We start from the raw sequence: 288,358 nt of genomic DNA on the forward strand, positions 1-288,358 counted from the left end.
GAGCGTTTTGATTAGGAAGTGACCTTTAGTTTTGTTGTGCTTAATTAAGCCTGTGGGATCTGTGGGTTTGTTTCTAGTGCAATATGTTATGAATAATGTTATAAAAAAAAAAAAAATAATCCTTGTAGGGCGGTAAGTGAGCTATAAGAAGACGTTAATAACAAGTAATGAAATATTTAAAAAGGAATTACATCCCTGGAAAGTTAATATACTATATATATATATTTCAAGAGCTTAGATAGCAAACTGTGGTTCAGAGACACAAAACTATGACCTTAAGGGCATCTTTGGGTGGAAAATGAAAGAAAATTAACAATAATAGTATAAAATAATATAAATATGTTACAATTATAGAATTACCTCCAGTTTCAGCTGCTGATGTTGCCTTTAATAATGAGGGACAGTTTGAACATTTAAGATTTACTGGAGTTTCATTAAGATCTATAATGTATTTGCTTCTGTTACGACTTCACACTTCACAGTTTCATAACTACACATATACTGGTGTGGTACAGTCTTGACAGGAAGTCGGAAAGCTTCTTTGCAGAAGCCGCACGCCCAAAAGTCAAAAGGAAGTGAAAACCCATGAAGCATATAGCTCATGCAAAACATTATATTGACTGTTACACATTATACTATTGTGATATTCACTGATCTACCTGATCTGACCTTCAAAATGTACTGTGTCATGCATTATTTTTAAAGAAATACACATACATAAGATTTCAAACTAAAATTGAGAATACATTTTTGCATTTTGTGGAGTTGGCTCCTTTATTATTCTTAAATTATATATAATATTGAATATGGGAAATTATTTAAAAGAAGGAAAGTAAGAGACAAAAACCCAAACCAAAGAAAGATTCCGAAACAAAGATCAGTAACTTTCTGTTTAAAATGCATGCTTTTTCATCATAAATGCTATATTTAATTTGTTCATTGTCTTTGAAGAAAGGGGAAGAAAGATGAAGAAACTACATATCTTGGAATTGAACATATATGCAAAGTGACCAATAAAAAACAGATTGTGGTTAAAAAAAAAATCATCCACTTATATCACCTTATTTCACTAAGTATCACATATATTCTGTATGTGTTTGGTCCAACTCTTATATACAAACTTATATATGATGTTTGATGAAGCCTCAACATTTTTACCTCAGGACTTTTCCATCAAATTGGAATATTCTACATGTCTTTTGTACCATTGTATACACATAACCAAAATTCTGTTTAATTAAAGCTGAATGAGTAATCAGCTCTTATACACCACCATTACATCAGGAATCCAAAATGATCAGCCAAATAGCTGTAATTGCCATACTTCCATCCTGTAGAAAAAAGAAAGCGGCATACACATCAGTGCTACCTGAAGTAAAAGAACAAGAAACCTATCCCTAATGCATTAGTATCCTGTGTCACTCATAGAGATCAAATTCAAATTCCAGGTGCACTACAGTATATCCTGCATTGATCTGAGTGCCGACAAACAGCAACATGTCCCGATTACTAGTAAATATTCGTTCACTTTTGATTGGATCATTTATTTCCTCTAAGGTAAGGACCCTATCAAACATTAACTATATTTATATAAACTGCACTGGGATAACGAAAGACTTCGAGCTTGAAGTAGATAATCAGTGGTATCAAAGGTGATAGTTATTTTTACCTCTGGAGGAAATTATAACCAGATTTTACTTTCAACAGGACAATCAGCCCTTTTGTTTAAAACACCTCTCCAAGTTTTCAACACCCCTCAGTCTGACATATCAACACTTTTTTCCCATGGTTCATATATCTATATTCTTATCTCAACCTTTCAATCATGTCATCTCATCTCATCTTTTCATTTCCTCTTGCCATTGGTCGTCTCAGCTTTACACAGGAAGTGTCACGGTCTGCCCCTGCCCCTGCCTCGCATCTGTCAGTTTTGTCTCTGTCACACATTCAAACAGCGTGCAGGGAGGAACTGCGGTTTAAACAGAGGTTGCTGCGCCTAAACAAGTTATCCTCCCCTATCTGGGTCTCTTTTTCTCTGTTGTACTGCAGCTCTTCTCAGATGGTCCATCTGTCACCCACCTGCAGCTGATCTTATACTCACACCGCAGTCACAACATGAGCATACGGAAACTGAGTGAGTATTTTGTGTGTGTGTGTGTGTGTGTGTGTGTGTGTGTGTGTGTGTGTGTGTGTGTGTGTGTGTGTGTGTGTGTGTGTGTGTGTGTGTGTGTGTGTGTGTGTGTGTGTGTGTGTAGAACTGCACTGTGCTCATACTAGCACTGGGCGAAATGGCCAAAATGTTCTATCACGATAAAGGTTGTTTGGTATCTCGATAATGATATGCATTACAATGTATTTGTTTTCTGATAATTCAAGTCTATTCTAAATAATTTAATCAAGAACTTTTGTTTAAAATAATCAGATTTTTTGAGAAAGTTGAATTAGTATATACTTGTTATTAGATAAGATGACAAAATTGTGTATTGCCATATCTCATCTCATCTCATATATGATTTCATAATGGAATTCATCATTATTCCATTGAAAGACAATGACATTTGATAATGAGTCATTGCCAAATGCCAACTGCTGAGAAACACATCATGTTTTTATATCACAAGATGCTCCATTATGTTCCACAGCTTGTTGCTAACTTCATTTTTAGTTTGGGCAGGTTAAGAATTTTTGTTGCTGAAAATGAGGAACCAAAACAATCAGCTAAAAGACAGTAAAAGCTCTGTGGGGCTGAGGGGAAGTGCACAGTTGGGTGATGATTCTCTGTTGGGTCGGCACTGCAAAATGATCAGATCACATTATACTTGGTCATTTGATGCATTGGCACTTAATAAAAACATAGTGCAGCTTTAATCAACTCTGCTTCTTTAACTTTTCTACCCCTTGTCCTAAAAATGTATCTAATAGAGAGGTTACATGGGGATGAATTGGGTTGGCTGGTGGGCAAACACATGAACCAACGCCATAGACTTGTTACCACATAATGAGCATTTCTTCTTCTTTTCTAACTGTTCCCCTCTCAAGGTTTCAAATGGTTTGGTAGCCTCACCAACCTCTCTTTTCGCCGTTCCTCTGACTCCAAGTCCTCTCCTTCCAAGTCTGGGGAAGGATGTGTGCCTGGAGATGGCACCGACTGTGGTGCCGCCAATGCACCCCTGGATCCAGTTGTCGAGACGATGGACGACATGGGCGCCATGCGTCCTCGCACTGCCAGCTACGTCCGCTCCAGTGAGAGCTACACACACATGGGTACGCTGCCACGGCTGCTGAGGAGGAGAAAAGACAAGAGTAGTAAAGGTAAGGCAGAAGAAGTGAAGAACAACCCTTAAAGCATAGCTTTTTAGCCTGGCAAAAACATTTAAAAAAAAAAAAAAACAGGACAACAATCACCATGAAAATACTTAGATGTCTATTTCTGATTTCTCTAGGAGGCCCCAGCAGCAGTAAGAAGGGTAAGGAAAAGAGCAGCATCAGCAGAAGTCAAAGCCAGCGTCCTGCAGGGGAGCGAGACCCTAGACCCCTAAAGCTGACAGCCGCATCAACCAGAGTGTGTAGAGATGAAGCTGGAGCTAAAGCAGACAATGAGCTCAGCAAAGACTCTCTAACTGATCCCAGAACCCAGCCTGGACCTACAGGTGAAACTGATGTCACAAACACCATCTCTGCCATGTCGCCATCTGGTGGCTCAAGTGCTGCACTCCAACCAGAGACTAGTGACAAGCAGAACATGACCTCTGAGGAGATGTCATCAGTTCCACTCAGCCGGGGGGATGATCAGACCCAGACTCGTGAGGATGATGTTTTAGAACCCGGGCCTGTATCAGACCCGAAGGAGGAGGCAGAGAGCAGAGTGCTGACCGAGGGAAACTCAAAATCTGACTGCATGAACAGGTGAGTATCTCTATTCCTATGTAAACAGTTCATTTACCTTCCTGTTGTTTTTTTCAGACTATAAAGTCATTGAATGAAGAAAGACAACTGGTTCGGGAGGAGGGTTGAGTGACATACACTTAAGGGCCTGTTCTCTAACAGTTTGACCCGATTAGTTTGGTACGCACAGTAGGCTGTTATCTGTTTAATGAAAGCTTTGATAAAACTAAGCAAAGGTCAGAAAGAAAGATTGCTACACTTGAATCACTAATCACTATGAATCTATGAAACCATTGTAAACTATCTGTTTTATTTCTAATATACCTATTTCTATATTAAAATACCTGATACAAGTCTTAAGGTGGCTCCCGCATTACAACCTTTTCTAGAGGCACAGCACAAATCAGTGCTGTAAATTAACTAGGAACATATACTCAAGTTCTTTCCTGAAGTACAATTTTATGATTGTTACATGCGATCAGTTTAAAAAATGCTACACAATAAAGATTAAACTGGTATTTCCCAGCAACCTGGCTGACCCCTTTCAAAAAGCTGAATGTAGTTGGGGCCCCTTGTCGTGTTTCTATAAATTGTTCCACCAAAGAATGATTTTTCCTCTTTATCCTCAAGGTTTTATAACAGTTTGAGGTAAAAAACAATTTTTGGTTAAACTTAACCATTGTAATGGAGTTTTTCAACATTGCTTTTTTTTAGCTTATTAAGTCAAACATATAGGCCTGTGTACAAGTTGCATGTTCCTAAAGTAATATGTTAATACAAATGAACACACAGTAAATGTTGGCCTGGTAATATTCCAGCATTGACAATCGTTCCTCATTGCAGTGAGAGTGAATGAACCGTGAGTCCAAAGGGGAGTTGCAGCACATGTATTATTCCGTCCATGCACTGTGCTTAAACCAGGGGGCGCAAATCAGTGTTACCTGCCCGTGAACACACCGTGGAAGTCGGACAGTTAGTCCACAGTTCGCGTTGACTGTGCTTTGGACAGGACTCGCCTCAGGCAATGGGTGTGAGGTGAGACAATAACAGGATACATTACTTCACTTTTTTTAAAAAGGCAGCAGGTGATATTGATTCCTTTTATTGATCAGATGCTGCTAGAAAGCTGCCGCACTGTTGATCTGATGTTTTGTTTTTTGTTTTTTTGCATTGATTTGTTCCAACACACGGGAGACTGGCACGAATAAGCTTATTGTGTGCGTTTCATAATGTTGAAGTGGATTTATAAACAAACTCAGAACTTTATTGGAGAGTTTGGTGAGAGAAGAAAAAGTTGAGTAACTCTTGCTTTCCCATGTATTCCATGCATGACAGCAGTGTGCGTCCATGTATCCTGTTACAGGGGGATTTACACCGCGTGTGTGTGTGTGTGTGTGTGTGTGTGTGTGTGTGTGTGTGCACGCGTGGCTGCAGTTGTGCTGGCATGCATGGGCGTGCATGTGCGAGCGTGCAGCATTTTTAGACCATTAGTTCAGCCCAGGGACCGTGGGAAATCCGTCTGCATGGTGTAGTAAGGGCACATCAAATCTCCTGTCTGTTCACCCCTAAATCACAAGTCCTTCCGTCTCTCACAGCCTGCTCTCCATTTCCGGCTTTATTTCCACTGCCTGTGCATGTGAACTCCTTTTGTTGGGCCCCAATTTGAGAAAAAGCAGGAACAAGGGGGGATGTCCCCCAGAAAAAGTCCCCTTTTCAAGCCAAAATGACAAACAATCACTGGTTTCAGCATCTCATATGTGAAGGTTTTATGCTTTTCACTGTCATATGTGACATTAAACTCATACCGTTTGATTATGGATTGTTGGTCGGTAAAACAAACTATTTCAATACATTACCTTTGGCTCATTGTGATGGACATTTGTTCACTTTTTTTGTGACATTTAATTGGCAAGAAAAGTTTATTGATTAATCCAGAAATCAACCTGCAAATTCGTTGATGATAAAATAATGTATTAATTGCAGCCCTATGGTCAAAGCAGCTTTCAAGTCAATTTAAATGATGTAGTGCAAAATCACAAGTTTCTGTCAGAGGGCTTTATAGTTTACAACATATGACAACCTCTGTTCTTACATCCTTGAGTCACATGTTGCTGCTGCCTGTACAGAGTAGACAGATGTTGAAGTAGTCGGATTACAATAGTTTTCAAATATTAAGTAACTAAAAGACAAGTATATTATGAGCTTCAAGTCCATAGAGTAAATTATATCAAAGATATATTATGTGTGATAAGTTCAAACAAATCAGGTATGAAAGTGTTTCATATCGCCACTTTAGTTTACTTTGCTGTTAATTGTCAGTTGCACTAAATTGACTGGTGCCTCCGCTTGGCCTTTCTTGCTGGGCCTTTTTTTGTTTGTTGGATAAATTATTTAGAAACAAAATGAAGATCTCCTTACTGCAGTAATCAAACAACCGCAAGGGGTTTTGTTAAAGATTATGTGGAGAAATAGGTTTGGCATCTGAAATATTTAATATGAATCCAAATCTGACTTTCAAGACTAGTTTTAATCATTTTCTATGTCCATAAGTGTCTGAACCACAGCTGGAATGCTTGAGGTGGACTTTGTGTTATCTAGGTCCGGGGTGTTGTTTGTTTTCAAAGCCTGATGCATGATCGGTATGTATTTTCTATTTGCAGCTCAATCACATTCTTCTCTGGATAAATACTAATGTTATCAGTGCAAAGGATGGAGGCAAATATTTTACATTTCTCCATCAATTTTAAAAAGTTTAAGCACAGGACAGCTTATGAAGGGAATGTAGAGCTCCTCTGTCATGGGACCTATTAAAATTCCCAATCCCGCTGCCATGATAGGACCCTTTGATCTGTCCTCTCTGTGGTCATGTGTAACACGGCTTTGCTCTGGGCCCTCTGAGACCCATCACGCAGTTGCGAGCTGCGCTGAGTGATTGATCTTTAAAAACTTGTCGGAGAGTGTAATTACCCCTTTTAGCTCGCGCTCGCTCCCTATCGCAAAGTACCCACAGCATGGCTCCCTAGACTGCAGTGCAGCGGGGTTCTGACACATGATCCGGATACATCATGAGTATAAAAGTGTGAGTTATTGCGCCTGAGAGATTTGAGAGGCCAGCTCCATATTTGGCAACCTTAGATGCTCGGTGGGGTTTGTTATCTGCCCATTTTTCCATGAAGCTGGCCTGCAACAACATTTTACTCACTGGAGAGGCGGCTGGGAAAGTGGGTCATGGGAATACAGGCATGTTTATTTGTCTGTGGTAACATGCACCGAACCTGTTACCTGTTTGAACATGTGTGTATCACGTAATTTGTCAGAAGTTTTTTCTTTTTTTTCTGTTATCACGATGCCTTATTCTTATCTTTTTTTTCTCCTTTTGTTTCTTCAGCCACATGGAGCCAGCAGAGAGCCAGGCGGAATATGTGCAGGTAAGTCTGCTCTGTCAAGATGTCTCTGTCCTTGTCTTGTCCTCTTCAGTCTATGTGGTGTGATTGTACAGATTGAATATTTTCCCACATAAATCTTTCTCCCTTCATGAACCAAGCTCTGTTCTCTATCAGTGACACACATGCAGACACATGTAATGCCTGACATACCGGTTGATGTGTGGTAGATTTATTTTACCTTCTCACAGCATTTCAGTTTGAGTTTCCTCCTCTCTCCCACAGTATTAAATTAGATTTGTCTTTAATGTGAGCTCTCAGATGTAATTGTGGCTGATTATTAGCCCTTAGTCTTCAACATTTACGCTCATTTCAGCAGGCTCACTCTGCATTTTAGCCTGATTCAGTCTGCCATTTAGCTAATTGAATTTGGAGCGAGGCGGTGCTCATGTCAGCACTGTGCAGCCAGCGAGCAGGTTGTGCTGCAACCACAAGGTGGGGCAGTAGGCCGGAGAGACGAGGACTCCTTATGGATCAGAGAGCATGTGAAGCTGTTTCATGACCTTGGAGATGGGTGGTAGGGATTCAAGCATCCTGTTCACCACAAATACACATTAAAACAGATATTGGAATTCGAACTGAGAGCAAAAGCGGGAGGTGAGAGTCAAGAAGGTGAAGCTCAAGGAAGGAAGGAAGGCTAAAAAGAGAGAGAGAGGAAGTGAAGTGTTGAGCTGGATCAGTTTTTTTATTGATTAACTATCACAGGTGGCTGGTAAAAGCCTTCCCCTGTGACCCTGACCTGTATTCTTTTTGTAAAACAAATATATCCAACTTCCTCGGATCACAACACATTGACTATTTAAACCCCACCATGCTGCAGAACAACAGCATGTAAATGTACACTTCTGTAACATCCTCACTCTGCTTGCCTCAGGCGTACTTCAAGGCCCAATCGGTTATTTATTTTACCTCAAAGAGATCTATACATGACAAGTAATAGGCTTGTTTTACTGCTGTGTTTATGAACATAACTGATAACCGCAAACAAAACTTTAATAGCTCCAGAAAACCTTTTATAAATTACATAAAGGTGTTTATTGCTGTATTCATCAATTACTTAGAAGATGAAGGTCTGACCAACTCTGTCCGAAATACTGCTTCTGCTCTTAAATGTTTAATTTTATAAAGGTGTATTAATTTTTTATGATGTCAGTGAAGCGTTCTTTATTTCAGGCGAGGTGACGCACCATCTACTTATGCTATAGGTCCCCTTTTAACTAGTACTTAATACCATTAGCACTACTTTAATGCTGACACAAGGTTGATGATTTACTTCTTTTGATTCAGAAGTTTTTCTATTTGAAATAAGCTTGACATGTGACAGCTTTTAACATGAATTTTCATAATGTTTCATGCCTGTGATATCGGATGAACACGCAGCAAGCACATCATTCACATTTCAGAAGTGAAGTAGGATCATTGTTTTCTGCTTTAAACCCCAACCTTTTTGAATCCTCATACATGTTTTGTCACCCAAATTTCCTCGCATCGCTCTCAAACACCACAACAACCTCCCCCACCACCAACACCACCACCCAGCGCCCCACCCACTCCCTGAAAGCTGCCAGCCATCCCTCCATCTCCTTCCATTTCCCCCCTGAAACATTTATGACAGCTGATGTTTAAATCAGGAGTTGGCCTCAGTGTTCCCTGTTTTAACGGAAAAGACCAGGCCAGTGACTCGCCCGCCGGTTTGTCACATGCGCACATACACTAATTTACTCACACACACACACACACACACACACACACACACACACACACACACACACACACACACACACACACACACACACACACACACACATACACATACACACACGCAGAACCCGTATGCATAAAATGAAAACAAGAAGGTGAGATTGAGAGAAAGACAAACCCCTCTGATGTGAGTATTCTCAAAGAAAATAAGCAATCAGTTAAAAAAAAAACCCAGATTCATTCAGGACAAGTTATTTATCTTTTAGGCTTTATCATAAAATATCTATCATCATCACTTTTTCATGCTGATGCACGGCTGGTAAAGTAATATCTACTGTTTTTGTTTTTATGAGTTTTTAGTGTAAGATGTATAAAGCAGTTTTAAAATGGCTGAGGTTGACGGTAAAACAGGCCTGATAAAACTGTCATAAAGTAACTAATCAAAATTGTTCAGTGTCAGCTTAAGTGTGAGCTTGTTTTTGGGTAGTGTGTATGTGTGTGTGTGTGGCTCTACGATTGTGTGCGTTTGTTTTTGCCTGCAGCCCAGCCCTGCTTTGTCTACCGTCCTATTTAGTGGTTTGGTGCTACCCTTACGGAAGGGCATGAGGGGGAGGTGGAATGGGTGGGATCGTATGTGCTTTATTAACATACGTCTGGCACAGAGTCACAAAAAAAAAAAAAAATCTGATTCTGAAGGGGCTCAGCTGTGTATCTGTTACTGCGTGTTTGATTATGCGAATGGTTTGAATTTTCCAAATCTGTATGTGTCTGTGCAGCCTGATTAAATTAAGGCGGTGCCCTGTGGGGGCATGTGGTGTATGTGTGCGTGTGTGACTATTACAGTAGATGAATTAATGTGGCGCCTCTGTAAATGAGAGGGGGTGTAAACTGTCAGGGTTGGCCCTCGGTAACACACCCCTGGAAAGTCTCCAGTTACCATTCCTCCACCGTGCTGAAAGACAGACAAAGACCCAGTACAGACACATTTCTGCACACATGTACAATACATACACTGTGTTTACGTCTAGATTGTTTGTTTGAATAAACCAGTTTATTTAGGTCACCAAAGATAAATGCCCATAGTGCCATTATGGAACACAGTCATTTGTCAAATTTGACTTTGACAAAATAACAGAAACACGTTAGTGACATGACAGTTTTCCGTGCCACACATTTTTCGTGTTTGCAGCGATCTAAAAAATGAAAACCACATTTCTGCCTAACTTCAATCCTAGCAGGTAAGGTTTACCATGTTGGTCATCTAAATTGATCGTTTCAGCATCCGAACATTTGGTAGTCGGTAGGATTCATCCTCTTGGAACCAGGATTTTCTGTAACAAATCTTGTGGCAATTGATTTGCTGCAGTAAATGTTGAGATCATTTCACTGGATAGGGAAAGTCTTTGAACTGCCAATGGCCCAAGAGGATTCAGGTTGTTGAGATATTTCAGTCTGGACCCAAGTGACCGACTGCCAACGCCATCCCTCGAGCCACGCTGGTGTGGCTTAAAAATACTGACTATAAGCTACACTATGCTAATTGTTTTCAATTAAAATGGCTCATTGTCTAATTGCCTTTGTTGTTATGATTTACAAGAGAGTGGTCGCTGCCTAAACTCTTGGTACCAATAACTTATCATAAAACACTAAAAGATGATGTGATAAAAAAGATAAAAGGTGAAGGAAAAAGTCTCAAAAATCCTTCAACCACATCAAAAATACAAATACAACTGTATTAGCAAAGAGGCGCAAGCACACCATCAGAAACGATGAGTGAAAGACACCTTATCGGATATTTCTTGAGTTGAATCAACAGCTAAGAGCCTCAGAACAAAAGCTGTGATATTTACTTCAGGGCCATGTTATTCAAAAGGGTTTCTTTTATTTTGTCCACCCCATTCAAGGTCAGCATGCCCGTGCCACTAAGCAGCACACTTCACACAGAATAATGTCACATTGATCTCTCTAAAACAGTATTAAACACTTCTTTATTCACGCTCAAGATGTGTCTAGTTGCTACAGCAACACATTTGTGTGAGGCTAAGTCATTTTAATGCGATTTAAAGCAGGACAGCTGATTTTTAATTGCGCTATTTCACACCTAAATTCCCTTTTTTTTCCTTCTACAAAGTCACAGCGTTTCCACCAGGCCTCTTTCTCTCCCTGCATCATTATCGCAGGCTGATGTTTCAAACGGCCTTTGAAACACACATCTGCTGGTTCGATACGGATTAACCAGTCGGTGAATGGGGTCCACCTTGTGAAAAACACGCTGATGACAATCAGACACACACAGATCATTAGCTGTACCCCGCTAACCCCCAACGGAGCCCGGCCTTTGTTTTAGAGACGCATATGTGCAAACACATAGACACACATAAAGATGTGTGTGCACATGTAATCTCGATCTGCCCTCGGTGTGTCTCTTTTCATCTCTCACACACACACACACACACACACACACACGTTTTACTCTTACACACACGCTCTCTCGCTGTCTATGTTCTCTCTCTTTCACTCTCTCTGTGTGTCTCTCTCTCACACACACACACACACACACACACACACACACACACACACACACACACACACACACACACACACACACACACACACACACACACACTCCTTTCATTAGTGGGACGCTTGCAGGCACACGCAGGGATTCTCCATTGTGCTCCCTATCAGCCTGCGGGATGGGGCTCACTAATTAATATTTAACCGAAGACCGCCTCCAAGCAGGGGAGGAGATGTAGAGAGATAGATGTGTGGAAGGAGGGGAAGGTGGAGGGATGGCAATGGATGGAGAAGGGAAGGACAGAGGAGAAAAAGCGATGGAAAAGACAGGGATCAGAGAGCTTGAAGGAGGAGGAGGTTTGGCTAGTGATGAGAGGTCGGGATAAGGAGGATGGAGAGATGAGGGGAGGGGCACGGTGATAAGAAGGGTTGGGGAAAGGTTGGATTCGATAGAGCGTAGAGAGGGAGTTGAGGGAATGCTGAAAAGAAAAAGAATATGTTCAATGAATGGATAACGGGAAGAGTAGAAGAGAAAAACAAAGTGAAGAAAATGGTGGAAGGAGTACCTGTACAGATGTTTTCTGACAGATGTGAAGGCAGAGAATGAAAGGGAGATGGATAAAAGGATTTTAAAGGAGGGAATAATGGAAACAAAGTGAGGATGGAGCAAGGAAAGGAAAAGAACAGGACAGACGATTCAGCGTAATGAAGTGAACAAGGCAGTAAAGTAAGAATGAGACTCACTTTAGTCTTCCCAAAGGCACAAAATGGGGCGAAGTTACCATCATTTTTCTTTCAGCCTGTCTGTGGAGCGTTCACGCTATTAGATTTAAAACATTTTAAATGAAATGGAGCAGGGAGGGCTCTAGCTTGATATGTCCTACACAGTTTTATATTATTGGTGATCTTTACTTTCTTGTCTTCACTTACATCTGTTATGTTTGTCTTGATTAAATAGTAGGTAGTATGGTACAGAGTATGGACAATTCGAGACATAGTCCTTCTTAGTTGCTGGAGAAAAGGAAGTAAAAAAACGCAAATGACTGACGGGCCAGAATATCTTTGCTGTATCCAAATTTCCAGAGATCACGGTATGACTCTGTAAATCTGTTACTTTGCTTTGATGTTACAGCTCCCAGAGCAGCCATTTGATATCTGTTTGATTTAAATTAATCTGAGGAGGCAGACTGACATGTGGAAACACAAGATGGAGAATCCAGAATATATGTTCCTTTTAGCATGATTCTCTTCACTTGCGCAAATAATAAAAAAAAAGGACTAGGAGGTGTGATATAAAAAGAATATGCTTTATGAAAGTCTAATTTTGTGGAGTGGCTTTTAGCTAATGGAACTTACAATGCCATACATTTTCATTATGGCCTGTCTGAGTGGGAATTAAACCGCTAACAGTGCCAATTTTAATGCTAAACTCAAAGTCGGACCATCAATGCTTTAAACTCTGCATCCATCATATTGTCAGTGTTTTTTTTAACCCACAGCGTGCGTGCGTGCGTGCGTGCGTGCGTGCGTGTGTGTGTGTGTGCGTCCAGATGTAACTTGCTGTACGTTTTGATTGTTTTAGCAAGGTATTACAGAGGACTGAGGGATAGGAAAGCACAGGGCCCCTCTTATGAGATTATTTGTGTCCCCGCTGTGTAATCTGTCTAATCCAGCGCTGGATAGTTTGAGATTACATTAAGAGGAGTTGAATGAATCCATCCTGTGTCTTGTAGCTCCTTATCTGTCGGCCTTTTCTCTCTGCCTGTGACCCACTAGCGTGCATTCAAGAGGCAGATTAGCAGAGTGATTACTGGCATCATCTCATGCTGTGTGTGTGTGCGTGTGTTGTTGAGAAGAAGGAGAGAAAAAGAAGGAGTGTACTGTATTTTTTTTATTTTTTATCACCTGGTTGGTATGTTGCACATTTCTCTCCTTCTCTGGCTATGTCCCTCTCTTGCGTTATGCTTTTCCTGCAGTGGTGCAGACTCAACTAAATGCAGTGTCAGAATTTTGGATGCTGTCAAGTACTCTGGCAGTGTTGCCATGGTGAGGCGTCCTCAATGATGTCACTCACTCAGGCCTCTGGAGACAGCGCCCCACCCCTTCCGACATTTCCCTGCCGGTATGTGTGAGGGTGTGTGTGTGTGTGTGTGTGTGTGTGTGTATGTGAAATGGGCCGGTGAAAATCACACCGTGTTATCCTTGAAACACCTGCCTGTGTGTTTCAGCCCATAATGAGCTGTCTAGCTGCAGTCTGCATGGCTTTTTAGAGACACATCATTATATTCAGCTGTGTGCACACACACACACACACACACACACACACACACACACACACACACTCTCTCTCTCTATTTCTCGCTTGCTCTCTCTCTCTCACACACAGACACACAGATATATATACAGTAACACAGAGGGATAACATATCTATCAACATTATTTCCCAACAGGAACCAAAAGCTCTGTAGCTCCTGCCACCTCTAGTAATATATAATGGTGTGTGTGTAAAAAGGTATTAATTTGCATTCGTGTGTGTGTGTGTGTGTGTGTGTGTGTGTGTGTGTGTGTGTGTGTGTGTGTGTGTGTGTATGGTAGGAGGGTGGGGGGACCCCTGCTGGGTTCCTTTCATGGCAAAAGAAAGGTTAGATTCCTTCGGGAGGCTGCACTCCTCCTACTTTCTCTCCTTCGTACCCGCATCTTCTTCATTCATCAGCTCATCTTTTGATTATCTTTTTTTTTTTCCTCCTCCCATCCTTTCTCACTTTCTCCTTGTTTTACTCAGTCGTCCATCGTCCCCCACCCAACCCAGCAGCCACCGACCCCCCCCCCCGGTGTCAGCATTGTCTCAGCACTTCAGCGGGGGTCGTCGGGCGGGTGGGTGGGGCTTTCCGCCTGGAATTTCGACAGCACTCCTCTCTCTGCTTTTGCCTGCTAGCATACACCCCCCCCCCCACTCCCTCCCCTCGACCTCCTACCCTCCTCCCCTCCCTCCCTCCATCCATCCATCCCTCCCACCCTCTCTCTCTCTTTCTCTCTCACTGGTCCGCCCTCCCCCCACCCACACTCCTTTCATCAGCAAAGCAATGAGGTAATCCCTAGCAGCCGCGTGAAGTGCAGCAAGTGCAGTGAGAGGGAGAGCGGAGCAAGAGCGCGAGCGACAAGAAGCCGGTGCAGGGCAAAAAGCGGTGGAGATGTCAGGAGCTGTAACATCTCTGGCTGTCATCAGTACCAGCTGGTAGCGGCTCGCTCGTGGCTTATAGCTGATGTGGTCACCGGCAGCGGCTTGCATGTGCTGTGGTTTTCTAGCTGTTTAGCTCGTAGCCTGGCTCTGTAGTGGTTGCACTATGTTAAGGGACTGTTAGCCAGGCAGAGAGGCAGGCGAGGAGGCAGGCAGGGGTGGGACAGGCTTAGCCCAGAGGGCTGGGGTTTAGATCGGACACCCTGGGTGGGGTGGAGAGAAAAGGAGAGGACAGAAGACGGAGAACAGAAGGAGAGGTGAAGTAGAGACAGAGAAAAAAAAAGGTTTGAGGAAAGGTAGCAGAGGAAGGTGTGCACCCACCATGACGGAGAGGTGTAGTCTGTGGAGTGCCCTGTCGGCTGCAGCATGCTGCTTCTACCGGGGGTCTTTCATGCAGGTGCAGGTGAGTGAGCATTCTATGTGTGTTTCTGTTTGTTTGCATGTGTTGTGACACAGAAGCGGTCAGCCTGTGCGTCCTGGTGTGTAACAAAGTGCTCACAGTACATGATGTGTCATGACCAGACATATGTGTGCCCTGATTTCATCTAGCATCCAAGTTTCCCTTTATATTTGGCACATTTGTCTATGCACGTGTGTGTGTGTTTGTGTGTTTGTGTGTATTCACGTAGAGGTGTGCTCGCCATTGGCTCGCCACTGGCTCCCCTCATGTCCCAGCAGCCGGTAATGTCAGCCTGCCTGCTAGCTGGCAAACTGATGATATCATAGATGCTGTACAGTACTCGGGTGTCAGATGAACTGTGTGAAATCACGGCGTGGAGAGAGATAGAGGGGAATGGTGAGGAAGGGGTGGGGGGGGGGGGGGGGGCACAGGGGTCTAGGACTATAGGGTGGAAAAAGAGAGAGGGAATATGTGATTTGTGTGTGAAAGGAAGAGAAAGTGTGTGTGTGTGTGTGTGTGTGTGTGTGTGTGTGTGTGTGTGTGTGTGTGTGTGTGTGTGTGTGTGTGTGTGTGTGTGTGTGTGTGTGTGTGTGTGTGTGTGTGTGTGTGTGTGTGTGTGTGTGTGTGTGTGTGTGTGTGTGAAGGGTACAGTAGAGTGAAGCGTATCAGTTCTACTTGGGTCTAATTCTGGCTTCATGCCTGAAACCTAATATCAGACCTTATTCCTGGGGCAAAATGACACCTACACTTTATTATATTGTGTGTACAGTATGAAGCTGTGTATGGTTATGCTTGATATTTGATTCCCTTACTGTTGTTTTCTGGCATGGTTAGGTTTGTAAACCCCAAAGGTTGTAGAATATTACCGAATATGAGACCCTTCAGAGCGATAGCAGTGACAAAAGAAGGAGAATACTCAAAGATAATTGGTTAATAGATGAGATAATAGTATGACTATGAAGAGCAAAAGTATGTTATTGCCTGGGGTTATGAATCTGTGCTGGACTGAAGTGGTTGTAGTAGAACATGTACACGCTTCTCTTCTCTGCTTCTCTCCCTGCCACGTTGTTTGTAGTCGACTGTGTTGTTATAATTATGGCTTTACTTTAAACGGGGAAGCAGCAGAGTTGTGTTTGTGTGTGTGTGGTTTGTCTGCGTTTCAGGGCAGTAATCCTCATTTTGGGTGTTGGCGTGTCCCACCTCGTCCCTGGAAGAAGGACATTTCGTCAGTCCGACAACTAGCTGAGGAAGTCAGTGTCTTCATGCTGGATTACTTCAGTTGTTTGGTTGTTCTAAAAACAAATGTCTGTCAGAGAGAGAGAGAGAGAGAGAGAGACTCTCTTCTTTCTAGGTTTTGGAGGCATCTGCTTTTGTTTAGAGTGAAGTGTTTCAAAGCTCGGAGTAATTAGGTTATTTTAATTCAAGCTGTCACGGGGTTCCTGCAAAGTGGTGGTTGTGGAAGGGGGTACGTGTGTGTGTGTGTGTGTGTGTGTGAGTGGGGGGTAAATTAATTAGCAGTCGCTGAATGGTTAGAGTTAAGTGGGAGTCTTTCTATTGTAAAATAATTAATTACTTCATTCCCTGAAACTTGGGTTTGTTTACAAACAGTGCAATTTTGTCTGTAGACCAATATTGATTCCCCAATCCAGTCTAATTAAACCTAGTCTGTCAAGCACAATGCTGTGTGTCATGTAACCCAAACACTGTCTGCCACTCAGGGAAGTGATGCTTTAATCATTACTTCTTCTGTGCATTCAATGTCATGTTGATGCTGTTTCCTTCCCTCCAGGGGGTAAACCAGTTGTTTTGATGTTTACCATCATACTTTTCTCTCCGAAAATTGCAACTTGTGATTGAGTCCTCTTTTATCCGAAAACAGAAAGAATACTCATTGCCTGGCTGGTGTGTGAAACTTTGAAAACACCAGTGGTGTTGATCTCAGTCTTCCAAAAAAGCCCCAAAAAAGTCCTTCCCTAATGACTGCGTCTTGACTGCAGGCCATTGCTTCATGAGGGCTCATTAGTGGTCAGTAACCACAGCAGGGAAAACTGCTTCAACCTCTGTTATTTTAACCTTTATCTATTCTCTATTTAAACTCAAAATAAACACAGTTGTAATGTTGATACTTCACTGTTGAGTTTCAAACCATAATCGCAGTGGAAAAAAGGTCAAATACCATAAAACCATGGTATTATAACCGAATTGATTTGAAACGCTGCACTGTTACACAAGTAACATGCAGGGATGATGTTGATCCAGAGACAGTGGACAATTCATCAGCTGTATCAGTAGAGAGAGATTACACTTGATCCCCTGGTCTAGACTGCACTATGCTAACTATGGACACACACTACACACACACACACACACACACACACACACACACACACACACACACACACACACACACACACACACACACATACGGTCATGCAGCTCATTGCATTATACCCAGTGCTCCCAGCGCATCGATGAAACTGGGACAATGTAACTGGCTGCTGGTCTCCCGCAGCGTTAAAGCGTTAAAACCCCAATGTGCTGCCAGAAAAACGAGACACACACACACACACACACACACACACACACACACACACACACACACACACACACACACACACACACACACACACACACACACACACGCACAAATACATTAACAGATGCATGGACACACAAACACAGAACTGCCCCCTCTACTTAAATTGTTTTTGAAGGTAATCCTTTCTTTTCTGCAAGCCTCTCTCTCTCTCTCTCTCTCTCTCTCTCTCTCTCTCTCTCTCTCTCTCTCTTCTTCACTCCCTGCTGACCTTACCAGCATGTTGCAGCCGTCATGCCAGCCAGCAGCCGGGCCCTCTGTCCTTTAGCATTCCTGCAGCCCGACTGTATCAGGAACGCTGCTGTCGACCTCCAACCTCGCAACATGGCACCTCTCTGCTATACAGTCCCCTTCACTGTTAACCAAGTTCGGATTCTCAATGATCCAGCACCACATGGTGTTTATTCCACACACTGTATATATGTAAATATGACAATACAGTAGACTATAAAGCTAACTGTTTAACTGTTAATGTTTTAGGGATTAGATTTAGATTTGCAGCGTGTTTCTATGTCCCTGAGCACCCAAACCTTGTTGCGTTTCCGGCTGCAAGAACATCCTGATCACCAGTTTACATCAAATGAAGGATTCTTGTGACAAGCAAATCTCTCAAAAGTAAATGAAAAAGAGCTGCTTATTATGCACCAGAGTCCATCTAAGTCAGTAAAATCACAGGGTGTTGGCCTTGCAAAGAATTCTGCTAAAGTCAGATTTTTGCCTGGCTTGATTTTTTTTTATCACATTTTTAAATATATTAAAAATAATCACTGACAAATTCACACATTTTTTTTAAAAAGATAGTCAGCTCTAGTGATATAAACAAGTTAGATCACCAAAGAGATCCATTTATTACATCCAGCAGGCAGATTTGCTCAAGAAATCCTGCAACAAATATATCATTCATATTAAACCGGCAAGTTTTATTGCATTGATGTCCCTTCTGTACGTCTCGTCTGTGCTTTATCCCCAAGAGAACGTCGCTGTGTTTTAACAGATATTGAACCGGCACCGTTGGCTGCATGTTTAGTAACTTCCCTACATAAGGTTCACACTCTGTACTTTGATGTGATTAGTTTTACCATAACAAAAAAACAGTTTCATACATTCTCGCCTGTGCATGTAGTCGGCTCTACTTAGATTGTTTTCCAGATGATGTCACAGTCTTGAAATGAATGGCAGCGCTTGGTTGGTTTTGGACCAGTCAGTCATTCAGTCACAGAAGGTTAACCAGCAATCGGCTTGACGGTTGTTTTTTTATTAGCTTTACCCATCACCCCATTCTCTGTCTAGTCAGTGCTAAGCTAGCTGTAGAAGATACGATCCTGCTAGTGTGTGTGTGTGTGTGTGTGTGTGTGTGTGTGTGTGTGTGTGTGTGTGTGTGTGTGTGTGTGTGTGTGTGTGTGTGTGTGTGTGTGTGTGTGTGTGTGTGTGTGTGTGTGTGTGTGTGTGTGTCCAAGTCAATTGGTATGTTTTAGTATTGAAATATTTACCATGTAATCCCCTCTTCTCCACTCCTCCTATCTCTCTCTCCCTCTCGCCCTCCTCCCCAAAGCTTTTCACCACAAATCCTCTTTTGGCGTGCCTGCCTGTCACACCCTCAGGCTCATAGTGTGAAGGGCAGCTGTGTGTGTGTGTGTGTGTGTGTGTGTGTGTGTGTGTGTGTGTGTGCGCTTAAATTGCCTTGTCCCAGAGTCTATATCCTCATTAAAGCACTGTGATGTTTTTGTCAGTAATGAGGCACACGCCTGTGTGTATGTGTATGTGTGTGTGTGTGGTGCTCCAGACCATTCTCAGAATTTGTTCATTCATATTTCTCAGCTCTTCTTTGGTTTGTTTGTTGCATTAGCTGAAGGATTAGTTTAAGCCGGAGTAATCGATCAACAATTCTTAAGATTAACTACTTTATACAAGTTTCTATGACACTTGCAACCTTTCTTTGATTTGCTGACAGTTCCTTGGAGTGAGATTTAAGTAACACTAAACAAGTCCTCATACGAAAACAACTTGTTTGTCATTGCCTTCTCAAGGGACCCATTTGAACATCTTCTGGTCTGTTGCTCCTATCAGCATTGTTGCTGACCTCAAAAAACACACAAGAACAAATCATATGAACATTTTCTAATCTGCCACATCTGTGGTTAAGGTTTGGGTACTGGTGATAGACTGATCTGGGTCATGGTTTAAACTAACCAGATGTTCGTAGGAGACAGGATGTGAACTGGCAGAGTCAAAATCTAAATCCTTTTTACGCCAAACTGTCCACCTTGACCTCCCTTACAGGTTTTTGCAGCGGTATAATAACATCCTGCTTTTCCTGCTTTTGATCAGAGAGAAAACTGATCACAAGAGGTTTCTTGTCAAGAAAACTTAAACATGAAAGAACAGTGAAAGAAACATCTAACAGACGTTAGATGTTGATTGACGTGCAGCCCAAAATCTGCGACCCTACTTATTATACACTTAGCAATCGTAACAACTGTGCTTGGTCCAGTTTCGTTCTACACTTCAGTCCAGTTGGTGGCAGATGCACCTCTGGTTTTACAAGAATAATAATAATAAGATAACAGAAAGAATGTTTGTTGTAAAGGGAGATTATGTGAGGAGATCTACCGATACTCACATTTTTATCATTTCTTTTTAAAGGAATAAAAAGACAGCCACTTGAAATCCTGCAAAAAATCGTTATGGCACCAACTAGAATTGAGTGTGGATTGGGAAATGCGCGTGCCTGGAACGCCAGATCCAATCGGACCCTCAATTGTAGTATTGAACCACATGTGTGGGACAGGGACAAGTCAGCAGCTGTCCGCAGAAAATATGTCCGAGTTTTTACAGTAACGGCCAAACAGAAGGCTAATATTGTCTTCGCTAAAAGGCTCTTCCTGTGAGGCAGCTACAGGAAGTGTTGAATTATCTTTAACAGCACACTAAAGAGTCCACTACTATCTTATTCTTCAGAAGTGCTTTGTCCTTCTGATTCATTGTGCTCAGCCTCTCTTTTAATCTTCGTCTTGGCCGGCCAGGTCAGAGAAAACACGGAGAGTGAAGTGGTCCTTCAGCTGCAGGTCACTATACGGCAGCTTACTCTAAAAGGTAGACAAAGTGGTTTGATTCCTAAAAAAGATAAAAAGCGGATAAACAGATGTGTTGTCATATGGTCAGTTGAGCCTGTCATCAAAAAATGTTAGCTTATTTGCAAGGTTGATTGTACACATTAAAATCTCTGCGCTATATCGGATCAGTCGTCAGACCTAAGAGCAATCAGGGGATGGCTCCAGTGAACGAGTTTTAAGTACTGTAATTCAAATCAATGTGGCCGGGCTGTCTGGTAGAAATGTGTCTTAGGGCACTGTATGGTTCAGCAAACTCAAGCGCTTAATGTGCTCACCATTCAAACAAGTAAAAAATGCTAAAATTCTCCTCATATCATGGCTTTTAGCTGTGGGCCAGGATCACCGAGTTTTCCAGCTCAGTGCTTCATGTAATCATCTGCTCCCTCTCGCGACATGATAGAGGAAAGCTTTAAAACAGAATAGCATAAGAACAGAAAACGTATGGCGGGTGCTGCTGTGCATTAAACCTTAGACTAGGCTCCTTTAAACTGAGGCCGGTGGTGGAGAAAGATTATTCCTGCCTGCAGGTTAGAGATTGAAATGGCTCTCAGCGTTATAATTATCTTCTTCTCTCTCAACAGTTAAGGTGCAGGGCGAAAAGTAATTACATTGGTGAATATTTACATTTTGCTCCTTTATCTTTTAGTGCCTTTGCCTCTACAGAAACTCAACAGTGTTCCACGTTGTGGGAAAACATGCTAAATAATGGCAACCATCGCCTCTCACTGTTGACATTGATGGTACGCTGATTGTTTGTTGACTTAAATGGAGGTAGGATTGCTGCAAAGTGTAGACGCTCCTTTCAGATGAAGAGAAATGTTCCATAGATGGTAAAATGGCATAAGAGTTCTAGGTAGCTGTGCACATAAAGGTGTAATTTCACATTGAAGGTAGGTTGGTAGTCCATTAGCACAGTATGTATCACATCCATTTTGCTCACCATTGATTGAGAACAAGAATAATATTCTCCTCTCACTTCTCACTCTGTCTTCTCTAAAGGCTGCATTCATTCACAAATTCTAATGTGGGGTTTTAAAATGAATGAAGTCAAGTGTCTGTTAGTTTTATAACAAACATTGGAGGGCTGAACAGCATGTGTGTGTGTTTGAATCAATCCTCTGAAGTCTCTCCACGAGTCACTCACTGGAGAAATCACACATGCCTGTGGATCCACACACAGACACAACACGCTCACATATGCTGGGAACGACACAGCTGAGAGGGAGTGTGGCATGCTGAAGGGATTCGGAGCAGGAAGTTGGCAATTGTTTGCTCTCTGCATCTTTGACCTTACCTGACCTCGGAGAAAGCGGAGGCTATCGGATCAAAGGCGACGGCAGTTCTAAAGGCTTAGTTCTCCCAAACGAAACCAAATAGCTGTTCCAGCACGGGGAGTTGTGCTCTCGTGCTTTTAATGCCCATTGTTTGATACAAAACGTAGAGCCTTCTGGTTGGAAATGATACATAATGGATGCAATCTGGAAGTAAAGCACCTGCTCAGACACTGATATGGTCCTGATGTAAGCGTAATTTTAATTTAGTTTAAATAAAAAAATGTATATGTATTGTATTGTATATGTTTTCAGTTTATCATGTTGCAGTTATACAAATTCCTGTCGACCAAATTGATGATTCAGAGTGAGGTGTAATTAAAAACATCATCGTCATTGAAGTTTTTGTTTAACATATATGAATTGTTTGTACTATATCCGTATTGATATTGTTGAAAGGAAACTATTCATTTATTCATGTCGGCTGAATATTCAGCGCAGAGTCCATTTTGCCAGGGAGATTATTATTTTTTCTTTAGGCTAAAGTTTCACAGCTTTCCGTGCCAGTGTTGCTCTCTGTTTTAATCTTTAATAAATCCCACTGGGTGGAGTGTGTTTGAGTTACAAAGGGGCTCCTGGACCTCTGTGGAGTTTTTAACGCATAATTTTCCTTAAAGAAAAGATTCGGGCTGTTAGAGGGTCTCTTGGTGATTCGCAAAGAGCAGCTGAGAATGACAATGATCCCACTGTCCCTCGTATGATGCTCACACACCCCACATGTACATGCCTACACATGTTTTCATGGGTCTACAGATTCGATGGATTGCTTAGTCTCTAAGGTGTCACATAGTTTGCATTTCATTCGCGTTTGTCCTTATCAAACAGCTTAAGCGATTATGTGATTATCAAAAATTGCAATTCATTTCCTGTCAGTTGAGTAATTGACAAATTGTTCCAGCAATAGTGCAGATACAGAAGTTAAACACAAAATGCTCACTCATAGAGATTTGGCAGATAGAGTCTAAATTTGTTTAAGATACTGATAACATGTATTAGTTATTAATGAATCAGATCGGGGTGTTAATGTGAATCAGATACAGATAAGAGATTAAACAGATTTAATTGACTGAAATGTGATAGCTTTGTTGGATGTAATTCAATTCAAATTAGATTCTGCTAATAAGATAGAATCCATGTAGTGTGGACACAGATCGTGTGCTGCAACACATATAAATCATGCATAAACATAAGCACGGTTTCAGTTAAAGTGATTAAGTTGAAGCAGAGAGACGGAACAGTGGATATCAGTTATTATGTTTCCGCTATGTAACAAGTGAGCAATACAAGTGCCCAGATATAAGAGAGTAATGGACAAGGAACAGGCAAAGAACATCCTCCAGCAAGGCAATTATTTTCTGTATCAGGACATCTGAAATTGCATTATCATGGTCGGGGGAATGGCTCTCGATATGCCGTATCTGGACTTGTATCTTTCTATAGTGTGCATGTCGAATTTTTCTCATAAACTCTCAACTACTGCATGTTTAAATGAGATTCAGGGCTGGTTCGCATCTCGTGTTCACACGTGAAGTGTTGGAAGAAATCCCAACAGCTATGCTGGCAATTGCAATTCCGCGAGTGACATCATACTCTAAAAGCAGGGGTGTTTGGGTGAGGAGTGGGAGGTGTGGGTGGTAAGAGGGGGAGGGGAGTGTGAAAGATGTAAGGATGAGAGACAGAGAGAGAGAGAGAGAAAGAGAGAAAGAGAAGACTGAGAGTGAACGCTCAGCACTTTCTAACAGGCTATCACAGGCTAATTTCCCTCGAGCTTCTCTTAAAGGAACGACTCTAGTGTCTCCCATGAGAGTGTTTACTCTCACACCTTCACACACACACACACACACACACACACACACACACACACACACACACACACACACACACACACACACACACACACACACACACATACACACACTTCCACAAACTGAAAGCGAGTCCTTTCCTGTTTTGTTTTTTTCTCTTCTATTTTTTTCTGTTGCTTCAAAGCATTTGCAAGGGCAAGGCTCCTCTCAAAAGGTGCACGTGCATCAATGAAAAGAGATGTGTTGATGTGTGTGTGTGTGTGTGTGTGAGTGTGTTGTTTATTGCAAAGTCCCAGCTAGCAGTAAAAGCTCCATCGTCATCGCCATGACAACAGCCCGGTAACAACAGGGAGACAACACCCATCTCAACCCTCCCAACCCCCACCAGTTGGGTGTGTGCAAGAGTGTGTGTGTGTGCATGCTTGATTACTTGCATATTTGATAGTGTGCATTTGAGCGAAATTCCAATGTGTGTGTGTGTGCGTGTGTGTGTGTGTGTGTGTGTGTGTGACAGAGAGAGCGTCCATTAGGGAGCATCCCAGCAGGTACTGTCTGTCTCTGAATGATGGACACGGCCCTAATAGCTGTGTCTGTATGCCTCAGTGGGGAGTGGTCACACTTACACAAACACACACACACACACACACACACACACACACACACACACACACACACACACACACACACACACACACACACACACACACGGAGCCACGCTCCATTGCTGCCTCTGTATGAATGGAATTGATACCTCAGCGGCGCTCTCCCACTGTCTGCCTCAGCCAGCCAATTGTTCAGCTCGCTTCTCAACCTCCAGGAAAAGATGACATCATTGCTGGCCAATGGCATCACGGCTCTAGGGCGTGCTTCTTTCTAACGGTCTGCATGATCAAGGGGGACGAGGAAGGTTGTGTGTGTGTGTGTGTGTGTGTGTGTGTGTGTGTGTGTGTGTGTGTGTGTGTGTGTGTGTGCGCATTATTGTAATGGGGAGATAAAACTGATTGATTAGCAGCCGTGGCCGACCTATAGGATCAAACTGTTCCTCATTTCCATATCATCATATCATATCCTTCCTCCCATCTCCCTTTTTTTCTCTCACATCGTTCTCCCTCTATAACTTTTTGCCTATTCTTCTCTCATCCCTTTTTATTCTCTATTGTTTTCCTCCTAGCTCTCCTTTCTTCATTCTCTGTTTACCTTTTTGATTCTCTCTCTTTCTGCCCTCTGCCTTCCCATCTTCAACTGCATCATCATCATCATTGTTTCTTCCTGTGTGCGCGTGATGTTATTGTGTGTCAAGTTCCAAGGCCAGTCGATAGGTCATTGTTTGTACTGTGACTAGGCAAGAATTCTGTGCGTGTGTGTGTACTGACACAGCAGGGATTTGGATGACACTGTGACTGAGCTACAGATACACTTGTTCATGAAACACTTCCCTACAGTGACCTTCCATATAAAGTGAGTGTTTGCATCATGGATTCCCTGACACGCACTGTTTGTTGGCTTCATATCCAACGGACAGATATGAGAAAGCAAGTTCACAAGACAGTGAATCCCTTTTTTGATCTCAATTGTCCTTAAAGTTGAGCCTAATCCCTTAGCATATACAATTTGATTGATTTTGTGTATAACAAAGCATCCAAAGCTGTGCTCGTTTGTTTGAGAGTCACCATGTTTGCGTCTACATTCTGCTTCTTGGCCGTGTTTCAGCCATCACAGCTGATTAATCCTCTGCTGTCAGTCATTGATTAATTAATTAGATGCTGTGTCACCATATGTGCGTGTATCCATGGTAACGAGGCTGCAGCTTTGGCCTCAGCCTTTATTGAAGTTGAAAAGTAATAAAGACAGGGAAAATATGTATTATGTGTACGTTTTCTTAGTTTAACAGTAATACATGTACACTGTTAGTTCATTATTAACAAAACAATGACCCTCCAAGTCTGTCACTTGGCCACATTCAAGTAGAGCGCATACACATTTCTCTGTGTTACAGCATTCCTCTTAATATCCCAAGTCAATGAGAGATACAGATTTCCATTTTAATTTCAAGCAGCCGAGGCCCTCTTCTCCCTCTTCACCAACCCCCCACCTCTCATTTAGCCTCTCTGCTGTGTGTCCTTCAACTGCTGCTTCCTCCCTTTTGGTCCCTTTCCTGTTTAACTGCATTGGAGAAATGCATTGTGGGTTTGTGGTGTTTCCCTTCATACCTGTCACTATCAAGATAGATGATACTAGTATGAATGGTAATGTTGCTGGCTTGTGGTTAAATGGCAAGCCAGAAGGGGATGTGTGTGTGTGTGTGTGTCTCCGTACATCAGCTGTGTTCATCTGATTGGTTGTAATATGTGTTTAAATTCATGCACGTGTGTCTGCACCTAGACATTTATGTGTGTGTGTGTGTGTGTGTGTGTGTGTGGCGTTTTTGTGTGTGAGTATTGATGCGTCCTTAGACCTTCAATCCATCAGTGTGCTGACCTTTTACCCCAAAAAGCCTGCAAATTAGCCATTAATGGTTCAGCCCAGAGGAGAGAGGATGACAGCGATTGGCACAGCCCTAAGGGGTAATTGTGTGTGAGAGGTTGAGTTGCATCTTTCTGAAAAAATATTGCGACCAAGCTGGACAAAAGGTGTTGGTATTTTTGAGATTATGCTGATTTAACATACCGTGATCAGCATATTTATCATGATAAGGTCTTTAGAAAAAAATGCTTTTCCAGTTTGCTGACAATCATGACGCTCCCAACCCTCTGCCTCACCAATCACAAGCTCTCCTTTGAGCTGCCAAAATGAAAGGTTAGATTTGTGTTTCCAGTCGAGTGAATAAACTGCCCCGAGCATCTTTCAGCTGTCCCAGCTGGTCTGGCTTGTCAATAGGCACTAACAGCTCCCTTTTTCAATTATAGACAAAAAGAGGACGCTCTTTACTGTGAGTGAAAGGGTTTTAAAATCAAAGAAGACCGATCAGAAAGTATGTGCTATAGGCAAATCTAAGTTTGTTATAATAACTAATGAGAATATACAAGCGGAGCCAAAGTAACATATTCCCTGCTTTGTAAAACATATACACTTCAAACAAGCCTGTGCAGTAGCTTTCCTTATATTAACCTGTTCTGAGATAAATTTGCTCATTGTAATGTGTATTTATATATATATATGTGCTTGATTGGGTTGTCAAAGTAACAAAAATTAGGAATTCAAATAAAGCTGGTGTAGAAGTGTGTATAACATAAAAAAAAAATATATTTCATATAAATGAAAGGAATAGTTTTTTATACATTTCCTCCTCAGCCTCCTAAGGCATTGCGTCTTTCTTTCTCTTTCTCACTCTCTCTGTCTCCGATTCGCTGATGGAACAAGGTGATGCTCCTGCTGTTGTTTTATATCAACACACATTCACACACAAACAACTACACACCCACGCCGACAGACCGGCTGAGTGGATCGGTGAGGGAAAGTGCACAGAGAGAGGATTGATATGATATGTGGTTGAGAGATGGCAGGTGACAGCAGGAGGGAGGGAGGGAGAGAAAGATGAACTGACAGTGGACTGCGATGATTAACTAAAGAAAGAAAAGGAGAATTTTGAGTGGAGGAATAAGGGAATGGAAGAGGAAAAAGACAAACGGTAATGGAGTCAGTTGCAAGGAAAATCAAGTACATATTAAGAAAGATAGAGTAAGACATGAGAAGGACAGATGAGCTGTGATGCTTGAAAGAAAGAATAAGAAAAGGCGGAAATGAGACAACTGGCCTCCACTCCATTTACATCCATCTTTCTAAGAGCAAAACAAGTTAAGGGGAAGATAAGAGGAAAACATATTCAAATAAAGAGCATAAGAAACTAAAAAGTGCAGAAAACAGGTCTTCAGTGTTTGCCTAAAGCATGGTAAGTTGAGAAACCTGAGAGAAATGGTGGAAAATAAAGCAGCGAAGTAAAGGAAGAAGCCATATGATGAGTCAGACGTGTGTGTACATCGGAGTGGTCTATAAATTGCACTGCAGCGAGAGATAAGTGAAGAAAGGCAAAGGAAAGCAGGCCCGAAATGCAGTGATTGAACAGCAAAGCCTCAATTCTCTTTGATTACTCTGAGCTTTAGCCAGGAAAGATTGACGGGGTCGATTTAGATGTGCCAGTCAGGGTTTATGAACATCTTGAAAGAGAACTGTTTTGAAACAGCTTCTACGTGATCCTGATTATAAAACAGCGTCAGGGGATTTGATTCTATATGATGTGAACTAGCAATGTGGGATGCACACACTGAACAAAATATAGCAAATACATTAATAGATAGCCTATTTTAAAGGTACAGTGTGGAGTTTTTGTGCACTATTAGTGCTACAGAGCGATGTTTTTAAGAGTGGGTCCCTGTAATGTTAGTGTTTTTCACACATGCAGGAGGACAGTTGGGCACCAGAGCGATGCAATACACAGTCCTGCCAAAGTTAAGCAAGGTTTTATCTTTCTCATATGTGTGTTTGTGTAAAGGTCTTCTTGCGAGACATTGTTGATCAGTTCATGACATTTTAATTGTAAGTTCCATATGTCGGACATCGACACAGGAAGCAAAGCACAGAGCAAAACATATTGCAACCGCAATGGTGACTAAGCCATTTGCTATTATAGCATAAATGACACATTCATCACTAAATCTTTAATTATTATGCATAAGTTCTTGTGGTGAGTGATGCTACAGTGAACTAAACTGAAAGCTGGAAACATGACTGCTAAATATTGGCTCAAATCCTTTCTGCCATGTTGGCAGAAACCCAGGTCACCACACTGTAATGTGTGTCAATTTAAAGCACGAGTCACTGTGAGAAAAAAAGCAAAAGAAAGCTGTGTGACGGAGAGGGCTGCTGAGTTATTTGTTAACACTGGTGTGACTCCATGACGTGGTTTTCTGCTATTGTTGTGGGTCTACAATCGGAATCTAATTAAATTGGATTGAGATCAGATTTTGGCAGTTAAATCTTGGCAGTAAAATTGATCAAAAGGGTTTAATTCTCTGTTTTTTCTACCTTCGATGTACTTTATTTAAATGAAAAGTAAAATCATGATTTATGAACTGCTTGACCAATCAATAGCTAAACTAACAGAACCATAGGTGGAGGTCACACAATCACACACACGGGATAACATGATTGCTGCTCCCAACCAGCCATGTTTTCCTCTTCAGTACACCTCGCTGCACATCACAGAGCAGAGCACACATGGGGCACATTAAACCCCTCTCACACACACACACACACACACACACACACACACACACACACACACACACACACACACACACACACACACACACACACACACACACACACACACACACACATCCACACATCCATATAGTTATCCTCAGGGAAACACCAGCTGGGGCATGCAGAGTATGGAGTTACCATGGCAACGGCATCTATAGGTGTGGCATTGCTGAGTCGACAGTAAGGGAAGTGCGGTGTGAGTATGTTTGCTTGTGCGTGTTTTATTTTATGTGTAGAAGTGTGGCATCTGGTGTTTATTCTGGATAATGGTTCTGTTTAATGGACATCTATCCATCCCCTCATTACTGCAACAGTCTTTCCATTTTACAAGCAGACATCTGCAGTCAAGCACTGTTTTACCATACTTTCCTTGTCTGTCTCTGCCAGTTTTCTATACCTGGAAAAATTAATTAATAAAAGTTATGGTTTTCCAGTTGCCTGGAAAAAATACTAGCATTGTACGTTTCTGCAAACCAAGGATATGTTGAATGTTGATGTTTTTGCTCTCAGGCAGAGCAGATGACGTAGTACAACGAGTGACGCACGGAGCAAGTGATCCAAAGTTTATGTCCAAAAAAAGAAAAGAAACAGTGTATGAGATTTTTACATTATGACATAAATTGAACATTTAAGTGTTCCTTTTTAATATAGATTCATGGTTTTCATAGGATAGAGACACAATTTTTGATAATTAAGTAGAAACTGGCCACATTTATTTGACAATTGGTGCAAATGTATGCATAGAACCTGTGAAAACTTGGCTTCAAATCTTAGGTGTGCATAACTAAATGCAAGCAACATCAAATAAAAAAACATCTTCAGGTACTGTTCATTTGTTAAAAACTCAAAAACTCACCAGCTGTCACCAGATTTGTATTAATTGTTGCTGAATCCTAATTGGTTCTCCGAAGTATATCACCTTTTTTTACAACTGACCCCATTTCAAACCAGTGAGAAGGGCACAAAGAAATAATAAAGCCAGACATCTCTCATGTGACAGAACCCAAACTTTTTCAGCAAATATAGTTCTTGTGTACAATCCCATCTCTCATAGTCAGAAGCTAAATAAAAAAATGTGTTTTTAAGGCTACTGCCTTAAAAAAGTCATTGGGTGAGCTTGTGCAAACAGCAATGTGCATGTGTCACAGCGTGTATGCAATTACACCAACGCAATGTGTGTTGCTACATTGCTGTGTCATTAGCAGAAGTATTAAACTAATTCTAATTGAATTAAGTTTAGGCAAGCTATCTTATTTCATCCAGAGAAACGTCTAATTGAATCTGTCTAATCTTTAATCAGTATCTGTAAGGCACTCTGGGTGACATCAACGCTCCAATCGGTCTTAACAAGTTATTAGTACCGCCTCTATTTTTTCTTGTGTCTTACAGTTTGTGTGCATTGGTGGGAAAAAAGACTAGTTTGTGTCTTTGTGGACGCTTCTGGGAAATGGATGTTTACTCCCCCTCACTTTTCCCAGTATGTGTGTGTGTGTGTTCGACAGAAAAGCATGGGTCAGGAGGCGAGGGAGAGACGTGCAGTTAGGAGTCGTACTTTACAGACAAACATCATTAAAATCTTCTGTGCTTTCGTGTGTGTGTGCATCAGATTGTCATGTGTATTTGTATCTGTGTGCGAATGGGTTTCTCCGTCTGTTCACATTTGCTGGGATGTGTTTTTTTTCTTCTCTTTTGCATTTCTGTGATGTTATTTTTTTCTATTTTCTCTCTCACTGTCGCAGACAGCGCTGTCATGAAAACTATACTACAGAAAAAAATGTATAATGGCACAACTATAATACATTTCTTTCATAGAATGAGCCAGAGAATATGAAATTCATAGTAGTGACAATATTGCTGATACAAGCATGATAATGATAACAATCATGCACAAAATCAAACACGCACACATGCATCTATCTACTTGCAAAATGACATGCACATCTCTTCAAAGTGCTGATAGATGTTGCTCAGCAGGTTGATTGGAGAGTGAGAGAGAAGTAGAGAGAGGAAGTGCTACGGTAGGTCTTTGAGCCGTAAACAAAAAGCATCAAAAGAAGTGAATCACAGACAATGGAGAAATTAAAATATGAATGGTAGAGTCAGACACAGAGAGAGGAGAGATGGGTTTGGATCATAGAGAAGAAGAAACATACTGGCATAAATGTATTAAAATCCATTTTTTACAACTCGAGAATCAAGAGATAAAGCATCGCATATGGTCTGACATGTTTTTATGTATAGCCTGTTTTAAACAAGTCCACAGTTCAACTGTATGACTCGTATCCAGGGAAGGCAGCTTTAAGGGATGTTACCCGAGGTGACCTAATAGGCTGAGATGTACCAGAAGCTGTGGCTCACACAGTGTTGAGGTGCAAAGGATGATTCTAACAGACATTTTGGGTGCATCCGCTTTCATTTTTACTTCCACTCGTGTTAGGACATGTCCCCCCACCCCCCACCCCTCTTTTCAAACAGACTCTTCTTACTGTCCAGGCGCCATATTTCAGATAGGAGGAGGGAGGAGTTGATGGAAATGTTGATATGCTCATCAAGGTCACATTCAATTGTCAGAGCAATTAAGCTTCATGAGCAGACAAGAGTAAATTAAGGACTTTCTTTTCCCTTGGGTTGTGTCTTTCAGGCTACATAGAGGCATCTGCCCTGTCCTCTGATTAGTGGAGGTTGAACCTGCAGAGGACTACAGGAACTATAAATACCTCAGAGTCCTTGGCACATTTTTGAGTAAAAAATGGGATCTATATGTTTTTATTGCAGTCAATATTTTCCTAAAAGAGATGCTATATTTGTCAGTAATGATAAGGCAGTAAGATAAAGTTCTCATTTGGGAATCAGGTATCATAATGTACATGCTTTCCATCAACAATAATGTAGGAACCAAATGTAGGAATAAATGTTCCCATATTTCTTTATTTTTTTATTAATGCGTTTATCAATGTCATTTCTATAAATTGAGTTAATAGAGAGAACAGGGTTGAGGGAAGGGAGGAGATAACCTGGGAGAACCTAGGAAAAGATAAAGCTGATGGAGAAAGCGTAAATGTACAGCAGATTGAGAGCGTAGTTTTGAGAAAGAGAGAGGAGCCCCGCAGTGAAGAGCGGTACAGTGCTTCATGCAGTCTCAGTGGGAGTGGAGCTGTATGTCATATCCTGTCCACCAGCTGTCACTCAATCTAGGGGGTCTCTTCTATGACACCATACTGACTGACAGCTCACACCAGTCCTATATATATATATATATCTATATATATATATATATATATAGATATATATATGTGTGTATATATATATATATATTTATACACACACAATATATCTATAGGGTGTATATCGGCATCCAGCTGCCTCAAGGGTGAACGCTGTGTGTGTGTTTGTGCATGCATTTGTAGGAGACACTCATTCCTAACGACAGTAGAAGGTCATTGTTATCAGTCTCATATTCTCTTCTTGTCTCTCCACCAGTCGTCACAAGCTCTCGGTCTGAGGCTGGTTCTCTGATCCTGTCTGATCACACGACACGTCAGCGCTGTCATTTTTATCCGTGTGGTTTTTTCCGGTGTGTGACATGTGCTTGTGCGTGAGAAACGGAGTGGACGCAATACTGCAAAAAATATGAATAGCCTTTTATCTCAGGGTCTGTGATGACATTGTTCTTACTTACAGTAAAAGCTTTGACTCTCATCTCAAACTGGTTTAGGCCCAACAGGTTTGGATCTAATTCAGTCCATTTCCTTAGATACATACGTACATCACTTAAGATTTTGTTCTTGAGTTTCTTTCATATGAGATCATGTGAAACTGTGTGTTGTGTTTTAAAGGCTGCATGTGCTCCACAAGCAGACAGTCTAATCAAGGAAAGAAGCTTAATTACTCTCAGCATTTTCACCTTCGACAACAATCGCTATTCCAGAAAGTAAAACATCTAATACATATCATGTATGTCAGCTGATCACGCTGCTGCATCAATTAGGCTGTTATTACACCTGTTATCTTGCATATCGCGCTGGCTGTGAGTTGGATGATTTGTTTTATGAGTTGTTTACAAAAATGTTGCAGCGGACACATTTCAATAGGAATTAATTATTGATCGCCGTTCTCAGTTGGTCACTTGACACTCGCCTTGCAGGTCATAGCAGTGGAGTCTGTCTTGTAAGATACATCAACTCAGGTCATCGACCACTGCCCTCAACATCACGTAAACAACTTTTTTATACACTTTACGGCCGCTGCTCAAGGAAGGTTATCATTTCTAACAAGTAGGTCTTTGGTCAATTGTTTCTTTGTCTGTGCATTGTGTGCATAGATGCTGTCTTTTCATGATGATTTGAAACTAAGTCCAATAGTTGTAACTCCAACAAAAAATCCCAGGGTAATAGGTCATTTAATAGGATTCAGGCTTGTTCTACTGCAGTGGCTCAGGCTCCGGTCGACTTCAGACTGAACTGGCTGTTGAGCTTTCTTTATTGGATCATAGCAAAAGCAGTTTCATTAGCTCTGATTCAATACCATTCCCACCTTGCTAAGAAAAAATACAGGGTAAATATAAAAGGTCTAATGTTACCAGCACTCCCTCTAATGCTCGTATCGTTTTACATGTGCGTTAAAGACTTTTATACCCGTGTGAACCAGTGTGAATGTTACAGTGGATATCAGGGCCGGAGGGCACAAAGGGATTATAACAGTCTGGAGAGGGGTGATATTGGTCACGTACATACACATTAACTCCTATAATGTGCCTGTGTATGTGTGTGTGTGTGTGTGTGTGTGTTATAGGAGAGAGGAGGATTCAGGGGTCTTTATGCGATAATCCTGGTCTCTATCTCTCCAAAAGAGGGGATACATAGAGTTGAAGGGGGCGAGAGAGGAGGAGAAAGAGAAAGAAGATCAAGGGATTGCAGGGTTCTTCAAGAATTGGACCCCTGACCTTTTATGTGTGTGTGCGTGTGCGTGCGTGTGCGTGTTTGTGTGCGTGCACATGACCAGGAGTTGCCCTCCCATCACCCAAATCCAGCCGCCCCTCCCTCCCCTCACTGTCACCACCAGTACCGCTCGGGGCGTTACCATGACAACGGGGTTAGAGGCTAGCCCACGAGCTGAAAAAGAGAGAAGATGCATTCTGACATGAGCTTAGATCTAAGTGCTGCAGTCTCTTTAGGAGGCATTCCTCTCTTTTGTTTGGTGCTTCTTCTGTTGAAATGTGTTCCTCTCTTTTTTTCACTTTGCATCCATGCTGGTAAATGAGTCTCTGTTTTTTTCCCCCCCTGCAGGTTTTTACACTTGTCAGCAATTATCTTCCATTTCATTTCTCATTTATTCCTTCACTTCAGGACTTGTTTGTTTTTAGTCACATCCCCATAAATTGCTCATGGTACTTGCCTTAGCGCTCCTTCCACAAGAATTAGCAAACACTAGTTCAACCACAAAAAACAACATGCTGATTTGTGCCAGAGTTAATACTTTACCTCCCACTGTGTTGTGCTTTGTAAATACCTGTGTCTGTATATTTTTGACTCAACATTGAACCAAACCACAGTGCAGTGATTAGATGTTTGTTGTTAAATCTTTCTGTAGTGTCTGTTCTGATTGTTTGTTGAGTCAAATAATGTTCATGTTCACTGTATTTTAGAACTGCAAACCCTACATACTAGCACAGAAAACAAAGAATACAGCAAACATGCAATATGGAAAAAGAGATAAACATATAAAATAACCAATTTATCGTGGAACAGAGCCGCAGCACACACAATGTGCTAAAAAAAAAGGCGTGTGCGTGCATAATATATGTATAAATATGTGCATACATTTAGAATTCCTCCCCATTATCTTCCCTTTCATTTATTTCCCTTTTAAGTGATAGCAGTGTCAATTTTCACTCAGGGAGGCTATGGTGAAGTCATCCGACGAAAACCGCCTAATTGGCTAACTGTGAGGGAAAGAGGCTCAAGTGCATGTTGGTGTAAATTAGCCGATGGATCACACTGTGCTCTTATCCATGCTATCCTTGCACTACTTTCTCCGTAGCTAAGACCAAAAATAAGGCTCCATCCATTAATAGTGCCACCCATGTAGAACACACACATATGCAACTACGCCTACATGGATGAATGGACACCCATACACGTCCTGCATCTGCACACACACACACACACACACACACACACACACACACACACACACACACACACACACACACACACACACACACACACACACACACACACACACACACACACACACACAATCACTTTCCCTCTCTTTGTCCCTCAAGGGAAACAAAGTCCATCAGCTGCTAAACTGCCTAAACTCTCTCATCTACTAATGGGCTACCTGTCTCTGAGTACAGTATCTGCCTCTCTGCCTACATCAATGAGTTTTTATCTGTCTGTCTGCTGTTCAGCCTTCCTTAATGTCTGACGTCTCATCTTTATGTATTCTGGTTGTTTTATCAACATAAATGTGTTGATCTGACATTCTGCGAGAGCCCTGTATGTATGCTGTAAACATCCACTCTCATGCTTATACTCTCAATATATATATATATATATATATATATATATATATACACATCATAATAATAAAACATAATCATGTGATTGTTTGCTACTCCTAAACCCACAGGAAATACACAACAAATAAAATAAGGGAGGGGATAAGGGAATTTGTTTCTGGGAGGGCATAAGGGAATTTGTTTCTGATGTATATGGAAAGTAGTAGCAGATGCAGTTACTGTGGTAATACAAGGAATAACACTTAGTAACACTAGCTATAGTAGTTGCAGAAGTGCTCTATTACTACTTAAAATACTACTAAAAACAAAAACTGTAGAAATGACAATCGCACTGAAAGTCTTTTACTGTACGTTGTAGTTAGCCGTAGTATAGCAGCTAATAGTAGGAGTAGTATTTGTACCTAAATTGGTATAGTATTAAGAGTTGTTCTAGTAGTAATAGTAGCAGTTGAATACTACGAGTATTGGTAGAAATCATTCTTCAGTATCCAAATAACCATTAATATTAGTAGCAGTAGTGGTATAGTACACAGTCAGTAGAGTTACTGCTACTACATGATGGAAGATAGAAGACTCTTCCAGCAGACCAACAGGCAAACAAACACAAATATATGTTTCTATGGCAACCAAGGATTATGGTTGTCTGTGAAAAAAAGTTAAATTAAAGCTTGTTATTGTAATTTGAATAGTACATTACATTACATTACATTACATTACAGTCATTTAGCAGACGCTTTTATCCAAAGCGACTTACAGGAAGTGTAATATCATACTGGTCTTTGTAGATGTCTCCCATTGGACGTATTCCCTTTGTGTCATCCCCCTTTTCTCACCAGTCCACACATTTCTCCTGCATATCATTTTATTCTTTATTCTCACCTTTTCTGTGATCTCGCATCTCTTTTTCATCTCTGTTTTCCCCGCTCTATTTTTAAGAGGAGAGTGTATCTGCTATGGCAGCACAAAAGAACACATAATAATAATAACATGTGATGGATTTGGATTGATGACTACCAGTGTGTGTATTTGTTTGTGCTTGTGTGTTGGTAGCATACTTTCAATTTCCCTCATATGTTAGAATACAATAAAGCTGATGTTATTTTCTGTGCCCTTGTCATGTCACTTTTTCCTCACCGCTTCTGTGTTGTCAATCCATTTTTCTCCCCTCTTTCAGTGTGTCCCCCCTGATGTCAGCCTATTCCATGAACCGTATCATAAACAGAGCCCCTCTGACATTTCAATTTTCCCCATAACCCTTCATATTTTCCCCATAACTCTTCATATACACACACACACACACACACACACACACACACACACACACACACACACACACACACACACACACAATTATACACACCAAGTTCATCGTTGAGCATCAGTTCAGTGGCAGGCCCCTCCTGGGTTTCCAGGGAGACAAGGAAAAGCAATAACGGCACACTTGACCCCTTTGCACTTTTATTGGCCTCTTCACGCATACACACACGTACACTCACACACCTCAAATCTAATCTGGCAGAGAGTGAGCCCCCATGGCGATATTCCTCCATCTTCCCAAGAGGATTGGAGAAGAGAGAGGATGAAGAACAGGGAAGAGAAGCAGGGAGAGGAGGAAGTTAATAATTTCATCCTGCAGTGACCTGGAGACGATAAGATCGATTGTTTGGCTCTTGTAGTCTCCTTGTGTCACACACACTCATACGGGAAGTTGGAAACGCACACTACACACACACACACACACACACAGATCATCAGAGTTTCTAATCCTCGCTCACATCCTCTCACAATGTCTCTGCCGCTGTGTCACACACATTTGGCAAAAGTTTAACAACTTACTGAAACTTTATGATGTTGATGAACAGAGAGAGGAAGATGAACGGAAGGCATGGGGGAAAAGATTGTGACGGAGACCAAAGTAGGAGAAAAATATTGAGCATGAGAGAGATGGGGAGGGAGAGATTGAAGGAAAATATTAGGAGGAACGACAGCGTAGCCGTAGCGACAAGGCTGTGTACTGTTTATTTTGGTCCCAGTCTCATTTCTCCTCATATTGGCAGAGTTGAAATGATTTCCTTTCGCTTTTTATTCCTTCGTGGATTTCCTTTTCGCTTCGTTTTGAGGTTGTTTGTGTGAGTTTTTTCTTTGTGAGTCCCCGGTTTGCCTCATCTAAGATCATCTCTCTGAACCCAATCTTTCCGCAGTCATCGGTTGTTATGGTGTTGTCACGTTACATCAAGGTCTCAGTGTGGGATTTATATATTTTTCTTTCCAAACCCACTCAAATGGTTCCTGAGTAGATTGCATACAACTTCAAACGTTTCATTGTAATGCATATATTTATTTATACTTTTATTGTGCATAGTTTGTGAATTCAACCAATACTGGTGTCAATATCACCTAAGCAGCTCAAATGCTTGTTATCATTATCTCAGACACATGTAGCTTGAAGATTAGTTGTAGTAAATAATCATGAACATATTCAGTGGAATTTATTTTCATGTTTTACATCCCAGATTTCACCCAAGTGCCGTTCTTTGTGCAAAAACACAAATATGAAGCTTTGAAATCTAAAATCTGATCCTTTTGTCTGTGTATAATAATGCCAAATACACACACACACACACACACACACACACACACACACACACACACACACACACACACACACACACACACACACACACACGTGGTGTGAATGTGTATTTGTCATTATTATAAGCCATCCTGAGTGACCCCCCTTGAAAGCTAAAGCTAGGTCTCCACTGTACATGAGAACAATAAGAGTGTACTCATGACAATCTCTGCCTCGTAGTAATCAGGTCAGGGTCGATTGGATTGTGTGTGTGTGTGTGTGTGTGTGTGTGTGTGTGTGTGTGTGTGTGTGTGTGTGTGTGTGTGTGTGTGTGTGTGTGTGTGTGTGTGTGTGTGTGTGTGTGTGTGTGTGTGTGAGTGAGAGAGAGTGTGTGTGAGAGAGAGAGAGAGTGTGTGAGAGAGAGAGAGAGAGCTTGTGTGTGTGTGTGTGAGAGAGAGAGAGAGAGCTTGTGTGTGTGTGAGAGAGAGAGAGAGAGCTTGTGTGTGTGTGAGAGAGAGAGAGAGAGAGAGAGAGAGAGCTTGTGTGTGTGAGAGAGAGAGAGTGCTTGTGTGTAAGGCAGTACACAGTGACACTTCCCTGCGGTGTTGCCTTCTGTAACACAGGTGTGTGTTTTTGTGAATTTCTTTATATGTGTTTGTGTCAACAACACTCTGCGGTATCTAAAAACCCTATATTATACCTGATCTTTATTTATTTTTGTATTGTACATTCAAAATTATGTAGGTATAAATATATATCTTTTCCTACAAGTGTATATTGAAATGAGATCCTAATCTCCATGGGATGTACCTGCATAAATAAGCTATATAGAAGGATCTGTGGTCATTTACACATCAATATACTGAGAATCCCTTGTGTAAACTCGCTTCAACTGATGTTTTGTTGTCCTCTTTTTGTTTGTTCCACGCAGTTCTCCAAGGAGAAGTACCTGCTGGAGTCTCCTCCTGAGAAACTACGTAAGGAGCTGGAGGAGGAGCTGAAACTGAGTGCTGCTGACATCAGGAGCCATGGCTGGTACCATGGACATATACCCAGAGAGGTAAACACACACTGACGTACACTGTGGAAACGGTACGCAAGCACAGCAGAGATCATGAGATTAGTCTTTATACTGGGAGACCTGAATGGATGTTTGAGGACAGATGGGTACACAGATACTACATCCAAGGCAATAAACCCTTGAGGTAATGCACTTCCTGTCCACATTATGGCCCAGCAAATGAGTAGCCTACACGCGCACACACACACACACACACACACACACACACACACACACACACACACACACACACACACACACACACACACACACACACACACACAAACAACCACATGCAGGCAGCCCTATGGAGCCATATATATTTATATCTATCTATATATATATATATATATAGATATAAAAGTACACAAATTCTCAGTTTTCAAATCTGAATATTTGTTAGTCTGAATCTTTGTATCATATCATTGTTAACTGAATTTAACTGAAAGTTTTGAACTGTTGGTCAGACAAAACAAGACATTTGAAGATGTCACCATGCACTGAAAAAATAATATTGGGCATTTTTTCTAAGAATTTATATACATAATAGATATTCTTTTTATAAATAATTGATCAATCAATTCAGATAATATTAGCAGATTAATTGCCGATGAAAATAATCCTTCAGTTGTGAGAATGTGCATATTCTCTGTTCAATGTCATTGTAAATTGAAAATCTTTGGGATTTTGGACAGAACAAGCAATTTGAATAAGTCACTTTGGACTAATTACTCACTATTTTCTGACTTTTTTTAAGCTGAACAATTAATCGAATAATTGTACAGATGAAAATAATAGTTGGTTGCAGTGCAATGTGTTTCCCCTATCAGGCTCCTAAACTTTCATACTAAATAACCAAATAATCCAGACTTAATAAATCACCAGTCTGTTATGTTTTCAAAACCTTAGTTGTAAAGAAACCCACTAAGATATGAATGAAAAGCTTCAAGTTAAACTTCGTGTCACACTCTCTTAGTCCCTGTGGCAGTGAAATAAACACTCAGTGACGACATATTGAAGTTGTGCTTTTTATTTCCCACATTTCACAATATATTTTAAGAAGACATGAGATAAAAGTACAAACACAATAGTATTTATTTGTGGGCTTATGTGCCTGTCAACCAATAGTATTATAGAGTGATTACTTGGCCAAAGTCTCTGGCGTTGAAAGCACAGTTTGAATGCTTTACACACAGAATGACACTGATTACTGAATCCCATCATCTGTCACAGCTCAGTAGAAATTGCTTTAGCGTTGAGAAGGAGGGGAAACTCTGCCAAACAGACAGCTGTGTGTGTCGCTGATGTACGCTGCTGAGTGTCACAGCTGGTGACAGAGACACAGATACACACAACAGACCTGCACCCGCCCACACACACACACACAAAAACGCACACATGGCATGCACACGTGGATGGTACTCGTTCATAGACGCAGCCTCTGTGTCTTGATCAACCTCTGCTCTGTGTCTCACTCACACACACATAAATACAGACAGAGATTCAAATCAGCCATCTGTGTGTCTTTCCTTTTTTAATTTACATGAAATATTCATTTATTCATGGCTTGCCCCAGTGGAAACTTGGGGAAACCCTGAGCCCTCTGGTTACCAAAACAATACTTAGTGATTAGACTTCACACACGTGGCTGGTGCTGTACAACCAGTCCATCCTTCCTGCTTGTTTTCTGCCCTTTTGTTTGTTCTTCTACCTTTTTAAAGTGAAGACTTCCTATCTATGTATGTATGTGCACAATGCATTAAGTGTATGGACCAATTTTGCTTGCCTTTTTACATATATATTTTCATATATTTTGTTCCAAATGGACAGTGTTAAACATGATATATTTTTTAAATGCAGTGAGTTATCAGATTAAAATCCCTCTACAGCAGATTAATGTTTAGTTATGGGAGAGATAAAAGGAGCCTGCGCTTGGTTAGAGCTTTTGATCTTTGCATATACTGCCTCCTGCTGGTCTCTGAAGCACTGTTTACCTTGTGCTGTGCTGCATTACATATTTCATGCCTTGTTTCCTGTGTAGAGTGAATTTAACATGCCACACCTTCAGCCTTTCATCATTCGTCTCTATGCAGGTAGTTTTAAAGGGAACACTAATCGGTTTAAGAGGTGTTTCTCTTTTCCTACATGACTGCGACAACATCAATATTTGCGAACCCTTCTCACAGACACCAGAGACACATTGCAGTGCTTGTGGTATCAGCAAGTTATACAGCCCGAAGCTGCTACATTTGCAATGAATGGGAGTTATTTTTTGTAGGGGTTGCATGTTTTGTCAATACAATCAAAATAACTTGAATTGTATTTTTTACAAAAGTGCTGAACTCGCTAAAATGTGTCCTCAGAAGTCATTCCAGCCATTGTCGCTGGTATTTTTCATCCATTATTGCTAATTCAAACTGTGCATAGCAAAGACATTTTGGCAGGGAGAGAGATAGTTGTGTTTGTTCAGAGAACAGCAGTCCTAAGGCATCGTTATAAATAATCATGATTCTATAAATTCAATTATTCAACAATCGTGTCAGAAACCAAATATTCACACACATGCTGTGGCTCAGTGAGCCAAGTTAGCTTCCAGCTCTTGAATATTGGAGCTGGTATTGTTTGAATAACTTTCAACCATGTACATATTTTTTCTCTGTTTAGGTGTCAGAGACTCTGGTTGTACGTAATGGAGATTTCCTTGTGCGTGACTCTCTGACCAGTGTGGGTGACTACGTTCTGACCTGTCGATGGGACAATGAGGTGCTGCACTTCAAGATCAGCAAAGTCCTGGTCAAATCCAATGAGACCAAGGTTTGTATTAAAGCTTTTCCTGTCTGGCTGTTTATTTAATGCCAAAATATTAAACAATGCAGAGGATTATGGGTCAGAATAGCCATAAAAGCATGCTGGTTTGCATATTGTAAAATGCGACCAAATGCAGTAGGACATCCTGGTATTTTTGGCATTTTGCATTTGACATACTGTGCATTGGGACTTAGTAAACCTTTACTGGCATCTTAAATAGTATAGTAATATGAGTATTTGAACATATAGTCCCTTTGTGGTTTGAAGCAGCAACTAATAACATTAACAGTGGCTCTGCTCCATTAAGGTGTTTCAGCCAGTGCTTTGCCGCTGAGTCAGCATGCACAAAACCAGAGCCCTGGCATTGGAACAGCCATTATTGAAGCTATAAGTCACACCTGTGTTTGACCTGTCAAAATGTTCACTGATGTATTGATTCTTTACTCGTCTTTACTGGCCTTTATCGACATGACAGTGTTGCCCATGACCTCCTCCTCTTATCTCACCCATCATACCTGAAGGTAATGACTTTTTTAGGGTTATAATTTACACCTGTGTTTGGCAAGTCAAGACACATCTTCATTTTTGAAGAGGCCTACTTTCTCTCGTTGCCCGTAATGATGGAAGTCATTACAGGCTAATTTGGTGCAGGTGTGCCTCATTGACCCGTTGTTCCTCTCTTACCTCTCTGTCTGCCTCCTAATCTCTCTAATTCCCAACCTGCTCACTGATTTATGTTCCATTTTATCATTCAAAGCAGTTATTAGATACTCCTGCAGTGTGTAAACTGGTCTTAAGTACTGTAGAAAAAATCCCTTTCCGGAGGGATTTTGTTAAAAAAGAAATTACCATAATCGGTACAAAACAAACAAACAAAGATGTTATATTAAATTCTATCATCTCTTCCTCCTCAGGTGCAGTATGTGTTGGAGGCCGATAGCTTCGACTCGGTCCAGGAGCTGGTGCGGTTTTACATTGGCCAGCGCAAACCGGTCTCCCAGTCCAGCGGTGTCCACATCTACTGTCCGGTGAGCAGGACGCTCCCTCTTCGCTACCTGGAGGCCACCTTCGCTCTGGCGTGCAGCAAGCAGAGCTCCGCCTACTCACCATCCAGTCAGAGGGGAGCGTACATCAAGAGACGGAGCGTCACCATGACCGATGGGCTGACGACGGAGAAGATGATACCTCACAGGTGAGCCGGGGAGGGTGTCTGTGTTTTTTTTAGTGGCAGAGATGTAACAGCTAACCAGGCAGTACTGTTTTGAAGTCTTCATGATATTTCATTCTTGCTTTATGTTACATTCATGATCAGTGACTCAGACAGTCCCAGTCCTGTTAAGACACCCGTGGCACCACCAGAACCAGAACCAGAGCCGGAACCTGTGCCCAACTGCAGGTTGTCTGAGTGTGTATGTGTGACACTAGTGTTGTGTTTGAGCACTAAACCAGTGACCTTCCCTCCCACTATCCTTAAATCCCCTCACTTCACAAACACCGTTGGCACCTCCCCTCAGTGATGAGCATCAAGTCCTCTTAATGTCCTCAGAGTGAAGTTGCAAAATGACTTGTTCACTTGGTTACTTCTGCACTGGAATGACTTAAGTTTCAAACAAAACAAGGCTTTTTGAAACTTGAATCTACAGAGAAGGAGCAGACAAATGTGGTTGTACAGTGTGTGTACAGTAGAGTTAAACGAGCGTCATTGGGAGTATGGAAAGGAGTTGAGCAAGCTTTTAAATAATCAAAACCAATGCTAATGACGCACTGGTCTATAGAAGGCAAAGATATATTTCAAAATATATATTTGGGCAAGATTGTTGAAAATTATTTCCAGCATTATTGGACTCAAACTCAAACTTATTATGCACCTTAATCCTGTAATTAAAACCGTAATTTTAACGGATGCACCTTACATTAGTTAAGTATTCAAAGTTTGCATTTAATCTCTTCTCAAGAAGCCACACTGCTACATTATCTGCTCCTGCTTTAAGGTCCTAAAATGGTTTTAATTCCTGAATAACACATGAGTGTGTCATGAAGTAGAATAATTGTCTTCAAGGTTGCACCAACTAAAATGTCTCCCACTTCTCTCACTCTATAATAATTAGCCTTTGCATCCGTATCGACACCATTCCTGTCATCTGAAACTGATAATTGTGCCAGCCTTAACTGCACTGCTTTGTGAGGTTCCCTTCAGTGCCTTGACAGAAATCCATTCCCAAAGATTTTTTAAATCCTAAAAAATGCTTTGTTTGCAGCCCGTCGACAATCCACCACCATAAAGACGCAATGCGGAACTGTGCGATGAGCATGGACCAGATTCAGGAGTATCGCTGCCCCTTGTCACCTGTTGGGGAGACCCCACTGTCTCCTGCATATAGTGCTAGTAAGTGCCAGAGACACACAGACACATGGATAAAAAATAAAATAAAAGGTCTCCCTGTCACATTCACAGACAAAGTCTCCATGAGAGCTAGTGAGACTGTTCTCTCTTTCTTCAGTCACCAGGCAGAGAGCCCACTCAAGCGGGAGGGTCCTTGCTGTCATCCCACCCTCGCCCCAGATGCGTCGATCCAGCGACCCTCAGCTCAGCCCCTCGGCCAGTAACAACCCTCCAGAGCATCCCGCGTTTACCTCTCACTCGGCTCACTCAACGCCCGCCCATCATCCCGGCTACCAATCACATTCCTCGGAAACAGCAGGGAGCTACTGTGACCTCAGACCTTGTCCCGCTGGGCCCCCTAAACCCCCCACCAAGAGCTACGTGGAGCGATTGCGAGTGGAAGAAGGGAGGGAGGACGGAGCGAGGGTGGAAGGAGAGGGGATGTTCAGCGCCCCACAGGTGGAGACAGCGTCCTCGTTCAGGCCGTCCAGGTACACATACACACAAAGTACAAACACAAACAGGATTAGGATTCCAAACTTGCACATTAGGGTGTTTCCAAAGAGTACCCAACCTTTTAATCTGATTTGGAGTACTTTATCAAAGCTATTAACAACACAAAGGCAGGAGTTAAGTGAGGGCATGAGTAAGTCTAGATGGGAAGGAGAATACAAAGAAATTCATGAACTAAATCAGGAGTATGGGCGTTTAAACTGTCCAAAACATTCTTTCAAATACATTGTGGATGGTGCTGGAGTTGCCGACTTTCAGCTCAATATGTAAAACCGTACAGTTAGAATGTTGCTAAAAAAAAATCACACAACCGCTTACTATTTTCTATGTACTTTGCTTTACTATAACAGTGGGAGTCACTTCTGCAGGAATGATTCTTGTTATATTCTCTTCTTTGAGTGAAAAAATTTGGATTACAGTGATCATGTTTCATTGTCTAGTTGCTAAGGCTGAATTTGCATTTAAGGAATACTTGTCATGTCCATAGTAGGAAGAGAAGGTAAAGAAATATGGCCTTCCTGTTTATCAAATAACTTTATGGCTGGAAATTCGGCTCAGTCAGATTGATGATCTGTAGAAAAGACTTTCACTGCCGAAGCTCAAAAGAAACCGTGGAACGTACACAGTTAGAGTTGGTTTGTTCAAGGGGTTAACATACCTGCTGACATTTTGTCATTGAGGGTAAAAATAGTGGAGTGCAGCTATGAGTGAGCAGAAACTGGAAAAAGACTTGAGAACACAGCTGATAACCCTTTGGGAAATAGCCTGAGGGCAGACTTTGTGCTGTGGTCCGAGGCACTGTGTTTTATTGGGCTTATGGTGCCATGGGAGGACGAAGCAGATGAGGCCTATCACTGGAAAAATGGTCAGGTACAGTGAGTGGGCAGCGGCGATGGAGCAGGCAGCAGCTTTGGACATCTAAGGGTCCCCTGTGAAATGTTGGCGCATGGGGATTATTGTCCGTGTTGACACTAGCGGGGAAATTGGTAGAAAAGGCAATTCATGATTGAGGCACCAGTGTCTGCCTGTGACTGGCACAACGGCACATATATTTGAACTAGTGTTGAGTGTTGTTTGGTTTAAAATATATACAGTGTATTTGGCTTGGCTTGCTGATGTTTTAGTCCAGTTTGTTGATATGTCCAGAGGCCTTACATATCCATAACCGAGGGTTGGATGTTTATCATTTTTTAGTAACTTGGTTCTTATTGCTACATGATGAACTTAAAGTCATAACTCTTCTTTGAACCAAACAACTGGACTGCTGGATGATTCTGCCAGGTTTAAAAAACCATTATGTTGTAATCTTAACATAACTCTTCACTTGCAGGTACGAGTCTTGCCTTATGCCAGCTGAGAATAAGCCTCTGGAGATGTCGGTGCTGAAGAGAGTCAAAGAGCTGCTTGCTGAGGTGGACGCAAGGACCGCGGCTAAACACATCACCATGGCGGACTGCACGGTATGCATAAAAACACTTAGAAATGTATGCAGCTCACATGCAAGCACACAGGCTCACACATGCATACAAAAGCATGCATTCACACATGCTGACTTGCATACTCACACACAGCCAATGCACAATCACCAAATGTGAACACTAATAGGCATGCATATAGGCACACATGAATGTAAGCACACAAACATATTCACACACAAACAAATGGCTACACACAAACCACAAATACAACTAATCTTCTTTTTTTTTTTACTCTTGGACAGGTGGCTAGAATATTAGGTGTAACCTCAGAGATGCAAAGGATGATGGGAGTGTCCTCGGGGTTGGAGTTACTGACACTACCACATGGACACCAGCTAAGACTTGACCTACTGGAGAGGTACAAACACGCTTTGTTTTCACACTGTCTTCCTTTGTACATCACTCAGTAACCCCTTCATTAATTCAGCTATTGATTAGCTGTTCTCTTCTGTTCTATCCCTCCACATCCTCTCTTCGCTCTCCTCCTCTGTTCTAATCTTGTAACACACTACTGTCAGCCATGATGTGAATTTCCAGAGTGGCTTTCAAAACGGGCTATGACTCATCACCCTCTGCTTCCCTATCAGCAGCAGTAATTAACTCCTATTGATGCATTTTATTGAGTAGCAAGTTCTTCTTTTCTCAGGTTCTACACCATGTCTATCATGATGGCAGTGGACCTGCTAGGCTGCACGGGAAGCACAGAGGAGAGGGCGGCCCTGCTCCACAAGACCATCCAACTGGCAGCCGAGTTAAAAAGCAACCTGGGCAACATGTTTGGCTTTGCTGCAGTGATGAGAGCCCTGGAGTTGCCACAGGTAAGAGAGTTAAAAATCAATGAAAGTCACCATCATTCCCAAAGAATCTTCAAAGGTTTGCATTAAAACATTTTCTTGGCGTTTCACAGATTTCCCGCCTGGAACAGACGTGGGTGACTTTACGCCAGAGACACACAGAGGGCGCTATTCTATATGAAAAGAAACTCAAACCTTTCATGAAGAATATGAACGATGGCAAAGGTGAGACCCTAGTTTAAATGGTCGGTAGGTGTTTGCAATTTTCAATCAAAAATGTGCAAAAGTGTGTATTTATTTACAATTCTTAACTGAAATCTCTTGGATGTGATCACAGAGTCAAATGCCCTCTCCAACACTTCCGTCCCCCACATCATCCCCGTCCTGTCCTTATTGGAGCGAGGCATGGCGGTTGGGGAGGCGCTGGAGCCCTGGGAGAGTGCCGAGGTGGGAGTAGATGTGGTGATGTACCACCTAGAGGCTGCCCGTACCATCGCAAATCACGGGGAGATCTACAGAACCAACACTGAGAGTAAACTGCAGGGTAAGGCCAAGGGCAGTCTTTGGAGGCGTGACCCGAGTCAGCATCGTTGTTGTTTTAGCCGTGTTAGCACCGTAGCACCATGTATGGCAGTGTCTGCTTGTCGGTCTGTACCACTTTGGTATTTTGGAGGAATGGTTAGTTCCCAGACAATGAATCCAAATGATTTTAGTAATCCCCTGACTAAATTGAAATTTCTCGACTATCAACTATTGGATGGATTTGCCATGAATTTTGTTACACACATTCACGTTAAAAAGTTATTTATTGTAATAAACTTGTTGATCCTCTGACCCATATAGCGTTCAAAAATGTTATATGTCCAATGCTTAAGTTTATGAACGATTTACCTGCAGAACTATTGACATTTCCCATCAAATGTAGCTGTGTTGTGTTTAATGCTTACTAACACATTGCTTACACACTAAACTGAGAGGATATACAAGGTAGACATTATATCTGCTAGCAACAGTATGTGAGCATTGTCATTGTGACCATGTTGGCATGCTGATAGTAATTAGTTAGTATTCAAAGCGCTCAAATGCTTAAGTTCAGCTTCAAAGAAGTGCCAGCATGGCTTTAGAAAAAGTATATTTTCTCTTCACCCCTTTACCCCTAATACTATTTGGTTTAAGCTCATTAATACAGTCAACCTTTTATTATATTTCATCCACACTGACCTTAAGAAGTTATGAAAAGAATCTCTTGCATTTTCTCTTGCATCGTGTTACATCTCGTGTTGTTAACACATCGCTGTTAGTAATGATGAGCGTGTTCAGTATCACTAATTTGATGTAATGATTGTGTGTGTTTACTATGTTAACTGTATTGACCCCTAATACCTCCCCAATGGTTCTCAGTTTGAGCCCATTACTGCTTTATTGAACTGTGTCAATAGCTATCCGCTCACATCTCTGTTTCCTGTTATATCTCGCTATCGATCAGCCTGACCTCAGTCTGCTCCCCTCATCAATATTTCTATGCGCCGATGTTAAGATGCTCACTTCAAATTGTAAAAACTGGTTCAGCTCAAGATGTTTATGTTCCAAAAAGCAATTTTTATTTAATCTTAAGGGTAATTAATTAATTTAATTGAGCATTTCAGCATTTATTTATTTTTCAGTTTTGACTTAGTTTACATATATGATGCATTTTGAATTTTTCTTATCTTCTGTTTCAATAGTTTAGTTAATTTTTGTTACAGTATTATTGATATGCCTATATTCTATGTCACAATTTTTGGTGTGTGAAAAATTTATATTTTTTGACATAAATGGAAGAACAGACACTCAAGACTTTATCATGTTAGTTCATTTTATTAGTTGAAGAAATCGTTTCTGTTTAAGTTTTTCCACAATCTTGTTTTATTTTATTATCCAATAATCGGATTTTTCTTGAACCTTTTTGATTTTCTGTTGATGATCATTACAAAAACCATGTCATCTACAAAGAGTAACTCCCGCTCCTTTCCTCTCCAGGATTCCAGGAGCGAGCAGAAATACACGAGATCTTCCAGACAGAGTTTCAGATGCGTCTCCTGTGGGGCAGCCGCGGCTCTGAGGGCAGCCAATCAGAGCGCTACGAGAAGTTCGACAAGGTTCTCACCGCTCTCTCACACAAGCTGGAGCCTCCTGTGCGCCACAGCGAGCTATAGCACCTGCCCAAACAACCGGCATCTCCAAAACACCCCCATATGCACACACCACTCATTGTGGTATGGTCTTGTTTTGCGTCGTAAAGGATGATGTGGAAGAGTCCAGCGTGAACACTGGGAAGGGGGGCAGGAGATTGAATGAAGAGGCAGCTAACAGAGCATGTGCAGTGAGAAAGACAGAAAAGAGGGTCTCACTTATACCACGTGTTGCACTCAATGTGTACTTCTCTTTCTGTTCCTCCCTGTGAACTTCCTCACTTGGCGCTTAAAATATTTAAATGACGTCGGAGAGAGAGGACAAGCTAAGTGGAAAAGAAGATGGGGAGGAGGGTGTCCCGCTCCTCTGCTTGGTACAAACAGTAACATGTGCACGGTGTGTCCCGAGGGCCGGACAAAGCTGCAGAGTTTGGCTTTGCTCCAATAAAACAGACTTTCTCGTTTCAAACAACTGCTGTCACACACAGCAGGAACGCTAACAATAACTTACATAGCTCATATAAAGATGTTCTGTCTCTGTGAGTGAGTGAGCTTCTGTGCGCCTGCGTATGTTTGTTTACATTCCTTCATTTTTGTACGTCATTAATGTTTCATGTATTTTTTTTTGTCTTTATTTATTTGTTTTGATCAAAGGATATCTAAACATCATGGACGTTGCTTCGCCAAACTGATAAGAATCTGACAGAGCTTATTCTGAGGGAACCATATTCATAAAACTATATTAAATATGCATCAAGCTGTCCCATTGAATCCCATTAAAAATGTATCAGGCATGCATTAATAAGTGTGTCAGAAATGAAACATTTGCAAAAGTAATGAAGCAACTTCAATATGAGGGCTTTGCGAGTTGTTAAATATGTTAAAAGGACAAAGCAACTTCCCTCTGTTGTAGCTGTTTGACTAATACATTTGATATTGTGTTTCTTGTGCACATAATTTAGATCAAAGCGGCACTAAGAGACGGGGAAACAATGGGATGCATACTCTTTAAATTTAGTATTCAAGTATTTAAACATACTTTTAAGTAAATTATGTTCCAGAAATAATTAAAATGGTTGGTGCATGCAGCTACAAATGTTATACAAAGTCAAATGTCGCTCTAAACTGCTAATTTAAATATAGCAATCTGTCAAACTTGAGAAATATGCAGATGATAATTTCAATGTAGATCTTTTAGGTCTGTAAAATAATCTGAATTGATACCAAACAGGCAGAGAAATCTGTTATCTTCTTTAATCCAGTTTGAACGCCAATGAATGATAAAAGAGGTTCCAAAACTGAGGCAAATAAGGACACATGGACCACAGCCCTGCTGCAGGGAATGACTTTTAATTGTATGTTTTGAGTTTGTGTTTCAGCAATAGAGCTAATCCTTTTTATTGCTTCTGGCTGACTGTTCAGTGTTAAATCATTCCTGTATTTACAGCATGTTGGCCTGAGAGGGCTGGCGCCAACTCTCAGAGCTATGCAATCATTTCAACCAAGGGCTGAGACCCCTGAGGAACAGACACCCCCCCACACATTAACAAAAAACGTATATTCTTTGTTCTCTCTGATTATCTGCAAATGAAGCAAAGTCATATCAGATATCAATCAATCAGAAATAATTCTAAAAAATACCCCTCTGCCTGAGTTGCATATCAGAGATTCTTAACTGGATGTTTGATTGTCCCACTTTCTAGTTTGAGCCTGATCATGAGGAGCCATGTGCCAGTTCACACTGTGGTCCAACAGGGGGCGATCTTTAGTTATCAAAACACTGAATCATTAATTGTAATACAATATAACAGGAAGACATATATACAAAAACACATGTATTGTGTGTTTTTTGAGACCAATGTTTGATACCGATATTATTAGATATAAAATCTACAGGTTTAGGTTTGATATCTGATAACACTGATGATGAAAAGGTGATAGTAGTGTTGATGTGATATGTTTTTATTTGTCCTCTGTTGAATGCTGTACAGGAATGCTCTGACCATGTGTGGATACTCCTGTTTTTTATAACAGGACTGCGTGAGATGAACGTAAAAAGCAAAAAGATAAGAAATGTTTCAGGACTGATCTAACGATTTTTTTTTTTACAAACTGTATATAGCAATTCACTGTTTTTTCAAATAAAATGATTGCTTGTGACAAAGAGTTTGGTTTTGTTCAGAATGAAAACAAATAGTAGTTTTACTGTAATTATGTCTGGTTATCCTTTACATTTCTCATAATCATCAAATCGCATTAAAAGACCTTAGGCAACAATTAAGTGATGCCTTTTAAATCTGATACAGTTTATTTCTATGTGACTTAGACCTTCGTTGTTGTCCAAAATCAGAAACACATCAATGAGCCACACTGTTGCACCAGACGACATGACCATATTTACTGAGGGAAGCCTGGGGAAGTTGGAATGTATTGAGAGACTGAAAAAAAACTTTGTTTTGGGCTTTTTATGAGATTGTTTGACAATAATTAAAAGAAAACTAAAATAATAAGAAATAAATAGATAATAGCCAGATGTAACATTGATGAACTATAAAAACACAGAGGATTTCTCTCTCGATATATCCTTGTTATGGTAGAAAAGACACCATCACTGATGATACTAAGCAACAACTAGGTTAGAATTGATGGTATACAATGTTTTAGCCATTGCTTGCAATGCACATAAGTAACCAATAGGAGGCACCATTTCACTATCAAACCCAAGCTGACCCTTGTTTTACATACAGTTATTCCCTAGAGCCAACTGCAGTTATGAACATTCTGGTTCCTGGTCCAGTTTAAGTAGCTGCATTTTATGGGTCCAGCTTAGGAAGACAAGAACATATTTGTTAGTCCACTAGTTTCTTGTATCATGCACCCTCCTGGGCACTTTAACTCCTCTATTAGGGTTAATGTTCATATGCATTTAAATCTGAAATGTATCTCATGTTTAACTGAAAATGCACCACATGAAGGGAGCATGTGTGATGTGCGAAGCATCACACATTGTTTTGCAGACAGACCCATGGTGATGGCAGTGGGAGGGAGACAAAGACAGATGGACTGTGTGTGTGTGTGTGTGTGTGTGTGTCTGTATCCATGCATGTGTGAGCGTGCATCCGTACGTGTGCATGCGTGTGTTTTAGCGTCAACGTGTGCTTTATGTCAACGTGTGTGTATGTGTGCCACAACACAGATGTTGCAGGAAAACTGCTGTTACTCTTGCTGCTTACTCCCTCCAGGAAGGAGGCAGTAGTGCGGCCTGGCAGCTGCTATACTGAGGGGGGGTCCAGTTTATTTCAGGTGAAAGATTTCCTGGGAAAAGTAGAATTATTGCATTTGTGACATTAACAAAGCTATAATGTAGAACAGAAAGTACAATAAAAGGACACAGAATAGGATGTCACATGATCTGCAACAATAGAAAATGATCATTCGCTCTGCTCTTTGTCTCCTCTTTCCACACAGTTCCATAGGCGTAACATGTTATGGATGTAATCTCTAAGAGGATTCTCTCTGCTTGGTATCATGGTACATGTTAATTTCAGCTCTTTATGTTCCTTATTGAAACAGACCCAAGATCTCCCAGGCCTGCCAGCCAGCCAGCCAGCCAACCAGCCAGCCAACCGTCATCAATTCACCCCTAATCTCTCCCCCCAGTCCTTTTATAGCTAATCCATTGTGTGGGTCATTGTCATCTGATCATGTGTGACCCTGGCTGCTCTATAGCTGGTGCCTAGCAGCGTAGCACTGACTTTTAACGTTCATCTGCAGGAAGATATGGAACGTTTCTTAATTTCAAGAGATGTCTCAAATCACATCCAACTTTGAGTTTGAGAGGCTGAGATGAAAGTGGCTGAAATGTGGGTGGGATGTAGGTTGGAGAATAATGAGGAAAAAACATAGTATTTGTCATCCCAGAGGTTACTACGCTCCTCCACAGAATGAAATACTAGTCTGATTAAAAACATTTTTTTGAAAAATGATTAAATGTTAATATAAATATTCTCATTGGATGATTGGCGCAAATCCTTTTAACCGGGTGTAACAGGTGCTTCACTTTATCTTTAACTGAATTTAGAATATTAAAAAAATCTCTAAATCCTCTTGATTTAAAATCAAATAAAACAAATCATATTAAACATAAGGACTAAAATGATTTGTTTACACTTATCAAATACATGTTAAGACTCATTTTTGGTCACTTCATACTGACATGAAGAAAGCACAAGTCCATCAGAGTACAACAGAAGCACGGCACACTATCCACAGCTGTACGAGCACCTCAAGGCAGCTCAGCAAATGTGACGTGACACCCAGTGATGGTGTGATCATTCCTGGAAGGCTCATGAAATTTACAGCCATAACAATCCCATCCACACCCCACCTTATGCCTCTTAGTCCCCCCTCTGCGCTCACCGCATGACTGTATGCTTCTCATCCCAGAACGAGAGGCTGCAGCCCCTAATGGCACTTATCGTGTCTTCATCATCTTTCAAAACTTCCACTACGGCCTCCAGCATCAGAGGTTCCCGTTGTTTTCCTGCTTGCCTCCCCACCATCGCCTCGCTCCGCCCTCACCCCCACGCCAGGCCCCTGGTCGATCTGTCTATCTGCCCCTGCACTGACTCCTCATTAACACATGAATGAGGACTGGGAAGGGCCCGCTAAGGCTTGGACGCCAACAGAAGGCTGTGGATTTGCAATTCAAACCTCTGACAGACCCCCTCCCAACCCCACCGCATCCTCCCGGCCCTGTATACTGGGACTGGAACTGTCACCAGTATGATTGAGGATGTATGTAAGGAGGGAGAGAGGGATGGAGAGAGACAGATGTGCATTCACACACTCATGTCAGGCCTCTGCACACTCTCATATTGACATACACAATGCAAATACATGCAGACATGCACATGCACATGGCATGTGGGAGAGAGTGCTGCATACTAATGACTTTTCAATATAATGATTTTCTAAATCAACGTTAAGTTCAAGGGAATACCAGTTCATAAATGGGGCCACCGTCACACAGAATCAGTTACAGAGATGCTTACTGTTCCCAGAGTGCAAACTAAACATGGAGCAGCATTTAGTTACTGTGCCCCCCAGAGCTGAAACAAACATCCAGAGGATATTAGACTCCAGATTTAAAACCTTTATGTTCTGCACTACTTTTGACTGAACCTTAAATACTCATCATGAACGCTCTTTTCTATCCTGCATTTATGGCTCTGTTCTTAACATTTTATTTTCCTTTAAAAGGTTTATATTATTTTATTTGCATTTTAACATTTCCACGCTGTTTTTTTAATTCTTTAAGAATGTTTTAAATGCATTATGTAAAGCACATTGATTTGTTTTGTTTTATTGTGAAATGTGCCAATAAACAAATGTACAAATAACAATGTTCAAATAAACTTCCCATGCCTTGGGATAAACGAGTTTGTAGACCTTTTACAATGTTGCATTCTAGAGTTCAAAGAAGCAAAACGTATAATGTGTTCAGAACATAACTCAGTCCAAATGCATACATGTTCAAGTTCAAAAAGGCAAGTGTATAACTGAAAGTGTAAAAATTGAAATACTGCAAATAAAAAGAAAGAAACAATTATCTTCTTTAATTTTGAATCATTATATATAAATCATATACCTTGTAAAGCATGCTTTAGCAATAATGTCCTAATTTTGGCCACACAAAGAAAGAAAGAGCTGAAAAAAAAGCAATATGTTTATTCAAAAAATAGTATTTATTCTAAAATTATTATAAGATGCTTTCAGTTTGCTGATCATATCAAGTCTCCGTTTTTTTTTTCCATTTCTCTGTTTTCTTTATTAAACACAAACTTGCCATACCAGGGTTATTTATACAAAGTAAATAAAAAAAAGATGATGAAAAAAGAGAAAGTAATACAAAATAAATTATTATATATATATTATTATTAAATTATTATTTTTTTATTGCCTTCTTGTTCTTAATGTTTATTATCGGTTTGCAATATTGATGCGGTTCTTGATAAAAAAAAAATGCCCAAAAATTTGGTTGGAAGTCATTTACATATGAATGTATCCTGTTGTATGAAAAGATTTGATCCAAATACGTCACTTCCGACTTCCCCTTGCCACTACTTCCTGCATGTGCAGAAAATATGGCAGCGCCCGTAGCGATTCACCTGGAGTTTGGGTAGGGGAATATAAAAACGCTTTACGATAACTAAGAATGCCCGTTTAGTTGTTCTGAGATCAGTTTTGCTGCAACATGACGTTGGATAACATCTGTATTAAGTCTGTTTTTGTATCGCCAGCCTTTCGCTCACTTAAACAAGACCTCGAATCAGTGGAACAGCTAAGTTAGCTGCCTGCTAGTTTTGAGTTTGTTTATGAAATATTCACCATAGTGGGGTCGCGTTTTTCTCTGTTAATTGACAGAAATGAACAAAGCTGACTGACTCCACTCATAGCATATTCTGTGTCTGACCATGCTGCGCTGTGCAGCCTGTAAACCATTGCATCTGTGAGGTTTTCTCCACACTCATCCACGACGCAGGCGCACATAGTCGGTCGGCTCCTGGTTTCTTCTTGCAGCTCAGCCAGATGTGCAGAAGCATGCCTTTTTAAAAACATGCCATGGATTTCTGAACACAATCAATGATGTGCAAAATAAAAGGAAATCCTGCACCAATCACAATATAAACCTCAGCCTCAAGTCAGAGCTGCATCACAAAATGAGGACTTTAAGTTGTATTTGTGCTTGGCTGCTGGGAGAATTTCCTTACTTTTTACATTACATTACATTACATTACAGTCATTTAGCAGACGCTTTTATCCAAAGCGACTTACAATAAGTGTATTCAACATAGGTATTCAAGAGAACTACTAGTCACCAGAAGTCATAAGTGCATCTCCTTTCTTAAACAAGCATCTAAAGCATAAACCAGAGCAAAAGTATAGTGCAGAAACAAACTAATACGAATACAATAAGTGCAACAAACTAATACGAATACAATAAGTGCTAAGTGGAAGGCTCAGGGTAGTACTTCTTGAAGAGGCGAGTTTTCAGCCTGCGCCGAAGACTTCTCAATATAACAATACATATGACCGCAACAGACATCAGATGAAAATCTATATTGAAATATATGTTTTATGGGTTTCATAGCTCCCTATTATTTCCTACAAAGGATGACAGGATACAGTTATAATAGGAAGGTCTTTTAGTTAGTGAACTACAGGTCAGAGGACCGTGCAAACATATGGTAATGTCTAATAACAAGAGTGCAATTTAACAAATGTGGGGAGTAATGTTTTCAATAATACATTCATATTTGCTTGGGTCTAAATGCATCCGAAGGTTATTTTAGTCGTTAAGATTATAACCTGATTTGCAAGAAATTCTTAGAATTTGAAAAAAAAAAATCTTTTGTTTTCCAGAATTAGTATCTCTTCAAAATTCTTGCATCCCAGAATGAACAAGTGTGTTATTTCTTTAAACAGCACTTTGGTCTTCATACAACGTCCTCCTCTGATCTCCTTATTAGTTTGGGTGCAGAAGCTTGTACACCTGATCCTGGCAGCCAGTGTGTCTTAATGGATTCTTTCAAGGCCCAGAGTTTCCTCACTGAGACCCTTTGATATACAAAACCTTTATCTTCGTCTGGCCAAACGGCCCAAGTCTGAGAATAATGGATGTATTTTCCAGTACTCTCAGTTTAGCAGACCTCATGACATGTTTGTCCTGTATTTTGGGGAAGTATTTAAACACCACAAAAACACACACTTAATTAGCCTATCTGACTCTTTTTTTTTTTTTTCTAGTGGTGGAGCGGAGCTGCTTTTTAATGGTGTGAAGGAACATCATGTGACTCTTCCAAGCCAATCCGAACCTTGTGAGTATCACCTATCTGTGCATGTCAGAATTAGAGCCCCATTGTAAAAAAAAAAATGACATCTTCAAGATGCTTTTCTTTAAAATATATGCTGTGTTTACAGTGTTAGAGACTGTAGTGAGTCACTTAAAGATCATGCCCATCTTTGTCTTATAATTTGTTTTAATTTTAACAGGATTGTTTAATAAATGCAATGTGGTCAACCAACCCTCAGTTAGACAAGGACCATCTTTGATTACTTTTCAAATTAATGCTTTTTTACTACTTTAAAAAAATCTTTTGCATATATCAGCTGATATAAAACACGACATTGTTGTAACAGAATATTAAAACTTAAATGTTATTTTAACCAATGTGCCATGTTTTAATTTGCATGTTTTGAGATTTTGTTGACACTGTGCTAGTATCATACAACGCAAACAATCTGGTCAATATTCAATGTTGATTCAAGATCTGTTATTATGTTCTCTAGCATTAAAAACCAATGTAAACAAGCCATATATTAGCTCTCCCTTTGCACTTCTCTTTCACAACTTCTCCCATGTTTCTCCTGTCGCTTTCCCTTTTCTTCTCCTCTCTCTCTCTTTACTTCCATCCTCACCTCTAAATGGATCCTTCCACTTGTGAATGTTGCCCACTGTTAATGCCAATATTTGTGTTAATGTGAATGCAAGTAGTAAAGGGGGTACAAAAAGGGGAAGTCTATGTGTTTTCTATTGGTTGCAAAAGAGCAGTAGGGTGACAGAGCTCTTTATTTGGTCAAGATCATTTTGTCTGACTTGGCGGGCGTGTGCTCATTTCTCAGTTCATAAAAACTTTCCCACCTCAGGAACCAAATTGATTAGATTTTCATTTTGCTGTGGGATTCAGGCTCCTTCCAATATAGGTCACTAACTCACATGGAGGAGTCGAGGGAAAACCTGCCTGCAGCCCGATTTTATTTCCCAAACCCTGTTCAGGTCCGGGGTCATTGAGAAAATAAGGGGAGAAGTGAAGTGAATGGAAGTTGCCTAGAGGTTAAATGTTGAGTGTGTGTGTGTGTGTGTGTGTGTGTGTGTGTGTGTGTGTGTGTGTGTGTGTGTGTGTGTGTGTGTGTGTGTGTGTGTGTGTGTGTGTGTGTGTGTGTGTGTGTGTGTGTGTGTGTGTGTGTGTGTGTGTGTGTGTGTGTGTGTTACAGACAGAGGGAGCAAATGAGAGAAATATGTGTCTTCGGTATTTAACTCACCAAAGGGTGTTCATCCATGGCACTGATGTTACCACGACAACAAAAAGACAAAAGTTGACCAGAACAGGGAATGTCAGCCAGATATGAGTATATGTGTGTGTGTCTGTGTGTGTGAAATCCGGAGGTTTCACCATGTTGTTCACAGTTCATAATTTCAACTTCACAAGAGCACAGACATTCTGACATAACCTTTCCTGGACATATTTGCTCATTATGATCCTAAGACTGAACTAGTTGTGTCTGCTGGCAGGTTTGCTGATCCAGAAAATGACGCTCCGAACTAATTTCGCCTTACACAACTGTGTGTGTGTGTGTGTGTGTGTGTGTGTGTGTGTGTGTGTGTGTGTGTGTGTGTGTGTGTGTGTGTGTGTGTGTGTGTGTGTGTGTGTGTGTGTGTGTGTGTGTGTGTGTGTGTTAGTACAGAAGGGGTGAAGGCAGATATAATTGGTTCTGAATCCTTCGTATTTCTCTTTGACCCCAGTCGGTGATTGATGACCCTCAACGGAAAGACCCCACCCCCACTCTCTCTCTCTCTTTATTTTTCTCTCTCTCTCTCTCACACACACACACACACACACAACAAAACCCCATGGTCTAAGGATCACACAGTTTTTGCCCCAGCATCAGCAGAAAGATGGATAGCTCATCCTCCCCCCCCCCCTCACATGACCGTCATAATCGCACAAAGACAGAAAAGCAAAAGGAGTGAAAAGGGGGGAAAATACTGCACGCACAAAAGAAAGGCGACTACGGTTTTGAATCAGCGTCAAAATGGCGCCCTTTCCCTCCCCTCCCTCCCGTGTCTCCTCTCTATACCCACGCAACGCAGCCATCCCAAGATGCTTCAGGAGCCTGTGACGCAGTTTCCCTCTCTCTTGTCTGTCTGTTCCCTCGTTTTTCTTTCCCCCTCTACCTGGACCGCAAAGCGCTTTAAAAAACTTTCACCTGTCATAGTTCTTTCCTTTCACCTCTCTTGACTCCTTATTACTTTACATTGTTTTCCATTTTTTTTAAAACAGTACTTTTGATTCTGCATGACGTACATCGGTTGCCCTACGTGTAACCTTTTACAAGAAAGCCATTAAAAGGGCAGCGCCTGATGACTGTTTTCTGTTATAAAAAAGCTGTCTGAATTATTATTGATCTGTGTATCGAGCTAAGACAACCTATTTATTTTTCTATGTGCAACTTTTAACATGTTGTCTTGTGTGTGTCGGGGGAGGGAAATAAAAATAAAGGCTAAAGATGGAAGAAGATGAAAGAGGGGAGGAGAGCAGGTTTTACGAGAGAATGAGAGAGGGTGTGTGTGTGTGAGAGAGAGCAATTGAAAAAGTAAATGGGCGAGAGGATGAAAGAGCGAATGAGGGGTAATGGTGGAGAAAAATTACCAATGGTTAAAAGGCAGAGAGAGAGAGAGCAAAGAAAGGAGTGACCACAAAGAAGGAGTTATGACTGCTGTAGTGATTAGTTCGGTTTTTAGCCCCGCAGAGGTGCAGGTCAATATTCACTGCCTACTCTGGTGTGTGTGTGTGTGTGTGTGTGTGTGTGTGTGTGTGTGTGTGTGTGTGTGTGTGTGTGTGTGTGTGTGTGTGTGTGTGTGTGTGTGTGTGTGTGTGTGTGTGTGTGTGTGTGTGTGTGTGTGTGTGTGTGTGTGTGTGTGTGTTGCAGGGAGAAGTATTTGTCTTTTTTTTATTTTTATATGGAGGCCTGGAACTGTAGAAAACTAGCACTATCATTATACTACTGAGCTGGCCGACAGCACTGCAATTTACCTGAGCACCATTCACACAGGCTGCATGTGCAGACACACACACACACACACACACACACACACACACCTTATACATCACATATCATCCACACGGTCTGTTGCCCTCATCAGTGGCGAGGCAGGCTCCTCTATAAATATTTTTGTCACGAGCTACATGCTTCAAGCAGGCCTTTTGATATTTATTTTATAACAGTGTGGAATGCCTTTTTTTTATTCCACAATGAAAGAACAGCATTCCATAAGTATATAAAATACAAATGAGTTTGTATTTTTTATTACATCTTTATTACATCTTGTGGTTATTTATATGAAATGCTTTATCAGCAAGTCATTTATATCATTTTATGGCTGAATAAATGAAACCTTGAATTTTAAAAGATGACTCCTACACAGAAGATTATAAGAAAAACATTTTTGTTAGATTATTATTTAATAGATTATAACCCCTCTTTCAGTATCATTTCGTAATCTGAAAACCCATAAAAAATCCGGTATTTTCATGGTGTACGGCCCCATAATGTCATTTTATATATGCACAAAATATATGCCTGCATTTTTTATCTAATATAATAATTTATTGAAAGTTTAAAAAAAAAAAAATAATAATCAAAATTTTGCTTCACCTGTGAGCATCTTTTTTTCCTCCTGCATTTTTCTGCATTTTGTTTAATGTGAAAACTGCTGTGTTCCTTGCATAGTATTAGCTCTGACTTTGACCCAGCTGGCCTCCTGAATCCCTGTGTGATCGTCTCTACCTGCTACGGCTTCAGCTCTCTCCTTACACCTGGCTTGGGATGACTCGCGGTCGTCCTCTTGCCCTCGTATCGGCTCCATCTGCTGCTCCTGCTCCTGCTGCCGCGCTCGTTTCCTCTTCCTCTCTTGTAATGTATTTGCTGTCTCGCTCTCTTCTGTTTATTTACTCTCTCTTCGTATATTACCACACATCTCCTCTGTTCTTCCTATGTAAACTGGTCAAGGAGGCCTATACCGTTCATTTTGATGGTGTGTGTGTGTGTGTGTGTGTGTGTGTGTGTGTGTGTGTGTGTGTGTGTGTGTGTGTGTGTGTGTGTGTGTGTGTGTGTGTGTGTGTGTGTGTGTGTGTGTGTGTGTGTGAGTGTGTGTGATATGGCTACCAGAAAGCGCAGTGCTGCTCTCAAATGTTATCGCGGGGCGTCGTGCTCATGTACATTAAGAAGGCATCTGAGATCATAAACCCTCACAATACACAATCGAAAAATACGAACAGGAAATGGTCACGAGGAAATATTAGATTTATGTGTTTTGTTGCATTTTACTTGTTTTTGTTGATGATTGTACACTGTTTCCTTACAAAACATACATTTATTTAATTGAATACACCTACACTCAAAAGCTCTCAGACCACCTTGCATCTTGATGTTAACAACAGCCATAACTGTAATATATTCATCGTTAGTAGTTTTGCGGGGATTTATCCTAAAACCTCTCATCGTCGTTGCCTTTGTGGCTTCCTGTCAGTCGGTCTGAGTGAGGCTCAGCCTTTTGTTGAGACGAGATCAGTCTGATTGTTCAAGAGGTCAGACTTATAGAAAAAATCAAGCATTGGTGATATCCAAGCGCAGGCGAATAGCAACGCATTTAATATTATTATTATTCTCATATTGGATTTTTTGATTATTTTATTTGTCCTGCGTTGGAAAACCTTCATTACAAGTGTGATGCTATAGAGAAATATTATGCATTTATATTTTTTAAGAAGAAGATTCTTTTGGTAAATGTCTGGCTTAATATTTTTCTTTTTTTTTCTTCAGTTTAACCTTTTTAAAAATGTCGAGCCGTAGATGTTTTTTGATTTCTAATCTGCTCTGTCGTTTCTAGAATTATACACACCAAACATTAATTTAATTTCTTCCTAGCCAAGGTGAACAATGTCGATCTTGGCCATTGACATCAGTCAACCATCCCCCAAATTTCCAGTGTCCTCTCCTCCTCCCCCCCACACAGACATACACATCCACTCATAAATATACATGCACACAAACACATATACACCGCCTCGTCCCGCCTGGTGCTTCTGTCGCGTCACATCGACCGGGGGGCTGGAACCGTGCACCTTGACCCTTAACCCCCCCCCCCCCCCCCTGACCTCTGACCTCTGCTGTCTGCCTGTGTATGGCCTTTGTGTGTGTTTTCTAGGGGACGTGAAGCAGCTGCTGGTCTGGATCCAACGGAACCTCCTGAAGGAACGGCCCGAGCTCTTTGTACAGGGAGACTCTGTGTGAGTGTGTGCGTGCACTTGACACACACTTGGATCTGTGTACCACAATATCACCTTAAAGGATATGTTATGCATCACACTGCCACTGGAGCAAAAATATTTACTGCCAAATGTGACTGTAAGATTTCTCAGAAGATCTCTATAGGAACATGTGAAATGATGACAATGAAACTGAAGTAGATTGTGAGTAGAGGAGCTTTCTGGAGCATTTTTTCCTGCAGTTCAAAACTGCTGAAATGCTAGAGGAAAGAAAAAAACAGTCTAGCCTTCAGGTTATGGGTTTCAGTAAGATGATTACCTGTGTGCAAGTGTGTGTGTGTGTGTGTGTTCATGTGTTCATGTGAGCTTTTGTGTTTGTGCGCACATGTGTATATGAATGTGTGTGTGTGTGGGTCCAGGGCTCACAGCAGCCTTATAGGACTGGCTGACTTTTACAGCTGCCTTTGTGCAGGACTATTTATAGCACCACCTAACCAATGAATGGAGAAATAGCTGGCCTACCTATAAACCCTATACATTTGATGTGTGTGTATTTGATGTTGAAAGCACACATTGTTTTTCAGCAAACCATCATCAGGGTGTTTCTTCATTAATCTTTTTAAAATATATATATATATGGTGGCGTGTGTGATTAGCTGACAATCTTTATTTTTCATTATTTTGTTCTTTCTCAAAGCAGCCCTGTTTTTGTGTGTGTGTGTGTGTGTGTGTGTGTGTGCTTGCCGCATGTTTGTCACAGGTTCCTTTCACATTGCCCTTTCTCATTGACGTCATAGCGCATCAAGGTGGAGAGAAGCTTATTTGAGCTGCTTCAGGCATTATCTCACCACCCACGTTACCTAAACAGTTTCCTACGAGGCTTTCAGAAATGTAATACACCAGTTTATGTTAAGAAGACAGCACCCAAAGGTGTTTGTTGTTACCCTCTCCCCTTACCCCCATTATCCTCTTTTGAAGGGTGGTGATATTTTTGGGCTTCACCTGTACGTTATTTTTGGGCCGCCATTAATTGTCAGTGACAGTTTGTTTCCCCCCCACAATCTCTTTACTATTTTACTTAACCGCGTATGTCTCTTGTATAAAAAAAAAAGATAATTATATTCAGCCCTTGTTAGCCAGAAAACAATTTTCTGAGTTTGTGATTGCTAATACAAGTGTGTCATGCATACTTTCAGATCAGAGCAATTTCAATGTTCATAGCATTGATGGGAATAACTCCAAAGTGCTTGTTTATGATCTCATATGGGCTCTAACGTGGACATAACACACCCATGCAGTCAGATTTATTATCAGTAATATACCAGTGTGTGTTCTCAAACTAAATACTGGTTGTCTATTAATTTCATACTGTTAAGTGTTGAAAATTAAAATGTTTGCCTTATTATCTATGGGCTGCATTTTGCTAAGGAAAAAATAATATGAATAAAAATATTTATTTATAGTTACTTTTAGGTGTTTTCATGAATTATCTTTTACTATTATTTATTAATTTGATTATGACTGTTAGTCAAACTGTGCTTGCAAAGACTTCTGTGACCCAATACACCACCACAAAAAAGTTAAAGATTTAACTATAAGTGTTTATGTTTAGTACAAATTTAATAAGTCATATTTCTTTTTCGAAATAGGAATATAAAAATGTCATGCCCAATAAATAGAGGAAGCGATTTCTCTTTTCTTTAACATAATTTAAATATTTGTTGTAGTGCTTCTTTAATACGTTTTTATTGGATGCAACATGCATTTTCTTATTGTGTTTGTGTTTTTTAATTTTTTTTATGTGAATCTATGGAGGCATTCTGTTTTCCCGGCCTATATTTTTGCACACATATACGTGTGGTTGCGTGTGTGTTGCCTTTGAGAAATGTGTCTGTCTCAAAACGGTGTGTTTTCCCACAGGAGACCTGGGATACTGGTGCTTATCAACGATGCAGACTGGGAGCTAATGGTGAGCACTGGGAGCCATGTTAACTGTCAGATGGGGAAGAGAGCGAGAGAGTGTGTGTGTGTGTGTGTGTGGGTGTGGGTGTGTGTGTGTGTGTGTGTGTGTGTGTGTGTGTGTGTGTGTGTGTGTGTGTGTGTGTGTGTGTGTGTGTGTGTGTGTGTGTGTGTGTGTGTGTGTTTCTAGCAGCTTGTAAAAACATGCAATCTTTTAACCAATGTTGACGGTTTTCAGGATGTTTCCATCATAGTGTTAAATGACTCATCATGTCTCCATGCATAGATCCCGAACAGTATATACCTCACATTCAATTCAGGACCGTTTGTGTGTGGGTGCAGGTTAGCCTCACTGATACTGGGATTTCTCATTTTCTCTGAGTCAATGTTTCATGTAACGTGAAAGCAGCTGCAAGACAAGTTTGTCCTTGGGGTCACATATCTGAACGCATATTTACATGCACACACAAAGTGAACGCTTCAATTTGAATCCATTGATTCAATTACAGGACGCAACACGGGATGTAAATGAAATGAAAAGTTTGTCATTGATTGGACCCCAGTGGGAACACAGGAGTAATACGCACATTTGTATTAGTAAAGACAGATATTTCTCCTTTGACTTGTAGAGATGTTTGAATATTGAATGTTTTGTGTGTTTTCTAAACCTCAGGGGGAGCTGGACTACCAACTACAAGACCAAGACAACGTTGTGTTTATTTCTACTCTTCATGGAGGATAGCAAATGAACGAGGAATACACAGTACAACATATCCTTCTCTGTAACAGCCTTTTCTCCACATCCTCTGCAATCTTCAGTCTCCCCCCTCCACATCTCAACAACACACCACCCCATTGGTCGCTGTGGATGTGTCAGCCTGCACCGAGAGGTCTGACCGGAATTGACGTTTGGTCAACAGGAATAAGTGGAAATTCAGAGATGATTACCAAGAAAAATGTGGAAACTGTGAGACGGTTATTCTGCTTTTTAAGATCAAACTGGACAGGTATTGAGGGCAGTATATGAAGCTCTGGTCCTACTGGCCAACTCACAGGGCTGAGTGCAAATACCTGCCGTTGGTGTTTAAACTTCCATCGCCCTGCATCCTCAATTCCAGCCAGACCATGAAAGATAAAATGACCTTATCTAAGAGTCTACAATGTCCTTCATGAATCTAAAATAAAAGGTTACACTTTGCTTAAGCAATTAGCATTTCTAAGCAGTATCAAAACATTTAACAAGGATATTTTAGGTGTTTTTTCCATTTGTCAACATTGATAACTTCTCCTATGAAGACTTTTTCATCCGTTTTACAATATTAACATTTATTTATACCCTAAAAGCAAGTTACGGATGCTTAACGTGGGGTTACAGTTGTTGACGAATAATTATTGAACAAAAAATGTTTTTACAATTGTTTACAACTAAATTATAGAGTGTGATACAATGATTATATAGTGCTTAGAAATGCTAATTATCTGTGGTAAAATAGAGATTTACCTAAGTGTTATTGATTTGTTTTTTTGGGACCGATGTGATTTAATTTTTGTTTCTTGTATTTTTTCTCACAAATAAAAGATTAAAAGCATTTTTTTTAAAAGATGTAGTGTCCTGACCTCTGTAATTCATTTTCAAAAAAGTATTTTATCTAAATATTTAACAATTTGTATTCTTTAGTTGAAAGGAGCAAATGTTTCCAGTTGTAAGCACAGTGGTGCAATAAGCATTAATGATACAATACATTAGGAACATTTCATTCCTATTGCCTTCTATTCAATATATTAAAGAGTATCGCAATTGCAATAAATAATATCTTTTATAGAGAATTTCTACTGCTGTTTTTCATCTATTATGATTATTATTCACCAATATAAAGCTTATTCTTTTACAACTCCCCCAAAACCCCATCAACTGTTTCTGCACTGAATGAACTTCAGAGTCCCACCGCAGCCTGCACCCCACGCAGAGGGCTATCAAAACGTTTTTCTCAATTAGGATTTTACATCACGCTTCGATTGTTCCTGCTGGTGGCTTATATCTGATCGATGTAAGCCACAGCTCTGTGATCACACTGCAGTTTTAGGCTGATTAAACGAGACTTGTGGAAGATTTTACCGTCCTAAAGCCCCACTCAGCTGGAATATGCATAAGAGGGAGAGTGTGTGTGTGTGTGTGTGTGTGTATGTGTGTGTGTGTTGTGTGTGTGTGTGTGTGTGTGTGTGTGTGTGTGTGTGTGTGTGTGTGTGTGTGTGTGTGTGTGTGTGTGTGTATGTGTTCTGTATGTGGTGTATGTGGTGTGTGTGTGTGTGTGTGTTCTGTATGTGTTGTATGTGTTGTGTGTGTGTGTGTGTGTATGTGTTCTGTGTGTGTTGTGTGTGTGTGTGTGTGTGTGTTCTGTGTGTGTTGTGTGTGTGTGTGTGTGTGTGTGTGTGTGTTGTGTGTGTGTGTGTGTGTGTGTGTGTGTGTGTGTGTGTGTGTGTGTGTGTGTGTGTGTGTGTGTGTGTGTGTGTGTGTGTGTGTGTGTGTGTGTGTGTGTGTGTGTGTGTGTGTGTGATGGTGGTGGGTGGGGTGTGAACTACAGCACCACTGCGGGAGGTCGAGGTCTGGCCCCCGGCTGCCCTCCCCTGAACGCCCGGGGCGACCTAAAACCTTTTCTCGGCTGTGGAGGCCGATTTGCAACAGGAAACCGGCCGATAAAGGCCGGCAGAAAGGAAATGCTAATGAGGCTGCGAGGGGGTTAGAGAGAGGAGAAAGTGTAGCACTGTGTCAGCTAGTGCAGGCCTGGGATACTGAGGAGACTGTGTGTGTGTGTGTGTGTGTGTGTGTGTGTGTGTGTGTGTGTGTGTGTGTGTGTGTGTGTGTGTGTGTGTGTGTGTGTGTGTGTGTGTGTGTGTGTGTGTGTGTGTGTGATGATCAAAAGGTGATTTCTGCATGTGTATGTAGACTTGATGCCTCTTATAGGCCACCGTGTTACATTTTTGGACCAAATATTAACAACATCAAAGGTTGGCTGTGGTAGATATATATGAATATGTAAGTATTTTGTTTTATTTTATTGTATCTATTAATGCTTATAAATAATAACTTGAGACACTAGCTTTTCCCATGTGAAATTAGGTTTGTACCCACATTTTTTATTCCCACTCAGTTTCCATTATTTCCATTATTTCCACTCTCATTATACATGCAGGAGGTTGGACTAGTACCTGCACAGTTTATAGGCCAGTCCACATCCTGCACACTGATCCTGCTCACCGGTCAGGAGAGATGGTGGCCATGCTGCTGGTGGTGAAAGAACCGACCTGGCCTCACCATCAGATCACAAAGGTGTATCATAAGGAGCTACCTGTATCTCCTGTCTGTAATAAACAGCCATATAGTGACGGGCCATAAAAACTGCTAGATTATGGTTTTACATAATAGCATTGATTAAGTAGTTTTTTTTTCTATCAGACTGAGGATGATTCTTTTTTTTTTTAAGTATTCTTCTGTTACGTACATTAAAGAAAATTCATATTTTACCCACATATTTCGATTATGTTTACCAAAGCAACTGTTGCCATATTTACTGTCCATCGTGGTTTGCATCCCATAGTTTTCATGCAGTTAATCCAGTGCTGAAACTCAAGACGTGTTAGCTGAACAAAAAAACACTGTAGTTAGAAATATACAGTTCCAACAGCCTGTTTGTCCAAATAACTCTAAATAAGAAGTATTTTAGCATCTATCGCAACAATCGAAATGTAACCAGACTCAGCTTTTTTTTTTATTTTACCAATGAACCTACTGATTATTTATTAATTAAAAAGAAGCTCTTTATTTCAGTAAAATACGTTCGTATTATGCAGATGAATTTTGATAACACACGCAGAAAAACACGTGCACAAATAAATATTTAAATAGTTAATAAACAATTGTTATTTAGAGGCTACTGATATTCTGTAAAATAAGTAAAGTGAATCAGTAGCAGGGTCCATTTCAAACAGAGTTATTTCTGGAACAGCAGCCATGATGCACTGATCCCCTGGAATTAAGAAATGTTAGCCTTTAATGTTGAACAAAAACAACACACACACACACACACACACACACACACACACACACACACACACACACACACACACACACACACACACACACACACACACATTGACTTTGTGGATGTGCTGTTGTTTTAAATTAAATGCTGAGCCTACAAAAAAATGTTTAAAAATATATTTGAATTAAGAAAATATCTTTAGGGGTAATATAGTATATTTTAAAATATATTTACATGAATCGTTAATAACTAATAATTTCTTATCTATTTATTTGTTTGAATGTTCAATCATTTGTCTTTTAAAAACGAATAATTCGAATTATTTCATCAGTAAAATCGTTAAATAAAGAAAGAATGAAAAAAGTAAAAAGATAAAAAACACCTAATGGGCAATAAGTGTCCCACGTGATTTATCAGTGACGCTGTTTGGCTCCAGAGATTTGAGGATCAGTCATCAGGCCTCTTGTGCTCTTTTAAGCTTTTCACAGCACTGTAACACATTAATATGTAGTAGCCCATAATACTGCATTTGACCTTCCCTAAGAAGCACCAAATGCGTTTATAAAATTGTGTTTAAGTAATATATATATATATGTGGGTAGCATGCCTTCTTGTAGGTGCACTTAAGGATTTGCCTAAACATGCTCTTTATATATTAATAAATCATATGGAATTCTATAAGAAGCTATTTTTTAAATCCAAATGTAGCTTTTGACATTTTTTTCTCCTATTTAATCTGCCTCGTTAATTTGTATTTATTCTCCTCGTGCATGACTTCATGTAAATGATGCTCCAGTGTCTGTGTGCTGCATGCAGGCCTCACTCTGCCAGCACTCACCTCACTGCTTTCTACTATTTGCCAAACACAGTCGATACATCGACGCCTTCCAGTCGATATTTGCCATTTAAAACAAACACTCTTGATTAGATCTTCGACTAATTGTAAATACAAATCGGGGCCAAACCAAGATCTCGAAAAACACATTACACACGAGGCAGAACAAGGTTTCCTCCACTTTATTGGCCCAGTCCCGCGTCTGATTCCTCCATAACAAAAAACGTGGTTTTGAATCTTACCTGAAATGAGACAGTTACACAAACAAACCGAGACTAAAGAGCCTTCTGTGGCCCTCTTTGTGGTTCGGAGGCCTTACATTCTTCATGTGGCGTTTGGCCAAAGCCAGCAGTGATGAATGTGAGTCTGCAGCAACAGATGTCCATACACAATTCTTGGGGTTGAATTTGAGTTTACTCAAGAATTGCGTTTGGACAATCAGTCGCTAAAGCCTCCTGTATATCCTCTGCCAAGATTAAAAAGGAAGAAATGAAGCATTTGATTATTTAAATCACACGTGTGGGGGTAGTTACAGAAGAGGCCCATGGCTGCACCTGCCACGGCTGCCTAAACGATGCCCTTTTGACAGTATTGGCTGTGACTGACACTAAAACCTGTTTTCTTTCCCTTTTTTTCCCTACAAAGAGAGGGAGTTGCAGCACTGTGCATTATTTGTGACATCCTCGCTGCTCAGCATTGCCCCGGATTCGGCCTCTCTTGAAAGAAATCTCACTGTGCATTTCCAACTCTGAGCTGTTTCAGCATAAAACTAAAACCTCAAGATATATATATATATTTTTTTTTGGGGATGAAAAACATTGCTTTAGCACATCCCCTTATTCAGAAGCTGATCTCCTCTGTTGGACTGACACACTGGAAGAAAGTCGATTCTTGTTTTGCATTTGTTTGATAATTATAAGGAGGCATCGTTGCAGCCGAAATCACTTTGTGACTTTTTTTTTCTACTGCTGTTTGAAACACTCATATGTCCTACTTTCTCTTACAGTTGCTGTTATGTCTCCGGGTCTTTACACTGGTTGCTAGTTGTAAAGTTAAGCCCAAGTCTGTCCAGATATCTGGGCCCTTAAGATGGCTGAATGGACATTGCATCTTTAAAGTAGAATGTCATCTCCTTTGGTTCACCAGAGAATCGCACTTTTAAAGTGCCTCAAAGAGAGAAAAACAAGTAAAAAAAAAAGACAGGAATCAAACAGCTCAAGTGGACTTCATTTCAATTTAAAGTCCGAGGTGAAACGGCATTTCTGCACCTGTATACTGTCATAGATTTAGGGAAAGACTGTTCAGTTCTGGTGCCTCAAGATACACAATGGCTCTCCACGGATGTTAAATACATAACAATATCCCCTCCTATTAGAAAAAAAAAGGCAATTGCAGCGTGCACGTTCTTTCCTCTGGTATCTTATAGTGGTTGATGAAATCGAAATTAAAAGAAGAAGAAGAAGGAAACCCCTTAGTTCCCGTCGGTGCGTCCTTGGTTCGGTTCCCACGACGTGTGTCCTCTCGGATCTCTCAGCGAGCAGCGTTGGATGGTGACAAAAAAAGAAAAAAGAAGAAAAAAAAAAGAGGCTGAGGCATCGTCCACTCCGGTCACACGCTCCTGCCTTCCTCCCCATCTCTGGGACTGACTGGCTGACTGACTGGCTGGCTGGCTGGCTGGCTGACTGGATGCCTGCCTCTCTGCCCTCCTGGCTCCTTCTCTTTACGCTGCTCCAACAATAAACGCTGCGGCGGAGAGAGGAGAGAGGAGTGGAGAAGGTCCTCGCTTGGTACTGAATTTGAATAACACCACGGGGTGATAAATGTCCATTGTACTGCTTAAGTAATGAATCTCCGCTGTCCTCTGTGTCACGCACACACACACACACACACACACACACGCACACACACACACACACACGCACACACTCAGCAGCTGCGATGAGGGACCAGCAGCCCCTCTTAAAGACACAACAGCCCTATTTTCTACCCCAAAAAGAGATTACAATCCCGACACTGTTTACTCTCTGACCGCACTGCATGACGTTTAGTGTTTGTCTTGTGTTTGCCCCCCCTCTCTCTCTCTCTCCTGTGTGAGCAAACTAGTGCAACGCTGTAACCGGGCACTTGGGCATAAAGCGGTGCCTTCAGCGCCATGTGCAGACGTTTTGCTGCAGAAAGGGCCAGCCTCACTGTGTGCAGGCCTGTGAGGAGAAGTGTTGTCCTGAGTGACAGAAAAATGAGTCGATTATATGATGATGATCATGTGACGATTGAAGGGGGGCTACAGTGGCCAAATTGCACTTTTTTTTTTGTATTTATGCAGCACAGTTCATACAAAAAGATACAATGGAAAACAAATTTAAAAAAAGAAAAAACACACACAATGGTTATTTTGTGTATACGCTACATTGCATTGCATTATGTCCTTTTTCCACAATAAACTCCTATTATGTTGCACTTGTGCAGCTGTTCTTTTATTTATTTTAAAACGCCAAGGTTACATCTTTTGACCCCTTCAGGTGCACCTGTTTACACCGTGAACACTTTGACTAATGAGATCAGTTTAAGTATTTTTTTTTTACAAGCATTAAAACAACAACAACAACAAAAAAAAAAAAAACCTATTAGAGAGCTCTGTAACGCTTTCTCTTTGTATGCCCATAGAATTGCATTTTATGCACTGTGAGAAAAAAAAAAATGGACATGCGTAAAAGGGTTTTGTATACATCTGTGAACAGGACTGAAGAGGTGAGAGGTGTTCAGCTCGAGTCCCTTTCTCTCTGGAATCTGAATCAAGCCCATCCTCATGTCTGCAGATCAGCAGTTTTGAATGCTGCCTTCCCTCTGCAGCTTTCTGATGCTCACAAACTCTACCTCCTCTCTCTCTCTCTCTCTCTCTCTCTCTCTCTCTCTCTCTAATAAATCATCCTGTCTGATCCCACCCCGGGCGCAGGGGGATCCTCCTCTTTAAAGCTCAATCCCCCCCACCCCCCATTTCCATCCTTCTGAAGAAGCCGAGTTAACCTATGCTGATCCACAGGGCCGGAGCCCCTCTCAGCACCAGCCCGCCTCTCATTCAATCAGCCAGTCATTCATTCATTGCTCTTTTTTTTTTGAGTGGTGAAAAGCGAACCCCTCCATCTCCACTCCCCTCTCTCTCTCTCCCTCTCTTTGCCTTTTCATGCCAGGACCCTTCCAGAGGCGGGAAACCCAGTAAGAAGTCAAGAGGGTCTCCCTTTCACTCTCACCTTGACATCCCTCTCTTTCTCTGGGTTATGGATCTAAAGAGATTTATACTGTGCACCAGCACCACTGTGCAAAGATGCTTTTTTTTTTATTTTACCTTGTAACCACATTGAACATATAGCATACTGTTAAGATCCTAAAACACCTGCAATGGTTCTTTGTTATTTGGATCTAAAAATGTTGCCTTGGTGTGGAAAAAACTTAACAGCTCAACAAGTGATGCATGAAATGTGGGATCAGTTGAAGTACTAAGTTTCTCTGTTTAACTGGAATTTTTTTCAGATAGCAAAAACATTTAAATATTAGATAGATTCAGTTTTTTTTAAGGCGATAAGGATCACTTTAAGATCAAGCAATGAAAGCATTTTGTCCTTTCAAAATGTTCCTTTAGTTCCTTCAAGTATGTATTTAGCTACAGTTGTTGAGAAGAAACACTTCTGAATGTGAAAATTGTCAGACTAAATAAAACATATCTTATCAAATTAATTAAAGGATGAATAGCAACCTGAAAAGATTTGAAACACTATCAACCCCAGTTGTTGAATTAAACCCTTTTAGCTCAATAGCTTTCATGTTGGCTGTTAGTCTTGGTGGCGTATAGTAGGGGTGTGTATGTGTACACACAGAAACAGTAGGGGACCGCTGCACTCCACGCAGGGGCCACTGTGCCTCCCTCCATTCACAAATCAATGTTTAACCCGCTGGCTAAAAGGCCTGGCAGGGGAGAGGGAGGCCCAGTCGGCGGGGTGGGCTATGAAACCATCCCGCCGAGAGACGGAGAGGAGGGAGAGGGACAAAGGGAACAGGGGAATCCTCAAAATAAACCTCCTCTGGTGAAGGCATCTCCTCCCTGCTGCTAGGGGCACGGCTATAGAGGAAGGAGAGCAGAAGAGAGAGGTTAGAGAGAGAGAGAGAGAGAGAGAGAGAGAGAGAGAGAGAGAGAGAGAGAGAGGCGACGCTGTGGCAGGGAATGTCAATGAAATTTATAGTGGGAAGCATGTTTTAGGGCAAGATAGGACATAGAGTCAAATGGACAAAGAGGTGAATTGGAAGGTGAGCTTCTGAACAGGCTCAGTGGATAAACACAAGTCCATCCATACTTGTACAAGCTACTGTATTCTCTGAAAATATTGTTGTGAGAGCAACACTAATTTCACCCAGCAGCCGTGTTAAAAGTGGTTAATCTGAACTGGCAGCTCGCAAAAGTTAGTGGAGAAAATGTGAGAGATAGGCAGGAAATATGATGCATAACTAGGGGCTTTAAATGAGCCAGACAGAAAATTCAGGAAGCCAATTATAGAGAGACATAGAAATCTTAAGGCCATGACACACAAGAGAGACAGTCTTAGCTTTCATCATACATTAATTATGTGTTGTACAGTCGCATATGAACACACACTTTTTCTTTTTGCAAATTAATATACTTAGTGTTGCTTATGGGCGAAATATTTGTGTTTGTCTTACTCTAGTTATTTTACTATCCATTGAAACTGACAGGAGATTGCTCACTGTGTTGTTGGGGCTCAAGAATTTGACCTTGTGACCGCTGCAAACATCAAATACATGCAAACCTCAAGTATTTATGGTGTGAAAAAAAGTTGACTCATCACAGATCAGGAAGTGTTCGTTGTAACGCTGATGAAAGGCCGGATTGTAAAATAGATCTTGACGAATCACCAAGTGGCATTATAGCTGAGATTAAAAGATTAAAAGCAAATTCTCATATAAATGCACAACTGAGTGTGTCCTGCTTCTCTCAACTCCGACCAGTACACACTCCTGCTTCTCCTCTGCCACCACACACACACACACACACACACACACACACACACACACACACACACACACACACACACACACACACACACACACACACACACACACACACACACACACACACACACACACCCCCTTCCCCCCAAGCATGCCGCTGCCTAAACATCCCCCAGAATTCTTTGACAGTGGCTGCGCTGTTGCTTGGCAACGAGGCGACAGACAGCGTCATCCAGGGAGTAACAGAGAGGATGAGAAGCAGAGAAGTCTGCACTAATCTCACCATTACTTTGTAGAGATCACAGGGCTCGAGAGTGTTCACAAATATCCTGTAATTAGTTATTGTATGTCAGTGTTTGCAAGACTGAACGATACAAACGTGAACCTGCCTTTGAGTACATTTGCAAAATTAAGATTTCTGTGAGTTTTTTAAAAGTTAAAAAAGCCGAAATTCCTGAATCATCCCTCAGCCAGCGAAATCTCTAAATTGACTCAAAACTGTAGAAGGATAAACGTAGAAGATGAGCTGCAGAGAACGTCCAAACGTCTCATTATCTAGATATTTCTTTCAGTTAAACCCTCTACTTCACTTAAAACCAGACTGCAAGGCTCATCGTCATCATCATCTACTGCTAAATCAATTCACTGGGCGGGTATTTTATTTGGCAACATTTAAATCCAATCCAATCCATTTAAAAAAAAGATAAGAAAACATATATAGATATATAGTTATTTTTTGATCTGTTTCATGGGAGAAGATTACTGACCTCATAATCTCATTATTTCAGGCATCGCCAGAGCATTTAGTCTTAACATCAGTTTCTTTGCGCTGACTAAGTGCTGTTGTCTAAAGACTGGACATAACGTGTACAAGTCTTTTTTTTTTACCGAAGCAATCCTGTTTAAGTGCTTGAGTCAAACAGCAGTATTGGCCACTTGGGGGAAACATATAAAAATACCACCCAACCCATTGGCCTGGTAGTCAGTTCATCTATGCTGCTGCCTCTTCACACTGTCCATTGTGACCAACATCATGATGTCTGTAAGGTTCAGTATTTGTGTTTTAAACATAGTGAGTTTATTAAAAACATAAACAAAAACACACTGACAGAAATAGTTAAATTCTTGAGCTGAAGGAAGAATTCTTTGCAAAAGAAAATCAACAAAGTCACAGACAATCAATATCAGTACTAAATACTTACTGAATTTGATTTTTGTGCAACAAAATGTACAATAATAAAAGTGAAATACAGATTCTATTTTATTGATACTGCTAAGAATTTTGTTTTGAAAGAGTTTCAAAAAGTCAAGTGGTTGGAATTTTATGAACCAACAAAAAAAGTAACTACAGCTGTGTTTAGTGCAGAAAAGATTAACCTATTAATGGATTGACAAGAACATTTGTTATTAAAAATGCAGATAATCGATCGTTTAAGTCATTTATCAAGAAAAAAAAAATTCTGGTACAAGCTCAAATGTGAAGATCGGCTGTTTTTCTCTGTTTTATATCTTTGTAAATGGAACACTACACGTACGATATATAGTATTCAAAAACAATAATCAAAATCATTATTAGTCACTATGGATTTTCACTCTCAATTGGACATGAGCTGAGATAAAACACATGACTCCTTTAAATTGTGGAAATGTCCTAAGATACCTAAGTGGACATTGGATGAGCAGAGCAGACAGAGTGAGGCTTCTGTAGCTGCTGAGTAAGAGGGCGTGTGCCACGGCATCGGGCCCTGAGTGACAGGTATTGACCCACCCAGCCAAAAGACGTCTCTGTGGGAACGCTATTGATTATTGCCACAGCAATAAAGGTCCCGGAAGCTTGTGAGAATGTCATGACTCTCTGCTGCCTATAGCTGTCGCTGGTCCCAACGCACAAAAGACAGAAGCACTTTCACTCTAACACATCCTAACCTAGAGCCATGACTCATTCTCTCACCTCCTGCCTGATGAAAGAGAGATTGGTGGCATCTACATTTGTGGGCACACATGCATGAGCAGCTCCAAAAAAAAACCCACATTTGGTCCACTTTTATTCAGTAGAAGCATACAGATAGTTGTTGTTTATTTCGCTTGAATTTGGAGATATTTGTCGTTTAGATTTCTGCTGCCGCTCCAGTACAATGAAGGTGAAAATATTTTCATTTCTGGTGTTCCCAGCAATTAAATATTACAGTTTGAATTCAGCTGCAACTTGTCTTTCCAGAATCATTTGTCCATGCTACTCAGGAAGAGGTGCTGAACATGTTGTTTTTCAGTTTTTACATCACTATTTCGTCACAGCAAGAACTCTGAATTAAGGATGAGGGTAGAAATGTCCCTGAAAACACCTTTCCAAATTCTATTCACCTATTTTGTTGGGAATGGGGAAGAAAATCTCAGGGCTTGATATTTCAAAGCCTAGACAAATAAAACCAAAACTAAATGGCTATACAATTAGTGAGACAATCTGTGTTTTTGTGATTTGGGTGATCCAGTCATTTAAGACAAGTATAAGCCTCAATAACTTCAGTTTATGCACTTTTTCTTTCTTTCCCAGTCTTTTTTCTGCAATCTGGTCAAAACAATGAAGATTTCCCCTTTCTTTCTCTCTCCTTCTATAATTTCTCCACACACACACATACACACACACCCACACACAAACACCATCTCCACCCTTGACCTCTCTGTGAAAAGTTAGTGCACCCGATGTTGAACTATCCCAGATCTGCGTCGGCCACTAACGCTGGGAAAGTGCCCCTGACATACGTATGTGTGTGCGTGTGTTTGTGTGTGAGTGTGGCAACACTTGGGGTGTCATGAATAGGAGAGATCTGACCCTCAACCCCCCCTGACCTGTCCACACACACGACCCCTTTAACCCAACCCGGCTATTGTCAGCCATGACTGCCTTCATTTATTCAGAGAGCCCGCCAAAGCAGTCAAAATTCATTATATACCACTTTGCTTATTATTTTCTACCCACGTTTATGGCTTCATGCCTCTCCTCGTTTCTTCACCATTCTTTCCATCACGCTCATTCTCTTTCTCCTGCTCCCATCACTCCTCTTTCTGCTGGTTTTCACAGTTGACCTAATCTTCTGATCTTGAATTTTCACTCGAGTGCTGAGCTGACTGAACATTAGTAATAAGTTATTCGCGTACTTAAATTCACTCCAGATTAAGCCTTACTCTGTTCTCAGCTAAAGTAGTAGCACTGTAAAACTTCCCGTCAATGCATCATCTTAAGTGTCCTCACATTTTTGGAGGAAATGATAAATTCTTATAATTTTTTACTTAAAAATAGTGTTTGTATTTCCCCCGAGCTGCTCCAATATGTATCCTTAGAAAAGCATTCTTCTTCTGACTTAAGATTTCCGGTATGCACGTGCACGCGCTTTTAGTGTGATTATAGACTGCTGGAGATGACGAGTTTGATGTTGTTTCTATAATTTAGATTGTTAGTTTAGTGATACTGTATGTAATCTATATCATTTCTAATCCTTAACACATGTCATTTACTAATAGAGGGATGTGGCATGTCAAACTTGCGGGATGTCACCGGTGATGGACTGGGTTCATGTATTTCTTTAGAAAACAGTCTCAACCACAACTGTCAAAGGAGTTTCTCAAAATGGGCCTCCAGGGGTCATTGAGGAGATTCAAGGTGGTCCACTGCAGCAAAACCTGTTGTCTTGTGTGCAGGAGATGCAAGCACAAACCAGGTATGACCTCATAGAGGAGACTACTAAATAAGAGAACCTGTTGACCTTTGGACTGACAAACACCAGTGGCTATTCATTTAAGGGAGTAATGGAAGCTATATCCACAGTACCGTTCCTGTTCATCTCTGGCTCCTTTACTGTTGGCCTTGTTCCATCAGTAAGTGACCCAAAACACAGAAAGACCATACACCTGTTTGAATCCTCTGGCCTCACCTGTTTACACCTTTTGAAACTGACCCTTCTCTCAATGACAAATTCCAAGTTGTTTTTAAAATCTTGAAAGACCTCTTGGACCTCTTGAAATACCAGAAACGTTCCAATGTTGTTGTTAAGAACTACCATGACTCCACTGATTCAGTGATCTTTCCCCCTCCCAGCGCTGTTTGGAGTCTTCCTTATTTAAATGTGAGTAATTCTACTGAATATAAGGGTTGAACACCGGTCCCATTGATTGTTACAAATTCTTTGATTCACTGATAAAGCCTCCATTTCAGCCATGAAGCCCTCCTACCCCTGTGGCAAGCCACCACCCAACCCCACCTTCACAACACAGGTTTATATCCCAGTATCTGAGATTATCTCAGATCCTTTTCTCAGTGTGTCTATTCTTTGTAAAGTACCTTTCCTAAATATCATGTCCTCTTTGTGAAATTTCAAATTGCGTCACAAGTGTGTGCTCACCACAGAGAGTGTGAGGTAATCAATGAGCTCCTCTTTTAGCAGAAGATGAAAACAACAACAACAACAACAACAACGTCTGTGTTGTTTCTATGAGTGACAGAGCGGCTTTTGACACCCAGCAGGCCATACATAGTTATGTGAACGCAGTGATGGAAGAAATACTTAAAGATGCAATGTGTAAGATCTGGCCAGAATTTTAGTTTAATACATTACCAACAGAATTAGAATAGATTACAGTGTGTTGTACTGTGTTACTGCAGCTCTGCTAACTGAAGGTCTGTCTACGGGAGGTGCCGCTCGCTCTCCTCCCGGCGAAGTAGTCTCCTGGTGTTGTGAAGGACAGAACAGTGAAGACTCTGAGTCGTTTTCTCGTTTTTGCCAGTTCACTTCTAGCAGTGTTATTTCGACCATCTCTCAGAATTTCAGCAATTTGGTGAAATTGCGCGTATTCTTGTCCTGCTGTTAGTTAGTAGCTGTCTTCTTTTTCCGAGCGGATGACTGTGAATTTAGGCTGTATGGACCCAGTAGTAGATTTGGGATGCTGCCTTCTGTTTCTTTGGAGCAGGTGGCCAGATCTTACACACTGCACCTTTAAGTTTTATCAGGAAAATTAACTTAAAGCATCAAATGTTGTCATTATGAAGAATGCAAATGTTATATTATTACAAGGCTGCAACACATTTGTACCGCTTTGTACTGCATGTACTGTTATGTACTTTAACTTGCAACAATGCATCATGTTCTGTAAATTGATCATATGTGTTATATGTTGCAAACCTACTAGTAATTATTGTTGCCAAATAAATGTAAAAGCATTGTAACTATAGAAATACGTATGTGCCATATTTGAGGAAATGTAATTAGTTACATTCCTAAATTAGCAAAAGAAACCCATAAAACAGACAGACTCTGAGTAATGGGCCTTCTATTGGATCAAACCCTCCCTCTGCTGGTGAATATATGACACTGCAGCCAAGATTAACACCAAAAAAAAACCATTTACCTGATGATGTTCATCAACTTTATCTAATATCTCTCTCACCAACTATATCACATAACAGTAAATGTTAATGCCTAATGTTTAGGCTTTATAAACTTAAAAAAACAAGACTGCTTTTTAAATGTATTTCATTTATCTGTTGATTCACATATTATATGTAAAAATTGTAACATGGAAAAAAAGATCTGGGGATGGTTTTAAAAAAAAGTAACGCTTTATTATCTCCTAAAATTCTTATTATAACTGAATTTCTTGATACTTGAAATAATTAAGAATCCAAACTGATTATAAAGTTAATAGAGGTTTTTTTCTGACTGGATCCTAACTGCTTTACGTCATAGTTTATATCCCATCGATTCTCTACTGTTCTTTACTGTTCTTTACTGTTTTGTTATTGCTCCTTTGCTTATTTATAATACTTATTTTGATCTTGTGTTTTTTTATTTACTATGTCTCTTGTTTGCACTATCCTTTTTGCTGCTGTAATCCTGTAATAAAGGATTATTTTATCTTATCTTATCTTATCAGTGTCTTCAGAGATGTACTTAGAAACACAATGTACAAATCACTCCTTCCTCTCCGGATAACGTTGTCAGACTTTCCTTGTGCTACAGCTCGAAAGCGGAAGTCGTAATGTCGCTCTCTCAGGCTCCGTTCTTGGAAAAAGCGAGCAATCTAGTACACTAAGTCAGTGAGAGGGGGGAGGTAGAAACATTTGGGAAAACCTTTTTTTTTTTTTTTTTTTTTTCTCCTCATTTTTCTTGGACTGCTGACGCGTCCACCGGCGACGTGCTGCGTTCAGAGCACCGAAAGCAGCTCCCACCATGTTACTGCACTTTTTTTTAGTTTTAGGGGCCTTTGTTTTCAACACCGAGGGCTACTTTTCGGAAGAAATGTTCCCGGAGGAGTCGAAGATGCAGCCTCCTACGGTGGTCATCGCTATCTTAGCCAGAAACACCGCACACTCCCTGCCGTACTACCTCGGAGCTCTGGAGAGACTCAACTACCCCAAAGAACGCATCTCTGTGTGGTGGGTTCTCCTGCATGCACTGCCGGGGCTGTTTGTAGGGGGCTCTCCTGGGGGTTTTTTTTCTGTTTTTTTTTAACAGACTATAGCAGCCGTTCAAAAGGTCAATGGCATTTAAATGAGTTTAAGAAAGCAGCAGCAGTCCTCCCCCTCCTCTATTCCCTCTGAGCCTTTCACTCCACAGCACTCACTTCCTACTGTGGACTGCGTTAGTTTGGATTCTCTGTAGAGCTTAGTTTTAACTGATCCCCTTTCTTAGCACTCCTTTTTAATGAAAATATGACTAACATTAGTGATTAAAACCCATAAACTGAGCTGTTCTCTAAGGGTTTTTAACAGTAAATGCCTCTATGGAGCACTTAAGTGTGCTTTATGTGTCGTAAAGTGACCCCTTATCTCATTTAAAACCCATTCTGCTTGTACGTTTATTGTTTGATTTGATAAAACTTGATCTAGTAAGAGACATTATCTGTTGCTGGGTTGCATACTGATATAAAAAAAAAAAATATGCTGTGATAATCATATAAAACAATCTATGGCGATGTACTAACGTTACATTTGTGATGTGTACTTTGTAGAGTTGTATTGTGTTCACAGGTGTGTGTGTGTGTGTGTGTGTGTGTGTGTGTGTGTGTGTGTGTGTGTGTGTATGCAGGATATTGAAGTGCACTTTCCACATTGAAAATAAATCTTCTGTCAAAGTATGAGTCATTTTGTATCACAATGTCAATATCATGATACATTCAAGAAGATCAATTGAGAATTTGTTAATAACAAGACAAGAGTATCTGTTTTCAGCTAATCCAGCTAATTACATACCTGACCAATCATAGTTCTTTGTTTCAGTGATGTAAAAAAAAATCCAGTATTGCAATAGATATGTACATAAAGCTTTCTTAAAACAATTGAAATTGTAAGAGGAAAAAGTATTTATTTGATAAGAATATCATAATGCAATAACATCTTTAGTCTAGACTGCTGCTCCGGATTAAGAATATGCTTGGAAATGTTTTATTTAAACGTCTTAAAGATGGGTTGGAAATGATTTTGCCTCCATTAAACCAGCATTTGAAACACACCAGCTCTTCAGTCTTACAACCTGCTTTCTCTGTGCTCTTCAGGGCAGCCACGGATCACAATGCAGATAACACCACAGCCATACTGAAAGAGTGGCTTACCTTCATGCAGAAGTACTACCATTATGTAGAGTGGCGACCAATGGACCAGCCCACGTAAGTCCAATAATAGGAATGTATAGTACTATATTTTCAGCAGGGATCTGGTTAAGCCAACATCCTGATCCTGATCCTGTGTGGATCTAAGCCAATCTTACTGTCCGAAGCAACACGAACCCACCTTTTATAGCCTCTGTAGTGCCGTTATTGTCATAGTGGATCCGCTTTATTGCCTAAAGATAACACACCTTTTCATTTCGCATATTAAGGAATTATGCAGCACGCCTCTGCATGTCCGTACGCCTTGACTCTGTGGACATCTGTCTGAGCTCAAGAGGCTATGAGTGGAAATTATTTGTGCATGCCAATCATTTGTTTACAGACACTGAACTATATAAATTGTCAGCCTAGCTGTATTTTCAGATGTGTATAGATATATACAGTGATAACCATACATTGAAACCAGTCTGCCTAATTCAGTTAGTAGTAAATTATGAGATATGAGATATGGCAAATCCTTTCAACATTATACTATAATGTTCTAATTTGAACTCTCTGTTTTAGGTCCTATGCAGGAGAGTTGGGTCCTAAGCATTGGCCCAACACCAGATATGAATATGTGATGAAGCTGAAGCAGGCAGCGCTCAACTTTGCCAGGAAACGCTGGGCCGATTACATCCTGGTACATAATAAGATACATTTTCTTGTGACAGCAGCGTAAGATTTAAATTCGCTCCGTCCCTTGATTTATTCCCTCTTTGCTGCTGTTATGTCATCCAAGTAAAAGTTTCTCTTGTTACAGAGACATGAATCTACAATCACTCTCCTATTCTCCTCTCTTTTCTTTGGTCTCCTCTGCGTCTCTGTTTCAGTACGTTGACACAGACAATATCCTCACCAACCCAGAAACCCTGAACCTGATGATAGCAGAGAACAAGTCAGCCGTCGCCCCCATGCTGGACTCTCAGGGAGCGTACTCCAACTACTGGTGCGGTATCACTCCACAGGTGAGTGTGTGACTTCATAGTGAGGGAACACATGAGGAAAAAAACTGTGTTAAGGAAAATCAGCCATTGCTGTTGAGTTGGACACATGGGTAGCATACAAAAATGACCATAAAAGGACCTCTCTATATCCTGACCCCCTATCTGACACCATCTTTCTTTTCAGGGATATTATCGCCGAACAGCAGAGTATTTCCCCACCCGTCATCGTCACAGACTGGGCTGTTTTCCCGTGCCCATGATCCACTCCACCGTTCTGCTGGATTTAAGGAAGGAAGGCATGAAGAAACTGGCCTTCTTCCCACCACACGAGGACTACTCGTGGCCCTACGATGACATCATCGTGTTCGCCTTCTCCTGCCGTGCTGCAGGTCGGTCAGCACTTGTTCACGGTTATGTTTTTGTAATCGAATCCACAAACATACTGACTTTACTGTAGAATTATGTCTTTTTTTTTTAGGGGAAACCTAAGATGGTACACAATGAATGTCTCATTAATTCATTAATTTATCGATTTATTCATCTTTGATGCCACTCAGAGGTACAGATGTATCTGTGTAACAAGGAGCGCTACGGCTACCTGAACGTCCCAGCCAAACCTCAGCAAACCTTGGAAGATGATCGCCTCAACTTTGTCCATGTCCAACTTGAGTCCATGAGTAAGAGCACATTTTATTCACTATTAATATTAATAAAGACAGATACTGACAGGGAATAATAATCGAACAAACTGATACATTATGTTGTGTTGGTTCAGCTTTGTTATATTACATTGTTCTCTTGTAAATTGTGTTCCCTCTGTGTCAAACAGTTGATGGTCCTCCAATGCACCCCTCACGATTCGTCTATATGTTCCCCAAACAGAGAGACCTGATGGGCTTTGATGAGGTAAGAGACACCTCAATGTTTTTTCTCGTAGAAGCAGCCATGTTTTAGGGACCCTCATTCTTTTGGATATATGAAGATACTGTTTACATTGCTCATTTATAGATTTTTTTGATTTTTTTCAACCAACATGGTAGTCTCTGCATCTATAAAAATATTGCACTCTAACTTCTACATTTTTGAGTCTAAAAGGATTATAACAAGGCACATTATTTTGGTAAATTATTACATAATTGCACTTATTCTTGGATGGTATTATAATCAAAATCCTGGTGTTTTCGAACTTACACAATGGGCTATGAAATACTGAGAGCGTTAAAGATTTTTTTTTGTCTTTTTAGGCTCTATTCATCATTCAGAGTTAGATCGGAGCACGTTATTACTAAAAAAAAACACTTGTAAAAAGTACAGACTTGTCTAAAGAAGTCAGGGAGTTAATGATATACTTTGCAGTTCTGATATGCAGTTAAAAGGGTTAAACCACTAATTGTCCTCCTCTCCTCAGATATATCTGATTAATCTGCGACGGCGTGATGACCGTAGAGACCGGATGCTGTTCTCTTTGAATGAACTAGAGATTGACGTCAAGGTGGTGGACGCCGTGGATGGGAAGTGAGTACACTCTCAGGGAAAGACTGAATACAGCAAGACCAGTCAACCGGCTTAGATAGAAAGAGAAAAATCAATATCGAAATGGGAGATACTGACTTAACGTTACGATTGAAATATGGTTGGCGAGAAAGACAGAAATTTCCTTAAAGAAATGTACTGTTACAAAAACTTGTGGTTTTGTTAATTTGTGGGTTTCAAGATAATATTATGATATTTGATGCAAATTCTGATTGTCCTCTTTATTATGGCCATTCAGTTATCTGTACAAGGTTAACATTTTGGAACCTTTGTGCTTCCTCCTTAATCTGACATTCCATTGACATGACCCCATTTCCAACCACCCTTTTTCCCCATTACTCTTTCCCCCTTCCCTTCATGGTAATATAATTACTATAACATCTGTATGTTTGTGTGTGTGTGTGTGTGTGTGTGTGTGTGTGTGTGTGTGTGTGTGTGTGTGTGTGTGTGTGTGTGTGTGTGTGTGTGTGTGTGTGTGTGTGTGTGTGTGTGTGTGTGTGTGTGTGTGTGTGTGTGTGTCTTCACAGTGCACTGAACAGCAGTGATATTAAGATCCTTGGTGTTGACCTTCTGCCAGGCTACTATGACCCGTTCTCTGGACGCACCCTAACCAAAGGAGAGGTGGGCTGCTTCCTCAGCCACTTCTTCATCTGGAAGGAGGTGAGACAACACACACATTATACATATAAGTCTTTATTGGTATGACTGACAGTGAGAACAATACAGGTAATATAATCAAGAAGATGAACGATGGCCTTCTGATCAAGAGTTGGGACTAGATAGAATGATTTTTCAATGGTTATCAATTATAAAAGCGTTCCAAATCTCTTCTAATTGCATTCACTGAAATTGATAACATTTTCATGTATAGATGAATTCTAAATAAATTAAAAATATAATTTGAACACTAAAACTCAAAGAACTTTGAATGTTGCTATGTAGATAATTAGCTATTTAGCTAATAACTACTCAAATATTTTGTAATTATGTTATTGCTGTTACAAATAAGGAGATACAATTTATTTGTTTTTGTTTCAACTGTGGTTTTACTAACTTGGAAATTGACCCAAAAAAAAAAAAAAAAAAGGCTCTCTCAGTTAAAATCTGAACTGAGTGTTCTCAGAACACACTCAGTTCAGATTTTAACTGAGAGAGCCTTTTGAGCCTCTTTGTCCCATCTTTTGTTTCTCCATAAGTTTAGTTTTCTCCGTTTTCCATCCCTTGGTCCTTCTGAAACCAATGTTTTCCCCCTTTCTCCTTAGATGGTTGACTTACAGATGGACAAGGCGCTGGTCTTTGAAGATGACGTTCGTTTCCAGGCCAACTTCAAACGACGAGTCCTCAGACTGATGGAGGAGGTGGAGCAGGTGGAGCTGGACTGGGACATCATGTAAGATGGACACGTTTATATACACACAGTTCCTGTTTAGGCAGGAATAGGTGAGGTTTAGGTTGAGTCAATACAGTATGCTCAAAAGTATGTTGTGTGTGCGTGTGTGGAGGAATGGGATCATAAGTCAAGAGGAAAAATTCACATCCAGGAATGCATCGCACATCACCCATCTGTGTGTCCGTGTTTCTGTGATTAAGGTCTTTGCCAGACACGAAACAAATGTTTTCAATTGAAATCATACTGAAAGGATTAGACAAAACTTCAGACACGCATTGAACGCATTTTGGAAGTATTTATCAGCAGAAAGATGGGAAATGTAGCTTTTTTTTGTGTGTGTATTTTGTTTGCGTGCTTTTTCTAAAAAGGGTTGGACACATGCAGAACAAATGCTGCAAAAAAACCCAATACTTTGAAAATGATTTTAAACACGTGGCAACAAAGAACAGCCGGCTCTGCAGCAGATTTCTGGACTCTGATGTTTTTAGACATTACCTCATTTCTTCTTCACCATTGTTTTTTTAGTTCTTCATCCTTCTTCATCTTTTATTTCTCATTGTGGCTTAACGTCGCTGCAGATACTTTGGCAGGAAGCAGGTGAATCCTGCAAAGGAGGAGGCGGTGGAGAACGTTCACAACTTGGTGATAGCCGACTACTCGTATTGGACTCTGTCCTACGCCATCTCCCTGCAGGGAGCTCAAAAACTGCTCAACGCCGAGCCGCTGTCCAAGATGCTGCCTATTGATGAATTCCTCCCCATCATGTATGACAAACATCCCAAGTAAGTATGACGACATTACTGAATACTTTAGTTGTTTAAATCTTGATGAGCATGTTGGTGAAATGATTCAGTTGTAGTTGTTGTGTATCAATCTTTTTCACCTTTGGCGACTTCTATGATAAAACTTGTTTTTCAGCACTTTGCATCCTCCCTCTGTTGCCAGACCTATAAATCTAAAACTGACTTTATAATTGCCACAAACATTCTTCCCTATAGTTGCCTAAACTTGCATACATGCTAAATATTTAGCCAGTTTTTGTGGAGTAAGTAGATTAAAGTATTGTGAAGTCTGTGGTTTCTTTGGAAAAAGTCAGTTTTGGCTATACTCTCTATTCTTGTCAGTTTAATATGTAGTGCTTGTCGATCTGAATTAGAACACCACATTTCAAAGGTGGTCTTGATCTTTGTGAACATTTTTTCTCTTTATGATGTGCAGCTTTCATGGCAACATGTCTTCCTGAGGATGATTTTCTGAATTTTGGGTGGATTGCCACTTTTTTTTAGACACAGTGTGGTTGCCAATTCTACTTTAAAAGCCAGAGGGGATACAGATGTGTCTTTGACAGACTTGGGCTCCGCTTTTTTTAGCCACACTTTTGTTATGGCTTGAAGGGTAGTAAAGTCGGCGGGTCTGACAGTCGGTCTGCTACTTTGGTCCAGACCGAAATATCTCAGATGAGGATCAGGATGGATGAAATTACGAGGATGAATCCCAATGACTTTTTTTTTGACCGTTTCCTCTAGCACTACCATGAGGTTCACATGTTTGTTTTTTAAATAAATGTCTTGATTACTAGGCCTATTGGATGGATCGCCATAAACTGGTACCAACATTTTGGAAGAAATAACTTTCACCTTTCAATAAGTACCATCAAACTGTTAGTTTGTTCAATGCTTGCCTTCATAATCCCATATTTGCAACACTAATGACATTTCATCAGTTTCAGCTGTATTCTGTGTTTAGTGCTAATTAGCAAGTGTTTGCATGCTAACACGCTAAACTAAGACTGCTAGCTTGGTAAACATTATACCTGCTAAACATGAGCATATAAGCATTGTCATCATAACATGTTAGCATGCCAACATTAGCATTTTAGTTAACGCTGCTTGCGTGGCTGTAGACTCTAATTTACTTTATTTTATTCATATTGGCATCACATGTGGTCCAACCATGGTTGTCTTAAAACAGCAGCAACATTTAGATATTCCCACCAGTTTAAAAAATGTTCAATACTCTTCTTTCTGACCCAACACTATCTCCTCCTCTTCTCAACTCACGCAAGATTTTTGTTTTTGTTGTAATTTGTGGTTTGTTTGTGGTTTTATATAAAGACATTGTTTCATGCATGAATCAAGTCACCGTCAAAACATTTCAGTTTTATAAAATATACACTTCATCTCAGGACTCTATATTTTTTTTTAATTCATTGCATCTCTTTGCAGCCTTGACCCAATTTCTAACCCTAATATCCCTGAAAAACAACTTTTCCCATTATCCCACAGTTGTGATCTAGCAGACTAACTGAGACACATATGGGGCACTGACTGTAAGAGATGAAATGCACCTTGGGCTGGGGGGCCTGCAAACCAGAAGGCTTGGCAGTGTCTGTGTGCTCCATCATGTGTGGAAAACTGGCTTATAGCCAACCCACTTTCTCCATTCTCCCTCTCTCACCTCTGTGATTCTAATTCGTTATGCTTGACTAGTCCGCAAAGAATGCACAATGACCGCACACCACACATCGGTCCTGCTGTCGCCCTTCATGCTAAGAGCAACTGAACAGTCTTTGAAAATCAGTCTCTGTCTCTGAATTCCAAATAAATTAGAAAATAACAGTAATATTGATTAACAAAATACATTTGCACTAATATTATGAGTGCACTAATTTTATATCTCTGATGCAGAACTTATATTTTGTTTTTGTGACATACTAAATATATGTTAAAGTCTCAAATAAACCAAATCATATATATATATATATATCTTCTTTCTCTCTTTGCAGTGAAGACTACAAGTCCCATTTCCCCAACAGGAATTTACAAGCCTTCAGTACACGGCCTCTTGTGGTCCAGCCTTGTCACTACGCCGGCGATCCCCAGTGGGTGAGTGACACAGAGACGTCCACTCTGTGGGACGATGACACTGTACGCACTGATTGGAGGGGTTCCCATAAGACCCTGAAAGGGGCTGCGCGGCCCGCCGACATGCTCTCGGCTGCCTACAAGGATGAACTTTAGCGCGGAGCAGACGTAGCTGTGGAGAACCCTGCAGGTCAAAAGGCCACAAGGTCACAAGGTCAGAGAGACAGATGCCGAGGAGAGAAAGTGTTCCCAGACTTTATTTTTGGTCCACTCTGCGTCACGCCACTGACACGCTCAGTGTCATTCAAACTGGACATTTCAAAGCATGTCAGCAAGAGTATGGTGTAAGATGACATTTTGGGTGGAAAGCAACATAAGGGACTGTGTTAATTGAGTCTGTTTGTAAAGAAATGTGTTTTAATACTTGTACAGATTCCATTCCACCCTCAGGCTTTTTTTTTTTTTCTTCCTTAATTCAGATATTTTAATATTATGAGAGTTTTACAGTTTGTATGGCTGATGACAACCGAATTTTTGTTTAAATGTATACTTTTGTTTTGAATTTTTGTGCGTGTGGTGATTGCATGTTTAGAATTTTAATTAGACAGAATTTAAATGGACACCAGAGAGGTATCTTTACAGGAACTTTTATGTGTTCATCTTTTGAGTGCTGACTGAGGCTCCAGTAGCTGTTCACAACTCCTGGCAAGTCTGGACAAAAGTCTTTTTTAAGTTATTGATGTTATTTCTTTTTTTTTTTCCCTTTTGTTGGTAAATCTTTCTGCCTATCCATTTCTCCATTTGTGCATGTTTTCCATCAAGAGAGAAACCTGTATTTAACACAGAGCTATACTGACTCTTAAATATTTCCATTGGCTTCTATAACATAATATATATAACATAAAATAACTTATATCTGATGTACCTCATGGTTTCAGTGGTACCAGATTATACTAAGGAAGTGTTTTGTTAGTGATACACACTAATTGGATGTTTGCATTTGAACAGTTTCAGCTTGTGTTTTTATATACAATAAGTAATTCATAGATTAACTGAAATAGCATTGGCTCATTAGATTTCCTTTTCATCTGTGGCTGTGTATTGATATTTTTCACAATTAATCACAGAAATTGGATTTCAAGGTCAGAGTTTGTATAATATTTATTTAGCACTCCCAATTCTATCACCACCAGGTTATCGTTTCCACTCTGGCTTTTTAATTGTATGTTTTTGGAATTATCAAAGTGTATTAATATAGAATGAGCTAAGTTCTAAAAATATTCACACTCCTCCTAAGGCTTATCTGACATTACTCTTAACTGTCTTTAGAAGCAGGAAACATTATCAAAACCTTAAAAATTGGTTCATATCACTTCAATTAAATCAACAGTAATCAGAAACAAAATGCAGGTTCAAGTTGAGAATATATATTCTCAGCACTATAACCCTGCACTTGTCATGGTTTCTCATATATTGTGAATACTTCACACTACATTTTTTGAAATAAAACAAATACTTTTGGGAAATAGAATAAAATCAATGCATGTTGAGTTGTGAACTCTCGGGATTTCAGCATTCGTCCAAGGTAAACATTCCAAAAGTCTCCCAATTGATTTATTAAATTGGACCCGAGCTGTTGCCTTGCAATGCAATTCTTTTGAAATTGTAATCTATAACTAAACACAGCCTGTAGTAATCTTTTTGTAGCATCACTGGAATCCTTAAGTCTAGTAATGTATGAAAATGTGCATAAGATAGCAGTGCAGGTACACGATGATGTAATTCTGATGTCCCTCATGGATTTAAATGATGATGATCAGTTATACTAAACGTGTGTTGTATTCTTAGCCTTGAAAAGCATTTATAATGGTCTGATTTGTATTTGTCCATTCTTTGATATTATTAGGGTTGGGTTGGTTTTCCTTCATATGTCTTAATTTATTTGTCCAGTTTTTCTTATTATGGTTAATGGATGAGTCACAAGACATGATGTCAAGCAAGCAATCTAGGTGCAATCGCTTTTCTGATGAAAGCCTCTGTGTGTCTTTGAACAATACATTTGTATTCAGATGTTATAAAACAGGATGTTAGGTCAACTGTATAGCAAACTTTTCTAATGTAAATTGTTTTTTCTCATTGTCGTTGTGAGTTTTGTATTGGTTAATAAACCAAACGTTCTGTGGACAGAGAAGCAAGTATATACGTTTTAAAAAAAAAAAAGTACTTCCAGATGTTGCATTGACAAAAATCCACCACCAGAGGGTTCAGTTTTTCATTTTGTTGACTCAAAAATGTATCCAATTGGAAACAAAACAAGGGGTGACCATTTGCATACATTACATTACAGTCATTTAGCAGACGCTTTTATCCAAAGCGACTTACAATCAGTAGTATATTACATATCATTCACCCATTCACACACTGATGACAGGCTACCATGCAAGGTGCCACCATCAGACTCTAACTAACATTCATGCAACATCCAGTCCACACCGATGGCAAGCCTTCAGGAGCAACTTGGGGTTAAGTGTCTTGCCCAAGGACACATCACTGCGCCAGGTATCCCACCGACCCTCTGATTGGAGAACTACCTTGCTCTCCACTACGCCACAGCCGCCCCTGCATAGTTACGTTTTGTTTACTTTTATAATAGTGACAATCTTTATTACTCTAAGTTCACTTTAATTTAACATAAAACTCTCAATACTGCCAATCCTTTTCAAAATATTTTAGTAACTCAGAACATGTTTGTCTGTTCTGTTAGAATAACCAAAGTGTAAAAAAATCTAACCACAACAAGAGATGTCGGCTCTATTGTTACTTGAAGTCACTAGTGTTCAACAGTCAAATGCAATGGCAAGAGTGTATGAACAGGCACCAGTAAAATCTGGTTTGTCAGAACAAGACATAATATATAAACTGTCAGGTAATTAGAAAGAGTTCGGTGTATCCCTATTTTTATTTTTTATTTTTTTTAAACACACACTAAAGGCTGTATTATATATATAAGGCTAGTATATATTGTGGTTAATATAATAATAACGAGTACTCTTATTTACCACAATATAATAATAATAATAATAATAATAATAATGATTATTATTATTATTATAGTTGAGATGGCAATGATCAAAACAAGCATTCATTACAAAGTGCTTTATAAGGCAGACATAAAAAGAATATAGGATATAATAAAATGCCAGATACACACACATATCCACTTATATTTTCAAACAAATATAAGCACACACGTTTCCCTAGGCATACAGCTGTGCTTTATACCTAAAGTTCACTTGACTTGAATGTAATGTGATATAGGATCATCTGGTTAACGTGGCCTTATTTCCCTCTGGAACACCATGTCACGGATCAGAATGAATGAAATGTAGCTAAAGATAGGTCACGACGTACACGAGATAGGCTTGCCGTTTGCATAAGCATAGCACACACACACACACACACACACTTGCACATGTAAAGGTGTGTATGTGTTTGTACATGTGCATGCCATGCTGTACCTAATCACTAGTTCAGAAGCTTGGTTATTCAACTACATGAAAGGGTTTTTGGAGTAGACGACGCAGTTCAAAGGTTGGTGTAGACAGCCAGAACACGCACACACATAGATAAAACAGAAGGATTGGCTGCAGCTCTGAGATTAAGCTGCTCTCCTGCTACAGGCTGTATGAACAGGGGAGAACCTCCTTTCACAGGAGGGAACCTAAACTCAGCGCCTTATTGGCTGCTGGTTTGGGGTTAGGGAATCATGAGGTGAACTCGGCAGGCAGAGCATTGCATATGGCTTAGTGCTACAGGGCATACGATTTCATAATGTTGAGTTGCTGAGGAAGGGACGGTAGTTTTGGATTTTAAAATCTCTTCTCACCTTTTAATCCCCTGCTGCAAAATTTCCCAAACCATGTGTTCAGTGTCTCACACATACAAACTCCTCATACATGATGTTTTATGCAGATCTAATGTTCCACTTCTGCTTGGTTTGGTCTCTGAAATGTGAGGCCTCTCAACAACAGCTGCTCCCTCGACATCCACAACAACAACAACCTCATTTATATAATTTAATCTAAATAAAACTAACAACTAATTGCTAAAAGCTTGCGTTTCTCCTTTGGCGATGTTTCTGTGCTGAACTTCTCATAAAGGATTTACATGATCAAATAGCCGACTGACGCTTAGTTTTCACAACAAACACTACGTTTTGTAGTAATCCAAATTTCCTGTATAATTGTAATAATAATACTAGATTGTAGGCAATAAGTTTCATGCAGTGGAATAAAGATTTAACACTGTCTGTATTAACCCTGTAATATATTGTGGTTGATAATAATAACGAGTACTCTTATTTACCACAATATAATAATAATAATAATAATAATAATAATTATTATTATTATTATAGTTGAGATGGCAATGATCAAAACGAGCAAAGTGCTTTATAAGGCAGACATAAAAAGAATATAGGATATAATAAAATGCCAGATACACACACATATCCACTTATATTTTCAAACAAATATAGATAAATCTGAATCTGCTCTACAAACCACAGATAGTGATTGATCTAACGGGATGTAACTATGTCAGTGAATTCCTGTACGTACTTTAAAGGCTGCTGGAAACTGACTTTTCTCTTTATCCTACTTACAGTATAACTTGACCTCATCAATGACCTCGACTTCTGAATTTGTGTATTTGGCTGTCTGACTGCACTCTTTATGGGTTGAACATTGATCTTACACTTTATCATTGGTTATTAGGTGCACATGTGAAGCTTTGAATGCTTATAATGTGTTTCTCTATTGCGCATAGTTTTACAGATTGTTGCAAGGTTCTGATCTGGGCTGCTTTTTATTGAATTGGGCGGGTTTGCAGTTATGATTGGGCTGAAAACCATCGATCAGACCTGGCAACACTGCCCCCTGCTGCCGCCTCCTCACGTCCACGTCCCAGGCGAGCTGCAGTTCACCTCGAGCAAGCCTTTAGTTTGACAGCTGCAGCTTTCCTACCACACTTTAACACGCAGTTTGCTTCCGATAAACACACGTACTCGGCCATTTTTGTGACTCCTTCCCCGTCTTTACTGCAAACTGCATTATTTTTAGCTCTCGCATCGAGTGTTTTTTTTTTTTTTTTTCTGGGACACTCGGCTACAGTGTAAGTGTGCATGTGGAGACCGGACTGCTGTTGTGCAACTAAGTTTCTGTCCGGTGTTACTTGCAGGTTTGGTGGTCAATGCTTGGTGTTGTAGCCTTTTTAAGCCACGTTATATCTTACGGACGTGGCGTTTACAGGCTGCTTGCATGCTGTCTGTCCAATGGGCGTGTTGCGTTTAAGTGCTAATGTTTAATCGGAAATTAAGCGACAGCAGGGTGACGTGAACGCGTTATTATAAATAGAGCGTGCTCAATAAACGAAGTTATGCAGATATCACCCTAAACCGGTTACTCACGTTCTTGGTGACAGGTTTAGTCAGTACAAAAGTCACGAAACACTGGCATTGTTAAAGTTGCTGCTTAATCCTTTTTTAGTAAGAAAATGCAACACATTGAACCTTTGATCTCCATGGAATCATTTTAGTTTTTAAGCATTTGCTGATTGGAGCTGAAGTTTAATAATTTAACTTAACAATTATCTCAAACCACCAGTTTCATTTGATTTATCTTGAACCTTTCCACTGTAGTGTATTTGAAAACAATGCACAATTCAATTTGGTGAAATGGTACACAAAGTTAGGATTTGCATATGTATTGAATGTAAATGGGTTGACATATTTCACTCACACAGAATACTGTATACGTCATGTTGCCTTGAAGTTCAGAAATGTTTTTCTGTAAATAATTTTGAACCAAGTTGCAATATATATTTTTTTTTTTACCATGACCTTGCATATTATATTGCACAAATACATTCCTCAAATGTCTCTGCAGCATCACTCTGTCTCTTTTCGTCCTCTGACTGTCCACAGGGGCCATGGCCTTCCTTGGGCGCACAGTGCGGCGTGTAGTGTCGACAGTGAGGCCTCCCCTCTCCCCCTTGTGCCAGACCACCGCTCGGTCCTACAGCTCAGAGCCCACCAAGGAAAAAAGTGTTCCCTACGAGAAGACGCTCCAACAGAAGGATGGAGCCTCCTCTGGACCCACTAAACCTTTACCCAGGTTGGCTTGATGGTGTTGACTGTATTGTGTGCTCTAAAAGGGTCTTCCAGTAGGCAATTTAAGACCAGCTTCTGTTTGAATTCTTACAACATGATGAAATGATTTGCCTTGAAGAATACACACATTACTGGATAAGTTAAGGGTTTGTGTAATGTATTTATACATTCAATCAATCAATCAAGTCTGGAAATGATCTGACAGCGAAAACATTTGATCATCAGTTTAATAAATGTATAAAATAATCTACTTGATAATAAAAAAGTAAAGGTTTAAAACAGCTTTTATACAGGGGTATATTTTGGGAAATGTTTTTGTTTCATTTCTTGACGAGAATTTGATAAGAAGACCAATTCCACCCTTGAGATGTTCCTCCCTGTTTCAACTCTTATGCTAAGCTAAGCTAAACTAATCTTATTGGCTCAGGGGTGTAGCTTTTATGTAGAGGGAAGCCCTAAGTGTGGTGTCAATCTTCTTGTGTAACTCTCAACAAGAAGAGTGTATATTTCCCCAAATGTCAAACTTTTCCTTTAAGTAACTTAAAGGATCTTTTTGTTTTTGGAGTCATGTTCTCAGCTCACCTGTAGTAATCTGCCACCTGCCTCAGATCAGCGGATGTGGTGGTGATCGGAGGAGGCAGTCTGGGCTGTCAGACCGTCTACCACCTGGCTAAAATGGGGATGACCAACGTAGTTCTGCTGGAGAGAGACCGACTGACTGCTGGCACCACCTGGCACACTGCAGGTAACAAACCATATAGAAAGAAAGTACATTAGTGCAGGTTCTGTTTAAACCATCCACCCTTACTATTCTTCTACGCACTACCAACTTATCTTTTTTTCTTTCCTGTACTTCAAGTCTTGATAAGGTCTCTGCAGATAAAGTGCTTACAGTTGTGTGTTTTGTATGCTGACAGTGCACACTGTACATGCATTTTTGTTAATCAGCCGATGTGTGTGTGTGTTGCTGTGTGTCTGCTCACTAGGCCTACTGTGGCAGCTCCGTCCAAGTGATGTTGAGGTAGAGCTCCTGGCCCACACCAGGAATGTGATCAGCAAAGACCTGGAGGAGGAGACGGGTCTCCACACAGGCTGGATCCAGAATGGAGGACTCTTCATTGCCTCCAACAAGCAGAGGCTGGACGAGTACAAGCGCCTGATGTCGGTAAGAATGGAGATTGCTTTTAAACATAATTCATTAACACGACTCATTTAATTTCCTGTGGCAGTGTTAACTTATGTTTAGTGGATTAAACGTGGGCCCAAGTTGTTTCCTAGCAATGTAATTATAATGAAATAGTCTATAGAGCAAACATTTATTGCAACTATTTGCTACTGTGTCAAACATGGAAAAAAATAATTTAGTTCAGGAAGTCCAAATGGATCAGCTAAGAATATATGATTTTGTCAAATTTCTACCACATTTATGCTACAAGAAAAAGCTGTAAATCTCAGTAGCGCTCCACAATAGAAATCCATGGTTCCAATCAGTTTAAAAACTGGTCTTTCTGTCAGCTAGAGGGCCGCAAACAAATAAAGGTTTATCAATTTTTTTTATTGAGGTAATGAATCCAGTTGTCCAATGACCAAAGAACAATTTCCCCGCTGCGGGACTAATAAAGGATTATCTTATCTTATCTTATCTCTCAATACCTGATGGAAACTTGGTTTGTGCGTACTCCACAGGCTCCTAGTAAATCAGCAGTTAACATATATGTTAAGAATTGCATTTTAATGGAGTGAAATAGATTTTCAGCTACTCCTCGCAGCTTTAAAAAGCAGACATCTGTCTGTATTAATATTTGTTTTTTTTATTTCTCAACACACACACACATGATCAGGGAAAAGGCTTTGTTTACCTTGATTTTGTGTGTTTGAGGTTCAAAGTTCACGTGAAACTTCTTGAAATTGATCCAGCTACGAAGTAGCAGCAAAAATATTTAGATAAACAATCCTCAGATAAAACCTAATTAATGATATTCTACTAGTGGCTATTACTTCTTTTTGAATATGCTTCAGGAAGTGCAAAGTTTTCTTATTTGATGTAGAGTAAAGGTGTTACAACTGATCATTTTGAAATGACAAAAAAAAACTCTGTCAGGCAAGAACATAACCAATAAAACATATCATCTCCCCTCATTTCTAGCTGGGTAAAGTTTATGGTATCGAGTCCTATGTCCTGTCACCCGCGGAGACCAAGGACCTGTATCCTCTGATGAACGTTGATGATCTGTATGGAACCCTGTATGTGCCAAAAGATGGCACCATGGACCCAGCAGGCACCTGCACCACCTTGAGCAGAGCTGCCACCGCCAGGGGAGCCAAGGTAATGAGCGCTGGTCTGCTGACTAGTGGTTTTCCTACTGGACCAGCAGTATACACAATGTTTTTTTCTATTGGATACAACGCTGTGTGTCTGGCTGTTGCTTGATCACTCTAAGTTTGACTACCCCTTTTTAAGCGCTTTTAGTCTTTCTTTTTTAACGACCGTGTCAAACTTACAGGTGTTAAACCGACCTCTTAGCTTTAAAGGATGAAGTTAGCCTATCCTTGGAGCTACACTTAAGGTATAATACAGGAGATAAAAAAATCAAACCTCCACATGAAAAAGCGCTATTAAACATCCTTAATCATCTCATCAGGCATGCAAGAGTGGCATATTTTTCTGGCCTGATCAATAATTACAAGTATCATTTTTTATTTATAATATTGACCAAATTCTGAATTCTGCTCATTCTTGATATCTAGCCAACTCATCTTTTCTGAATTTAGAATTTAAGATCAATGGTCTCGGATCAAATTTCCACCTTGGAGCATATCACTCCGATTGAGTTACCTGCCCTGCTCTGCTGTCTGAGCTCAACTCTATTTCCATTCAAGATCTCTTGGATATAGTTTCTCATAGGTGTCCATTGTCCAGCCCTGTTGGTTTGATCCCACTTTAAAAAAGCAAAAAGAAGTCCTCACAGTCATTGGCCGTGTCATTCTGACAAAACTGAGGCCCTTGTGATCCACATGGATTGCTTTACTAAGGAGGTCAGTCATTATATTGACATGTATAATTGACATGTCATTAAATTGGCCCCCTCCCTAGCAGCATCAAGAGCGCTTCTAATTAACTTGGTATCGTTTATTAACAATATTTTAACCACCATATTGAAAAACTAATTCAGTGTAAGTTGAGAAATATTGCAAAAAACAAACAAACCTACACTATCAGCGAAAACATCGAATTTCTAGTGCATACCTTAATCTATTTTCTATTAGACATTTTTGGGGTTCTAATTTTTTTTTGAAGAAGTCCCGCTTTTCTTTACGCAAATTCAGTTTGCGTAAAGAAAGGCGAGCTGCCAGTTCTAAAAATAACACCCTTATATGAACAAGATAATCCAGTGTAGATAGCCTTGTTACAACCTTGTGTACAGTTAAACATTAGTTGCTGTTTCGAAAAAATTATGTCTTGAATGGCAGTGAATAAATGTAACACACAACACCATACCTAAGCTGATATGTACCTGCGTATTGTTGATGGTCAGTGCTTTCATTGTGCATTTTAAACAAAAGTAGGCTAGAATTGAGTGACAAAATGTAAGTTATACATACAGTATATACAAATTTAGAGGCAAGCCTATTTAGAACTTTAGGCTTCAGAGACGGAGTGCAATTTACAATTTTACATTTGTCTTATGCAGTAGTAGTAATCTTTGAGGAATTAAATATGAAGAGGATTATTGAAGTACGGCGAAATTGTATCAAAGGAGAGTGTTTGACACAGTAGACTGAACCTCCACCACCGTCACAGCAGCGTTGGAGAATATAGGCCACATTTCTTTTCACAGCCTCAGTGAGCAGATATTAAAAGGGCTCTAGTATTATTAGAATGAAATAACTGTACAACTCGTCAGGGTGGAACGGAGAATACACATTGTCTTTAATGTATATCTTTTAATCAGGTGATCGAGAACTGCCCTGTGACTGGTATCCAAGTGCGGGCAGATGACTTCGGTGTAAAGAGGGTGAAGGCAGTGGAGACCCCTCATGGGACCATTGAGACGCCTTGTGTGGTGAACTGTGCAGGTGAGATTCAGACAAGATTAGCTGACTAACTAACAAAACCACAGATGAAATGCATTTTGATTTGATTTGAAATGTAAAATAAACATTTTTTGCCATAATTTGAGGCATCTTGATGTATCTCAAGGTGATATTTGGAGCAAGAGGTTTGAAACTTAATGCAATTGTTTAAAAGTTGCATTTATCTACATTTAAACATGGCATTATTGTGACATTTTTGCCTCTGTGTGTTACATGCAGGTGTGTGGGCCACCAAGCTTGGGGAAATGGCTGGAGTCAAAGTGCCTCTTGTTGCAATGCATCATGCCTATGTGGTGACAGAGAGAATTGAAGGCATACAGGTAGGACCTCCATGTGTCATACCTGAACAGCCTCACTGTGGGTCATGATATGTTACGCAAGAAAAAAAAATCAATCAATCACAGAAGTGGCTCCTGATAATAACAGCATTATGTTAATGGAGACACAACCAATCATCAGGTGTACAGATCTGTATCTAAGATGTCTTTTTAATCATGTTGGGCCAAACACAGCATTTATGCTAGTTGTGTTTGTGTAGGTTTCAGTATGGGGTCATTTTAATCTTTAGGATCTGCAAAGTTTGTTTCATTAACTCTCCCAAATGACTTGTAGAGCTGTGGTGCTTTTCACCTGTGAGTATTGATACAACATACTTTGTCCATGTAGCATGTGAATTCAAAACTAGCCATAATCTTCTCTTTTCCATCTCGTTGAAATACACAGCCTTTCTGCAACATTAACATTACTAACCCTTTTGACCCTATTGTCAACGTAGCTGCCTTTTTCTAAATAAGGTTAGTTGACTGTCAAATACATTTTCAGGACATAAAGCAGCATGGCGTTTCCAACAACTTATCACCTTTCAAAATTCTATAAAACTATGATACCTGATTGTATATGGAAATACACAATGCCATTATTACAGAGTGAAATTATTGTAAGATGTCACATTTAAGAATATACATTTATTATGCACTATTCATGCATCCTCATACAAAGTACTACTATAGCTTTGATTTTGGATTCTGCTCATTTAACTCCCCATGGAGACATAAATTCCTTCATCGTACTGTATTAAGTCTGTATGACCTGCAGGGGGCACTGTGACATTACAGAGTTCCACCTGTTATGGTCGAAAATGCTGTTAGTGACATGTGTGCTTATTTGTGTAAGAGAGAAAGGGAGATTGATTTGTTTGTATCCTTATAATGCTGATGATGTATGTATTTGGGAGGTCTCTGTATGCAGATTGAACACATGTCTGACATGGCTTGTGTACACTTTACCTCTGATTGTGAATCTTGTGTGTGTGTTAGCTTTAGTCAGTGTACACATGCAACCATTCTCATCCTCTAGAGGCCGGTGGTTGTAGGGGGGGGGGCGCTGGGCTGTCAGAGCTTCTCTGTGTTATGTAGTTTAAAAGCAGCTTAACCAGCATTACTGCTACATCATGTACACAGACATCAGCCCACACACAGAAAATGACACAGAGGCCATCGGGAAATCTGTTCCCATCTGGTAGGCAACTTGTGAGGTCAAACATCTCATGCTGACCACATGTCTGTGTGTGAATACATATGTTTTTGCCCTCAGAGGCAGTGGTGGGTTCGAGTTTAAAACGCTTCCTGATAACCGGTGTTTGTGTTTTTATCTGTGAGTGCACGAAGGACAGAGTGTTTTGAAGTCCAGTGTTGATCACATGGAGTAATCTGCTTGACTGTACTCGCAACAGAAGAGAGAGGAAAGGCGCAGTTTGGCTGTTTCCAAATGTCAGCTTGTTCACTGGTATTTTGGTTTTGTACCCACAGAGCCAATTGACTTTGGAATGAAAAGCCCCCCTGACAGAATGAATACAAATGACATGACATACGTAAAGTGTAACTGTGCGTTAGACACTTCTACAAGAATATTTACTCAGACTCAAGGGGATGAATGCCTCCCTCTAGTGTGTTTTGGAAAGAAGATTTCATGGTGTGTCAGCAGCTGCCATACTATACATAAAGAAGCTCTATGGTTTGTTAAGGCATGTCATGGTATGCCACTGGAGCTGTAAAGACTTTTATGGTAGTTATGTCCCGTGTTGTATACCCTTTTCTGTTTGTATGCCTCTGTGTAAAATACCAAACAGCACTAAATGCTATTGAGGAATCTGGGTGGAGTAAAGTGAAAGTTAGCTTTTTAATATGAGGTTAACAGCATAGGAATTTCCTTTTGCTTTGGCAAAACTTAATTTTAGTTTCCTTGTGATAAACAAAGTTATGCCAAAATTAGAATAATTGAGACATTTTTTAAGTTTTATTATATTTTTAGTCCATTATCTGGTTAGAATACCAAGTATATGCTGGTACAGCTTTAATTATGAACCATCAACTTGCTTGTCTTTGTGTCTTGTCCTTATGAATGTTGGAGAGCTCATGCTGCCAATTAAATAAAGTAATCTCTTAGATGAAGATTGAGGCTCTTACAATTCATCCTCCTCTTGTTTATGAAAATGAATCAGCCCATCATCTTTTAACTAAAAATCAATGTGTTTGGACTTATTCATGTTTTGAATGTTTCCGACCTAATCTTCACTCTTTGCAGAACATGCCAAATGTCAGGGACCATGATGCATCGGTGTACCTGCGCCTCCAAGGTGACGCCCTGTCTGTGGGGGGTTATGAAAACAACCCCATCTTCTGGGATGAGGTGAGCTTGAATATTATCTGAGTAACATTCATTCTCTAAAGCTTACAGACCCTGAAACCTTATGTATTGACTGTCTATGTCAGTGAGTTTAATGACACACATCAGTTTTGTTTGACATAAAATCAAATACTTCAAGTGAGAACTGAATAAAGTTTAATCCTGTTTAGATACTCCGTCAGTTTGACCCCGACTCTTATTTAGTCTGTTCTTCTTGTCTTCAGTACTTGCTGCTGTATTAGCATGGAGGTCAAACTGTATTCATAACAGGACTAATAAAACTGTGTGTGTGTGTTCACTAATCTCCCAGTGGTTGAAGGAGCTTTTCAGTAAATAAAAGTGGCAAAATCATAATATACACTGCTCGAAAATATTTAGGGAAGACCTAATCATCACAGTATAACACCAAGGCAATTAAACTTCTGGGATATTGATCTCTCCAATTAGGGAGGGAAAACAATTGTATCAGCAAGACGACCCATAGAAAGGGAATAGTTTTGCAGATGGTGTCCTCAGACCATTTCTTTCTCATTATCCTTCCTAGCTGTCTTTTTCTCTAGTTTTGCTTTTTGTTATTGCCCTTGTTACTACTGGCAGCATGAGGCAGTACCTGCAGTCCATTCAGGTTGCACAGGTAGTCCAGCACCTTTAGGATGGCACATCCATAAGAGCCGTCACAAGAGGGTTTGCTGTGTCTCCCAGCACCGTCTCAATAGCGTGAAGGAGATACCAAGAGACATGGCATTACACAAGGAGCTTTTATGTGGCCATAAAAAGGCCACAACCCAGCAGCAGGACCGCTATCTGTTCTTTTGTGTGAGGAAGAACAGAAGGAGCACTGCCAGAGCCCTAGAAAATGGCCTCCAGCAGGCTACAGGTGTGCATGTTTCTGACCAAACCATCAAAAACAGACTCCATGAAGGTGGCATGAGTGTCCAACATCCTCTAATGGGACCCTAGCTCAAAGCCCAGCACCGCGCAGCTCGATCGGCATTTGCCAGAGAGCATTAGAATCGGCAGGTTTGCCATTGCCACCCTGTTCTCTTCACAGATGAGAGCAGGTTTACAATTACCACATGTGACAGACGTGAAAGAGTCTGCAAACGCCGTGGTGATGTTCTGCTGCCTGCAATCCAGCTCGACCCGTTTGTGGTGGGTCAATGATGGTCTAGGAAGGTATATCCTTGGAGGGGCGTTCAAACCTCCTCGTGCTACCCAATGGTACTTTACAGCTCTTAGGTACCGGAATGAAATCCTCAGCCCCATTGTCAGACCTTTCGCTTTGATTTTGAATCCAGCCCTTAATAGGTTAATGTCTTTGGTTTATATTGACCGTTCTTTTGTTCATTATTTGTCCACGTCATTTTGTTCTCGACGAATCACCCAATGAAGATATAAATATATCAATAAAGATTTTCAACTTGAATACTTCGTTCATCGAGATACAAAGTGTGATTTAAATGTTCCCTCCATTTTTTCGAGCAGTGTAGTTTTATATATTAGGAAAAGTATGCTTTTAACGTGATATTTGCTTTCTTGCCAAGAGTTTGATGAGTATATTGTTACCACTATATTGTCTGTAGTCAGGAAGCAGCTAGCCTAGCTTAGCTTAACGACTGCAAGTAGCCTGGCAAGTGCTACAGTTAGCTAAGTAGCCTGGCTCTTGCCACAGTTCAGAAGTACGCAGCACCTCTAAAGTTCACTAATGAACACTTATATCTGGTTGGTTTAATCCAAAATATAAAAGCTAAGTTGTAAAAATGACATGTGAAATGAAGTTGTGGTTTTGTTGGGGGTTGCCTTTGGATATACAGTAGGCTGGTAGCTGTTTCTACGTGTTTCCAGTCTTTGCTCCAAGATAAGCTAACCGGATTCTGGTTCTAGCTTCATATTCAGTACAAACATAAGAGTTTTATAATCCTTTCATCTAGTCATAGAAAAAGTGCATGCAACATTGCAAGTCATGCATCAAGCGGTGTACAGTATACACTGTACGTGTGGTTGCATTGAGGCAAGGTTGGTATACTGAATAGATATGGATTGATGAAATTTATTCATGAGTGTTTTTCCACGCTAATGGAAGGGCCTAATGGGTTCAGTTTTTTTTTTTTGGTAGGTACCGTTGGCAGGGCTCGGTATCAAATTCGCATTTGAGAAGTAATGTGTTGTCATCCATTTGAGCAAAACATAAAGATTGATGAGCATAGCACATGTTCCAAAGGCAATAAACTCATCGATTTTAACGACCATATAGTGGCTCTTCAAGCACAACCAACAAATCTTATATTCTCAGCCCTGCAACTGATGAAACTGCTTTCATTGGAATTAGAAAACTTTAGCATTTTTTTAAAACACAAAAGGCTGTGAAGATGAGGGAAAATGATTCAAACAACTCTTTTGGCAAGTATAATAGGTCATCGTACAGGCTGTTGTTTCAGGTACAGACAGACTCTTTAAAGGGGCGGTTGACTTTGGAGAATGATCTTTATAAAAGCTTTCAAATTGACAGGTGGTCTTGGTCTTAATGGATGTGTGCTTTATCTCAAGGACAGGTTTTTAGAGCAGCGTGTTAACAATGCTGGCCGGTTTGGCGGCAGACATCTTTGCACTTTTTCTTGTTCTGGTGATCGACACTTAAGACTTTTCACTGCTCAGGCGTTCCCCTTGGATTGATTTATTTATTCTTTAAGTCTGTACTCTTACATTGCAATGCAATCCTGGACACATACCATTAACGAGTAAAGATTACTCATTACTCATTACTCATGTTTAAGAATGAGCCTTGCGATGAAATACATTTACAAAAGATGTCTCTCAGTCTTTAATAAAAGTTATCAAGCAGGGTTTTTGCAGGACACTGATAATACTGACTTCATGACTTTCCGTCTGGCTGGCTGCCTGCCTGTCTACAGACTCCTTAGTGGTTTTTACATTTTAGAGGATTTCTTTGTGCAGAAGCAGCTTCTTTTGTTCTCATTATGCAGCTGAGCGTTGCTTTGATGTCTTGAGGCGAATGGAGGAAGAAAGAGGAGATACAGAAAGGAGAATTAGCTGGGAGACGGAGAGAATAGAGGATGCCTACCGAGTGAAGATGAGCAGGATCGATGGCTTGTGAGGGATTGAGAGAAGTGTGGTGTCTAGGACAAAGAGCACTGCTCCTCAGATACTTAGGTTGAGTGTAAGTGCTCGGTAATAATGCAGAAAGCCTTCGTTCTCATGAAAGCAGCTGCCGTCAGCGCACACATCCCTGTGACATTTAAGTCTTAATCAAAACTAATTGTAGCACCATAGGAAGTCTTTTCTCCCTTAGCAAGTCTGTCTAACAGCAGACTTCTCAAATCACTTATGTTAAACATTTTATGTTTTATGATATGTCTGCACTGACTCAGAAATGCAGTCACGCTCTGAAAGTAAGAGACTGACTGCTTTTTCTAAATTTAACCATCAAGATTGAGAAGTTCAAGTGGAGGGGTGACCTGATCAGTGCCAGGATATAAGGTGAAATGCATGACTGATAAAATATCAGAGAGCACAAGCTGTTGTGCTGGACTTTTCAATTTGAGCACCGTTAGTCAGTCAAATTAGTGTAGGAGGGGAGAATTTTAAGGCAAGGGCGGTCGGCACTGAGCGGCATGAGTTGTAGGAGCTAAAGGCTTCATTTTTGGTTGACAAGGAGGGAGTTGCAGAGATCCAGATGGGAGCAAATTAAAGCTTGGACAGGGAACTGAGAGGGATTTGACAGATGTTGATTCCCTGGTGAGAAAGAGTCGATTCAACAGATGTTACAGGATTGTGCTGTGTGACTTACTCAGAAAGTTGGCTGTCTACAGTCATATGTGGTGACTTGGTCGGTGTTGAGGAAGAACAAGGAAAAAGAGCACATCAGTCTCAACGATTTTGACTTTGAGGTGTTGCATAAATATTGAACATCCTACAATCCACTGAAGTAGTGTGGATTTTCAGTTTGGGAAATATGAACAAGACAGAAAGAGTTTACTAAGTTTGGTTTTAAAGCTATGATAACAAATTATATCAAAAAACAATTTGAAAGATGTCACTTGTAAGCCTACAGATCATTTTCCCTCAGGAGTTGTTAGAGACTGAAAATGATCTGAAGATCATAAATATTGGACTAACATTTGTTAGGTGGCCAGAAACTTTTCAAATGAAACATAACTTTTAAGTTTTTACAGGTTTTTAATTTAATTGTGTAGAAAACACACACTTTTCAACACCAACACTCTGTAATCTAACCTTTTATTTTATTTATTTGTACTAATCTTTACTTAGTTGCATTTCCTCACAATAGTTCTTCACTTACTGGCTGTGAAAGATGTGCTTTTTTTGCAAAGATCAACGTGTTTTTGCAACAAGATGCATTATTTACTTGGAACATAAAATCTATGTGAAACCAGTTTAAAAATCGGAATATTTTTGTGTAAAAATATGTAAAATCTGAAGCCAATGATCCTTAAAATCATGAGCAGCCGCTTTTGAAAAATTCAACTGTTGTGTTTTGCTAATACTATAAAACAAGTCCTGACATTTCCTTTTTCTGTGTTCTATTTCCCAGGTGTCTGATAAGTTTGCCTTCAGCCTGTTTGACCTGGACTGGGATGTATTCATGCAACACATTGAGGGTGCCATCAACAGAGTTCCTGGTCTTGAGCAGACTGGCATCAAGTCCACTGTCTGTGGACCAGGTACTCACACACACCAGTTCTTTTTCTTCAAATCCTGCAAGCCTTTCTAGCAAATTGCTCATAACATTATGCACTACAGCTAGGAACAAGCAAACTTTCATGACACTTCTTAAATGTGATGCATTATAATCTAAAACTGAAATGTATCCATTTGTAAAATGTCTCATGCAACGCTCCACTACTACATTAGCTCATGATTACTGAAACCTAACGGACTATATGTCATGTTTGTGGAGATAATTTGATTAGCTCAAGCCTGACTTCCCGTCCAGGCAATATCACGTTGACGAGGTGGTTGAGTGAGCCGGTCTGTAGCTGTGCAGCCTGAAGAGTTACAGGAATGAATTGGATTTTTCATCATCATAGTGTGATGCAGCTGTTTGCAGAGAAATAAGTGAAACAAGTGACACCTGAAACATACATTTACACAAATACACACACACATGAATGACCAGAGGAAGATGGAAAACACAGAAATATGGGAAAGACAGAAATAATCTGCAAAGCATGAATAGAAAGAAAATTGAATTTGCGATAGTAGTGATTCACAGAGTGAAATAACATACATAAGTAGAGATGTAAAGAAGGAGAGATGAAATGTAGAGAATAGCAGAAACCATCAAAATGTAAGAAATGTAAAACAAACTGATGGAAGGAAAAAATGATTGAAGGCTGGAGGCTAAGAAAGACTGAAGTTCAGAGGGAGATGAAGCTCAGATGAAATGGAGATAAAAATGGAGATTTCATCAGAGCTGTTTCAGAGCATCTCCTCGGCAGTGAATCTGGCTTTCAGGCTGGCTTTTGTTTCATTTCAAGCTTTGTGTTTAAATGATAAGTACACCCAACGAGCGTTGAATTTTCATAGTGAGCTTACTGAGCCCTCAACCAATTATTTTGGGAGAGAGCATAAATCTCAACCAGGATCCGAGTGTTAAGAGTTCCATGAGTACGTATGTCCTTATACCACGTAAAAGGTTGGTTTAGGATAAAGGTTGTAGTTACAGTTAAGCAGATCAGGCTAAGTGAAAGGTTAAACATATTTTCTTTTGGCATACTCTGGAGGTATTTGAATGTGTCTGAGCATCCTTACACATCTGTGTGTGAGTATGTATCTGAGGGAGAGTGAAATCACGTGTACATATTTTAGCGTGTGTAAATTATAGTATGAGAAATTGGGCTTTAGAAGGCAGCTAGCCTTACATTGAGACTAGCTATTTGCGGCTAGTTTAGTAAATTATTTATTTTCCGCCAAAACGGCAGCATAAATTAGCTAACAACAAATAGCTAACAACCATTTATAGCACAGTTAAGACCAGTGAGACATAAGCAAAACTAAATCAAAGTGACTCGTCTTTTACAAAAAGTAAAAGTCATTTATGGGGAAATAATGTCACCTCATTGGTAAGTTTGTGTTTGTTACATGTGTTGCCACTTTCTCTTTAAAAAAAGTTCCTCTCGCTGTCTATTTTCAGAATCATTCACAGCTGATCACAAACCGCTGATGGGAGAAGCCCCAGAGGTCAGAGGTTTCTTCCTCGGCTGTGGCTTCAACAGTGCCGGTAAGTGCTGCAGAGACAACAAAAAAGACTGAAGAACGAACGGGGGAAGAATTTTACGATTTAAAAAAAGAAAAAGGGAGGGAGTTAAATGAGGGCTGCACAAGGACGACAGAGTGTAAAGACATCTCCGGTCAGAGCGCATGGACATCTTAAACAAATGCTACGTATCACTCACAGTTGTGTGCTTTCAAATACTTTGTGGTGTAGAGCTCTCCCTTGAGGGAACCATGACATGCTAGAGCTAGGAAGATCAAAGCAATCTTCAATTCATGGCAGTATAAGCAGGACAAAAACGAGCACGGAGAAATGGCCGAAGAGTGTTTTTACCCATACTTTGACCCAGCCTTGGCCGATCTCTGTGGACACTCTCCCATACAAATGAATAATGGAGAACTTTATCCATAGAGAACACACACACACACACACACACACACACACACACACACACACACACACACACACACACACACACACACACACACACACAAACACAAACAACAACAACCCAAGTCACTCCATTACTTCACTCTTAGATGAGCCTACCTTTGACATTAGACAGGCAGGAATGTGAGTATCTCATCAGTCTGAAAACATAGAGAGAGGGGGCGTAAAGGGTAAAGTAATCTCAGACGCTTGAGAGAAAGCTTTTTTTTTCTGCATAAGAGCAAAAGACCACAGGGTCGAGCTCTAAAGTTGTTAAGACAAGAGGTTGGTGCTCTAATGAGTGAGCAATCAGTGGTTCCAACACTCACACATAACTAACACACACACACACACACCTTCCTTATCTGTAGCTTTCTGCTTTAGAACTGTAGTTTTTGTACGTCTGAGGCAAACTGCTGATTGATTCTTGTTGCTGTTGAGCACATTCTCCCTTACTCTCTTATTCCCCGAACACTTATCCACGAGAAACTCTGTCCATCAGCCTGCTTGTAGGTCAGTAAGTATCTTGTAATCTATTACCACGTTAACAAGGGCTCACACACAGTTTGCTGTCCCTGAGCTGTTGGTAGCTTTTATACCTCGTACATATTGCCCCATGACCTATTGATTGGACCTGTATTGTTTATGGTTTTACGCTGTGCTGAACATATTAGTTTTTTTTTTTGTTGACTAAAGCCAAATATGCCGGTTCCAATGTCTCCGATGTGAAGGTATGCTGACTCTCTCTGTTATGTGTCATTGTAAATTTAATATTTTTGAGTCCGGGACTGTTAGTCAGAGTAATACAAGCGATTGAAGACATCAATCGCTTGGAAATTGTAATGGACATTTTACACAATTTTTCGTCAGTCATAGTTTAAATGATATATCAAAAAAAATAGCGTATTGATAAATTATGCTATGAAGACATCCCTCTTTCAACCCATGCTCTATTTTTTTTTTTTTCTCCTACTTTATGCAAATAAAAATGTAACAATCCTATCTAAATGGAGGTGGATAAAATATTGCAGTCCCCTCGTACTCTAGTTTTGATGCGTCATGCTGGTAGCGAGCTCATTGAAATGGGCCCAGCATCGCGATATATCACACCTGGTAGCAGTGACTTTATAATTAAGGATTTTCCACTAGCCATGCACAGCAAGGATATTCCTAACGCCTTCCCTTGCCTGACACACACACACATGAACTCAGCATGCACACACCCAAAGAAAACATCCTAGGATTTATCACAGCAGGAGCTCAACAATGTCTTCTCCTCATGCTGTCCCCTTTTCCCTTCTCTATTGACAGATGTCTCTCTTTCTTCCCTCCGCCTATTCGTCCCTCTGGCACGGGAAAACTCCTCTTTCCTTTTCACTCCATCACACATGCACACATGCACACACATGGACTCACACAGCTTATTTGGCTCAAGGCAGCGCAAGAGAAGTGGGGTTATTCATAAACCACGGGGTCAAAGTTGACAGATTCACATTTAAAATATCCATCACTGAGTGCTGGGTAACTTTTAGAGCCTCCGGTTGTTTTGTTTTAACTTGCTGGAGTTCACTCTGGTTTCCAAGCAATCAGTAACTCTGCTTACTTGTAGAAGTTGTATTTGTTACCTAGCAACCTTAAGTTACTTTTTCTTAGTGTCAAAACCATCATGATGAACTTTGAGGGCATTCATTCATTCTGATTATGGTTCTCTAATTGCTTTAAACTTCTGCACCTCTTAACTATATCACCATGTTACTGATAATCATAATACTAAGCACCTTTATAGGTATTATGGTAGTATATCTTTACATTAACAAAATGAGATGCATTGTGCGATTATTGTTTAGCAATTTTTAGAATAAGAACTTCAACCTTATGCATCATTTGATCCATCTAGATATCTCTGGCAAATGACATTAAGCCAAGAGTGTTCTTTCAACAAATTCTATAAATTAGGGCCCAGGTTTTGATATATCTATCCCGGGAGCTATTCCAATTATATCTCAACTCCTCTTTCAGAATGCTAAAGAGTGCTTCATTGACGCAGTGTCTAAACGAGGGAGTTTTCACTGACTTCCACTGCAGAAGAGTTAGCCTCAGGACAGAAATGTTATTAATGCTATAGTGTTTGTCTGGAGAGCAGTAAGATGTTCTTCTGACGGAGACACCCTAAAGAGAGCAATTATGGGGCTAGGCTATACTGTCCCACCAAAGATTTAGGAGACTGCCTCGGGGAGTCTACACCCAAAAGTTACCCAGTGACTTGAACGACCAGAACATGTGACCTACCGTTCAATTCTGAACAATTTCTCAGGTCAATAGTGCAATTGATGTACGACTTTAAATGATCACTGCTTTGACCGAGATGTCTTAATGTCTTTTCCCATGCGAAACAACATTTTTACAAGGCTACAAAAGTAGAGAAGGATAAATATAATCATGCATGTATTCTCCCTCTTTCAAAGCGTTTTTTGATTCACTAGCATCATCACTGTAAATATCAGAAGAAAGGGAGAGGGAAACTATCTAAAAATACTTTGAGAGCAATACAGGAGGACAGGGAGTGCTGGATAATGACATACACAGGAACAAATGTTTGCACAGCATAAACGAACAGTAATAGAGCGAGAAACTGACAGTGGGGAAGTGGAGGGGATGTACAGTGGCAAAGAGGAGGGACGATAAGATGAGTGGAAGCACGAGCCTAAGGGTTCACACGTAGATACTCGCTCACACATCAGTGTACTTATCTCTGGTGAAATGTATCACTGCCACCTCGCCTTGTTGGTTGTCCACCCTCCTCCCTCTGTCTTTCTACCCTTGCTCCCATCCATCCATCCATCCATCCATCCATCCATCCATCCATCCATCCATCCATCCATCCATCCATCCATCCATCCATCCATCCACCCATCCCGCCATTCAAACATCCATCCAGGCTTGGCCCGGAGTGACAGTGTCTGCAGCTGAGTGAAGCGATGACTGATGAAGGGAGAAGGCACACTGTGAGAGATGGAGAAGGAGGGATGCAAGGACATACTGATCGTGCTGTTGCATATTCATGTTGTGTGTGTGTGTGTGTGTGTGTGTGTATACGCGCACACAGCGTGCACGCAATGCATGCAAATTACCAGCAAAACAACACAAGACGGGGGTTGCTAAAAGGGAGCAGCTCATTAACCCAGCAGTTTTGGGACCGGATGGTTTAAAATATTGAATTGCCAGCGTTGTTTGTTGGTCGGGTTGAAAAACAAAAAAAAACAAAGCTGCAGCTGTAAGGTTCAGCTGATGAGGTCAGATTGCTCAGGGGCAGCTGTGAGCAAGGGTCAAATTATGGCGCAAAGGGCAAAACAATCCTCTGTAGGTCATATGACATATAGAGGCTCCTAATTAATGAGACACACTCACAGTCCTCCAGACAGGCAATCAGAGAGAGCGAGAATGGAGGAGAGGTCCGGGGCTTTTGTTCAGATTTTCCACTCTCATTTCCTAACGTGTGCCTGGTAATCTGTGACAAACTGTTTATGATTCTGCAACTAACAATCATTTTCATTAGCATCTAATTTGTCTGTAATTTCTCCTCTTTTGTCTGACATTTTATCGACTAAATGATTATTCAAATAGAGATTTATGGATAGTGAAAATAATTGTTAGTTGCTGCCCTAAACCAAAACCCAAACATATTCAATCAAAAACTGACATTCAAGAATAATAGATAGAAACAGCAAATATAGCCTTTTTGATTTATTCAGTTGTAGAGTACACCTTTTGGTGCTACTTGGACAGGTCTTCAGTTATGAACCTGGGGTCATAGGGGGGGTTTCGGGTCTTTAATCATCAGACACCCTCGCCCTGGTGACCCAGCTGGGGGTGATCTGCCCTAGACTTGTGTCCGAGTTTGGCCCTGCTCCACGGATTCCCCTTCCGGATCCACAGCCTCCGCGAGGCCTTTTCAGCACCCTCCGGAATGTTCTTGGTGACTCTTCTGTTTTTTTTACTCCGAGGAGTTTGAGAGTGTCCTGAAGCAAATGGCTAGAAAAGCCCCGGCACCCAACTCCCCTCAATGCGTTTGGGCAGCAACTGACTAAATGCTTCTAGGTGCCCCTCCTCTTGAATAAGAAACTTAATGCGCATTGGTTTGGCCCTCCAGAGCTCTGTCCAGGTGATCTTGCGAGGTTCCTCATGCTCCCATCTGGTCCAGGTGTCTTCTTTGTACATGCTGACCATCTTGATATACCGTTCTTCCTTTTCCTCTGCATCTTCCTCTGCCTCTGCACGTTTCTCATCCTGACCCAGTTCTAGCTTCTCCTTTCCACTGGCTTTGCCATAAGGTGTTTTAGGAAAAAAATGACCAAGTCCTGCCCGCCACAGTGCCCACCAAGATGTTGTGCCACAGCCGTGCCTCCGCTTTGTTGACAGCTTCCTCTGTCCGCCACTTCCTTCCTGTCTTTATAATGATTCCTGCCATGACATGACTTTGAAGTCAGTAAGCTCCAACCGCAACTGAGAAACTTACTGATAGTCTTCTTTAGTGGCTCCACTGTTGTCATTGGCACCTCGTAAACCAGAAGGGGGAATTTTCTTAAATTACTTTATCGATTATTAACCTTTTTATTAATTGACTACTTGTTTTGGCATTAGTTAACATGTGAATTTGAGATGCTTTTCATAACAGTTTCTGTGTGTGTGTTTTTCTCAGGCATGATGCTGGGAGGTGGTTGCGGTAGAGAGCTGGCTCACTGGATCATACATGGCCGCCCTGAAAAGGATATGTATGGTTACGACATCAGGTACATCAATGCACACTAAGTCTGAATACAAACCTACAGTGGGGGAAATTAAAAGTATTTGAGCGGAGACAGTGATCACAGGAGGCTTCATAGGTATGCCACCACTCTATTAAGCACAACATGGTTTTAAGTTTCTGTTCTGCATTTTATCAAAGGACAGCAGGGACCAGAATAATTAAGTTTGAATGACGTCTGAGTGATTGTGACTCTTAATGAGCGTTAATCTTTTGAATTTCCTCTCCCTCCTGTCTCAGGCGGTTCCATAACTCGCTGACAGACAACGCAAGCTGGATCAGAGAGAGGAGCCACGAGTCGTATGCAAAAAACTACTCTGTGGTGTTCCCCTTTGATGAGCCGCTGGCCAGCCGGAACATGAGGAAGGACCCTTTTCATCAGGTAGTTGAGCAGTTGTATGCAGTGCATTTCTTGAGTTCAAGGAAAACAACCCTGATGTGCGTCTTTCTTGCAGAGTTAGTCACGCTCCTTTCAACTGTGGTTTGATGAGTCACCACAGGTTTATTAGCAAAGACTTTTTTCTTTCTCCTCCTCTTAACATCTAACAACTATTACCCTAGAAATAATAGAAAAGAGGAATGAGAAGAACTATGAACTATTCATTCATTTTTAAACATTTTATACGAAGATAACAGACAATACACACAAAGGCTATTCTTTTGTTATTTTGTCTGTCCCTTTTATATTGAATGAAGGATGTTCCTTTTATTTTTTCCTGAATATCCTGAATTTACAAATAAACACAGTACACAGTGTTTGTGTCTATATATTAAAGAAGTAAAGTCTGATTAGTCAATTTAAAGCAAAAATGTTCTCGTATCCCGTCGCCTCTCCCTGAGATGTTATGAAACCTTATTCATGTATATATATTTTTCCCCGATCGGTTAAACATTAAGCATAACCTTGGCTCTGTTGAAGCACTCTCAGTTAGGTAAACAGGGCTTCTACTTTTTGTAAAAAAGTGGAGGCAGTGTTGTGTATCTCTCAGGATTTAGACTTCCAGACACCTTTGGCTTGAGCATAGCTGGGGGGCAACTTTCTGGACCCATATCGACGAGGTTTCCTAACATAGATGAAACCAGTTCACCTCTTAAAGGCACAGTAGCATCTTCGCTGCCATATAACCTGACCAGTCATCTTTGATCACTTCCTATATTTTTAGAGGTTGTATGACTCACTGCTTCTCTCGTCTTTCTCCTTGAGCCTTTCATTCCACTCCTTTTTCTGTTTTTTTTTTTCTTCTTCTCCCATGCATCTTCCCACGGCCTTCACTCATATGTCTCTCATCTTCTCTCTTTTGACATCTTTCTCAACACAATTTCCTCTCCTATTCATACTTAATGTCTGCTTCTCCCTCTCTCTCTTCCTGCAGTTGTCACCGTCTTTGTTCTCGTTCCAATCTGTATTTTGTGAGAGAGAAAAAAAAGGTGCTGCACTTTCTTTCCCTCCCTTAACCTCAGGAATCGCAGCATCTGATTGGATGATTGAGACACTAAATATCCACATATAAACGATGCAGCTGGATCCCCATGTTGTGCATGCTTCAATGTTTATGTGTGCAAGAATTTGCGTAGGGCATTGAACTGAGTTCACTTCAGTCGCTGATGCTGAAAATCTGATTTGTGTTGCAAATGGGGATGTAGAACAACTGTGTGTATGCTTCCATTTCAATCATTGGGTATTATGCCAAGCTAGTCCTGAATAACTGGTGACGCAAGTGCTTGCAAAAATATCATCTGTCAAACTCTGACTCCATCTCTGTCAGTGCTCTGTGTGTTTACTGGAATAGCTGATTCAGGCTCAGGCATACTGTAGTTAGCAGTGTAACTTATCCCCAGCAGCTACATTTATTAATGCGTTCCTTGCCAACTTGACTAGAAATGATACTCTTAGCTTGGTCTCGGATGCCTTTCAGCTTCCTTTCTCTCCATAGCCCAACACAAACTCTTAATGGGCCTCGCCGCCATATTTTATGCATTAATGACCCACTTAGCCTCGCTTTCCTGTTCCAGACTTCATTTACCTTTTAACTGTTGCAATTTCTACCCCGCTCACGCATGCAGGCATTCTTTCAGGACAGATTACTGTCACACAGATTGCATTAGCAATGTTGTCAATGTGTTTTGTATATCATGCCTACTGCTTACTTACAGCTTGTTTTATTAAACTTCCCTGACACGTTTCATGCATAATTTACCAGATTTCCCGAAGGGCTTTTTTAAGATGTTGTACAGAATGAGCAAAGACATGAAGGGATGGCAACTTTTTAAATGTTTTTTTCAGTTAGTAAGTTGTGTCTCCATAATGAATGTTTAGATTATGAAGAAAAACGTCTTATTATGTTTTGAAATCATTACTATCTGATTTATTATTTTGATCACAAAAAAAATGTAAATAGAATTCAAAATAATCAACAACACAAACCGTTGCTTATAGCATAATGCAAATATCACTGTCAAGGTCTTTAGTTCTCCGAGGGTTTATAAAAGAGCTCCATCCCTCTTAAGAGCAACACACTCGTATGTTGAACGTCAAAGCACCGGAACAATTCTTTCTAAAGACCACACACCAGCGGCGTACTATAAAAGCCACTATCTGCATCGACTCTCAAGAAGAGCAGTTTTATCACATTTATCCTGCTAATCAGCAAATCCTTGTACCGTTTAGACCGCTTGTAATTTGAAAAAAATGAAATCCTTTATCCAATGTAAAACATATAAGCTGATTGACACTTCAAAGGCTCAATAGATTGCGTCAGCATGCAGCTGTGGCACATCCTCTGTACCATTAAGACACTGAAAAGACACAAATAACTGCTCTCAGGTAGACAGACTGCAGCTCGAAGGAGACCACAGTCCCTGTGAGACTGGGTTGGTCCAACCCTCGGCTGCAAGCCCATTAGACCCCTGCTAATCACTCGTCGGGGGGCCATCACCTAGCAACTAGCCTTGCCTCTGTTGGAGAGCCTCAGATAAATGTAGGCAGGTGGTAGATCGAAGAAGGAAAAAAGACAGAAAAGGTCTAATTATTATTTTTCAAATGTGGTTTTTGTTCACCATTGTGGCTCTTGTTCCTAATCACGACTCCATGTATTATGGCCAAGAGATACTTAAGGTCTTTGACTAGCTGTCCTTATAAATAAATAATGAGACTGTCTGCTTTTAGGAAGAAATACAAGCTTATTTCAGAGCACACAACCGTCCGTCTCTGACACTGCTGCTCACACGTTTTCTCCACCTCGGTATCACGGATGGTAAATATAGCTCGGTGTGGGAAGTTTTGGCATGAGACAGCTAGCTGCCTGCTAGGAGGAGAGCATAGCAGAACATACCTACTAACTGTGGGCGACTGTCAGTTTTAACAAGGAGGGTGGCGAGCGCTGAAATATCTTATTTCAACACCAGTCAAGAAATCAAGAATTAACAAGTGAACTATATTTGCAACAGTTTGCCCTAAAAATACAGTTTGATCTTTGATTCTCATCAATTCCTCACGCTAGGTTGATAATAAACATGAAGGCCAGTTAATTTGTTGTAGTTGGATCTTGTTATGCTGCCCTGAAAATAAATAAAAATCAGTCAGTGCTGCCTAAAAGCAGCAGTTAGAATGAGCAAGACTCAGCCGCTGTGATTGCTTTGGCAATTGATGGGATCAATACTGTAGATGTGAAGAGTGAAATTGCTGACTATCAGATTAAATGTATGACAGTGCAATTCTGTGAATATATGTTTTTAATTAAAAAACACCCCCATTTTCCCAACTTTGGCTAATGTTCTCGTGCAATGATTCAAAGGTAATCGCTAAATAGTTAACATTCTCAGCTGTGTATTTTCTCTACTGGTTTAACCTCTGTGTTTGTTTGTGTGTGTGTTTGTTTGTTTTAGGTGCTGACGGAGCAGGGCTGTGTGTTCCAGGAGAGACATGGCTGGGAAAGACCTGGCTGGTTCAACAAAGAAGGGCCCGCTCCTGTGAGACTCTACAAACACATACTGTGCACAAGCACGTTTACTCTAATGATTTATTTACAACATACATATTGACAATAAGCACTTGGAACGACATAAACACTTGAGATGCAAATTTGTTCCACAAGGCTTGCTGTTGAAAAAAAACCGACTGCCAATAACGGATGACACTGACACAGTATCTGGCCCAATGTTTTGTCCTGCTCAGCACATGGAGACGCTGATGATTCATTAGACACTAACTATTTGTTTGTCTTTGTTATTGCAAAGCTTAAAGAATATGATTACTACGGGGCTTACGACGTAAAGAAGAACGTGAACTACAAATACAACGAATTGCTGGGAAAAGAGTACACCTTTGACTTCCCTCCACATCATGACGTGGTAAGATACCAAGCGTAAACATATGTGTGTGATCATGTGTGTTATAAAGTTGAACAATGTCATCAAATTAAATGCAACTTCCTGTTTTGTCAAACGCTTACGGGCCAAAAAAAAGTCAGGGTCGACAGATGAGTGTGAACGCTCTCTGAAGGCTCCCGTGAGAAAAGGGGAACATGCGTCCTCATGGGAAATGACAATCATGGACAACAGACAGTGATGGAAGAACAGTTAGTGAGGTTTATGGTGCATAAAAAGTGCATACCAAACCAACACAGCAGCTCAAAAAACAGATTGCAAGGGGAGAATTACCAACCTTGATGTCAAAAATCTCTTAATTAGTTTTCACTTTAATGTTACAGTGATGAATGTTTGCTTCAAGGATGTGGCTCCAAATATCTTAGAAATGTCATGTTTGGCAAAGAGAGGAAGATGTCTTTATTTAAAGTCAGGGTCTGTGTTAATTGGATGTTTGTCTTGTATTGTTATGCCTTTGCACCGTCGACAGCCATGGCAGGAGACATGTTTTTGGGTTGTCTGTCTGCAGTACGTTCAGCGGTCCGTCTGGTCCATTGCTGTGAACGTAATATCTCAGGAACGCCTGGAGGGAATTATATCAAATTTTAGCACAAACGTCCACTTGGACTCGAAGTGGTTAGATTTTGGTGGTCAAAGGTCATCATCACCTCACAATGACTTGTTTGGCCATAGCTCAAGTATTCATTTGATAATAATGACAATTTCACACGAATGTTAATAGGATAAAATGATGATGACGAATGATGAAGTGACAACATTTTGGACAGACGTGGATGTAAAACTGCAACTTGAAGTCTGAAATTCTAATTTTTCTTTTATTGCAGATTAAGAGTGAGTGCCTCTCGTGTAGACATGGTGTGGCAGTGTTTGACATGTCCTACTTTGGAAAGTTCTATCTCACTGGACCAGATGCCAAGAAGGCGGCTGATTGGCTGTTCACCGCTGATGTCAACAAGAAGCCAGGTCAGTCTGCTGCAGCGAGAACACACACACACGTACACACACACACACCCACACACACACACATGCACAGACAGATGGGAGAGAAGATTGACAGAATGAAGAGGGCAGATACATGGATAGGGAGACTAAACAAGATGCCAACAAGTGAGCATAACAGTCCACTATTCCACAAAATCTCAAATACCATTAACAGTAAATGCCAGTTTATGGTCTCTTAAAATATTTTTTCTGGAACTTTTTAAAATCAACAAACTGACAGGTGTGGCTGCTTATAACAGGTGATTCCAAACTTTTGAATGTCAGTGTATATCAAATGATCAATAACATCATTATCAAATTACAACTTTCTTATGTGTCAAATTTCCTTGTTACAAGGAAAATGGAAAAAAAAACATGAATATGAATAGACATGAAATTATAATTTAAAGGTGACTCTACAGGGCAAGAAGAGTCATTTAAAAGCATATGAAACATGTTGAATGCTTAAAACCATTTGTTTAAATAGATAAAGTAGAATGTCCCGAATAAGTTTTATATAGCGCCATGTGTACATTTAAATCTGAGGGGGAATCACAACAAAAGAAAAAAAATACATAAACTTGGATTATATTTGTCAGAGGCCCATACAGACAGATATACAGTACCAGTGAAAAGTTTGGACACACCTACTCATTCAACTACTTTGAAGAATCTAAAATATAAAACATATTCTGGTTTGTTGAGCATTTGTTTGTTTACCACATAATTCCATATGTGTTCCTTCATAGTTTGAATGTCTTCAATATTAATCTACAATGTAGAAAAAAATAAAAATAAAGAAAAACCATTGAATGAGAAGGTGTGTCCAAATATTTGACTGGTACTGTATACAAGAATGTAAAATCCAGCAAATGTTAAAGTCCCTACGGCATTCAGAATACCACAGCCTCTGGTGTATCAATTTTGATCAGTATTATTTTAAGACGCATTTTAAGTCTCTTCAGATTAAAAAAACACTAAATTGCTGGAATAATCCTTTAGAATGCGAACAGACAATATTTCCCCCCTAAAGTTTTCAAGTGTTATTAAATACAACTGTATCGCTTCCTTTTCAGAGCCTAGAAACTACCAACAACATGCGACACACTTTGTTTTCCACAGTTACTTCTGTTGTTCAACATTTACAATCAAAAAGTACAAGTTAAAGCAAACAACTATTTATCTATTGCTACTGTAAACATTCACAGCTGGTATTTTTTTTTTCTGCAGCCTATGCTATTTTTGTGCTAACATCTACTTACACTTTATTATCCTTTCACTGAGTATGACAATATCTCACCCCACCTACGAAGGTATTTGCTCAAAAGCTTTTTCGACATCTTAGATGACACATTGTGTGACCTCCATTCTCAGTTTGTCCATCACTCTCTCCTTTTTGCGCCCAGTTCTCACTTACACCACTTATAGCCGTCACACTTGCCCCGAGAATATTAAAAATCTCAGCAGGGCGACCAGTGCTTCGCTAACACATTTACACACCGTTTTCTGTAATACCAGTGACAGAATGAAACTGAAACAGTCATTCAAATGGATGATGGACTGGGTAACAGCCACGTATTAGCATGTCAGTGTAGCTGTCAGCTCCTTTGGCCAACGGATGACGGGAATGTTAGTATTTTTTTTCGCCTCGTAGTTAGATACACACTTCATTCACTGGGAAAGTATTTTGATGATATTCTCATAATGACTGTGTTTTGTTAAGTGATGTTCTTAGCTTTGATGAGGTTTGTATTTCAGTCACAACTATTTTACATAAAGACCTGGTTCACATGTCTTAGTCAGAAATGTATACTTGTTGCCCCTAAAGTGCAAGTAGCACTTGAGTTAATAAAAAAAATGTCTATTCTAATTCACAGGCAGGGGGGGCGGCAAGGCATACGCACATACAGAGACACACAAAAACTTACAAACTGGATACCTCACAAAGAATCAGTTACAAACTGAAGATTGACCTCAAATTCGGGTTCCTTTTTTATTGTTGGATTTCCGTATGTATTGTTTCAAGGGACTGCACACTTTAAATTGGCCTATAAAGTTCGCGACATGAATTCATGGTTTGTGTGGGTTTCAGGCTCCACTGTGTATACCTGCATGCTGAATAAAGGAGGAGGGACGGAGGCTGACTTGACTGTGAGCAGACTGGAGCCTGGAGATGCCAACCTGCCACTGGCACCACAGTCCAACGGTGAGAAACGGAGAAAGTGTGTTGTTTTCATATCTGTCTGCTGTACTGAGTGATTTCTCTCTCTGTTATTTCATTCTTCTCTGTATCATTCAATCACTGTCGTGTTTTTGTCATTTTAACTATGGTATTTTATCTGTCTGTCTGTCATTGTGTTGTATCTTATTTTTTAGGTAACTGTTTTTTTTTATTGTCCTGTCTCCTAGTATTTATCAATATTGTATATCTGCTGTATTCACTATTTTATTCTTCTACCTATCATTCTATCTTCTCTTGTATTTTGAGGTAGCTTTCAATTTATGTGCTGCTCTATTTGTCGTTCTGCGTAAGTTTCCTGTCAGTATTTATCTGATGGTTCACCGTCAATGCTTCTGTCATTCTCCCCATAATCACTGTTTATTTATTTCCTTTTCCCTCCTTTGCTCCAGGTGATGCATACTACCTGGCCATCGGAGGCGGTGTAGCAGAACACAACTGGAACCACATCAGAACAACTCTTCAGGACCAAGGCTTCAACTGCCAGCTGACAGACCACTCCGAGGACATGGGGATGATCAGCATCCAGGGACCCAAGAGGTGGGGAAACTGAAAAGAAGGATAGAGGGAGGGAAGAGGGCTACGAAAGAACGGAGACATTGTCATGATTTAGAAATTTATGTGAGAATAAGGACAAAAGGAGTGAGTGAGGGCAAAGAGCAGTGAGAGGAAAAAAGACAGAGGTAACTATTAAAAAGGGTTATGATTCACATCCTGGAGACAAGAGGTGGGGAAACTGAAAAGAAAGAAGGATGGAGGGAGGGAAGAGGGCTACGAAAGAACGGAGACATTGTCATGATTTAGATATCCAGGTGAAAATAAGGACAAAAGGAGTGAGTGAGGGCAAAGAGCAGTGAGAGGAAAGGAGAGGAAAAAAGACAGAGGTAACTATTAAAAAGGGTTATGATTCACATCCTGGAGACAAGAGCTGGGGAAACTGAAAAGACGAGCTGTTGGATCGATAAGAGGAGAGCAGGTTAAGTGCTTATTCTCAAGACTTGGCCATAGGCATAAGAGGTGAAAGAATACAAGGACGGAGGTTGATTGAAAACAGGAGACAGAAGCAGAAATGTTAGCGTGTAAATCTGCAGTTTAATGAAGCCATTGGCTGTTTCATGATGCTGCGAACCCTGCAAAGTAAATCACAATTCATTTTTCATCAGAGTGAGTGACAATGATAACGATTACTCAGAGCAGTCTACACCTTGGGTTAGAGCTCCAGGGCCGGGCAGTCACTTTTTTACCTGGTGATTGCTTAACTTCCCATTAAGTTGTCCAATACCTGTAAAACAAATGACATTCGCATCTGGTTCTGCTTCCCCTAGGTATTTTGTTAAAACATTTCTGTAATAACTGTAGAATTACAGACGATCCCAGCTGACACTGGTCAAAGGCAGGTTCACCCTGGACGGGTCCCCCGACTATCGCAGGGCTGACAACCATTCACATGATATTAGTAATAAAAGTTAATCCTATAATGATATCTCTGCACCTGTTCGCTCTCCAACAACGACTCCCCAGTGTTAACACTGCAGTGATGACCTTCAATGACTAAATGTCAAAAACTCTGATTATCAGATATACGGAATTCATTTTAGGTCCCATGAATTTTTTGTAGATTTTAGATCCCTGTAGGAGCGCAACCACGGATTAAGTTGTGATGGTGCTTTTCTCCCTTCAGTTTCTCTTTTGTGGAGCCTTGAGATTTAAAAAAAACAACTTAACCGAACATGTCACAGTATTCCTGTTTTACCCGTCATCCATCAGAACCATCATCCATTGGTTACTTCATCTGTCAAATCTTGTATGGCACATAGGAATGGTGCTGCACATTCAGACATGGGGATGTAGTCCGACCTTGTCACTTTTCTTCTTGCTTCCTACAGTTTTGCTTTTTGTTCTTCACTTTAAGAGCAAACCGGGCTGGCTTTTACCTCTTCCCGATCTCCTTCTCTGAAGTCCTGGTCTATCTTTTCTTCCCCTCTCACCTCCCCTCCTCCCCACCTCGCCGCCCCGCGTCTTCGTTCTTCCCTCTTACCAGCAGCAGGGTCAGGCCACTCTGTTCTCCGTGTGGGCTGTGTCGATTTTTCTTCTCCGTGAGGCTTTTTTCTCATCTTCTGTTCTCCTAAGTTTCTTATTTTCCTCTGGTCTCTGTAGATCCTATCCAACTCTTTCTCAAACTCTTCTCCCCAGTCTTCCCCTTCGGCTCAATTGCCTATTCTCTGTGTCCTCTTCCATTTTTTTTTGTCCCTCTCGCTTTTATTGCTTACATCAAACCAAAAATAAGTTTGTCACTAGCAGCAGTAGAACAATATATATACACGTGTGTGTGTGTGTTTCATTATTGATACACACATGCATAGGAGGATGTTGATTATGGAGCTCATTGAGTTTTCCTGTGCATCCAAAGCGTACTCAGCTTGTGAGTGTTTGTATTTGCATCAGTGGATGTTTCCTGTATGCGTGTCAATAACATAAACAAGATTAGCATCTGTATTGCCTCTCTCTCTCTGCACAGTAGCGTAATGGAAGTCAGCTACTCCTTATTGTTTCTGACACATATGAGGAATTGCACAAAATCAACTCCAATGTTTGGGTTTTGGTTTCCTTATGAAGCAAATTGATCTCTTTAAAGTTAGAGGAAATGGAAAATTACAGCGTTTATGGAAATGCATTTGTCTCCCAGAGATACTCATTCCAATCTATCAGAGAGGGGGGGGGGGGGGGGTTCTCTAGACTTGATATTTTTTCGCTCACACAGCTTTTGCAGCGTGCTCCAAAGGGTGAAACTGTGCGCTTGATCGTTTGCTTTGTAATTATGAAACTAATTTATAATATCTGAAATTATGTGACATCCTGCTAAAACGCTGTGTATGTTTGCATCCTCGGATCCACAGCTGAGAGCCACAGTTAAGTGGCAAGACAGAGAAACAAATTGGTGGTTGCAAGTCTCCCTCCCACACACACACACACACACACACACACACACACACACACACACACACACACACACACACACACACACACACACACACACACACACAACACACACAGAGCATTTCAGTAATTATATATAGCTAATTGGCCTTGCTCTTGGTCTTGGGAGTTCAGTGAACAAAGCGTTGCTTAAAGCAGAACAGAAATTGGACGACAGCCCGAAGAGAACATTGGCCTGTGCATCATACTAGCAGATTCATGGATATATTCAAGAAATGTTTTCTTCACATATGACTGTACCCTCATACAAACCTTTCTACATCCAACTATTAACCACATTGATTGCTTTGTAGAAAACCCACACAGATGCACAAACATGTACAGCTCACACAAACGTGAACCCCTTCCCCAAATATCTTCAACCCTGGCTTCTTGCCACACTGTTGCAAAAATATCTCGCCTCTACCTGCCCACTCACAAAAACACAAGAAGCAAAGTAAGCTAAACTTAGTCCCTTTTTTTTTTTCTGTTGACTCATCTTTATGTAATATTGATTTTAGTATATGTGTCGGCGTGTTTGTTTGTGGGTGAAGGAGAGAGGGTACATTTCTATATCAAATGTAACAGGTACTCCTATAGTGTTGTAGTAGTGTTGTATTGAAATATTAAAGAAAATCTGATCATTTGAGTTTTAAAAAGCGTACAGATTAAGTTTCTTTCCCCACACAGGGGCACATGTGCAAACTTTAAATATTTTGTCCGATTGACCGCCACTGTTTTTGTGTTTTACTCTTCATGTGCAGCCGAGAGGTGCTGCAAGAGGTGTTGGACACAGACCTGAACAACGAAGCTTTTGCCTTCTCTACCCACAAAGTTGTCAATGCAGCGGGGCATCAGGTGAGAACACACATCACACATCACACACACACAACACACACACACACACACACACACACACACACACACACACACACACACACACACACACACACACATATATACAAACAATTGGTGCCTAAACTCATTTCTACAATAATTGGATGAGCTTCAAAATGACCCTGTCAGTGCAGGGTTAAATATTAAAAAAATACTGTAAATGAAATAATACTTGAGTGAAACTGTTTAATTATTTCAATGGTTCTGTCAATAGAGATGGTAGACTGTGTGTGTGTGTGTGTGTGTGTGTGTGTGTGTGTGTGTGTGTGTGACAGATGGCACGTCTCAGCCATCCTTGAGTCTTACTACTATCGTTTCTGTCCACACCTTTTGTTTTTCTCTACCTCGTTCAGCCTTCTATCTCTTTCTACTTCCTCCCCCGAGGTCTAACAACTCAAAACTCAAAAGTCAATCCGCTGTTGTTTACAAGCACTGCGGGTAAATCATATATTCATACTTAGCTGTATTTTTCATTCAGTTTTCAAACAATAATGCTGTAAGGTGATGGAGCCTCAGCCTCTCGGTTTGACCTCCACACTGTTCCTGGCCTCAGATCAAAAAGAGCATGTTGTCCCGGCTCATGCAGCGACACATATGTCCACACAGGCTCTCTCTGTCTTAGTTGCTACTGCATGAATTATGCAACGCTCCGGTGATTGCACTCAGAATCTTCTCACAGTTCTGCAGAAGTGTTTGTGCGTGTGTGTGTGTGTGTGTGTGTGTGTGTGTGTGTGTGTGTGTGTGTGTGTGTGCGTTCCTTTCTTGTGCTGCGTTCCAGCTGGTTGCCGGCCTCGTCGCGGTGACATTTTTAATAGCTGCACTGCTGTGAGAACAGAGCTCTCTCTCTCTGCCCTCTGCTCCCCTCATAGCTCATTAGACTCTCTCTCTCTCTCTCTCTCTCTCTCTCTCTCTCTCTCTCTCTCTCTCTCTCTCCCCAACTCGCCAGTTGAAGTGAGTGTGCTGGAATGCGTGTTATGTCATATGAATTCATGTTTATATGCATTTTTGTACTTGTGGCTGTGCTCCGTGTGTCCATGTTCGCCTGGTAAATGTGTAAGTGACAGTGTGCGTAAGGCATGCACATGTTTCCGTGTGTTTTTAAGTTTGACGCATTTGTATCTGGTGTGTGTTGCGAATAAACGCGGGCCTACTGTCCTCCCCTGAGTTTCGTGGCATACATATGGGGCCCAGGGTGATCCCTGACTGGCCAGATGGCCTGGCTTTCACAGCACCCACTGGGGAAACTGTTGGAGAGAGTCTTCTCTCCTCTTTTTTTTACTCCTTTTCTCATTTCTCACTCACTTCCTTTCTCATTTTGTTTTCCTTTAGCATTCCCTCTTCTTTTGCATACATCATTTTGCATCCTGAGCATTCTGGTATTTTTTAACCTGGGTGTTATTCTCATAATTTTTCTATTGTGACTTTAATGTCATGACACATTTTTGTCTGATTGATGAAATTAAAAGACCCATGGAAATCCCTGTAGCTGTTGTTGTAAACTGCATAATATAATGGACTCGCTTCTTGTCATCCTTCTGGCTGACTTGTCTGCCATATTAATGTGCACACACCTGTTTCTTCACATGAGAGTTTCTATACATTGAGGCTTTAGCCTGCCTTTGGTTTAACTTGTGAACACCCTAGAGATGTAGGAGAAAACACAGATAGCTAGTTTGTGTCTGCACATTTCAGAATTGGAAAAACAAAATGTCAGGATACTCTCTGTGCCGTTCTCATCGATTGCCACTATAAGATAGACACATTCGGCTTACGGGTAATTGTTCCCCAGCTGCTGAGCAGTTCCACACTTTCTGTGTTTACTTGCAGTTTGAAAGACACATTTTTGAGATGATATCTATTACATTTAGTGCTGTTTTTTTTGTTTTTTTTTTTTTTAAGCTGTGCCCCATTCAACACTGTTTTACTGCATTTTCTAAAATCTCTACAATAGATTTTTTTGAGTAAAATGTTTTCATGCCCAATATTAATAATGGACGGATTTATGAGAATAACAACCATGTTGGTAAATACATTTTTATTCATAGCTTCTCCTTTCCTACTGTCAGGATCTCTGCATTTTCTTGTTCATCATGTTTTACATGTCACCTCTTACCACCTATCAGGCCCCGTCTCTAGCTACTTCCTGCACTCTTTCTCTCTTCTGTTTTCTCTGTCACATCACTCCCTCCTTTCTGTCATTTTTACATCTTAACCCCCATCAATCTTATTTGGGACTTAAAGCATTGAGGACACTCTAGTCTCAAAGGGAGACTACATTTCCTCTGTTCCCCTCTTTGTGTCTTATCTTATCATTGCATCTTTTCTTTTCCCATTCTTTTCTGTTGTTTCCTGCCGTTTTGCTTTTCCCTCTCCAGCAGCAGCACACAGAAACTGCTGTTATTATTAAAATGCATCACAAGCACTGCAGATCCTGTCCTTAAGGATGAAGTGTGAGTGTGTTTGTGTGTGTGACTGAGCACAAGCAGAGACATGGCAGCTTGGTCCTCTACATGCCTCTCTCCATCACTCTAAGCCTCTGCCATCTCTTCCAGGTGCGAGCTATGCGTCTGTCATTTGTCGGAGAGCTCGGTTGGGAGCTGCACATTCCCAAAGACTCCTGCCTTCCAGTCTACCATGCTGTCATGGCCGCTGGTGCAAAGCACGGCATCATCAACTCAGGCTACAGGGCCATCGACTCACTCAGCATAGAGAAAGGTAACTTATGATAAGGGGCCTTATTGTAGATAACAAACCCTAAGATACAAATCCAGCTCATGTAGAGCTTTCTTTCAGTGTTTCTCACAGCTAAAGCCTTTGCTCTTTCTCTTCCCCTGTTTATCAGGGTACAGACATTGGCACGCTGACCTTCGCCCAGATGACACTCCCTTGGAGTCCGGGCTGGGCTTCACCTGCAAACTGAAGAGCTCAATCCCCTTCCAGGGCCGTGAAAGGCTGGAGAAACAGAAGGAGGAGGGGCTGAGGAGGCGCATCGTCTGCTTCACCATTGATGAGTCAGTAAAGCCCGAGATTATATCCTAGTCAGACAGCAGTAATGAAAATGAATGAGAAAAAAAACATAACATTTTAATATTGTCGTGTATTTTATAAAATAAAGCTTCCTGTAGTGAAACAAATTAGACATCTTACACAAATGGATAAGGTATAACCATAAACTAAAATAAATAAGACAATGGTCAAAATCCTTAATAAATCCCTTATATTGATGCATTTACCAAATGTGCTGTGAGAAATTGTAATGCTGATTAAGACGTGCAGCCAGAGAAGATCAAGAAGCGGTTTCATGGAATATTAATTAATTCCCTGCTGAATTTTTTCTTTTAGCCATTTGACATGCTAGATTAAAATGAAATCCATTCTTTGTAAATGCAAGCCCATACTGAAACTTTGAAAACATTTCTGTCTTTTTCTAAAAAAATAATATATATATATAAAAATAATATATATATAAAAATAATATATATATTTATATATAAAACATTAAAAATATTTAACTTAGTTTAGATTCTAAGATGCAGTTACATAAACTTGTGGTGTGGTTATTATTAATGTTTAATCTTCAGATGGAAGATAACATCTTCACATGAGTTGAGGAAAGTCTACAGCAATTTGCCATCATGAGAAAATTGCTTTCTTCAAGTGAAAGAGATGTTATCAGAGCGGCACATTCTGTTAAGTCCTGACATCCATGATTAGTGTGAATGTGTGTAGTTGTGTACGTGTCTGTATATACAAGTGAATCTTATGTGAGCAGGAGGAAGTCAGTCTGCTGTGTTCTGTAGATGTTACTGTGAACACAAACATATTTCATAAAATATGCTCCAACTTGAATTAAATTAGTTGATTTTGAGTGTGTAAGAAACGAACAGGGAACAGGGCACGTGTGTTGTTTGTTTGAACGAGGTGAAACACTCCCTTCTCTTTTTCTCCACCAGGAAAGTACCGATGTTCGGTCTGGAGGCCATTTTCCGTAACGGCACTCCTGTTGGTCACCTACGGCGTTCTGACTATGGCTTCTTTGTCGACAAAACTATTGGATATGGATACATCCGCAACCCTGATGGAGGAGTGGTAAGAGCCTTAAACACACAACACTTTTACATATACCTACACACTGCATCCCTTTCATCAGCCTCTTTTATGGTTCTGTGTTTGATATCTTTTGTCTCCTAATTTTTTACTCTATTCTGCCTAACTTTTCTCAAATTAAGTAAACGTTTTACCAGAATAGTGATGATATAATACCACTTGTCTAAATTGATTTCCCAGGTATTGAGTAGAAATGTACGTTAAAATCAATAATTACATTGAGAATATAACTTGAAGTATCTTTTTTTTAATGATTTGAGGAATCAATAATAATAATAATTTTCTTATATTTGCTTCAATACACCATAGCTTTCAATTGTCTTAATGATTAGAATGAATACATACACTTAATTAGTAAAACAAAGTACTGTATTTGTGTTGTTGTGTTTATTTTTTTTTAAATGGCTCACAAAGTTTTTTTAGGTATTATTATAACCTCAGGCTGTAGGTCAGGTCCCATCACTCACTTTACACTGAGTAATACGTTTTATTGGCCAGCATACTTTTTTTTTGTGTGTTTCTCTCTCGATAATAATACGGACACACACAGAATAATAGATGGAAAATCAAAAGAAGAATGGAAGCAGCAAGAGAGATTCAAAATATTGGTTGATGTGGTGTGCTCTAAGGCAAAATGTTTTTTATTCAGAAAAATACTTCTGCGATTTGTTTTAGTATTGAGTCCATATCTACGAGTGTTTTGCTCAGTAGACGCACACGCTGCGTGCACGTGGGTGTGTGTGTGCGTGCGTGCGTGTGTGCGTGCGTGCGTGTGTGCGCGCGTGTGCGTGCGTGCGCGCCAATATCCATCCCCAAGTCATGACCAGCAAAGGCAAACAAAGCAGATTGACCCTTGGCTTTGTCCAACACTTCAGTCTGGAAATACACATGTGTGTGTGTGTACACACACACGCAAACAGACAGATAGGTCTGAGGGATCTCGTCTCCTGTCACTCAGTATGACAGAACACATCCCCTTCTATCACATCACTGGCTAAGGGTGTGTGAGAAGTGTCTCCCTTAAACTGACCTAAGTATAGATGGCAACACAAGTGTCTGCACTCCTCTGTATGCTTGATCGCTCTCCATCTCTTAGCTTTCCCTCCTTCTTTATGTTTCCTGTTATAATTCACCCTTTCCCTGATCTGTGGTATAGTGGTAACTAATAAAGTGGGTACAGTGCACCATTAAAATGTATCCCCCAATTTCATTGGCTGTCAGACCGAGTACATGCATCACTGGTTTGACAAGTGACTGTACTCACTGAAAAGTAAGTGGATATACTGTTAAGCTCGTGTGCACAACACCATCAAATACTGTTGGGCAAGCTGGTATATTAAGTAAATTCATTCAAGTCACAGTGAAACAGCAGTTAGAGCATCTTTACCTTCTGTAATGCGGCACACTTCCCAGAGAAGTGGGATATGTGGGCAGGGTTTAATAAAAGAGGGATTTAAATCGGGTTGTATTTGAATCGATCCCTCAAATGTGGGCGGAGCTTTGCCGGCCTCCAACCTAACCACCCTCAACTGTGTTGTCAGATCAGGAGGAGGAGAAGGAGAATTTAAGAAATGAAAACACTTTCTTTGGCAATGCAGACAAAATTTTTGCCAACTGATAATTAAACACACAACTATAAATATATAAGGTATTAATCTCGTCTGCATTTATAGCTAACAGAGCAAATATAGTTTTATATGAAGTTATTAAGATGAGTCACAAAATTGTTATGTTTTACAGAAAGGGAAGATATAGGTATTTTAATTTGAGAGTATTTGGCATTTATCAAGCAATTAATGAACATTATTACAGGAACAAAATATATGTAATACACCTTTTTTATGTTGCTGTTTTAAATTTAGTTGGCTTAATCAGAAGCAGGGCTGCCTAAAGTGGAGTCTGCTGTGAGTTGAGCCTATGGTTATAATGAAAGAAAACAAATTATTGACATAAAGTTTATATAAGTGTGAATTGCATTATCTTTGGAACTAGCATATTCATATTTCATTGTGTTGTATAAGTCGGTTTATAATTACAGTGGAATCACTTTAGAAACATGGTGTAATTTTGTATCTTAATATAAAACAGTTATAGCGGCTGCTGGCTGCAGGGTTGCTTTTAGGAATCAGGGATTAAGAGGATTTTGAGAAAACACTGAATATAGCCAATTTCAAGTAAATGATGGAGCCATTCGTTGTTTGATGTTGCAACTAGTCAGTGTTTGTAATATTAGTCCATTCAAACTGAGACACATCAAAGTACTTCCTTCAACCTGGAAGTAGTAAAAACCAAGAGGTGATGACAGGGAGCTCTGTGAATGTGTGTGAATGAAAGAGTGACACATCAGTGGCAGAGCTGCAGGGAGGGAAGAGGGACTCAGTCAGTGAAAATGAGCTCTCTGGGTTACGAGGGAGCTGACATTGACTCATGAGTGAATGGATTGCTCCCAGTGTTTTATATCTCCTGCGCCATTCTGTTCCGTCGGATACGAACGCCGTGAAATTGTCCGTTCTGGAGAGCTCCGCCAGCTGGGAACACTTATTTTAAAAAACGGTGTGGATTAATTGGTCATCTAATTTTCGCTCTCTATTTTAATCTCCATCGTCTCCTCATCTCCTCAAAAAATGTAAATTCCCTCCCCCCCCTTTCATCCTCTGATCTCTCTCTTCCTTTCCTTATCAGGTCAGTGCCGATTTCATAAAGAGCGGAGAGTTTACCCTGGAGAGGATGGGAGTGACGTACAAGGCCAAGGCCCACCTCAAATCTCCATTTGACCCTCAGAATAAACGCGTCAAGGGCATCTATGTTTGAGAAGGACTGCGCACGTGAAAACTGAAGAAAACACACTCTGGTCTGAGAGAGGTGCAAGTTTTGCAACTGTGAAATCTTTTTTGTACGTGCATATGCAGCTGTTTAACTCTTAACATGTTGGACTCTTTGTCATAACTATGCATCTTAAATGTGATCATTTTTTTAAAGATTATATATTTGATTTAATATAACTGGAGGGGAAATCTGTCTTAGAATCTGTATCAAGATATAAAAGCTGCTGATATAAATCTGGTATGAATGTTTTGTTATTAAGCTCCTTTAAACCCTCTTTGGGTTAAAGAGTGACACTGTTCTTTGTGAGTAGCATTACTATAAAGAAAATGAATTGTTATTATCTCCAGTAATCAATTATTTTAGCAGTACACCTGGGTAAAGTGCTAAAGAACCAATCAGTATCCAGCTAACTTTGAAAAAAACCTGTGGGATTGATCTTAACAACACATGATCAAAACAGTCAAATTAAGCTCATTCAGAATGTCTAAACCATAACACTAGATACATTAGATACATTAGATGCGTGTGCGTGTGTGTGTGTGTGTGCGTGTGTGTGTGTGTGTGTGTGTGTGTGTGTGTGTGTGTGTGTGTGTGTGTGTGTGTGTGTGTGTGTGTGTGTGTGTGTGTGTGTGTGTGTGTGTGTGTGTGTAAAATAAATACAGTAAGTTCTCACTTAGTGGCCAGGGCCTTTGTGTACTTAAAAAAGAAAACTTAAGTATGCCATTTATTAGGCTATAGGGCCGAGTTGTTAATTCATAGTCCACTATATTGTATTATGATGCAGTGCTGCAATATTTCATTTGAAATTCCTCCTACGAGGCCATATATCATCATATTAGGGAATACAGCTATCAAACTTTACGCTAGCCTTTGTAGCAGTTTGAGTCAGATTACAGTGACTGATGTTTTTGCCGATAATAATGATTAAAAACAGAGTTTCACTGGCTTGTTTGGTTCTAAGGTAGACCGAGTGTTTATCAGAGTTGGAAGGAAAGGGAGAAAAAAAGCACCCTGAGGGACAGAGAACCAGCCGGAGACAAAAGACTGCTGGAGAAACATGACGGGGAAAGACGAGCCTTATCAGAAAGCAGCTGTTCCAGATGGAGCCCCCTTGTTTTCTGATCCGTGCCCCATGTTGCTGTGCTCTGCTGCTTTAAACTGCTGACGCTGCCATTTGCTAACTTGATTCTCTTAGTTTTGTAAGAATGCATTTTTATTTGACAAGACTTGTCTACCAATTCAGGCATTCTTAAGAGCGCTCATTTAGTGCTGTTTTGCTGTTAAATCAAACTCAACAATTTGTACATCTGCTACGCCGACTCCCAACTCGGATGTCTCTGCTGGGACTCATCCAGGACACCAGTGTTCGTGTCCTGTGCAAACTAAAAGTAAAAGGAGTTTGGAGTGGGGATGTGTTGGCTTCACGCTATAGCCCTCCCAGAAGAGGGCATCATTTAATCTTTTTACTTTGAAGAATCTGTAGGAGGTGTTGAGCAACGCATTAAACATCGCCTTGGCCTCCTAATACTTTAAATTCAAAGTAAGAACGTACTACAGTGGATAAGTGAGTATGGCAGGACTGCATTGTAGTATTTGTGTAATGAAAGATGTATAGATGATAAAGGTCCTTTGGGACGGGTCTTAGTTTGAGTCTACTCATGAAGAATTAATGGTGCCTTTATACACTGTGTGTGTGTTTATTTACATACAAACTTAAACTGCTAACAAGTTTGCTTGCTAGGAAGCTCCTGATTTTCTTTGTGTTAAAAATCAGAAATAGAAATCAGCAGTTAAGCACCTTGATAGCTAAATGCAGGTATGACAGTGATTAAAGATTTTTATTTTTTATTTTTTTGTGTTTATAATTAGTGTCTACAAGGTAATTGCATTTTTTTTTTCTGGCACATAACATATATATTCATAAGTTATACTTATGTTTAAATCCATTTTCACCAACACAGCTTAGGCCAAACAAAAAACAAAGTTCATCACACACACTGTGTGATCAGCAGCCAAAAAAAGTGTGTGTTGAAGTAGAGGAAGGCATTTGTATGTATGGCTACAACTTGCTTGTGTTGTTGCACGTTCAGCAGAATATGTTTACTAATGTGGAATGATTCATTGATTCAGCCCAGAAGGCCATTAATCATCTAAATGGTTGTGCTCAGTAGTGGTTTAAGTTAATAAGAAGATTTCTTTGGAAAATGTGAAACAGACGGATAAAAAACTATCACTTCTGGTCCTCTTCCACAATATGTCCAAGGTGTTTTTCAGCTTACAGAATGTATCTTCCTTCAATGGTGTGATGTGAATATTGCAGAAGTCTTGATTATGGAAAGCAGGTGTAGTGTAATGTTTGACCAGTTCAAATAACAAAAATGACCAGTAAAATTGAAAGCGTAATGTTAAACCACACTCATTTAATCTGTCCAAAGCAATTTTGCATATTAATAAATTCCTTTTTAACTGCCAACGTTTTCTGTGACATTTATTGTTTAACACACAATAATAATTCAAGGACACACACAGGGGGGAATGTAGGCTAAAAGAGAGTGAAAATTACAATTTTAAACTGTAAAAGTGATGAATGGAAATGGAAGTCTTTTATATTTCTTTATTTTATGTGAAAGAGTAGTAAAATAATATAATTTACTCTAAAATAAGGCGGTGTAATGATAATAACATTGATAAGCATATAATCACAGCCGGTGTCAGAAAACCCAAAAGAGGACGTCTTCTATCCCCAGATGCCCCTCCTCAGCTCAGACGGCGGGTGTAAGGGGTCGGCTGGTTGGTTGTGCTCCTCCCTCACAAGGGTAGCGAGGTTTTTCAAGGATGGCGGTAACCACCGGTACGGGCTGTTTGTCCCAGTCTCCCTGGAGAAACAGATTTATGATATTGGTGACGTTTGATGGGTTGTTTGGCACAAAAAAAACACGTAGTATCCTTAATATTAGACTGCAGGTTTAATTATATAACCGCACAGTTGTTATTGAACAATATATCGAACGTGGAGTTGAAAAATGCAAACAAGGCCATTTCTTTGTGTATTTTTTATGGAACATATCTTTAAGACTGTGAAAAGGCAGCTTCCCACTCTTTTCACAAGGTCCACTTCAGTGTTTTTGTGTGAAATTATCAATTTCAGTTCAGTGTTTTGCCACTTTATCTGTCAATCACTGTCTGCTTGCGATATCGTTGCTGATCATCTCATTCAGTTGAAGTGAAAACAGGTGTGCATTGTTATGTCCTCCAATCAGTGGGTGATTGGACACAATCAAGTGATGGGAGGAAGGCTAAAACTGTCACAGCTGGTGTGCTTGTGTGTGTGTCTATAGCTTTATTTAAACTAAGGAGATAACAAAGAAATCTAAAATGTATTACTTTGTATGGTATTGCGTATTTATTTAATGCTTTGTACCAGTCTAGTTCACCCTCGGTTCAAGCTGCAAGTCAGTCTTTGAACCTCACACGTTTTTGCCTTTTACCATTTTGGTTTTAAAAAATCCACTTTTTTGTAAGAGCTCCTGCCTATAGTTGGTGCATCGCTCTTCATTCCTTGCTAAGTATTCTGCTGCCCTTTTATATGACTTAAAAAAGCTACAACACTGTGAGAGCCTGACTTTACCCTTGGCTGCTGAAATACTTTGAGATTATTTAACGCATGATGGCTTCACCCAAAATATCTTGAAAGCAGTAGCAGTCAAAGTCTTTCAACTGCCTTCCAGTGGTGGCACCTTTAATGGAATACATGCCACTTCTGTTTTTGAAGTTAATGAAATAAATGAAAATGAATACTCTTTGTCAGCTTCTGTGTATGAAGAGATCAAGCAGTATGGGTCCTTTCATGTGCACCATCCCGATATTTTAAATTACATGCTGGTTTCCAAACCAATGTTTTCATTCAAACACTGGAGTCTGTTCCTCTGCATCTGCCCTGGTTTGCACTCGCACAACTGATGTCTCACATCAAGAAGGGAAGCTTTTTGTTCTGACAAAAAAACATTTGATCAAGGCATCTTTACATTTTTTACTTAAATTGATTCATTTGCTCTGATCCAACCAGAACAAACAGCATGTGTGTGTGTGTTTATATTACAAGTTAACAAGCTGTCCGTTCAGCTGATCAGATGATTCTTTCCAACCGATGCTAGTCTTCCTTTGAACTGGTTTAATTGGTGGCTTGGCAGTCGTGTGTGTGTGTGTGTGTGTGTGTGTGTGTGTGTGTGTGTGTGTGTGTGTGTGTGTGTGTGTGTGTGTGTGTGTGTGTGTGTGTGTGTGTGTGTGTGTGTGTGTGTGTGTGTGTGTGTGTGTGTGTGTGTGTGTGTGTGTGTGAGAGAGAGAGAGATTGGGGGACTTACAGGAAAGAGGCGTGCACTCGACTGGTTGCAGTGCATGGAGATGGGTGCTGTGTTATAAAGGGAGTCCAGCACTTCTCCAGTGAACGCGTCCCACTGAAGCTGAGAATACTGCTCCGTCACATCAACCTCACCACACACACACTGGTCCTTTCCGTGGAACCTGGAGGGAAGAGCAAGAGAGAGGTTGAAGGAAAGTCGATATCAGTAGGAGGCGGAGGGAGATTGAGAAAGGAGGAATAGGTTGGAGGGGGGAAAAAAGCAGCTACAATTGGCATTAGGAGAACACAGTTTCAATTTAAAGGACAAAGCATGTGGTTTTAGATTAAAATAAGTAATCACATAGCTGGTTTCGGGAGTGAAGGGCAGAGGGGGGTAGGGGTGGATGCTGAAACCAAATAAAATTGCTTAGTCACACAGGAGATGTAGGGAAAGATGCAATATGAAAAAAGAATGAAGGACAAGGGGAACAAGCAAGAGATCTCAGGGAGAGAGAGAGGGGGGGGGGGTGGTGTGTGTGTGCTACCTGTTAATGAAGTTAAAGTATTTCTGCAGGTATTCTGGGTCAACGTGGCTCTTGCAGAGCTCCAGCTCAGTTCGAGGGTAGTAGTGAATGTAGTTAACACACATTTCCTCCATGATGCCAAAACCTCCCTGAGGACACAAGAGATATGGATTGAAGTGGAGGAAGGTGTAGATGTATAGTAGAAAGAGCATATGTAGGTATTGGGGAGGAGAGATGGAAGGATTACGAGAATGAAGGAAACATGAAGGAGAAAGACGGAGGGAGGAGAAAGATTAGAGAAGGCAATACTCAGGAGTATTCTGTGGCTGTTGGCAGTGCTCAAGGTGAAATTACCACTGTAGGCTTGCTCCTATCTTCGGTGTTGTAAGTACACTTTGTTATGAGAACATCACCCTACAGGATGAAGCACAAACACACCAGCAGTTTCACCATATTCTGTTATACATGTTGTTTAACAAAGACCACTGAGGATAATTTAAGGTTACTGACAGAAAATTAATAATTAAAGAAAGCCAGCGGACAGTTTTCTTTTTGCTGTGTGGAGCTCAGCTGCTGCAGTTTTGTCTTCTCTGTCTCCTGAGAACTTCCTATCACAGCACCGATTTCACAGCCTGTCCCTATTTCCACTCCAGTTAAGCACCTTATACAGCGGCAAGGTATTCTAATTCAATACTTTAAATGCAGTGGGAGAAAAAAAAGTTACATCTGGGGCACTGCCATTCAGAGTAATAGTAATTTTCCATTCTTGTCTGAATGTAACATCTGTACAGTGGAAAACTAAAAGATATAACAGTCACTGCTTTTGTCAAATGTAGGCATAGGGACCAACTTTATACTTACGGGTAAAACATTTGTCATTTCCTTTAGAACTCGGATCGTCTATAAGAAAAATGACAAAAACAAACACAGGGCATTCAAATAAAAATCCACCTAACATTCAATTTGGGGATTCTTATTGTTGAACAATAAACCTAGAAATTATGCTGTAATCTGTGATGTGATTAGAATGATGACATTGATCTTAGTGGGTTGAATAAAACAGTGCTTTGTTTTAGTTTGTCCAAATTCATAATAAACTTCCTTGTTACCACTGGACACATTTTTACAATGCGTTTCCCTCCCTAGCATCTTAAATTGGGGCATAATTGGACACTTTGTGATTTATTTATATATTTACACAGCAAGGTGAAACACTGGTTGCTTTTGAGGATTTCCTTGGAGGCAGCTTTCACAGTTATTAGCTGTGTGTGTGCATGCGTGTGTGTGGAAATGGTTTGATAAAGTCTTCATATGCCTATAATGAGGCTGCAGGATTTGAAAAAACACCACCACACAGGTACACTCAGATTAGTCTAACATCAACAGCAGCTGGGGTTTTTATCAGGCAGTCTAGCAGATGTCCTTCTCTGCCCTGTGTGTGTGTGTGTGTGTGTGTGTGTGTGTGTGTGTGTGTGTGTGTGTGTGTGTGTGTGTGTGTGTGTGTGTGTGTGTGTGTGTGTGTGTGTGTGTGTGTGTGTGTGTGTGTGTGTGTGTGTGTGTGTGTGTGTACCTGCCCCAGGATATTGTGCATTCAAAGAACCGAACAGATGTTTTCTGCTGTCTCTCAACAATGTTAATGTTGTTGTTTGTCAGTTTTGATGTTGAGTTGATCTTTCCTTTTATACATTTTTTTCTTTTGCTGCTGTGGATAAAGATTTAGTGTGCTATACCTTATGAGGACTGCTATGATTGTGACTGATAGTAAGATGTTTAGAACTTTCTATAGAATAAAGGTAAAATTGCACAAGAGCTCTGATATAAGCTCAAAGTATTGTCCATTTACTCCTGTTTAAGTGACAACTACTAAAAACTATTAATATTGTAAGATTTTCCTCCTTAATTCCTTAAAACAGCTGGGTTTAAACATCCATCCATCCCATCCATCTTCCATAACCGCTTATCCAGTTAAGGGTCGCGGGGGTGCTGGAGCCGATCCCAGCTGTCAATGGGCGAAGGCAGGGTTCACCCTGGACAGGTCACCAGCCTATCACAGGGCTGACATATATAGACAGACAACCACTCACAACATTCACACCTACGGGCAATTTCAGAGTCATCAATTAACCTAAGCTGCATGTCTTTGGACTGTGGGAGGAAGCCGGAGAACCCGGAGAGAACCCACGCTGACACGGGGAGAACATGCAAACTCAGATTTCTGCAAAAACTTGCCTACATAATGTACCATCAAGCATTTGCTTGTATTTTTTAGCTTGTTATAAACCAACATTGGTCACCTGCTTTGAAATTAACAACAAATTCTAAGCCTTTATTGTAATGAGGTGGCAACTTTTTATTTTAAAAGGTGCAGTAGAAGCAGAGGATTATCTTTGTCCCAGTGGCACACGGCTCAGTGTGATATGAAGTACAGCTCACTTTGATCCAATCTAATACAGTATAAGATAAAACATACAAAAGTAGATCTCCGCTCCAAGTTCCTCAGGGTAAACTGAGCCATGCTGTTGCTCACCTGGTAGTGTGTACTGAAGTGCTGGTCCTCCTGTACCACCTCCAGTTCTTTGCCTCCCCTGACCAAAACTGTCCTCACCCCACGCCCCGCCAGGTGGGTGTGCAGCTGGGACGCAAATACATGGATTCCTCCTGGAGGAAAAGCCTAGACAGACAAACAGACGGACAAAGAGACAGACTTTTTAAGGTCAAGCTCCAACCAAGATTTTTATGCTTTCGGGACCAAAACCTGGAGAAATATGTGGCACACTAGCTGGAATATTCACCCAGCATTCTTTATGTTTTTTTGTATACATACTGTCTTGGTACACTTGGAGGTGCAATATCCACTGAGGTAGAAGTTGTGTTGTTTGGGTGGGATAGCCATGATGGGAGTATAAACGAGGCCCAGCTCCATGATTCCTGCATCGTACCGCCTCAGACTCGGCGTGTAATGCAACCGTATCCCCGATGAGTCTCGACGGCCTGCATGAGGTATATCATTGAAGATTAAAATATGCAACAAATAACTAGTTTACCTGTAGATCATATTAAAATACCAACCAGAATTATTTTTTTCACTGTCAACACTGCAGGCATACAAAGAATTCAAATCTAGATCACACCGATGTTGGTATTAATCTGACTTGATTAATAATGTCAGGTTGATGCAAAGCCTTTGCTCTATCTCTGTTGAACTGAAGGAAAGTTTGAAGGAAGTGAAAAGAACATGCGCACAATCGTAAAAGAAAAGAACTCTAAAGCAAGAAAAAAGTGCAGAGAATTAAAAGATAGTTATTCAGGATATATGCATATTTTAAGGTCAGATCAGGATAACAAAGGCAGAATCTGTGGCGACTTGTGCAGGCGAGATCAAAAAGGTTTATCTGGGAATTTTTAAATGAAAAGCTCTGTTAAAGATAAGCCCAGCACTCATCAGTAGAGGTACAGAGAATCCTGCTGTGTGTGTGTAAAAGAGAAAGAAAATGACAGAGTGCATGTGTTACAGCATGTGCTCGAGTTCAAGTGTGTGTGTGTAAGTACGTGTGGACTGTATGTACCAGATATAAGGAGAGGGTTGTGGTAATGGACCTCCAGACGAAGGAACCTTGAGGAACCTGATCCACCCATAGGCAGCCCTGCATCAGGAGGATAATAAAAAGCCTGCACACACACAAACATTTATTCATTATTCCTCTCATGTACACATAACTGCTTTTAAGTCATAGCAAAGACTCTTTTTCACATGCCGTACAGATAATTAAGAGTTTATGAGATTTTTGTTCCTTATCTGCAAAATTCAAAATAGACAGACATGTTAGAGGATGACAGAAATAAGTCACCCAGATCTATATTCTTGTGCAAACTAATTAATAGCCAATTAATCTGCCCTCTCTTGAGTCTTGACAGGTGTTTCTCAAACTTCCGGATGAGAACATTTTCATTTCATCCACCGTAGGATGTCTTAAAAAGTCAATTACAGGCTTCCCCTCAAACCACCAATGTGATCCCGGTCAAAGTGTTACACCCAAAGAATCACAACTATCAGTCTTATTCATCTTCTTGCCCACTACAGCAGATACGATAGAATGCCTCTATAGCTCTACTAGATCTTCTCTAAAATGTTTGGTGATGACTGCTAAAAATAACAGCATGCCCACTCACAAACTCCTAACCACCCAAATATTCTAAAAATGTAACAGGGACAGATTGTAAGGCAGAGAGAGATTTTAAAGTGACTATGATACAGAAAACTGATCATTAACACATTATTTTCCTTGTTGAGAACCTTGTTAAGGGATCTTCTGGCTCAAACAAGGTTTATTGATTATTTCTTTGCAGAGAAAGGTTGTATTCTCATATGGATGCGCCCTCTGAGATGCTGGTTGGACTTGTGAGATACATTTTTTTTTTTTCATCCTCATTGCTCCTCGGCTTCTGAACTGTTTTCCTAACCTTATCATGGCAAGAATTATTTTTTTAGTCACTTCTCACCCCATGGGCATCAAACCTCAATGCTTTTCTCAATTATACTATTTTTAATCTTGCTTCATCATCAGTGTCTACGGATATGTCAGACCACTTTAAACCACTTCTGCTGATAGACAGAGTTTGTAATGGAAGAGAGCATTGTTTTATTTAATCTTGTTTAATGTCATAACAGTAAAATCCGTAGAGACTTGCCGTCTCCGCTGCACACGCGTCTCATTTTCTCTAGTGCTGTCTTCCTTCTCAGAAAATCTGACAGTGTTGTATATTACTGTTTCCCTCCTCTTTCAAACTTCCTCTTTCTCTCTTGTTTTGTGTTTTTGCAAGGCCAAGTTTCCCTTTGTGATGCGGTGCCGGGGAGAATGAAACAACACTATTAAGAGGTGATGAAAGAGGCCTGAATATTTCCCACCTAATCTTGTCTTCACAGCTCACAGCTCACAGAAGGCATGCTGCTTGTTTTTGTTTGGCTGTCAGATAATCCAATCAGAGAGGGGCCAGGCTGGCTGTGATACAGTGGGGAGCGGAGCAGAGAAATATGGTGACATGCTCACCGTTCCCTGTCCTCTTTGCTTTATGTGACCAGCAGGCCGCTTGCTTGGTCAGCCGGCTGTTTGGTAGCCGTGGAACATAAGTGGGGTGATTTAAAGCCTGATAGATGACTTACTGACTAACTGGCTGAAGAAACAGGGGCATTTCTCCTGCACTGACTTTATTTTTTACCACTTTTTAGCTGGTTGATGATGAGCAAACTGATTGTTTTGGTCAATTGGGGTCAGCTGAATAAGCCGTAACTCAACTTTGACATATTACCTTATAACAATGTGAACAAACATGTAGTTTCCTACAGCACATAAAGACTAACATAAGCATTCATTCGGAGTCGTGTTTCTGGCCACTTGATGACTGCAAGTCCACAATTCACTCCTCTTTTAGCTTTGGTTTGGTCTCCACCAACTCTTGAGAGAAATATCTATCTCTTTAGCTGCTAAATGCAAGCTAGTTGCTTGTCTGCTTTAGTGTACAGTGAGTTAATTAGAGTTGGGATTTTTTGCATGTGAGTGTCCTTCCCACATACAGACTGTCTACGTGCTCTTAATAGACTTGTGCTGCGTGTGGGATCATCTTTACAAGGTTTTCTGCTTGCCCTTCTAGGCTTGGATATTACTTGCGTAGGAGTTTTTGTTTATCTCTCATGATGTTTACTAGGACTGGACCAAAATCGAGTTTTATTCCAACTCTTTTTCAATTAGACACCTGCAATGCGTATTAAAAACTTGTCAGTGTATGTGTTTATTTTGCTTTATCTAACGGTGTTTGTGTAGGTTGATTGTTGCATCTTCAAGTGGCAGTTTTAGAGTAAGTCCTTGTCTTAAAAGTTACATTCAGGTAAGTGGTGAGAATATGTTTGGAGCACGTTTTACTTTTGTTTTTGTTTTTGGGAACAGGGAGTGAATAAAGTCAGTGGAAGGTGCCCATAAGGACAGAAGTAAGGAGATGTGTGTGGGTGTCTGTTTCCCATCATACCTCAGCACCCATTGCCCATGCAGCGAGCACATGACGGCAGAAGTTAAGCTTGCCCGGCTTCATCTTGTCATCACAGGAGCCGCTGTACTGTGGAACGTCGCGGATATCCGGAGAACATTCGAACACTTCCATGTGATGCACGATGGCCTCGTTACCTGGAGTTATCACTGACTCATACTGACAGGAACAGAGAGAAAGAAAATATGCAAAAAGAAAGTGAAAAAGTGAGAATTGTGTTTTTCCTTCTTAAAAGCATTGGGAATACCGCTACCTCAGAACAATATTTAAAAAATATATATTTTGTATGCAACATATTGTCAATAGCTTCCATGTCTTATAACACTTTGCATTTTTATACTGGATCTATTCATATTTCTGAGAGAAACCAATAAGGTTATGAGGGGATGTGTTTGTTGTGTTAATACATTTTCTTATATTTATATTTATTTTCTTTCCAAACAAGACAATGCCCCTATTTTTTTTGTTAGGCCCAGCTGGTGAACAAGGAGCAATAATAATAGCAGCCTGTGCACAGTCTCCATCCAAAACACCCACTTTACTGTGTAAAACTCGATGTTAAAGTGTTTCCATTTTTAGAGGCATTCATCAGCTACCATAATAATGTGGTTCTTTGGCATGTTTTCAGGCAGCGTCTGTATGAAGCACCAGTAGGTGGTCTCTTGATTCGGGATGACGACATTTGGCGCCACGACATCCAGCGTCTGCACGTCTGGAGGCAGGGTGGGTGACGGCGTGTCCGGGCGCAGCATCAGCACCCTCTGAACTCCTGTGTGGATCCGGGACAGGTTCAGCTGATCCAGTGAGGCAAGTGGTTCGTCCAGTAATCCATAGATGATGTGCACAGTTCCCTCCTTATCAATCACAAAATAAATCAGAAAAGAAAGCATGTTTGGTGGCTGCAAAGCAGAGCACAAATAGCAGTTGTGTTTTTCAAATGAATAGTCTCGGATGGCAAACAGAGAACTTTTCATTATGTTGTCATGGTGATGACCATTTGTTTTGTGTCTGTAACTTAGAGGTCTGATGCGGAACCATGGAAACCATAATGATTTTAATGAATGTTTCGGTGAAAGTTATGCTGATCAGTCCGACTATGAGAAATTTATGTCCACACCTGAAACCATGAGCTCTGCATGATAATCACTCTCATTGCTTTTTTTTAAACATGCACTTAAAAAAAGCAGACACACACACTACCACCCACACACACACACACACACACACACACACACACACATGTACACATTCACAAACTAACACGTACAGTGCAATTGCATGATATGGTTATGTAACACACATGTGCACTCAAACGCCATCTTTCCCACCTTCTGACATGTTAATTTCTCGCCACCTGTTAACCGTCGAGTTAACTCGGTTCAGGATTGACAGTCATAATTTGGGCTTGAGGCCATGCAACATAAGTAACAGCTACGTCATTCTTGGGGAAAAAAATGTAATATATGCAAACTCAAGATTCTACAAAATAATGTAATACAAAGGACCGACAGAGGCACAACCAAATTTCTCTAATAAGTGCACATTAGACATATCATCCCTGAAATGTACACAGACACACACACAGTGTGGAATGAAAGATGTCACACACCTCTATAAGGTAGTCTCTGGGATCACAGGTACTGAACGGTCTCTTAAAAAGCAGGTAGAATCCGTCTGTTTTGTGTTTGGCCTCAATCAACTCGTAGTCTTGTTGGCTGTCCAAAGAAACGTGACCCTCACTGTCGCTCCACGCATCCTGAGAGAGAGGACACATATCATTAATTGGACAATTCAAACCTGTAGATACAATAAACACAAGAGAGACACAATAAAATATTTAGGGGCATGTTGAAATGGGCCAATCACATTTAGATTAGACCATACATAATATTTTCTTAACTGAGGTTTTCTCCATTTTAACAGATTAATAGAGGGGGTATTTAGGCTCATTTCACCCATTTCAGGGGAGCTGTGTGCCCCTGCAAACCAGGTGGGAGAAATTATTATTTTATATTATATTATTATATTGGCGGAATTTAGCTAAAATAATTTTTACAGTGGAACGTTTATTGAGACAAAAAATAATGCCTTTTAACTTGCCAAAGAAATGTCATCAACAAAAGGAAAAGTGTTGCTATTGTTTGTTAATATTAAGATTAACTCCAGCCCACACATTTTTCCCAAAGAAATCAGTGAAACAGAGGTGGTTCGTGTTGTGAAACCTTCCCAACCCGGTGTAGAGGATTCACGTCTCTGCCAGGAGGTTTTGCAACAGCTCAGTCTATCTGCTTCTGTTATGTTTCTCACATTCATATCTGTCCAGAATAGCACCTAAGATCTCTGTATTTCTGTCTCCCTCTCAGTCCCTCTTATGTAACTGTTCCACACAAACGATAAAAGATTCTGTAGCCAACAATTTTGAAAATAAATACATTATATATAAATCGGGAAAAAATGTGGGCAGTGTGTGTTTTGTGTGCGAGTACAGAATACACTAGCTACGACCTGCAGATGACTGACAGACAGAGTAACATCTTTACTATTTTTTCAATAATTCTGAAGTTCTAAGCATTGAAATTGTTAAGTTTATGTATGAAGTTGGTGTTTTGTTTGTTGTTCAGGTCAAGATTGGAGTAAAGGTGGCTTTTGGTGTAGTTTGGCTTTTCTGATGGACTTGCATGTGCATTTACGCCCTGTATTCTAATGTGTTTTTCCTTTTTCAGATGGGATATTCAGATACAGATTGCACGTTAAAATTTAGAAAAAGTATGGTGAACAAAATCCAAGGTTGTTTTTTTGTGTTTCCGTGGACACTGCTTGCTTAATGAGCTTCCGTGGAGGGATAGTAACACAAAGAAGAAATTATGTTCTAAAATTCCTGTAACTTGGACTATACTCACTTGATTTGTCAAACTCAGACTGCTGAAGCCTCGTAGTAACTTCAACTGAATTTAAGAATGCAGTTTTACACAGAATGAGGACCCCCATCACTTACATTATGAATTTCTTCATAGCCAATGTGAAGAGAAGAACATTTACCTTTGCTTCAAGTTTCAAGTGTACATATGGACATGTGAGTATTGTTTGAGGACAGTCATATTGAAATCTATCCTTATCCTTATTTATGGTCCTGATGGGACCAAAATGAAAGAAGTCCTGAAGGTGTCCAGAAAATGTCAACTAGAAATTGTCATGTCTCTTGTTTTGCTGTCAGCTAAATGCTATCACTCAAAATACTGGATATACCTATAATTGGCATCAAGACAAGAAAAAAAATCTTCTGTCCTCATATCTCTGGTTTGATGTTGAGACACAATCTTAATATTCAAATCTCCATTTGAATACATTGAATTAAAGAGTGATTTTAGAAGTCTCTGAACTAGAGCATATCTAAAATGAGCCTGGCTTTGTGAGGAGGACAAAATTAAATGAATGCACGAGTCAAAGCTAATGTTCATGTAAATGTATGCCATGCATTGTTTCCAATTATCCTCCCTTATGCACCTACAATGAAGAGTTTTTGTTTCACATTTAATTACATAACAATTAATTATAAAACAACAAAACTAAAACCAAACCCCATATCCATAAAGTATCCCTTGATTATCATATTGTAGAGTTTCTTCCTCAAAGGTAGTTCACTATCCTACTGGAAGTCTAATTTGTTCGGCTCTGATCTAGTAATATCAACATATGGAATAAATGTGCCCACATAAAGGGACAGACTGGGTTTATGAGACACAAGTATATGCCACCCACATCCTTTCTAAAACTCTGATGTGCACCACTCAATAGAAAGAGTCCTCTGGAGTCCTGCATGCTCCCTCTGGCCTCATATCTTATCACAATAGAGATTCAGAGCAGAAATTTCTTTTTTGTTTGTTTTATCTCTGCTGAATAATTCAATAAAACTTTATATTTTAATGGAGTAATCTGGCCATTCTTTGTTTAAAAGAGAAAATGCCTATTTTTAACCCACTGAAAACGATCAGCATTAAAAGATATAGTAAAACATTATGTACCAGTCCAATATGTCATTCAAAACAAGTAATATTAATTTTGGACCGTTAATGTTAAACTTTATTTTAAAAAAAAATCAATTCTCAGTTCATATTGCAATTAATGTAAAATGGGATTCATTTTGTAGATTAACATCCTTTACTGAATTTACTGTGATCAATGAAAATAAGTGATATATTATGTTTTAGAGGTCATTATAGAAGAAAAAGTTGGACTCACAAAGATGTCGATACACTTCATTTTTGACCTACAATTAAGCCTGCCTTTATTCTGCGATGACACAGGCGTGTCACTGTGGTGAAATGACAAACCCTCAAAGCAAACAAGTTTTTTTCCTTATTTGCAGAATTATAAATACTCTGACAAAACCAAGAGCTGGTTTTGTACAAACATTTTCTGAATGTACATCTTGCATTCAACCACCAATGAGATGTTGGCACATACAATCCTAGTTCTTATGTTAATAATGTGACACTGATCAAGTAGAGCAGATCAGGTTTTTCCAAGGAAGGAGAAACTGATACTGGATCATTTTTAGCTGCAATTAGTATCCACCCCGCCTACTGTTTCTCATTATTATTTCCATATTAACCTTATAGACAAAATGCAAATGAAAAATAAGGTATATGGGATTTTCATGGCAAGATCATTTTTTTTCTGAAAAAGTTATCAGGAAATTTTAGGAAAATAAATCTTTGATTTCTGAAAGCCCTGTGAGTGTCAAAATGAAAATGAGACATTTTCCACATCTTAATCATCACAGGATTCAATTCTGATATGCTAATAACTGCTAATGATTCCCCAAATAACTTCAGCTATTAGTGCAGTTTGAGTGATTTCCAATTAGCAGGGGCCGATAAAATCCTTGGTGACTATGTGATCATGAAGCAAGCCGTCCGCCGGCTCCTCGTGGAAAAACACCAATCTCACGCCTCAGGGACCAAAGACAGATGAGGGAACCCTCCATTCCTTAAGGATTTTTATGTAATCCCCGAGCATTTATGTATTTGACAAGTGAGTGCGAAAGAAAGTAAAATGAGTTGATTCTACACCTTGTGAAGAAAACTGCTTGATATCCACACCTTTTTAGAGGCAAGACTTTTGTCAGTCTGAGTTGTTGTTTTTTAGATTTAACTCCACAATTTATTTTATAAATTCAATAATTTGCTAGACAGATAATACAGATAACACACATTCCTGCTTACCCCAAAGTAGCTATTAGCTCCAGAGTCCCAGAGCACCACCAGGTCAGCGTTGGTCAGCTCCCCGCGGTCGGACATCCCCAGGACAACGCCATGTTTGATGTCTGCCACCCTCAGCTCCATGTAAACCTCCTGGTCGGCGTAGCTGATGTTCCAGGCCAGCTGGAGATCCCCGCGTGGGTCAAGGGGTACGCGGAAGGGCATGGGAAGAGGCGGGAGAGGGCTGGAAGGGTTCGATTTAAGGTCGGACAACTCGATAGCATTGGTGGGCGCCTGATACGAAGCCACCAAGATGACCATTAGAGCAGCCAGGGCTGTGAAGTACATGATGGTGATGTCCTGAAGGCGGAGGTTCTTATTGCAGATTCTCATAGCCTTAATGATGGATCTCAATCGGTGTGGTAGCAAGTTTTTTTAACTTCTGTTTTTCTTTCAGTATCTTCAGCCAGAGTTAAAAAAAAAAAAAAAAAAAAAAACACTTTTGTTACAATGCTGCAGTTCTATAAGAGTTTAAACTCTCAAACACTCACTGGCTTTGTTTTTCCTTTTCAGCTCTGCTCTCCCTTCTGGTAACAGTAGACTCAGTATCTCCCTCGCAGTGGTCAGGTGAAGTTGTTCATGCTTTTCTTCTCATGTTTTCTATCCTCCCAGGCCCTTGTTTTCTAAAAAGTTTGACTTTCTTTTTGAGTTTAACTTATCTTTCCAGTCTTAAGGTTTCTCTGTTTTCAAGCCCTTGTGGTTATTGTCTCTTTTTCCTCTGAGCAACTGCTCAGTCTCTCTCTGTCTCATCCCCCTTCTCTAGTTTTTAAGAGACTCCTCCCTTGTGAGTTGTCTGTTTTTATCCACTCTAATGGCATTACATTTGTTGAGGAAAATTGGATTGTATCCTTTAAGCCCTGGGGTCAACCGTGAAACTGCACATCTGCCCGCCCCTAATTGATCCAAATTCAACCATGGACATTATCAACAACAATTTGCTTTGACTAACTTAACTTTATTGCTCGCTCCATCTCTGTCTTTGTTTTTTGTTGCTTTGGTGAGCATGTATCATACATTTTCTTGACAAAAAGTATTCCAAACACTATAACTCTCTCCTTGCTTGTTGGGTATTTTGACTCAAGCACTTGTGGAGGTGAAAACATGGCATTAATGCATTAGGCCCTTTCCTTAAGCCACTGCCTCGGGCTGCAGAAGACCTAATCAAAGTGTCAATTATGGGTTTCAAAAGCAAGAGGGACACATTCAGGGTTGGTTTGAAAGGTTACTAAAGCCCCTGTAGAAAAACCTGTGTGTTTGTGCTCTTTGGCCTGTTCCCGCCCTCCTACACACATTTGAGAATCAATACAGCATAAAAACGATTGCAAACAGGGAGCTTGATATTACACAGAATCAGAATGTAGAGCAAAACAACACACAGTCAAACAAAGAACTTGTTTTTACAAACTCGTGTAAAAGAAATAACACGTATGAAAATGCAGTTAAAAATGTATTTTAAAAAGAGAATTAAAACTAACATTAAGGGGTATATATTATATATATCTATATTAAGACAGGGTATATAGTATATTACAGTTTATTTGTATATGGTACCACTTCTCAAAACCAATGTCACAGTACAATAAATTCAGTGATGGCTGAATTCCATTTAGCTGCTTCAGTAACAGGATCATGGTATTGTGCATGTTGCCTAAATGTCACACTCTCATGACTTACTGGGACACTTGAATCAAACAGAGTCGTCGTTAATGTTATTAGTGACACCCTTGCTTTTCCTACTATGACAAGTCAAATGTCTGCAGTGAAAAAGAAATACATAAATACAATAAATATACTCTGAATTCTGTATTAAATACCTCTAAAGGATTGCTGTCAGTTGGTAAAGTCTTTAGTTGGAATGAATACCTGAAGAAAGCAACAAGACATCAAGCGTTAAAAAAAATTGCAATCAATGCAAATCAGTTTTTAGAGGAGGTTTAAAGGAAGAAAGTTATGCGAGACATGGAGACAGCCTGTAGTCTAGGGCTTTATGGGTTAACAGCTCAAAAATGTGTTTAACTATGCTTTAAAGAGTAACTTTGACTTCCAGTTTCTCTCCTTGCTGCAGGGATGTACAGGTGTACACCAGTGTATCACTGTAGTGGGTGCTTACAGAGGCTACAAAGCACAATGCTGACAACACCCAAGTGAAACAAGTGTTCAGCCAGCGAGGCCAGAGAATCACTACTTCTCAGCCTGGTGTTTTCATTATTTAAAGTCATAGGGATAGGGACAAGTACGGGATGGATGGATGGACAGTTTGCAGGAGACGCAACCTCATTTGTACATCTCATTTCATGAAGGGAGGATTCAATTTATATCAAGTTCCCATGAATTACGGGGTAAATGGGCTGTAGGGTGAATGAGTGTTGGACTAAAATTTGCACATGACGTCAAACCATTTAATCCATTTTATGTAGAGGAAAAGGTTTGTATCTGAGCAGAAAGCAGAGAGAGCAGAACAGAGAGGCACAGACTGGTTAATGTAATAAAGGCTGTTAGCCCCCGAGGCAAGATGTGTGTCTCTGGCCTTCATGTGAGGCTCAATAATCTTCTTTTTCTCTATGTGTCTTTCTGTGTAGTTCCATCTTTTTCACCCAAGCACTTCGACCTTTTTATCAGTCTGTCTCTCATCTGTCGCACTGCTACTGCTGATCACCCTCTCTTACTCTCATTCTGCCATGTCATTTCTCTTACATGCACACTTATCTCTCTGCCGCTGCTACTGATGTGTCAGCAAACATAAATGCCGTAAAGTCGGCTGTGATCCGGAGGGAACGACGTAGAAAGAGAGGGATAAAATGGGGGTTGGGAGGGGATGAACAGATTTAGGGAGAAAATGATGGTCCTTTGTTTATTCATGTCTGTATATATGTGTGTTTGTGTGTTTGTGTGTGTGTGTGTGTGTGTGTGTGTGTGTGTGTGTGTGTGTGTGTGTGTGTGTGTGTGTGTGTGTGTGTGTGTGTGTGTGTGTGTGTGTCTGTGTGTGTTTGTGCAAAAAGCCTGGGGGTCTATCTGACATTATCCTCCCTAGAACAATCCAGATATTGCTTCCTATACTTTCCCATCATGCTTTGTTTTCATTTTAGGAGAAGCTGATTCATGGACAAACACACACTGATGCCAAAATACTTATGATCTATGCAACAACTGATCCGGAGCTTATGAACATAGCTTTATGTTTTCTGTTATGCATACATGGTTTAAATGCATTTAGAGTCCGATCACATTACATTACAAGCATAAAACAAAGCAATACTATTTAATAGTCCTGCAATATGTTCATCATCTCAGAAACTGCAACAGAGAGATATTGTGTTGGTTTAGCGTGATTGCAATTTTAGAGTAAGTTCTTTTTGATTCATTTATAGGATTGCATGTATTATCAGGTTTATTTAATAGTGTACATTGTCCATTTTTTTTACACGGAAGTCGGACAAAATGACCCATCCCCATTGAACAGCTGAATAGCTTTGGAGTAATTCATCTAAACACAACTTTATTTTGAAATATTCACATTGCGACTTTTATAGTAAACAGTATTACAACTGGATTTCTACACAGGACCCATATAGAGTGCATTTCCTCATTGTTAGGAAATAATACAGAATCTGTCTTATATGAAGCTTATGTAACGTTTGCTGAACAGCAGCCATTGTGGCCTTAAGTGGCAATTATAGGTTAATGCCAAATACTAAAATGTAGTTTTACAGAACCACAAGAAGTAGAGTCATAAAGTCAGCAAATTATACAGCAATATCTATCCAAAGTTTGCTATAAGTAGCTTATGTTAGTTACTATAATAAAGACCAAGTACAATAAAACCTGAGCGTATTGAACTGAGCAACGGTTTCTTTTATTGCTTTTGAATTTAACTTTTCGATTACACAAGAAAGGTAGTTGCATAGTTCCACTTTAATCGGTGCAAATTTCTCACAAGTTTGCAAAACACCAAACATAATTGATGTCGATGTAGTTAACATGGGACATTCACAGCCCCTAGGGGTCCGGGGCCCCAAGTGCAGATGCCCACTTAACTGTTTGGTAAACCACCTTTTTGCAGTGGTTGATGTTATTGTGCATCACTGTTCATTGATAATACCCTTCAATGTGAGCTTAATTCAAATATTCCTGTTGACTCTTATCTTATTGTATGAGCTGCCTCTTGGCCACTCTGACACAGCTCTCACACACATACACACACACACACACACACACACACACACACACACACACACACACACACACACACACACACACACACACACACACACACACACACACACACACACACACACACACAACACACACAAAGTAATGGATAGAAGAAGAACATGACGAATCCAACCATCTCATTCTCTCCTGACATAAATATTTTATTGCAACACACTCTCAAAGTGCACTAATCTCCACTTCTGTGAGTTTGAATAATGAATGCAATGAAAACTCACACTGCTGCTCTTAACGTTGCCTCTAACTGCCCCCTCATCTGATCTTAATGGGATAGGCGAGCCGTTGTAGGGCTGGATTGGTTAATAAGAGGAGACGATGAGTGAAGAGTCAGAATAGAACAAAGAGAGAGAGAGAGATAGATGATGACAAAACTAGTGAAACAGTTTAGGTTCAGAGGTTAACAAGAAGAGAATACAAAGAGAGGCACATGGAGCACACGAAAGTGGATTACAAGTAGAAAAAACACATTCACATCCTTGGATGGATTCCTAATATGTCCTGAAGCAGTGACAGCGTGAAAGGACAAAAGGCAGAGGGACAGAGAGAGAAAAATTACCCTTCAAGGAACAATTGTGCCCGATGTCCTAATGGAATTAAATTAACGTTTTGTTCCAGACAGAGGGACACTTTGTTTTTCCACCTTGTCCGAACCTTGGGCAGCAGACAGGTGTAATATTTTAATTATCTTTATAGAGTTGGCTGTCACATATGCATATACCTTGGGTGATTCACTGCTGCAAACTGGACGTGGGAAGCTTAATGAATCTTGTCTTAATGCTGCACCGTCTTCTGCTCTCCAGTGCATCAAGAAAGGACACAGTGAGCTCTCAGATTTAGGGTACAGTGTCTGTGTGACGTCTCCTGGTTGTACATTAGCTCGGGCGGCTGTGGCGTAGTGGAGAGCAAGGTAGTTCTCCATTCAGAGGATCGGTGGTTCAATACCCGACTTCGGCAGTCGATGTGTCCTTGGGCAAGACACTTAACCCCAAGCTGCTCCCGAAGGCTTGCCATCGGTGTGGACTGGATGTTGTATGAATGGTAGCCACCTGTCATCAGTGTGTGAATGGGTGAATGATATGCAATATACTACTGACTGTAAGTCGCTTTGGATAAAAGCGTCTGCTAAATGACTGTAATGTAATGTAATGTAGCAGAGTTTGTCTGAGGACAGGCACTTCCTCTCTCGATCCTCCAACCCTATTGCACTTGTTATTTATGTTATTTCCCCAGACTTGTGATGATGACCTTTTGACACAGGATTCTAATTGTGTTGATGTGACGTAAACGTCTATCCACATCCCCGAACTAAAAAAAAAAAAAAAAAAAAAAAAAATCCAGCAGCCCTCCATGCCTTTAAGTCTCACTCTCCTCTCTCTTCTAGCACCTACAGCCACCCTGAGCCTGTGACTAAAGCGCCATCTCTCCCCGGCAGCAGCGTTCACTCGCTGGGTCTGCAGGCACTGAGAGCCGGACGTCGCTCTGCGGGGATTCAGCAAATAATAATCCAACAAACCGGGCATCAAATATACTGTAGCTTTTATTCTCTATAGGACCAGGAAGCTGCAGACGAGACACGTTGTAGCCCTAGAGCGACTGGCCGGCTTGCTGTTCGCCAAATATGGGGCGCAAAGAGAGAAACACGCTGGAGGGAGGGAGGAGATAGAGAAATAGATTGATAGAGAGAAATAATAATAATAATAATAATAATAATAATAATAAAAAAAAGTCGAGCGTCGATTGGCAGCGGAACCAGGAGCAGCATTACAACAAATATCTGACCTCGACCCCCCTCGGACGGTGGTTAAACTGGTTGAAATGGAGATGTCGAGATTTTCTATCATCCCGTCTCTTCCTCCAACACACATGCTGCTGAGGCTGATGATGAAGATGATGATGTTTGCGTAGGAGTGTGTTATTCTGCAGGCGGCGTTGGAAAACCAGTCTCTGCTGTTAAAACAACTCCAGACAAGCGGTGGATGGAGCTGCGTGTGGCTGCTGGCACATCCGTCCAGAGATATTGTTCTTGGAGCGTTTTTCTTGTCTCTGGGGTGTTTGATTTTTTTTTTCGCTGTCTCTTCTACGAGTCTGGATTTGGACAGATTTTTTTTTTTTTGAATAACAAGAATGTGTCTGGAAAAGTAGTCTGGCAACAAAGAATAAGAATTTATTTTTTGAAACGGACGCAGATGATATTTCGTCTTTCTTTTTGTATTTTTTATTAACAACTAAAGGGGATCAGGCCCAGCTTGGTTTATTAGGACTCAAGTCAGCTCCATTTCTGCTTCGATAGCTTGCACTTCAGTGTTTTGCTGATTACTTTGCTGACATTGGGGCTTTTTCTTTGCCATTGGGTCTCATTATTCAGTGACTGAGGTCGACACAAACTACAACCAGCAGAGGTCAGAACCTGAGCTCCAAGGAGCAACCACTACCCTCGATGTGACCCTGTTAATTCCTCTTATCTCTGGAGGTAAGAGTTCACCCTTTTGGAAATAACGTTTTATCTTCTGATCCATTCACTCACACTTCTGTCTTTTTTTTTTTAACATTGTTATTGTGGATATATATGCTTGTTGAGTCATGCATGTAATTGAGAAGTTGGCTGTTATGCTTGTTAGAATATAGATATGATTAATTATTCAGAGAGTGAAAGATAGATAGATAGATAGATGGGGTTGAGAAGCAAAGTACTACATTAGTTTCTTGTTTCAGCACCATGGACAGAACCACACTGGTCTAACAGCAAGATGTGAGGCTTTTTTTTATTACATTATTTCACCCAAAACATTTATCATTCATTATATACATCCATATACCCAACATCTAGAGTGTGTTTTCAGAAGCTTAAATTAAACCGTGATACATTAGTGGATATGCAACAGCTATAGGTATGCAAACAGGCAGAGTAGAGGCATGTATGAGAAGGAGAGGATAAAGGATAAAGGGAGAGGCTCAGAGATTTGTATGACAGACTTGCTGGCTCGCCCGGCTTGCCACATGCTGACAAAACAGCATGGCTCTTGAGCCACAGCTACTGTCACCAACTGTTAGCCATGGTCACATCCAAAACGTTCGCTCCAGATATTTTTAGGCAGGGTGGAAATGCATCTCAAGCAGCATTAAGGCTATGGAACACTAAAAACATTCCACTGAATGTGGTTGAAATTAATTTAATTATTTTGGAAACACTTCAAACACTTGGTGGATGAAGAAATCGCTGTTCAGCTGACTTGTGAACCCTCAAGTCACTTTGAATATTAAATTGTCGCTTCTTAAGTATTTAGACGGTGAAAAACAGGAAATTGGGCTAAAAAATAATTTGCACAACCAACCTGATGATTACTCCTGACCTCTGTAGTTCATGTCTGTCTAAAGCCTAATTGGGAATTGTTATGATGTATAATTATAGTAAGGGGATGGGCCTTAGGATTCTTGGGGATCGTTTACTAAGATGTGTTTTACTAAGAACACTATTTCATACTGCCCAAGTTATCCTCCTCATTATTCGTTTGTTTTCTGACGAAAGTCAAGGAACATCTCTACCTGTTAGAGGAGCAAAACTTCATTGTGCAGTTTCAGTGGGAAGTTCAGCCCCAGCTCAGGCTCCATTGATCGCTATAGCCTAAAAAGGAGGTATAATATGCATTATTGTCTACTGTGCTAATGTATCAGCAGACGTGATTTTGAGTAAATGCTGTTTCTTGTGTCTGTTTTCCTTAGCTAAACTCCCATTAATGCACTGAATTCACTGGAAATCTTGAAATCAAATCTTACTAAATCCCCAAATCATTATCATTAAACACAGGTGTGTGACAAATTCAAGAAGAAACTTGAATATATGAGCGAAGAAAAACAATGCAGAGGCTTCCAGACAGGGCACTAAAGGTCACTGAAGGCATGGATATGATGGGAACCATTCAATATGGCCTTCACAGTCTCCACACCTCAATGCTCTCCACCGCCATCATCAAAACACCAAGTGTAGGAGGATATATCTTTTGACAGAATGGCGTTCATCCCTCCAGTATAGTTACAGTAGGGCTCTGGAGGCTCGTTGTGTTCCAACACCTTAGATGGTTAATGTAGGTCTTTTCCTTTAATTTCCCGGGGGCAAAGAGGGCTGAAGGTTGAACACTTACTCAGATTGATACCAGGGAGTTCTCTGCTTAGTGGCTGTTCACTGAGCTACAATGGTTTATGTGGTGATATCAGTGCTGCTGTTTTTAAACAGCAGATGTGTTTTTAAAGTCATGTCCAGTTGGTTGCCTTTGTTTTAGCATCACAGTTTTAAACACTCCATATCGTATCATGGCATTGCATCACATATTATATAGTTTAAGACAATATGGCTTAAAGCTGGTTAAGGGAATAACAACTGGGACTTGATTCATGTTGTGGACTGCAAAGAAAATGAATCCACACACAAACACATACTGGGCTTTTAGAAGGCCTACAACAATGAAAGACAAGGCAGGGCTTGTGTTCCCATGGCGACCCTCCTCAGTGACCCTCGAAACAACCTTGGCCCCGTGGGAGATCAGTCATACACTCGTGTGCACACAAACACACACGCACACACACTCAAGTGCCCCTCGGAGCGTGACTATGAGTGACTGTGTGTTTCTTGTCTGCTTGCTGCTGCTGCTGCTGCTGCTGCTGCTGCTGCTGCTGCTGCTGCTGCTGCTGCTGGTCTCCCAGCCTCTAAGTCATTATAGCAGGAGGGAGATGAGGAGGAGACACAGAGAGAGAGAGAGAGAGAGTGAGGGAGAGGGTGAGGGAGTTGAAGGACAAGCGGATGAGTAGGCTGGCTGGAAGAAAGCAAATTTCAAAGACAGATGGGTGACGAAAAAAAATGAAGAAAGGTGTATGTGTGCATGTAAAATAGGGATAGAGGGAAGGTGAAGCGGAGGAGGAGGAGCAGGTTTAAACACTGCCACCTAACAGTGAATGCAATTACAGAGGCTGCATATCCACGTCTTTATCTTCTGGGCATTTAAAGTGTGCTCACATATCAGCTTAATTACCTTTAAAATGCACAACCGGGAGGGGGAGTCATGATAGCTCAGCTGTGGCCAAGATAACAGAGGAGATGGGAGAAGTGGAGTGGATGGATTGAGACTGGGGGAAGGGAATGTGGCTCCTCAATGATCATGTTAAACCCGTTTCTCCCTTCCTCCACCAGTCTCTCCTCCCCCCCCCCTCCCCCTCGGCAACGCGCTCCGCTCTCCCCCTCGCAGCCTCACCCTGACGTGCTCACACATCTCGCTCACGCACAGATGGGTTCCCACGCAGACAACAGCAACGACGCGCGCCTGACCGTCGCGAGCACAGGGCCGTTGGTCGGCTGCCCTCATCCCAATGAGTGATTGTAAAAAAACTGAAGCTCATTGCAAAGAGTAGAAGGGAGACGAGGGAGGCGGGGAAGACGAACAGGAAGAGGGTGAGGAGAAACGGCAGCAGACGGAAAGCTGTGTGTCCTTCCCTTCTTGTACCTCATCCATGGCAGCGTCATATGACTGTGGCTTTTCATGCACATGTGTTATTAATAGTGCCAATATTCTTATTAGCTAATATGATAAACAGTGTATTTTTTTTTTTTCAAGATGGGCCTTATTGCCATTGTTGTGTCCCTCATTCCCTTACGCTTACAACACCTTACTCAGCAACTAAATGGCTGAGATCTTGATACTAAAAGACATCATTAGACGCACTTCACAATAAGGCCAAGCAAATGAGCAGTCAGAACATTAGAAAGATTTTTAAAAATCCCAGTTCATTCCAGTTATATCAAATAAATTAGTTTGAAAAGCGGTGAACACATATGAAATGCCCATGACAGACAAACATTTCACTGAAGAACTGTGAAGAACTGTACGGTCACATACACGCTCAGTAGGTGAGGGCAAAGTTGATCCTAGAGGAAAGGCTCTGCAAAGAATAATCGTTGTATAAAATGAAATTGTTTTTGAGGGTGACCTCTGTTTGAACTTCTAAATATTTGAGAAAATATGGTGAAACTGGGGATTTTCTAATCCATCTGTTGCTGTGCTCCCAGAGCTCATATTGGATTTGCTAAAAATGAGTAAAATGTAGAAATAACTATTAGGAATGATGGATAAAGCTACAAAACTCTTTTTACTGGAAGCCAATTGCGCAACTGGCCTGTCTGTCTATAAAGGCAGATGACACACTGTTCAGACTGAGTTGACAATTTGCATTTTGTCTGTTTGTATTAATACCTACTATATTCAGTATACTTCAAATATACCTAGGGGCCTTCTCATTGCAAACGTTATAGCCCGAATTATGCGTACATTATGAGAACAGCCAAATTTAGCCGTATAATGTTAAATATGAGACTAAGAAGCTGCAAACGTCGACATGGTCCCTTTGGAAAGTGATGAAGCGAAAATAATTCAAGAACAAGCAAGCTCAGCAAGGTCGTGACTTACTCTGCCATAAGCGTTGATCGCTACAGAAATGCTCATGAGAGGAGAGATTGTCATTCATAAATTCCTCTTTTTCCAAATGTGCTTATACCTTATTATGTATCTTTGCAATTCTCCCTGACTGCATTGTGTTTCATTTTTTGTCAGTTTAGAGATTAGCATACAGTGAGTGAGAGAGGAAAGTTGCTTCAAGTACAATACAGCTAGAACTTTTAAGCGTAAACCTCCCACTCAAGACACAGAAAAAGGCGATGGTTAAATGTCAGTCAGTAATAGCCCTGTCGCCATAGTAACTGAAGACCTGTTCGTACCTTAACACACACTGCCTCGAGAGCACTGACCATTAGCACTAATACCCAAGCAATATTTTTTATTTTTTTATTTAAAATATTTCTGTCAACCATCTCTACATTTCATCAATGACATCGATCATCTCTTCCTCACAAAGGTGCCCTCTGCTGCCTTTTCTTCTTAATTTGTTCTCCACTTACCTCTACATTTGCTTCTCCTTTCTTTTTGAATATTCTCTTGCCTTCACATTTTTTTTTCATCCCATTATCACTCCCCCTCTCTTTCTCTCTCTCCATCTTGGCCTTCTCTACCATCTTACCTACATCCTTCATATTGACATGCATGACCATTGTTGCTCCTGCCTGGACCTTTAGACCTTTAAAAGCACACACATATGCCGTAGACACATGCAAAGAGTCATATCTTCGTATCTGTCCATGAAGCACAATACTTGAAATGTAATGCATTTGATGTTTTAGTGCTTGTTTCTCTCTCTGACTTTCTCTGGCAGAGGTTTGGTAAAAGTCTTGGCACAAAATATACATAATTAAGTCCAGGAAAAGGTCTGAAGAAATCGATATTTAATCCTGATAGAAAACAGGATTTGCCAAACAACACCACATTACAACCGCCTTTGTCTTGAAAATGCATTCGTTCTATTTTGCACTGCCACTAGAGGCCTTGGTCTGGTAAAAGTAAACATTTTAGTGGTTTAAACAAACAACAAATGTTGTAGTCAGTCTTCCTACTTTCAGGCACGTTTTTTCTGTATCTGTGGGTATAATTTCCCACATTGCATTTAGCAGTACGCTACAGCTGTGTGATGATTTCATCTAGCCCTCAGATACGTAGTAACGTCTGACTCTCCTGAGACTCATGTGGGTTGTGTGACTTCTTGTAAATACCATGTTCATCTGACACACTCCGCCTTGAATATGCAAAGTGACGCACAGCGGGATCCATCAATCCCGGAGTCAGAGGCGCTGTCTTGGCTTGTGAGTGGCACTGCCGTTCAAAGTTGTGTTTGAAACAGAGGCCTGCCTGTGCTCCCTAAGGCATTGTACATCAGCTGGACAGCCAGAGAGTAAGAGTGGCGGAGAACAGAGAGGGAGACAAAGACAGCAGAGCAAATGGGACGAGATGCTGAACAGATAGAGAGAGGGCACGGGGAAAGAGACAGCTAGAGTGAGAGAGGAGATGGAGAGAGAGAGGCAGCGGAAAGCAATAGCAAGGGAAAGATGTCAAAAAGTGAAGTATGTCACTGGCAGGGTGCCAAGAAGGTTGTCTGTTCTGACTTGACTGGCTACAAAAGATGAAGTAGTGTGACTCTGGTTTTAAATGTGAACTACTGTATGACGACTCGAAAGGACAACAGAGATGTGCCCAAAGTAAACCTACAGCTACAAACACTCTGTCACATTCATATAGTGACTATGTCTTCTGAAATACGGAAAAGGAAAACAGCCATGCAACCAAGGACCTTTAGTGCAATTCTTTATGTTAAAATACAGCATTAGATCTGAGCTTGATCAACTTTTCTGCAAAGCCAAACAGGTCAAAATGTCATCACACACATCTGAGCTGCTTTTCAGAAGTACTTTTTTTAAGGCTAATTTGCTGTTTTAGATTAAAAGTGATTATAAAGTATTTGTTTGTTTTAACTTGGCTTTATGCCTCACACACCTATGTGTCATATATGTCAATTTGGCAGTTTATCTGAGACACATTTCAAAAAACATTTTCACCAGTCGTCACAAACTAACTAAGCCAACCACTCCCTTACACAGAGATACAAGATGTCTGCCATGCTGTTGCTTGGGGAGAGAACGCAAAGTGAGGAAAAAGTCTAAAATTAGAATAATCTCATTGTCAAGTGTCAAGGAGCAAATGTAATTTAATGGTGTCTTATCTAATTCAGGAGGAGGAAAAGGAATTTAATTTATTTGAGGGCAATGTATTACCCTGAGCAGACCATGTAGCCTGAGGGAAAGCTTGTGTGTGTGTGTGTGTGTGTGTGTGTGTGTGTGTGTGTGTGTGTGTGTGTGTGTGTGTGTGTGTGTATGTGTGTGTGTGTGTGTGTGTGTGTGAGAGAGAGAGAGAGAGAGAGAGAGAGAGAGAGCGTGCATGCTGTCTATCTCCCTGCATATGATTACACTTTTAAATGTTTTGCAATAACGTATTAACCTGTCATGGGGCTGACTCAGAACGGTATCATGGTTAACGTTTTTCACACCACGAGGTCCTAACGGAGCTCTGAGTGTCACAACACACTGTCTCCTCTGTCACTGCGATTTCTCAGGAGCAGACTTGACTGACACTGAACTTATAAACCAGCCGTGAACTAGTGGCAGGCAGCTGCTCCTGTTATGATCCTGTTCAGAGTTAGAATGGAATACACACACTACACACAAACAGACGTGTTGCAAAGGGTGAGCGGAACGTGCTGAGATTTTGTTTACATTATTATTATTTAATATGAAAGAACAAAACAGTGCAGAGAGTTTGCATGAATATCTCAAGACAGACTGACATTCTAACGTCAACAGCAGTTTTTATATCTGTGGGGTCCTGAAACGTGCTGTCGAGTTGTAATTCTGCTTTTGTAGGTTATATTTATGTGGCACTAAGCAGAAACAGCAACTACTATCCATGCTATTGGAGTGAAGTTGCTTGAAATGTGCGTGTGCGTCAGTGTGTGAGGAGGAAGAGGTGATGTTGGAATAAATAGTTTGCTCTATATCATCAAATATTACTTCTCTGCACACTCACACACAGACACAAACAACAAATATGTGGACTTGCCTCAACTAAGACTTGCGTATTAAAGTAAGACCTGCACACGTTCTATCTATATTCTAAAGTTATTATGCAAATGTTTTTATGCACTGGTTGCAATTGTTGCTTCATTAGCAGGTGTGTGTAATAGGCTTAATGCACTACGCTGACAGTTATCCATCCAGTGGCGCTTGGCCATCATTACGCCTCTGTAGCTGACCTGGCTGCAGTTTTTACGGTGTGTCCAACTCTTCTGGCACTAGTGATCAGAGGCTGAATCTTGAATTGGCAGCAGAGGCAGTCAGTGCGATACTGTATACTATAGACAGACCTAAGTCTCTGTAACATCTGTGTGCGATGTAAAATAGGATTATTGTTTTAAGTAATGAAAGTTGCTCATTATCTCTGGCCAAAAGTAAATATTAAGGATTATACAGTAACTGGTAATGCCTTTTAAAACCCTTGAACATCCCCCTTAAGTCCACCGATTTCCATGACAAGAGCTGAAGTTTGCCGAGGACACCTTTTTACCGCTTGCATCATTCAGTTTCAAGGCTAAAAACTGCTGTTCAATCCATCAAATGTGAAGTTCAAAGAACTGTTATATCTCTGAGCCAACTTTGGCTCCTGCTGGTGCCAAGATTATAGCCTGTCACACACAGACCAGTGGTATTATTTGCACAGCAGAGGGTAGAGCGGTGGCATGGCAGAAGGGAGGCACAGGAAGTGCAATGGCAGACTGACAAAATGTGATTATATGCAATTATTTTGAGATGATTTGAAAGTGAAAGCTTATTTTTTTCAACGATTCGGGGGAGAAGACAATTTTGTCAAAAAAGAATGTATTCAAAGACTGACAGATCGATAGCTGACATCCTTTTAAAGATTTCTTTGTTTAAAATTAGACAGTTTTAAAAAAAGAGGCATTGTTTGGACCATACAGCAAAAGGAAACCCTTTTATACAGTGCAGTGAAATTAGATTATTTTTTTCTGCTGCTATAGTGCACCACACACACCCAGCACAGAGCGTACATGTGTTTGAACATCTCTTCTTTTACACTGGCGTCATGAGAGCCTTTATCTGAGCACTGATGCTACTCAAAAAAAGCTTCCCCATAACTTGATTTTCTCCAGGAGCCGATTACCGGGGAAATCTTCCATTTTATTTCTGTACAAAAAAGTAGAGCTGACTGCTTCAGCCACAGACTCAGGTAAATACAGGTGACAGTTATAGTAGATCCAATATCGATTACGCATGCTAAATCCCTTTTACATTAGTCAGAAGAGATGTATAGCTAACAGGGAGAAGAGGTCAGATTAAAGGACATTGTGAATTTGAGAGAACTGACTGCAGAGTTTTGTTCACTGGAATATTTTAATGGAAAAACTTTTTGTTTTGCCTTCATTATTATTTCTTGTTACCTTCAGAGGTTTAATCAAGAAAACTGAGACATAACCCAGAGTAGAATTTTGGACATGATGATGCTCCATTGGAAAGGCTTCATTTTCAACAGTTTGATTATATTATAATGTCACAACATTGTCAGATATTCCTAAAAATGGATTAGGACTCCAGAGGTTAATAAAAATATCAGTCTCAAAAACAGGATTGTCGTGGACAAGGAAGGGCATGCTCCGTTGGTTCCAGTGCTTGCACATCGCGTTTAAAGTTACATTACATCAGCATGCAATTTGAACTGGAAGAGCAACGGAGCAAGGTCATTCAGATGGATGAGGGACATTAAGGGAGCTGTGTAATTAGATGAAGAAACCCCCAGGTCACTGTTTATTTTTTTTCAAATGTCCTTGTGGTGCTATATTCATACTAGCCATGATGTATGATGTATCATCCACAGAGAGGCACTAATTACAGAAACATTTCCCGGGTAATGAAAGGGATAAAAACTACTCCTTGTTTCCAATCATGGCTACACGAGAAAACTAGTTCTTGTGTTTTCTTCAGCCTTAACCCCGAACTCTTTCTCTATCTCCTAAGCCTTTGGGATTTGATTTGAGGTCAGAGTTGGGGGTGAGTTTAGCTTGTCAGTGCTTTTCAGTGGAGGAATGAGGTAGGAGTCGACTGTAGGTACACAAAGAAACGGTGGCAAAAGTGTTGGTCAAATTTGATGCTGGAACAGGGCGAACCCGGGTCAGTGCAGCCAGACAGGATAATATTATGACAAGGCTTAAGGAGGAATTTGTAAGCTTTTTGGGGGTTTATATTACTGCTTGCATTGAGGCTTAATGGAGATTAAAAACTAAATAAATAAATAAACATCTGGTCAAATAAATGTTGGTCACATCATCAGTGGTAATGCTCATTTTCATTCATTTAACTTCTTTATCATATTAATGTTTAGTGAACTTGTCTTCTCCCTCCTGGAGAACTTTTGCACATGCACATAGGCTTTGGTATCATTTGTATTCTATATTTGATATGTATGTATGTATTCAGAATGAATTTCTTAGCAAATCAACTGTCTTAGATTTTTCACATTGATTGCAATTTCCTTTATTTAAGATTAAAGGGTACTTCTACTAATGTAGAATCTAAACATTTGCCTGTGAAAACCCTCTGATAGTCTGCACTACGCAGGATTTTTTATCACTTAATCGATTCCAAACGAAAAAAGGAATAATTTCCATTTGAAAAGTCCTAAAAGGATAGTTCAACATTTTGGGAAATAAGCTTATTGTAGTATAGAGCTCGGGTCAGGAAGCTATTTGCTGAGCTAAGCATAAATCCAGCTGGTGCTAATAAGCATATTTGTGAACTTTAGAAACCGGGCTAGCCGGTTCCCCTTGCTTCCAGCCTTTTTGCTAAGCTAAGCTAACCGACCCCTGGCTGTACATGTAGTTCCACACTTAACTCACAAACACTAGAGTGGTGTTGCTTGCTATTTAACTCAAAGCAAGAAATCAAACAAGCCCCAAAAGTTGTACTATTCCTTTAAAGCTTTACATCTGTATCACCAGCATATCACAGCAAGACAGGTTGTGCTCCAAAGGAACATTAATGAAGTGTACAAAGTGGATCACAGTGGCGCTCCATTATCCTCATGATGGTGCATCACACATCAACATGTAAGTGATGGTAGATGTGATGAATGTTGCATAATGGGAATCTGAATTCCTTTTTAACTTCCTCTGATGAGATGCTACACACTCTAGGTGGAAGGCATGTAAGCTGTTAATTATTTTTGCGAACACTAGTTGAATACTCACTGATTGCACAGTTTTTTTCAGAGGGTAGACAAAGGATCGTAATTAAATTTGTCCTGAAGAAGGGTTCATTGTGTCTTTCTTTGTATTATCAGATTGGAGCTCTGTTATCAAAGACTTTTCATGAGCTTGAAAACTAACACGTAGCATAGAAACCTGAGCACTTTCAAGGATGCCATTCACTAAACTTTTAAACATAGATGGCCTTTTTAGGGCTTGTGTCATTTCCTTAGCGAACCATGCATGTGTCTATGCACTGCGTCTTTGGATATGGCTGCAAGTATATGTGTGAAATCACTCTCTGACAGCTACAGCTGTAATAGGGCTCATCCCATTGTACTCGGGGCATGTTATTGTCTCTTGTGTATGGCTCGAATCCACCACCTACTATGTGCCTCTCCCCCATTCTACTGAAAGCCTGTCAACAGCCATTATTCCTAGCAAGACCTCTGCTGTGATCCCTGCCATGTTTCATTAAAGTGTGGCAATTCATTCCAAAGCCCACTGTCTGAGCATGTTAGCTAGTACTAAAATTATTGCATGTGAGTGTTCGTGTGTGTGTGCCCATTGCTATTCTTCTTCTTCTTCCTAACCTCTTGTCATTCCTGTGGATGAACAGCAGCAAAAGGGGCTGAGCAGACATGTTTGCCTTCTCCAGTTCTATTTCACAATGAAGTCTGAGTTGCGTGCGTGTGTGTGTGTGCGTGTGTGTGTGTGTGTGTGTGTGTGTGTGTGTGTGTGTGTGTGTGTGTGTGTGTGTGTGTGTGTTGTTTGTGCGTGCGTGTGTGTCTGTGTGTGTCTGTTGTTAAATAATTAACGCTGTACGCTGCTTCGCTGCAACACATCCCTCACACACTGTTCTGATTAAGGGAGCCCCAAGAGATAAACACTGCCTGCCTTCCCTGCACAGTAACTAATTCTGCATGTACATGTCTCTGGGTGTGTGTGTGTGTGTGTGTGTGTGTGTGTGTGTGTGTGTGTGTGCGTGTGCGTGTGCGTGTGTGTGCGCGTGTGTGTGTGTGTGTGTGTGTGTGTGTGTGTGTACTGGAGGATGGGTAAGACACTCTTTGTGTCATGAGTAATGACTTTTCCCGTGTCACTGGTTGTGTACTTAATATTCTTCCACGTGACTGCTTGTGTGTTGTATCCCTGCATTATGTGTTTGTGTGTTTGTTTTGTGCACGCTACTCCTGTGTGTTCACTCATTAGAGAAGGGTCAGAGGTTAAGGAGTAGCACCAATTTTCTAGAGAAACAGTTCGATACCACTGCAGGAAATATTGCTCATAACATGGATAGGTTAACAAGTTTATAGATAATAATATATTTTACTAGCATAATATATATTTTGTCTTTCTATTTCTACACCAGTATTAACAAATACATAAAAAAATATCTTTGTTTGTTTTCTTGAAACCAATGCAAGGAAAATTATCTCATTGGTTGTATTCATTATGTGTGGAAATATGAGTGAGTTTTCGGTCATAAATGCCAGAGAACTTTACGTACAATGTGATCGCGTCCGCAGTGTAGCACTCTAAACATACTATGCGTATTTCTTAATCAAAATATTAACATCTTGTTGTGTTTGTAAAGTAGGGATAGTTGATTTTTTTGGCCACTCTGGGACAGTAGAACAATCTCTAAACACAACATTGACATATTATCACGTTATGTCATCAAGCTGACACGGAAAAACGCTCATATAGAGTCATGTGTTTGGCCACCTGGTCAACGTTAGTCCAATATTTGGAGGGAAATATCCTGCTCTCTAGCTGCTAAATGCTCCCGTTTAGTCACCAGCTTCTCACAAATTTTGTGTGGTGATGAGCAAGTGGCAGACAGCCCCCCTCTGTGATTGGAAACAACGCTGATAAGAGCAGTAAGAGTGAACCAAAACAGAAAAGTCACAACTAAACAAAGAGCTAAAAGATGCTAAACCCTCAATACAGATATGGGGAACTGCAGAGTCGGGTGATAAGTCTCTGAGGGTTTTTTGATTCCTTGTTATTAATACAATAATGAATAAAGTATTAGTGAAGGCTTGATTAGAGGCCTTCAACGTGTTACATCAATGACTCTCCGCTTCACCTAAGTGTCAGACAAACATTCAAACTCCACGTATCCATTTCCCGTTCTCGTTTCCTGACACCTTAATCTCAACTGAAAGCCTGTGACGCTCTGTTCTTGCTGTTCCTTTGTATTGATTTGGTTGGTGGACTGTTTGGCTGGCAGATTGGATTAGAGTCCAGCTGTATTCCAGCCTGAAGGGAGAGTAGCTGTGTTGTGTTTGCAGACCGGGCAGATAGCTACCACAGAGACAGTCTGATCCATTCTAACTTCGTAGAGCATCTCTGGAGAAACATATCACAATAAAAACCTAATATGGTTTACACAAGTTAGCCACAGAAGAATTCAACATGGTTTAGAGGTGTTTCAGGTTGAGAAGTTCAGAGCTGTCAGTTACTTGGTGAATAGTACACACTACCGTAAAGCACATGTGAGTAGGCAGATGGATGCTGATGGAGAGCACTGTGTACTCAAGGATGTGGAAGTGGATGTACATCACAATGCTCTAAATTACTTTTGCAGTCCTGCTTCTTTTTTCCACTATTTCTCTTTTAAGGGTGTGTCCATGTCACAGTTGAGCTACATCTTGACAAGACCGGTGCATACGGCTGTGTACTTGCTGTTGATAATGGCTCGCACTATTGAGTCATAGCTTAGCAACAAGCCTGCTGTCCTATTTTTGGTTTCGGGCAATTATCCACAATGCAGTGTGATGGTGTGTTCCTATGACATTTCCAGATTGTGGATGTAATGAAGAGAAAAAAGGTTTCTACCCACATCTGTCAAGGGTCTGCAGGGTTTTCCCAAAATATATAAGAATGTTACTAAACCTGGGAACTGAGTGACAGTTTATTTATTTCTATTTAAAAAAAAAATCGGTGTGCAAAGATACAGACACTTGCAAGACAAGAGGGCAAAAGGTCATGTCAACACAAAACACCAAAAATGTTAAGTTATGGGATAGGAAGAAACTAAACTTTTTAATTGTTGGAATGCACAATTCACCACTGTTGTGAAGTGTTTGTATTGGTAAAACTAGTAACATGGTTTACAAATCCATCTCAACTCTTTATTTTTTATTTAAATATCATTATTATACTCTCTCAGAATAACTGTAATTGATTCCTTAGAGTGTGCCATATTTGATATAACTAAATACTAGAATGGAGGTCATATAAAGTCAGATAAGATGTATGAAATGCAGTTATAGCATTGGAGAACCCATTTCTTGCTTTTGTTACTGTAAATGTGAGACACTGTTGATTTGCAAGAGTTTTCAAGAAATGCTCCAGTAATTCTCTACTACACAAATATAAATAATACTTTATAACAATAAGCATCACACATTACAAGGCATTTTATAATGAAATAAGGTCAAGTATCATAATACTTCCTAATTGCTTGTCACTACCTGACATTTTTTTGCAAGGATCATAGTGTACTATTATTGTCATAGTCATAGTACATAATCTTTTTATAACGCGATTATGATCTACTCTAAGGGGTCATTGTTTGCTTTCAGTAAAGTAAAAAACAGTTTTACCACATTTTGTGTTTTCAAACTCTTCAGTTAATACTTCACAGTGAAGGAGAAGGAAAAAAAGAATTCATTTTGACAATTTGAATGACATTGCAATGTTTGTGATTACGCTACTTTCAAGAGTAAAATTAATATTTAAAGCCTCGAGGCTCTAGGCTTCTTCCAGTAATCCAGCTGCTGTAGGGACTGAAAAGAGGTAATTAAAGGGAACCATTGATCTAATAAACTGAGAATGAGGTCAGTTCAGTCTCAAGTCAATCATATTGCAGCAAATGTTCTTATGGCGTCTGTAGCATTCAAGCTAAGTCATTTCTATCTGCATGTAAAACCAAACTATAACTCTGACCACCTGAATCGACAATAAGTAAGTTTCATATAGTAAGTATTACAAGAAGATCATGGTTTGGGGTTTGGAAATCACACAAAAGGGCAGCTACACTACCTGGAATAAATTAAATATAAATGCAACATGCAATCTTTGCAGTAACAAAAAGAAACAATGCAATCGCATAAAAAAAAAAGATAGACAATACAGATAACAGTAAATGTGGGTATACGTTGCAATTCTGCAGAGATTTGTGAATATTAGCTCAAAGCTGTCGGGTCAATATCTCCATTTGTCTTTGTTGTGACCTCTGATGTAAGATCAGAGTTCATAGGTCAGACACAGCTGTCTGGTTGGAGGTTTCTTACTGATTAATGCAATAGAGGTCATGATCTCCCTGTGTCCACTTTGCACAGTACCTTATATTTACTGCTTCTTTTCAATCTGCTCATTGTTGAATCAGAGCAAAAAATGAAAAATCTCATATCTTAGATTGTTTTTCTCTACTTCATCTGATATTCCCTCAGTTTAGACTTTTAAATTAACCCTGTTTCATCAAGAGATGTATCTGATGAAGGAAGAAATGCTGTTTCAGTGTGACTGTGAATGCTTAACCACAGACTTCTCTTCTCTTCAGTGACTGTGATACATCTGTCAATAAGATCTCCAGTCACTGTCTTCGTTATGCTTATATTTTAAACAGGACATGTAGTGAACCTTAATTCCCTGACTATCTGCATTTATTCCTGCCTTTAGACAGACATTTAGTTTTTATATAAATTCATTTTTATGTTATGTTTTTCGTTATGTATTATTGTGTTCCAAGTGGGCTGGTATGAATATAAAGACCACATTTAGATGTTTCAAACTGTTATTACTGATACTATTACAAAATATTTCTCTCCCAAGGTTTGTGGCATATATTACAGCCTGTGTTTGATGTTTCTATTTTTCAATTTTACTATAGACTTTTTATTAGTTTACTACTGCATACTTCATACGCAATCTATATTTATTGTATACTGCCAACTAAATTTCTCTTTAAAGCATGCCATTAACAGCAGACTGTTCATACTGAAGTAAACTCCAGCAATACATCTTCTGCATCACATGACGCTATTGACCACAGAACGTAACCTGCTTGAGCTTCATTTAAATTATAATTGTTTATCACAAATGTGAGTCAGCATTACTTCTTCCACTCCATTGAATATTTTCCAGTTTTATAGTGTCTTTCCACTTAACTCTACCTTGACATCACTCGCCATCATTTGTAATATTTTTTTCCAACGATTAATTATTTAAACCGACTCAATCATTGTTCAGTCAGCAATGCATTTTAGGGTGGTTGAGTATGTCCATTAAATTCACATCTCATAGTCTACTCAGAACCTCTTGCTAATCTAATATATTTGTGCATTTCTCGCGTACACTGAACCCTATACTATGCAGCTGGAATGCACCACAAACTCAATTCTACATCATGAATAGTATGTTAGGAAGCACAGCCTGTTTCCTTCATCATCTTATCTTTTTCTCCTCTTACTCTAATTCACTCCTCTTCCTTTCCATCTGCCCACATTTTGTCTCTCCATTTCATATCCATTCATCATATCCCTCTCTATCCCTACTCAGCATATCTTGACCTCTTTCTCCCTCTCGCTCCATGTCAATGTGCCGTTCGCTACATCTTTGTTTTATCTCCAGCTCGGTCACTTGAACTCTCCTCACAACCAGCATCCGTTTATCCTTTGCTCCTGTGATGTTTTTTGCAACTCATTTCTATTGCTGCTCTGCTGAATTCCCTCTCTCTCACGTTTCCTTTTTCTACATTCCAGCCTGAGATTCGTCTATGTTATGAGCAGCATTTGTAGGATGATATTATTACACGTCTACTAACTGCTGGATAATTCAATAAGCACCACTGAGATGACACACAGTTATAATCTACTTAATGAAGCCACTGTGCTGATTAATTGTGTGCTTTCTCCTGCGTCATTCCTTAACACTCACACCTTACTCTCATTTACTCTTTTTCTCTCTCTCTCTCTTTTCCTCTCCTTCCCTCCTCTTGCTCTCTGCAGGGTGTTGATGGAGAGCCATTCGAATGACAGCCGGGACAGTGGTCATCACTGGTGGAATTCTAGCTACCGTTATCTTACTCCTTATCATCGCAGTACTGTGCTACTGTAGGCTGCAGGTGAGGCCACAGACTGTTTTTCCTGTGAAAGCCCGCAGAGCTGCAAGTAAGGGATGTCATTGAGTATAGCACTTTGTTGATAGTCATAAGTATAACCGCTTTAATCTGTGAAATTGTGTTTGTTACCTTCAGTTACCAAGTATAATAAGATCTTTCTTTCAATCAAAACTTTTCATTTATGAGTGTAGCAGCATTCTTTGTCTGTGTCTGATTCATGCAAAACACAAAGCATAGCTTTGAGGTTGTAGGTTTTTGGTAAATAAACCAAAGAATTGGACAAATACACATTTGGATGTAATGATTAGGTCAGAAGGGTTAGGAAGAAAAGTCAGGGGGTCACCAAAATGAATACAGGTCACCCTGAGGAGAAAATGTATGTCTGGTCCAAATATCTTGTTGATCCATCTCGTAGTTGCTGAGATTTTTCAGTCTGGAGCAAAAACATCTGAATGACCGACATAGCCTGCTCCACCTAGCGTGGCTAAAGCATATATTTAGAGCTTCTTTGGGGTTGTGCTCTGATGTTCACATGGCTGGTCTTAGACAGGCGCTGTACTCTTTAGGAATAAAATTTGAATAGGATTATAGGTGAAAAGAACCTCTTTGTGTATTCATGCTTGACAAACTCCAGTTAGGTTGAAACATCGCTCTTATAAACCACCGGGAAGCATTACTGCAGTTTGTGGATTTAAAGCATGTGGGTTTGTTTCTGTTTTACATTATACTGTAGAAGTTCTGGTACACTGAACTAATCCGCTGTGCAATTCACTGCTTGGACTTTCAATGGTGTATTCAAATTCAGTTTGGCAACAGAATAATTCAGTTACAATTCAACCTACTTGTTACATTTCAGTCTGTTTCTTAATGGAATAGTTCAACATTTTGGGGAGTATGCTTGATCGATTTCTGTTGGAGAGTTAGATGAGTAGATTGATACCACTCTCTCTCAGAGTGGTATCAATCTACTCATCTAATTCTAAGATGATACAAACTTCTATCTTAATTTATCAACTTTACCAACAACCCTAAATCTGCTTTCTCTTGTTTAGCTGTATAGGCTGCAACTGGCACAGTCTAAATACCCTGCAAGTGAACCCTAGAAATCATGAATTGACAAAAAGATGATCTTGTCATCATGTAACTCCCCATTTTAACATCTAGCATGCATAGAGTACTGTTTTAGCTGTATTTAGCTTTGGCATACACAAGATTTGTGTCTCAACGGTTTGGTCTAGAGATATGAAAAATACATAATTTTCCTTTAAGGAGCGTAATAATAATTTCATCAAGAATTACAAATTTCAAAAAGGTATTCATAAACAAGAACAAGAAGTTTCAAGTTTTTTCAGCCTATCGTAATTGATAGGACATAATGCTATTATTGCCATGATCTCAAAAACATATATACATTTTTTTTTGCATATGGATATGTTATTCTGCACTTTATTCCTCTGGATTCAGTAGTCAATCAAAGAGCCTGCCCTCCATTTATATGGGAAAGGGAGGAGGCGAGGCTTAAACCAAAACAATGGGCTGACACTGACAGTGGCTGAATGCTGCAAAATGGGGCTGAGCAGTACTAGAAATTAATTAATATTGTCACTTAATGGAGTTTAAATAGAACAGAACTAATAACAAATTATGTAATGATTTGTACATTAATATGCATATAAATGCTAAATATTTGGCTATGGCAAAACAATTGTCCTACACATAGGGATTCAAGAGCTCTGAACAAGGGCCAGAGACGTTTACAACCTTAATCATTTGATTTAAAACCTACTCTAAAACAGGTGCCTGTGGCTCAACAGGTTTAATTACTGAGTTGGTAGTTGGTGGCTCCTCCTAGCAATGTGTCAAAGTGTCCTTGATCATGGCTATGAACTCCAAATTGCTCCCAATGGTTAGGCTAGGGCCTCATAGGCTAATAGCTCGCTGCCATCCACATGTTAGTGCAAATGGATGACTAAGAGGCAAATTGTAAAGCATCCGGATAAAAGCACTATACAATACAGATATACATATATTAACCAAGATCAACTGAAAACTAAGGTAATATTGAGTGGAAATCATATAATCCTTTTTCATTTAGAGCTGATTACGGTTATTGGCATTCTTATATTTCCCAGCAAAAAATCAAAAGTGATCCACAAATTATGGCTTCATATTAGTTGGCAGGAGGCCAGGAATGTGTAAGCTGCATTTTGTGGGCCAGAAATAGCAACCCTCAAATTCTCCTCTGAGTGGATTCTGTTTGAACTGTAATTGTTGAGGATTGTCACGATGACAATAATTATTCAAAGACAATTTTCTTTTTTGACATCCTGTAGCACACGTCCAGCTTTACTGAGGCGACACATATGATCATCTATACGGTCATGTGGGTTAGGGAGCACCTCATTGGAAAATAGGCTAAAGTGGGGTTAGATTATGAGAAACATCCTCACTCTAAAGACTGTTGAGTGAAAACATGCTTAGTGGGCAAACCAGACAAATCTTACGTTGTTGATAAATGTGTGGAAACATAAATTTAGACGATTTTATATTGCATTTTGTTTGACATTTTCTCCTACTCAATATGAGTAAAACCTCTGGCTTCGTGGTTGCAAGCATATTGTAAAATATTACTACATAACCATAATTGTTAGAATATAGAGGCTGGCATAGACTTTATTGGGAGGATAGTGCATGTAAACTAATTTGCCAACGCATTTGTTTTTCTTTGTTTGGCCTCGCTAACATTTTAATGTAATAAATGTCCCTTCCTTTCTCTTATCTCTCTCTTTATTGTTCATTAACATTCTGTTATGCCTCCTTTTATCTCCCCTCTTCTCTCCCTCATCAATTACAATTTAAATCCTTTGGAACCTTTTTATTTTCCCTGACTCTCCCTTTCTTTTACCTCTGCTCTGCATCATCTCTCTCCCACCACTAGTATTATTGCTGCAAGAAGGAAGAGTCGGAGTCGGAGGAGGAGGAGCCAGACTTTGCCGTAACGTCGCGTCTGCCACCGGTCCACTCTAATCACAACATTGTGGCGGCGACGGCCGCCGCCTCCTCCATCCAGAATGGCCCCGCCCTTTTCTCCACCCCTCCACTGGCCAGGAAACTAACACGCTCACAGACCTTCTGTCCATCCTGTACGCACTATGACCTGCCTTTCTACCTCCAGCCCCCCCCTCAGCCTCAGATCCACCATCAACCAGATGGGTTGAGGAACGGAGGTGACCGGATCAGCTACCGCAGCGTCCAGCAGCAGGAACTGGACCTGCCAGTGCCTGTGAACATTACAAACTACCGTAAACCAAACCTTGCCCGGTCCGTCACCATGAGGGACATGTTCACCCGCAGCTGTAGCATCAGCACTGATGTTTAGCTGGGTGAGTTTGGGGTCAATTCATGACTAAATTAACTCGGATGGCCCGTTCCAAACTGGGCTTGAGTCAGACTTTTTGTCATCTTGACCAGTTTAGTCCAGTCTAGTATGGTCTAATCTAGTCTGATCTCGTTCTCACCTCTTGCAGAATGGAGGACTCAGATGGCTCTCAGGACAGGATTTTCAAAGATACTATGCTCAGGTCCAGGACCTTACACTTGGGCCACTATAGAGTTTAAAGTACTTAAAAGGTGTTAAGTTACCAATTACATGAACTTCTTTTTTTTTTTTTTTCAATAGCTCTTTTGTAACAATAAGAATGGTATTTGTTTTACAGTTTGATGAAGTTTGTGCAGCCCTTCTTCCTGTGGACTCTTGTACATGTGGCCTGAAAGATACACAGATTCCCGCCATGTCAAAATGACATAATCGGCAGGGATTTTCTCTCTGCCATAGCTGCTAATATGATTAGAGAAGTCCAGTGTTTCCCTCTCCTATGACGGGATGATCTGTCTGTTCCTCCATCCACAGATTATAGAGATTTTAAAAAATCACTACCACCAGTGGAGGACGGGGGATGTCATGTTTTAGCTGCAATCCACTGACATTTCAGATGGACTTAACTTAGGCCATGATATTTTACTATCATAAAGGGCTCACAGAAGATGGAAATCCTTGCTTGTTTATTTCCACATCCTTACATAGAGGTCTCCAGTTTGTCGGGAGGCTGGTTTCTCTGAGCGTCAGCTGACAACACCAAGTGTATATACGGTATACATTTCAGCAGAGACAGACCTCTGTGTTCTTGCAGGCAGGGTGGACTCGGTGCCAAAGGGGGTTGGGTTCTTGCATTTGTGTGCATTCGTGTGACTGTGCTTGCATGCATGTGTGTGTGTATGTAATTCGATCAGTTGTTATACCATGACTCCTATTCCATACGATTAGGTCACCCCTGTATGTATACCAAACCTTGTGGTGGGTTGCAATAACATTTTAAAACATTTATTGTAAAAGGTGACAGGATTGTATTAGTTTGCCACTTTACCTTTAAACCCATGCTGATGCAAAGAATGACCCAACCAGACGACGGGACAAAACCTATTTTGTAAATGTTTATTTTACGGATTAATGTTATAACATGGACTGGAGTTGAAGGTGGCAGTCAGAGGAGTACAACGTTTAACTTTACAGTGAGATATTAATTTAAAATTCTTCACAGAAGTTTCAATTTGTGGACCTTTCACTGCATTCCTTACGCCGTCTCTGATTTGTTGATACATGGATATGTGGGCTAAAGATGAATTCACCTTTAAAGGCACATCTATAAATATTTAACAGGCCATAGCATACACTCCAGTCTCTCTCGTCTCCCGACTCGTTGGACTAAGGAATATTTGCTCTTCCTCCGAGGTACTCAGAGAGTTCCTTCTCTGGGTTTTTATTTTCTGCGCTTGGCTAGACCAGCCTGACTGGAGGGCTGATTTTCTGACTGGAGGAGCAGTGGCTGAGTTTTATGGACACAGAACACACATTTAATGAATGAAATTATTTACTGCTGGATTTCAAGAAGAAATGCGTGTGGTTGTGTGAGGGGCTTGAAGCTGATTGGATTGTCCCTTGGATTGCCTCCCTCTCTCTCTCTCTCTCTCTCTCTCTCTCTCTCTCTCTCTCTCTCTCTTTCTGTCTCTAATTTGATTTAACTGAAGTGAGTGATTTTGTTTTAAGTTTTTTCCTCTTGTGACATGTGCTTTACTGCAAATTCACTACGACATATATGCACACACACATACACACACACACACACACACAATCGTGATCCACTTTACATTGACTTACATTAATTTTCTGGAGCTTTACCCTAACCATAACCACAACCAGCCTAATCCTTACCCCTAACTTTACCCTTACCTTCAACCACGTCATCACCCTATAATGTAATAATTTACGTCATGGGGAGATTAATTTGGTCCCCAAAGGGAAGGTGAGTCCCCACAATGTGACTGTATAAACAGATTTATGTACCCACAACATGAGTCATACACACACACACACACACACACACACACACACACACACACACACACACACACACACACACAGTTCTCAATGCTTTGCTTTTACTTTTAAACAGATGTGACAGTTGCACAGGAAATTTTGTGCCATAAAGAATTCTTAGAGAAATTTATTATGACTATTAATATTATTACAAGTGTATATTCAGATGCAGTGTTGCTTTTTCCCTACAGTATTTTAATTACCTGCTTTATTTTATGATCCAGCTGGTTTTTCAGACTCAGTACAGTTCAGCAGACATGTTTCTGTCCTTGTTTCTAATATATAACTAACAGACACATTGTTGCTAATAAAATGGTGTGAAAATCCTTCTGATCTGTTTTGTGGTTGCTGTTTATTTCACCAAAACTAAATGATGATTACTCTTTTCTTGTGGATCATACTCATACGCAAAGGTTTGTGAATGACAAGCCAAGGGGAAGTCATTCGTTCAATTCGGGTAACTTACCCATTTAAAAGGATGTTTGCATTGTGTAGTTTTATATGAAGTGCCTCTTGATTTGTAGGTTTATCAATGGAAGTTTACTGTAATGAGAATGTGCCTGAGCAGGGCTCCACAGGACCATATCTCTGCAGGGACTCAACCATAAGCATGGTGCATCATCTTGGATTATTTTCTTAAATGATCTGCTAAACGCAGGGTAAATATCAGATTGCACCGTTCCACAAACAGCAGAGCCATGCAGAGAATCCTGCAAGAAAATACAAGATTCACTTTTTTGTATAGACCACAGGAATGAAAGTGGCATTTTGAGCATTAGGTTTCCTGATCAAAGCAGCTTTGTTTTGATATCTCTTGGTAGACAAATCATACTTGACAGAAACATATAAGGTAAGAAGATATTATAATAAAAACAGAATAAGATAAGAAGGTATCAATATTAATATTAAAAGGGTTCAATTATAATACTGATCTAAAATAAGAATTTTGGCTGTTAACTACACACTTTAAAGCTGACTAAAAGCTGGGGAATAAAATATATGTTTAAGTCTGAAGAAGACACTGTTGGAGCAGACCTATGTTTTGCTTGTCACATATGTTGGCTATTTTTTATTGATGAAGCTAATAAGCCAACATCTGTTCATCATCTCAACTCATATAGGGAAAATTACTGTTATTTCCTAGCGGCAGCCAACAGATGTTTTCTCTGGAGGCATACAGATGTAAATATGTCTCAGAGAGAAATCTGTTTTAGATTTTATGTTAAAGCTCAAACATAAGATACTGTAACGATTAGGGTTTGTTTGCACACAGATCCAGTCAGCCCTGAGGTGACGAGGTGAGCAGCGTGACGGCAAACATATTTGAATGGGAGGGCTAAGAAACAAGAATGGCACGCCTAAGTGTGATGATAAACCAACCTGACAGTCAGAGGCGAGGAGATGATAGCCACAATGAAAAGTCATCCGGCTAAAAGACGAAAATGGGAAGCTTTATTCTGACAATAAACTGAGTGAGTCAGAGAGGGAAGCAGCCTAATCATTCAATAGGAAAACAACTGAAAACTCTTTCTGAGAGGAAATGGAGGTAGTTATTAGAAGGATGAGTCAGAGCTAATGAATGAGAAATAGCACATACCACAGAACACGCAGACAGATGGAGGCGTATAGGAGCTGATATCAAACCGAGGCCTCCCTGGCAGAGACATGAATAGCCATTTTGTGATGGCAATAATACAACAGCACTGCATCGCATATGAAAAAACCTTTCAGATTATGATGGCGTCTCTTTGATGTAGCTACATCAAACTCTCATTTATTTCTACATGAATTGCACTGTAACAGGGAATTACTGTCACACTAGTGTTCCACTAGGAAGGTTAAAATGGCTGGAAATTTATTTATTTATTCTCTATACAGTCCCCATAATTTAGATGAAATGATGCTACTTGTCCGATAACATCCAATCTCAGAGTGAGGTCTCGAACGCGTTTGGCATACACAGTAGCCTGGCTCAGAGACAACTGCTTTATTATACTGCTCTGTCCAAAAGTAAAGGCATCTGTAACATTCAGCCACAAACACCTGATGTGGGAATCAATACTGTTTTGATTGAGATGTTGCTGTGAAAGTGAGGTTGGAGGTTTGTGGCGGCATCCTTCCATCACGGCTGACAGTGTCCAGCTCAGCAAGAGCCTGCCTCGTAACTAAAACAGCCTAACAATCTATCAAGGAGTCCTTCACCAAGGCTCTGGATGCGTCCGAAAAGATAATATAAGCACCAATCTTTCCCTCTAAATTTACTCCAGCCAACCCTCCAGAATGTAATTGATGTCTGTTCTGGTCTGGTGCACAGCAGGACTATACATTTTTACATGGAGGTGTGCGTTTTGTATCTATTTCTGTATTTGTTTGCGTAAAAGTTTGTGTTGTATTTGTGTGAATAAGCTCTTGTGCAGGCTTTGTGAATTATTTAGAGGCATAATCGCCTCCAGTGTAAGCAGAGCTCGTATAGCTCGGGCCTTTAGAGGTGTATCGATGTTTTATGACATGCTTTGAATCATCCTCCTCATATACCCCTCATCCTGCAGCAGTGTGCCCACTCTCTCTCACCCTGTATGTCCACTGTGTGCTCTCTCTAACTCTCTAGTACAACATGCTTAGTGTGTGTGTGTGTGTGTGTGTGTGTGTGTGTGTGTGTGTGTGTGTGTGTGTGTGTGTGTGTGTGTGTGTGTGTGTGTGTGTGTGTGTGTGTGTGTGTGTGTGTGTGTGTGTGTGTGTGTGTCTATTTTACGGTTCCTGGTCATAATTCTCCAGCAGTGGAATCTAGAAGCAGTACAGAGGATAGGCTGGCCCTCCATGAATTATGAACACAGTAGATATGAGGCTCTCCAACCAATATTACAAGGCAACGCCTCCTACTTCTTCCCCTGTTCCTTTTTCTCATTCCCTTTCCTTGCTCCTCTCGTGCACATATTTTCCTTCCTCTTTCACCTCTCGTGCACTCCTTTTAAATTCTGCTTCACTATGTAAGCTTTTTATGTTTTTCAGATTGTGAAAATAAATTGATTTCCTTGAAGTTTAAAGACATCTGTATGGAAAAAATAATGGTTGCTAACTGCTTTTTAAAGATTATTTCTGGGTGGATTTTAGGCACACTATCGAAAGGTCCTTGAAATTGGATTAGGCCTTTCATGAGCATGTGATATTGTGACCTGTGATGAGCATGAAAGCTCGTTCTTCACCTTGGAAACATAAAACCAAAGGCAAACCTCACCTCAATGTCAACTTACTTATTTTCCAGACAAGCAAATCCCATCTAACAGGCATCCGCAATGGTTGGAGTTTTCTCAGAAAAAGCTACAAAATGGACCTAAAGTTAAGATTTAAAAAAAAAAATCTGAATACAAACATGATTTCAATGGAGACTGAGCTGCTCTAAACACAATTCCTTTTTCCACAAAAGACATTTTGACATGTCACAGTAAGAAACCCCCAAAAACATAATTAATGATGGCTGGATTCCCTTTAGGTGCTTCACATTCAGGGTTCTGGTACGGTACATGCTGTCTCACTGTCACACTGTTATGACTTACTGGGACACTTGAATAGAAAAGAGCCATAATTAATGTTATTAGAAACACCTTCTTTCCCTTCTATGACAAGTCAAACTGTCAACAAATAATTCACCCATCCACCTGCACACTTGACTACTTCTAATTATGTTTATATAAAACACACAGCAGTGTTCTTGAGCATAATGAGGACATACAGAACATCCCTTGCCAGTACTTAAGTCCTTTATCTTGGCGTTCCTGGGACCACTCTTTCCACCAATATGGACATTACTGCCTAAAATAAATACGGGCAGTGAGTCCAAGCTTTGAGAGGTTGGTAGCACATTAGGAAGGAGCTTTTTCCTCAGACTAAAGTACAAAGTACCACCAATATATCACACACACACACTTGTTCACATTAACAATAACAGCAGATGTAACATTTGCTGCAACAAAAATGTCCCTGTCATGTCTAACAAATGAAGCATATGACTGTGTGCGTAATTAATAAAACCCTGAGATGTAAAGCAGCCATTCAGAAAATGTAACACACACACACACACACACACACACACACACACACACACACACACACACACACACACACACACACAGGGATGCATATTGCTGTGTCAGAGTTGTGGAGAAATAGACATCCTCCACAAATCTCTCCCTCTCTCCGTCACACACACACATGGCTGCATGCAGGAGCCATTACCGCCCAGTGTGTGTAACCTTGTGATTTCTAAAAGAAGAAAAGGCCATGCCTCCTGTCTGAATTTTTCATTCCAGACCCTCTCTGTCTCTGTATAACAACTAATAAATAAGCAATGCATCATGAGGACACAACACAGAATGGACTCAATTTGATGTCCTCCTCACCCACAACACCAACTCCCCTGGATACACATTTTGGCTCTACTTGTCTCTATGAGCCCTGTATCGCTGTCCCTTTCTGTGTGTTTTAAGATCTAAATCTGTTGCTGTGTTGCTCTTCCTGTGGTACTTTCCCCATGAACTGTGCTGGCCCCAATATGTGATGGAAAAGTGTGTGTGTGCATCAGTGTTTGTGGATTGAACATGACCTTTTGCTTTTGTTAATCCACCACCGATTCAGATTTAGACCGCTGGTGGCTTTGAATCAGTCTGAGTGGCACCTTTGTTGGTGGGCATTTCAGAGTAGCAGTTTAGACGTTCACATGAATATATGCCTCCGATTTTATCATTGTTTTCTTAGTCACCAAGGGAGTGGGTCGTATCAGACAGAGAGAGAGAGAAGGGGAGAACATGTATGTTGTGAGGGAAATCAACAGAGAGATGTTATGCAGAAATATGAGTCAACTTGAATTGTACTTTGACGCCATCTGGTGGTCTGATAAGGATAGTGGCGTGGTTGACACATCCCAGCCAAACACATGATTTGACTCTGGTTGTAATATTTAGATAGAAAAACCCGCTTAGGTTGAGCTTGAAGATGGATATTTCCTTACATCAATGTTTAATTAAACTCCACTGAAATGGTGCTACAGGTGCTTTGCAGACATAACTAACGTTTACATTTAGCTTGAGTGCTGATTAATATGCATACAACTAAAATGTGTCAGTGTTTAATATTTTGAGGAGTGTCAGAAGGAACGAACTTGTGTTTATATCGGTTTAAAATGCAGATAATGTAAAGTCTCCCCAAACTCTCGCGAGAAGAGGTATGTATGGAAGTCCCGCCTCCTGGTTTTAAGAACCAATCGTGAGTCTGTTTACCATCAGCCGCGAATTGCGAACTTCCTACTTTTCTCGGTGTTTATTTGCTGCTCCTAATACACATCCCTTACTCTTATAATTAAGACAGTATGAACACTGAGCAGTCTGCTGAACCGCACTATAGTAACAGCAAGTGTCTAATTTCGACACCGGAGGGGAAAGATTTGAAGAATGGAGCAGTGAAAAGGTAATGTTAGCTTCTTGCATTAACAGTGGACATTAATACTAAAGCTAGCCAACGTTAGCTGATAGCAAGGGACATGACACTATTGTCAGGCATTGCTGATTCACTTTTTAATTGTTTCATCGTCTTCCTGTGTCTCTGTGATGCCTTTTTCTGTTCTGTTCTGTTTCTGATCCACTTTTTTGTTTCTTTGTTGTTCATTAAATCTTATTCAAGTTCTTTAAAATGCCTTTTTGATTTATTTGTAAAATATTTTGGCTTGTCAAGTGCAATGAGTTAATTGGGTAACTCATTACTACTGTAAAAGCAAATCATGTGATAATTCCTAGCAATGGTCATCTGATACCATCTGAGAAATCCTTGGTTTGATAATTATCATTATTAAGCCATAGCGAGGAAAATGATGAAGACTTGGCTTTAAATCACAATTGTATGTTTACATGGGTTAGAATTCAATGTGTTTGTCAAATGTGTTTGTGTGTAACATGTTGGGAAATCGCTCAGTGATGTGGGAGGTTGGCACTCTTGCTTTAAACCTGTTGTTGTTGTTGTTGTTGTCTTTGCATGTACACACAGATGATACTGCTTTTGTTGCTATAATTGTCTATTAGAAATGACTTTTCTAGAGTTAATGAATCCCGATTGAACATGTAAGACTTCAAAGAAATGTTATTCTTTATACATTTTCTCATCAAGTTTAACATACCCTATCTTTAACAATAGTTCCCTCCACTCTCTCCCTAGAACTCCATCCTCTAAGTTTAAGCGAGTACACTCCAACTTCAAATCACCTGTAAGTAACCCCCCCTCTCTGTCTGTAATACACACACACATACCTACATCTGCATATCAGAAGCATGGTTGTCTGTTTTGCACCTGACAGCTTCAAGTCCCAGAGAGTGCTAAAGTTAGCCCTGCAGAGGAGGTAGCAGAGCTGGAGAGAAGAAGAGAGCAGCTGGACGCAGAGATAGCACAGCTGGAGGTTGAGTGAGTACAGCTGCAGGGTTTTTTTCTTCATGTATTTCAATCTTTGAGGTCAAACTTCAATGGTATGCTAAAGGTTAAGCATGTAGTGTTGATTATTCAGTTTAGTGTTAGGGGGCAGGGAATCAAAAGTGTGAATTACCTAGTATGCATGTGTCCCATGTTTGCTCTTCTAGCTTGCGCACAGTTTTGTTAATCTGATATGAAGTTTTTATTAGTTCTTTGCGCGCACCTGTGTATGAGCAAATGGACATTACTTGTTTGTGTTTCTCCAGGGGATGCAGAGTAGAGGAGTTGGAGCATCATATTGATATGCTGCATGAATACAATGACATCAAAGACATTGGACAGTCACTCCTGGGCCGTATTGGTAAGAGAAATGCTTGTATAGACATTTGAATTAAATTTTAGTACCATATAAAAACATGCAAAACAGTAGAATTTAGAAGCCCAAGATAACATTTATAAATGGTTAAATTTGACTTTGTGGGTCAGATACATTACACTTCCAGACAAACGGTGAAACAAGTCACTAATTCAAAAATGGATTCTGGACAGTGATTATAAATAATAATAAATAATACTTATTGGTAGCTTTTGCTATAACTTTCATGCTGATCCTTTATGGCTTCATCCATTTAACCCCATTGTGAGCTTTCACTCCCTTAGCTCAGTACTTTTGATCAAATCAGCACAATGACATCCTATTTCTGATGCACGGTCACATGGGAAGTGTAGGAATTGGTCAAATTTTTCTTCCAAGTGAACTGAGGTATGAAAAATATATGGTATGACAGCAACATGAACCACCCACAGTATACACATAATACCCAACTTGTCTGCTGAATGTAGCAGCCATGTATAGGATTCATCCTCTCCACCCCCTCCTAGCAGTGGGCCTTTTTGTTTCAATAATAGATTAAGTCCAGTTGCAGTTATGATCGTGTGAGACATTTTCAACTATTTCTTTGCAGACTCTCCACACTGAAAAAAAATTTGTGTTGTGAGATGACAGCTAACCGAAACTGTCTGTTGAATGAGTTGACAAATTTTTTTTAAACCTCTTGGCTCATTAATGATACATCATACATACATGATGAACACTGAACAGACTGGATGAGACATCCAACAATATGTTTGTTTTTTTTCTGGTGAGATTTGGACCAAAGAAAACAAACTGTATCATCACACCCTTAAAATGTCTTTAAATTCCTGAGTTGAATGTAAATAGTGAACAAAGACAATATCATGTTTACCACATGGTCATGTACAGTTGTTGTTGTTGTTGTTGTTGTCACAGTCGTAATACCTCATGGTATTTTGATGGGTACACACCAATGAATATTATAGCTTAGAATTATATCTGTGGAGAAAATGAATGGGAGTGTACTCCTAAGACCTGACATGCAGCCATGTCCATCTTTTATGTGTAATACAATTTACATTCAAGTTATTTAAAAGTACATCATCAAAGGAACATTAGAATACGCTATTATCTGATAAGATATTACAGCTATAGCTTGTAGGGAACGTGTAGCCAAGTTGTTGTACAGCCAGCCACCAGAGGGCAACAGAGCAGTGTCTTTGTTTCTCTCTGAGACCTTAATCAAAAGCCAGAGCCAGTTCTAACTTCGGACAGTATTTAATCCCACAACGGTGATTATGTTGACATTAAGATTCCATTGGCCTGCCTATGAAACCTTCATTGGATTAAAACTCAATTGGAAAATGTCATCGGTTGCCTCTCCCAAAGCCACTGACAGTTCTTTCATGTTCTGTGTACTTTAATAGATTGGCTTATATTGAAAAGCACTGTTGTCAGATGACATAAATATTAATATTGTTGAAATTGCAATAGTTTTGGTGCTAGTTTTAATAAACACCTTACTCAAATCACTGATTCTTTCCTGAGAGAGATTATAATTCCTATGACATTGTTTAAGTACAGCGGGTAAAATAAGTATTGAACACGTCACCATTTCTCTCAGTAAATATATTTCTAAAGGTGCTATTGACATGAAATGTTCCCCAGATGTCGGTAACAACCCAAGTAATCCATACATACAAAGAAAACCAAACAAATAAGTTCAGAAATTAAGTTATGTGTAATAGAATGGAATGACACAGGGAAAAAGTATTGAACACGCTTACTGAAATGTATTTAATACTTGGTACAAAAGCCTTTGTTGGTAATGACAGCTTCAAGACGCCTCCTGTATGGAGAAACTAGTCGCATGCATTGCTCAGGTGTGATTTTGGCCCATTCCTCCACACAAACAGTCTTCAAATCTTGAAGGTTCCGTGGGCCTCTTCTATGAACTCTGATCTTCAGTTCTTTCCATAGATTTTCTATTGGATTCAAGTCAGGTGATTGGCTGGGCCATTCTAGCAGCTTTATTTTCTTTCCTTGGCTGTGTGTTTGGGATCATTGTCTTGCTGAAATGTCCACCCTCGTTTCATCTTCATCGTCCTGGTAGATGGCAGCAGATTTTTTTATCAAGAATGTCTCGGTACATTTTTCCATTCATCCTTCCTTCAATTATATGAAGTTTGCCAGTGCTGTATGCTGAAAAACAGCCCCACACCATGATGTTCCCACCTCCAAACTTCCCTGTTGGTATGGTGTTTTTGGGGTGATGTACAGTGCCATTTGGCCTCCAAACATGGTGTGTATTATGGCATCCAAAGAGTTCAATTTTGGTCTCATCTGACCAGACTATATTCTCCCAGTATTTCACAGGCTTGTCTAAATGTCGTGCAGCAAACTTTAAACGAACTTCAACATGCTTTTTCTTCAGCAATGGAGTCTTGTGTGGTGAGCGTGCATACAGGCCATGGCGGTTGAGTGCATTACTTATTGTTTTCTTTGAGACAATTGTACCTGCTAATTCCAGGTCTTTCTGAAGCTCTCCACAAGTGGTCCTTGGCTCTTGGACAACTATTTTCACTCCTCTGTCAGAAATCTTGCGAGGAGCACTTGGTCGTGGCCGGTTTATGGTGAAATTATGTTCTTTCCACTTTCGGATTATTGCCCCAACAGTGCTCACTGGAACATTCAGAAGTTTAGAAATCCGTCTGTAACCAATGCCATCAGTATGTTTTGCAACGACAAGGTTGCGACGGTCTTGAGCGAGCTCTTTGCTTTTACCCATCATGAGATGTTTCTTGTGTGACACCATGGTAATGAGACACCTTTTTATAGGCCATCAGTTGGGACTGAACCAGCTGATATTAATTTGCACTGACAAGGGGCAGGATTGCTTTCTAATTACTTTAGACACCAGCTGAGATTTCAGCTGGTGTCTTGGCTTTCCATGCCTTTTTGCACCTCCTTTTCTTCATGTGTTCAATACTTTTTCCCTGTGTCATTCCGTTTTATTACACATAACTTCATTTCTGAATTTATTTGTTTGGTTTTCTTTGTATGTATGGATTACTTGGGTTGTTACCGACATCTGGTGAAAATTTCATGTCAATAGCACCAGCGTCTGTGTCTTTAAAATATATTTGTGTGCATGTGTTGCAACTGCATAAGGGTGAGTAAGTGTGGAGTTCACACACTCTACTCTTGTTAAGGAAGGTTTTGGTGAATCATAGCCAAGTCACATTATGGTCTGTGCGTGTATCATAACAAACATGACTTTTTACCTACTTTTACATGCAAATGCTTGTTTGTGTGGTGTCAAATATAATCTGGATTTATTTAGTCCACTGATCTTTGTGGCATATGTACACAGGTAAAACACAGATCAGTCATATATTCCTCAAATGCTTTAATGTCACTTTTTCCCCACGTCTGCGCTCATCTGTTAAGAAAAACTGGGCCATCTGGTTTTAAATCAATATTGTGAATTCAAAGCTTGCTATCTCTTTAAATTCTTGGTCAGTACAGTACAGAGGAGGGTCAGGATGATAATGACCTCTTAGTGAATGGAGGTGGCGTTTCCCCTCTGTCACAATGGCAGTCTTTCACATCACACACACATACACACACAATTACCATCTCTGTCTGTCGTGCAGACAGGCATACATTCACAAATACAAACACTTGCTATCATCCTCTATTTCCCCCCCATCCTGCTTTTTCTCTCAAACACACACACAACACACACACACACACACACACACACACACACACACACACACACTTTCACAAAGAGTCTACACTAAACACTTGCTGTTGTATGCTGTTATTCTGAGTTATTCAATTCTGAGAGGGAGGAGATGGGCAGTCTAAAGAGCGAGAGAGGAGGCAAGAGGAGATGCCCTGCAGTGCCCTCCAAAGACAACTGTCCTTTGTCTCTCACCCTGTCCATCTGTCTGTCTCTCAGGCATTAAAGCCATTGTCACATCTCACAACAAATCTTAAAAATGTACACATTTTCAGACGTTTAGAGCTATTTAATGAATCCAGGAGTTATGAGTTTATGATAATTTGCCATTGTCTTTCATGTTATATATAAAATATATATAAATGTAGAATGTAGATTTTGTGGATAAGGTGTTCACTTTCAAAAATAAAATCTTGTGAAATGTCAATGAAAGAAAATAGACAGAAAAAGTAGAATTTTGAACGGAAACACTTCAGTACTGTAACCCAGTGAAGCCTTGAGTGTTGCCCCTACAGGCCCAAAGATTACATTACATTACATTACAGTCATTTAGCAGACGCTTTTATCCAAAGCGACTTACAATAAGCGACTTACAATAAGTTGAAAAGATGATTGATGGAACATCAAACAATGAACCTCTCAGTAGCTCCAGGCCTTCAAACCTCCTTATTCCAACAGCACTGCATGTGCACACCCACCAAATGAATATGATTTACATAAAGCTAAGGACAAACAGTTGCATCACTTTAGGGCTGAGCAAGAGAAAATAATAGTTTCTGCCTCTTCTCCAATAACATCCTAGCAGTACATCACATTAGCATGCTGTAGTTATGCCTCTTTTACATGATGTACAAGAGGCATAACTCTCGCTAGTGGGGCTCATTTTTTAAGATGTGTAGTAAATTATGCTTTAGCTGGGTTAATAGGTGAGAAAAAAACAAACCCTTTTTATATATTAGAAATTAAAATGGAGATTGGTTATTGTTGTCTAGCATTTTAAAGCTACTACATAAAGTCTTCTCACCAAGTACAAGCCTTGTATTTAAAGCGTTTGGTACTGTGATCCTTGTTCAGTGTTTTGAGGAGTGTTTTGAAAAGTACACTAGAGGGAGTTGACCCCATATTCCACTGAAGGGGCCTGACCCCTATTTTGCTCTGTCTTGCAGCTGCTGTGAGAGGGACCACCACACGAGATCTCTACAGCCACTTTGGTCTGGAACTGGATGACTGAAAAAAACTATGAACTCACAGTGGGGAGAATGGTTCCTCAGACCAAGGAGAGAGTGGCTTGATGAGAAAAGGCCAAAGAACCTTGAGATGGGAGGATTGATTTGGACTTAAAATGTGACTCAGAGGAACTGTGTTGACCTCCACCTGCTCTCTCAGACACCGGTTCGCCCATTTTCTTGGTGATTTTGTTTTCACCTCTTTACCGAGTGAGATTTGCATAATAGGAGGAGAATGATGCTGGCGCTGCATGCAGACATGATATTTAAGAGGCCAACTACTCAAACCATTTAATTAAGGCTTTGTTCTGTTTTGACATTTCAGCTTATGTAGATGGGGTTTGGATGATGGCTGCGTGCTTGTTTATTGCTTTTCTGACGTTTTTTTATTTACTAAAGAGGGAATGCTGGATTGTTAACTTAATGTGTAAAATAAATTGCACTAGCTCTTGGTACATAATTCTTTGTAAACTGAGAACAGCGTGTAATAAATAAGGCATTCAGACCACCAGGGACTTTATGTTACCAATTGCATTGTCACCTTATTGTCGACTATGGAAATTGAGGTAGATGCTTTATAGTTATAGCATTCATTTTGTTGAATGAAATAGTTATGGTACAAACTGTCAGAAGGTATCACAACAACCTGAAAATATTTGACAATCATTCCTCCAACCATTAAGTAAATGCATTGAACGGAAATACTGAAATTGATACATTTAGTTTATTTTGATTGACTCCACTTTTACACGTTTCACACGTCTGCTAAATTCAATCCAAAATATGACATTAGTTTGCTAATAGCCCCCTTAAGGTCATGTATATCAACACCAACAATTCTACTGGAGGGGAAATGGATATTAGGTAACTGTCACACTTGATTTCAATTTCCTGTCTGTCTCCACTGTACTATCTGAAGTTTAGCTAAAAAGAAAGGGTTGGGTTTTTGCTTCCTGTATTTAAAAAAACAAACAAACTCCACAGTGCTGCTGTGCTTGCACTGAAATTTTCAGTATACTGAACAGAAAAACCCAGACTAGCAGCGTAATATACTGGGCGTGCCCTTATCTGTCTGAGGAGCACTGATAGTGTGTCTTCTCTGACTGATGGCAGAAGAACCCTGATGATGCTCTGCTTGGCTGTGTCAATGACCGTCTGTTTCTTCACGTGAAATTGGGAGAGTGAATGTTGAAAGAAGTGTGTGTGCTCTTTTGTCTCTCATTTGCAGGTCAAAGCTCATCCTATTTTTCTTATCCTGATTTTTTTAATTGCTCATTTACCATCTCACAAACTGAGGTCAGTGTTGTAAATACAGTTTACAACACTGACCTATAGTTCAATGTGTATCAGTTGAAACCAGATGATAAACGTTAAGCCTTTGCTTTTGTTAAAGATGCAGTCAACTATTTGAAAATGGATGAAAATAGAAATTAGAAATGATTGTATCCCATTCATTTGGGCTTTCTCAATAGATCATTAGGGAAGTAAACTCGTTGAACCTGCAGCAGCTTTTTTTAAAAAAATTTTTACAGTATGTCTTTTGCAATCATTCCTGATAATGCAATGTGTTTCATGACATGTCACATTGCTATTATGAGCACTGTGTGAAATGTCAGCTTCCTGCTGTCATTCAAAACTAGGCCTAAGATATTTTATTGCGTCACTGTGCACTTTTCTTGGTGTAGTAGATTGAATCATTATCACCTTTTATTGGCCATATTTTTGCACAAACAAGGAGTTTTAGTTTTTTTTTGCATAATAGACAAGACAAAAAAAATATATATAATTATACTTTATGGCATTTTGTATGTGGTTGGAGGAAGTGTTTTACAGCTGACTGTTATGTAGCATTGATACTATATTCGGATTAGTCTGTTGCAATTATTGCTTTCGTAGTAATCTGCCTCTGCACTATACTTTTGCTCTGGCTTATGCTTTGAGATGCTTGTTTAAGAAAGGAGATGCACTTATGACTTCTGGTGACTAGTAGTTCTCTTGAATACCTATGTTGAATACACTTATTGTAAGTCGCTTTGGATAAAAGCGTCTGCTAAATGACTGTAATGTAAAATGTAAATGTAATGTAGCACAGTTACAATAACCGTTCTGTACTTTTAGGAAGATGTAGGCTACAACTAAAGTGTAATTGCCAACCTTGTGAATGCAAAGGCAACTGTAGGTTTTCAGTTTCACAGACATGCTTGATCTTTTCAATTCCATCAATCAGCTGATGTAGCGTTCAGTTGCAGGGGGAAAAAAACAAAAAACCTTGCAAGCTGGTTGCTGATTGATAGCTTTTAGTGCAGTTCCTACAAGATAGGAACAGGCTATTGTTTGACAGATGTCATTCGAGAAGAACAGGGTGTATTTGAAGCCACGCAGACCCGCATCAGGGTCTTATCACTGCCGGGTGGAAACCAGCTCTCGCTTTCTGTCTGCAAGCAAGCAGGCCGCACCGCATTTCCTCCCCCCCCCCCCATAGTGCCGCAAACCCCGCCCCTGCCGGATGGGATGTATGAAGAGTCGCCATCCCCCGATTGGCCCTGGCACCTGTCCTTTAGCGCTTATTCCTGACACACTGATGGGACGCGGACGGCGGTGGGCGGGTGTAAGCTAAGAAAATTATAAGGTCATTTGAAATACGCTCAGCTAGCGAGCTTATGGCCCACGATGATCCCAGATATGATATCAATAATTGTGACAATGAGGGGACAAAGTCGACGCGCACAGTGAGGGGGATTTGACCCGCAGGAGAGGAGAGAGGAGAGAGGAAGCGGTATTACAGGAGGGGATCCCGGTGCGTGTGTGTCTCTTCGTGCGTTTCTGTGGAGGAGCGGACAACCGCGACCGGGCTGGCCTGTAAGCCGATCAGGGTTGGGGCGAGATCGCACACAAACGAGGGTTTTCACGTCTCTGGATTTCTACGTCTCTGTGACTGTGTGAACGAGGTTGCAGCAACAAAAAAAAGAAAAAAAGAAAAAAAGAAGGTATGTGAGGAGAAATAACCGAGGTTGCGCCCCCGCGATGGTCAACTTCCACGGATGGCTCTGGTTATTGTGCCGCCAGGAGGAAGAAGTATTACAAAAAATTATGATTATTATGATTAGTGTCCTCTGTCAACCTTGATCAGATCGACCCACAGACGGGACTCGAGAAGTGGCTTTACACTTTATTACCAGGCATCATGAGCTCGTTTATTTGGACGTGGACTGCATATTCAGCATGCGTCGTCTCTGCGTCTCTCTCTCTGCTTCCTATGCTAAGCCGATGTATATATATATATGTGTGTGTGTGTGTGTGTGTGTGTGTGTATACGGTGCGCATCCAGATTCCCAGGCGCTCCTGTTCTCATGATAACCTACATCAGGTTAGCACGATAAACAAGGGTCCAATAAGGACTGACGGCCCTTGGGTATGAACGCACATGGCCCGGTTATCGAGGCGTAGTCTAAACTGACTGTGGGTTGAGCCTCGCTGTCGTTTCCTCCATCCACTACCGCAATATGATGCTACGCGCTGCTTAAATTTCCGGGTGTAGCGGCAGTGAATGATGAAGCTTTTTTTTTTTTTTTTTCCATCAGTGTCATGTGATTAATTCATATTTTCCCCCCTAGAGTTGTGAAAAATACCATAATGTCTGGACATTAAGAGTGATTGTCTGTGTTATAGCAGCAGACATATTGAATTGTTCTGATACAGCCATCATCATCATCATCATCATTACAGGCTCATGCAGGGAGGCTGAGCAATACATAGCCAGTCAGCATCTTGGCTCCAGTGAGGAAAAAAAAAAAAAAAAAAAAAAGAGCTGCAGGCCTTCTGCCATAAAACGGATTTCTTTCAAATAGGCTCAGTTGTTGTGAAATTACAATACTGCTTTTTATTTTTTCTCCATAGGCTAATGAATAGATAATAAGCAACAGTCTATGTAAACCTATCGTTTACTGCTTTAGGATCATCTTCCTAGCTATCAGGTGGCACTGGACACCAATGTCAACACACGCTGTCCTCTGCGACTCTCAGACCTCACTGTGGACACTTTGCTTTGAGTTAGGATTCACCCAAGGTCTCTAGCCTTGGGGTTTTATTCAACTGCAAGAGAAAATAAATCTCAAAAGTTTTTCTCGGTTTTATTCTGCCCATGTGTTTTACATGTTTATGAACATTTGACACATATGACAATATACAGTATAGGACTGGTTACATATGGGTAACCTCTTCATCATGTATTGCCAGCTGGCAGTGTACCAGAGCTGAGGCAGTTGATTAATATGGGCGAAGGATGTCCAACCAAAATCCTAGTAGATTACATTCGTAAAAGTGGTTTCCTATAAATACCATTGTGAAGATCTTCAACATCCCTTTTCTTTGCTTACCCTAACAGCATGTAACCTTTCTCCTACTGAACTGATGTTTGTTCTGAAATGTTTGTGATTAGCTGCTGTGGTCTGCAGCCATTATCTCTGTGTATATATTTATATGTGCTTGTGCATTCTTTCAGGATGATGCGTCTAGCGTGTTCCACAGCCCTGCTGTTCGTTTTGAGGCTGCTGGTGGGCTTGCCTTGGTACCAGGTTATTCCGGCCGTCCTGATCTTCTACCTGGGAAGCGGAGGATGGAGCTTCCTGCAGATTTTTGCCAAGACAATTGGCAGAGACTTACAGTAAGCTCGGGGGTGTTGTGTATGTGTTGGCATGGTTCCTGTGTTTAAAAAAAGAAGAAGAAAAGTAATGTGATTTGAATGTTTTTTTTCAAGCATTTAAAATCATTGCTATTGATTCACTCTTTTTTTATATTTGCTATTTTTCAACCAGCCAGGTTTAGTCCTAGTTTCTTAATGCTGTTAAAGGGAGCCACAGCCAAATTATTTTGCAGTGTCGGCACACTAAACTAACTAACTGTAGTCCTATCATTCTCTCAATGTACTGTTAAAACAATTAGGGGAATCATAGCTTCTTTATGTATAAAATGGGTTATTATTCCTACAGTGTTCGATCAATATGTGTGGGAGAGCAGCCAAAGCCAAAGCCCCCCCCATTGTAAATTTGTAACTTAAAGAGTCATTACGCTTTAAAAGGATATTGCAGTAATGCATCAGTTTGCTTGTTACCGTGATACAAAGCTTTTCCATAGTAAGGACATTTGTTGTTGACATTTGTTTAAATGTTCTCAAATCTTTAACCTTGAAAAAATGTAGCCTTACATGTTTTGAAACCAGCTCTGAAGAACTCACACAGACTGGATTTTACAGCCAGTGTTAGCGACCAGCTGCATACTCCTGTTGTGCATGTTTCAAAACTTGACATGGCAGGTAGCCTGAACTTAAGGACAAAGGACAGTAGAGAGGAATGGGAAAGAACAGATCTTTTAAATGTCTTACCTAAAGCCAATATTTACACGTTGGTTTGTGATTAACTTCCTTTTTTTCTTTGATAGCTCCAGTCATGGTAAAACAGGAAATTGTAAAAGTGTTTATGACCTCTCCATGACATAGAAGCCAAAGTGACCACACCAGAAGTAATCAGCATTTTGTGACCCATTGTGTACAAAAGATGGCCTCTGCTTTCTTAGTGATTAGAGAGTTATAAATCAGTTTCCAAAGCTATATATCAACGACATTTTGCTAAATTATTAATATAAGAGCTTGCCATAACTCTATTTCCTCTTCTTTAATCCTGTTACTAGCTTCTGCTACCTAGTTGTTTGCATTCATTTGCAAATACCCAGTTCCCCTTCTAAGTGCAGTTCTGATAGCATTGTCATTATTTGTCTATATGTTGATAATGTCGGAAGCCCCAAGGTTAAAAATGTACCATATCTGACCCTGTCAGAGCATGCCCTTTCCCCAGTGACTCAACAATTCCTAATTTGTAATGTACTGTGACAAGGCTTAGGTATTTCCACTGTAAGAAGCAGTATTGTTCACACTTTAATGCCTTTGTAAGCTAAAACAACGCCTAGGATTCACATTTTTGGCCCTGCAAGTAGCAGTGATTGTCACTAGGTGGTTTTAGTTCTTGTAAAGCCTCTGTGCAATAATTAGTTAGAAATAGTTGTTTTTTTCATAATGGTGCAGTGCAGTTTGTTGCCATTATGAAACTCACGGATGTGAATAAAGAAAGAAGAATTTAGTAAATACTTACTATAAGTCAATTTGCTAACATAGAAAAAAAAAAAAGTATCTTGAGAGAAAGATGTTAATTACAAAGTGAGTTCATGCAGCTACTCTATTGCAACAGAATGAGCTTCAACAGTAAAGTGTACCAATGACTGAAACAACTGTGCAATAATAGATTAAGTTTATCTGGACCAACATCAAGCCAATATCCGTGTAATGATAGGAAAATATCATCACCACCACAATTAAGATGTGAGGTAACCTGGCTCATTAGATTTTTATGATGTCTGTGTCACAATATAGTGCTCTGGAGTATGCCCACTATCTGTGCCTTGCCCCATCAATCTAAATTATCAAGTGAGATCCTTCCATTTAGGCAGACTTTGCCCCGAACCCAGTTATCTCTGTCATATTGTTTTATGCCTTGTGTTGTTAAGTGTTGCACAGAACTGGAAACAGATGACCTTAGTTGGTCAACTATGGATGTAGATTAGCTATTCAATACGTATTTATACATATTTAGCTTTGAATATTAAATTACTATGAATGATATGACTAGTACTTTTGCGAATTTGGGCCCCTTATCTACAAATTATGCACACCTTATATTACTGCTGACCATTATCAAAGTGTCTGCTGCAAGTATTGTAACATTGTACCAGAATTATACCAGGCAGAGTTATTGTTACTGTCTGTTTTCTCTATTTTAATCATATTTTCCTCTTGCTCCTTCAGTGCGGCAGGTGTGCTGTTGCAGGTGAAGTGGAATGTCAAACGCCACCTCAGAGAGAAGAACACAATTCCCAAGATCTTTGCTGAAACGGTGGCCCGCCACGGGGACAAAACAGCACTGATCTTCGAGGGGACCGGGGAGAGGTGGACCTTCCGACAGTTGGATGAGTACTCCAACAGAGTGGCCAACCTGCTGCTGGAAAGGGGTTTCAAGGTAGGTCCTAAAAAAACTAAATAATACTGAAAGAATTGGGGGGGAAAAATACTTCTTCCATCCTGGATAATGGATGACATGGCCCCGTTTGCAAATTTCCCCGCTGCGGGACTAATAAAGGATTATCTTATCTTATCTTATCTTATTTTAGACTTAAGTTAAATACACATAAACTTTAGTCAATCGCTTGATGACAATCGGTAACATAAGTCTTTCCTTTTGTTGGTTCTTTCTTTAGGAAGGCGACGTGGTGGCTCTTTTCATGGAGAACAGATCCCAGTATGTGGGCCTCTGGCTTGGCATGGCCAAAATCGGAGTGGAGGCCGCTCTTATCAACTTCAATTTGAGACTAGAGGCCTTGGTCCACTGTGTCACCATCTCCAATGCCAAGGCTGTGGTGTTTGGCTCAGAGCTGAATGAAGGTAAGAGCAGGGAGGATTGAGGAGGGGCGATGTTCAGAGTTAGAGATTAGAGAAACATCTGAAGGATATGTGGACAGATTTTGTTTGTTATTGATGTAACATTGTCAAGTTTATAGCAAAAAATCTGAATATAGTCTCAGGTGGCTTACAAGCTGTACAGCTCTGATTTCTGCTGATGAATGCTGTTATGTTTCCTTTTTGATGAGAGAGGTAAGTGGTGCAGAGAAAAAGCAACAGAGGTCATAAAAGATGGATAGGTTTCTCTTCAGTATCGGTCAATGGAGCATTAGATGGCTGATGGAATGGAAAGAGGTGAAGAAGTGATGAAGAGGGAGTTGGAGAAATATCTGCATCATCAATCTTCAGTGTCCAAGGACTGAAATGGTCAGAGAAGAGAACTGATAAATGATAACAAATGTAATGGATTCAAGGTGTATATGGAAAAAAATCTGAAATGACAACATAGTAGATGAAAAAAAATAAATTATTATTATTAATTATTAATTAAATCTATTGCTTAATGGATAATACTTTGATAATATTAAATAATTTGATATAATAATAATTGTATACTTTATTGTATAGCACCTTATTTGACAGCCAGATCTGAACTTTATTTAGGCATGCCCTGAAAGATTGAGATGATTAACTGGTTATTAAAGGTGGGGTCGAACAAAAAAAAGCAGTGTGTCATCTGTGTAAAAATTCAAGCTAATATTGTGTCTGCGGATAATGTATCCAAGTAGTAACATATAAAGTAGAATAGCAGGAGGCCAAAGACTGACACCTGAGGTTTCCACACCTCAAATAATCTGTGGAAGATGTGCAATCACCAATAGCAACACTAAAAATCCTATTTCGGATATACAAATAAATCCGATCTAATAAGGTGCCAAATTGCCAAGATTAAAATGTAATGATCTATGGTATCAAAGGCAGCGGTGAGATCTAAAAGAATTAAAACAGATGAGGTACCAGACCAGTCAGTTGCTAAAAGGAGCACTTTTAGGATTGCAGAATCTGTTCTATGGCCAACTCTTAATTGCCCGACGGAATTCTTTGCCCAGGAAACCTTGTCTAGGAATGGAAGTTTGGAGATAGGACGAAAGTGTTTCAGGATAGTGGGGTCTAGTGAGGGTTTTTGAGAAGCGGTTGACTATTGACAGTGCCAGATTGCGTGGCCGGGTAGTAGGGCAGGAAGCTGATCAAGATATTCCAGACGTCCCTCTCCCCAGCAAGGTTGATGAAAATGGACGGGTGGATAGACAGTGCCAGATGTGAGAGAGGAATTGATTATGATATATATAAAAGGACAAACTAGCTGCAGGTCATCTTTAAGGAAGCGGGTGGGAAGGATATCAAGAGGACAGGATGGCAGGTTCATATTGGTTATGCTTTTGGCCAAATGATCAATCGAGAGGGAAATACATTTTGAGAGCAGGACAAATGACTAAGAGATATGGGTGTTACAAGAGACAGTGAGGTCATTTGATTTCTTATTGTAATGACTTTGTTGGAAAAGAGAGATTAAAAACTCCTAAAGCTCTGTTGAAGGCTCAATCCCATTAGGATGGGCAACTGTAGTGCGGCTAATAATTTCAAAGAGCACCCTGGTGGTATGCTGGTTTCCCTCAATGATCTCAGCAAAATAGTTACCTCGACCATTTTTAATTGCTAGACTGAAAAGGTAGCTAAAACGTTAAGTATCTATATCCCTATGTTTTCCATTTAGTTTTGGTCCTGACCATATATTTGTTGTATTGAATAATAGGTAAACAAATGAGTTTTAGGATTGAAATAAAATATAAAATGATCAGATGTGTGAATTTTGGAGTTTTTTTTATGTACAAACATAACTAATTACTTGTTCTAATGTCTGATATATTAGCCTGCGGTGTATTATTACATCGCTTAGACACTAACGATATGAAATTGCAGCATTTCAGTTGAATGCTTAAACAAAAAAAGTAGAGCTCGCTTTCAAACTCCTCATCACCCTCTTCTGGGTCCCTGACCAATCTGAAAAGCCCTGATCTCAACAGCTATAAAGAGTGAATGAGTTTTATGCTGTTCATCCAGAGATTGATGGAACAGTGTTTGCGTTTGATCGTGGACTTGTCGGGTGCTTTATACCTTTAAGTAGCTGGAAATGCAGCCTCTTTGCTAGAGAGCAGGCCAAAGCCAAGAAAGTAGCATTAATACTGAGCCAGTATGACATAGTGCTTTCAAATTAAAATACATTTCTTTTTAAAGTATGAGAGCTGTTTGAGAATGCAGCTCCCTTCTAACAGATTGATTCTCTAATGCCATTTGTCCCACTGCACCTTTATGTCAAGGTATTTCTCTCTCACTCCCTCACCTTCCACCTGACAGCCAAAGTTATATCAACCTTCTCTGTCTCTTGTTACTCTGCCATTTACCTCCTTTTTTCCTTGTCTGCTGTGGTGCTTAAATGTTGTGCCACATGTCCTCACACAAGTCCTCTTGTAATTTGGGATAGTGAAATGTATTAAACCTTCTTTATTTTGTTTCTATTACACTTATAGCGGTGTCCGAGGTCCACAGTTTAATGGGGAGAGCAGTGCAGATGTTCTGTTCAGGAGACTGGGACCCCAAACGAGTCCCACAGGGAACCGAGTGCCTAGAGCCCCTGTTGGATAATGCCCCGTCCCACCTGCCAAGCCGGCCGCCACGCTGCTTCACAGGTAAGACCATGAACAAATCTGGATCAGAGTTTCCCAAAAATGGTAATAGTTCCAAGAAGTACGTTAAACAAAAAAACATTTTACAGATGATTTTTTGGGAGTCATTTAAGGTGATCTTTTCTATGGTGCAATAACAATAATTCAGCAAAACAACAAATGTCCTGGTCATCAGTAATAAAAATGTTTCTATCAAACGTTCAGTACTTACTTTACCAAAGTAATACAGCTATTTTAATTAGAATTTACTGATAGTGTGGGAGCACAGACCAGTAGACTAGTGATGAATTATTAGATTTGGGGCTCACAGTCAAATAAATCACATCCTTCAATCATACAGAAAAATGAAATACTTACACTGAACTGAAATGTCAAGAAGAGTATCTTTTCAGCTTTTTCATGCAGTAGATATACTTTCTTTAAATACAGTTTAAGTGTTCATTATTTTATATATTATGGTTTCAATGCTATTTAATATATTTATTACTGCAAATATATACAGTGATCAGACAGAAACTTTAGTTCATCATAACTTAATGAAGTAAAAACAAAATGTATCATATGATGTTGGGGATTGCTCCTAAAGAGATGAATTATTATCGACCAGAATTTTTACTGTTATAGTTATTTGGAATTACTGATGACTCATCACCAGAGGTTATATTGATATCTTGTTTCCAAGGCAATTTGTATACAGTACATGGGTTAAAGGGAGGACAAATTGAATCCACAATATTGATAATACATAAATACAATTTATGTAAATTGTAATTATATCACAGATATGCCTCTGAGGGCTTTACAATCTGTAGAGCATACAATACGATCTCTCCTTAAAGCCTCGGATCACTTAAGGAAAAACTAGCTAGAGGAGACCTGCTGACTCGCGTCTGCTCTTGAACACTATATCTAATCACTGACAGCCACACAGATTGCTGCAGCAATAAAACCTGTAACCTTTGTTCATGTTCATACTTGACTAAACTTGGCCCCCATTCAGCTGATATACAAATGCCAAACAACTCAGTGAAGGGGCGTTTGAAGTTTGTACATGGATTAAAGTAGAACATAGTCACCACAATCCAGATCTCAAGCTATAAATCGAAGCTCCGAAGTGTTTTTCTTTTGTTTATTGCTTTGAGTTTAATACAAATAAAAATGGTTGTGAGCAGGAAAGCAAAATCCCAAAACAAGTGGTTCATTGCCATGGACCCTCAACTTAATCTCAAGCCAATTTTCATACATATGGATGCAGGAGTTTGGGTGCTGTCTAAGCAATTACCACTTTAATTAAACATTGCACTATCCCAGAGAATAAAAGGGACTTGTTTGTGTAATTTTACAATCTTTAATAAGGGATTCTGCTTTATTCTGCCTCTATGCATCAGTGCTGTAATTTATTCAAAATTAGCTTTCAATCAAAGCTGTGAATAGGCCTGTAATTAAGGATCACAGCCAAGCATTTACACTCCTGCACAGCTAATCAGAAGTGAGCATTCAGAAATGTATTTCAAAAAGAGGGAAATATCAGAGCTTTCATTTTTGCACCCCCAAGTGCATGCCAGAACTAGTCATAGCACATTGACATTTAAGTTTTCTCACTCTCACCCTACTATCTCTTTGCAGATCGCCTGTTCTACATCTACACGTCAGGAACCACTGGGATGCCTAAAGCTGCTATTGTTGTGCACAGCAGGTAGGAAAGAGTCGTGCGGCTAACTGACAGACACAAAGGAATTCTGCAGCTGCTCTCTTTGCTGATCCATGCCGCTTTCATTTGTAGTATAAATACTTTTAGAAGAGAATGGAAGAGAAATATATAAAACTTGTTGGATTTGTTTTGACTCATTTTTGACTTTGTTTCTCTTGCCGTGCCTCACCCTGATTTTCAGGTACTACCGCATGGCAGCCTTGGTATATTATGGCTTTAGGATGACTCCAGATGACGTGCTGTACGATTGCCTTCCGCTCTACCACTCTGCAGGTAAAACTATGAGTGTGTGGGATTAAAGATGATATTTTATAAGTTAAAATCTGAAACTTTCCCTCATGTCAGTAAGTCCGTCTGTTCTTGTTTGGTTGCATCAGCTAAGTTCCTTATAATGTTCACCGTGGTGAACTAAGCTTGAAACAGCATCCGGCCTAAGATAGTGGATAAAGCCAATTGGCAACAAAAAAGTGTTATTGTGTGCTATTGTTGACCTGTGTTTTTGAATGAATGTCTTTTCTTGACTTCTTCTGCTTACAGAAAATGGAGTACAAGTTGCGTGTTGTTGCTTTAAATTATGTGTTTGTATGTTTCCATGTTGAGGCTAGCATGCTCTGACCATGACTATTTTTCATATTTTTTTTCCACAGGTAACATTGTGGGAGTGGGCCAGTGTTTATTACATGGCATGACCGTAGTCATCAGAAAGAAGTTCTCTGCCTCGCGTTTCTGGGACGACTGTGCCAAATACAACTGCACTGTAAGTAATCATGTAAATTACAGGTCACTGCCAAATATTTGGTGGGCAGAGTAGCACACCACAATCTCACAGTGTTACTCAAAAGATCTCTTACCTGTCACTTTCTTTAAAAATAATCTCAAGATTTCATGTTCTTCCCCAGTTAATCTCCCTGAATCCCTTTTTTCATTATTGTAAGCTTGGTATTAAATCAATCATTTGTCTGTTCATATCTCTGTTCTGTCTTATCATTAAACCACTATCATCCTGCTCCATTCTCCTCCAGATTGTGCAGTACATTGGTGAGATCTGCCGATACCTGCTGAACCAGCCGGTTCGGGACACGGAGAAACAACATCGGGTGCGCATGGCGCTGGGCAACGGCCTGCGCCAGTCCATTTGGGAGGAGTTCATGAACCGCTTCAATATCCCACAGATCGCAGAGTTCTACGGAGCCACAGAGTGCAACTGCAGCCTGGGCAACTTTGATAACAAGGTGGGAATGTGCAACCAAGTGTTAATGATGCTCTGACCAAACAGGTTTTCAGTCTTGTTTTTTTTTCGCCTAGATTTTCTTTGTGTTATGCGTTTTAGTTGGTTGTGTTGTTAAATACCTTCTTCTGAAATCCTTAACACTACCACCGCCCACTCACCCCAGTGGGTTTCACATTATGTTCACTGGCTTTTCTTGCTGATCCTCTTCATGTTAAGCCATCAATTAATCCTAAAAATGTTGTTTTCAGTTTTGGTAGCTTCTTGTCAAGACAACACAACACACAGCACTGCAGTTTAACTGGTTGGAACCGTGTGTGACTTATAGATTTTTTTTTTTGCGCTCTAGATTGGAGCCTGTGGCTTCAACAGTCAGATCCTACCCTTCATCTACCCCATCAGACTGGTGAGGGTTGATGAGGAGACCATGGAGCTCATTAGGGGACCTGATGGCGTCTGTATTCCCTGTAAACCTGGTAGGTTTACTCTATGCACCTATTTAACATCAACTTTACACTTAGTAAGCTTAAAAGTACATACAGAGTAGTGGTGTTGAGCAGAAAAATACTTAAGGAAGCGCAGGTAGCTGCTCATATATTCCCATCCACATCATATGTTTTATTATCGGGGAAATAAAGCTGGACACATAGTCTGTACTATATGTACGTCTGTACCGTATGCACAATGTGCTTGTCCTTATAAATCAAGAATATTAAATGAAAGGAAATAGCCCTATATGTTGAGATGATTATTGCAAACTGAAGACTCATTATGATTATACATCTATCACAAATCATTACTCTGGGCAAACTGCAGTTTGTTTTTTTCTGGAAATGTTGACATCCAAAGTTACTGGCTGAGGTAGTGGGTTGAACACTCAGCTCACAAGTAAAGAGGCGCACAACAAAGCTTCAACAAACTCCCTCAAAGTTATTGCTAAGCATTGTGTTTATGGTGTAAGCTTGTAAACATTCATTCATTCACACCTAGTCCTTTCTTAAACCCCTGATGGAGCTCAATCAATCCCCTTTATGTGTGCAAAATGATTTCATTAACCATAATAATAGGCAGTAATACATTCATAAACTCTTCGGTTCTCTCTCTCCCTCTAGGTGAACCTGGGCAGCTAGTCGGAAGGATCATTCAGAATGACCCTCTTCGGAGGTTTGATGGCTATGTCAACCAAACAGCAACCAGCAAGAAGATTTCTCATAGTGTCTTCAAGAAGGGAGACAGTGCCTATCTCTCTGGTTAGAGTCACTCACACACGCATACATATAGAGTTATTCATTGTACCCCATGCTGACTGACTAAATGAATATGATCTATCGGCCCCCGATCTCTCACCAGGTGATGTTTTGATCATGGATGACTGCGGCCACATGTACTTCAAGGACCGTACAGGAGACACTTTCCGCTGGAAAGGAGAGAACGTCTCAACGACCGAGGTGGAGGGAACTCTCAGCAGGCTGCTGGACATGAAAGATGTCGTTGTCTATGGAGTTGAAGTACCAGGTAAAATCTGTCAATACACATGCTTGAATATTTGTTTTAAATCTGGGATGTTATGTCCTCAATACTTGTCCAAAGAAAGACGTTATTTAGATTCAGAGCTATGCAAGAGTGGGAACAAACATCGTGTCTGCTTCATCTGCGTTTCTTTAAAATAGGTCACTGCAGTGTGTATAGAAAGGTGAATTGAATACTGAACAGATATATATCAAGAACCATACTTTATATTCCTTTATTGATCCCCATGGGGGAAATTCAAGTGTTGCAGCAGCTCAACTACACAGAAACAGATAATAAATACACATATTATACAATAAAATAAAAATAAAAATACAATAAAATAAATACTATAAGATAAGATAAGATAAGATAATCCTTTATTAGTCCCGCAGCGGGGAAATTTGCTATAATTATTGCAGCTGCAGTATCTTGGGTAACACCTAATTTATTATGGCATAAAGTGTATGTAAGATACTGTAAAGTCACAAGGAATGTCCTGTACAGCATTCACGCCCTGATTGCAGAAACACAAGCATCTGTCTGACCTTCAACCTCAGTAGTCCAAAGAATTAGTCCTCTGACATGTCCATTTCTGTGTGCACAGGAGCAGAGGGAAAGGCTGGAATGGCCGCCATCGCTGACCCGTCTCAATCCACTGACCTGGGGAAGTTTGTGAAGGACATGGAGAAGGCTCTTCCTCCCTACGCCAGACCTGTATTCCTTAGGTTCCTTCCGGAGGTCAACAAGACAGGTAGAATGTTCTTTTCACTGCCATTTGTCCAAATCTTGATTTTTAATTTTAATTTAACTTGAAATTTGATTGAATTGTTTTATGTGTTTTATTCTGTGCAATTTTGAAAAAAATGCAAATGGTTTTGAAGGGCCTCTGAATTACATCTCAACCCTTCTTAGCTGGCCTTTTGATGGCATTTAAACACAGCATTTAAAATGTACCCCTCCTCTATGTAAGAAGCTGAGACCAGTAAAAAAAAAAATCTGGTAAAATGACTTAACTGAACAAAAGATTTGCGATTAATTTTCCGACAGTCAGGTAAATAATAAATTGGTTTTATCGTTGCTGCTTTATAATATTGTTTAAACTACTATGCTTTTCAAGGGAATACATTTTAATTGACAATCCGTTGTAGACAACGGCCATAAAAGCATACACTCACCAGCAACAATCTTTAACCATCTGACCGATCTGCTCCAACAAATGGGCTTTTCGATATCTGTTATGAAAGTGTCTGTCAGACATATGCAGCTCTGGATAGACACAAACAACAAAAACAAGCTTCTCCTCCATTTTCTACAGTTGCAATCAGAAAAAAAGCGTTACGTGGACACAGGTCCTAAAACAGTTTAATGTCAGCTTAATTAGCAAAATGAAATACTTACATGATCTCTCTCTGTCTCCTTCTCAGGAACGTTTAAGTTTCAGAAGACGGACTTGCGCCGGGACAGCTTTGACCCCAGCGCGGTGTCAGACAAACTTTACTTCCTGGATTCCAGAAGAGGGTGTTATGTGCAGCTGGACGAGGAGCTTTACCGCTCCATACTGTCAGGAAAAAACAAATTGTGATTAGCAGGCTGACCACTACATCTACTCATTTACACATAGACACACACACACACACATACAGATACAGAAAAGAAGACAATATTGCGTGACCAGGATAGCAGAATGCAGGGCCATGTCCCCATAATAAAATACATATAAAGTGATAGCCATACACACTCCCTTGCATACACACTCAAATGCCCATTTACACCTACACACACATTGTATTCCCAAAACCACTTTGCTCTTTAAAATCTCTAAAAGCAGACTTATGCACGCCACACACACACACACACACAGCACCACTCCATCCATCCCCAGCAACTCCTCTCGCTACCTCAGCAAACACAGAGAGAGGCACAAACCTAGTATTTGGTAACTTGAAACCACCGTTCATAGCCACACAATCCCTGCCCACACAGGCCTCAAGCAGCCACGCCTATCCACCCTGGTCCATCAAACCACGTGTTGCTGTGGGACACAACTGGGAGAGATGTGTGGAGTAGTAGTTGCCTGGCATCCGGAATGCAAAAACTATGAACTACAGATATCCACAGACCTAAAGGATGCTGAGAAGGAAAATGGATTCAGTACAAAGAGTGTGTGTGGGACAACGGAGGGACCTATGAGGACCTGGACTGTCTCTATGTCTGTCAGCGAAATTGTTTCGACTGGAAAAGACTGGAGGCTCTACCGACAACTTCACCTGCGCAATCAGCAGTGACAAACCTGCATGACAACTACAGTTTTATAAGGTTAACTTTATAATAATATTTATGGCAACTCTCTGGTCTCCCTGTTTTCATTTCCACCACGCTCTACAGAGCTTGAGATGAAAATGAGCAAAGGACACCTGTTTTTTTAAAAAAGGAAACACCATGTGGATTTTAGGGATGTTGGAAAGCCTTTGACATGTAACCAGATGTTAAATTAGACCAGTGGTTGAAGCTGAAAGATCTACTAAAGTGCAATAGGGCTCCAGCATTTGCAGTGCAATAATCAGCCGCACCACATGAGCGCTGATACAAAACAAAGATCTGTATTTAAATATGTCTGCATCACACCAAATATATTTAAGTTGTAGTTTTTGTTTACATATTTAAGTAATTTATGTTGTTGTAAAAGCTTTCTCATTTGTTTTAGTGCAAATGTTTCAGGTTGTTTTTGCTCCACATGTGTATCCAAATCCGTGCTTCAGTAACTCTTTGAGTCCTTAAAAAACGAAGCTGCAGTATGCATTTTATATCAGATGCTGGAACACAAAGTCCAGTGATCTGACTGATTCAACCCTGGGCTAAATTCATGGGGCTATTTCCATAAACAGGACTTGTATACTGAGCTGACATGCAGTATGTTTGTGTGGCTGTATTGTGCAGGTTTTGTCCTAAAAGGTAGTCGATCATACGGCGTGTGTATTTTCTTCTAAAACATATGAAGAAGACTTGACTGAAGATAGAGAACCACCCAAATCGCCCGATCAGCGAGGACCCTTGTTTTCAACAATATCGTGGTGCTAAGGAGGGATGTACTGCCAGATTCAAGAGAGCTGAAAGATCCAAAGATTCAAAGATTGGAGTGGGGACATTGACACGGAGGAGGGGGGCGCGTGGAAATGGAACGGTAGAAGAAGAGAAAATGTGCTTTTGTCATCGATGTTTTGTCCATTGTTTGCAGTAGCTGTCATCAGAGGTTGTAGTAGCATGAATGAGCATCATCAACCAAGCAGAGCACTGTGCCTTACTGTGAGTTCACCTCCCAGATTCACAGGCCCTGGCCCACACAAAGTATCTCATGTGCTTCCCCGTATTAGACTTGTATCATTCAGCTTCTTTCTACCATAATCTCTACGTTCCCTGTCATAGTCGCCTCACAAAAGCTGGCCTAAATCATGGGAGCTCATACGTTTATTCTGAAAAATCCATTGCAGTCCAGCGACGGGCGTCTTCATCCTGCCAAATGCAGGAAGAGGTTGTGTTGATGTCTCATTGGACAAGAGTCCGCTTTTTGTGAGGCTGCTGTCCTAGCATCTTGTCTATTGACTTATCCTCCTTTGAGTCTCCTCCGGTCTTCACTTAGTCCAAACTGTAACATTAATTTGTCTTCTAGGTTTCTTTTTTGGTACCTGTTTGTAGTTTACGCCTTTATCATCTGTCTGCCAACCAGCCCGATCCTTTCCATTCATCTCAAACCTCTTCCCTCTTTCCTCTCCCTCTCTGTCGGTGGCCATCCAAATCCTTCGAGCTGGCACCTCTGTTCTATCCTCGCTGTCTCTGTCGGGTACCAAGCCTCCACTCTCAGCCATGTCTGCTTCATCTTGCTGTTCTCATATTCAGACAATAGTTTAAACAGTGAATACATTTCAAATATTTCCTATTTGGAGCTCATTTAATGTTTGATGGTGGTTTCTTTTTTGAGATTCCTCAAGAGGTCTGGTGACATGAAGCTCCAACTACACACTCAAAACTGTTCTCAGATTTTTTTTTTGCCGATGTGTGTTGTGCGTAGTCTGCCATTACCCTGTGACTTTTTGTCATACTTTTGCACCTGACCATGTCCTCAGTCATCTACAGTACAGCCAGGCTGGCCATTTTCAACAGTGGTTGTGTAACTGGCTGTAGTGTCGATGACTCATTATTGTTCTTTATGGGTTTTATTGCGCCAATGCTTTCGTTATATTTTCTTCTGCACACTGATTCTCGATATGTTTAAACGGCTTTTCCTAGTTCGTACTTTGCACTGACTGACACAGGTGACCTTGACAGCTGCAGTCGTCTGCAGAGATCGTCAAAGTCGCTCTCACCTATCATTTCCCTGTTTTGGGAGGGGAAAGACCAACAAAGCTGTTTGACAGAAATCTGGATTTATCCCTGCTTCCTCCGTGGTTCAATGAGCCTCCTTTTTACTTCTATTTATTCTTGAATGATGAGAGTGAAATGGACTCATGAATGTCTGAAAAAGCAAATGAGTGACCAATGATTATGATGATGTTGTGAAGTAAAGGTGACGTATCTAAAGGAACACGGTTTGGCTGTTATGATGCTTGTGGCTGAGGGTTGTCAACCCTGAACAGTCCCACAGCAGAGCACTCTGAATAAGATATTTCCATTTTCCACTTTCTTTTTTTTTTTTTGAAAATGAGTTTTAAATTATTATTTTTTTGAAGGAACTGTTAATTATACTTTGATTGTTTCACTGCTATATGTGTTTGCTTTAATTTTTTTTTTTTTCTTTGCGTGAAATCATAGCATTTGTGATTTTGGTATATAAAAAGAAAAGAAAAACAGGATTCATGCATGAGTGTAAGACAATCGAATGGCAGTTGTGTTTTTCTAACTTTTTTATAAAATGCACTAGGAAACAGCCAGGGAGTAACTCTTTCTGGATCAGTTGGTGTAATAATAGATTTTGACCAGGAGACAATTTTCCATTTCACAGCTAATATATATTGTTTTGAAAAGTCTATGGTGAACCAGATGAGTCAACTGAAGGGAGTGAGGGCTCTGTAGGACGGGGTTCATTCAGGTTTTGGTGACGCCTGTTTGACCAGAGGAGGGCGCTGTGTCCTTTCTCAGAAAAGACAGTTTTAATCTGGTCTTTGGACGACAAATGAAAAGAACTAATGACTACAAGTTAAACTACTGTAGCTGGAAATGTATTGGTGAAAATGAAACCACATATGATATGTTTATAAAACAAATTTTAAATGGATTTAAATGTTTTTATAAAAGCCGGTTGATATTATTATTATTATTGGTTAAAATCATTGCCCCTGTTTTCTTTCATATATTATGATCTAAGAAACATATTAGCTTTTTTCATGATCCTCTGCATATTTTGAAGTCATTACATTACAGAAATTTCAACCCAGCCCCCAAATACACCTCTCCTAAAAAATTGTCAGCCATTTTGATCGATGTGAATATAAGTTTATTCAGTTGACATCAAACTGTCACCAGTAGATCATTCTGAAATCAGTCAAGATATTTCTGATTACACTGTAAAAAAAAATGACTGGTGATCCAAGAACAAGTCACCTCTAAGGTCACAGTTAAGTTTGTCATTTAGGGACTGTGATCCAGAAACCCTGGCTGTGTCTCTGGTGATTGCTGCCCCTCATGCCTCTGATCAACATTTTCTCACACTGCTTTTTGCACTTTTTGTTTGTCTGTTTTTTCCCCTATCGTGGTCCTCAGGAACATCAAGCAATGCTAGAGAAGGAATCATGTTTATACCCGTTTATGCCTATGTGTGTGAAAGGTTTTATTTTATTACTTTATTTTGTTGTCTCATTGCACAGGTGGCAGATCTCGCCTTGTGCGGAGTGTGTAGGGGAGGTGTGTGAGGTGTCCTGTGTGTGTGTGTGAGACACACACACACAGGACACTGATGTCCTCTTGTCCACTGAAGGCTAGCTGTATACATCATGCATTTCAAGAAAATGAGATAAAAGCAGTGCTGCAAATGGAAAATCATTGTTAATAAAAACCTATTTAAATTGTTCACTTTTGCTGTGATTGTTGCTGTGATTGAGCAGATTTGATCAGGTTTGATTGATGCTTGTTTTGTTAAGTGAATACAGACAGATTTGGCGACAGTTCAACACTAGTTTCAACAGTTTAAACACTAACAGCACGGCCATTTGCCCTAAAAAACGCTGTGTTCAATGTACAAAATGTTCGGTTAAGCAGTTCACTTTGGGTCACGCTTGATGATTTCCTGTGAGATAACTTCCAGGTAAAATATACGCAAAGTAAACTATGTATTCATAGCATTCTGATCAGGTTCATACACTGGTATAACTGGAATTACAAAAAGTCCATAGTCTTTCTAATTTACACAGTACTATACACATTTTCAAATATTAAATTAAGTACTGTACCAAATTAGGGAAAAGAGGTCTTATGCAGGGGCATCAGAGATGAGCTCAATATCTTGTAAAACATTCCTGCACACTGCTGAGACATTTATGGAATACATTTTAACAATGTAAAGTTACTCAAGCTGAGCTCAGAACTAATAATTATTTAGCTTTTTATTGCTTGGCTTTACATTGAACTGTGAGCGTGTTAGTAAATGCACTTTTATAAAATGTATCTTTACTCATTTGTGCTTTTTTTCATATAATTATGAGTAGCATTGTAAACTGTTGTGCAAAAACAGTATATAGTTTTATATGCAATTGTCAAACTTCAGTTCAAGCCAAGAGTTAAGAAAGTATTCTTTTTGAAAACTACTGTAGCCGACTTGAGCATAAATTTGAAGTATTTCTATTTTCTGGCACTTTGGGAAGGGAAAAGAGGAATATTGTTCTTTTAACTCCACCACATTTATTTAACAGCTATATTGACTAGATTTTACATGCAAAACTGTAACACTGACAGGAACAATTCAGCATAATGTACACTTTTACTTTTGATACTTTTGTTGCTAATACATCTGAATGCAAATTATTTACTCATATGTTTTAGTGTTTTTATAGTTTGTCATTGCTACTTTTACTCAAGTAACTGATTTGAAGATGCAGAACTTACTGATCCTTCTAAGTTTCCTCTTTCTTTTGTCAATGTGGGAGAGCGTCTTGTGAAACCGGTGTGTCTGTGCTTGTGAGGGCAGCACATGAGCTTCAGCTGATTTTGAGAGACCACAAGCATATGCTATATTACTGTACGTATGGGAAGTGAAGTCTAAGTCGGGGTTGTTTTGGAACCACACATCCTCAACACTTGGCCACTGTTCCCTGATCTCCAGCGATGATTGGCTGACAACCAGGTGGGTGGATCAGGAGAAAAACAAACATTGCCACAGGCTTTGCCACTCTGTACCTGTCTGTTTGACTGCCTACAGTTCACTCTAGACTCGGATCAGATAGCCTCTCTCAACCTTTCAGCCCATCCACCTCGCCGCTTCCTTTTCTCCTCGCAGCCATGAGGACCACTGTGTTCGCTGTTGTCATGGTGATGATGTGCGTGATGATGGTGGACGCAGACGTGAAGCCACAGAAAGATTTCAACCTGCGGATGGTGAGATAGACACACACGCATCCAGCTTTTTGTAATGTTTGTTTTGTATTGTAATGTGTTTCAATCAGTTTGATTTATTAAGTTCTGCTCTCAGTTATTGTTGGTTATTCACAGACTCCATTAATAAGGGAACGTCTGTGTGTCTGTGTGTGTGTTTGTGTGTGTGTTTTTGTGTAAGAGAGGAATAGAAACAGAGAGTGTGTTTTCTAAGGGCGGAGTGAGAACATGTCCAGTCCCGTTTGAGATCAGCTACTCAGTCTGCCCCTAAGCTGTTATTGTATGATTAATAAATCTGGATTCCATATTTTCCTGGTTTCCACCCACACACCAAGAGTTTGAAAGAGGTCCCATGTTAAACACATCATAAGAAATGTCCTCTTCATTTGTTTCCTGTGGCTGAGTTCATATTGAGTTTAACCCAGAAGCATTTTGTAGATCCCTCGTGTGATTATTCAATATTTATCTGAAGGTTACTTTAAGTTATTCACTTAAAGCAGCATGCAAACTCGGTCATGTTAGTTAAAGCCCCCCCCCCCCCCCCCCCCCCACCCCCCATCCAGTCAACATTTTATAGAATCAACAGATGTGAGGAAATGGTGTGGTTACCGGCAGCGTTTGCAACCTGGTACAAATACTGCTCACTTGTTTTCCCTACTGGAATTGCATGTATGCATAGAAGGACATCCACAAAATGGTAGATGTTCCTTAAGGAATTTCTATTTCCCCCTGCCAAGCTTGGTGACAAATAATGATTTTTTTTATAATTTAAAACAAATTTCATTAAAACAATCCCAAAACCATCAAATAACTGATCCTACCAACACGTTTTGCCTGCAAAGCCTGATATAGTTCATTCCTCTGAGTCATACTCCTCCAGTTTGGGCTGAACCCATAGATGAGTTTTACAGTTGCACTGTGTGACATGTTCCTTTATTATGCTAAACCAGAGCGCTGTTATTTATTTAGAGTCAATCCCACATATACCTTACTGTTTCCTTAAATACGCACTAGTCCCCAGGCCCTATTTACTTGTGAACCTTGTAACCTTATCCAAAATGTCCTAAGTAGGAAGCACTCGGCTTTGGGCTGAGAGCAACAAACAAGGAGGGAGGTCAGATAATATTGAGAGACTGTTTTCATTTACAACAATTGGTTTTGGTGTTGACCATGAAAATGAATGCCCAGGACAAGTGTAACCTAGTAGTTAAAGTAAAATTAACAGAAACTCGAGATATTTAATGTGTGTGTGTGTGTGTGTGTGTGTGTGTGTGTGTGTGTGTGTGTGTGTGTGTGTGTGTGTGTGTGTGTGTGTGTGTGTGTGTGTGTGTGTGTGTGTGTGTGTGTGTGTGTGTGTGTGTGTGTGTGTGTGTGTGTGTGTGTGTGTGTAGTTTGCAGGGAGATGGTACCGGGTGGGCCTGGCCTATGACTCTCCAAGTTTTGCCCCCTTCAGAGACCAAGTGAAGGCCTCCATGGGCATCGTAACGGCACTGCCAAACGGCAATGTTAACCTCACCATGTGGGACGCCTTGTGAGTCTGTGTGCGAGTGACATATTCAGTACAGTACATGTTTATTCAAATGGTTGGCTACAAAAGTACATGTGTTTGTCATAGAAGAGAGGAAACCAGGGGAGGTTTAGAGGCGATAAAGACTGTGTTTCCTCTGTGTGCTTCAGACCTTTCGGTTGTGTGAGAAAGGTGTACAACTATGAGAAGACAAGCGTACCCGGACAGTTTTCCTACTTCAGCGCACGTAAGTCTGATCACTTCTAATCTGACTCATCACCCTGACAAGAGAGAAGAGAACGGATTTTTAGTAAGCTCTGTGACTTTTTGCTCCATTACAATGTAAATATTTGCCTGGTACTCAGTGAGTGCCAGCAGCAGTAGGACAAACTTGAGTTCTGGATCTGCCACAGTAGTGAGCAAACAACTACAACAAGAACACAGATAAAGGCCACAGTGCCCAGGCATGACATGTGACGAGAGAGAGGTGTTGGACCCACATGATTGGAGGATGTATGGAACATGTGAAAATTACCATAGCTACTGTGTGGCTTTATTGTGTCCCCCCCAAAAAAAATTATAATATAGAATGCAAGAAATGAAATAATAGCAAAGCAGAAATATAATATTTTTGGTTTGTTTGTACTTTTTTACACAAATAAAGTGTTGATGGTGGGTTATTTTTTTGTGATGCTCTTATGCACTTTGTATGCGTGTTAATGTGTTTTTTATCAATGTGTACCTTTAAAAAAAAAAAAAAAATCTGTACTTTGAGATGTTCCTCATAACAAAGGGTTTTACAGATAGTATTTATTACAATTCTTCACTATTTTTCATTTGTGTTATATCTAACATTGTAGACAGCTATCACGTAATTGTAAATCCTGCATTTGTGCTGTAAATTTGTAATATGTATTCAGATGCATGCTTATCTTGTTATATTTATACTGCATATCTTCATATTTGTTTTATTATTTTATTTAATTTTTTACTATTGTCATTCTGCAGGACATGAACAGTATTATAATATAAAAATGTATTAAATGTTTTATTATATTTTCATTTATATACACAATATTTTAATATGATTGCCTTTGGAATACTACATCCAATTTTATCTTTTTCATATGTACCCTCTGTGGACAATTTCCTCCCTAATCACAAAAGACAAGTAATTTAGGCTCTTTTACTTTACAGATTTAATTAATTATTCTACAAAGAGCATTACAGTTTCACTCAAATTAATTTTCCATTCTTTCTCATATTTCTCTGGTTTAGTTACTATTTAATAGTGAATGACAGGAAGTCTTTGTCCCTCACTTCTGTGTTGTGTTTTCTGTCAGGCCATAACATGGTGAAGGACATCACAGTGGTGGACACAAACTATTCTGATTACGCTGTGGTTCTCAAACACAAGGTGTTTAACAGAGAGTACACACAGGTGGCGCTTTACGGTGAGACACAGACTCCACTTTGCATCACATGCAAGCACGTTAGCACGAAGAGGCGACACTGTCTATATGTGTTTTTGTCCTTGTTTGCAGGTCGCTCTCCAACAGTCAGACATGATGTAATAATGAAGTTTAAAGGCTTTGCCTCGTCCAGAGGTTTCCCCAGAGACTCTATTCTGACTCCACCTCCAGCAGGTAAAGTAGAGGGAGCACATATGCAGTGCACACACAGATAATGGGGAGCTTTAAATAACACTGACATTACCACTCATATTTGTTTTCTGGCCAACAGAGAATTGCCCAGCATCAAGACCTGGGCATTAGGTGAGTCTTTTTTTATTTTATTTTGAAAATGTGACAACCATGTGAGTTACTTGAACATTCAGGTGTGTGAGTTACTTCACTTCTTCAGTGTAAGTGAGTATGTGTGTCTCCCTTTAGGTTCTCTGATGTACCTGAGATGATGGTGGCATGCATATCCTGACGTGCTGCTCTTTGTCTGCCGGTCTCTCAGCAAACATCATCTTTTAAGGCTACAAAGATAATAAATACCAGATATTGCTGATGAAATGTTTTTGTCATCCTCTGTTATGTAGTGTTTCACATATTTTCCATAGTTCATAATTAAAAAAATCATATTTACCTCCAGTCTATTTAAATAACTAAATTCCTAATCACCATACGTTTTTTTTAATTGAATAAAATTCAGAGTTTTTATTATTAAATGTAATCAGTTGTGCTGTTTCACTGTGTTGACAGTCAAATAAACCATATTAACTTCCAGCCTGATTACATGCATGTTTGTGCGTGTGTGCGTGTGTGCACGTGTGCGTGCGTGTCTGTGTGCGTGAGTGTGTGTTTAATCCACAGTTTGTGCTTCCATGTGAAGTGGTGTAGTTTACATATGGACACCAGGGGGCAGATACTTTACATCAATGCACATCAGTATGTTTCTGCTGTGAACCAGAGGTTTCTAAACAAGCTAATATTAAAGCTAGCTATGTCACCTAATATCACATAGCACATATGGTAATCATGATACTGTAAAAAATGTAGGTTAAAGCCACTTTGTGTAGAATCGGGAAAACATTGACTCTGGTGTCCCATGTGGTTCTTAAGGAAAAGACACTGCAGCAGCCATCAGCCTGGCCTTTTTTCCTAGTAATTATCAGCCGCTAAATTCTGACCTGTATTGATTGGTTGTTTGTTTTAGCTTCAAATTCTGAAGTCCAATGATTCATTGTTGATTAAGTGGATTGCACACACTCGGGAAAAGACCCACAAAGACAAGATAAAAAGACAACCCGAACTTCGCTCTTGTAGTTTTGTGTTTCCTGTGGTGTAGTGGGAGGGGTTTTACAAAATACAGTGAGTCAGTTTGATCCAAAGGGACTGATAGGATGCAGAGAGTGGTGAGTCTGTGGTCTCTGCTGGTCCTGGGGTCGGCCTGCATGGTGCAAGCGGTCCCTGTGATCCTAGAACCTCTTGTCCTCACACAGGAGAACTTTGATCTTGCCCGAGTGAGTAGGTTGAAATACAGATTTGATTGTTTCATTCATAAAAAATCTGTTGCAATGCTTTGCTGTAGAGTAAGTATGCCTGTGTCCCCTGCAGTTCATGGGGAAGTGGTTTGAGGTGGCAGTGGTTTCTACTTGTCCTCACTACATGCAGCGCAAGAGGGGAAACCCTGTCATTGTTGCACTGGAGCTGCAACATGTGGCCTCTGATGGCAACTTCACAATGACAGCCACTAGTTTCAGGTCAGATTTACATGCATTCTAGGACTTTAAAAATGCCTACCATTCAGTGTAACCTGTGCCGTGATTGCATGTATGTGTGCCTGCATGTAGGAATGGCTCATGTAAGAAGACGTCTACAGATTATAGTTTGACCAACACTCCGGGAAGATTCTTCCACCATGTTGCAAGTATGTTTCTCAGGTTTCTCTCCTCTCCCCATCCTTAAAAAATAAAAATCTTATTATGTTCTTTCCATTCCTTTCACACCACTTTAACAAGGAAATGCTAAACTAAATCTGTCATCAAAAGCATTGTGAACACTTTCCTTCATGCAGGGTTTGCAGCAGATGTTGATTCCTTCGTGGTTCATTCCAACTATGATGAATACGCTATGCTTCTTCTGCTGAGCATAGAGAAACCATCAGGAAATAAAACCACCTCATTCAAGCTTTATAGTGAGTGACAATTGCCTCTATCAATATGTTAATGTGTTGTACTTTTTGTATGAAAGCGATTTTCTTTCAATATATGGATCAGTCTGTGAAATGGTATCTTTGTATTCTCCAGGTCGAAGTATGAGTGTGAGGCCTACTGTGCTGGATGACTTCAAAACGCTGGTCAGACAACATGGTGTGAGTGATGAAGCTATCATCATGAATCAGAACAAAGGTGACACACTACTGATGGCACCAGGTCTAACTAAAACCCTCCCCAAAGTTTGAAACATGATTTTCATTTACTACTGCAGGACATTTTTGACACTCAAAGACAAATGTTGTCTACATGAAAGACAGAAACCCCTCTCTCCAACGTACTGTCTCCCCAGGTGTGTGTGTTCCAGGTGAGCAGGTAACCGAGCCCGTCACAGCTCAGCCTCAGGTACGTGCTTCACACAGTGATGTGCTGAATTGACATTTGCATACGGAGACCACAGATCTGTATTTCTATGAATCAGTCACTGGTTTGTGGGTTCCACGTTTGTGTATCATCCAGATTTTTCTACCCAAAAGATGGAAAAGAAATACGGTGCCACCTGTGGTTCCTGCGCAAGAGGAGGACGCTGGTAATGTTTGACCAGGTGAGGACAAGTTACTCAATGTTTAAAGGTGCATAATACAAGATTTGGAGCATTTTGATTGCCTCTCAAAGGCTCTCAACATGGTGACGCCTGTGACTGTTGCTCGTGGCTAAGGATGCAAACATGCTAACCGTACAAACTACGCCAAACGTGCTGGCAGGGCTAGTTATATCTTTACGTAGTACAAACTACGTACAAACATTTAGAAAAGCCGCAAGCCCATGTCAGGCTCTTGTTCGCAGACTTTTCATCGGCATTCAACACGATGCAGCCGCATCTTTTAATAGAAAGGTTGCTATATGATTTTAAATTACCAAACGTGCTGGCAGGGCTAGTTATATCTTTACGTAGCAAATAGTTGTTTGCCGCTATATTAATGCTTTGAATCCTATTTATTGTACCTTTAAAGGTCATATTACTTAAACACTGATACATGTTTAAGTTAACTATTTCCAAACGTCTGATATTTTAGTTCATGGAAAGAGAATAGCAAATTATCAAGGGTATTTTTTGTCCCCATTCACTATCATTGAATCTTTTTTTTTGTTTTATTGCATTCATTTGTACAATAGCAAAAAACAACTACAGTAGGCATTTTTGACCTTAAGACCTTTAAATATCACATCCTAACACATGCTCTAAAGCATGCAACTGTGATGTAAAACAATCATGACACATTGTATTTCTGTACAGTTTTAGCATAATAGTAAATGCTTGTTTACTGTTACATTGTGACAGATCGCATGGATTAACTGAAGAGGAGGATCATCACACAAACCAGACTATCATGTTGTCACATGATTTTTTTTCTCAATGGATACAAAGAAACGTTTGTGAGTGCAGTCTTTATATAGGATACATACTGTATAAACACCATATGCTGCTATGTAACTACTTGTTACGCTACATTTATTCGTAATGTAGGTACTGTATATCTTATACTGCAACATTAGACGGTATTGTATTGAGACAAACATGTCTCAACAAAATACTGTTGAGACATGTTTGTCTAAACCTCTAATTTCTAAAAGCATAAAATAAACTTAAGAAAGAGTGCAAAAAGCCAAGGAATCTTATTATTTCTTCATTGCTTATCAGGAACTAGAAAGAAGTTTAATTTAATAATGATTAAAGAAAATTGGTTTGGAGTTACATGTTTTATTTAGATTGACTGGTCAAAGTTTACATTCTTACTCTTAATCATCTTTGATAATCTATGTTTTAATGATTCATAGAGGACTCTGATGAACTTCTCTGACTACTAATGAAAAAATGACTCTTTGGATGGAAGCAATAACTGAGGCCTAGCAAGAGAATGCAATGCTGCTAGAGGGTATAACTATATACCTGTAAAATGTGAATATGATTTCTCATATAAAGTCATCCAACAGCATTGTAAAATCTGAATTACTGTTCTTTCTTTCAAAAAAAACATTTACATGTATATAACACACACACAATCCATGATACAATATTATGTTACTTGTTAGTCTCTCTTAAATCATGGCATGTATTGATTTGTTGATGTAGCAAAAACTGTTAAGTCCAATGCTTATGTGGTCAGCTGAAGGCAAGTCCGAGCACAAAGTGAGAGACAGAGAGCAGAACTTTGCTCTTTTACTTGTTTGTTTTCTTCTTGGATGTGGGAGTGAGCACACAAAAAATAGGTCAATGCCCTGTCCCCATTTGAAGAGTCGAGAGAGATAAGAAACAGTGAGGAGGGGGCCCTTTCGCTGGGATTCAGTGCCTCAGATATCTAGTCTTCTCAGAGACGAGTAGACAGACAGGCTGATAGGATGCAGAAAGCAGTGATTCTGGTTTCCCTGCTGGTCCTGGGGTGGTCCTGGACCCTTCAGGGGGTCCCTGTTCTCCCAGATCCTCTCTACCCCACGCAGGAGAACTTTGATCTGACCCAGGTGAGTTCTGCAAACTTGCATGTGTTGTTTTAAATGTATACATTCAGTATCAAGAGGTAAAAGGCTGAAGCACAGTACTTATGTATTCTCTTTTCCACCATATTCTTGCTGCTACTAGGTTAAAAACCTTTATCTAAATTTCTGGGATAAAATTTTCATCATCAAATATTTCATCATCCGTCCTACAATATTACGTTCCCATACATACATAAATACGTACATACATACATTTATTTTCTACTTGATTACAGTCACAGTTTTAAACAGGTTTAAACACATGGTTAATGTTGTAAAAATTAAACAAAGCACAACAAATAATGCAATAAAAACACTTTGTTAGGTTTAGTAAAAAAAAAACACCATGGCTTGGTTTAAAATCCCTATGAAATTGAAACAAAACAAAAATGCAACAAAAGTGCTTGATTCAAACGGGACACAAACGGCAGTCCCCTGGTGATAGCCCTGGGTTTTTTGACCCGTCCACCACCCTGATAACCTCCCTACTCAGTGACCTAAAATTTTGAATGGAAGATTAAACCTAATGTGATCTATGTGTGTGAAACGTTGAAAAAGTTAAGGCAGTTTGGGCTTGAGATGACAGTTTCAGTTACATATAGGAAAAAAGTCAAGTATAAATTCATAAGCACACATGAGTAAGTTTTTTTTTGTCCTGAAGTTTTACTTTATTGGGAGATATATTCTAATGAGCTTGATGTCTATAGTAAAATATTTTAATTCCGTGCCATCTTTATTTTTCTAATGAAGTGAGATAAACATTTTTTTCTGTTTTTGATTTGGTATACTGAATCAACAGCCCCCATTTCAATTATAGTTTGTATGTGTATTATATCAGTGAACACATCATGGTATTTATTTTTCTAACAGTTTTTGGGAACATGGCATGATGTTGCTGTGGCAAGTGCATGTCCCTATATGCAACGTAACAGGGGAGAGGCTGCCGTTGGGACACTGATTCTGCAGACCGGCCCCACTGAGGGCAAACTCAAGATAACTCGACGTATGCAGAGGTTTGTACGAAATGCATGCATCACACATTAACACACACTTGCACACAAACACACTAATGGAATTTTTTTAAATCCAAAAAACGTTTTTGGAGAGCTGGAAAAAAATGTGTTAAAATATACTGATTTGCTTTTCTAAATTCAACAAATTATCCTTTTAACACAGCTTGAGCTTTGACTCTCTCTAAAAAAATGTTAGAGTGTCAAATCCAATTGTTGAAATTAACTAAAGTACTCAAGTACAGTTTTTGGGGTACTTATACTTTTCATTTTCTGCCACTAGATACTTCTACTTCACTAAATTTCAAGGGGTAACATTAAACTTCAATGTTTTCATATGTCAGTTTCAGTTATAGTTACTTTAAAGATTTATACTATACAAATAAATGATGATGAATTATTACAGATCATGCTACTGGATAGTATGTAATGTGGTTTAAAGTAGCCCCACAAGATTAGTCATACTTGCACATTAATGAAGTAGAATTATTATCAATGATAAATATATTATTCTGAGGCGGGCAATTCTGCATACTGAGTACTTTTACTGTTGGTACTTGTGCAATTTTACTTTATTACAGAACTTTTACATATAATAGAGAACTTCTACACTGTGGTATTGCCACTTTTACTGAACTAAAAGTTTTAGGTTCTTCTTTCAACATTGGTTGACAGTGAAAACTGTGTATTATAGATATCCAATATATTTTCACAGACTGTCTCATTTTTTCTATGTGTGCAGAAAAGGAACATGTAAGGAGATCCTTGGGGAATGTCAGTTGACAACCACACCAGGACGATTCTCTTTTGCACGTACGTCTCCCTCTGTTTAAGCCTGCAGTGATACAGCTCTCTGTTCAGTTTATTTTGTCCATGAAGTTTTTACAGGTATACTTAACTCATCTGTCCGTTCCACAGAGTGGAGCGAAGACGTGGACGCCTACGTGGTTCACACAAACTACAACGAGTATGCGATAGTGATAATGAGCAAACAGAAACCATCTGGGAATAAGAGCACCTCAGTAAAGCTTTACAGTGAGTGGACACTCTCACTCTAACATCTTAAGTATTAGATTATATTTCTATGATTTCCCGCCTCATGTATGTCAAGATGTTAAAGTTTTTCGTTTCTGCTTCATCTGAATGACTCTGTCCTTTTCAGGTCGAACTATGACTGTGAGAGACACTGTGCTGGATGACTTCAAAACACTGGTCAGAGAACAGGGAATGAGTGATGACACTGTTATCATTAAGCAGGACAAAGGTACAACACAGTTTACCTCTAAATATTATTAGATATTTGAGTGAGAGATGAAGGTATCTGGTAGGGGATTTTACCATCACTGTTCATGAAACAGGAAAATATTTTTGCCTTACATTCAAAGAATACATTGTTGGGCTATGAAATGCATGGGTATCTATGATATGTTTTCATTTAAAATCTTCGCAGGAGACTGTGTTCCTGGAGATTCGGTGGCAGCGCCGTCAGCTAGGCCTGAGCCTCAGGTACTAAAATGAGATTTATTTAAAGGAGCTCTGTACACAACTAAAAACAACTTGTATCTCTAACTGAGTCTGTCTGTGATACAGCGGAGGAAGAGAAACGTGGTGCCTTCTTTGGCCACTGCTGACGATGAGGGTTCTGGTGATAATATGCCTCTTTTCAATGCAACCGGTAAGTGATCAGCTTACTAGGTTGAATAACCCTGATACGCTTTGATAGCATAGCACATTAATGAAAATGTATGAGTATTGATTGGAAAATGCTACATCTAATGGGTGTCTATCCTTCCTCGGGCTATAACTATCTCCCTCTCTCCACGTAGAGTCCTGTAAAGCAGCACCAGATACAGGACCATGTTTTGGGACGCACCAGCGTTACTACTACAACTCCTCCTCAATGAGCTGTGAACTCTTCAAGTACGGAGGGTGTATGGGCAACCAGAACAACTTTGAAAATGAGAGAGAGTGTCTGCAGAGATGTCGCACTGAGGGTGAGGAATGGATTTTGAAAGCATATGTGATAATTAAACAATACATGCAGCATCAATATGTTGCTCATAGCCAGTTTAATCTGCCAGTATTTTTTTAATTTTATCATTTTTTCCCTCATGTGTTAGCTGTGAAATAAAAAAGACTTTGAACACATGAAATATGTTATGTCTGCCCAGCTGTGTGCCGTCTTCCCTTGGTGCCCCAACAATGCACAGGCCATCCAACCATCTGGGCCTTTGACTCAATCTTCGGTCTGTGCGTGTCCTACAAACAAGGCATCTGCCAGGGCAACGCCAACAAGTTCTACAGCAAAGCCGAGTGTAATGAGTACTGCGGGGTAGTGAATGATGGTGAGTTGATAAAGGAAATATAAAACACACAGAAAAAAACACCATATCTCCACCAGCATATGATAAAAAAATATCATGTGTATTTTCTCATTTCCAGAGGGAGAACTTCTGAAGGCAAACTGAGTGAGATGAGGAAACATTGCTGCTCATCTGAACTCATCATACAGAGATGCAACTTGAGGCAGCGTCACATAAGTCACCCACATAATATGTGAAGTTATATCAAAACAGATCACCAATAAAACAAGTCTGACTCTGTTTGGCTGGTGTTTCTTGTTTGTTTTTGTGTTTTTAGCCCGTTTGTTTCTGCTGATGCAGTTGCTTCCTGGCAACCATAAATACATACAAAAATGACCCAAGACAAAAGCCTCGATAATTATGCTCCCTTTTCAGCTTCACGTTCAAGATATCAGTGATATCATCACATATACAAGCAGACTACTGTACAGTCATGACCTCAGAGGGTTAAGCAAAGATGAATCGAAGGTCATTAAATGTATTACAGATGTTGACAACAAAGTGATAACGTGCTCTGGCCATGGATATAGACAAGGTCACTACTATAGTTCAGATAAAAAAGTACTGGGTTAAATATCTTCATCAGAATAAACGAGAGGGGGCTGTAAGTTGTATGTATATCTGCTTTTTATTTTATGTGCCAAGTTAGAATGTTTCCATATTTCAACATTTCCACTCACTTAGATCAAGAGTTATTTCTCCAATAGGACGAGTTTATAACACTTCTCTGACCCTGTGAATGTTTGCTGTGTGGTGGTGTGACAGAATAAAGTGCATGACAGCCATTCAGATCAAGTAGTCAGCCTCATATATTGAGTTTTAAATTCTGATTCTGATTCAGGAAAGTTTGTGCCTGTGAAACTTTTAACTAAAGTAACGTTACTGCCCTCTTCGTATATGAATCCCCTCCTATTAATTTGTTTATATATGTGCTAGGTAAAGATTTTGTACTTGCAAAGGACACATACTTACATTTGGTTTGTTTCATAAAATAGGACCAGTCTTGATCTGTTTGTGGAATATATGGTATTCTTTTTTCATTGTCTCATGTAAGGCTGTCATACTGTTTGTTGTTTTAAGCCACATGTCTATTTTAATATTGTAACATTTTTTTCCAAGATTTTAATGTTGGTGCTGATCCAGGCTGATTCAAAGTTAAAATATAAATTAAAGAGAACACAGGAAGTATAATTTTGTCTTTGAATTAATGCTGCAGATATAAGATAATCCTTTATTAGTCCCGCAGCGGGGAAATTTGCAATATTTCAACAACAAAGCAAAATAAACAGATTTTGATGAATGTATCACCTCGTAGAATGTTGTTAAACCTCAGTGGCAATTTGACTAAGATATAAAACAGAATTTATGATGTTGTCAACCAAGTTGGAGAAGTGTTTAACCTGATCTCATCAAGTCCTGACTAATGGTTATCTTCCCCTCTCTGTCCTAAGTCCTGTATCTCTCTCTTTTTTTAGCGGTCTGTGAAGAAGAACCAGAACCAGGTCCATGTTTGTGGGCTTCTGAGCGTTACTTCTCCTCAATAACAGGTCTTCATGGAAGGTGTGAGGGCGACCTGAACAACTTTAATAATAAGACAGAGTGTATGCAGCAATGTCACACTGAAGGTGAGGAGTGAAATACACAACATGTATCACACATCTGCAGTGACAAAACCTGCTGATTCGTCATTCCATTTAAGACGACCCATCTTTGAAACAGGACTGTGAGATTCTGGTGTTTAACTTTATATACACGCTGTACAGTACATGCATACCTGTTCATGCTAATTTACAGCAGATCCCCACCCATGTATGAGTAAGTAGCCTACTCTAAAACTTCACTAAAGTAAAACTGGGAATGCCCCAATGGAAACTTAAGTAATTGCATATAGGTAATATAAAAAAGTATCAATGTGAAAGTACTTATTATACACATTGGTCCCATATTTATTGTACAATAATATAGCTGCTTTTCTTTTTGTAATTGTTTTACTGTTACTCTAAGGTGCTCACTTGGAGACTTGGTGAAAACTGACACTGAGAAATCTGTGAATGCAGAATTTAAGATTTTGAAACTGATGCATTAAACTCAATTTTGAACTTGTTAAATATCATAGCATAATATTGAAGGAAGGTCAATTGCTTATGATAAAATGAATTGAGTGATACAACCATATTGTAATCATATCTTATCAACTTCAGCTTGAGTTCAATGTTTACAGCTCTGACAGTGAGATAAGTGAGATAAGCAGAAATATACATTTTAACACATTTATTTATCACATTTATATTGGTTTACAGAGTTATGACATAGGTTTACAGAGTTATTACATATTATTACATTATTAACTTGAAAAAAATTAAAAGAATAGAACAGTCTTTCCAGCCACACTGGACCCTGTCACCCCTTGGAAGCAGAGTTCTCCAAAAATGTGAGCGGTGATGTACATAATAGTACCAACCATACGTCTGAACTCTGGAGTGAAGGGCTTGGAGATGTCTTTGCCCACGGAAGACAAGAACCTTTTGATGGTGCTTTTCTTCGGTGGTGTCATCAGGTGGTCTTTGAAAGAAGAGGCAATTGAGTCATCAACTGCTGGTTCAGTCCCAGGAAACTCCACACTTTGCACTTAATTTCGTCGTACATGGAACCGCGTGATGGCGAAACATACACTGTCCCTCTGACTTGTTCTGGGACGATCTCAGTACTCATCCCCTCTGTGATGTGACTGTAGAGGAGATCACTGAGTGTTTCTGTGAATACCAGAGCATTACCGTTGGAAATGTTCAGTAATCTCTGGTACATAGCAACCTCATTTCCACCTTGTTGGTCCTTGCCGTCTTCTGTCAGAAGTAGAGATTCAACATCATTGATGAATGACAGCATTGATTTCCTGCTTCTTACTTCGGAATCTGTGTAGAATTTTTTTTTGCAGTTGTTTTGCCATGCGATGGATTGACTGTTTGGCAAACTGTGTTGCAAAAAAAAAAAAAAAAAGTCTTCATCTTGATCCCGACATCTTTGAAGAAGAGTTTCTCTCTGGATTCTGGGATGGTACTTACAGCATTTTTCTCCAGACTCTTAAGCTCATCAACAATTGATTGAGCGATGTCATCTGCAATAATCTCAGTCTTGAAGCAGGTTTCATATTGCAGCAGTTTGTAGTCGGAGTCAGTCTTTTCATCCAGGAGAGGTTCCATGATTTTATTGACCTCTCTCTTGATCATTACCCTGACGGCTTTAGTTGTTGGAGTCACAACGATGTCCTCTGAACCTCTTGAGATCTTCTCAGGGTTTTCTGATGCTTTAAACATACAGCAGGCGAGGTTGATCATATAATTTAGTCTGTTAGGGGGAATCACCATGGTAGTGCACATGGCAGAGTTGACGCATTCTGCAACCCCTTCAATAATCATGTTGTTCAGACGCTCCGTGCTGTCATAGTGGACTTGATCGTGTCCATCCAGAACCGCAGCAACGATCTGAAGGAGTGTGTCGCCCAGTAAGGAAAGAACACGCTCCTTAGACAGGATTGTTTTTTGGCTCCTGAAGTCCATAATGTATCTTGACACTGATGTTATGAAGTCCAAAATCAGCTCTGCTAACATTACTTTTGTGGCATCATCAGGTGCACCTTGCCTCAGAAATCCCTGCTGTTTCATTGTCATCCTTTCGAAAAAGGTTTCAAACAGTGGTCGAACATCATCCACTTCAATCTCCAGTATGTTCTCGGTAGGTGAAGTTTCCATTCTGTCCATGGTCATGTTTTTGTATGATAAAGGATTATCTTCAATACTTTTTGTGAGTTTCTTGGCAAAATTTTCAAGAACCGGTCTGGCAGGTCTCTGGCAGAAATGTGACAGTAGGATGAGATTGTCATTATATAAAGAGTTCTGACTGCTACTTCATACAGGCATCAGAACGTACCTTCATACAGGCATCAGAACGTACCTTCATACAGGCATCAGGCCCCCAAAACAGCGACCATAGCTTGGCAACCGTTGGCTTGAAACAGCGGCAAATAAATGAGGGTTATAATAATACAATTTCATTTATAGAGCGCTTTTTCAAAGTTCTCAAAGACACTTTACAAACATTAAAATCGTCATTAAAAGCTACACACCAAAAACGTAGAACACACAGCATTCATCACGCATTAAAAGCAGTTCTGAAAAGTTGAGTTTTGATTTGTGATTTGAACATGGAAAGATCGTTGCAGTCTCGGATGTGTTTGGGTAGAGAGTTAATAGAGAGGGATGATATTTCTATATATAATAATAAAGAAATAAGGGACACAGTCTTACTTAATAGTTATGTGTAAGCACATCCTAAGATGAAAAATTAACGAAAATACATTTAAAAGATAAATTGTTGGAATATGCACTGGTTTGTAGGTCTCCTTATTAAATAAATCAGAGCACCATTAATACTATAAATATAGTATCTATTTAAAATAATGAACACGTTGCATCTCAATAAAATATATTCTGACTTTGGGGAGTGGTGAGAATGGTCTTAGACTCATAGATATATTATATATCAAAATAAATGTACTCATATATTCTACATAAATGCGCCTGCATATATAACAAAAAAATATTTGTCTTTTACATACGAAAAAGTGATTTCATTAGCATGGAATATGATGGGTACACCATGATGTCCCGTGGTTTAAACATACGTTTCTCTATGTTAACTTGTGCAATGCACTATAAATATACATTAATATGATTTTACAGTGAAGGGCTCATCAATAAATGTGGTAACCTAAACGAGCCCACATGACTGAGTCAATAAAATAAGATAAAATAAGATAATCCTTTATTAGTCCTGCAGCGGGGAAATGTACAGGATTACAGCAGCATAGAGGATAGTGCAAACAAGAGACATAGTAAAAAAACAAGATCAAAATAAGCATTATAAATAAGCAAATGAGCAATAAAAAAACAGTAAAGAATCCACAATAACTGAAATATTATATATACAGACAGAAACTATTATAACTATTGTATTGCACAGTGTATTTGTATTGCAGAGGTTTTAGTGTCATGTGGTCGACTGGTTTAAGAAAGCAATTATTGTTGTTTTTTTAACTGTCACCTAAACCTTATTTTCAGTTCAGTTATTATATTCGGGTTATGTGGAAAAAAAGCTAAATATGTGACAAAAGGAGGTGCATATGTCGGCAGCAGTGCACTTCTAGACTGCATGACAGCCTCCAATGAAAAACAAATAGTAGCAAGAATGATATAAGTTATAATTTTCCCTCAGTTCAGAGTTACAGGCAGCTTTACCCACATTGTGTTTATGGCTCCCGATAAACTCCACTAAACAAATGTGTGACATTGTAGTTACTGGTGTTTGCTGTTAGAATATGACATGTTTCAGATGTCATGGTGTGTAAATCTTTGCGAATAAACCTTAATTTGTGTTCAATGTGAGAGCAAGATCTGCCTGGGACCTACGCGAAGGGCAAAAAAAAACACACGCGGCTATCGACAGTGACACAAGCTCATCTGATGTACGGTGACGTAACGACAGGCTACCTGAGGATAGCTGAGCTAGTAAACTGGAAGAAACTAGCACATGGTGAGTCCATTAGCATCGACAACGTTACGTTACATTTGCGAACTTCGATATAAATTCGCTGTCAACACAATAATAAATAAAGTCGACTGTGTATTGGAGAGAGAGAGCAACATCACAACCTAGCACTGAGCTAGCCGTATATGAGCCAGTCACTAGCTAACCAGTAATAACATCCCAGGCAAAACTAACCTAAACCCCGTTGTTTTTGGCTTTTAATTCGCTCTCACAACAGAAACAGCCGAGTACGTTTTGATATCAACATACTCAGTGTCATAACACGGAGTGCTTGATTTGTTTTCTGTCAGACAAGCTAGTGTTTGCTAACATATAGCATGAAATCAGGGACTCAGGAAGTCATGTGTGTTCTACTACCACTAGGTGGGGCTAGAAGACCATTCACAAAAACAGGCCTGGCTCTTCTGTTCCTTCATCCCATGAAAGAGGGGCTTCTGTGCATCAAAGCAGGGTGGAAAGTGATACTATTAGACACATGGATGTATAAAGAGAAAGACATGGCATTTCCCTTGGTCAAACAAGTTAGAATATAACTAAATTCTAACTATTTATTTATAGAAGGCTTGATACGTTTTATAAAAAGTATAATGCAAAATTAAACCTCCAACCCATGGAGGATATACATATATGTATATATATATATCCTCCATGGGTTGGAGGTTTAATTTTACACCAACAATATATATATATATATATATATATATATATATATATATATATATTATTGGTGTAACAATATATATATATTTGGCTGGTATTTCAGAAACTTCTCATGTACTAGGATTTCCATATTCGAATTATTAGATTTTTTAATGTGACGTCTCAAATAGTCGCATGAGATTAAAAAAATGATTTTTAATATACAGTACCAGTCAAAAGTTTGGACACACCTTCTCATTCAATGGTTTTTCTTTATTTTAATTTTAATTTTTTTCTACATTGTAGATTAATATTGAAGACATCCAAACTATGAAGGAACACATATGGAATTATGTGGTAAACAAACAAATGTTCAACAAACCAGAATATGTTTTATATTTTACATTCTTCAAAGTAGTTGAATGAGAAGGTGTGTCCAAACTTTTGACTGGTACTGTACATATTTCATTACTTAATCATCAATGCCTAATAATCTGTGGACTTTGTTAACACTTAAGTGGTTGATATTTGTTATACCGAAGATTTTGGTGCATATTATTTTGTACAGTAACATCATTCAAGACTCTGCAAAGTTGTTGTTTCCCAAATTAACTTGGGGCAAGTGCTTGAACTAACAAGTTGTGTGTAGGGTATTGTATCTCGGCCTACCAGCTTAGTGCAGTAGCTTTACCATAATACCGTATGTGGTACATGTTTTGCAAATATAATTTTCTTTCCTTTCATGTTATGAAATTAATATATTTGAGCAAATGTGTTGGTCTTATTCATAGCAGTGTTGTTTTGTGTGCCTTCCACCACAGAGTGACAGCAGCACACCATCCTGTGGACAGAAATGGACCATATGACTCCAGAGGCAATGGGTATGTGTCACAGTTCTACAACACACACTTCTCTTTCAATATTTAGTATAGTAACAACACACATGAGGGTTAAATGTAGAGTGATAATGTAGAATGAGTTTTGTACAGACTCCAGAAGTAATATTGCTTTTATACAATGGTTAAAAGACAAGTGTATTCACATACATTTTATCCAAACAATTTCGTCTGGGGCCAAACATTTCAGGAGAAAACAGAATGAGTTCATTTTTATATCAGACTGGTTTGATAAAGTTCTGGCCAGCCGATTGTTGTGCTGAAACCACTATGTGTCTCATTTGGACTCCTTTGGATTATTTATGACTCCTTTGGATTATTTATGTCCTAAATTAAAATGTCAAATATACTTAACTATAGGTCAAATACCAGGTCTTTTGATAGATTTAAGTAAAAAATTCCAACTAGCTATCTACTAAGCTAACTGTTTTCTAAGGTATTCTGTATGGTAGTGTAGTACACATAGATGTGTTGCCACTGTGTACTAGCTTTGATTCATCTCAGTAACTATATCTACACATTTCTTAGCAAGATTAGTTTGCTGAATGCGGGGAGGGCTCTTGGGGTGTACAATGATATCAGCATCATCACCACTCTTTTTTTCAATGTGAAGTCTGTAGGTATGTAATGTCGACTGGTATGCCAGTTTTAGTCAATGCTGGAGAGGTAATTAACATGCAAACACTGCTTTAACAAGCATCAAATTCGGCAAGTGCTTGTACTCTCTTCATTTTCAAGATTCTTTCATAGCACCTGTTGAACGTTTTTTTTCCAGCTCCTACAGAAAAATACAAAAGGACAGAAGTACTTATAGAAGAATGTTGTGGCATCCTTCCAGTGGAGTTGAGCCACATGCACAACCTCTGCCAAGTCACACTGAAGCTGTTCTGGTGGCTGTAGTGACACCAAATGCCCCATTTAGACACTTGATCTTTGTGTTTCCTTTATTTTGGCAGCTGCCTGGCAACAGACAGTTAGACCTGCCTGTGGATTTAATCGCTGTCTAATTTCACTGAAATTTAAGTGCAATTTTTATTGTTTTGTAAGGATGGGAGGTTAGGATAGTGTCTCATTACCTTAAAATCCACTTGGTTTAAATACAGTGTTTTCTCATATTTCAAATGACGTTGTGCCAAAAAATGAAGGAAAACAATAACCCTCCCAAAGGTGAATGAGTGCATGTACTGTATTGTGTCCGTGTATTTGTATATGGTGATGATGGAGGTTATTATGTTGCAATGAATGGAGAGTCTCCAACTCTGTCATTCAACCACCAGCCAGAACTCTAAAGGAGCTACATGCTCCACATTCCCCTCCTCTCCTCACCTCTCCTCACACAAACAGTGAGACTGAAGTGGGTTGTGCTGTTTGTGTGAGTCCCTGTGCACGTACACGTGTTCGTCAGTGGGATGAATGGACTGCAGTGGGGTGTATAATCAGAGAACCACGGAGAAAAGCAAAGGACACTCTGTAGCTATTCAAATTCCTGAAATTAAAGGACCTTTCAGAGGACCATTGCTGTGTTTTTGCACGTCTTAGCCCACTTGTTACATATCCACGCTTCTATGCTGTTGGCTGTTTTCCATAGCGTGCTGTCATGTTGGCGTCAAAGTTGTGGCCCCATGGTGAGATGCTGAAGAGTAGACTGATTTTAAAAGCCTGTGCTGCAGCGAAGCATATTTTACAAAAATAAAAGCAGATATTAAAAGCCATTGAGATGGATTAAAAAGCAACTTCTCAAGCAACTTCTTCTAACTTCAAATATATTTTTATATTGAGAGGATACTATGTGGAAAATAGGAAAAAATCAGAAACTATTATATATTTTGAAAATGACACGATTGCACTAATGTAGAGAATGCATGATCTGTACTTAATGGGCCAGAACATGCAAAAAGGGCCAGAAAATGCAAAAAGCATTGCATTTTGTGAAGACGCTGGACCCAATGGCAGTGGAAGTGATTCTGGTTTTGGTTTTGGCAAAGAGGAGATTATTTATCAAGTCACTGTGCTTTTAAAGTGAGACACAAAGGACAACAAATCTAACAAGGGAGAAGGCCAAATGCAGAAACAAGTGATGAATAATGAGCATTGGAATTAAATAAAATTGGCAGATCAAAGGAGAAGCATAGTGACTGAAAAAACAAGCTGAAATAGAGAGGGTGCAGCTCAGGCAGGTAAAGTTAATATTTAAGAGGCAACACTAAAGAGACTAAAAGTGTCCGGCCAGGAGCGATGCAGTAAAGAAAGAGGCCAACGCAGAGAGAGAGGGAGAGGTCTTTCGGTCTGCGTTCCCAGGCTATGCATCAGGAAGGTTGTATTTTTTACACCATGACCACCACATAGCCCTTTCCTGGGGAAATCCGAGACAAAATCGAGAGAGGCTGCTGCAGGGAGGGAGAGGAGAACAGGAAAACTAGCCCTGGGAAGAGGGAGGGAGGGAGGGAGGGAGGGGGGCAGGTATGGTAAAGCCCACACAGCGACAGAGAAAGAGCTGGAGCTTTTGGGGAAGTCTAAGTGGAACTCACGCACAGGCAGCAAGACGCAAACTGTGCATGCATGCGTACATCTCGTCTTGTTTCTGGGGTTCTTTTACTCACCCTGGCTTTCCAAAAAAAAAAAATATGCCCTGAGAGTCTTTTCTAGAATATTTTGGCTGCAGATTCAGCTGGAATGCAGAGCTAATGCTCGGTTCCTCTACTATCCAACCAGCCTCAGCTGTTAATCCGATGTTATGGCTGCTCTGCTATGCCTGTTAAGGAAATATTATTTGACATTATGACTGTTCAGCTATGCCTGTTTTAAATAACAATATTTCCAGTGTATCACAGTACCTGTAAGCTAAGATTTAGCTTGGACACAAAACAAGGCATTTCAAGACAAAGTTTTACCTTTTATTAACGTCTACAGTACTTATGAGCAAGGGCACAGGGTTCCAATTTTTCTGGATCAAACATTTATTCATAAGGTTATAGCCATTATAGGTAGGCAACATTGATTGGAAGAGATGATAAACAACAATTGTCCGAGTAGGTAATTGTGTTAACCAGAAAAAATAAATTCCATGTCATTGGAGGCTTCAGTATATAAATGAAATGGATTTAATTGTTGGCTAAATTATCCACATGCATACCCTGTGCACATTATTTTAATGAATTACAGCCTTGAGAATTAGACCTAGAGGATTTGGATCTTGCAAAAGTTTCATTTTACCAAATCAAACTTCTTTACTTTAAGGCTCAAAAGACCGGAATAGAAAGCCATCAGGTGCCTCATATGGTGAGAAAAACAAACAAAAAAAGACTTTGAAGGCTGATAGGTAGATAGAGGTCAAAGGTCAGAGTGAAACCCCACCTCATCCATACGTGTGTGTGATCCCCCAGGTCTTGACCCTGCCGTGCTGAGAGACCAGCTCTTCGAGCTATGGAACCGGAAAGATCTGCAGACGGTGAGGGTCACTTTCACAGCGTGTGTCAATTCCACACATGCAATATTGAGTGTGTGTGTTTACAAAGGTAGAGAGATGGAGTCTTTGTGTGTCTGCAAGAAACACAATAGGAAACACGAGAGAGAGAGATCTTGCATACCGACATGTTTAAATGAAGCTCACCAGTGTGTGCGTGTGTGTATGTGCGTGTGTGTGTGTGTGTGTGTGTGTGTGTGTGCGTGTGTGTGTGCGTGCGTGCGTGTGTGTTAATGAGGAAACCAGAGTGTCTGTCAGTAGGAGGAAGGAATTTGCGTTGCACTGAATGAACTTGAGATCTGTGTGAGGAGGATATTGAGTGGATGACATCTGGTTTGCAAATTAAGACGGAGCGCAAGCCCTTCTCACACAGATATTATTTTCTTGTGAAGGAAGTTTCTAATGCCAGAGTATGCGTTTTTTTAATAAACCCCTGTGTCTGCTGGACGCAGCGAGGGAAGTTAGCCGTTTGTCTTCACCGGCTACTGTGTTCCAGCTATTCTAAAAATTCACTTGTCAGTTACCTCATTTTACCAACAACTATGACTAATTTAATGGTAATATTTACAGCACATTTGTCTACAGTTGGTTCTTCCTTGAATGTGTCACTCTAAGACCGTTTTCTTTCTCTTCAAAAATGGTAGCATACCCCTCTATAATCACTAAATTGTTGCTTTAAAAATTCACAATTTTCACACAAATCATTATATTTAAAGAACTGCAAACAAGCAGGTTTGAGTTCCAAAATAATACAACTGTGTTTAACAAACAAATAAAGAAGAACATCATGACCGACATGCTGCAAAGATTGTGTGTAATTGTCAATGAATACTGTGTGGCTGTAATATGAATGATGCACAAAGGGTTCAGATTTAAATAAATCCACCTAAATCAAGTTTAAAAAGACGATTAAGTTGTAATGTTTTATACATTTACCCTTTTTCCTCTCTTACATTTTGGTTTTTAATTCACACATCTACCTCCCCTTTCTCCCCCAACAGCTACATTTGGCAGCCCTCCAGGGATTTTCAAAGCTGTCTGAGCCTCTAGAGGCTTTGCTAACAATCCTGGAGGGCTGTCCAGGCAAACAGAAGGGTCGGAGCCACACCCTCGGCCAGTACATTCTCATGGAATTCCTGACATGGATGAAGGAACATCCTCAGGTAAATGAGATTCATCAACCAAACTTTTTTTAAACTAAAGAAACGAACCACAGAGTTGCAGTTCTATCAGTGTCAAACCTGCACTTCTGGACACTTGAGAACTTCTACAGTACGAGTCCAACGTTTCCCAGTTGTGACAATGATTGTTACAGGTATCTTTTGCATATAGTGTAGTGTTTTGCATATTAAATAATTATCATAAATATAAAATCTATAACACTGCCATATTTGTAAACTAACAGAAGACGTGCATCATACTGTGTAATAAGTGAACATATCTGGATATTTAAACCAAAACATTGTGTTTAAAGCCATAAATGTGACTAAACAGAATTCAGACTTGACTTTTGGGCGAAGACTTAGAAATATGTCACTCTGTCCTTAGGCAGATGTCCTGAACCACATTTACAGAAAAGCAATTGTTGTCTTTTTCAAACATGAAGGCAACATGTTGAGTAGCCAGTGCACTTATGGAGTGAAGTGAGTGAAGCCATTTTTCTTGAGGGGCCTTGCATCTAAAATGAGAATCATGGATCACATGGTCCTGTATATTTAGCATTTTTTATCACTGACATCCCGATGAGCCACCTCCATGGCAACACACATATTCGCACTTACTCTACAGCAGAGATATTAGCTTGAACTGTTCCTAAATTGTCTCATGAGGGACTTTGTTCCAAAATTCTTTATCAGCAACAAGTATTGCTTTATGTTCCAGACCTAGTTTAAATTCTCAGTATAGTGCAAGATAATCACTTATTTCATTTTTTTTGAGATATTGTTTATATGCTTTTTTTCAGGTGACTCTGAGCTCCCTCTCAGAACAGCAAGCACTGGCTCTTCAGCAGCGAGCTCTGAGCTTAATGACAGATACCCAGCCAAACTTTGTAGACAATCTCATTAACATCTACCAACTCAATTCCCTGGACCCGGCCCCTCTCCGATTGAGCATTATGAGGTTACAGGCTCTTCATTGCTACAAAGAGGTGAGTTCCTCATTTGATGTCAGAAAGATTTCAGACAAAAACATTCAACACTGCACTGATTTAATGCTTTCTGTTCTTCACAGGCAGCCGTGCTCAGCATAAAGCTGAATTTACAAAAAGAGCTGAATATGGAGGAGGTGAGACAATACAATTTCTGCAGACATGTCTGTGCAACCTTTATTTATAAGCAGTGAATACATAGGCATACTTAAGACATGTTAGGTCTGAACTTTTCAAAAATGGAATCTCTTAAAATCTCTTAACAACATCCCAAATTGTCATCTTCAATCCTCTTCTGCAGATGTGTGTACCACTAATCTTGCAAAATAAGATGACATTGGCAGAGTCCTTCGTCACTGGCCACAATCATCTTGAACAACAGCTGGTCACGCTGCTGGACTCGTGGTGCCACCCCAGCTTCAGTGAGGAAGAGATAACAAAGTATGGATCATATGTTGGAACGTATGGAAACCCGCTGTATGTGTATGTAGGCATCAGAGTGCCGCTGTATGAACTCATATGGTTGTGTCTGCATGTGTGTATTCCACAGGCGGTTCCCTCACCTCTCTGTAACCAAACACTGCATGAATCTGATCCAGCCCAAAATGCTCACCAAACATGTCTTCAGACTCGTGGAGAAATTCAAAATTGATCAAGGTGTGTGACTGGGCCTGAATATAGTGGTTCATTTGTGGGTGTTCACCTCAGGCAGGACTGATTGTGATCTTGTCTCTTTGACTCAGGTCTGTGTCCCAACGCTCTGCACAAGAGGAGATTGGACTCTTTACGTTTCCTCATGTACAAGAGGTTTGTGGAGGCAAGTAATGCAGAAGGCTTTATATTTCTCATCAGGGACATGCAATTTTTGCTAGTACAAATTAATGACAATAATAGTTATACTTTTGAGATGGAAGACAGACGTCTTTTATTGTTTTGTGCCCATTTTACACTCTTTTCACACTTTCCTTATCACAGATTCAGTTCAGTCTTGCTTCCTACAGTTGAAAGGGTGCTTTTTTTTATACTACACATATGTCTTTTTAATTTGATTTCAAGATTGTACTCTTAACTTTAAAAGCAGTGCATGAGCTGACAGACTTATTCCTTTGGAGGAATTCCCTGGATAATACAACATGTAGGTGAAAGAGGAGTGGGGGCTTGGCCTCATGTGAATGAGTTTGATATGCATAGAAGAAATAGAAAACTTTTTCCAAAATATATTTATTACGGGTAATGTAAGCTTAGCTGGCTCATATAGACTGCTTTTAAATATCCCATGAATATTTGCAGAAGTTATTTAACAAAATATTAGATAAGCTGTATTTCAATATCAATATAAAATGCAGGGTTTTTAACGCACTAAAGCGATGCTAGTGTTATTTATTTTATTAGGTTAATGCAGTTTCATTAAATAAAGAAGTAAGAAAATAAAAAGTATGTACAACCTTTTTGACTGACAAGTCTTTATTTACATTATGTTTTTATTCAGATATCATGTTCCTGTTTTATTACACTTATGTCAACTTTAATCACTGATCAAAAGTTGTACTTCTGCCTTTTTGACAAAAAAAACTGGTAACAGATCTCCGTGGAATCACGGTTGATTTAACGGTGTAAAGAACAGACTCTAATCCTGAAAACAGGAGCAGATGGAGGCTTTCTTTCATAATTACTTTTTGGCCCAGTTTTGTGAGTGACGGAGAAAAAAAATAAAAGATAGTATTAGTTTTAAGAAGTATTTACCTACCTAACTTTATCAGTAAATACATGTTACAGGCACTTTTACAAGAGTTCGCTGTGAGAGTAAATTATATGATGAATGAAGTCTCACTGTCAAACGTGGAGCAACGACTTGTGGAAACAGACACTAACAATTACCCAAATGACCCATGATGACAGAACTGCTGGGGAGAACTGGCAATTTATGTTTGTTTGTTTGTTTGTTTGTTAGTAAATGTGTTTGTTTATTTCAACAATGTCACAATACAGAATCATCCCCTTTCTGTTCTCATTTATTTGTTTTTTTTAACTCAATTTTCATTTTAGAAAAGCATGACAGATGAGAACTGGAGTGATCATGTACAGGTATGTGTTGTACTATAGGTGTGTACTGTACTGTACTATATATATGTGTATAGAAAATATTTGGGACGTGTTCTATGTGATTTCTCTAAGTGAATAAGTGTTTTCTGTATGTGTATTATGTATTCATAGTACGTCGTGGCAGATGACTTTGAGCTGCAGATCCAGTTGGTGGAGTTGTTGTTGAATTACTGTGGTCTTCATAAAGCCTCTCAGTGGTCACTGAGATACAACATCCCTAGAAATCGACTTCCCTGTGGCGTATGGGAAACTCAGCAGAGTTTACCGCCTGATCTACAGTGAGTTGATTAAGATTATGCATGAACATATCGTATTGTGCAACAGCCTCAGAGTTTTTATCCCTGAAGTGCAATCTGGAGAACAAGTTTTGTCGCCACATCCTCTTCTTACACATTTAATGTCACTCTGTTGTCTTTCTCTGTATCTTTAATGTTAGCTATCTACCATCATTCTATCTTTGTCTCTTATTCATTTTTAACACACTCAAAAACACACGCATGTGTCTCCTCTGCTCAGACAGATAGGTGGTTCAGCAAAAACTGAAGGGTGGAGACCATCTCGGGCTCACTGTAAGAAGTTCTACCAGGTGCCGCTCACCAAAGACAAGGTTCATTTTGTGGACTCGCCGGAAGCTCTACGGAGATGTCGAGAAATTGTGCTGAAGGTAGAGAGAACCAAATGCTTGATTTTAAAAGGTTTTTTATTCATTACTTGTTTTCAACCATTAATGAAAATCTATTTATCCAGTGGATAAGATTTGTTTTATTTATTCATTATCTGCTACTGTCATATCTTTCCCCATCTCTATCCTTTCTTAGGAGGGTGGTATAGTTGGAGTTGACATGGAGTGGCAGCCCACATTTGGCTGTATCACAACTCAGCAGGTGGCCCTGGTACAGCTTGCAGTTTTGGACCAGGTTTTCTTATTAGACCTTTGTGCAAATGGTTTCTGTCAACACCCTGATACTATTATTTTCATCAGGAGCTTGTTCTCCGAAAGAAGCATCCTTAAACTGGGTAAGAAGATACTTCACAAAGGTTAAACCAAATTCATCTAAGTATTTTTGTTTATACTTCTGTCTTTAACATTTATCCTTTCTTCCCTCTCAGGTTATGGTATGTCAGGGGATCTCAAGTGTCTCATAGCCACCTGGCACCAGCTTTTAGAGGAGCCGTTGAAGATGGAGGCGATGCTTGATCTTCTTAATGTACACCAAAAGGTAACATTCACATAAATAAATGTATTCCTGTTGTTGGTCTTATAGTGATAATAGAAAAGTCGCTATAAGAGCATCATGTTTCTTTAAATAGTAGGAGTGTATTGTTATACTTAATTCTGGTCTTGATTCGTTAGATTGGTGTCACTATTAATTCAAATATATTTCAAAACGGCAAAATTGGGTGCCTGAAAATTGACTTTCTATTTCCATAGCATAAAAAGAATATGTACAGAAGGGGTGAGTTCAAATTCTTATCCACTGTACCCCATTAAACTCAGGGTTACAGGACCTGCGGATTGTAACATTTAGGGTCTGTGTTTCATTGCATGGTCATAACTCAGGTACATACTGCAGCTGTGGACCTTTAGTCTGCCTGAGATAAATGTAGCTACGCTCGTAGTCCCTGTGGTGGACAGGAATGTGGGAATGGCAACATGGGTCTGTAACTGATGAAGTTGCTTCACCATCTGCTGGAGTAGGCTGCATGTTGCAGTCCAAGAAATGGTTTTGAACATCACAAGGAATGTCTGGTAGAAACAGGATGTTGCCACGGAACACAAAAGGGGAGGGACTTTTTAAAAGTTCAAAAATGTATTGACTGGAACCTTGGATTGTCAAACATTCTAGATAATTTTAAATGAATAGAGTTGCTGTAATTAAAACTGCGGAAACAGGTCTTCAGACAAGGAATATTCAACAATGAACTAAACCATTTAATTCTCACTTTAATGTCTATAATTCCTTTTTGCAGATCCAGCGTCAAAAGGTCAATAGGACTCAAAATGGACCTAAAGAGGTTCTGGTAGGAAAGAACTCTGCAGAGAAAGGCCTCAGTCTGCTGGTACAACAGGTTCTGGGAAGGCCCCTAGACAAGACGGAGCAGATGTCCAACTGGGAGAAACGGCCACTTCGCATCAGCCAAATTAGATATGCAGGTAAGGTATTATGTATGCACACACAGACAATGACAGGGAGACAGATGGTCGCAGATCTTTTCATTATACAATATCACAGATTATTTTGTCATTCCCTGATGAACTGCAAACAAATACATTTAACCCACCTTCCTCTCTATCTATCTCTTTTCTTAACCTCCTCCTAGTGGCAGATGCCTGCTGTTTGCTGGATGTGTACTCTGCCCTCTCCAGCAACCCAGCTTACTTTGGGCTACCAGCGGACCTGCGCAGCATCTCATCAAGCCAATCACAAAGGAGTGGCGACAAGAAGCAGAAGGAGAAAAATGCCCATGGCAAAGAGGTCAGGAGTCAATTACTATTTCTCCATAAATTGCTGTAATTTATATTGATTTTAAATGGTGAATGGACTGTACTTGTTTAGTGCTTTTCTAGTCTTCCGACCACTCAAAGCGCTTTAACACTACATTCACCCATTCACTTCCATTCATACACTGATGGCAGAGGCTACCATGGAAGGTGACACCTGCCGAATCAGGACCAACTAACATTCATACACCGCAGGGAAAGCCTGCTCGACCACTGAGCCACAGTCGCTCTGTTTTTTGAGGTTTTAATTTATACCAAATGCTTTGAGGTCAGGGTTGTGAAGATAAATTAATCTTGAAGTAGGCCAATGGTTAGACTCTTAGATACAGAAACATCGAAATCAAGAGGTGAACATTTCATTAATGAGATTGTGGAAGCCAGAATCCATAAACCACTACGACCCATGCTTGACCCTGAATTAAACATGTTCACGTTTAACTCTGAACAAGTGTAATATTGTGGTCCTCTCACATTTCTGTACACATTCCTGGAAAGTTGCTATGAATGAACTAAGCCGGTAACTTTAGGAGGGCCTTTGTTATAGAATGGTATTTTTGCTAAAAGCTACTTAACTTCAAGTAGCGGTGTGTATAACATTTTTCCTTTCATGTGCCAAATTGTATTACTTTTCTGCTCATGTCCTTAGAACATTCAGTCAGCAGAACATTGTCAGGGTTGTTTCTGATGTCTGTTTAACTTTCACAGACTGCAATGAATTAGATCCAACCCATATTTTATTTTAATAACTATTGCGCTATCACATTTCACAATTTAAGAGCCTTGAGCTTTCATGTGACACAATAAAATACAGAAAAAAAACTGAAGAACCTGGATTTGAGCATCCAACCTGCAGGGAGGGACAATACGTGTTTGACCGAGACACTTCAGCAGTGTCTATCAGCTCCAGGGGTGCAGTTGTATGGCTCCCCCCGTGCTTTGACCTCCCTGCACTGTGGTGCAAGTGAAAAGAAAATCCCCCTGTGGGGATCAGTTAAGTATCACATTATTGTCTCTGTCCATTTAGGAATGTCAGGGGGCTCAAAGGGTCAGTTCCCCCCAGTCCAACACAGAGAAAGGCCTCCTGTGTGGCGAGAAGCCCTCAGAAGACACCCCCCCTCTGCACCCCCAGCAGTTGCGGGTGGTGTGTGACAACATGCTGCAGGGACTCGGGAGGTACCTGCGCTGTTTAGGCGTCGATGTGATCATGTTGGAGAGCACTGATGATCACAGAGTAGCGGCAAAGGTTAGATAGCTGTCCAAGCTGAAGACACACATACCCTTTTTTTTTTTTAATCTACAATGAATATTTACAATAATAAAAAAGTTTAATTTATGTGGTTTTTTTTGTGTGTCAGTTAGCACAAGCTGAAGGCCGCTTCATTCTCACATGTGGACAACCGTTCCAAAGTGTAAGTAATAACTAATGTGAACTCATGAACAATTTCAAATCTACAAACACTGCAAGTGCGTCTGTATGTTCCTTGTTTGCTTGTAAACACGTGTTGCCTCTGTGTCCCCACGTAGTTGAGGTCCCAGGTGGGCGAGGGTCGCTGTCTGTCCCTAGACTGTTCAGAAAAGGCCAGAGACCAGGCGGTGCGAGTCCTCAGACACTTCAACGTCCAGCTCACTCCCAGCGATATATTCAGCCGCTGCCAGGTAAGAAAATTCACACTGGTTCTGAATGTATTTTTGTACTGTGTATAAAAATTCAGTATCAGCTGAGCTCACTTATTGAAGTAGAACCAGTGTTTATCAAAGCAAACAAATGGGGAAATAGGGAGTATAGAGGGTCAAAAGTTTACCAGCCAAAGACAAAACAACACATACATACAATTTTCACAATAATTCCCAACATTTTAAGTAGCATTGGCTACATTTCTGTTTTCAGCATTCAGTTGATACTTTCATACACAAAAGCTTTCAAAGAAAAAGAGGAAAAAGTTTGAGTTCCTATATCAGTGAGAAGTACAAGCAATATGAATAGCAAGCAATATGTCTGTGGTTATAAAACGCTGCGGAACTGTTTAAGTTCCCGATTTCTGAGAAAGAAAGATTGTGGTCGTGGTGTTTTGTATAATGCTGAGAAAAAGGGGAAGAAATAAATACATGATAATCGGGAAGAGGGGCTTTTAAAAAAGCAACTTTACTTTTTTAAGAAAATGTAAATAGTCTGGGTGTGTGGCCAAAATGGATCTCACCTTTACTGTAAGGATGAGGAAGGAGCTTGAAGTTGAACTGCTGCACCCCGCTGCTGAAGGTGGCCAGTTGAGCCTGTGAGGTATTCTTGGCATGGCCGGACCCTGGGGCTAACCCAGGAAACACTGAAAGGGATCTGCATGTCCCATATGGCCTTAGAATGCCTCTGGGACCCCATTAGGGGCTGGAGGATGCGACTGAGGAGAAGGAAGTCTGGGTTACGTTGTTTAGCCTGCTGCCACCAAAACCTGGACTTCTGCAAGTGTTGGAAAATTAGGCATAGATGTCTGGATGTATTCGAAATTGAACAGAAAGAGCGGGCAGAATAAAAAATCATTTATTTCTCTAATGAAACCACTAGGGAACCCGGATGGCAAAAATTGGACCTGGAAGAGAAGTTAAACTGGATATAAACCTTTCATTGTCATATTCTTCTTTCCTCAATTACAAAACCATTGCTTACCTGCATACGGATACACATAATGGTGCAGCACACTGCATTATTCTAAATCCCATTTGATGATGTTTATGGGGCCTGGAGTATGCTAGACAGCTTGTTGCCACCAATCATTGTCGGATTTACGGTACCTGACCTGTAGATATCTCCATGGGTGGCTGTTTAGGGAAACCTGTGTGTGCTGTGACGGCTGTGTTTGTGTTTGTGTTTGTGTGTCTGTGGCGGCGGCAGTGATTGGGAGGGGTATCTTTGCAGGACAGTTTCTAAACTTGGGTGTTCTGGCTTGCTCCTGGTTGGGGGCTCTGAACGTGTCAAGATACAGCACTGGGTGCATTTGGCTCAAGATGTTAAAAAAAAACAACTGGACCACCTTGATGCTACCTCCTGTCTTGATGATCCAATGATGAGGCAAACACATACACAGTGGCCAAATGGTCGTCCACCTTTCCTATTTATTGGTCACTCCTGATGCCACTTCAAGGCAAAGTCACTTTGATGTATTATGGCTAAAGAAAGGCCAAATGTGACGTTAGTGTAACACACCGGTAACAGCTCTGCATCAGATCTTTCCCGTCAGTTTAGACAGCAAACCTTGAGAAACCTTTTGTCGTAGCATGTGGGTAATATTTTACAACCTCAACCATGTCATAACTTTCATCGCAAGAATAACTACTGGAAATGACAGATACCTGAAAAAGGACCTGCCTATGAAGACACAGGCTATGAAATATGATGTGCATTTCATATTGAAATTTAGTTAGATTGTATGTGTGTGTGCTTGTGTGAGTTGGAGGGAGGGTTTCACCCTGGGGGCTGCTCCATGGCCCACCCAGGCGAAGTTAACCCCTTTGTTATCTGATTGTAAAGCTCTCTGATTAGCAATGGATGGGTTAGTTTCTCTCCCTTTGTCTCTGTGTCTCTCCCTCATGCACATACACCACTGATCAATGTCGTGAGGGAAGAGAAGTAAAAAAAAGACAGAGAAGAGGAGATTAACCACAGACTTGTGTATGTGGGTATAAAGCTTGTGCAGGGAAAGGGTTAATGTTTGTCTCTGTGTATCAATAGGCGCAACAGAGATTTTAGAGGCAGAGGAATGTGTGTCCACTAAGGAGACCCCAAGAGGGAAAGGGAGATGGAGAAAGGCCTCCTGTGTAAGTGTGTCCTTGTCTGCATACTTACAAGTACTTGCATACAACAGGGTGGTAAAAACAAAAGAAACACTGCAGTTTTTTATGATCCAATCAAATTAATCAATTTGTGGATTTATGTGCACTTGGTTTATCATCAGTGTGGCTCTGACAGTACCCGACTCATTAAAACTGGGAGGTGTTCTTTTAAAAGTTATGTTAACTAACATAACTAAAACATATTTATTTGTGTATTCACTCTGAAAGAGGAAGAATCATGTTAACCTCAAAGCCACGTCTGACTGAAATACTGGATTCTTTCATGTATTCAAAGGCCCATTGCAAACTAGCTTAGACTATAAGTCAGTATGGCATTGGTTCTGTGCCCTATACTGTTCATGTCCATGTAAAAATAAATAACAAATAGAGAAATGAATAAGCATGGAGGCGGCCTACCTCACATGATGAACGGGATAAACCAGAGATAATCCATATTCTGTATGACAATCACACATCCAAACACACCTGTTACTGGTTTGTAGCCACATTTATACCTTTTTAGATTTGATAGAAAAAGACTCGGAAGACAGTAACAGATTAAAACCATTGTTTAAAAAAGTTTCACATGACTGACGGATCATTTTTCAGCTCAGAAGAATATAGCATTATCACTTTTTTGGGGCGCAAATGAAAACTACAGGATTTGAACACTATGCATACTATGGATTTGTTTGAATATTGATCTTATTGGAACCAATAAACAGGTTTTAATGAAAAAAGAACACATTTGTTTTGAAGTAATAAACGTTTGTAGTTCACTCACAATGTATCAATTTGTAAATAATGACTGAAAAATATATTTACTGTGTCAAGATGTTGACACATGTCACTGTGTTAAACATAGTCTGTAGTCTTTAAATTTCATCTGTGTGGATTCCTGCCAGGGGTTGGGTAACAGGGTGGAGTTGGCTATTGGTCCATTACAGTTTCCTTATGCAGCTATATCCTATCCCTACACTTATGCCTGCTGCATTAATATTTTCCATGAACACACACACACACACACACACACACACACACACACTTCCGTTGGACTTCCGTTCCGTCAGATGTCCCATACTGGCCTTTTATAGACATGTTGAGATAGCAGAGATATCCTGAGAGATAGACATGAAGCCAACCAAACACACACACACTCACACACACATATATAGACTCTCAAAACCCCTAACTTATAAACAACATCCTAAACACAAACACTCAGCACATTTACACACACAACAGTTAAGAGCACACAGACTTGGTCACAGATGCACACACACACTCAGAATCAGTCGTAGACACCAGTGCAGCAGAAACGCTTGTTCCCACGCACCAGACTACTGGGGAAGTGAAAACAAGAGCAACAGGAACCGCCACACCGTGAGAGGGAGGGGTGGGAGAGATGGGGGTGCTAGGGAGAGGAAAAGGGGAGGGAGGGAGAGAAGTGAGACCAGAGGTGATGGCAGGGAGGTAAAAAAGACTGACATGGAAACGGAACGGCAGTGAAAGAAAATTAGAAGGAGACAGCTAGTCAGGGTTAGGAATAGCTCAACACTACATTTTTTATTGACCCGATCAATCCTTATGTTGAGCCCCAATAGGAAGAAAGACAAAAATAACATGGAGCCGTTGAGACGTAAATATACAGAGATTGTGAGAGAAAGTCAGTCAGAAAGTGTTTGTGTGTTTGTGTGTGTGTGTGTGTGTGTGTGTGTGCGTGTGTGTGCAAGCGAGACAAGTGTTTGTTGAGAGAGGAAGAGCGAGAGGAAGAGAGAGTGACTGAGAAAGGTGGCATTGAAGGAAGAGGAGGGGTGAAGAAAAGGCGAGGCGATAGAAAGATTTGTTGTCTGTCCTTTGATCTACAAAGAGAGCTGCGGGCTGAGAAACAGGAGGAATGTGAGAGGTTGAGACACGTTTAAAGTTACCCTCCACTGGCTGTGTGTGCATGTGTGTGCATATGTGTGCATGCGAGGGAAGTAAGGGTCGGTCACAGTATCAGGATGTACGTATGCGTTAAAATGCAGCAGAAAACAGAAGACCCTTATTATTTTTTATAGACCCGCATTATATATTTTTGAATGCACATTGTGTTTGTTATCGCTTTTAGATAACCACAAATATGCACAGTGTCACACACAAGCCTCGACACCCTGACACACACTCAGATTTATAAACCGCTATAAATGTTGTGTGTGTTTTGTATGTGCGGTTTGAGCTCTGCGGCTTTGTTTGCGTTTGTGTGCGGCGTCTCTCTGCATGTACCGTTTTTTTCCGTGGTGACAAAATAGGTTTTGTGCGACCCGCCGTTATCCCTCTCGCCCCTCCCCTCTCCGGAGACGAGAGGGGAGCAGCAGAGAGAGAGAAAGGGGAGGGGGGCGGTCGGGGGGGAGGCATTCCATAGGCACGCCAAGACATTCCGAGGGAAACCATCCCAAATATTTCCCACTGTGTGTGGCGAGGGCTTCACGTCTCCTGTTACACACATACGGTTTCAGAGAGTGCTTAAAGCGCATACTCACACGTTTGGTGAACGGATTGATCACACGTGACACAGGTCACCCCAACAATCATTCTCTCTGGCATACACACATTTAGGCAGTTAGTGGATGCAGTTATTAGCAGCCTGAATGTCCATTTCCTTTATCTGTGTTTTTGTCTGGAGGGCGATGTGCTGTCGCTGTGTCTGTCTGTCTGTCTGTCTGTCTGTCTGTCTGTCTGTCTGTCTGTCTGTCTGTCAGTCCGTCTGTCTGTCTCTGTCTGTCTGTAGGGGATCCAAACATGAAAGGCCATTGTGACTGTTGTGTCACTTCATTGTGTGAGTTTATGAATAATCAGAAGACATGACCACAAATATTAAGCTTTCACTTTGCTGCTCAGGGCTGTGTTTTTTTTCTGTGGAATGAGGTGTTGACTTTTTGAGTCATAGTTCATCAGAAATGTGAAACCATTCCTGTGTGCTTCACTGGGAAACACTGTCTGAATGAAAGGGGAACAGTGGCTCACACTAATGAGGAAGTCCGATGCAAGGGTAAATATAAATCACAGTTATTATAATAAACAGATGTATTGGATTAATAATAGAAAAAGGGCAAGTCATAAGGCCCGGGTGATATAGTTCAAATCAATGTAACAATAAAATGTATATATATATTTGTTGATAGAGATACATCATGATAGAGTAAATAAATACAAAATCACATATTGTAGTAATCATATAATACAACCAAACAGTCAACTGTGTTCCGGTGTTATACATGAGTTATTACATGAGACCAAACTCTTTGTGTGTAAGTAAAAAAAACGTCTGCATCTAATTTGTTAGTTATTAAACACAGTTTGGTCAGGAATTTTGTAGTTATGTCATCATAAGATCATATCATCACAATATGACTCTGCTGAAAGTTGACAATTGATCGTCAGTCTGGACATAAAACAAGTACTGCGCATTTTGTGCATGTGTTAAAGGAATACTTTACCCACAAAATGATAATTTGTATATAAATCACTCGCAACGTGTTACCTTGAATTCTTAAAGAAAACTTTGTGTTTCTTGCCTGCCTCAACGACACTGTGTTTTAATGATTAAGAATCCCTGTTCTGATAAAAGCATAGCTTCCTACATTTGATGGCTTTGCATATGCTTAGTCTGCTGTATTGATTAAATGTTGAAATTGTGAGAACCAGGCAGTTTTCTTTGGAAGTGGCGTGAAAATCCAACAGAAGAATTGTGAGGTGTGTCTTCAGTGTCTCATTTAGAAGTTGATTCTCATGGCTGTCGGAGCCAACACAATAGCAGTTACACATACACATGCACACAGATAGATAAGGAGGAAGATGAGCCATCACTCACCAAGCATCTGGTCTTTAAGAAATCATGCCTGCTTCTTTTTTTCCCACAGTCTAGTTGGCCCCAGGACAGCATAGCAACGCAATGACACCTGTGTGTGCGGGTGCATGCATGATATTTATCTGCATGCTTGTGTGTGAATGTGTTACTCAGACACCACTGAGGTTTCTCTGAAACCTCTCCGAGGGGCAGATGGATGTGTGTTAGGTTGCTTGTTTTTTAGGATATATAATTACACATTCAATAGGTGATCATTTGTTAGCAGGCCGGCTTTCTGCTGCTCCCATCTTTCCTCAGTGACATATATATATTTTTGAGAGCTCCACTTAAGTGTAAAATTCTGTGGATTAGTCTAGATAAGTAGGTAGCGTATATTGCTGTCAATCATATAGTTATTTTACAGTTGTGTAGTTGTAAACCAGAGATGGAGATGTAGGCAAATTCAAGCACCCATATTGTGCAATGTGTCACTGTATAATGAAACAGAAAATAAGTGATTACGCGATGAGCCTATCCGCTCATGATTGAAAAACATCTTGACTAGTTTGTTTGTCAAATGCCCAAAATAGCAGATATACAGAGAGCGCCTTTTTTTTTTTGCTAAATGTCACCATTGGAATATATACTGTAAATATATAGATGTGGCCGTAGTATTTCTCCACTCTCATTTTCTCTCCCTCTACCTGTCTCTTATTCACTTCCCCTCACATCGTTTCTCGCCCGTTTGGTTTCTTTACCTTTTTTTGGTACATACAAGTCATTCATGCCAACACATTTGTGACTGGTTGATGATTTCAACTAAACACACATACAAACATCATATTTGAATCACTGATGAAACAAATTCAAGCATCCTTTTTTTTTTTTTTGTTAATACATTGATATCAACATTAATATCATATTACAACAAAAAGAATAGACTTTCCATTTTCTGTCTCTTGGCAGGTACACAAAATATATTATCATATGCATATCATAATTTCTATGCTTATCCCAATACGCATATACCTTCTTAGATAACCAGGACATAATTGTATGCAAAAATAGATTTTACAGTAACACATTGTTTAATAATCAACTATTCACATCCATTTTTAGCCGTGCTTAACCTTCTCTAATCCCCCCCTTTTCCAATTTCCCCTTTTTTGAACCCCTACATTGCTCCCTCCCAGTATCTGTTTCCCCTTCTCACCCTCTGCTTGGCCCTCTCTCTCTCTCTCTCTCTCTCACTCTCTCTCCATCTCCCCTGCTCTCCCTCACCCCACCGTTCTCACCCGGCCTCGCCGCTCCGCTCCACTCCCAGTCTCACTCTCCTCCGTTTCAGATTAGCCAAGGCGAGGAATCCGGTGCAGCCGGCAGCTGGAATGTCCTGTTTGTCTTGCTCTGTTTCTGTGTGTGTGTGTGTGTGTGTGTGTGTGTGTGTGTGAGTGTGAGTGTGAGTGTGAGTGTGAGTGTGAGTGTGTGTGTGTGTGTGAGTGTGTGTGTGTGTGTGTGTGTGAGTGTGTGTGTGTGTGTGTGTGTGTGTGTGAAGTTGGTGAGGCTGGTGCTGCTTTTTGATGTGTTCCATTGTCTGAGAGCCAAGCTGCTTCCTGCCCCTGCTTTCCCCAAAAGCCTGAGAGAAACAGAGAGGAGGAAAAAGACTTGGGAGAGAAATTGAGAGAATGCATAGCGTGAACAGGTTGAGATGGAGAGAGAGGAGCAAGAAGGTCGAATAAGAGGGAGAGCATAGAAAGGGGAGATGAGGGGGATGTCTAGGAAGAGAAAGATGAGGGAAGAAGTGATGGAGGGATGGAAAAGGTTGGAGAGAGTTAGAGAGGGAGGAAGAGAGGTGAGAAGGAAGAAGGAAGGAGGAAGGAGGGAGAGCTTCAATAGGGCTTTTCCTCAAAACACCAATACAATGAAGTAGTGCGTAATTTCCCATGTCCCCCACACCCACACGAACACACACACACACACACACACACACACACACACACACACACACACACACACACACACACACAAAGTTTCTCAGCAGTGTTATAACTTTATTCACTATATTCAGCCGATTACACTTGAGTGTTTATATTTTTTCTCTCATGCTTTCGCGCTGTTTCTGTAGTCTGCGTGTGGTCTGACACTTTGTACAGCACAGGCAATGCAGATACAGAGAGGATGAGAAATGATGAGGAAGAATGAGCATAACAGTGTGATAAAGATAAGGCGAGAGATGTACGTGTGCAGCAAGAAATGAAAAACTGTTGCGGAGAAAGAAGTCTGGAGGAGAGCGAAAAATAGCTCAAAATGCCATTTTGCGTGCATGTTGTGTATGTGGTTCATTTTCCTGTGAAAATGTGGACGTGCATAAATCATTCAACATGTGTTTTTTTGCGTATGTGTGTGTGTGCGTGTGTTCGTGTGTGTGAGCGAGTTGCTGGCCCGGTGGAGGGGTTTTGACGGGGCAGAGCAGAGCATTCCTGCTGGGTGGTGATGTCATGAGAACTAGCTCTCCGCTCGCAGACAGACAGCCCTGTTTATGTTCCCCTCCAGAGGAGAAACCGCACTGTGTGTCTGAGTGTGTGTGTGTGTGTGTGTGTGTGTGTGTGTGTGTGTGTGTGTGTGAGTGAGCATGAATGTGTGTGTCTGTCTGACTGCGTTATTGGCTCATGGGGGGAGGTGGGGAAGCCGAGAGGCACTCGAGAGGGTCTACTTTCCCCTGCCGCTCAGGGAGAGGGAACCACTTACTGATGCCTTCCTCGCAAAACATATACGGAGAGAAAGAGGAAGTTTCTCATGTTTTTCAGAGTACAGTAGCTGCGCAGCCAGACTGTGCTGCTCTGAGTGATCGCCCTCTGCGTCTAAATAGTCTCCTTTGGGAGGCAGAATTCTTTGCAGTGTAATAACAAAAGCTCGGGTCAGCAAATGACAACAGTGCCATACAGAAACCGATATGAGGCTATTAAAAATGCATTATTGTTCACTGGGTTGGATTCTTGGCAAATATGTGCATTTTTTTAAGAACACAAGTCAGCCTTTAAACATAATTAGGGTATCTGAATGCTGGACTATATGATGTCACTTGCAAAAGTAGGTCAAGATTTGTTGATTAGAACTTTGAAAATATTTGTGAACAATTGGATTTAAGCACTAAATTCTTGACTACATTTACTTGACTATTTTTACCCACAAAATGTGCTTCCACCAATGAGATGCAAATCAAGTAGGTAACCTCAGAATTTTTTTGTTTTGTGAGAACGAGCTCCAGCTATGGTGTTTTCCTCTCCCAGATACTGCTGGTATGATTGTCTTTGTGTCTGTGGTCATGGTATAATGGTTTCCCTTGCGATAGTGAAATGTGATCTTCGGTCTTTGCAGCTTAGTGAATCGTAGATCATTCTCCCACACTCAACACGCTGTGCAACATAGAAAAACCATCCGGACTCATTCCGCCTTCGCTGCACACAGCCAGGATGATAAAGAACTCTTGTCAGCCATGCTAATACCTGCCAGTGAGAAATAGCTGAGAGGTTTAGGGTCGTTATTATCACAACCCTGTGGCACACGGGCCCACTTTAGTAGCTCGGGTAACTCCTCCACATGCAGTCATGCTTTTAGAGGCAGCCATGCTTGCTCACATGTGATATTACAAATGAGTCCTTTTGGCAGAAACCCAATTTTTTCTTTTTTCTTTTTTTACCTTCTATTTGCTGTGACTTCTAGGAGAGGGAATAACTTGATTGTAGGTCTGAGCCAAGAATATGAGGGTTACATCAGTTTGTCTGGAGGCAAACAACTTTACAGGCGAACATGGAGCCAGTCTTCTGTTTACTGATTGATTCAAGACTGCTTATTACCCCTTTTGTTGACGTTCTTCCAAATGTGGAGTTAGGATTTTTTTTCAGTTTAACTACATGACCAAACGGCATCGTAGCACCCAGCTCTAGGGTGCAAAACTAAAAGTTTATGATTGATAGGTGGCGACATATTTTCACATGTTTAGGACACCAGTTTAAGCTCTGGTAGACATTTTACTGTTAAAAAAGACAATATCTGAGAAGAAATGATAACTCGTCCTCTATATGCTTATAATAACACCGTCCCACCGTGGCATGAAGGAGTTCTAGGAAGCCAGTCGTGTTGTCCTTCCCTGCTGTGTTTTGCTAATGTTAGGTTATTAACTGCATAATTTTAGCTACCTTTCAGCTCATGATTGCTGCCTCTGTTTGTGATGAATGTGTGTGTGGTCCGTTGTGTATGTGCTTAAAGTCACACAAGAGTAGGGGTATTGAAATTCTGTGGTTGTATGTGTCTTCCTGTCTCCTGTTTATAGCAGTTTCAGGACATTATGAGAATGCATGTGCACGTTGAAGCAGGCACACCCAGCGCACAGCGTGCCAACCTTTGCCGACTAAGCTGGATTCTAACATTAACTTGTAGCTATCCCTACTAGCTAAGGCGTCTTTCAATCTTGTTAAAAACTTATTTGAAGAAGAGGTTCTCCAATATTGACAGCGTTGTTAAGAACATAGATAAACTAACATATCGGAGTTAACTTCAATGCATCAGTTTTGGACAAATTTGTGCAGAGTGAAGGGAGATCAACTAGTCAATCCATCGTTAAAACGGGTAACCAAATATACTTATACATGGGCCGCCTGCCCAAGTAAAGTCTATGTGTGCGAAAAAATATACTCTCTGTAAAGCAACTCAGATTCTGGTCCACAGGAGCCAAAAGCCCTGAAGGTTTTTATTCTAGCATCAATCAAGAAACGATTTACTCTCTCAGTGTCACGTGAATGTGTTTAATGCAAATGATGGAACAGAAAACCAGCAAGATGGGAACCTCTGACCTACGCAGCTTTACAACAATAACCCTGCACCCTTTGTGGGCTGAGTTTATTTTTTAGACACCCCTGTGTATGTGCACGCTGTGTGTGAGGGCAAGCTTGTGTGCGTGTGCGTGTGTGTGTGTGTGTGTGTGTGTGTGTGTGTGTGTGTGCGCGCACTTTCCGAGAACGAGTTGTGTCAACAATTAAATTTAAACCTCATGGAGACAGAGATAATAGATGGTAACCCCCCACATAGTCTGTGGTTTGTGAACTCAACTGTGTGTGTGTGTGTGTGTGTGTGTGTGTGTGTGTGTGTGTGTGTGTGTGTGTGTGTGTGTGTGTGTGTGTGTGTGTGTGTGTGTGTGTGTGTGTGTCTGTGTGTGTGTGTGTGTGTGGATGCTCATGGGATATATTGCTGTGTTTTTTCTCTTGTCTCTGCGTACATCATCACTGCGACTCTGTTTTCACAGTTTATGTTCTGGGTGTAGGTCTGTATATTCTGTGAACATTCTTTAAATGTCTGACCTGCATTCGCGTCTAGTTGCACTGCTTGTACGTGCATGTGTAGGTCTTGGGAATGTGAGGCCGGCTCGGCTTTAAACATTTTGAAACTAAGTCTTGCTGTGGTTCTTCTTCCCAAAGCCTGCAGTTTGCGTGATGTGATGCTATCAGGAGGTTAGAAGTGTGTTTTCTTTGGGAGCTGCAAGCTTGGCAGGCACACACACACACACACACACACACACACACACACACACACACACACACACACACACACACACACACACACACACACACACACACACACACACACACACACACACACACACACACTTTCTGTGTTTTGTTCTCTTTTTCTCCTCACTTACTCAGAGTCAGATTAAAGGAAAAGTTCTTGCAGGGTGGGAATGGTCACAGGCAGGACACCCCCACCCCTAGGGAGCAAAGAGGTAGACGGCTGGAGAGGTCAGGCTGCTTGACCTGGGAAAGGCCTGAAAGAGCAAAGAGAGCAATCTGGATGGATAGATAGATAGATGGAGGGACAGATGGATGGATAGATGGATGGATGGATAGATAGATGGATAGATGGATTGATAGATGTCCAAGGATAAAAGAGGCGAGAGAGTACAGAGATAAATCAGATAAATTTATATCAGATAAATATGATGAACACCACAGAGGGAAAGTAGGTGAAAGCCTGAATATAGATAGATGCTGTAAGTTAAGGGGAAAGAGAACAGGAAATAAAATAAGAGTTGAGGCCTATGATACTGCACTTAAGGCCCATGTTCCAGGAGGCCCGTCGATCATTTTCTAATTCACAATGGCATTTTTTGTACTTTTATGTAAGAAAGTGCCAAAGTGCTTAAACAAGCATAAAAATATACAAATATAGCTTGTTTATAAAAACAAGTGCCAGGGGAGACAGAGGTCTGGGTTAAGCCCAGAATGTATTTTACAACTGACATGCAGTTGCGGCTATTAAATGCCTCAATAAAAAAGACTGATTTATATGTAATCATAGGCCTAGTATATATCCTTGTGCCAATGTAGTTGATAAGTCAGATCATTTGAACATTATTTGAATGAATGAATTTAAAAGAAAGATTAGTTATAGGCCTTTTTCTATTCACTAATTTTATTGATAAATATTTCTATATTACTCGCCCCTGGCCTTCTTTCATTTTGCTAAATTGGCTCCTGGGCAAAGCAAGCAACAGAGAGACACGCAGGATATAAATGGGATGGAAAATTAGACCCGCAGTAGGTAAAAAAATTTTTTTTTTAAAAATGATGATGATGCGCCAAACCAGTGTCTAATGTTTCTCACAGAGCAGTCAGCCATGGTCATTTTTTATTTATTACATTTTTACTGTTTACTCAAGCTGTGATGTTATCATTTGTGGGAATCACATCACTGGTATCCTTCCATATTTTCCTATGACAAAGGGCCAAGTAAGGCTACGTTACATACAAAATATAAAAATCCTAATCTATCCAAATATACATAATCAAATTATATTAATAAATACCCTTAATTCGAAAAACAAAGTTGCCATAGGCCTTTTAATGAAATAAAAAAGGAAAGCTGGAACAATTTGAAAGATAAATGCGATGAGATGATGATGAACATAAAGAGTGATCATGATTTAAAAAAAAAAGAAAAAGCAAGTTAATATGAGTGACACCATTGATTTATGTGTACAAACATCCCCACCCCTGATATTGTTAGAAAGTTATCATTACTATTTGCTTCTATTTTTACTTTTGTTTTTGATACTATGTTCACATGCCAATCATTCCAGTCATCTCATTTCTCACTTGTGTAAACTGCTTGTGTTTGCATGAGCGCTCTTAGAGGTGCATGGTAGCGGGTGTGACTGGGTGTGCAATGGTGTAATATTAGTGTGTTGTTAGGGTGTGAGTGTTTGTGGTTAAGGGTGTAGCGTGGGACGCTTCTGTCTAGAAACTGTAGGACCGTTAAGTGTGTGTACGTGTGAGAAGGCGAGCGCTCTGTATGTCCCACCAACTCAAATCAAATCGGCAAATCCATTGATTAATTAATGTTGCAACTCAAGCCACCCTGCATCCCCTTTGTTGCCAATGGAAACCAGAGGTGACTGGATTGCCTGAGTACCTGTCTGTCTGGCTGATCCCATGGACCTCCTACACACACACACGCACACACACACACACACACACACACACACACACACACACACAGGCCTCCTTGGATGCAGCAAGCCCTTTCTTTCTTTCTTTCTTTCCCTCCATTTTCCTGCTGTCTATTTTGGTCAACTGGTGGCCCGTTCCCACAGTGCTGCTGTTCCCATGGTTATCGCCGCGGAGATAGCGAATGGGGGTTGGGGTGGTGGTGGTGGTGGTTGCGGTGGTGGGCTTGACAGGGAGCGGGAGAGACAGCGTTGCTCTGTTCGAAAAGATAGGGGACTCTGTGGCTGTAGGGGAGGCGGGGGTGAGATGGGGTGGAATTGGGGGGGGGGGGGGTGAATGAAGGGTATGGGGTTGAGAGTGTGTGTGATGTGTAGCTCCCATGAACATCACAGGTGGCCCATGGGGATTAAGCCGATGGGATCTCATTAGATTCGCAATTTTTAATTGAATCTGTTATTCATATCATTAATAACCTTAAAGTAGTCAATTAAAATCATACATTGAATGTATTTTAAGGCATCCATCATATTAGATGTGGATGACGCAGGCTTGCAGACGCTCTGTTTTGGATACGGGGTCAATATTAGCCACGGATGTGAACATAATGTCTTTCTGACCTGATGTGAGACTTCTTTCAGAGGCTAGACGCTACTTCCTGAGATTGAGAACTTAGGTGGGGTGCAAAAAGAGAGGTGGCAGCGGAAGTGGAGGGGAAGGGTAGGAGCCGGGACCTGGTAAGGGGGGGGGGTTGAGGACCAGCGAAAGGAGGGAGCAAGGGAGGGGTGCGGGTGGGAGTGCGGGGCTCAGAAAGAGGGGACGGATTCAGTTCCCACACTTCTAATTACTGTGTCACTGGAGACTGAAAGGGGACTGCCCCTGGCCCTAGGGAATTTGCTGGGACCGGTCGCAGAGAGGGAGCAGGAGGGAGGGAAGGGGGGGGGGGGGCAGTGGAGCGGAGGGGGAGGGAAGGAAGGGTGGAATTAAAGAGGGTGCATGACACAGGAACCTTCTCCGTCGTCCTTTCTTTTGGTTGTACCTCATTGCATTCACACTAGAGGTGAACCCCTTCACTGGGAGTCCCCTCCCCTCCTCTGCCCTAATGCCCCAACCTCTCACCTCCGACCCACTTCTCCTTAACCTTCCCTTAGCCTCCTCCACCTCAGTCCTCTCTTTCCCCTCGGCCTTTGTTCACCATCATGTACTGCTTCCTTTTTTTTACCCCCACACCCCCACCCCCTTCTTTCCTCTTTTTTTAACCTCCCCCTCTACCTCTCTGCGTTTCCAATGCTGCGTTCCTCTCCCATGTCTCCTGTTGACATGAACAAGGCACCCAGAGACTCTTTGATGTGAGTTTTAACACACACACACACACACACACACACACACACACACACACACACACACACACACACACACACACTGATGTCTTATTTTGCATCATTATTGCCACTTAACCCCCCTGAGCCCTTTTCCTCTTTTATTTGCTTTTATCTCACCCTCCCATAGTGTGTGTGTGTGTGTAGTGTGTGTGTGTGTGTGTGTGTGTGTGTGTGTGTGTGTGTGTGTGTGTGTGTGTGTGTGTGTGTGTGTGTGTGTGTGTGTGTGTGTGTGTGTGTGTGTGTGTGTGTGTGTGTGTGTGTGTGTGTGTGTGTCCTGATAGCATATGAGGACTCTGCGACAGACACAGATATAGTGGGTGTGTCTGTCTGTCTGCATGTCCACAAGCCCAGCAGTGGTTTGAAGCAGTAATGATGTTCCTATCTTGCTCAGCATCTCTCTGCATTGTCTCGTGGACCGGTTGGTCATTTGTGGTCACCGTAAAATCACATCTTTCACTCAACTTACGTCCCTTTTGTTATCAGACAAACACCAGCTTTTTTTAGTGTGCACAGACAGATGTTTTCTTCTTGAACCCATTCACTGGTCAGCTGAAATATTGATCCAAATTGAAGGTGGGTTTATGGTGTGAGTTAGTTGCGCGCTAAAGGAGCCTATTGGGAATTTCATGCTTATTTAAAACTACTAATGGCCCATTTAATTGGGAAAAAACCCACTTTGTCAATGTTGAACAAAAGGATGTTGTTTAAGGTTGTAATCACCATGATTATAGTATTAAAAAATGTGAGCATGGAAGCTCAGTGGCTTTATATTAACAAAATAATGTATGTTAAAGGGTCCATAACAAGCTTATGGAGCTCTCAACGACTTCTCACGGAGCTGTCTCAGTTGTCATCACATGAGCCTGAGGATGACTTTAGCCAGAGGATGGTCTTCAGCTTTGCATTTGAATGGCCTCCTTGGTCTTTCTCTGCTAAGTGTTTATTTGAAATATGTCAAACTCCCCCGCTGTTGGTATACCCCTTACGTAGGCTGGTTGAGTTTATAATGGCTGGTGGAATTAGTCCTAAAATGGGGTGGCTGTATACACAGATGGGTTCACATGTTATGTACAGTCCATGCTTACAGTCCAAGGACACGGCAGTCAGATGGATGCAGAAACTACTTGGGCTGTTGTTTCTGTATCTGAAGATGATACAATTTTTTTGCCCACAGAAAAGGGTAAAGTTATCTCCCTTAGTCTGCCCACTTACTCCTCAGATTGCAACAAAATGAGAGGCCATATTTGTTCCATTGTGATCCTGCCTGATTGGTTACTAATGAGAGACATGAAGAAAATAAACCAGCCCAAACCTGTGTGAATCTGGCCATCGGTGTATGCCTCAAGCTGCAAAATTAGCCAATTAGAAGGTCGACCAGTATGTAAAATGATCTGTGGGTATCCCAACGCAACGCTGACACCTTGTCTGTCAAAAAGCCTGGTGGGAGAGTATTTTCCTCTCCGTTCCCTCGTAGCTCTTCAGGAGAGAACAGACCAGACCAGCAGTGACAGCCAACACCGTCACCACTGTCAATATTTATCGTGGATGAGTCACTCTGTATTACAATAACATTCCCCGCGTGCCAGCGTGTCTTCACATCAGGAAGAGATGAGAAAAAAAGGGAAAGTGAGAGAAGGGGTGAAGTATGCGCCGGCAGCGATAAACGTTCAGCAATGGAATCTGCCGGTGGCTCTCCCATGACGGAGCTGTGTGTGTGTGTGTGTGTGTGTGTGTGTGTGTGTGTGTGTGTGTGTGTGTGTGTGTGTGTGTGTGTGTGTGTGTGTGTGTGTGTGTGTGTGTGTGTGTGTGTGTGTGTGTGTGTGTGTGTGTGTGTGTGTGTGTGTGTGCAGATGTAGTTCAGGTCGATGGATTCAGGTTGAGTGGTTGGAATTTCAGTTTGATGTGTGTGGGTGTAATGACAGTTTGAGAACTGTTAGCGCATGTCGAGTAAAGCTGTCGATGTCGTAACAATATCAGGGTCAAATGGGTGCACTGAAGACGCAGGAGGACAAAAAGACAAAAGTTAACAGTTGCATGGATGCTTTATTTTTCGAGACAACCAGTTGTCTTTATGTCACATATGACAGACCCACAAAACCCACCATCTGTCTCCCCGACCATTGTGTCTTCTAAATGAAAACAGGCAGAGAAGGATCCCAGGGTTTGTGGAGTTTTCTCTCAGTGGATGTTCAATAGGTTGTGAGAACAATTCAGAGTGTTGTTTTGTTTCATGTATGAATCTAAAGCAAGGATTATGACTTCTAAGGCTCAAACCAGAGAGTGCTTAAGTGGATGTCACATCCAGGCTCTCGCTGTTTCTCTAACTTCTCTAACTTGATGGAATTTATCATTTACGGTTTCTTACTTTTACGTACTATCCATATTCCAAGCTACCTACTAACTACCTTCCTACAAAGCTATCTACTACACTATTTGTTTTTGGAATTTGCATTTTTAAGTGATGGTAATGTGAACGACAATTCATTTGTTAGCAAAACTACAGTTTCCATGACTTTTTTTTTAACGTAATACACATAATACAGTTTGTCCTACCCATTTGGTTGTAGTTGTTTTTATTGTTTTGTTATTTAAAGACCATGTTTTTATCATAAACATAAGAATTGTTTTGTCCTTCACCCAAAGACATTGAGTTTATTTTCTTAAAAGACAAAGATAAAACAGATAATCCTCACAATTGGTTGCTACTGGACATGTAGGACACATTTGTAATTTTTGCTTAACGAATGACTGAAACGATAAATCAAGAAATAGCTACACATTCCTTTACTATCAAATTAATTATTGGACTAATCATTTCACCTTTGGCTGGCCTGCTCTGTCTAAAGCCCAGAGCAATTTTCAGTTGTGATCCAACCCGACACTGACATGGGAATTAACTGCTACAATTGAAAAGCACATTAGGGCAAGTGTTGAATGTCATGTGGCACCTCACACATTGTCCCTCCAACTTCGAATGTTTAGTCTGGCTGTTTTCATTTCAACTCATAATACAAAAAAGCAACTTATCAATTGAGGCTGGCTGGTTGTTTAATCCATCTTTTTATGTTTCTGAGAAGAGCTGTTTTTTTTTGTTTTTTTTTATCCCCTCTTCAAAACCCACTGCCCAGTGAGCAGCATTGTCAACGGACCTTTTCAGTTCGTTGTTCTCCTCGGCTGTTTGGCTTAGACCGGCCCCAGCTATCCGGCGTCTGAAGAGAGAGAAAAAAAAAAGAGTACTTGGAGATGGAGAGAAAGAAGGAGGTTAGAGGTGAGAGACAACTAGAGAGAAGGAGATTGAAGGGAGCGCTGGAAGGGGGTAGATGGAGCTTCAAGCAAGACATAGAGCAAGAGGGAAGACATAGGTGCAGTTAGGAGAGAGAGAGAGAGAGAGAGAGAGAGAGAGGTCAAGGTTGAAGGTTGAGTGGGTAAAAAACAGAATGGACTGACTGTGCCAAGCTAAGGGTAAAGCATTAGTGCTATTTGTGTGACGGCTAGGCGGTTATCTGTTGGACTCTAGACTATTATCTTCTTCATTACCCCTTTTAGTGAGCTCCAATGAAGAGGGGACTTAGGGGCGAAAGAAAAGGCAAAAATGTGGAGGCCAAGTGGAGGGTGAGAAAAATGGTCGAAAGTGGAAAACAAAGTTGACAGGAGAAAGAAACAAAAAGGGACGGAGCAGGAGCTAAACAGACTGAGGGAGCAGAGAAATGAATGCATTGCTGTGCCTCATCTTGTGTTGCTACTGATGGTCACAAAGCATTATTTTAATGGTATGATAAGAATGGAACAATCAGTATAATACATTTCACATGTCATTTTACCTATGATGACCTAACAATGTAACTAGAATATCTTATTACATTGTTTTAGTAGTAAAAAAGATGCAAAAATAAAGCCGTACAATAGCTTTGATGAATATGTAAGTGTCTCTAATTTAAAAAAAAAGGCCATAATTCAACCACTTCAATGATGATAGTCTTACTGTTTATGCAAGTAGAAGCTGCATTTAATATATTTAGGACATGTTTGATTTTACTGACAAGATATTAAAGCATAATATATAGTGAAAGAAATAGATTGCCTGCTTGTTCGAAAAGAAAAGGCAGGGAATCTATTCATGGACATTATTGCCAATAAGAAATGGATGTTGACTCACTTGGCGTACGTGGTCGCACCCCATCAACCCTCAGAGAAAAATAAAAGTTGAGCACGAGGGTCAATTAGGCAGTGTTGAAATAATAAAGCAACTCGACGTAGAAGACTTGACATAGAAAGCATAACACACGTCTCGGGTGAATGGAAGTTCACTGGATTTGTTATATTGTCTTTTATGCATGCCAACTTCCATATTGTTTTCCAAGAAAGCATTTAGGGCACACAATGAAATGTCATATTTTATGTAACACAACTGGATGCAACCCTGGGAAAAATCTGGGAAGACATAATGGGACTTGCAGGTGAAATGAGTGGGTGCAACGTGAGTCAGGGGAGGTGTGTGTGTGTGTGTGTGTGTGTGTGTGTGTGTGTGTGTGTGTGTGTGTGTGTGTGTGTGTGTGTGTGTGTGTGTGTGTGTGTGTGTGTGTGTGTGTGTGTGTGTGTGTGTGTCTGTGTGTCTGTGTGTCTGTGTTTGAGTGAGAGAGTTGCATGTGAGTTTTTTACATCTTCTTGCATGCCTGCAAAGTGAGTGTGAGTGTTTGTTCATGTGTGCGAGTGAGGTGAGTCAGAGGAAGGTGTGTGTGATGTCAAGCCCAGACAGGCTCTGCTGTGGTCCAAGTTCAGGTTGCTGTCAGGTGGTAATGGTTAGTTAACAGAGTGGTAATTACCTCAGACTGTCGGGCAGAGACACTGGCCAGATACCCTCAGGATACTGTGGGAAAGTACATGTATTTAGTAGGTCACTGCAGTATTTCCCTCACGCTCCTGCTGCGGGAGAAGAGTGACCCTACACCAGGTTTTTAGATACAGCATATACAGGAAGAACTCTGTACCAAACTACTTAAACTTCATTCTTTTTTTGTTTTTATAATGTGTGTTATTAGTTTGTATATTTTCCAGTGTTTTAGTGGAATCCCATCTCTCTGTCCATTTCATGATACACTTCTTAATAGTACATTTTTTAGTAGCCCACATTTCGAGTAAATTCAGATGAACGATAGCCCATCTGAAGCACATGCACCTTTATCTTATCATTTAGTTGTTTTCAAGATGAGAATGGCAGTTGCGGTTATCTCATTTCACCTCAGTTTGGCTGCATTTCAAAATCTTATGGCGTCTTGTAACAAATCTGAGGAATTTCAAACAATGTTTGACTTTAGTTTGTTGGAAGGCCACAACATTTTAGACCCAGTTCAAACCTATAGTCGGGTGTTGCAGCTACTGAACCGCTTTTTAAATTTCAGATCAATGCATTTATGCTTATCAGCAAGTTTATGAGTAAAGATAATTCCCTGACTCGCTCTCACCTCGTTGGTCACATTGGAGATTGCAGACTCGTATTCAGGCTTTATTCTCCACTCAAAAATCACTTTATTTCATGACTGACACTGACATTATGTCAGCTATTTCAGTGGAAGGGTGTTAAACGAAGTAAGATGTTTCCACTCTTTCCACACTTTCTCCTTCCGTCTGTCCAGCCAAAGAAAATAAAACAGGTCACTTTCCACAGTTTAAATCCCTGAGTAAAAATCCATGTGTGAGGTTGTCAATTGCTGTTGAAAGGTCTCCAAGTCACCTAGCACGACCTTGGGACTGCGTGGAAAGCAGAGAAAAAAGTCAATGCTTTCAGCCAGTTAGCTTCTCCTTACTCATCATTTTTACAGTAGTGTGAGGCTGCTTTTTTCCAGTTCAGCTAGCCATCCCATCATTTCACAGTGGCAACAAAATGTTATATATTCCTGACAGAATGACAGGGAACAAAATATGGCAGCATGTCCAAGACATGGAATGATGAGAAGAAACAATGAATCTCTGGTGTTTTCTTGGAAGGGGTACCCAAGTTTCTAGAAGAATATGTCCTTTTCTTATGTACTGTGTATATTCTTTAGACCACAGCAACCTTGAACAGTGGAATTAAGTATTTTTAACCTCAATTTGGACTTTAAATTCACATTGAGACTGAAAAGACAACATTTAAAAAGGGAAACGATGGTGCGGTTCTTCCACCCCTCTCGCTCTCCTTCCCTCCAGTTCCCACGCTGCCCCTTACCTGACTTACCACAATTTGAATCAAATCACTTGTGCCCTATTGGCTGCTCTGACCATGTGACCTACATCGGCCCTAAAAGCACCGCCTTTTGAGATTGGTCGAGGATTTTCCCATGGGAGCTGCCTACAGAGCCAGTGCAAGTGTGTGTGTGTGTGTGTTTGTGTGCGTGTGTGTGTGTGTGTGTGTGTGTGTGTTTGAGAACGTTAGGGAAAAATCTCCCACCCCCCTGCCTCCTTCTCTCCCCTCCCTCTCTTTCCTACCTCCTCTCCACTATCCCCCTTTCTCCTCTTTTTTCCACCAACTCCCATCCTTTGAAACACAGTATCACACTTTAGATAGCCTTTGTTGTCACGGCAAGGAGCATTCTTTCTCTGGCGCGGCCACACGGAGTGTGAGAATGCAGGAGAGCACAGAAAGAACAAAAGACTAACAGAGCAAGAAAAATCAAGCAATGTAGCAACTGCCTTAAACTATATCGAGTCTGCTAACAAGTAAAACTGATGTTTGATTATTTCATTTTTGGTGGCCTTTTGATCTTAAGGCCACAACATAAAAAGAGAAAGCCTGGCGAGAACACTGACTTATAATTAAATATAATTTGTTTGCAAATGCAAATGAACTTTGAGGAAAAAACAGTATCTTATCGTGCAGCTTGATCAGTACATTCAGTGCCGCAGCGAGAAGCTTGCGAGTTGAGCTTAGAGAAGACATGCATCCAAAAGACGAGTATTTAAAACACAATCAATAACATGAAAGTTTTCACCAGCTGCATGCATCAGTTCTATAGAAACTTCAAAAAAGTACCAGACTGCAGTAACTGAAACCACATGTTTTACTTCTTGATGATCACAGACATGATCATTTGTCTGTTCAAGCACGCCAAACTACGATTGGTTCGACGGCACTGTCAGTCTCATGCTCTCTGTGTTGTTAGACATGCAGGGGCTGCAGAAGAGGCACTTTCATACGTTTGTTCTTCTTCGTTTGCTGCATGATTGAAAACTCCAGAAGTTAAGTAGTACTGTGGAAAAATCATATCCTGCAGTAAGCCAAAAAAAAATATCACAAAAATCAGCTGGTTCCACCCGGTTTCAAATCTTAAATGAAGGCACAGAGCTACCATCTGTGTTTATTCAAAAATATGGCACCGTAAAACCTCACCACCGTGACCAAGCTCGTTTTGTCACGTCTATTTCCATGAGAACCCTTAATGCATTTCTGTTAAAATAACTATAATATGTGTAAATATCACTGCGACATTTGTCATTATGTATTTTTCTAAAGTTGTATGAGTTCACTTTCTTCACAAACGTCTTTGTTTTATTTACCTGCCTTATGGATCTCTGCAGGATATTTGCATTTTAAACTCGCCGTGTTTTGATTAATTATAGATAGAATCACTTCCATCCAGGTTGCGTGTGTGTGAGGTGCGTGTGTGCCTGCCGGTCCGTGGCTTAGCCTTGAGAGTTCAGAGCAGGTTCTGGCTTGCTCTACTCTGGGAAACTTTTGAGCTGAGCAAATAGCTGGGTCTGTTTTCCTGGCTGTCGCCACACTCCTATGTGTGAGCCATGTGTATGCGCTGCATACAAGTATATGCATGCGGTCTATGCGCACTGCAGTGTAGCCTGTGCGAATTGTAAAGTGTTTTGTCGTGTGTGTGTGTGTGTGTGTGTGTGTGTGATGTGTGTGTGTGTGTGTGTGTGTGTGTGTGTGTGTGTGTGCGTGTGTGTGTGTGTGTGTGTGTGTGTGTGTGTGTGTGTGTGTGTGTGTGTAAGGCAGAATACAAAGAGTAAAATACAGAGTGCACTGACGAAGAGATGAGCTTCATTCCCACAGACAACAGGAGATGACACCTCTGCTATTCCCACACCTCCACTGTCTAGCCGCTTTTCTCCTGTCCCGACCTCAGTTACCACAGAGGCAAACACCACTCTGCATGTGCACACATAGGAGGGGACATACTGTTGTTTGATGGGTGTATGCTCCTGAATTTGCGGTCTTTATAAACATTTTTCCTGGATAAAAAGAGAGAGAACTGGCTTTAACGGAACCAGTCAAGGATCTTGCTTTGTGAGGTCTGCGAGCGTGGTTTGATTTACAGCCCACCTATAAGTGGAATGCTGTTTGCTGGGTGGAGCTCAGGTGTGTTGACAAGGCTTTTAGCACCGACATGCTGTCAGGATGGCTTACAGACGAGTGTGTGTGTACGCGTTAGGGGCCGGCAAACAAGAGGTCACTAATGTCCCACCGGGGTAGACCTTTACCACGGAGAGCCGGGACAGCACGGACATGTGAACGTCACTGAGGCGTAAACGCTGTCCACACACACACTCACACACTGATCTGATCTTTCTCTAACACTTAGCCCCTTTCACACCAAAGAAACCACTAAAGAGAATGTCCGTGTGAATGGGCCAACAACACACATTTTTACTTAAGATCCTGAGCTACCCCTGGTTTGAACAAAGGTGTGACACTTTTTACAACTTTATCAGGTGAACTCTGGTCACCATTGTTACCATAGCATTACTAAATTAACCTACAGTTTCACACACATTGCTGCTTAATCTCTGTGAACCGATTCCACATTCATACACAGAATCTGTAGTCAACAGCACAAGATTTTGGTATCGGAAGTTCTGGTTTCCGTTTGTTGTCCGAGTGGTATTAACCAATCACGTTTGAGCAGGCTTTGGTTGAATGCAGGTAAAAAGTCAGTGTGGAGAGTAACTGATGCTTAACACATTGTCCGAAATGCAATCTTGGAACGCACCGGCTATTGTCTGACAATGATTTCGATTTTTAATGTTTTAAAGTCAGCGTGTTTACCAGCTACTTGTGAAAAAATCTGGTCGTCAAGGTCGTCTCTCAACTCCAACCCCAGTCTCTCATCTCGAGTTTCTAATCGCACTTTGAACAACGAGCAGCTCACAGAAAACTCTCAACAGTTTTTTGTGATTTTTAAAAACCAAACATGCCCACTTCACGCAGAAATGGATCAGGTGTGGAGAAGTGAGATCGTAGGTTCAACACTATATATTCCTTTGAGATAAGCATTCTCTAAATGTTTGCTGTTTTTGCTATTTGAACATTGTTACTGCGACTCCCGTCTCTCCATGAGATTAGGGTAATCACCTTGCCTTCAGGGTGTAGCAGGCTGGAACAGCTATATACACTTCAAACATCACCCGACTAGTTTCTTTCGAACGTAAGATAAGATAAGATGAAATAAGATAATCCTTTATTCGTCCCGCAGCGGGGAAATTTGCAGGCTTACAGCAGCATAGGGTAAAGTGCACACAAGAGACATAGTAAAAGAAAGACAAGATAAAAATAAAGATGAAATAAAAAAAACACCTCTCCTTCACACACCGGGGGTGAAGCAGCCGGTGGCTGAAGGAGCTGCACAGAGCTGCCAGGGTGTCCTGCATGGGGTGAGAGGTGTTGTTCATCAGGGATGACAGCTTGGCCATCATCCTCCTGTCTCCCACCACCTCCACCGTATCCAGTGGACACCCCAGCACACTGCTGGCCTTCCTGACAAGTTTATTGAGTCTCTTCCTGTCAGCCGCTGAGATGCTGCTGCTCAAGCAGACCACTGCATAAAAAATGGCTGATGCCACCACAGAGTCAAAGAAGGTCCTCAGGAGTGCTCTCTGCACTCCAAAGGACCTCAGTCTCCTCAGCAGATACAGTCTGGTACTTATAAGATTTCACCATCTCAATGTCCTGTCCCTGGATGTTCACTGGTTCCGGAGGACAGTGTTTACCCCGGCGGAAGTCCACCACCAGCTCTTTGGTTTTACCAGAGTTGATCTGGAGGCGGTTCCGCCGGCACCATCCTATGAAGTCCTGGTTCAGTTCTCTGTATTCCCTCTCATCGCCGGCGGAGATGAGGCTGACGATTGCAGAGTCGTCAGAGAACTTTTGCAGGTGGCAGGTAGCAGAGTTGTACTTGAAGTCTGAGGTGTAAATGGAGAAGAGGAATGGAGCCAGAACGGTTCCTTGTGGGGCCCCCGTGCTGCAGGACACCAGATCTGACTCACACTCCCTTATCCTCACATACTGTGGACGGTTGGTGAGGTAGTCCAGGAATATACCCCGGGCTTTACATGAACACTGACAAGGTTATTTAGCCAGTGACCATTAGGATGCAAATTGAGTTTACTTGTGTTCAACATCCACTCTTCATCCTCTGTGAAGAGACCATTTTTATCTGTATCTTAATAGGCTGCAGTATGTGTAACATACTTATTATTTTCCTCTTCCTCATGTTTTTTCTCTTCAAGACATTTTTAATGAGTGAAAGCTGTTCAAAACACTTCTTTCAGCCCTGCTGCTAATGACTGTTTTTATCTGTTTGTCCAGGCGTGTAACAGTGATCAGTATGCAGCGGTGCCCAGAAAGGACATGGCCAGGATGCTCAAACAGAAAGGTCAGTCAAACCTCAGTGGAATCCTTGTTATGATATCACGTATAAGAAAGCATCTACCGTTACTTCTTAAGTCTTCTCCTATGTTTAATGTTGATTTGAAATGGGTATGTCTAACCTCACTTAATTCATTAAATGTCTGTATTTTGTTTGTAGGATTCCTGCAGGACCAGGACAACATTGACCACACACAACCACAAGAAGAGGAGAAGCTTGGTGACTTTCTGACCCCGGGCGTGACCCCTGAAATCCCCAGGTATGTTCAGTGTCAGTGGGCCCCCCTTTCAGGGCTGGACCCCGACACCCTGACCTTTCCCGGGGGCACCCGTACAGCTCCACGCCGTGCCCCCTGCCCTCCTGCCGAAGATACCGCTATTCTATGTCTGCACCAGATGTGGCAAGGTGTTCTGGGAAGGCTCCCACTTTGGCCGTGTCCTCTCCATGTTTCAGGATGTCTTGCACATAACGGACGAGGACACGGAATCAGCTGCGGCTGCACAGCAGAACTGACATTTGTAGAGCGTCTGCAGTTTACCTGACCCTCAAATACATTCGTAATAATCATTTACACAGTTAGCACCGTTATCACGAAATCCAATTACATTTTTTTTTTTCTAATTGACTTGAGGGTAATAATAAAAGAGGGATAAAGACTGAATTCATCTAACATCACAAGAGAGACACCAACTTCAAATCCCTTGGAATAATTTGGATTTTCAGTCACCATCAGGTTTTAAATTCTGTCATACCAAAAAAACAGAAGCATTTTTTTATCAACAGTTTTAAACCTTTTGCGTTTATTAGAGCTTAAAGCTCAGTGAACCAAAGACGGGTCCCGCTGTGATCGAGTTGTGACTTGGTCATTTTTGTTGTTGATTGTGTTCATTGTTCTACCACATTTTGTTGTGATTTACGGTTAGATCGTATTGAGATCATTTGAATTGTTCCCAACGAACTTTCCCTCACCAAGGAATTCATCTTTTTGTCAAACTTTAAAGTTTGTTGCTATTTTACTTGTTCCATTATTTTATTTTTCTTTGATTTAAAGGTTGCAGTAACATGATGACAGGGATCAGTTCTGTGGCCTTTTTTTAGCAGTCTGTGGTACTGTATATTTCCATTCTCTGTGATTACATCTGTATCATTTTTTATTATTTAGCTGAAAGCTGAATATGCGTAAAATAAATTGCTTTTAATTTCATGTATTAATCTCTGAGAAGTCACAATTGTTTATGTCCGTGTACAGGTATTTTATGACGTCTTTCAAAATTCACAGGACAGATGGTAGAGGATTTAGAGTGGACAGCATGATCATCAACAGAGCATCTAAGCTTCACTGATGTCTGTCAGGTGTAACACTAACAGTGTGGGGGTTTTCTGCCCCGAGGCTGGAGAGCAGACGGGTCACAGAGTAACCCAACACACAAACCGCCTGAATCCCTTCACATTTTCTCATACCTTTTTTTTTTTTTTTTTTTTCCCAACCCTCCACTCCTCATCTGCACCAAACATTGGATTTGTGCTGTAGCAGAAAATATGATTGCCTGAAAGAGATGGAAAGAGATCTAATGTGGGAAAATTATGCAATTAAATATGTTCAGATTTTTTGGTGCAAAGTGCATCGTAGGCATTTTGCTAGTGGAAGGCTGAGTTTAAATCTTTTTACACTCATAAAATCCTAACAAAACCAGAACCACAGCTAGATTTTCACTTTATCTAATTGATCACTTAACTTGCATCAAAAAGCCACAGTGACTCCCGAAGACGAGTCATACTGTGAATCACTGAGGTAAATGTGTTTTCAGTGTGTTTGAATCACAGCGGCTGCAGAAGGAAGTCAGACATTTGGACCTCGGAATGATTCAGTGAACCTGGACAATGATTAACATTTCCTGAGATCGTTTAAAGTGAAAACGTTTCTCCAGAACATTCACCCGATGACCTGATTACCGTGAATATCTATATGGAGTTTACAGATGTAAAGTCTTTAAGGTGGTAAAGCTGAAATTTTTGGATCACTCACTTCTAAAGCTGTCAGTTTACAGGGAACTCAGCTGCTGCCAAATCTTAATCAAAGCAAGTTGTGGGAATAAAAGTTTTTTTGGGGGGGGGATGGGGATTAGATGTTATCTAACCAAATGATTTTGATTGAAGTGAACCATTTTCAACATCACACGTGTGAAGAGCAGGACAGGACCTCCACATGTGAGTAATGGAATACCATTTACCAAATTACATAACTTTGGGTGCTTTTCAAAATGAAGGCCTCCGGGCTCTTTGTTGCAGTAAGTAATGCTAATAATGCCGGTATCTCTAAAGACTCCATAAGTATTGTCACTACTGAAGAATAATGTTACACAAGTGGGTGTCCATGGCTTTAAATATGAAGTCCACTGTCCATTGCTGTGAGGGATGGATGAGCCGGATCTGAACCCGCTTCTCATATGTCGTCGTTGCAACAAGGAAACCGTGTTGGACAGAGGAGATCACGTGGATTACGGTTTGTCTCGGACATGAGTTACAGGTTCTCAAGTAGAGCATCCTGTAATGATGTATGTTTATTGGTTATTCTTGAATTGTAAATGTTAGTTTAGCATATTTAGGATAATCATGTTGTGAATTCCAATGCTTTGTAATATCTGGTATAGCCTATATAGTAGGCTAATGGTACCACTTTTCTAACAAGGCACTAAATACAAAGAAATGCCTTGGATACACCTGACTTGGACTACAGTCGCATTTGTTGTTGAACATATTCATTTCCATGTCATTTCATTTCTTCAGTACGTGTTCAATCATGCATTTAGACCGACGATTTCACACTTGTATGTTAATTGATCTCAATTTCAGACGTCCAGGTGTGGAAGCAGAAGAAGGCCGTTGGGATCCATCTGTAGGGGAGACGTTACAATATAAAACAAATCTTTATCAGCAAAATAATAGATTTTTTTAGAACTATTTAAGATAGTTCTTCTCAAATCCAGGAATAGAAACGTCCTGGCATATTGCCCTTTTTTTAAGCAGCCTGTCTAATAACTACAGTAACATTAATCTACCCTGAAGTGTTTTTTTTTTTTAATATTATTATTGCTATACGGGTGAAGTCGACACCCTAGCTCCCAAAGAAGCCGTCCTCTCTGTCGGGGTGTCTTGTCCCGTCCTTGTCCGGGTGGTCGCAGCCCCTGCCTCTCCGCAGAGTGCGAGCTTTCTGCCGCAGCACCGTGTTATTTGATCCTTGCTCTTTCTTTGCTGGGAAGAAAAGCTCGCCTCTTTCCCACGCTCTGAGGACACGTGGTGCCCGGAATGAATTGGATTCAGAAGAGACCCTCCCTCCCGGTGAAACGTCACTCTCTCTCTCTCTCTCTCTCTCCCCCCCTCTCTCGATCAACATGCTTTCTGGCAGAAATGTAAAATAACACTACTGCCAAAGCTTAATGATAGAAACATCGACAGTGTTTCCTTCTTTTATTCCAGCGTGTGCGCGTTTCCCGAATCTGGACTCTCAGCAACATAATAAAACATTTTTTTTTTTTTTTTTTTTTTTTAAAACAACACTTCTCGTTCATCAACACACAGGAACAGAGATATGGCTGCAAAAAAAAAATAGACCAGAGTAACGTTATTACTTCTATTATCTTTGTGTGAACAGCTTGTAGAGAATAGTTCTCAGCACTTCCTCCGTGCCCAGACTGACGTCACTAAAGGTCCAAAATAGTTTTGGAAATCGATCGCTTCAAATTCGAACTGTGATTGTCTTGCGCTTTAGGCTTATTTGTTCATGTCAAAGAGCAAAATAAGTGATTGTAAAATAATTGTTGAGTAAGTATTTCAGTGCTATTTGAAGTGCCTACACAACGGTGCATCTGGCTTTCGCTGCCTCCCAGACACACACACACACACACACACACACACACACACACACACACACACACACACACACACATTACCCAGGAAGACTCAGGAGCGAAGTGGTGGGGAGGGCAGGGAGGAGAGCAAATGCCACAGAGTTTGGGGGAGAAACTCATCCAGTCGGAGAAACTTTTGGCTCCTGCGGTCTGCGCAAATGTTTTCCAAGTGTCCAGACGCACGGCAGCCAAAAGCTCTGATAGCGGACAGATGTTCCTGATTTTCCAGGAGATGTTCTGCACCATGCATTAACCCTCAGAAAACACACACACACACACACACACACACACACACACACACACACACACACAGAAACATGCACTCTTCTTCTCTCCCCACCACCACCACACACACACACACACACACATATATATTAGACAATCTTAATAAAAACCTATAGATCCTAAAAAAATCAAATCTGAAAAAATTTACCAAAACCTTTGTACATTTACTAACACAGAGTTTTGGACTCCAGTATGCCCATGCAAGTCAGTGCTGTGTAACATGACATAATTATGAATACTGTAGAGAGCGAAACATATCCGTTACAGGATCCTATATCTCAAAAGGTCTGACTTAGGTATTCGGACATACTTCTAGGAATGAGTCAGAGAGACAGTTTTTGTTTTGGTGCTGTTTGCCACTTGAAGCAGAGGAACAAACGGCAGACTGACGCACTAACAGTCAACAGCCGATGTACCTAAAAGTCTCCAAAACAGCTGAATCACAGTCTTACGCACAAACTCTGCTGGCCATTGTCCATCATTTAAGTCCCAAATGGCTTTTCTATTCTGCTGGCCCTGAATCAGCCAGCAGAATACTTGTTTCTGATTGGCTGGCAGGTGTCTGTTTGAATTCCAAACTGGGTTAAAACATAATTCAGGCCTACAGAAAAATACCGTTGCATTACCAGTTCACTCACCTTGTCATATGTTAAAACCAAGTGAAGTCAAATAGTTATAAAGCCAAAAATCCCAGACTTGCTTAGGGGTTTACAGCCTGTACATTATACACCCTCTATCCTGAAACTACAAACTTAAACGTATTGGACCAAAGCAATCCAGCTAGATTTACATGATTGCTTAGTCATTTAATTCACTTCGTTTTTAGTTGTTACATAACTTGAATTGTCATAAATTCTATGACAATTCAAGTTATGTAACAACTAAAAACGAAACCTGTGGTCACGAAACCTGTGGTTTTGTGACCCAGCTTGCATTCATGTAGAACCAAGGTTGACTGACAACTTCACCTAGTTTCAGGTGCCTCATTGTATGACTTTAATGGACAACGAAGTCTAAAACAAACATCCATGACCATGATAATGCACTCCAAATCATAGAATGTCAAAGTCAATCATGTTTTCAGTCAGTCAGTCAGTATTGACAGCTTGTTTTTAGATTAAAAAGCAGATTGTGACCTTCATATGGTGGATCTCTGGTGCTGTCTCTCCCACGGTAACGCACAGAAGCACAGTGACAGGCTCACGTACAGACAGATGCGGCCACAGACGTGCGCCACATGTACAGTTCAGAGTGTGGGAAAACGAGGACAGTGTGAAAGCCACCAAACCATGAGCGTGGAGAGCGGTTTATAAAGTGTTACACAGATGAGTACGGGCCGCCAAACGGTGCAGACGGCCCCGAGGGAGGCTGAGAGATGTAGCCTGTTTACCTGATGTGGTTTCCACACAGTTCTGTTTCTTTCTTCTTGTCTATCCAGCACTCTGACTTTCACATGCATTCTTTCCGTCAAACCCTGTTTCTATCTATCAATATCTATCAGCACCTTCTACCCTGTTTTTCTCACACACAGAGAGAGAGAGAGAGAGACACACACACACAGAGAGAGAGAGAGACACACACACACACTCAGTTCCCACGGTGATGGGTGGAGGAGGAGGAGGAGGAGGGAGGCTGAGCGGCGTGTCAATCTGCACACAGCGTCACCTCTTTTCACTTGCAAAAAAAAAAAAAAAAAAAGGAAGTAGTGCAGGGCTTTTGTTATTCGGAGTCCCACGGACTAGAACAACTGGAATATATCCGCAGTTTATGATTCAAACAGCCCACCTATAATCTCCTCCTCGGGGGTGTTTTTAAGATGTAGCAGGACGACTGGGAGACTTTTTTGGGGGGGGGTTTGTACTTTACTGCCGTTACCTTTTGGTTCGGAGGCAATCACTGGCTTGAGGGTTTTTGATATTTTTCACACTTCAGACAGCCCACTGTTTAAAAAAAAGAAATGTATGTGTCTCCATCGAACCACTTGTAACTGTGCACCGATGGCCTCTGGATTTGAAACAGCACCAAGAGCACATACTGGACACAGCATTGGGCTCCTTTTATTAATTCCCAATTATTGCACAAACTCACTGCAGTGTTCACTGACTGTCCCCCACAAACAGCAGCACATAGTTATAAACCCCACCCTCTCCCGGTATGTCATTATCAGCACCTTGTTTTCTGCCCCAATCTAACATGAAATGAGTCCTGATACTCCTTTAAAAAAAAAAAAAAAAAAAAACTTAATAAACCATTTGACTAATATTATATTTAGACTATAGTCCACGAGCTGATTACTTTATTTTCTTTACTTTTTGCTTGAATTTTCACCTGAGAGTCCAACTTAAAACAGTGTGCAGCCGAATGTTACATTGGTTTTTGCGTAAAATGCTCTCACAACAATTTGGATATGAATAAAAGTGGCCATTCAACTGTTTCATTAGACTTTTTTTTTTTCTTTGCATGAATGAAAATCCTGCCCGTCTCTCTCTCTCTCTCTCTCTCTCTCTGGTCACCATTGCCATCGCTGTCACTGTGAAGAGGCTTATTGGCGTTTTGTTTTGTTGTTCCTGTTGATGTTAAATCCTGCGGCTGATCCTTTACAACCTGCTCTCTCAGCCAGTCTACAGCTCTGGGCAGCTCCGTGGGGTCGGCTACAGGAGATCGGATCTGGAGCTCACCATTGCTCCGGGCGGCTTGTTTAATATTTCTCTGCAGCAGCGTTTGTCTCTCCTCCTCTGAAGACCACGCCTCTCCCTCATGCACACTCACAGGCCTACTCCTCCCTCCCTCCCTCCCTCCTTAACCGAGCCGGCAGCCTATAACCTCCCCGGGTTTCCGCCCATTCCTCCACAGTTGATTCTTTGGGATGTCATTGTCATGCAAATAAAGGCCGCGTAAAAATATTCTCCCAGAGTGCAGCGCAGGGCAGAGACTCACACGGACGGACGGCGCGGAGGACACAGACCGGGCCACACGGTGGATTAGTATCGCTTTTCGTCGCTCCGGACCCGTCCAATCTGTCACAGGTAAGTCACCAATCTGCAGCCAATTTGCACAAGAAAAACACATTCAGTGGCAAAGCATTGTAGCCGTGCGTAAAGGTCTCTCTCTCTCTCTGGATGTGTGGCGGAATGTGGGAATGTCTCTCAGTCTGTTAAGGTGAGGAAATCGGGACTCATGAGGATTTCTCTCTTGTCTTTTTTTTTGTTTGTTTGTTTGTCTTTCCCAGACCACCCTGGCCACAGGAGCAGCGACATACAGCCGGGACGTGTTGCCAGGAATCAGGTCGGAAAGTTCAAGGGAAACCCTGCGGAGTCTGTCCTGTGGAGATAGTGGTCAAATTTCCAAAATCCCCCCAAAAAGTGAAGAGGTGTTTCTCTCTCCATCCACTGCTACAGGCTACCTGCTGCTGCTACGGAGGAGGAACTACGTCTAGAGACCCTTGGATCGCTTAAGAGCATCCCTTTTTTTTTTTAGGATCTCTCAAATATTAACACTTTTTGCACACCAAGTGTTATTTCCTCTCTTGTCCTTTTTTGGGATATATACAGTCATCTTTTTTTTCCTTTCTATTTTAGTACTTTAAAAAGTGCCTTAATAGCTGGTTATAACCCACTGTAACTGTGGCATTGATACCAGACCAGAGGGAGAAGACGATTATTATCAGCTTTAGAGCCCAGGCAGGATTACTGGTTCCCCACCTTCCAGAGAGCTACAACCATGAGTCAGGGGGATGTGTCGACGTGCTCGGCGCCGCAGAGGGTTTTCCAGGAGGCGGTGAAGAAGGGCAACACCAAGGAGCTGCACTCTTTGCTGCAGAACATGACAAACTGCGAGTTCAACGTCAACTCCTTCGGGCCAGAAGGACAGACGGCCCTCCACCAGTCCGTTATTGACGGGAACCTGGAGCTGGTAAAACTGCTGGTGAAGTTTGGTGCAGACATCCGACTGGCCAACAGGGAAGGGTGGAGCGCTTTACACATAGCCGCCTTCGGGGGCCACCAAGACATTGTGCTATACCTCATCACCAAGGCCAAGTACTCCTCTGGGGCCCGGTGATCTGTCTCTGCTGTCAGGTAAAAAATAAGAAAAATAAAAAAAAAAAAAAATAACATCAAGTGGAAAATAAAGCTGCAACACACGGGAAAGCCAGGCTCTTGTAAAAGCAAAAACAAAAACTGCCATCATCTACATAGTTGTGCCAAATTCTCTCTCTCTCTCTCTCTCTCTCTCTCTCTCTCTCTATATATATATATATATATATATATATCTATGTATGTATGTGTATCTCTATATATATATATATGATATATATATATATATATATATATATGTATATATATATATATATATATATATATATATGTATATGTATATATATGTATAGACCTGCAGAATAATCTTCCCTCATTGTAAACCAAACGGGGTCCTCTCTGCACTCTCTGAGTGAAGTATCGCATGGTTCATATACACACAGCGCTTCAACACGACTCTTTAACAAAAAAGAAAAAAAACGCCATTTCGGTGGGTTTGTTGGTACTAAAGCTTTCCTCTTGAATGTGTATATTAGATCTCCGTCGTCCAATGTCAAAGAAGCCCGTGTCTGTGTGTCGCATGTGTGTGTGTTTGGACTCCAGAGTGCAGATGGCCCAGTTTTTTTCTTTCTATCCATGACCTCCCATCTCCAGCATTACAGTTGAATGGTTTCTTGGTGGGGAGGGAGGAGGGGGGGATGTTTCTCCTCATTGTTCACCCACTTTTTAAGTTATTTTATATGAAACACGGCACTTGATGCTAAATGGCTGCATGCTGGAATATCTGAAAGGGAAGACACAAGAACAAGAGAAGAAGGGTTGCCCTCTGTTGGCTACCAGAGGTTTCATTTTTTATTTTATTTTGTTTAAACTCAAAGAGCGGCATTATGGCTATCCAACACGCTTTCACATGTGTAATCAATATGTAGCAACAAGTGGCTCCATCATTGTTGTGAAGTACTGTACACAATAGCTTTACTGTGTTTATTTTTTTTTTTTTTTTTGGTTTTTTTTTTTAAGTGAAAAAAAAGAGAGACAGTACTCGTGCAGATCTTGCCATGCTGGCGTCCAACTCTTCCAGGCCAGTTGACCACGTTTCTGATGGTCATTGTGTAAAAAAAACAAAACAAAAACAAAAACAAAAAACGCTGCTTTCGCTTTGTATCAAAAAAAAAAAAAAGTCGCATTTGGAATTCACTTTATAATCTCCTTTCAGTATTTTATTATCATCCTAGTCATCACTGTGAAAGCAGGCTGGGTTATTTTTTTTCTTTTATTTATGAAGGTACATTGAGAAGATGCGTTTTTGAATATGTTGTGGTTCTTCTTAAAGAAAAACATATATGAATATCTAGGGTGACTCAAGCTGCTTCAGACTCGTAGTATAAACTGTCCCCGTGTGGAGGTAGACCTGCCACCCCCCATCCCAGAAACCCCCTTCTGTTAAAGCCTGTTGACCCTCAAGAGGACTTTCTCTCCCCCCCTCCTCCTCCTCCTCCCATTAAAAGGACTTTGTTTGGTTGCCTTTTGCCAGCTACCTCGACTATAAAGTATTCTCAAGTTGTTCAGCTCTCTCTCACCACTCTGCCACGTTGTTTTTGGAGTCTGAGGAGATTCACAATTTGTCTGTGATCATCCGCATGCCAGTATGTTTTTTTTTAATTTTATTTTTGTTTTTTAATAAACCTGACCGATGGACTTCAGTACAGAAGATGCAATGAACCCATCCCTGCATCCTCAGTCGGGGCAGTTTATTTTTACACTACAACCAAACCAATTCTGTCGAGCAATGCATCGTTTTGCCTTTCTGCATGGGGAGTTTGTGGTTTTCTCTGTCTGTCTCTAACACACACACACACACACACACACACACACACACACACACACACACACACACACACACACACACTGCCATTGTTTTCCCTATAAACCTCCACTTTACTCTTTATCTCTGTCTTCACCAGTCTGCATTTTTTTGTTTTCTATATTATTATTTTTCCAGTCATACAAAAAAAAAAAAAAAATGGAATTGTATCGCATGACTTATAAATGCAGGGAGTTTTATTGCACAAAAAAAATGCGGAGCCTTGTGCGCCCCCAGTGTTTGTACGGGGTAACTGCAGGAGCCAAGGCTTTGGAATAGTTACTACTACTGAGCAGGACCCTAATACTGTTGGACGATGAAGACTTCAAAAAGCATCAACACATGACTATTGCAGGATTTCACAGAATAGAAAAGGAAAAATAAATTGGTTTCATCAACTTGCCTGCTGCATTTTGAAAGTCATGGCACCCTAACATTTGTATCAATGCTGCTTGTATGTTTTGGTTGTTGTGTTTTTTTTTTGTTAAATGTTTTTTTTTGTTGTTGTTTTTTTAAAGCCTACTGCTCAAATGGCCAACAGTTGTATAGAAGCTTCACAGCAGCAATGGTTCACCACATGAGAAGCTTTTGAACGTGTGTGGTTTTTTTTAATTGAAGTGTGTTTGTGTGATTGTGAGCTTCTCATGGGTGCCCCTGTGATGCTGTTGTTAAAAAAGTCAACCAGACTGAGAACTTCCCTGGAAAAAAAACACAAGTAATCTGAAGCAATAGATCCACCACATCAAGGTAAAAGATTTGTATCAGGCAACAAATTAAATATGCATCACTTGTCTTAAACTTGATGTTTTTTTTTTTTTTTTTTTGTTTGAATATTGCACTGATGACTGTTGTTGAAAAGTTGACTTTTATGTGTCGACATTTTAATTTTTTTCTGAATAGAAAAAAAAACAAACACAACAAAATACTATTGTATAAATATATGCTCCAGGTGATAATGTTCTAATGTGTGTGTTACTTTGTGGAAAGAAAACATGATGTTTTTTTTAACAAAGATGCGTGTATCTCTGTGATTGGGTGTATGTATATATACATATGGATATATATATATAGCGACGCTGATGATGATGATGATGATGATGTTATCTTGGGGCACTTTCTTTTTTGAAGTGCTGTCTTCCTGTTTTTTTGAAAGGGGAATAATACATTTGATGGTAAGATCATTGTAACATGGTTAAAAAAATTGCACGGTTGTGTGGTTGCTTGGCTTACCAGGGTCATAACATTTATGACGTAAGGAGCCAGCTGCCGGATTGGTGTACATGAGTGAGATGATTTTTTTTTTTTAAGTGCTGACTTCTTTGGACCAAGTTGTGTTTCTGGTCTTGCTTCATTTCAAGCAAGAGGAAACGGTTGATTTTTCATGAGTGATGCAGATGTTCCATCATGTTTCATCTTGTTTGTATTCTTTTATTTTTTGAACGTTTGTAACACTGTGATGATGACGTGATGTCACGTGGAGATGAGTGCTGTATTATTTTTGTACGTTTGTGTACAAGCCAGTAAAGAAATCATTAAACTCAAAAATCTGTGTATGCATACATTTCTTCCTCGCTGCTCAAGCAAAATAGCTACATTTGCTCTGACTCAGTCCTCCTCCTCCTCCTCCCTCCTTCATTTTTCATAAAAAAGGTCAGTTTGGGAAACAAGCCCCTACCCTCCTCTCTCTCTCTTTTCCCTCCCTGTCTTCCAAGCCGGGCCCAACCCAGATCCCCATTCTCTCCCTTTGTCATTCATCTGGCCTCATCCTTTCACTGCCGGGATAAAAGAGCCCAGTGCATTGTGGGTAGGCTCAGTTTAAAGAAGGCTCCCCTCCCCTGTGTGTGTTGTGGGAGAGCTAGTTTTATGTTACATACACACTCAAAACATTTTCAACACACACTCCTCTCCAAGCTCCCTTTCTGACGATTAAGGCCCCAACAATTCAGCTCTCTGCTAACAAACCTGCTGTTGCACACACTTGAGTGTGTCTTTCACTCATCATCTATACTCTTCTCCTCACATTATCTCTGTTCCTTTCACTTCACTAACCCCTTCCCATAAGCCGTACAACTCTGCTTCCAAGAAAAGACTTGCTAATTTTGCAATCAGCTGATTCTGTTGGAAGGGAAGAAAGTTTACTGTGTACTTTTTGTGATTTTTCTTGTGAAATATGTACTTTAAATCATCCTGTGATGGTGTATGATATGGCCCTGAAAATGGTTGGTTAAACTGTTAAACACTCTCATCTCATATGGTCCGGCCTTGAGTCATAAAACTGGAACACACAGATTCATTTTCAGTCAAAAAGGCTAAAAAAACACTGTGCTAGTCTGTGCATTTTTAAGTGAACCCTTTAATGAACTTTTTCTATAATTTTCCTGTTCCCCTTCACCAAACGTGTAGCATTTGTAAAAGCACAGGATACTGGAGGTTTCATTTAGCTCATGAGTAACCTTCCATTGAGTCATGTTCTCACCGTTTTCATGTAAACACTGCTTTGCAACTGATATTACGCTGCTGTGGGAGGGTCGTGGGAAAAGCGACACTACAATACATCTTCCTGCATGTCGGACCTGTTTGTGTTGTAACATTTTCTGGGTGTCGACCTGCAGTTAGCTGCAACTGTTTGAGTAAGGAGGGTTGCATTGAATGCGATTGAAATAACCGTTGCGGTTGAGAGTTTTCCTTTTCAGTGTGATCCTGAAATTAACCTCAAAGTGAGAGGAACGTTTTATGGTTAGAAACTTGCCTTCTGAGCTGCAGCTGAACCATCTTTGACCTCAAATGTTCTGCACTGACCACACCAAGCGCCGACCTGATGCATTTAGCTCCTCTAAACACCAGCCCCCTCTGTGTTTTGATGCCGTGGCAGGCCGAACGGGCTATCTGGCTCGCATGTCCTTTCCTCTCTCCCCCCTGAGTCTCTCACTTCTGCAGGATGTTTTTGTTGAGCTGGGTTCCCTATTGTTCACACACTGAGCTGGCTGGCCTCCCAGGGTTGCTGCTGGCTGCTAGGCCCCCTAATAGGTTCTTCATGTGCCTTGGCTTTCCTCGCTCGTCCATGTCTGGCCTGTGCATGGAGCAACCCGCTTTAGTGAGCCAGACAACACAAGGCATTTTGGGAGGAATTTTGCAGAGAAGACAGAAAATCAGATGAAGAACTGATTGGGGAATTGCTTTAAGTCCAGAAAACTAAGGAGAGCAGCATGAAAATGACTTTATTTTAAAAAGTGAACAGGCCACATTGGCATATTTAACCGGTTACAGTCTTGTGTGTGAATGTGTATGTATTGTCTGTTCTTGTTCACACATAAATCAAGGAAAGAATTGTTTGTGCGTCGATGTTACAGCAGCTGCAATCAAGTGCGTCTGTGTGATAATCTTCCATCTCCATTCAAAAGGCCATTGTTCTGTGTCTCATAAAATATTCATATCCATGCTTACACCCATCATTTGAAGGGTTACACTTGATCTGTAAGACACAAGATTAACTGAACATCTTGTGATATGTGTAAAATGTGATTTAATTGGTTTTGCAACACTGAATTCCTCATTTTTAAAACGGCTGTGTTCAACGTGCGAACAATGACAGAAGCTCCTGTGTCTGACTTCCTCAAAGTGCCTGGGGATTGACATTAATGCTGTCTGATTGTGAAATAATGTGATACAAACGGCTTGATTTAATGGTTTGAATGAGTTTTACATTTACGACGAGAACTCATATGAGGAACTTTTAGACTTGCTGCAGGAACCTGCGGCCACGTAAAGAGGAAGGTAGAGTTTAACAGTTTTTCAAGTCACTTAGTTTTGCTGCACCTGTTAAGGTCAAAATGTCACTCTTATCATTCTTATTGGTGCAAAGAGTTTATTGACATAAACAATTTCCCATCATCGCTCCACCCAGCTTCGACCTGACTAGAGGTCAAATAAGCCAGAGTAACTGAAAATACCAGTGTGGGTGTTTATGATAAGATAAGACAAGATAATCCTTTATTAGTCCCGCAGCGGGGAAATTTACAGGATTACAGCAGCAAAGAGGATAGTGCAAAACAAGAGACATAGTAAATAAAAATAAAAATAAAAAACATAAGATCAAAATAAGTATTATAAATAAGCAAATGAGCAATAAAAACAGTAAGTAAGAACAGTAGAGATCCACAGTAAAAATATATATACAGACAGAAATTATTATAAATGTTGTATTGCACAGTGTATTAATGTATTAGTGTATTAGTGGCATGTGGTCTGCTGGGAGCAGAGCTGGTTGTGCAGCCTGACAGCAGCAGGAAGGAAGGACCTGCGGTACCTCTCCTTCACACACCGGGGGTGAAGCAGCCGGTGGCTGAAGGAGCTGCACAGAGCTGCCAGGGTGATATATGATAATTAATTATCTATCACACAGAGGTATAGCAGGCCTGACATGAACCTAGTAGTGATCACAGCTGTTCAGGGAAGTGAACATCTGTCCGCCTGAGGCCTCGTTCATAAAGAAAAAACACACCCCTACATGATGATATCAAATAATATGATATTAATCTTTGGAACTGTACCACTTCATTTTTTATTTTACCTGGCATTCACTCATAAGCACAATTTTGCGTGCAAAGCCGGCATTACAATGCTTTAACTGCAAGTTTGACAACATTCAAGGTAATTTACACACCTGTAATTAGTTTATTTTTAATGGCACAATTCTGTAATTTTCCAAATCAATGCTGGTTCTTAAGTGATCAAAAGTTGCTAACTGAATCTATATACCGTTTGGTGCTAGATAAGTAGTGTATGTTGTTTTAAACAGCCCAGTTGGATGACAAGTACTGAAAACCAAAACAACGAGTTAAAACATGGTTAAACGCTCCGTATAGCTGAGGGTAATGACAGGGTTGGGCGGCATGTGGGAGATTCTCTGTGGTTTTACACAGAGTCATTTGATAGATTATTAGAATAGAAATATTGATAAAAGTTGCTTAAAAGATGATAACAATCCAGAAACCATTTAAGACTGTCAGGGATTCATATTCAGTGGGTATGTGTAACAAAATGACATTGTTGGTTGTATATTTATCAGTTCATCATAGTTAGTATCAGATGGTGATGATTTTTATAATTAAAGTTGCATGACATGTTATCAGCATTTGCGTTTATAACTGCAAAAAGTTTAACGTAAAGTAAGTATATATGTAAACCTTGCTTAACAGCAGCAATGATAATGACAGTCAGTGTCAGTTGCTTTAATTTATCGGTAATTTATTTATTATATTTTGGTGACATAACTAAGAGCGAGTAGAAAAAGAATAAAACTTCTAAAGAGGTATTGTGTCTTTCTTTTTGTTGTTGTGTTGATGTGATAAAATCATGAAAAGCTTTACTTGCAACATACTTAAGTCTTAAAGGAGCTGTATTTAACATTCTGAACATAAATGTAGCAGTAACCAACTATTATCTATGTAAAGAGATATTGGAGTAATGTCTACCTGAGCAGAATGACACATACTCTCCCTCTGTATGTTGTCATCCGAGCCTCTCCTTGCTTTGTTGACATAGTTGGGCCGACCGCGGTGCTTTTAGTGCGTGTTTGTGCATGTGAGCGTGCCCCACTGGTTAGCTTATGGCCGCCGTTCTGTACTGCTCTCATACATAAGTTACTGCTGATAACGCTGGCCCGACCGACGGCGTCATTTCGGAAGCGTAGCGCCCACCCTCCAGTTCCCCCTCAGGTGCTATGTGCTAGCTCTGTCAGCACTTTTGCCCTTGCTTGCACTGCTCGCACTGTTAGCACTGTTAGCACTGTTAGCTGCAATCCGCGTCGCAATCTAGTTAAAGTTTGCAAAAAACACTAACACTAGCCGCTCAGTAGTCTATATAAAATATAAGACAGAAAACAATGCATTCGATGTTCCATTTTCCCATTTAGAAGTTACATAGTTAGTTCACAGTTTCCTCTAACCATTTATCAGAACGTCTATGTCTAAAAAGTACTATTGATGGGGCAGGAGATTGTTTATTTTGATCCTGCAACAACTACTCTGCCTGGTGTCTGTAATCAAACCCCCATTTCCTAATTTCCTTAACTAATCAGCACATTTTCTGTCTTGCACTGTGTGCATCTCACAGATTTGAGCACAAGAATCATTTAAACCACAGCACCAGCCCATGCATGGGCAGTAAAAATCTGCACAGAGTCCATGTCATGCCAGTGGATGACAGTGAGCTTGAAATCCTGCTGAGGCAACACTTTCTCTCCAAAAACATGTCTGTTGCTAAACACGACCAGTGAACACCCCCTCCCCCAAGTCTGCCTGTGAGTGAGAAGGGGAGTAAAATAAATAAAGTGAGAGAGAGAGAGAGAGAGAGAGAGAGACAGGTGGTCGGGCCGGTCTTTTCCTTGCCCTCCGCTCCTTTTTGAACTTTTCTTTCATTCTTCCAGTTCATTCTGTGCTTCTTTCCATAGCGCTAGTGACAAGGCGCTCCATTCACTGCCTCATTCTTCCACCCCACCCTCCTCCCTCGATCTCCCTCACACACCCCGACCCCGTCCCCTCCCTCCCGGCTCCTTTGTCTAGCTTGCGGGGGCCTGCTTTAGCTGCTATTCACCAGCCAGACGGACCGCCATTGACTGGACCCCCTCTCATCCTCCCCCGTAACATCCCTCCCTCCGACAAACACCCTCACACACACATATGCACACAGCAACCTGGCCATTCCCCACCCTACGCCCTGTATCAGGCAGCTGCTATGCTAATAGGGAGGAAGGGATGGTTGGAGGGAGGGAGGGAGGGAGGAGATGAGGAGGAGAGACAGAGCAGCCAGCCTATAGCACAGGGACAGAGGGAGGGAGAGCAGGGAGAGTGACCCTGCTCCTCCATCTCCATGGCCATGCCAGAGCAGCAGCTCGCCTCCTGTTACACAAAGGGAATCCCCCCGGCCCTCCTCCCCCTTCTCACCCCTCTCCCCCTCCTTCCACCCCTCTGTTCCCCTCTTTCTCATTCAAATCCATTTTATACCCCAGTGGTAAAGGGAGCTGTAAGTGCAGTATGTAAAGTAACCTTACTCCTGCCCTGCGGGCGTAACCATTCAGGGCTCAAGACACAGAGAACAGCCTGTGTGTGTGTGTGTGTGTGTGTGTGTGTGTGTGTGTGTGTGTGTGTGTGTGTGTGTGTGTGTGTGTGTGTGTGTGTGTGTGTGTGTGTGTGTGTGTGTGTGTGTGTGTGTGTGTGTGTGTGCGTGCACTTGTGCGTGCGCTTGTGTGTGTGCGTGTTCATTCCCTGCTTTGTTTAGGACTGCAGCCCATACCTCCACACAGACACACACAGACACAACTGACACCTGTCCTTGAGTCAAATTGCATCTCCCTTCATACTCAAATAGTGGACACATTAGAGACACACATTCAAAACATCCACCAATCACTGTTTGGTACTAAGCAATTTATACTTAAGTACACTAAGTTACAAATGTATTAGGTACATCAAGCTAGAAGTCTGATACAACAGCCCTGCATTAAATGCTAAAGTAACATTATTTAATGAAAGGAGTTGATTTAACTTCACTGTCATTTTGGAGGATGTTAGTTTGAACAAGGCATTATAGAGAGAGGTGTATCTAATATTTCCACCCCACTTATATAAATTGCAGTGGGCTTAAATATTAGAAGTGAATGGACTAATGCTACATTTTATTGCATTCGTGGCTTAAACTATATTGTCCCTCCATAGACTTTTCCTTTAAAAAAGAAAAAAAGGTAGACAGTGCAATTAAAATACATCACTATAATAAAATAAAAAGGCAATAAAAATGCATCATTGAACTTAATAAAACTTTCAAAACCATAATCTGAAGAGAATGGATGTCGCATAAACAGTTGCTTCTTTTTTATTTCAGTGGAAATGAGGCTCAGGTTTAATTTTTAATTTTTATTATTTTCTACTGCATGAAAACCAATTAGAAATTTGACTCAGTTTGATTAAAAGTCAATTTTAATAAGTTACTTTATAAGTTAGTAGTTTGTTCGATTTATTAGAATCCAATGCCAACGGCTGTGTGTTGGCATGTTTGTGTCAGCAGCTTTTCTCTGGTAGCATGTGTACACATCTCTTTTGGTGTGTTTTGGGGAGGGTGGACGGGGGGGTGTTGGCAGGAAGGCATTTCTCTCTCTCTCTCTCCCCTCTCTCTATCCCTCCTGTTCTGTTATTTACCCCTGTGCAGTGTGACCCTGTGCCCCATCAGGGAGGCACGTCCCATTTGACATCTGCCTGTTTGCGGGGGGGGGGGGGGTACAAGGGGTGGGGTGCCCATATGGAGCTTCAACAACCCTGCATCCCCCCACCCGACCCAGCCTGCCCCCATCCCTAACGCACACACACACAACTCCAACACCACATCTCCTGCTGCCCGCACCCTTTGTTCCTCCGTGTGTGTGTGTGTGTGTGTGTGTGCGTGTGTGAGAGAGCGAGAGAGAGCGAGAGGGAGAGAGGGAGAGAGAGATGTCATGCCATTCCAACACACAGACCTGCTGCAAACCAGGTGGGAGACGGAGGACTTAGGTTGTGTTTGTAGAAATAGATAGATAGATAGATAGATAGATAGATAGATAGATAGATAGATAGATAGATAGATCGATATATATATATATATATATATATATATATATATATACATAGATCGATTGATAGATAGATAGATAGATAGATAGATAGATAGATACATATATATATATATATATATATATATATAGATCGATTGATAGATAGATAGATAGATAGATAGATAGATAGATAGATAGATAGATATATACATAGATACATATATATACATAGATACATAGATAGATAGATAGATAGATAGATAGATAGATAGATAGATAGATAGATAGATAGATAGATAGATAGATACATATATATATATATATATATATATATATATATATATATATATATATATATATATATATATATATATGGATAGATGGATAGATGGATGGATTCATTCATTCATTCATTCATTCATTGTTTGTGTTTAACATAATATTGTTGTTTAAAGTACTCTCTAACTGTGTACATAGTTGGATCGACCCACCCGTCCACCCTCATCTAAATCCCGCTGTCTTTATGTGTTGCATGATAGGGTGTACCAGTTACCCTGTATGGATTATCCTCCTACACAATGATTCAGTGTGCTGGATGTACAATGACCAGGCTGGCCGCAGGGCTGGATCTAGGCTAACGAGCTCGGTGGAGTTTAAATGGCCCAGTGTAACATTGACAAAAAACTGTCGGTGATACTGCACTCTGTGACAGCGTGTTCTCTGTCAGGGCCTGCTGCCTTTGTCCGACAGGCTGTTTACGATAATACCTCTTGTTAAAGGGCTTACAGTGAATTAGGTTGTTAATACATATTGTGACACATCTGTTGCAGCTATTTTTTCTATAACAGTGGAGAAAATGAGGCTTAGATGGCTTTGGAGATTAATCTATGTGCACCGGCTGAATTGTTTCTTTCCAGCTGGGTGACGGAGAGCATTCATCCCCCATCCTATATGTAGGTCAGGTGCAGGTGAACAGCAAATTAAGGGGAAGAGGAAAGTAGAGAGTCACTGACTGCAATAGCATCCAAACGTTATTGGACTGAAACAAGCAAAAAGATTTACCCTACCAGGTCGTCATCAGCAAAAATGGCTTACGCGACAAAGGGCAAGGTATATAAAGGCATGAGTCTTAAAATAAGACACATAGATTAGTTGCAAATACAGTACTCAAACAGTTACAAAAACATTACAAAAATAATGATGGCACAGAAAATAGTTCAATACATTACAAAATGTCAACATATAATGTTCCACAGACCACACTGACTGGAAAGCCATGGAAAAGGGAGAAAAAAAAAATCCTCTCCCAATGTAGGAAATGTAAGTATACATGTATTTTGCTGTCAAAGGGCAACCAGTATGAAAACATAATGTGATGATTCACTTGAATGGAAATATTTAATTTATAAAAAAAAACACAAATCTTACTGAATTCAAGCGTTCCTACATGTTTATGATGAAGGACAAACTAATTTGTGCTTGTCTGCCATGATGATTTATGCAGTATGTTCTCTTAACCTACACCTTAACACTTGCCATTCTATATTGTGAGTTATCCTATCCATCCATAGTATAAATACAGCTGTGTTGACATACTATGCTAGTTATGTCATTTGTTAAAACATCAAAAAATTCTGAATATTATGAATGTATGGTTCAGTTGTTGTGATGAAATATTGAGCTGTATACACTGAATGACTAAACTGACACTTGACACATCTGAGGACTGTCAAGAGTCAGCCTGGTTGTGTTATTTTTTGTGATTAGCCCCTATAATCATTCATATATATCTATAAATATGTATGCTTGCGTATGTATACATGTATGCATATGTGTGTGCGGGCATATGGGTATACATGTGTGTCAGGGAGTAATTATGGAGAATAAAGGCCTGGTTGTACAGAGTGAAACTGTGGGTTTTGAAGTGAGATGGAAGATGCTTTTCTGTTTGGCTGAGCACACTCAATGGTCCCATTCAGCCAGCCCCCTTTCTGCCCATTGTCCTCCCACCACCAGCCCTCCACACACACACACACACACACACACACACACACACACACACACACACACACACACACACACACACACACACACACACACACACACACACACACACACACACACACACACACACACACACACACTGTATGGCCACAGTGGAATTGGACTAGAGTCCTGGAGGAGAAAGATGGATGGAGTGAGCTTCTGCTGAATCTGAGAGCTGTTGGGAGGGTAAAGTGAGAAAGAGAGGGAGGGAATTCAGGGATGGAAATTAATTTGTGATGTCTGGGTATCTCTTCAATTTAATGTTTAACTTTTAGTTGGTATAATTATGATGCACAAACGTCGTGTTTTTTAAGGAGTGGTGTCATTGCAAATACCCAAAATGTTTAGGGGTTAAATTACTTGGTTGTGAATGAAGTATTTAGAACTTTTATTCAGGTGAAAGTAGCAACACCAAAAAAATGCAAACATAAGGAACCGCCCTGTATTCATAATAATATTTAAGGAATGATACATAAGAATCAAAAGCATGCAAAAAAAGTGTTATATTTATCATAACAATCAGAATTATCATATATATCACTGCATTATCAGTATAAACATACATTAATATTTTCAACATAGCAAAACCTGAGAAGTGACTAGCTGTTAAATGAATGGCATGAGGTTAATACAACAATATTTTCCTCTGAAATGTAACTGAGTATAAGTATAAAGTAACATGAAATGGAAATTCTAAAGTAAAGAACAATTACATCCAAATTGTACTTGAGTACTTTGGTAAATCTACTGTGTTATATTCCACCACTGTCTGTCTTTCACTTCTTGTTTTCGGCGCATGTTACTGTCCATCCTTCTCCCTTCTTTTCTGGTCGAGACAGCACATGTTGTCATCATCTAATGCCCTAAGTTAGACCCCTCGTCCAGCAGTTAACCAGCTCCACACGGCAGAAAAAAAGCCTCACACAATAGTCTGTATACGAACACACAGTGGTCACACAATAGTCTGGCTACGGGTATGAGGAACTCACACTCGTCTGGGGTTAATGATCGTCGGCCATTGGTTTGGAGCCCATTAGGCCATTGATCTGGCCGTGTCTTTTATGCCACCTGGGGAAAGGAATGTGCCGGGTCTCCTATTGTGTCCGTCTGCGAGTGTGTGTGTGTCAAAGAGAGGTCAATCAAAGCAGAATGGACCAAAGTGTCACACACTGTGCACAGACAGTGGACGATTGAATTTTCTTGAGGTCAGTGGGTCAAGGGTCATTTGCTGGGGATTCATTTGAAAGCAGTAATAAAGACACACACAAAAAAATGACTAGTAAACATTTATGAACTCACATTGACTGCACATGAACACAAACACACTTTAATATTCTGTCTCCACATGAGCAGTAGTGCACAGCGCATGAAACACCAGGAAGGTAGATAAATGATAATGCAGAGCTCAGCACCTTTGGAGACTACGTGAGGCGCATACATACGCGCCTCACACACAAAGGGAAGAAAGGAGCTTCATTCATAGCTGCTTCTATTAGTTGGCTGAATTTATTGCCTCTTCTTATAAAACATCCCTCTTTAAAAACAACAAAACATCTCCATGAGT

General features: G+C 40.4%; 13 protein-coding genes across 16 annotated transcripts; 12 read left to right on the top strand and 1 right to left on the bottom strand.

Annotated features, from left to right (window-relative positions):
* Nucleotides 1–1,966: 1,966 nt before the first annotated feature.
* Nucleotides 1,967–51,750, top strand: sh2d3ca (SH2 domain containing 3Ca). Of its 3 annotated transcripts, XM_054612472.1 has the most exons (16): nucleotides 1,967–2,134; nucleotides 3,040–3,312; nucleotides 3,444–3,906; nucleotides 7,274–7,313; nucleotides 39,321–39,449; nucleotides 42,114–42,263; nucleotides 43,172–43,449; nucleotides 43,570–43,653; nucleotides 44,516–44,643; nucleotides 44,759–45,131; nucleotides 46,484–46,613; nucleotides 46,874–46,989; nucleotides 47,278–47,449; nucleotides 47,539–47,650; nucleotides 47,763–47,969; nucleotides 49,445–51,750. In XM_054612472.1, the coding sequence occupies exons 1-16, from the start codon at nucleotides 2,116–2,118 to the stop codon at nucleotides 49,618–49,620; spliced, it is 2,850 nt and encodes a 949-aa protein (XP_054468447.1). In that variant the 5' UTR covers nucleotides 1,967–2,115; the 3' UTR covers nucleotides 49,621–51,750. The 3 variants fall into 3 exon arrangements, with proteins under 3 accessions (XP_054468447.1, XP_054468448.1, XP_054468449.1); XM_054612473.1 differs by lacking the exon at nucleotides 43,570–43,653; XM_054612474.1 differs by lacking the exons at nucleotides 1,967–2,134; nucleotides 3,040–3,312; nucleotides 3,444–3,906 and adding an exon at nucleotides 4,855–4,920.
* Nucleotides 51,751–55,716: 3,966 nt separating this feature from the next.
* On the top strand, nucleotides 55,717–66,240 carry urm1 (ubiquitin related modifier 1). Its single transcript, XM_054612430.1, has 5 exons — nucleotides 55,717–55,777; nucleotides 57,406–57,476; nucleotides 62,648–62,729; nucleotides 64,629–64,677; nucleotides 65,341–66,240. Exons 1-5 carry the CDS (start codon nucleotides 55,743–55,745, stop codon nucleotides 65,407–65,409), a joined length of 306 nt encoding a protein of 101 aa, XP_054468405.1. The 5' UTR covers nucleotides 55,717–55,742; the 3' UTR covers nucleotides 65,410–66,240.
* Nucleotides 66,241–80,737: 14,497 nt separating this feature from the next.
* cercam (cerebral endothelial cell adhesion molecule) lies at nucleotides 80,738–91,109 on the top strand. Its single transcript, XM_054612269.1, has 12 exons — nucleotides 80,738–80,988; nucleotides 82,107–82,217; nucleotides 82,725–82,842; nucleotides 83,033–83,167; nucleotides 83,331–83,535; nucleotides 83,704–83,823; nucleotides 83,976–84,052; nucleotides 84,555–84,661; nucleotides 85,207–85,339; nucleotides 85,942–86,069; nucleotides 86,648–86,851; nucleotides 88,855–91,109. Exons 1-12 carry the CDS (start codon nucleotides 80,783–80,785, stop codon nucleotides 89,087–89,089), a joined length of 1,779 nt encoding a protein of 592 aa, XP_054468244.1. The 5' UTR covers nucleotides 80,738–80,782; the 3' UTR covers nucleotides 89,090–91,109.
* Nucleotides 91,110–93,873: 2,764 nt separating this feature from the next.
* On the top strand, nucleotides 93,874–132,318 carry sardh (sarcosine dehydrogenase). Its single transcript, XM_054612625.1, has 22 exons — nucleotides 93,874–94,105; nucleotides 94,917–95,106; nucleotides 95,711–95,847; nucleotides 96,089–96,267; nucleotides 97,249–97,428; nucleotides 99,056–99,179; nucleotides 99,417–99,517; nucleotides 101,781–101,885; nucleotides 106,456–106,585; nucleotides 108,058–108,144; nucleotides 113,267–113,357; nucleotides 113,612–113,753; nucleotides 117,257–117,340; nucleotides 117,608–117,721; nucleotides 118,582–118,720; nucleotides 120,831–120,944; nucleotides 121,370–121,517; nucleotides 124,718–124,811; nucleotides 127,403–127,565; nucleotides 127,693–127,861; nucleotides 128,804–128,939; nucleotides 131,640–132,318. The coding sequence occupies exons 2-22, from the start codon at nucleotides 94,922–94,924 to the stop codon at nucleotides 131,766–131,768; spliced, it is 2,751 nt and encodes a 916-aa protein (XP_054468600.1). The 5' UTR covers nucleotides 93,874–94,105; nucleotides 94,917–94,921; the 3' UTR covers nucleotides 131,769–132,318.
* A 2,134-nt stretch (nucleotides 132,319–134,452) lies between these two features.
* On the bottom strand, nucleotides 134,453–148,337 carry dbh (dopamine beta-hydroxylase (dopamine beta-monooxygenase)). Its single transcript, XM_054612943.1, has 12 exons — nucleotides 147,911–148,337; nucleotides 144,295–144,441; nucleotides 143,282–143,539; nucleotides 142,668–142,844; nucleotides 140,213–140,315; nucleotides 139,471–139,637; nucleotides 139,174–139,317; nucleotides 137,508–137,546; nucleotides 137,001–137,060; nucleotides 136,668–136,795; nucleotides 136,145–136,304; nucleotides 134,453–134,659 (listed from the first exon to the last, which is right to left on the bottom strand). Exons 1-12 carry the CDS (start codon nucleotides 148,277–148,279, stop codon nucleotides 134,546–134,548), a joined length of 1,866 nt encoding a protein of 621 aa, XP_054468918.1. The 5' UTR covers nucleotides 148,280–148,337; the 3' UTR covers nucleotides 134,453–134,545.
* A 22,617-nt stretch (nucleotides 148,338–170,954) lies between these two features.
* Nucleotides 170,955–174,423, top strand: fam163ba (family with sequence similarity 163 member B, genome duplicate a). Its single transcript, XM_054613165.1, has 2 exons — nucleotides 170,955–171,047; nucleotides 173,983–174,423. Exons 1-2 carry the CDS (start codon nucleotides 170,955–170,957, stop codon nucleotides 174,421–174,423), a joined length of 534 nt encoding a protein of 177 aa, XP_054469140.1.
* A 7,352-nt stretch (nucleotides 174,424–181,775) lies between these two features.
* Nucleotides 181,776–188,777, top strand: swi5 (SWI5 homologous recombination repair protein). The gene is made up of 5 exons (XM_054613008.1): nucleotides 181,776–181,938; nucleotides 182,680–182,728; nucleotides 182,819–182,922; nucleotides 183,195–183,289; nucleotides 188,198–188,777. The coding sequence occupies exons 1-5, from the start codon at nucleotides 181,841–181,843 to the stop codon at nucleotides 188,260–188,262; spliced, it is 411 nt and encodes a 136-aa protein (XP_054468983.1). The 5' UTR covers nucleotides 181,776–181,840; the 3' UTR covers nucleotides 188,263–188,777.
* Nucleotides 188,778–191,234: 2,457 nt separating this feature from the next.
* slc27a4 (solute carrier family 27 member 4) lies at nucleotides 191,235–208,956 on the top strand. The gene is made up of 14 exons (XM_054612507.1): nucleotides 191,235–191,244; nucleotides 192,759–192,920; nucleotides 195,111–195,321; nucleotides 195,560–195,743; nucleotides 198,290–198,448; nucleotides 200,072–200,141; nucleotides 200,338–200,429; nucleotides 200,804–200,913; nucleotides 201,179–201,388; nucleotides 201,734–201,860; nucleotides 202,497–202,634; nucleotides 202,735–202,899; nucleotides 203,501–203,647; nucleotides 204,321–208,956. The coding sequence occupies exons 2-14, from the start codon at nucleotides 192,760–192,762 to the stop codon at nucleotides 204,476–204,478; spliced, it is 1,932 nt and encodes a 643-aa protein (XP_054468482.1). The 5' UTR covers nucleotides 191,235–191,244; nucleotide 192,759; the 3' UTR covers nucleotides 204,479–208,956.
* A 1,321-nt stretch (nucleotides 208,957–210,277) lies between these two features.
* ptgdsa (prostaglandin D2 synthase a) lies at nucleotides 210,278–214,215 on the top strand. The gene is made up of 7 exons (XM_054611922.1): nucleotides 210,278–210,477; nucleotides 211,866–212,005; nucleotides 212,152–212,228; nucleotides 213,325–213,435; nucleotides 213,526–213,627; nucleotides 213,725–213,756; nucleotides 213,874–214,215. Exons 1-6 carry the CDS (start codon nucleotides 210,382–210,384, stop codon nucleotides 213,754–213,756), a joined length of 558 nt encoding a protein of 185 aa, XP_054467897.1. The 5' UTR covers nucleotides 210,278–210,381; the 3' UTR covers nucleotides 213,874–214,215.
* A 536-nt stretch (nucleotides 214,216–214,751) lies between these two features.
* Nucleotides 214,752–217,912, top strand: LOC129102006 (protein AMBP-like). Of its 2 annotated transcripts, none has more exons than XM_054611921.1 (8): nucleotides 214,752–214,952; nucleotides 215,047–215,192; nucleotides 215,283–215,359; nucleotides 215,507–215,626; nucleotides 215,739–215,840; nucleotides 215,998–216,050; nucleotides 216,182–216,249; nucleotides 216,988–217,912. In XM_054611921.1, the coding sequence occupies exons 1-7, from the start codon at nucleotides 214,833–214,835 to the stop codon at nucleotides 216,236–216,238; spliced, it is 675 nt and encodes a 224-aa protein (XP_054467896.1). In that variant the 5' UTR covers nucleotides 214,752–214,832; the 3' UTR covers nucleotides 216,239–216,249; nucleotides 216,988–217,912. The 2 variants fall into 2 exon arrangements, with proteins under 2 accessions (XP_054467896.1, XP_054467895.1); XM_054611920.1 differs by having other exon boundaries at nucleotides 214,753–214,952; nucleotides 216,165–216,249.
* Nucleotides 217,913–218,000: 88 nt separating this feature from the next.
* LOC129102005 (protein AMBP-like) lies at nucleotides 218,001–221,793 on the top strand. The gene is made up of 10 exons (XM_054611919.1): nucleotides 218,001–218,165; nucleotides 219,051–219,193; nucleotides 219,933–220,003; nucleotides 220,109–220,225; nucleotides 220,353–220,454; nucleotides 220,641–220,696; nucleotides 220,781–220,865; nucleotides 221,017–221,184; nucleotides 221,362–221,535; nucleotides 221,633–221,793. Exons 1-10 carry the CDS (start codon nucleotides 218,046–218,048, stop codon nucleotides 221,656–221,658), a joined length of 1,062 nt encoding a protein of 353 aa, XP_054467894.1. The 5' UTR covers nucleotides 218,001–218,045; the 3' UTR covers nucleotides 221,659–221,793.
* Nucleotides 221,794–227,055: 5,262 nt separating this feature from the next.
* Nucleotides 227,056–267,254, top strand: exd3 (exonuclease 3'-5' domain containing 3). Its single transcript, XM_054612282.1, is given in 22 exon segments — nucleotides 227,056–227,142; nucleotides 228,618–228,677; nucleotides 232,076–232,140; nucleotides 233,157–233,318; nucleotides 234,119–234,304; nucleotides 234,388–234,441; nucleotides 234,606–234,745; nucleotides 234,855–234,961; nucleotides 235,048–235,121; nucleotides 236,351–236,389; nucleotides 236,519–236,685; nucleotides 236,924–237,071; nucleotides 237,226–237,424; nucleotides 237,518–237,627; nucleotides 238,379–238,562; nucleotides 238,730–238,884; nucleotides 239,935–240,153; nucleotides 240,266–240,319; nucleotides 240,435–240,566; nucleotides 266,013–266,079; nucleotides 266,233–266,401; nucleotides 266,403–267,254. Coding segments are annotated over 21 exon segments (2,643 nt in total). The 5' UTR covers nucleotides 227,056–227,142; nucleotides 228,618–228,649; the 3' UTR covers nucleotides 266,587–267,254.
* Nucleotides 267,255–273,145: 5,891 nt separating this feature from the next.
* Nucleotides 273,146–274,495, top strand: nrarpa (NOTCH regulated ankyrin repeat protein a). Its single transcript, XM_054613107.1, has 2 exons — nucleotides 273,146–273,292; nucleotides 273,496–274,495. The coding sequence occupies exon 2, from the start codon at nucleotides 273,987–273,989 to the stop codon at nucleotides 274,323–274,325; it is 339 nt and encodes a 112-aa protein (XP_054469082.1). The 5' UTR covers nucleotides 273,146–273,292; nucleotides 273,496–273,986; the 3' UTR covers nucleotides 274,326–274,495.
* The last annotated feature ends 13,863 nt before the right edge of the window (nucleotides 274,496–288,358 follow it).

This window comes from Anoplopoma fimbria, chromosome 14 (genome assembly GCF_027596085.1).
Source record: "Anoplopoma fimbria isolate UVic2021 breed Golden Eagle Sablefish chromosome 14, Afim_UVic_2022, whole genome shotgun sequence".
Lineage (NCBI taxonomy): Eukaryota > Metazoa > Chordata > Actinopteri > Perciformes > Anoplopomatidae > Anoplopoma > Anoplopoma fimbria.

Coding starts and splice junctions, on each gene's coding strand:
- fam163ba (XM_054613165.1), top strand. CDS start 170,955: ATGACAGCCGGGACAGTGGTCATCACTGGTGGAATTCTAGCTACCGTT. Junction 171,048..173,982: donor TGTGCTACTGTAGGCTGCAG/GTGAGGCCACAG, acceptor TCCCACCACTAG/TATTATTGCTGCAAGAAGGA.
- cercam (XM_054612269.1), top strand. CDS start 80,783: ATGTTACTGCACTTTTTTTTAGTTTTAGGGGCCTTTGTTTTCAACACC. Junction 85,340..85,941: donor ACTTCTTCATCTGGAAGGAG/GTGAGACAACAC, acceptor CTTTCTCCTTAG/ATGGTTGACTTACAGATGGA. Junction 86,852..88,854: donor ATGTATGACAAACATCCCAA/GTAAGTATGACG, acceptor CTCTCTTTGCAG/TGAAGACTACAAGTCCCATT.
- swi5 (XM_054613008.1), top strand. CDS start 181,841: ATGAACACTGAGCAGTCTGCTGAACCGCACTATAGTAACAGCAAGTGT. Junction 182,923..183,194: donor ATAGCACAGCTGGAGGTTGA/GTGAGTACAGCT, acceptor GTGTTTCTCCAG/GGGATGCAGAGTAGAGGAGT. Junction 183,290..188,197: donor GTCACTCCTGGGCCGTATTG/GTAAGAGAAATG, acceptor TCTGTCTTGCAG/CTGCTGTGAGAGGGACCACC.
- slc27a4 (XM_054612507.1), top strand. CDS start 192,760: ATGATGCGTCTAGCGTGTTCCACAGCCCTGCTGTTCGTTTTGAGGCTG. Junction 200,142..200,337: donor GCTATTGTTGTGCACAGCAG/GTAGGAAAGAGT, acceptor CCTGATTTTCAG/GTACTACCGCATGGCAGCCT. Junction 202,900..203,500: donor CTATGGAGTTGAAGTACCAG/GTAAAATCTGTC, acceptor CTGTGTGCACAG/GAGCAGAGGGAAAGGCTGGA.
- LOC129102005 (XM_054611919.1), top strand. CDS start 218,046: ATGCAGAAAGCAGTGATTCTGGTTTCCCTGCTGGTCCTGGGGTGGTCC. Junction 218,166..219,050: donor AGAACTTTGATCTGACCCAG/GTGAGTTCTGCA, acceptor TTTTTCTAACAG/TTTTTGGGAACATGGCATGA. Junction 220,455..220,640: donor TATCATTAAGCAGGACAAAG/GTACAACACAGT, acceptor AAATCTTCGCAG/GAGACTGTGTTCCTGGAGAT.
- sardh (XM_054612625.1), top strand. CDS start 94,922: ATGGCCTTCCTTGGGCGCACAGTGCGGCGTGTAGTGTCGACAGTGAGG. Junction 97,429..99,055: donor CCACCGCCAGGGGAGCCAAG/GTAATGAGCGCT, acceptor TCTTTTAATCAG/GTGATCGAGAACTGCCCTGT. Junction 117,722..118,581: donor TCCCTCCACATCATGACGTG/GTAAGATACCAA, acceptor CTTTTATTGCAG/ATTAAGAGTGAGTGCCTCTC.
- dbh (XM_054612943.1), bottom strand. CDS start 148,279: ATGAGAATCTGCAATAAGAACCTCCGCCTTCAGGACATCACCATCATG. Junction 139,638..140,212: donor CAACCCTCTCCTTATATCTG/GTACATACAGTC, acceptor TACCTCATGCAG/GCCGTCGAGACTCATCGGGG. Junction 136,305..136,667: donor TACTTTAACTTCATTAACAG/GTAGCACACACA, acceptor TCTTCCCTCCAG/GTTCCACGGAAAGGACCAGT.
- ptgdsa (XM_054611922.1), top strand. CDS start 210,382: ATGAGGACCACTGTGTTCGCTGTTGTCATGGTGATGATGTGCGTGATG. Junction 210,478..211,865: donor AAGATTTCAACCTGCGGATG/GTGAGATAGACA, acceptor GTGTGTGTGTAG/TTTGCAGGGAGATGGTACCG. Junction 212,006..212,151: donor CTCACCATGTGGGACGCCTT/GTGAGTCTGTGT, acceptor TGTGTGCTTCAG/ACCTTTCGGTTGTGTGAGAA.
- urm1 (XM_054612430.1), top strand. CDS start 55,743: ATGGCAGCGCCCGTAGCGATTCACCTGGAGTTTGG. Junction 55,778..57,405: donor GCGATTCACCTGGAGTTTGG/GTAGGGGAATAT, acceptor TTTTTTTTCTAG/TGGTGGAGCGGAGCTGCTTT. Junction 64,678..65,340: donor ATGCAGACTGGGAGCTAATG/GTGAGCACTGGG, acceptor TCTAAACCTCAG/GGGGAGCTGGACTACCAACT.
- nrarpa (XM_054613107.1), top strand. CDS start 273,987: ATGAGTCAGGGGGATGTGTCGACGTGCTCGGCGCCGCAGAGGGTTTTC.
- LOC129102006 (XM_054611920.1), top strand. CDS start 214,833: ATGCAGAGAGTGGTGAGTCTGTGGTCTCTGCTGGTCCTGGGGTCGGCC. Junction 215,360..215,506: donor ATTCTTCCACCATGTTGCAA/GTATGTTTCTCA, acceptor TCCTTCATGCAG/GGTTTGCAGCAGATGTTGAT. Junction 215,841..215,997: donor CATCATGAATCAGAACAAAG/GTGACACACTAC, acceptor CTGTCTCCCCAG/GTGTGTGTGTTCCAGGTGAG.
- sh2d3ca (XM_054612472.1), top strand. Junction 44,644..44,758: donor GTCTCCTGCATATAGTGCTA/GTAAGTGCCAGA, acceptor CTCTTTCTTCAG/TCACCAGGCAGAGAGCCCAC. Junction 47,450..47,538: donor GAGCCCTGGAGTTGCCACAG/GTAAGAGAGTTA, acceptor GGCGTTTCACAG/ATTTCCCGCCTGGAACAGAC.